Genomic DNA, 288,358 nt, shown 5'->3' with positions numbered 1-288,358 from the left:
GAAAAGTATAACTGTGAACTGATTGTTAAAGAAAATACGAAAATTAAATATCAGGAATGATTATGATAGAATATAAAGAAACTCAACATCATGAAGAAAATAATCAACAAAATGCATGAAGAAGTTAATATCATAAAATGTAATTAGCCCTCGACTAAACATTAAGTTGGTAATTATTCAGTTCTTATGAACACAATGGCTAAGAAATTATGATTTTTATTTGCATATTATATTTTCTTGTATTATTGGCACCACTAAGTTTTATGCTTAGCGCATCGCTTTTGCAACGCGTAGGTATTGAAGATTTGAACAGAGGGCCCAGTAGACCACAGATTCGGTAAGGCAGTTCACAGTTCTACATAGTGTCCGTGTCACCTCACCATCCACAGTTCATTGGTAGGACACTAGGTTTCATTTTGACATTTTGTAACTAATTTCTATTTTCTCATATGTATTTGAACTTATGGAATGTATTTTGAGGTTCATGTAAATAATGAAAAAAAAAATCGTATTAATGAATGTAAAAGTGAATGTTTATCTGTGATTTATACATGATATCACATCAGATGAATGATTGAGAAATGAATGGTGAAAAATGTTGAGATTTTGATATTGAAGTTTGAGAGTGATGAGATGATTGAATATGATCATAGGAAGTGTTTTTCACAGGTTCCGAAGAACTGTTTTCTACATTTTTAGCCGGTACTTTGCCGGATTTTCTATAAAATTCTCGGAACCTCAAATAAATTATAATTTTGATAAATGGCTTAAATAAATTATATTTCACAAGTTATATTCAAAAGGAAGAATAAAAATGAATTAAGATAAAATAGAGTGCTCGGCACACTGAGTGGCATAACTTGCTCGGCTACACTGTAGTCGGGTAAGGGCTGTCACACCACGTGTCACATTGTGAAATGACCAAAATGCCCCTGTGTCTTAATTTTAATTTCTTAATCCAAAATAATTATTTTTCTTCTTCTAATTTATATCAAATATAAATTAATTAATTAGTCTCTATTAATTAATTTTTCATTAATTAAATTCATATTTAAACACTTTAAATATAAATTTAACTTATACTACACATCCAATAATCTAGATTTGATTTCAAGTCATGCTAGGGACTTTGTAATTTAATTGCAAACCAAACCTATTTAATTAATCAATTAAACTCTTTAATTAATTAATTAAATCATATTTAAATAGGTGATAACTTGTGTATGTATGTGACTTACTATGCTCATCACTAATTGGCAATGAGACATGATATCAACTCTTAATATCATCAGAACTCTTTCTTACCACAAATAATTTCTCTAAATCATTTTATGAACCTCATAGACCATGGTTAACACCTAGCATAGCATGCCATGGCTACCCAATTAGTAATAAGGTTTACCTTAAATGAACCTATAATCATATGTTACCATGCACTAGAATCTCTCTGTTACAAAATCCCAACTCAAGCTGGAGTCATGGTTTATGTCAAACTCCATTTGCTATGAATATTATGTTCTCTTTTAATTTCAGTTCTTGATTAAAAAGATTTTCTCATCATAAACTCTTGTCTGAATAAATCTATATGTCCTGGCCAGGAACTTGAAACATCAAGAACAATTAAATGAACATAGGATTTTATCTCTAGTTACTTAGAGGAACATATTCCATCTTGATCAACACCTACCTCCATATATAACTAGTAGCAGCCAACAGATGCCCATATACCCATACACAGTACAAGTATGAAAGTAGTATCAAACTCAAACTACCTATATACAAGATAACTGTGCTATCTCAGGTCTAAAGATTATATGCACTGATATGATTTATGGCAAAATATTGACAAAAGTAAACTCCATGTGCTTGTCATAAGTTTCACTGGTTCGGCCTACTTATCATGTATAAGTGCCTATCATGTTTGTTATATGGCATGAGACTCACCATTCCATCTTATTTATATATCATATAAATAACTTGGTAACAAACATGAATACAATCTTTCTAGATAAGTCATGTCCTTATTATGAAGTATCCTCAATTGTGAACCTATTTATGATACTTTGTGCTAGAAATATTGTCACTCATATTCTTAACAACTTAAGAATAATATTTCTAACAAAATATCAATGGACCTTTTCTATTACACATAAATATATTATGTAAACGGAAAAGTGGAAATGCCTTTTATTAAGAAAAATATGTACAAGATACATACTAAATGATATGCTCTAGGGCATACTACTAACACTAGTTATATATGAAGGTAGGTGTTGATCAAGATGGAATATGTTCTTTTAAGTAAATAGGGATAAAATCCTATGTTCATTTAATTATTCTTGATGTTTCAAGTTCCTGGCCATGACAGATAGATTTAATCAAAAAAGAGTTTCTGATGAGAAAATCTTTTTAATCAAGAACTGGAATTAAAAGAGAACATAATATTCATAGCAAATGGGGTTTGACATAAACCATGACTCCAGCTCGAATTGGGATTTTATAACAAAGAGATTCTAGTGCATGGTAATATATGATTATAGGTTCATTTAAGGTAAACTTTATTACTGATTGGGTGGCTAAGGCATGTTATGCTAGGTGTTAACCATAGTCTATGAGTTGCATAAAATGATTTGGAGAAATCATTTATGGTAAGAAAGAGTTCTGATTATATTAAGAGTTGATATCATGTCTCATTGCCAATTAGTGATGAGCCTAGTAAGTCACACACATACACAAGTAATCACTAAATTAAATATGTTTTAATTAATTAATTAAAGAAATTAATTGATTAATTAAATAGGTTTGGTTTGCAATTAGATTGCAAAGTCCCTAGCATGACTTGAAACTAAATCTAGGTTATTGGATGTATAGTATAAGTTAATTTTATATTTAAAGTGTTTAAATATGAATTTAATCAATGAGAAAATAATTAATAAAGATTAATTAATTAATTTATATTTGATATAAATTGATTAGAAGAAGAGAAATAATTGTTTTGGGTTGAGAACTCAAAATTAAGACACAGGGATATTTTGATAATTTCACAGGGTGACATGTGGCACCATGAGATGGTGACAAATGACACTACACATAAGCTTGTCATATGTCTTTTAATCATGTAAAATGATTAAAATTAAGATTAAATATAGGTTTGACACTTGGCATATTGTGATTGGGTCAATTAAACCTAGAGCTAATCAAAGGGTGACATGTGACAAGAGTTTTAAGTGGCGACCTAGCTATATAATGTGTTGTTATGAAAGAAAATAATAACAAGGCTACTGCTCTCTTTGGTGCCGCCACCCAAGAAGCCTTCCCCTTCTCTTTTTCTTCATCTCTCATCTATTCCAAGAGATTAGCAAATAATCTCTTGCATTAAAAATACTAGAAATTATTTTTAGTGTCCTATTTATATCTGTAATCTCTCAAAAGGAAAAACTTGATCTTCTAATTTATAGAAAAAGCTTTAGAAGCTATTCAAGGGCTGCCATAGGTGATCTTAGTGTGGACAAGCTAGAGGGACAACATCTGGTGTCCTAAAGACGCATCCCAAAGGTGTCAAATACACTGCAATGCATCAAGAGGTTAGTGCACTTATTCTTGATCTAATCTAGGGTTCTAATAATTAATCTGATTAATTCTAAAATCTTAAATGGCAAATATATATCCAAAAATATATTAAAAGAGTTTTAATATGTTGTTTATCATTGAAATCAAATAGATAAAAAATGAATCTTACATGACGCATGTGACCCTAGATGAAAAATTTTGAATTTCAATGATCTAAACTTGTGTTTTTCATGCTTCCGCTCCTTCCATAGATGTATATAGGACATTAGAAACGATTTCTAGCAATTTTAATTCAAGAGAATGTTGGCGATTATCTTTGAATTGATGAGAGATGAAGAAGAAGAGATGAAGAAGAAGACAAGGGTGGCGGCACCTCTTTGAGAAAATCAGATTGCATTTTTGTTCTTTCATCTTTTTCCTTATATAGCTAGGTCATCACTTAAAACCATTGCCACATGTCATCTTCTGATTGGCTCTTAGTTTAATTGACACAATCACATTGTGCCGAGTGTTAAACTTAGATTTAATCTTGACTTTGATCATCTTATATGATTAAAATACAAATGGCAAGCTTATGTGTAGTCCCATGTGTCACCATCTCATGGTGCCACATGTCACCCTATGAAATGACCAAATTACCCTTGTGTCTTAATTTTGAGTTCTCAACCCAAAATAATTATTTCTCCTCTTCTAATGAATTTATATCAAATATAAATTCATTACTTAATCTCTATTAATTAATCTCTCATGATTAAATTCATATTTAAACACTTTAAATATAAATTTAACTTATAATATACATCTAATAACCTAGATTTGGTTTCAAGCCATGCTAGGGACTTTGCAATCTAATTGTAAACCAAACCTATTTAATTAATCAATTAAACTCTTTAACTAATGAATTAAATCACGTTTAACTTGGTGATTACTTGTATATGTGTGTGACTCACTAGGCTCATCACTAATTAGCAATGAGATATGATATTAACTCTTAATATCATCAGAACTCTTTCTTACCATAATTGATTTCTCAAAATCATTTTATGCACCTCATAGACCATGGTTAACACCTAGCATAGCATGCCATGGCTACCTAATTAGTAATAAGGAATACCTTATGTGAACCTTTTATCATATGTTACCATGCACTAGAATCTCTCTGTTACAAAATCCAAATTCGAGCTGGAGTCATGGTTTATATCAAACCCCATCTGCAATGAACATTATGTTCTCTTTTAATTCAAGTTCTTGATTAAAAAGATTTTCTCATAAGAAACTCTTTTCTGATTAAATATATCTATCCAGACCAGGAACCTGAAACATCAAGAACAATTAAATGAACATAGGATTTTATCCCTATTTACTTGGGGTAACAGATTCCATCTTGATTAACACCTACCTCCATATATAACTAGTAGGTGCCAACACATGCCCATATACCCATACACAGTACAAATATGAAAGCAGTATCAAACTCAGACCACCTATATATAAGATAATTGTGCTATCTCAGGTCTAAAGATTATATGCGCTGATATGATTTATGACAATGCATTAACAAGAGTAAACTCCATGTGCATGTCATAAATGTCACTGGTTCGGCCTACTTATCATGCATAAGTGCCTATCATGTTTGTTATATGGCATGAGACTCAACATACCATCTTATTTATATCTCATATAAATACATTGGGAACAAACATGAATACAATCTTTCTGGATAAGTCATGTCCTGTGTGAAGTATCTTTGATTATGAACCAATTTATGATACTTCGTGCTGGAAATACTGTCACTCATATTCTTAACAACTTAAGAATAGAATTTCTAACAAAATATCAATGGACCTTTTCTATTACATATAAATATATTATGTAAACAAAAGTAAAAATGCCTTTTGTTAATAAAACATGTACAAGATACATACTGAATGATATGCTTTAGGGCATACTACTAACACTCATATATTGTGCTAGCTAGCCTTGGTATTCTTCATTAGCCTTTGGCTATTGGGATGAATTGGTTATTGGTGTCATGATTATGTTGTGTGACCTTTCAATAGAATTTGTTTTGTAATTTATGGAATGAAATTTGATTTATTTAAAAAAATTTTTGGCTTTAGAAATACAGCATGATTTGTATGTATTTAATCTTTCAATTAATTTAATTTGTGTAAAATTTTTTTTTAGTGGTTGTGTCAATTATTATTATTATTATTATTATTATTATTATTATTATTATTATTATTATTATTATTATTATTATTATTATTATTATTATTAAGTTGTGCACCACTGAGTCTTTGGCTCAGCGATAGCTTATTATTGCTGTCGCAGATAAAGAGGTAGATAAAGCAGTAGAGTCGACTGCTTATAACTTAGAGTGTTTAGCATTTTGGAGTTATCACCAGGTATATAGATTATACTATTGTAAATTTTGTTTTAATATATATATAATTGTATGTATGTACATTAACTTTGAGCAGTTGTGTAATAAATTTTGGACTTTATTTTGATCTATGTAAATATTTGTAATGTAAACTTATTATCTTTATTTAAAGAAATGCTTCAGTTTATTTTTGAAATATTTTCTTTTATGAATTGCTTGAAATTGTGCTGAATTGAAGATGGGTTGTGATGAGTTTAAACGGAGTTGTGGTTTAAATATATATTAGAAGTGTTTTTAATAGGTTTTTGAAGAACTATTTTTTCAAAATATAAACGGCACTCTGCCTAATTTTCTGTAAAATTTTAAGAAATTTCAAAGTAATTAAAATTTTAATTTATGACCTAAACTTCAATTAAAGGTTTTATAATAATTAATCAGCATTACCCACCACTTTAAAATGATTGGAAATTAGTTTAAAATCCCTAGTAGTATATTTAATGGATTATTAGTAGGCAAAGTTTGGTAATTCATTACGTATGCTGTGAGATCATATTATGCCTTACAGTGGGGTAAGGTGTGACAAGTTTATTTCCTCTAATGAATGTCTACTTGATATGTAATTGAATTTATTATGCTTGTAAAATGGGTTGGAGTAAAATCTTTTACTTGGTTTACTTTATGATTTCAACAATTTATAAATATGGGTTTTGTTAAAGTTTTAACCACCACCACCATGCAATTTTCCGCAAAACAAAAATAAAATAAAATGTTATGTTTTGTTTAAAATCCCTTGTAGTATATTTAATGGATTATCAGTAGGTGTAGTTCGATAATTCATTAGGTATACTATGGGAACATGTCATGCCTTACAAGGGATAAGGTGTGACAAGTTAAAAGTTAAATGGGCTTCATTATTTAATTTTACTCAATTAAATATTTTTTATGTCTATTTAAAACCTTAAAAAATATTAAATTATGCCCAACAAAGTAATACAAACTTATGACCCTGAAAAACCTTTTATTTTCAAAATAATGCAATTAATTTCCTAAAATGTAAAAATTATTTTATTTATTAATTTTCTAATCATTCCATTATCACTAAAATATTTCAATGGTATTTTCATTATAGGACCCCTCACTGCCTCTACAACATGCTCAAAACAAAGGGGCAAAAGTAAGTGATTATAGATTGTCCTCCACTTTAGCAAAGTTTGGAAAAAAAAATCAAAGGCACTTGTATCAAAATTTGTCAAAGTGTTTGTAACACCCCTATTTGCATAACGTGGTATATTTTACTATTTCGGTGATCGGTATCGATCCGGATAATTAAGGGGATTAGAATCACATCTAAAACAACTAGATAAGCCCTGAACGCAAATAATTAGTAATTGCCAAATAGTTAAGTATAAACAAGAAAAACAAAGCATAAAAAGTTAAATGAGCTAGGAGTCACAGCGATGAGTGACCTTCCCGGGAAATGACAGCAAGGTCAATCGTAACCCAAATTTTGAACCGAAAAATGTGACGCCGTGGTCCTTAGGACTATTGCAAAGACAGTAGAAAAGATAAAATCACAAAAAAGAATTTTTAAGTAGGTCAAATAATTAGGTCAGGGATCCGAAAGAAATATCGAATTATTTGCAAACCGGATTAGACCGGCAAGGGGCAAATTGGTCAATTCACCCCTAGGCGTGACTCATGACCTAACTATCCAATAAAATGTGAGAAATTAAAATTTTGAAGTATAGATTTAAATTGAAGAAGTTATGGAAAAATAAAGGAAAAAGAAAAGAAAAGAGAATAAAGGATTAATGACATCATCATCATGATGCCAAAATGAGGTCATAATTGATTATACTTTAATTAATTAAATTGACTAAGTCAATATTGGGATAAATATACACAAAAATAACAAATTAAAAGAAAAAAATTATTTTTGGCCTTCTCCTCCAATATGTGCCATCGCTCTCTCTTGGCTCTCTCTCTCAACAATCCTCCATAACCAAGCTTGCTCAAGCTTTCAAACTCCTAACCTCACCCTAAAATTTCATAAATTATCCACTAAACACCCTTAACTAGACCTTGGTGAGAAGCTTGGAACAAGAAAGAATGGGAGAAAGCGAAAGAAATAGAAGATTGGAAATTCAAGAAAAGGTTAGTCATAGTTCTTCAAATTTTTCTTTATATTCATGCTTAGGTAATTGAATTGAGTAAGAAATTGTTGAAAACTAAAACAAATGATAAGTTAAGGGACTATCTAGAATTCAACCAACATGTGATGAATTAGGGTTTGATGGTGTTTATTTGAATTGAACATGAATTGTAAGGTGTGGTGATGTAGTAAGCATGAATTGTGAAGTGAGATAGCTTGAAATTGTATGAGTTATAAAGTAGAGATTAGGGTTTGGGTTAAGTTAGAGTTTTCATGATAGGTTACTCAATTGATATGGTGATGGTAAATTAAGGTCACATGAAGTGAAATTGATAAGAATTGATTCCAAATGAATGAAAGAAATTTATGGAACTGTAGTGAGTCATTGTGTTGAATTCTGTACTAATGAGTCCAGCTAGGTTAATAGGCCATAAAGTGAACTCTTCTGCTCTAATTAGAGGTGAAACTAGACACATAATGCAACATTTTTGTTGAAGAAACCTTGACCTAAAACTAAACACAAAGTAGTGGAAAATTAGGTCAAACCCGAATTAGGCACATTGCCACTGTACAAAACCGACCATATGTATAGTACTTGTTCTAATGGTCATAACTTGGTCTAAGAAGGTCCAAATGACCTGAATTTTATACCGATGGAAAGCTAAGACATAGCACTACAATGTTTATGAAGAACATAAACCCAAATTCTGACAATAACCTATCCAATAAGTCATCTACATTCAGCATACCAAAATTGCCAGTATCTAGAAAATGCCCAGAATTCTGGGTAACACCAAATCCGGCCAGTCTCAGAAAAATAGGAATAACTTGGGCTACAAAACTCCAAATGGAGTGATTCAAAAAGGGAATTAAAGCTAAGACAATAAGGAACAACTTTTATGCGGGACACTTAGCTAAATTCTCACAGTAACTAGACCAATGGAATAATAGAAAATAGGGGACCAAAATAAAAAAATTGTAATTTCTTTTAGGAGACTTAGAAATTGAATTAGCAATCAATGCCAACAAAATTGACACCCAAAATGTGGTATATGGGTGCAATTAAAACTAATAAACCTATTAAGTATAGAAAAGTCAACATTTTGACTTAAATAGTGCCATGAATAGTGCCACCATACACAAAACTATGAAAGACCCGAAATTTATAAACCGTAATAGGTAGGATAAGTCTACAAAGAAATTGTTGGAATTTAAGTATTAGAAATGGATACTGAAGCACTTTAAATTTATGTGTTTCAGTTGGAAAGGGATCTTCGAAGGAGAAATGAAAATTGAGTAAATTGAGTCGATAAAAGAGGTTTGTGCACAACTAGTTTTAAATTGCTAATGTTTTGCATATCTAATTAGAGTAAATAATTTTATGTTCTTTATTTATTATGTTTACCAATTATTAAATTTATTTCAATGATTATTGAAATGTGTTATAGTATAAATGAGTTTATTTGTGGGAAAATGATTAAGTTATGATTTTATTTTAGATATGAATTGAATGAGTTCAGTTTTTGAAATTTATTAATGAAATGGGATTTGCATGGAAAAATACAAATTTATGTTTTGAATTGTGATGAGCATAAAAATTATTGGATATTGGAATTGACTTTGAATTGAATTGTGTTATGATTTATGCTCCCATAAAGGACAAAGAAATTCATGATATTGTTTTATATCTCACTAGAGATGCTTGACTAGGTTATTACCCGTCTCCCTTATTTGTTAAGGAGACAAGGGAGCTTGTTTTGTTTTGTTTTGAATACCATGTTATGTGCACAGGCTTAGATTCTCCTCTTATTAGATGTTAGATCTAAGTTTTTCACTAGCCCTTTTGGAAGTTTCATTATTGTGGTGTGTACTGTGCACGATGAATCGACCTCCTCGACCATAGAGAGTTAGAATCCCGATTCGACCTCCCCGACCATAGGGAGTTAGAATCGCCCCGAAGATGGTCCTTTCGGATTAGTCTTGCAGAGTTAGTGAGATAGAGAATGGGCTTTGAATAGTAAGAATTGTGATTTTAAATGGTATTTATGCATAATTGATTTTATTGGAATTAAGATTTGTTTCCATAAATTTACTGAAATTATTTTAAATGTTCAGTTATGATTTGATAAATTGAAATTTTTGAGCACAGTCATTTTAACAAATGATTTATTGTATTGGTAATGAATATTTTGATTTTTGAAATTTTGATTGAATTTCAAGATTTCCAAATTCTTTGCTAAAATTTTGGTAAGGTATTGTATATTATGTTTTAAATTATGGTTGTGCACCATTGAGTTCAACACTCGGCGATAGCTTTATATGTTGTCGCAGGTGAAAGTAAAGATAGAGCAGCCAGGTGAGATTGCCGGTAGTTGCACCTTGAAGGCTTATTGGGATTAACTTTGGGTATATTAGAGATATACCCTTGTACATTAGATTTTGATGTATGCATGTAATTATACATATGTAAATTGTTTGAGCAGTTGTACAAAAACTCTTGTAATATTACTTTGGTATGTAATGAAATGCAAATTATTGTAATGTTCAAACTTATTTTTGAGTTTTGTAATGAATGAAGTTATTTAATATTATTTTTGAAGACAATTGAATTGAGAATTATTTTGAATTATGGAGTTGGGAGAAATGATGTTGATTTATGTTGTGGTAGTGGTTGATTTTGATGAAATGAATTATTAGAAGTATTTTTCCAGGTGTTTGAAGAACTGTTTTTCTCAAATATAGACGGCACTCTACCGAAAATTTTCTAAAATTTGTGTAAAAATAAAAATGGACAAAAATCTTAAATAGTCTTTAAACTTTAAGTAAATGTTTTTAATACTTGTTATAGAAGCTCACCACTTTTAAAAAGTAAAAAAATTGTTTTAAAATCCCTTGTAATGTATTTAATGGGTTATCAGTAGACAAAGTCGGTAATTCATTAGGTATACTACGGGATCATGTTATGCCTTACAGAGGGATAAGGCGTGACATATTTTAGTGGTATTAGAGCAATGGTTTTAAACTAAATTTTGAACTGTGAATTTGAAATATTTTGTCTGAAATTACAACTGCTCAAATGTTTGATACATATGGTACATTTACATCATAAACATTAACTGACGGAGAGAAATCTCTTTGTGTAGGTTGTCTCAGGAAAAGAAGATTATGTGAATAGAAATGGAAGAGGGAGATAAACCAGTAGAACAACCAGTTATAGTTGAGGCACAAGGGGAGGCCTCAGCTCCTCAGAGTATTGAAAATCTGACTGTACCAGTTCCATCGGTACAAATTACTGCATAAATGGCCCAGCAAATGGCCACTTTCTTTCAATAAATGGCTGATCATCTGTCAGCCCAAGGCCAAGCACAAACCCAACCCCTGCAAAAGCTACATGAAAAAGGAAAAAGTGGGGAACGGACTGGCCAAAGTTCTAATAGCAATTTAGGAAAATGGAAGAACACTGGAGAGCTTAGTGGTTATGGATCTGACAGAGGCGGATCTTCAGGGCAAAAGCAATTGTGAACCCATCGGCAAAGAATAACAAGTTCCTACCCTATCCGTGTCTGTGAGGTATGTGGCAAGTTAAATGGGGGTATGTGTCGTAAGGCCACTGGAGCCTGCTATAATTGTGGTGAACATGGACACTTTGTTAGAGATTATACTAGAGCACCTCAACCTGCTCTCCGGAGTTCACAGACAATCAGTCAGGGCCAAGCTAGAAATAGAGTTGGTACTCCTCGCAATCCAAGCACAGCGAATCCACCCAATCATAGTAGCGTATTAGTCAGAGCGTCACTATGCACCAGAGAGAAATAGCAGAAACTTCAGATATTGCTGCTGGTAAGTTTTTAATTTTTAGAGGAAATAATTAGTTATTATTTGACCCCAGCACTACTTATTTGTATGTTAGTGTTAGAATTATATGTTCTGCTGTTATTCTTTTGCATGGGAATAAATTTTGATGCATTAGTAACTAGTCCTTTAGGATATAAACTACGGTAATAAGTGTGATTGACATTAGTTTTGGAAGAGTTTGTTAGCAAAAAGTAATTGTTAGTATACAATAAATTATAAGTTAATTAGTGAGCCTATTTAATATAAGGCAAGAGGACCTAAAAGTAAATTATAGTAATATAATTGCTCTAGATGAGGGCAAAGATGTTACTGTTAATAATTGTCAATGAATATTGTAATCAGAATAAGTTTTGGATATTAGTGAATTAAAAAAGGATAAGATATAAGAAAGTTTGATCTATTGGGTTGTATCGTAGTAACTATGCAATATTCTTGATGTTTGTATTGTAAGTTGCAGATTATAGTACTGACTTAGGATTATTGTGTAGAGCTACGTACTACCCGATAGTGCACTAAGATAAGAATAGTTGCAACTGGCATCTATTTTGGTATAGTTATGATAAGATAAAGTTTTCTTATTGGAAAGGAGTTTGAAAATCCTAACTTGGGATTTAAAACTCTAAAATTAGAATATCGAAAGGTTATAGTATAGTATAAAAGAAAGTAATGATTGCACATCAGTGCGAAATAAGTTATAGAATATTGATAGATAAAAGAGTTGTGGAAGTGAAAATTTGAATAGAAAGTTCAGATGTAATAAAGAAATATTATGAATATCAGCAAGATTATTGACTAGAATGGTCAGGGGACCAATGATTAGGTAAATAGTATTGGTTAAAGTACTGTGGAATCATCATTCGGCCCAGGAGGCTACTTGTGAACGAAAGGAGGACATGAGGAGACAACACCCACAGCTGTTCAGAGACTGATACAGGTAAAATTTCAAGATGAAATTTATTTTAAGGGGGGAAGAATTATAACACCCCTATTTATATAGCCTAGTATATTTTACAGTTCTGGTGACCGATATCGGTCCGGACAATTAAGGGGATTAGAATCACATCTAAGATGACTAGATAAGCCCTGTACGCAAATAATTAGTAATTGCCAAATAGTTAAGTATAAAGAAGAAAAATAAAGCATAAAAAGTTAAATAAGCTGGGAGTCACAACGATGGGTGACCTTCCCGGGAAATAACTGCGAGGTCAATCGTAACCCGAATTTTGAACCGAAAAATGTGACGCCACGGTCCTTAGGACTATTGCGAACACAGTAGAAAAGAGAAAATCACAAAAAAGAATTTTTAAGTAGGTCAAATAATTAGGTCAGGGATCCGGAAGAAATATCAAATTATTTGTAAACCGGATCAGATAGGCAAGGGGCAAATTTGTCAATTCACCCCTAGAGGTGACTCATGACCTAACTGTCTAATAAAATGTGAGAAATTAAAATTTTGAAGTATAGATTTAAATTGAAGAAGTTATGGAAAAATAAAGGAAAAAGAAAAGAAAAGAGAATAAAAGATTAATGACATCATCATGATGATGCCAAAATGAGGTCATAATTGATTATACTTTAATTAATTAAATTGACTAAGTCAATGTTGGGATAAATATACACAAAAATAACAAATTAAAAAAAAAATATTTTTGGCCTTCTCCAATATGTGCCATCCCTCTCTCTTGGCTCTCTCTCTCAACAATTCTCCATAACCAAGCTTGCTCAAGCTTTCAAACTCCTAACCTCACCCTAAAATTTCATAAATTATCCACTAAACACCCTTAACTAGACCTTGGTTAGAAGCTTGGAACAAAAAAGAATGGGAGAAAGGGAAAAAGTAGAAGATTAGAAATTTAAGAAAAGGTTAGTCATAGTTCTTCAAATTTTTCTTTATATTCATGCTTTGGTAATTGAATTGAGTAAGAAATTGTTGAAAACTAAAACAAATGATAAGTTAAGGGACTATATGGAATTCAGCCAACATGTGATGAATTAGGGTTTGATGGTGTTTATTTGAATTGAACATGAAGTGTAAGGTGTGGTGATGTAGTAAGCATGAATTGTGAAGTGAGATAGCTTGAAATTGTATGAATTATAAAGTAGAGATTAGGGTTTGGGTGAAGTTAGGGTTTTCATGATAGGTTACTCAGTTGATATGGTGATGGTAAATTAAGGACACATGAAGTGCAATTGATAAGAACTGATGCCAAATGAATGAAAAAATTTATGGAATTGTAGTGAGTCAATGTGTTGAATTCTGGACTAATGAGTCCAGCTAGGTTAATAGGCCATAAATTGAACTCTGCTACTCTAATTGGCATAAGGCCAAGTGGAGGTGAAATTAGACACATAATGCAACATTTTTTGTGAAGAAACCTTGACCTAAAACTGAACACAAAGTGGCGTAAAATTAGGTCAAACCTAGATTAGGCACATTGCCACTATGCAAAACTGATCATATGAACAGTACTTGTTCTAATAGTCATAACTTGTTCTAGGAATGTCCAAATGACCTGAATTTTATACCGATGGAAAGCTGATACATAGCACTACAATGTTTATGAAGAACACAAACCCAAATTCTGACCATAACCTATCCAAAAAGTCACATGCAATCAGCACACTAAAACTGCGAGTATCCAGAAAATGCCCAGAATTCTGGGTAACACCAAATCCGGCCAGTCTTAGAAAAATAGGCATAACTTAGGCTAAAAAACTCCAAATGGAGTGATTCAAAAAGGGAATTAAAGCTAAGACAATAAGGAACAACTTTGATATACGACGCTTAGCCAAATTCTAACAGTAACTAGACCAGTGGAATAGTAGAATACAGGGGACCAAAACTGAAAAATTGTAATTTCTCTTAGGAGACTTAGAAATTGAATTGGCAATCATTGCCAACAAAATTGATATCCAAAATGTGGTATATGGGTGCAATTAGAACTAATAAACCTATTAAGTATAGAAAAATCAACATTTTGACTTGAATAGTGCCATGATAGTGCCACCTGTTAGTAGTATGCCCTAGAGCATATCATTTAGTATGTATCATGTACATATTTTTATTAATAAAAGGCATTTCTACTTTTCCATTTACATAATATATTTATGTGTAATAGAAAAGGTCCATTGATATTTTGTTAGAAATTCTATTCTTAAGTTGTTAAGAATATGAGTGACAATATTTCTAGTATAAAGTATCATAAATAGGTTCACAATCAAGGATACTTCATAATAAGGACATGACTTATCCAGAAAGATTGTATTCATATTTGTTACCAAGTTATTTATATGAGATATAAATAAGATGGAATGGTGAGTCTCATGCCATATAGCAAACATGATAGGCACTTATAAATGATAAGTAGGACAAATCAGTGACACTTATGACAAGCACATGGAGTTTAATCTTGTCAATGCGTTGTCATAAATTATATCATTGCATATAATCTTTAGACCTGAGATAGCACAGCTATCTTTTATATAGGTGGTTTGAGTTTGATACTGCTTTCATACTTGTACTATGTATGGGTATATGGGCATGTGTTAGCTCCTACTAGTTATATATGGAGGTAGGTGTTGATCAAGATAGAATCTGTTCCTCTAAGTAAATAAAGATAAAATCCTATGTTCATTTAATTGTTCTTGATGTTTCAAGTTCCTGGCCATGACAGATAGATTTATTCCGAAAAGAGTTTCTAATGAGAAAATCTTTTAATCAAGAACTGGAGTTAAAAGAGAATATAATATTCATAGCAAATGGAGTTTGACATAAACCATGACTCCAGCTTGAGTTGGGATTTTGTAACAGAGAGATTCTAGTGCATGGTAACATATGATTATAGGTTTATTTAAGGTAAACCTTATTACTAATTGGGTGGCCATGGCATGCTATGCTAGGTGTTAACCATGGTCTATGAGGTGCATAAAATGATTTAGAGAAATCATTTATGGTAAGAAAGAGTTCTGATGATATTAAGAGTTGATATCATATTTCATTGCCAATTAGTGATGAGCCTAGTAAGTCACACACATACACAAGTTGTCACCTAATTAAATATGATTTAATTAATTAATTAAAGAGTTTAATTGATTAATTAAATAGGTTTGGTTTGCAATTAGATTGCAAAGTCCCTAGCATGACTTGAAACCAAATCTAGATTATTGGATGTATAGTATAAGTTAAATTTATATTTAAAATGTTTAAATATGAATTTAATTAATGAGAAATTAATTAATAGAGATTAATTAATTAATTTATATTTGATATAAATTAATTAGAAGAAGAGAAATAATTATTTTGGGTTGAGAACTCAAAATTAAGACACAGGGGCATTTTGGTCATTTCACAGGGTGACATGTGGCACCAAGTGATGGTGACACATGGCATTACACATAAGCTTGTAAAATGTCTTTTAATCATGTAAGATGATTAAAATTAAGATTAAATATAGGTTTGACACTTGGCACAATGTGATTAGGTCAATTAAACCTAGAACTAATCAGAGGGTGACATGTGGCAAGGGTTTAATGTGTTAACCTAGCTATGTAAGTGTTGTTATGAAGAGAAAAAAAGACAACCAGTAGCTACTCCTCCTTTGTCATGCCATTTTGAAGCTCTCCCTCTCTTCTTCTTCATCTCTCATCAATTCAAAGAGATTAGCCATCAATCTCTTGAATTAAAAATGCTAGAATTATTTATAGTGTCCTGTTTACATTTTTAATCTCTTGAAAGGCAGAACTTGATTTTCTAATTCATATAAAAAGCTTTAGAAGCTATTCAAGGGCTGCAATAGGTGTTCTTGGTGTGGACAAGCTAGAGGGACAACATCTGGTGTCCTGAAGACGCATCTGAAAGGCACATAAACACTGCAGTGTATCAAGAGGTTAGTGTGTTTATTCTTGATTTAATCTAGGGTTCTAAAATTAATCTGATTAATTTTAAAATCTTAAATGGAAAATAAAAATCCAAAAACATATTAAAAGAGTTTTAATATGTTGTTTATCATTAAAATCAAATAGAAAAAAATAAATCTTGCATGATGCATGTGACCTTAGGTGAAAATTTTTGAATTGAATGGTATAAACTTGTATTTTTCACGCTTTCGTTCCTTCACCACCAAACACAAAAATGTGAAAGACCCAAAATTTATAAACCGTAATAGGTAGGATAAGTCTGCAAAGAAATTGTTGGAATTTAAGTATTAGAAATGGATACTGAAGCACTTTAAATTTATGTGTTTCAGTTGGAAAAGGATCTTTGAAGGAGAAACAAAAGTTGAGTAAATTGAGTCGACAAAAGAGATTTGTGCACAACTAGTTTTAAATTGCTAATATTTTGTATATCTAATTAGAGTAAATGATTTTATATTCTTTATTTATTATGTTTACAAATTATTAAATTTATTTCAATGATTATTGAAATGTGTTATAGTATAAATGAGTTTAGTTGTGGGAAAATGATTAAGTTATGATTTTATTTTAGATATGAATTGAATGAGTTCAGTTTTGGAAATTTATTAATGAAATGGGATTTGCATGAAAAAATACAAATTTATATTTTGAATTTTGATGAGCATAAAAATTATTGGATATTGGAATTGACTTTGAATTGAATTGTGTTGTGATTTATGCTCCTAAAAAGGACAAAAAAAAAATTCATGATATTATTTTATATCTCACTATAGATGCTTGACTAGGTTATTACCCGTCCCCCTTATTTGTTGAGGAGACAAGGGAGTTAGCTTTGTTTTGTTTTGAATACCATAGTATATGCACAAGCTTAGATTCTCCTCTTATTAGAGGTTAGATCTAAGTTTTTTATTGGCCCTTTCGGAAGTTTCATTATTGTGGTGTGTACTGTGCATGATGATTCGACCTCCTGACCATAGGGAGTTAGAATCCCGATTTGACCTCCCCGACCATAGGGAGTTAGAATCGCCCCGAAGATGGCCCTTTTGGATTAGTCTTGAAGAGTTAGTGAGATAAAGAATGGGTTTTGAATAGTAAGAATTGTAATTTCAAATAGGATTTATGCATAATTGATTTTATTGAAATTAAGATTTATTTCCATAAATTTACTGAAATTACTTTAAATGTTCAGTTATGATTTGATAAATTGAAATTCTTGAGCACAGTCATTTTAACAAATGATTTATTTTATTGGCAATGAATATTTTGATTTTTGAAATTTTGATTGAATTTCAAGATTTCCAAATTCTTTGCTAAAATTTTGGTAAGGTATTGTATATTATGTTTTAAATTATGGTTATGCACCACTGAGTTCACCACTCAACGATAGCTTTGTATGCTGTCACAGGTGAAAGTAAAGATAGAGCAGCAGAGTGAGATTGCCGGTAGCTGCACCTTGCAGACTCATTGGGATTAACTTCGAGTATATTAGAGGTATACCCTTATACATTAGATTTTGATGTATGTATATAATTATACGTATATAAATTGTTTGAGCAGTTGTACAAAAACTCTTATAATATTACTTTGGTATGTAATGAAATGCAAATTATTGTAATGTTCAAACTTATTTTTGAGTTCTGTAATGAATGAAGCTATTTAATATTATTTTTGAAGACAATTGACACTATAAGAAAACTGGTTTTTAACAAGAGAAAAAATCATCGTTAAAAGTTAAAAAGTGATCGTTAATAGTAATTAACAACCACAAAAGTTGGTCGTTAAGTCGTCATTATAAGCTCCATCGTTAAAAAGTTTAACGAGAACTTTACAAAACTCATCGTTAATACTAATAATGAGGACACAACAATTGATCGTTAAAATTATTGTATTAACAACTAATTTAGCTCTCATTAATGTTGTTAACGATAGAGAATTATTGTTAAATTTGAATTAGTAGACAGTTATTTTGCAATGTAACGGCCTCTAAAAACTATTAACGATAAAACAATTGGTCATTTGAAAATATTAACGAAAATAAATAATGGTCATTAAAGGTTATTAACGACAAAAAAAAATGGATGTTAAAAAGTATAACAAGAATAAATGATGATCGTTAAAAACTACTAATGATAGTACAAGGTAGTTGTTGAAAACAATTGAGAAAGTAGAGAAATGACGTTAAAAATTAATAACAACGGTGCAAAATGGTCATTAAAAGTTATTAACAACCATAAAAGTGATTGTGAAACATATTAATGACAACAAAAAGAAGTGATTAACAATATAAAAACAAAAATCATCATTAATGATGATGACTTAATTGCTTTCACTTTTAAAATACATGAAAATTTAATATGCAATTAATAATAATAAATAATATGTATTCATAAGTAAAATAGTATTCATACATCAATCTAAATAATGTCATAACAACTATCTCAAACATTGGTTTAATATTAATTGTTTGCACTTAATTTGTGCATGTAAATAAGGTAACTATATATATATATGTGAAGGTTGAAACAAAATTCAATAATATCTTCCAAGTTACTTTTGAACACCTTCATCCAAAAAATTACTTTAATGCCTTCAGTATTTGTAAACTCACATCTGTAACAAAATATAAAAATATAATCAGATTGCAACAACTTTGAAATCCACTAATAAATTGAAATAAACTTCACATTTAATTTAAAATTTATTAATATTTTATTTCTAAATAGTTTAAATATCAAATAAAAAATTTGGCAGAGTTTCTTTTGTATTTTGGGCATTTCCAAAATTTTAAACAAATAATTCAAATTCAATTCACAACCTACATAAAACGTAATTTCAAAAATACTGATCAACTTCCAATCCAATTCCCATGGTCTTCAATTAAATTATATAGATTTATCTTTAATAAATATATAATAGAGAAATAATAGATTTCCATTTATAAATGTACAATTTAAAATATGCCTTATATTAAAAATAATAAAGAGAATATATTAAGTAAAAAAGAAGATAATTACCTTATCACAATCATGTAGATTGATCTATAGATAGAGGAGTTCTAGATGGAGCATTAGCATGTTGGCTCAATAGTAAATCCTCAAGGTGTTTCATCCTAGCTTCTACTTCAGACAAGCGATCTTTAAGCAATCGATTCTCCTCTTGAATGTAAAACCCCTCACTTGACTACAGTGTAGCCGAGCAAGGCGTGCTACATTCGGTGTCGGAGCACCCTATCTTATCTTACTTTATTCATTTAATAATTTGATCTCGTTATATTTTAATATCAATTATTTTTAGATGGAGAAACCAGTGGAGTTTCCCCTATTTTATTATCAGTTGACTTATTTCACTATTCACCTACTTGAAATTTTCAATAATATTTTACAATAAAAATATCATTCATGCTCATCATATTCATCTCACTTTCAATTCTTGTAATTCACATACTCATTTGTACAAATTAATTCATACTCAATTCATATGTAAACATTCTCAAATTACATAAGTAAAATTTTTTAATTTCCTTAATTTACATAATTTACATGATCTACAAATTAATTACAGTTCCATAATCTATATTTCAATATACGATTCATGGTTTACATTACAAATAATAACTAATTATAATGTACAAAATACATAATATAATCTATATGGGCCCTATCTACATGTATTGCTGAGGAAGTGACAACCTTGTACACTTCTGACACTTCCGCAGATCTGGACTCCAAAAACTTCAGTCTAATGTCCACTGGGTTTTTATCTTCAGTACCTGCATGAAGGAACAAATCCATCGCGCTAAGCATTGCTGCTTAGTGGTGCAATAATATAACAAGAAATAATGTATACAAATAAAAATAATTGGAGCATATTTTCTATACTCAAGAATTTTACTAGGTTCATATGAAATTTTCCATACAATATATCTTTCATCATTTATGTTGCTCTCTAGAATCACTTCTTTTATAAGTTTACAATAATCATTTATATCATGTACAAATAAATCTAAAATTCATACTTATACTTATATACTTATGAAAGTCACATTTGTAATGTTATTTAAGTTATAATTCTTCTACTAATCTTTTTATCACTTCCTTGATACTTTCTAAGTTGTTTACAATCATTTCGTAATATTTAAAATTTTTAGAACTAGTTTAATTTACTTCAGATCATTCTAAGGAACAAATTTTTAGAGCTAATCTAATTTATTTTAGAACTTCTTACTCATTTATTTGCTTTCTAGCATTTTTAATTGCTAATATTCGTAACTTATTTTAATAAATTAGACTGCCCAAGTAACCTATGACAGGCTGACTAAATTGGATAACGGGTCGTTGGCACTGGACACAGCGGTGCCTCGGGCTGTCATACCATGGGACACAGAACGTCAACCACGTATGCAGTCAGTATGGCTAAAAAGCCATGATATCACATAATCGGGCATAAAAGCCATGAGTACGGGTATAAAGCCATCAGTACAGGAATAAAGCCTTAAATACAAGCATAAAGCCTTTCGCAGTACTGTTATACTAATACCCTATTGGCATGCCAAGCTATCTAATCTGACACATATGTCTAGGCAATACAAGGGCACATAATATCATTAAATATTAATATATTGTGTTTTATGACTTCATTATTTCATGATAAATTTCAATTATAATTTATACATTCATTTGATCATTTATATGATCACAATTTACATCAATTATCCTTTTATACCATTATACTCAAAGTACTTTTCCTTTCTACAATAATGAGAACTAATGTCTCATTCATACATTAGTATGGTTCATTTATTCATTCATTATGTTATTCATATTGATCATAATTCAAAATAATGGTTCACATGTACCATTGTATTCAAAACATTTTTCCTTTCTCATTTATTCGTTTTATGAATTCTATTTATGATGGGCATATAAGGCCTAACTACCTATTCACATCAATTAGGTGGCTTACTTTTCATGTTTCAAGCAATCCATGAACATTTCACGGATTCTAAATCTATGGCCTTAATTTCCCTTTAACAATATAGTTCTTACATTTTGTGTCTTTGTATTACTATTTACATTACTATTCACTCAAATTATTGACTTTTTAATACATAATAAATTTATTGAACTTAAGTTCTCCAAGATATCACATTTTGCATTTTATTTTTGTTGATATTGATTTCCAATACCATTTCAAGGCTTATCTTATGTTATTCAAAATTTTCAGATTTTATACCCTAAGTTTACTATTCCATTGATCATTTGTACAGTAGGAATTTGATAAAATTGTCTTCATGAAAGTTGTTCCTTATTGTGTCTAGTTGCATTTCTTTTTCTGAATCACTCCATTTGGAGCTTTGTAGCTCAAGTTATGGTTATTTTACCATAACTGGCTGGATTGACCCGTACCCAGAATTTCTGGGCAATTTGGTTCTGCTAGATTTGGTGACCTAAGTTTGGTTGGCAATTTGACTAGGTTATGGTTAGACTTTGGATTTGTGTTCTTCATGAAAGTTGTAGGGATATGTCTCAGCTTTCTACTAGTTAAAATTCAGGTCAATTGGACCTTTCTACACTGAGTTATGACCAAATGAATGAATACTGTTCATTTGGTCTTTTTACCCAAGCAGAATGTAAGTCACCGGGATTTGGTCAATTTTTAGGGCACCCTAAGTTTGTTTTCTGGATAGGTTTCCTTCATCAAAGTTGTGTCATTACGTGTCTAATTTCATTTCCAATTATCCTTGTACCAATTGAACCCACACAACTCAAATTACAGCTACCCAAACATGTTGGACTCACATCCAAACTTGCAGTGCACACTGGACAGCATACATAACCTCAATTTCCATGGCACAAATCACTTCATTTCCTAATCAAACATAGCCAAATGGTCACTAATTGACCATTACAACTTTAGTTTATGTCCATTTTCATCCATCACCAAAATTAAATTTCAAAACCCTAACCCTAATTGACCAAGCCTCCAATTCATGCATCTTACTCCTAATTTGCTATACTAATCATATAATTTATACTAGAGGAAGCTAATATGTCACTTTAAATCAAAGAATTATCCTAACCCTAACTCATGTCAAGGCTGCCAAAATTTCATGGAACATAATCATGCCACATTAATTCAGTTTTTATCATATTTTCAACTTAACTTAGCTCAAATTCATGTTTAGAAAGATGTAAAAGCAAAGAATATGGCACTAACCTCTTTGGTGATTTTCTAAGCTTGTTCACATCTCACTTTCTTCGACTTTCTCTTCTTCTAATTACTGCCTAAGTCTTGCTCTAGTGGTAAGGGAAATTTTTTGTGAAGAGAGGGTGAGGTTTTATGGTGTAGTTGGCTAGGGAATCAAGCTCATTTGGAGCTTTAATGGTGGTCTTCCTCTCTTTTTTCTCTTTGGTTCGGCTGCCCATGGCGAGAAGATGCAGATTGTTTATCAATTTTTGTCTAATTTATCTCCTTTTAATTGGCTTGTTGAGTTGTGATTGGTGGAGACCTAACTAATGACATCATGTGATATCATTATTCCTATTTTCTTTCATTTTCTTTTCTTTTCTTTACTACCCATTTTTAATTCAATTTTCAGCAATATTTATTCATATTTTAGATCATAATAATTGTTTACTTAACTGGATAAGTCGGTCAAAAATCATCTCTAAAGACGAAATGACCAAAATGCCTTCTGTTTGGCTTAACATACTAAAATTGTCTGCACTAATTGAAAAATTTTTCTAAACCTTTTCTTGGCATTTTAATGCCATAGAAACCTCAATGACTCTTCTCTGGAGCCCCAAAAATTATTTTATGAATTTTCTCTAGGTCTAGGGCTCCTAGTTGCAAGAACTGCAATTTCCCACTAAGTTACCCATCGCTAGGGCACTGGCTCATTTAACTTGATTGTATTTTATTTCTAAAATTTTTTCTAAATTTTTCTTATTAATATTTGAGTTAATTATGGATCCTCACTTTAGTCTAAATATTTTTCCAGTCATTCTAGCTGTCCAGACCGACACCGGTCATCGGAATAGTAGAATGTACGGAATGGATACAGTGAGGGAGTTACATTGAAGGCCAACATTGGAATGAGATTTCTTGACTTCTTTTACCTTTATTCCACCCCCATAACCAATCACATGATGATGATATTGCGTTTCAAAATATTGTTCTACTACCTGTAACACCCCTATGTTCAGTAGTGCGTTCTACTGTTCCGGTGGCCAGTGTTGTCCGGACAGCTAGGATGCCTAGAACTACACTTCATTATGATTGAGGAGACATAAAATAATGAAATACGGGAAAAGAAAATACAAGAAAAACAAAGAAAAAATAATAGCAAAGAAATGTAACCAAGTTAAGCGAGCCGAGAACCCTAGCGATGGGTGACCGCACCGGGAAGTCACGGCGTGGACCGTTGACTAGCCTCGGATCATGGAACCCTGGAAAACATTTTTAAGACTTATAGAGACATCAATTGAAGTATAAATTCCATTAGAAATATCAAAGAAAAATTAATTAATTAGTACAAAGAAAAGTGAGAAATCGAAAAACGGACAAAACCCGGTGTTACCGAAAAATCGGGAATGCAACCCGAACAGGGGTATTGTGGTCATTTGACACCCCGAGTTGTCTTTTGACTTAAATCTCCATTAAAAATACATGATATTACACTTAGAAAATGTCATGAAAAATTAAATTAGTGGTACCTAATGTAAATAGTAAAAATGGAGAGTTAAATGTGGGAAAATGAAAGTTAAGATTAAAATAATAGTTAATTTTGACATAGTGCTCCACTAAGTCATTTAAGTGGACCACTAACTCACCCTTTGGACAGCAGACTGAACTTCATCTTCAAGCTCCCAAATTCAGCCGAAAATGGTGAAAAGAAGATCCACCATTGTTGTCCACTTGAAAGCTTCATGCAAGCTTGATTTAAGCTTCGTTCTTGGCACCTTTCTTCACTAAAAGTTGTCCATACACCTTGGGCAGTAGATTGGCAGCAAGAAGACCAAGTTTTGAAGAGGTTTTGAAGAATTTCCAAAGTAGTAAGTTTGTATTTTTGGGTTATTGCTTCATTAAAGTTTGTAAGGATGTTATGGGTGTTTCATTTATGGAGAAATTTTTGAGGTTTGATGTTGAATGGGGATGTGTCCTTTTGGCAACCATGGAAACACCTTGAAGGCAGTTTATTTGTCCTTGTAAATGGTGAATTAAATGATTGATTAAATGTATATTGTGTAGGAAATTGTTTGGGTGATGTATACTTAGTATATGTAAATGTGAAATGAAATTTAAAGCTTGGAAATTAATGGAATGTAAATGTACCATTGTGGCAGTTTGTTAACTCTTGAGGAATGCTGGAATTCATGCTTGGTTTATAAAATAATGGTGTTGAATTGTGATATTTGTTATGGCAGTTTGAGTGCATGTATGATGTTGTGAAGTTGGACATGTAAATGAGCATGAATTGGTGATTGAATTGTTGAAAATTGAGTTGGATAAATTCTGCACTTATTGGTGCACATTGTGTAACACCCTCCCGATAACCACTCCGTACATCCTACTGTTCCGGTGACCGGTGTCGGTTCGGACAGCTAGAATGTCCGGAAAAATATTTAAACTAAAGTCAGGAACCATAATTAACTCAAATATTAATAAGAAAAATTTAGTAAAAATTTTAGAAATAAAATACAACCAAGTAAAACGAGCCGGTGCCCAAGTAATGGGTAACCGGAGGGAAGTTGCGGTTCTCGCAACGAGGAGCCCTAGACCCGGGGGAAAAATTATAAAATAATTTTTGGGACTCCAGAGAAGGGTCATTGAGGTTCCTATGGCATTAGAATGCCAAGAAAATACATAGAAAAATTTTTCAATCGGTACAGCCAATTTTGACCCGTTAAGCCAAACGGAGGGCATTTTGGTCATTTCGCCTTCAGAGGTGATTTTTGGCCGACTTGCCCAGTTGAGTAAATAATTAATATGACATAAAATATGAAGAAATATTACTAGAAATTAAATTGAAAATGAGTAGTGGAGGAAAGAAAAGAAATTGAGGAAAAAGGCTATTTATGACATCATGGTGATGTCATTTATAATTACCAACCAATCACAATTTAGCCATCCTTTGACTAACTAAATAAAAGACTAAATGAAGACTAAATTCACCAAAATTGCAGCAGCCATCCTCCCCAAAAGAAACCAGCCGAAACCCTAGTCCTATGGCCACCTCCATGAAAGCTCTTTCAAGCTTTAAATTTCCATGCTTCCTCACCCTAAAACCCATAAAGTCCCTTCATCAAAAATTAATCCCACACCTAGACAAAGCTTTTGGCAGCCAAGAAAAGGAAGAAAAGTGAAGTTTAGGGGCTTGGAAAATTCTGCCACTTGAGGTTAGTGCTACAATTTCATTCTCCTTCTTTTAATCCTAGTTAGAACATCATTTTGAGCTAAGAAATTTTAAGGAATTGAAGTAAATTACATGTGTTATGGTACCTTAAATTTTCGGCAGCCCTATGGAAGTATGAAGTTGATTGTTTTAATAAAATTAGAGTGGCTAGAAATGATGGTTAAGGTATTAATATACATGGACATTAAACTAAGTATGTTAATTAAGGTTATGAGTAAATTTAGTTGGACATTAGGGTTTGGAAAGGTGAAAATGTGACTTGGCTTAGGAAATTGTTAGAGAACATTGTAATGGTCAATTAGTGACCATTTTAGGTAATTTGACCAACAAATGGACTGAAAAATAGGATTCCAAAATGAGGTTGCAGGCTGCCCTAGGACAGTAGCATAGGGACTGAAAATTCAGTCCCTTTGCACTGCCATAACTTGGGCTGTGTTAGTCCAATTGGTGTTTGGCCAATTGGACATGAAACTAGGCTTATAATGGCACATTTTTGCTAAAGAAACCATGCCCAAAAGACCAAAGCAAGGGGACCAAAACTTGGCCCCAATCCGGATACCCTGCAACTGGTTCTGTAGAATTGACCAAATGAACAGTAACTGTTCATTTGGCCATAACTCACTGTAGATATGGTCAATTGACCTGAAATTTTTACAGAAACAAGTTAAGACATAGACAAACAACTTTCATGAAAGAACCTACCCCAAATTATGGCCAGAACCTAACCCAAATGGTAGTGGAATTTACTGTTCCTGTTACTGTAGATATGGTATTTTCTGCAGAATGGGAATCCGGCCAGCTGTGGTTTTTGGACCATATCTGGAGTTACAAAACTCCAAATGGAGTGATTCAAAAAAGGAAATTGAACTAGACAAAATAAGGAACAACTTTCATGTTTTACATTTCTTCAAATTCCCACAGTAACAGTGTCCAATGGAACAGTGAAATTGACTCACCAAAACTGAAAATTCTGTTTGTGTTGGGTTACACTTTGAAATGGTATTAACACTTAATGCCAACAAGTTTTAAACACCAAATGTGGTATGTTGGGAGTGCCAAAGTCAATGAACATATTTTCTATCCAAAAGTCAACATTTTTGTTGACCAATGAGGTGAATAGTAACACCAAAACATGAAATTTACAAATTGAAGAATTTAAAAGTTTCAAATGCCCTAGTATACCTAACAAGATTGGTTTGGATAGTTTGGCATGCCAATAGGGTTCAGTTAGCAATACTGCACATGGCAATATGCCATTCTGTGATTTCATGGCTTTTAGCCATTCTGACTTTGTATTGAGACTTGGCCTTGTGCCTGATATTATTTACAGCTTGTTAGCTGTTCTGTTGCACACCGGGAGATGCATATGTGACCGATGGTGTGACGGCCCGAGGTACTAGGTAACCAGTGCCAGTTTACCCGTTATCCAGTCCAGTCGTCTGGTGTAGGTTACTTGGGGCAACCAAATGAATAAAAGTGAACAAAGTTAATGAAATAATGAATATACCAATACCAAACAAAGAAAGCATACACATTCTATACACATTTATTTTCTTGCTATTTTCTTTTATTATATTATTGCACCACTAAGCATTATTGCTTAGCGCGTTGCTTTTGCCACGCGTAGGTACTGGAGATCCTGATCGTGAACCCAGTAGACCACAGACTGGGTGAGTCTGTTCTGCAGTTCTGCACTGTGTCCTCGTCACCTCGTCACCTGCAGTGCATTGGTAGGGTACTAGGTGTCCTTTTGTCATGTAGCACCCTCCCGGTAACCACTCCGTACATTCTACTGTTCCGGTGACCGGTGTCGGTCCGGACAGCTGCAATGTCTGGAAAAATATTTAAACTAAAGTCAGGAACCATAATTAACTCAAATATTAATAAGAAAAATTTAGTAAAAATTTTAGAAATAAAATACAACCAAGTTAAACGAGCCGGTGCCCAAGCGATGGGTAACCGGAGGGAAGTTGCGGTTCTCGCAACGAGGAGCCCTAGACCCGAGGGAAAAATTATAAAATAATTTTTGGGACTCCAAAGAAGGGTAATTGAGGTTCCCATGGCATTAGAATGCCAAGAAAATACCTAGAAAAATTTTTCAATCGGTACAGACGATTTTGACCCATTAAGCCAAACGGAGGGCATTTTGGTCATTTCGCCTTCCGAGGTGATTTTTGGCCGACTTGTCCAGTTGAGTAAATAATTAATATAACATTAAATATGAATAAACATTACTAGAATGAAATTTGAAATGAGTAGTGAAAGAAAAGAAAAGAAAATGCAAAATAATGCAAAAATGACATCATATGAGGTCACTCACTTACTCACCAACCAATCAAAATTAAGCTATCAATTGACTAACAAATAAAAAGACAAAATGAAGACCAAAATAAGAAAGAAAGTGTAGCAGCCACCCTCCCCAAGAGACCAGCCGAAATTCACCTCCATAGCCACCTCCATTCAAGTTTTTTTTTTCAAGCTTTAGATCTCCATCATTCCACCATATTTCCCTAACCCCTCTTCATTAAAACTTTACCCCACACCTTAAACAAGCTCTTGGCAGCCAACAAGAGGAAGGAAATTGGAGTTTAGGGCTTTGGAAATTCTGCCCAAACAAGGTTAGTGCATATATACATCTAAAGCTTTTTAAATTCTATGTTAGAAACTTGGATTAAGTAGGAATTTGTAACTAAAATGAATGAAATCTATGTCTATCCATGCCCTAAGTTTCGGCAGCCCTATTGAATAAAAAGGAATGAGTGTTTTGATGGACTTAAAGTGGACTAGAGATCAAGATTAAACCATGTATGCATGTGATTATGGAATGAGATAGTTAATTAAAGCATGTTGTAAAAATTCATATGGAAATTAGGGTTTGGAAAGGTGAAAGTGTGACTTGGCTTAGGAAATTGTTAGGGCACATTGTAATGGTCAATTAGTGACCATTTTAGATGTGTTGACCATAAATGGGACTGAAAAACACTATGGCAAGGTGAGGTTGCAGGCTGCCCTATGGACAGCAGCATAGGGACTGAAATTTCAGTCCCTTTGCACTGCCATAACTTGGGCAGTGGTAGTCCAATTGGTGTTTGGCCAATTGGACATGAAACTAGGCTTATAATGGCACATTTTTGCTGAAGAAACCATGCCCAAAAGACCAAAGCAAAAGGGTCAAAACTCAGCCACAATCCGGATGCCCTGCACTGAATTCTGCAGAATTTGCCAAATGAACAGTAACTGTTTATTTGGCCATAACTCACTGTAGATTTGGTCAATTGGCCTGAAATTTTTACAGCAACAAGTTAAGACATAGACAAACAACTTTCATGAAGGAACCTACCCCAAATTATGGCCAGAACTCATTCAACCAAGTGACTCAAGTTACTGTTCATGCACTGTAGATATGGTAAATTTCTGCAGAATGCATATCCGGACAGCTTGGGTTTTTGAGCCATATATGGAGCTACAAAACTCCAAATGGAGTGATTCAAAAAAGGAAATTCAACTAGACAAAATAAGGAACAACTTTCATGTTTTACATTTCCTCAAATTCCAACAGTAACAGTGTCCAATGGAACAGTGAAGTTGACTCACCAAAATTGAAAAATCTGTTTGTGTTGAGTTACACTTTGGAATGGCAAAAACACTTAATGCCAACAAGTTTTAAACACCAAATGTGGTATGTTGGGAGTGCCAAAGTTGATGTACACATTTTTATTCTAAAAGTCAACATTTTTGTTGACCAATGATGAATAGTGACACCAAAAAAGTTGAAATTCACAAATTGACAACTTTAAGAGTTTCAAATGCCCTAGTATACCTAACAAGATTGGTTTGGATAGTTTGGCATGCCAATAGGGTTCAGTTAGCAGTACTGCACATGGCAAAAATGCCATTCGTGGATTTCATGGCTTTTGGCCATTCGACTTTGCATTGAGACTTGGCCTTGTGCTCGATATTACTTACAGCCTTGTTAGTCGCTCAAGGTAATACACGAGATGCATATGTGACCGATGGTGTGACGGCCCGAGGTACTAGGTACCCAGTGCCAGTTTACCCGTTATCCAGTCCAGTCGTCTAGTGTAGGTTACTTGGGGCAACCAAATGAATAAAAGTGAACAACGTTAATGAAACAATGAATATATCAATACCAAATAAAGAAAGCATACACATTCTCTACACATTTATTTTCTTGCTATTTTCTTTTATTATATTATTGCACCACTAAGCATTATTGCTTAGCGCGTTGCTTTTGCCACGCGTAGGTACCGAGAGATCCCGATCGCGAGCCCGGTAGACCACAGATCGGTGAGTCCATCCGGCGATTACGCTCGATGTCCGTGTCACCTCGTCACCTGCAGTGCATTGGTAGGACACTAGATGTTATTTTGTCATTTTGTAATTAAATTTTTATTTCTCATATGTATTTGGGATTTATGTAATGTATTTTGAGCTTATTGTAAATAATAAAGATTTATGGTCATGTATGGTATTAATTTGAGTATTTAATGGTTGTTTATATATGAGAACCCTGAGAAAGGGATGTTTTGAGAAATGAAAAGGTTGTTGAGACCTGAAATTGACAAATTATTGAGATATTGATATTGAGTTTGGTGTTGATATTGGAGCTTGAGATGATGGAATAAAAATATTGGAAGTGTTTTTAACAGGTTCCAAAGAACGGTTTTCTCCATTTTTAGCCGGTACTCCGCCGGATTTTCTTAAAAATTTTCGGAACCTTAAATGAATGATACTTTTGATAAATGGTTTAAATAAATTGTATTTCATAAATTATATGCACAAGCATTGTCTAAATTAATTGAGGAATATTAGAGTGTGCCGGTACACCAGGTGGCATTACTTACTCGGGTATACTGTACACGGGTAAGGGGTGTCACATGTCATTTTGTAATTAAATTTTTATTTTCTCATATGTATCTGGGATTATGTAATGTATTTTAAGGTTCATGTAAATAATAAAGATTTATGGTTATGTATGGAAATAATTTGAGCTTTTAATTGTTATTTATATATATGAGAACCCTGAGAAATGGATGTTTGAGAAATGAAAAGGCTATTGAGAACTGAAATTGAGAAATATTGTTGAGTTTTTGATATTGAGACTCTGTTGATGAATTGAAGTTGGGTTTGTTTGAAAATTATTTGGAAGTGTTTTCACAGGTTCCGAAGAACGGTTTTCTCCATTTTTAGCCGGTACTCCGCCGGATTTTCTTTAAAATTTTCGGAACCTTAAATGAATAATATTTTTGATAAATGGCTTAAATAAATTGTATTTCATAAATTATATGCAAAAGCATGATATAAATTAATTGAGGAATATTAGAGTGTGCCGGTACACCTTGTGGCATTACTTACTCTGTATATCAGACACGGGTAAGGGGTGTCACATTTAGTGGTATCAGAGCACGGTTTAGGCGTTTCTGGTCCTAGATCGAGTCCATACCATGCATTGCATTTGTAAGAGTCGAGGTGACACTAATGCAGATCTGTTTGTTTTTCTTATTTTGAATAGGATATGGACCCTTCATCTCAGAGGGCCGTTGAGGAGGAAGTGGAGAGTCATGCTCCACTGCAGCGGTGAGAGACCGGGGTAGGGGAGAACCTACTCACAGCTCAAGCAGAGCCTCGCCAGCCTCCACAGGCCATGTTTCAACAAATGGCCGACTTCTTTAGACAAATGGCCGGAGTAATGCCAGCACCACCACCACCACCAGCTCCACAGCCAAAATCACACCTGGAAAGGCTAAGAAAGTTTGGGGCGGTGGATTTCTATGGCAAGAGAGAAGATGACTCGGTGGCAGCCGAGAATTGGTTGAACAGAACAGGCAGAGTCCTAAAACAACTCCACTGCACTCCAGAGCAAAACCTGGAGGCCGCCATATCCCTGCTGCAAGACGATGCATATGAGTGGTGGGACACTGTGTCCAGTGAAGTGCAGCCCGAAGCTATAACTTGGGACTTCTTCCTCTCCGAATTCAAGAAGAAAAATGTGGGTACTGTATACCTGGAAGAGAGAAGAAGAGAGTTCATTAATCTGAGGCAGAGGCAGTTGACAGTGGCCGAATATGAGAAGGAATTTGTTCGATTAAGCCGCTACGGAAGGGAGATAGTCCCTAATGAAGCTGAAAGGTGCAAGAGATTTGAAGAGGGATTGAATGACAATATTAAGATACAGCTCACTGCCTTGGGAATCACAGAATTTAGCAAACTAGTGGAAGTGGCAATAAGGGTTGAAAAAGTGAGAATCAGTGAGCGGACTGTAAGGAGAGACAGAAGAGGGGACCGTCGGTCTAGCTCAGCTCCGCATTTGGGAAGAAGTTCAAGGGTCCTCCCGCATGCAGTTCAGCTCACCCACATGGTCGTGGTCAATCTCAGGCCTGTGCCACAGTTCACCCCTAGGAGAGGTCAGTCCACACCATCAGTGGGCAGCTCTCCAGGGATGGGGTTCAGGGGACCAGCCCCAACATCTTCTGCATGTCCACACTGCCTTAAATGGCACAAGGGGGAGTGTTGGAGAGTAACTGGTGCCTGTTTGAGATGTGGGTCGACAGAACATCAACTAAAGAACTGCCCACGCAGAACTACTACACACCGCCCGACACAAGCGCATGCACACGGTCCCGCACCACCAAGGGGTAGAAGGTCCGTAAATCCGGCCGTGGGACCATCTCGAGGCTCAGATCCGAGCCACAGAGAGGCCGGATAATGCACCACCTGCCAGAAATTATGCCCTGAGAGCTCAGAATGAGCAAGATGCCCCGGATGTCATCAGGGGTACGTTCTCCCTCTACAATACTCCTGTGCATGCATTGGTGGATCCAGGATCCACTCATTCCTACATTTGCATCAACCTACCCGTAGAAAGGGGGATATTGGTAGGGGAGAGTGACCAAGACATTCTGGTCACTAATCCATTGGGCCACAGTGTGGTAGTGAACAAAGTATACAAGGGTTGCCCGTTGAGGATTCAGGGCTATGAATTCTTGGCAGACCTAATTGAGTTGCCCTTCCACGAGTTTGACGTGATTTTGGGAATGGATTGGTTGTCACGTCATCAGGCAATAGTTGATTGCAAATTAAAGAGAATTTCTCTAAAAACTTCAGAGGGTAATGAGATCACAGTTGTGGGGGAAAGGACAGATTTCTTGTCCAATGTCATCTCAGCCACAGTTGCAAGAAGAATGATGAGAAGAGGCTGTGAAGCCTACCTGACACATGTGGTGGATACTAGGCAGGCTAAGCCAAACCTGAGTAACATACCCACAGTAAGGGACTTCCCAGAGGTATTTCCTGAAGAATTGCCTGGTTTGCCACCAGAAAGGGAAGTCGAGTTTGCTATTGAGACACTGTCGGGTACAACACCCATTTCTATTGCTCCTTATAGGATAGCACCCACTGAATTGAGGGAGTTGAAAACTCAATTGCAAGAGTTGCTGGATAAGGGGTTCATACGCTCCAGTGTGTCACCATGGGGAGCTCTAGTGAAAAAGAAGGATGGGACTTTGAGGTTATGTATTGATTACCGGCAGTTGAATAAAGTGACAGTTAAGAACAAATATCCGTTGCCTAGAATTGATGATCTGTTTGATCAGTTAAAGGGAGCAGGAGTATTTTCTAAGATTGATCTCAGATCAGGGTATCATCAGTTGAGAGTGAAGGATGTAGATGTGCCCAAGACTGCATTCAGGACCCGGTATGGGCATTATGAGTTTCTGGTGATGCCCTTTGGCCTAACAAATGCACCAGCGGCATTTATGGACCTTATGAACCGTATCTTCCATCCATACCTGGATCGGTTCGTAGTGGTCTTTATTGATGATATTCTGGTGTACTCCAAGACCAGGGAAGAACATGATGAACATTTGAGGATTGTTCTGCAAACCCTGCGGGAAAAGAAGCTGTATGCTAAGTTGTCCAAATGTGACTTTTGGCTGAATGAGATTGCATTCCTTGGACACATAGTGTCAGCTGATGGGATTAGGGTGGATCCCAAGAAAATAGAAGCAGTGATGGAATGGAAGCCTCCCAGGAATACAATTGAGGTCAGAAGCTTCTTGGGGCTAGCTGGGCATTACAAAAGATTTGTAAAGGGATTTTCCTTAATAGCTGCTCCAATGACCAAGTTGTTACACAAAAATGTCAGATTTGACTGGAATGACAAGTGTCAGACCAGTTTTGAGAAATTGAAGGCTATGTTGACAGAGGCACCAGTGTACAGACGGTGTCCGGAAAGGACTTTGTGGTCTATAGTGATGCCTCACATAATGGGTTAGGGTGTGTATTGATGCAAGAGGGGAAAGTGATCGCCTATGCTTCTAGACAGCTAAGGCCACATGAACAGAACTACCCTACCCATGATCTAGAGCTTGCAGCAATTATCTTCGCACTGAAGATATGGAGGCATTACTTGTATGGGGAAAAGTGCTACATTTACACAGACCACAAAAGCCTGAAATACTTGCCAACCTAGAAGGAGCTAAACCTTAGACAGAGGCGATGGATTGAGTTCCTGAAGGATTATGATTGTGTAATTGACTACCACCCTGGGAAGGCAAATGTAGTTGCTGATGCCTTGAGCAGAAAATCCATGATATCCTTGAGATCATTGAATGCCCGTCTATCTTTGATTCGAGATGGAGCTATTTTGGCCGAGTTGCAAGTGAGGCCAAACTCGCATGACAAATTTTAGATGGGCAAAAGGCAGATGAAAAGTTAATGGCCATTATGAGCAAGATCTCAGAGGGAAAAGCAACTGATTATGGGGTGAAAACAGATGGGTGTCTGTATTATAAAGGAAGATTGTGTGTACCAGATGATGGGGAATTGAAGGCCAGTATTCTGAAAGAGGCACACACCAGAGTATATGCTATGCACCCAGGAAGTACAAAGATGTATCATGATCCAAGCTTCGTGATTGGCCGGCCTGGTATGAAGAGGGATATAGCTGACTATGTGACTAAATGCTTGACATGTCAGCAAGTCAAGGCAGAACATCAAGTTCCATCAGGCTTGCTACAGCCTATACGCATACCTGAATGGAAGTGGGATCGAGTCACCATGGATTTTGTAAGTGGTCTACCTCTCACCCGGAAGAAACATGATGCAGCATGGGTAATAGTGGATAGATTGACAAAGTCAGCACACTTTCTGCCAATTAGGACTGACTACTCACTGGAGAAGTTAGCAGAATTGTATATTAGTGAGATAGTTAGACTGCATGGAATTCCACTTTCCATCATATCTGATCGAGACCCAAGGTTTACATCAAGATTCTGGAAGAAGTTGCATGAGTCCTTGGGTACACAACTCCATTTCAAAGATGCCTTTCCATCCTCAGACGGATGGGCAATCAGAAAGAGTAATCCAGGTAAACAATTGAAACCAATGAAATTGATACAAATATTGAGTTAAAATGATAACAATAACGTGAAATATATGTCAGGTCCTTGAGGATATGCTGAGGAGTTGTGTCATTGAGTTTGAGGGAAGTTGGGATAGATACCTCCCACTGGCAGAATTTGCATACAACAATAGCTACCAAGCTAGTATCCAAATGGCTCCGTATGAAGCACTGTATGGGAGAAAATGTAGAACTCCAGCAGGCCGGACTGAATTGGGCGAAGACAAATGGTAGGGCTGCACTGTGAAACAGCCGAGGAGAAGGTAAAATCAATCAAAGCCAATCTCAAAGTTGCCTCGCATGCATGTAAATCTTATGCCGACTTGAAGAGAAAAGAAATAGAATATGGGGTTGGCGACAAAGTGTTCCTCAAGGTGTCACCATGGAAGAAAGTGTTGAGGTTTGGAAGGAAAGGTAAGTTAAGCCCTAAGTTCATTGGCCCATATGAAGTCATTGAACGTGTGGGTCCAGTGGCCTATAGGCTAGCTTTACCACCAGAGCTGGACAAGATCCACAATGTGTTCCACGTGTCTATGCTCAGAAGATACCGCTCAGATCCTTCACATGTCATCTCCAGAGAAGAAATTGAAATACAGTCGAATTAGACATACGAAGAAGAACCTCTACGGATCTTGGCTCGGGAAGTGAAAGAGTTGAGAAACAAGCAAATTCCATTGGTGAAAGTGCTATGGAGGCACCACAACACCGAGGAGGCAACTTGGGAAAGTGAAGAGACGATGAGGCAACAGTTCCCTCAACTATTTGCATCAGGTAAATTTCGAGGACGAAATTTAAATTAGAGGGGAAGAGTTGTAACACCCTCCCGATAACCACTCCGTACATCCTACTGTTCCGGTGACCGGTGTTGGTCCGGACAGCTAGAATATCCGAAAAAATATTTAAACTAAAGTCAGGAACCATAATTAACTCAAATATTAATAAGAAAAATTTAGTAAAAATTTTAGAAATAAAATACAACCAAGTAAACGCAATGGTGCCCAAGTAATGGGTAATCGGAGGGAAGTTGCAGTTTCGCAACGAGGAGCCCTAGACAGGGAAAATTATAAAATAATTTTTGGGACTCCAGAGAAGGGTCATTGAGGTTCCTATGGCATTAGAATGCCAAGAAAATACATAGAAAAATTTTTCAATCGGTACAGCCAATTTTGACCCGTTAAGCCAAACGGAGGGCATTTTGGTCATTTCGCCTTCAGAGGTGATTTTTGGCCGACTTGCCCAGTTGAGTAAATAATTAATATGACATAAAATATGAAGAAATATTACTAGAAATTAAATTGAAAATGAGTAGTGGAGGAAAGAAAAGAAATTGAGGAAAAAGGCTATTTATGACATCATGGTGATGTCATTTATAATTACCAACCAATCACAATTTAGCCATCCTTTGACTAACTAAATAAAAGACTAAATGAAGACTAAATTCACCAAAATTGCAGCAGCCATCCTCCCCAAAAGAAACCAGCCGAAACCCTAGTCCCATAGCCACCTCCATGAAAGCTCTTTCAAGCTTTAAATTTCTATGCTTCCTCACCCTAAAAACCATAAGTCCCTTCATCAAAAATTAATCCCACACCTAGACAAAGCTTTTGGCAGCCAAGAAAAGGAAGAAAAGTGAAGTTTAGGGGCTTGGAAAATTCTGCCACTTGAGGTTAGTGCTACAATTTCATTCTCCTTCTTTTAATCCTAGTTAGAACATCATTTTGAGCTAAGAAATTTTAAGGAATTGAAGTAAATTACATGTGTTATGGTACCTTAAATTTTTGGCAGCCCTATGGAAGTATGAAGTTGATTGTTTTAATAAAATTAGAGTGGCTAGAAATGATGGTTAAGGTATTAATATACATGGACATTAAACTAAGTATGTTAATTAAGGTTATGAGTAAATTTAGTTGGACATTAGGGTTTGGAAAGGTGAAAATGTGACTTGGCTTAGGAAATTGTTAGAGAACATTGTAATGGTCAATTAGTGACCATTTTAGGTAATTTGACCAACAAATGGACTGAAAAATAGGATTCCAAAATGAGGTTGCAGGCTGCCCTAGGACAGCAGCATAGGGACTGAAAATTCAGTCCCTTTGCATTGCCATAACTTGGGCTGTGTTAGTCCAATTGGTGTTTGGCCAATTGGACATGAAACTAGGCTTATAATGGCACATTTTTGCTGAAGAAACCATGCCCAAAAGACCAAAGCAAGAGGACCAAAACTTGGCCCCAATCCGGATACCCTGCAACTGGTTCTGCAGAATTGACCAAATGAACAGTAACTGTTCATTTAGCCATAACTCACTGTAGATATGGTCAATTCACCTGAAATTTTTACAGCAACAAGTTAAGACATAGACAAACAACTTTCATGAAGGAACCTACCCCAAATTATGGCCAGAACCTAACCCAAATGGTAGTGGAAGTTACTGTTCCTGTTACTGTAGATATGGTATTTTCTGCAGAATGGGAATCCGGCCAGCTGTGGTTTTTGGACCATATATGGAGCTACAAAACTCCAAATGGAGTAATTTAAAAAAGGAAATTCAACTAGACAAAATAAGGAACAACTTTCATGTTTTACATTTCTTCAAATTCCCACAGTAACAGTGTCCAATGGAACAGTGAAGTTGACTCACCAAAACTGAAAATTCTGTTTGTGTTGGGTTATATTTTGAAATGGTATTAACACTTAATGCCAACAAGTTTTAAACACCAAATGTGGTATGTTGGGAGTGCCAAAGTCAATGAACATATTTTCTATCCAAAAGTCAACATTTTTGTTGACCAATGAGGTGAATAGTAACACCAAAACATGAAATTTACAAATTGAAGAATTTAAAAGTTTCAAATGCCCTAGTATACCTAACAAGATTGGTTTGGATAGTTTGGCATACCAATAGGGTTCAGTTAGCAAGATCGCACATGGCAATATGCCATTCTCGTGATTTCATGGCTTTTAGCCATTCGACTTTGTATTGAGACTTGGCCTTACGCACGATATTATTTACACTTGTTAGCCGTACATTGCTGCCGGAGATGCATATGTGACCGATGGTGTGACGGCGAGGTACTAGGTACCCAGTGCGGTTACCCGTTATCCATCCGATCGTGCGTGTAGGTTACTTGGGGCAACCAAATGAATAAAAGTGAACAAAGTTAATGAAATAATGAATATACCAATACCAAACAAAGAAAGCATACACATTCTATACACATTTATTTTCTTGCTATTTTCTTTTATTATATTATTGCACCACTAAGCATTATTGCTTAGCGCGTTGCTTTTTCCACGCGTAGGTACTGGAGATCCTGATCGTGAACCCAGTAGACCACAGACTGGGTGAGTCTATTCTGCAGTTCTGCACTATGTCCTCGTCACCTCGTCACCTGTAGTGCATTGGTAGGGCACTAGGTGTCCTTTTGTCATTTTGTAATTAAATTTTTATTTTCTCATATGTATCTGGGATTATGTAATGTATTTTAAGGTTCATGTAAATAATAAAGATTTATGGTTATGTATGCAAGTAATTTGAGCTTTTAATTGTTATTTATATATATGAGAACCCTGAGAAATGGATGTTTGAGAAATGAAAAGGCTATTGAGAACTGAAATTGAGAAATATTGTTGAGTTTTTGATATTGAGACTCTGTTAATGAATTGAAGTTGAGTTTATTTGAAAATTATTTGGAAGTGTTTTCACAGGTTCCGAAAAACGGTTTTCTCCATTTTTAGCCGGTACTCCGCCGGATTTTCTTTAAAATTTTCGGAATCTTAAATGAATAATATTTTTGATAAATGGCTTAAATAAATTGTATTTCATAAATTATATGCAAAAGCATGATACAAATTAATTGAGGAATATTACAGTGTGCCAGTACACCGTGTGGCATTACTTTCTCGGGTATACTGTACACGGGTAAGGGGTGTCACACATTGAATGTAATTGTAAGCTGCCAAAATGACCTATAATATGTTGTAAATTATGTTTAGGTTATGGTACAACCAGAATTGACTTGAATGTTGAGTTTGGTAAGTGTTAGGAGTGATCCTTGATATGTATGGAAGAAATGCAATAAGGCAGTTTGAGTTTTAGGCCTATAACTTTAAGTGTGTGGCTCCAATTGGTATGAGACCAATTGGAGTGAAACTAGGCACAAAATGTGCCAACTTTCATGAAGGAAGCTTGCCAAAATTCTGCTTGCAAGGTAGCTTGAAAAATGACCAAATCCGGATTAAGTGCAATTGAGGCCTAAAAATTGACCATTTGGGCAGTAGTTAGTGTTTAAGCTATAACTCACTCAAAACAGGTCCAATTGACCTAAAATTTTGACCATGAATAGTTAAGACCTATATCTACAAGTCTTATGAAGACACCAAAGCCCAGAAATGACCATAAGCAAGTCAAACAGCTTGCACAAGTTCGGGTCCAAAAACTGGCCGAACCTAAAATGACCTAAAGTGACCTAAAGTGACCAAATTTGATGCAATTTGACCAGCAATAGTAAAATGACCATAACTTGGTCTACATAACTCATAATAACCTGAAATTTTGCCCTGCATTCCATAAGACATAGATCTACAAGTTTGTAGTTTTGACCGAAACTCGAAAACTGAGGGAACTAGGTCGTCCGGCTAGGTCAAACTAGTATCCCGGAATCCAGCAAATTGCAAGAAATTGCAAGATACATGGAAATGAACTTGGTAGTATGTACCAACCCTAAAAGACTATCGAATGTGACATATTGGTAACCTTAAAACCTAATTCACCTAGAATGCATCGAGGGTCGACATATTAGGTTGACTAAGCAAATAATAGAATTCAGTAAATTAATTATCAAGCATTATCGTTAGAAACAGTTTAATTAAGTACTGAAACACTTCAAATTGTGTTTCTCAGTTAGCAAAAACTCAGGGAAAGGGAAGAACACACTGAGTCAAGGACAGGAGATAGTTATCAAAGGTTTGTGCACAATAAGTATTTCTTTTGAATTTTTCAATTGAAATAAATTATGACTATTTGTATATTATTGTTTTCAATTATGGAAATGTGTTTGAATGGATACTTATTACTTGAAAAGCATTGTAAATGGTTTGAAACTGTGGAAAAATTGGTTTAGTGTGATTTGTGAAAATTGAAGTTAATTATGAATTGTGATTGCCATTTTGTGAATGAAATTATGACTTTGGAAATTTATTGGATTCTCACGAATCATTTGAATAAAATGTTTGGAATTGATTTTGTGTTCACACTTAGCATGACAGTATCATATCATTCCTTCTCCATTTATGGGGTTGTGATCGTTTATTTTCCTTCTCCATTTATGGAGTCATGATCGTTTATTTTTTTCCCTCTCTGGTTTACCAGTTGAGGTGATCAGATGAGTACTCATTATATAGCTAGCTCCCTTCCTCATTGATTTCGATTAGTGGGGTTGTGATTGCTTTGTCGTGGTGTATAACGCGACATTGATTGGAAATTTTGTGTCATGGCTTAAGTTGTAAATGAATTGGCAGCACTGTATTCTTAAATTATTCGACTAAATTGTGTTATTATGCATTTTTTGGTAATTTGTGAAATGGAGTTTAAATTCTTATTGACATTCACTGTCTTTTGAATTTAACCATGTTTTGACTATTGAGATTTATTGTGATATTGTGAAATGGAGTTTAAATTTTTATTGACATTCACTGTCTTTTGAATTTAACTATGTTTTGATTACTGAGATTTAATGTGATATTGTGTTAAATTCCTTATGACATTCATTGTCTCGAATTTAATTATTGTTTTATGTATCCATCATTTATATGATTTATGAATTGTGATTTAAAGTTGTATTTGGTTAATGTTGTGCACCACTGAGACATTGTCTCAGCGATAGCTTTCCATTGCTATCGCAAGTAGACAGACGGATAGGGCAGCAGACTAGGCTGCTAGTGCATTCAGCGAGAGATCATCGGGTATATTGAGTATACCACATTTTGCATTTTGTACTGTAATGTATGTTCACTGTATGTATATAGTGTTTTTGGTTTTGAGCAGTTGTAAATTAAAATTGTATATTGAAGTTGTAAAGTAAATTATGAGTTATTTTGACTTGTAAAATTTGTATTATATTTCTTTTATCTTAGTCTTTGAAAAATTATTGTGGATTTGACTTGAGAAATATATTGTGTTGTTTAACTGTTGGAGTCGAGATTGAGAAATCTATTTGAAGTGCTTTTTACAGGTTTTCTGAAGAACTGTTTTGTTCAAAATACAGATGGTACTCCGCCAAAATTTTTATAGAAATTCCTAATAATTCAAATGTGTTATATCTTTCACTTAAGTTCAAAATTTTTTTTTAACACCTGTAAATAGTGCTCACCACTATAAAAAGAAGTAAGAAAAATTTTAAAATCCCTTGTAGTGTATTTAATGATTTATCAGTAGACGAAGTTGGTAATTCATTAGGTATACTACGGGATCATGTTATGCCTTACAGAGGGGTAGGGTGTGACATGTTTTATTGGTATCAGAGCTAGTTTTTAAATTCTGTTTTCACCTATAATTTGAATATTCTTTCTTCATAGTACAACTGCTCAATGTCATTGTTTGATACATACAGTACATTACATTATAAATATGCACTAACGGGAGGAAATCTCCTTGTGTTAATTGTTCAGGAGGTCTAAGATCCTCGAATTGACTATGGAAGAAGGTGATCGTTCAGTCAATCAATCGATAAAGGCTGAGGTACAAGTTGAGGCCCCAGCTCCATAAAGTGTCGAAGGCCCGATTGTACCAGGTTTACCAGTACAAATTACTGCACAAATGGCCCAGCAAATGGCCAATTTCTTCCAATAAATTGCTGATAATCTATCAGCCCAAGCCCAAGTACAGACCCAACCCCCACAAGGGCAACATGAAATAGAGAAGAGGGAGAAACCTATGGGTCAGAGCTCAAGCAGTAATTTCAGAAAGAGAAAAGAATATGAGGAGCCCCGAGCTCTGGGATATAACAGAAGTGGATCATCAAGGCAGAGACCACCAAGGTCCAGTCGTCGAACAACTAGAAGTTCCTACCCTTCCCGGCAATGTGAAACTTGTGGAAGATATCATGGTGGGATATGCTATAAGGCTATTAGAGCCTGTTATAACTATGAAGGCACAGGACACTTTGCCAAGGACTGCACCAATAGTCGCAGAGTTGGACCACGTCCTACTACTGCAGAAGGGTCAGTTCAGAGCCCTGTCACCAGAAGTTCACAACCACCTAGCAGAGGTAGAGGCAGGGGTAGAGGTAGCCTAGTAGGCAGCCAAGGCACAGTGAAACATTTAGAGCAAGATAGTGCTCTAGTCAGAATCTATGCAATAAGGCAGAGAGAAGAGGCTGAGACATCTGATGTTGTGGCTGGTACCTTCTCAACTTTTAATCAAGATGTGTTTGTGTTATTTGATCCGGGTTTTACCCATTCTTATGTGTGTGCTGGCATCATTGATTGCATTGCTATTCCATGTACAAAAATGGACCTTGAGGTTCTAGTAACAAGTCCGTTAGGACAGGAGGTCAGGGTTAATAGAATGTATAGGGATTGTCCTTTGGTGATCCAAGGACACACTTTTCTATCTGATTTCACTTAAATGCCCTTCAGAGATTATGATATCATCTTGGGCATGGATTGGTTAGCTAGGCATCATGCCATGATTGACTGTAGGCTGAAGACAGACATTTTTGGTCTCCCTCAGTACAGTGATGTGGTAATACAGGGGAAGAGGCAGCTATTGCAATCAAACGTCATTTTGGCTGCACTAGCTAGAAAATGATAAGAAAGGGGGTGTGAAGCATACTTGGCACATGTGGTAGACACCCAAGTGGGGAGTCCAGCATTGAAAAACATCCCTACAGTACATGACTTTCCAGATGTGTTTCCTGATGAATTGCCAGGATTACCTCCGGGAAGAGAAGTGCAGTTTGAAATTAATGTTATGCCTGGTGTGCATCCAATCTCCATAACACCATATAGAATGGCACCAGCAGAGTTGAAGGAGTTGAAAGTACAATTGCAAGAACTACTTGAAAAGGGCTTCATCCGCCCTAGTGTGTCACCATGGGGAGCGCCAATATTGTTTGTTAAGAAGAAGAATGGCACTCTTCGTTTATGTATTGTTTGACCTGGAGTCTGAATACTTTTATGTTAGTGTTAAAATTATATGTTCTGTTGTTATTCCTTTACAGGGGAATAAATTTCGATGCATTAATGATTAGTCCTTTAAGATAAGGATTGTGATAATAAGTGAAATTAGTTTTGGAAGAGTTTATCGGTGAAAAGTATTTTCTGACACACCATAAATTATAAAGCTAATTGGCGAGCCTACTTAATGTAAGGCAAGAGGACGTAAAAGTAAGATGCAGTAATGGAATTGCTCTAGATGAGGGCAAGGATGTTATTGTTAGTAATTACTAATGGATATTGTAATCAGAATAAGTTTCGGATATCAGTGAATTCGAAAAGAATAAAAGATAGGAAAGTTTGATCTATTGGGATGTATCGTAGTAACTATACAATGTTCTTTGTAACATCCTCCCGGTAGCAATTCCGCACAGTCTACTGTTCCGGTGACCGGTGTCGGTTCGGACAGCTAGAACTTCTGGAAAAAAATATTTAAACTAAAGTGAGGAACCATAATTAATTCAAATATTAATAAGAAAAATTTAGTAAAAATTTTAGAAATAAAATACAACCATGTTAAACGAGCCGGTGCCCAAGCGATGGGTAAATGAATTTTCTATAAAATTTTCGGAACCTCAAATAAATTATAATTTCAATAAATGAATTATATTTCACAAATTATTTTCAAAAACTATGATAAAAATGAATTAAGATAAAATAGAGTGCTCCGGCACACTGAGTGGCATAACTTGCTCGGCTACACTGTAGTCGGGTAAGGGGTGTCACATTTAGTGGTATCAGAGCACGGTTTAGGCCTTTCTGGACCTAGATAGATTGCATATCATGCATTTCATTCATAAGAGTCGATGTGACACTATTGCAGATCTGTATTTCCTGTTTATTTTAGGTTAAGGTATGGAATAAGAGAGTGAAGAGACAATGAGATAGCGAATGGAGATGAGAAGGAGACTATATTTAAGATGAAAAAGGATGAGTACATAACTGTTTGAGGATATGATTGAGACTAAGGAGAAAGTGAAGTAGGATAACACGGAAAGGTGAAGAAATAAAGAGGTATTAGCTACTTGGCTATTTACATTGAGTAAATTTCGAGGACGAAATTTAAATAAGAGGGGAAGAGTTGTAACATCCTCCCGGTAGCAATTCATACGATCCTTTATTAGGTGACCGGTGTCGGTTCGGACAGCTAGAACTTCTGGAAAAAAATATTTAAACTAAAGTGAGGGACCATAATTAACTCAAATATTAATAAGAAAAATTTAGTAAAAATTTTAGAAATAAAATACAACCAAGTTAAACGAGCCGGTGCCCAAGCGATGGGTAACCAGAGGTAAGTTGCGGTTCTCGCAACGAGGAGCCCTAGACCCGGGGGAAAAATTTTAAAATAATTTTTGGGACTCCAGAGAAAGGTTATTGAGGTTCCTATGGCATTAGAATACCAAGAAAATACCTAGAAAAATTTTTCAATCGGTACAGACAATTTTGACCCGTTAAGCCAAACGGAGGGTATTTTGGTCTTTTCGCCTTTAGAGGTGATTTTTGGCCGACTTGTCCAGTTAAGTAAATAATTATTATGACATAAAATATGAATTAATATTGATAAAAAATTAATTGAAAGTGAGTAGAGAAGAGGAGAAAAGAAAATACAATAAAATGCCAATTATGACATATTATGAGGTCATTGAAAATTGTCCACCAATCACAATTAAGTAACCATCAAATTAACTAATAAAAAGAGTCAAAAGAGACCAAAGAATTAAAAAGCAAACAGCAGCCCTTCTTCTCCTTCAAAAACTTTTTTCACCTCCTCCCTCACTCCTCCATTAACAAACTTTCTAAAGCTTCAATTTCCATGCTTTCCTCACCCCAAAACCCTAAGTCCCTTCACTAAAAACTTGTCTCTACCTCTTGGGAAGTGTTTGGCATCCTAGAAAAGGAAAGAAAGTGAAGATTAAACTTGAAAAATTCTGCCCTACAAGAGGTTAGTGCCTAATTCCACTTATACCTCTATTATTCCATGTTAATGACTTAAAATAAGTATGAATTTGTGAACCAAATGAATAAAAGTTAAGTGTATGCATGCCATGCATTTCGGCAGCCCTATTGAAGGAATCGAAATGGAGTGTTTGATGGACTTAGAGTGAACTAGAGCTTAGGTTTAAAGTGTATACATATATATATATATAGAGAATGAAAGAGTAAATTAGGGAAATTGTGAAAACTTTGAAATTTAGCTAGGGTTTAGGAATGAAAATTTGACTTGGCTTATGAAATGGTTAAAGAACATTCTAATGGTCAATTAGTGACCATTTGAGGTATGTTGACCATAAATTGGACTGAAAAATGGCATGGCAAAGTGAATGAGTATGCTGCCTTGTGAGTGCAGCAGGGTGACTGAAATTTCAGTCCACTTGGACTGCCATATCTTTGGCTGTGTTGGTCCAATTGGTGTTTGGCCAATTGGACACGAAACTAGGCTTGTAATGGCACATTTTTGCTGAAGAAACCATGCCCAAAAGACCAAAGCAAGAGGACCAAAAGTTGGCCCCAATCCGGATACCCTGCAAACAGCCCCTGCAGAATGACCAAATGAACAGTAACCATAACTCACTGTAGAATGGTCAAATTGACCTTAAAGTTTTACAGTAACAAGATATGATATAGACAAACAACTTTCATGAAGAACATCACCCCAAATTATGCCATTAACCCATTCAAATTATTGAACAAAATTGAGTTATCAAACTTGCAACTCTGCAGATTTACATTTGAACAGTAATGTTTGGATGGCTATAACTCTCTCTAGAAAACTCGGATTTAGGCGATTCTTGAACCGATGGAAACCAAAGGCATGGTAGAACATTTCATATGAAGAAAGTTAGACCAAATTATGAACTTAACTTAGTCAAATTACTGACCAAAGTTGGACCAAAATCTGCCAAAATCCAAAATTTCAGCAGGAACAGTACACTTGAACAGTAAACTTATTTTGGCAATAACTTGAGCTACAAAACTCCAAATGGAGTGATTCAAAAAAAGAAATTCAACTAGACAAAATAAGGAACAACTTTCATGTTTACCATTTCCTCAAATTCCCACTGTAATGTGATGTTTAATGGAATAGTAAAGTTAAGCTTCAAAAACTGAAAATTTTGTTTCCCTTGGTTTTAAGTTTAGAAATGGTATGGGTGCTCAATTCCAACAAGTTTTAAATGCAAAATGTGGTATCTTGGAGAACTTAGGTTCAATAAATTTATTGTGTATGAAAAAGTCAACATTTTGGTTGACTAGTAAGGTGAATAGTAAACAAAATGACACATATTACATAAGTAATACAACTTGAAATATAAAATGTAATTAACACAAATGGATTGTTTAGAGTATAAATGAGATAAAATTATCGTTAGGATTTACGTCTTTGTTTCAAATAGGATTATAATACCTTGTACAAAAATTGGTACATGAGAGGTAATAATGTGAATACTAATTCATATAAATATTGTAACGATTAGATGAATCACATGGATGTGTAAATGGGTTAATTGCTCTCATCATGAGAGAAATGGAAATATTTCGATGTACAAATGGTACATGAAAATCGATTGATGTAAATTGCAATTAACGTGAATGGTATGATGAATGCATAAATTATATAAAAATGAGATTTGAAGATTTATGCTTCTACTATAAATAAAATTAAAATACTGTGAACGATAATTGGAACATAAAATGAAATAATAAAACTTATGAACATTTAATGATATTATGTGCCCTAGTATACCTAACAAGAGTGGTTTGGATAGTTTAGCATGCCAATAGGGTATTGTTTTAGCAGTACTGCGAAAGGCTTTATGCCTGTATTCATGGCTTTATGCCCGTATTCATGGCTTTTATGCCCGTATTCATGGCTTTTATGCCCGATTATGTGATATCATAGCTTTTTAGCCATCTCGATGCATCGTGGTAGACGTTCTGCGTCCCATGGTATGACGGCCCGAGGCACCGCGGTGTCCAGTGCCAACGACCCGTTATCCAGTCCAGTCGTCCAGTATAGGTTACTTGGGCATGAAAAAGTATAACTGTGATTGAACTGATTATTAAAGAAAATACGAAAATTAAGAATCAGGAATGATTAAAAAAATACAAAGAAGCTCAAGATCATGAAGAAAATAATTAACGAAATGCATGAAGAAGTTAATATCATAAAACATGATTAGCCCTCGACTAAACATTAAGTTGGTAATTATTCAGTTCTTATGAACACAATGGCAAGGAAATTATTATTTTTATTTGCATATTATATTTTCTTGTATTATTGGCACCACTAAGCTTTATGCTTAGCGCGTCGCTTTTGCAACGCGTAGGTACTGAAGATTTGGACAGAGGGCCCTGTAGACCACAGATTGGGTAAGGCCATTCACATTTCTACATAGCGTCCATGTCACCTCACAGACTATTGTGCATTGGTAGGACACTAGGTCCCATTTTGTATTTTGAGATTTTTGTAAATTTGGTAATTAAACTCTTATTTTATCATATGTATTTGAACAAATGTAATATAATTTTGTATTAATGTAAGTACTTGTAACTTGTGATTATAAATCACATGTGAGAATTTATTTATGATTTGAGTCTAATGATGATGTGAAATGACAAATAGAGGAATCGTTAAGAAATTGCTGTAGCTTGATGTGATACAAAATGTGAATTGTATATGAGTACCATGAGATGAATGATTGAGAAATAAATGAAATTGATGAAATTATTCTGAGACTTTGTTGATAATTGGAGTTGGGATTGATTGAATATGATCATAGGAAGTGTTTTTCACAGGTTCCGAAGAACGGTTTTCTCCATTTTTAGCTGGTACTCCGCCGGATTTTCTATAAAATTTTTGGAACCTCAAATAAATTACAATTTCAATAAATGAATTATATTTCACAAATTATTTTCAAAAACTATGATAAAAATGAATTAAGATAAAATAGAGTGCTCCGGTACACTGAGTGGCATAACTTGCTCGGCTACACTGTAGTCGGGTAAGGGGTGTCACATTCTTGATGTTTATACTGTAAGTTGCAGATTACAGTACTAACTTGAGATTATTGTGTAGAGCTACGTACTACCCGATAGTACACCTAGATGAGAATAGTTGCCAACGGCATCTGTTTTGGTATAGTTATGCCAGGACAGAATTTAATTGTTAGAAATAAGGTTGGAAATCCTACTTAGTGATCTAAAACTCAAAAGTTAGAATATCGAAAGGTTATAGTTCAGTACAAAAGGAAGTAAGTTATAGAATATTGACAGATAAAAAGGGTTATGGAAGTAAAAATTGGAACAGTTGGTTCAAATATAACAAAGAAGTGTTACAAATGTGAGGAAGACTATGGACTAGAATGGTCAGAGGACCAATGACTAGATAAATGATTCTAACATGACCTCAAGGGTCATTCAAGAAGGAACATGAACCGAAATATTAGACAGCACAATAGTAAGAGGAGATTGGTGTTATCTAAACAAATTAAACATTGTATTAGATTGTTAAAAGTCTTATACAAATTTGAGGAAAAGAAGATTATATGATCGTATAGAAAGGAGAAAATAAACGTATGACTATTGTAAGATGGCTATTGGGTAAAATTTCATGGACGAAATTTATTTAAGAGGTGGAGAATTGTAACACCCCTATGTTCGGTAGTGCGTTCTACTGTTCCGGTGGCCAGTGTTATCCGGACAGCTAGGATGCCTAGAACTACACTTTGTTATGATTGAGGAGACATAAAATAATGAAATACAGGAAAAGAAAATACAAGAAAAACAAAGGAAAAATACTAGCAAAGAAATGTAACCAAGTTAAGCGAGCCGAGAACCTTAGCGATGGGTGACCGCACCGGGAAGTCACGGCGTGGACCGTTGACTAGCCCTGGACTGTGGGGAACCCTAGAAAATATTTTTAAGACTTATAGAGACATCAATTGAAGTATAAATGCCATTAGAAATATCAAAGAAAAATTAATTAATTAGTACAAAGAAAAGTGAGAAATCGAAAAACGGACAAAACCCGGTGTTATCGAAAAATCGGGAATGCAACCCGAACAGGGGCATTGTGGTCATTTGACACCCCGAGTTGTCTTTTGACTTAAATGTCCATTAAAAATACATGATATTACACTTAGAAAATGTCATGAAAAATTAAATTAGTGGTACCTAATGTAAATAGTAAAAATGGAGAGTTAAATGTGGGAAAATGAAAGTTAAGATTAAAATAATAGTTAATTTTGACATAGTGCTCCACTAAGTCATTTAAGTGGACCACTAACTCACCCTTTGGACAGCAGATTGAACTTCATCTTCAAGCTCCCAAATTCAGCCGAAAATGGTGAAAAGAAGAACCACCATTGTTGTCCACTTGAAAGCTTCATGCAAGCTTGATTTAAGCTTCGTTCTTGGCACCTTTCTTCACTAAAAGTTGTCCATACACCTTGGGCAGTAGATTGGCAGCAAGAAGACCAAGTTTTGGAGAGGTTTTGAAGAATTTCCAAAGTAGTAAGTTTGTATTTTTGGGTTATTGCTTCATTAAAGTTTTTAAGGATGTTATGGGTGTTTGATTTATGGAGAAATTTTTGAGGTTTGATGTTGAATGGGGATGTGTACTTTTGGCAGCCATGGAAACACCTTGAAGGCAGTTTATTTGTCCTTGTAAATGGTGAATTAAATGATTGATTAAATGTATATTGTGTAGGAAATTTTTTGAATGATGTATACTTAGTAAATGTAAATGTGAAATGAAATTTAAAGCATGGAAATTAATGGAATGTAAATGTACCATTGTGGAAGTTTGTTAACTCTTGAGGAATGCTGGAATTCATGCTTGGTTTATGAAATAATGGTGTTGAATTGTGATAGTGGTTATGGCAGTTTGAGTGCATGTATGATGGTGTGAAGTTGGACATGTAAATGAGCATGAATTGGTGATTGAATTGTTGAAAATTGAGTTGGACAAATTCTGCACTTATTGGTGCACATTGAATGTAATTGTAAGCTGCCAAAATGACCTATAATATGTTGTAAATTATGTTTAGGTTATGGTACAACCAGAATTGACTTGAATGTTGAGTTTGGTAAGTGTTAGGAGTGATCCTTGATATGTATGGAAGAAATGCAATAAGGCAGTTTGAATTTTAGGCCTATAACTTTAAGTTTGTGGCTCCAATTGGTATGAGACCAATTGGAGGTGAAACTAGGCACAAAATGTGCCAACTTTCTTGGAGGAAGCTTGCCAAAATTCTGCTTGCAAGGTAGCTTGAAAAATGACCAAATCCGGATTAAGTGCAATTGAGGCCTGAAAATTGACCATTTGGGTAGCAGTTAGTGTTTAGGCTATAACTCACTCAAAACAGGTCCAATTGACCTGAAATTTTGACCATGAATAGTTAAGACCTATATCTACAAGTCTTATGAAGACACCAAAGCCCAGAAATGACCATAAGCAAGTCAAACAGCTTGCACAAGTTCGGGTCCAAAAACTGGCCGAACCTAAAATGACCTAAAGTGACCAATTTTGATGCAATTTGACCAGAAATAGTAAAATGACCATAACTTGGTCTACATAACTCAGAATGACCTGAAATTTTGCCCCACATTCCATAAGACATAGATCTACAAGTTTGTAGTTTTGACCGAATCCCAAAAACTGAGGGATCTAAGTTGTCCGGCTAGGTCAAACTAGTATCCCGGAATCCAGCAAATTGCAAGAAATTACAAGATACATGGAAATGAACTTGGTAGTATGTACCAACCCTAAAAGACTATCGAATGTGACATATTGGTAACCTTAAAACCTAATTCACCTAGAATGCATCGAGGGTCGACATATTAGGTTGACTAAGCAAATAATAGAATTCAGTAAATTAATTATCAAGCATTATCGTTAGAGACAGTTTAATTAAGTACTGAAACACTTCAAATTGTGTTTCTCAGTTAGCAAAGACTCAGGGAAAGGGAAGGAAACACTGAGTCAAGGCCAGGAGACAGTTATCAGAGGTTTGTACACAATAAGTATTTCTTTTGAATTTTTCAATTGAAATAAATTATGACTATTTGGATATTATTGTTTTCAATTATGGAAATATATTTGAATGGATACTTATTGCTTGAAAAGCATTGTAAATGGTTTGAAACTGTGGAAAAATTGGTTTAGTGTGATTTCTAAAAATTGAAGTTAATTATGAATTGTGATTGGCATTTTGTGAATGAAATTATGACTTTGGAAATTTATTGGATTCTCACGAATCATTTGAATAAAATGTTTGGAATTGATTTTGTGTTCACACTTAGCATGATAGTATCATATCATTCCTTCTCCATTTATGGGGTTGTGATCGTTTATTTTCCTTCTCCATTTATGGAGTCGTGATTGTTTATTTTTCTCCCTCTCTGGTTTACCAGTTGAGGTGATCGGATGAGTACTGATTATATAGCTAGCTCCCTTCCTCATTGATTTCAATTAGTGGGGTTGTGATTGCTTTGTAGTGGTGTATAACGCGGCATTGATCGGAAATTTTGTATCATGGCTTAAGTTGTGAATGAATTGACAACACTGTATTCTTAAATTATTCGACTAAATAGTGTTATTATGCATTTTTTGGTAATTTGTGAAATAGAGTTTAAATTCTTATTGACATTCACTGTCTTTTAAATTTAACCATGTTTTGACTATTGAGATTTATTGTGATATTGTGAAATGGAGTTTAAATTCTTATTGACCACTGTCTTTTGAATTTAACTATGTTTTGATTACTGAGATTTAATGTAATATTGTGTTAAATTCCTTATGACATTCATTGTCTCGAATTTAATTATGGTTTTATGTATCCATCATTTATATGATTTATGAATTGTGATTTAAAGTTGTATTTGGTTAATGTTGTGCACCACTGAGACATTGTCTCAGCGATAGCTTTCCATTGCTGTCGCAGGTAGACAGACGGATAGGGCAGCAGACTAGGCTACTAGTGCATTCAGTGAGAGATCATCGGGTATATTGAGTATACCACATTTTGCATTTTGCACTGTAATGTATGTTCACTGTATGTATATAGTATTTTTGGTTTTGAGCAGTTGTAAATTAAAATTATATATTGAAGTTGTAAAGTAAATTATGAGTTATTTTGACTTGTAAAATTTGTATTATATTTCTTTTATCTTAGTCTTTGAAAAATCATTGTGGATTTGACTTGAGAAATATATTGTGTTATTTAACTGTTGGAGTCGAGATTGAGAAATCTATTTGAAGTGCTTTTTACAGGTTTTCTGAAGAACTGTTTTGTTCAAAATACAGATGGTACTCTGCCAAAATTTTTACAGAAATTCCTAATAATTCAAATGTGTTATATCTTTCACTTAAGTTCAAAAAATTTTTTTTAACACCTGTAAATAGTGCTCACCACTATAAAAAAAAGTAAGAAAAGTTTTAAAATCCCTTGTAGTGTATTTAATGAGTTATCAGTAGACGAAGTTGGTAATTCATTAGGTATACTACGGGATCATGTTATGCCTTACAGAGGGGTAGGGTGTGACACTACCTCTATATGAGACAAAGAGGGGTTGGATTGGATGACATCACGAATTTGATTCTACAATAATTATGATCAATTAATGACACAAATATAACAATTTATGGAAAGAAACATATTTGCAATAAAACTATTATAACATACATATTTCTCTTGAATATTAGAGTCGACTAAATCTACACGCTTCTTATGAGTTTCAAAGAATATAGTTCCAATGTCTGGTGGATTGCCTTCCTTGCCTCCCTTTATAAAATATATTTAATCTCTAAGATACAAAAGCATGAAAAAATTTTACTAATATTACCAAGTGATAGATAATCTGTCTATGGGGTTTATTACCAGTATAATGAAGCATATTTAAATTTTTCCTATTCCCAGAGTTTTGAACACTTATTTCCTACATTGACAAAAACATTTAAAAGCATGATGTCAATCCTTCTAAAGAATAATAAAACTAAAGATAAATATACTTCTATTTTATTTACATAATTTTTAGTATTAGTGAAATAAAACGTCATACCTTAAAAATTGTGGTGCAAAAATGGTTCTTAACTAACCATTCCCAATCTTCTTGATGCATCCCTTGAGGAACATTTTTCAACACATCTAGAAAAGAACCACAAGGCTTTGTATAGTGGCGTTTCAAATCGCCTCTCCAATTATTCCATAGATGATTCATATGCTCTAAAGTCTTCTCCCGATATAGCTCAATGTCAGCATTCTTAAATTTCTCCTATAAGAAGAATTAGAATGAATGAACAAATGTGAATTAAATCAATCAAAAGTTTTATTAAAAGTAAAGGTACCTTGACTGCATCCCACATATGATCCTTTGCATCTTCTCCAATTTCCTTCCATGAGTGCACTTTTATTGGACAAATGTTTGGGTCACGCATTATTTTGCCCAAGTGTCTTGACCATTCTCCATGATTTCCTCTAACAACTCGATTATTATAAAACACCACATCCAGTTTCTCTCCCTCCTTCAGTGCTGCAATCTTTTTACCCTTGTTCATTCCCCTTGTTTTTCTCTTCTTTTGTATAGTAAAGATATCTAAATAAAAAAAGTCTCTAGAACTTCATTAATAATATAGAAATAATGTATAAATAATAAATAAGTATAATGAAAATAAATTATTAATAATACATATGATAATAATTATTTGAACCTTCTTGTGTTTCTTCCTGAACTAGATTCTCTTCTTCCATTATCTCAAAATCTTGAATAGAAGTGTTATGACTTTGAAGTTGCCTTGTTGTACTATGTTGCATAGTATCAAAATCTATCAATATTAAAAATAAAAAGTAAATTGTTATAAACTAAATTCATAACCCTGAATGAAATGAAAAAATAGGAGTTGAACCTTCATGCATTTGTTCAGGTGTTTATCCTTGCATTCCACTATCTTTTCCCTATGATCAACATCTTGAAAAGGAGATGTCATTTTGTAGCTCTAACGGACAACGTGCAATTGGTGCAGTTTGACTTTGCATGGATATCATAGGTAAAAATGATCTTGATCGATGTCCATGCCCTTCTTAATGTACCTGGTGGTATAAATGAATTCTTCACTATATTCATCCTAGGTCCTTTCTTTTTTTGTGACCCTCTTCCTAACATCATGTACCTGGAATATTAACACATTAAATATGTGACAATTTTTTTTTTCAAACCAATGAAATATACCATAACATAAATAAATATGGGAATAAGTATAAATAAATATGGGAAAAAGATAAAATAAAATGTACATTACATTGAATAACTTAATTACACATAAACATCCAAAATAAATTATGTATGTATTATAGAGTTTATTTCTAAAAGAAACATTAGATATTAGCATTCAAATAATAAAAATTAAATAAACTTCAAAATCCATGTTTTCTTTTCTTTTGTGCTAAAGATATATCAACTATTTATGGCTCTATATCCATCCTCTTCCAACTAATTTGGTCATTTGCATCAATTGTAGTCATTTCCATGGATCTAGAATTGACAGATTCATCAGCCTAATATGCTTCACCTAAATGATTTAAATCAACGGGGTCAATGTCTTCTTCTAATGGGATGTCATATGAATCTCGAGGATGTGCCTTTATCCCACATTGCCAACCTTTGTGAACATTGTCTGGAACATAAAAGACTTGTGATGCTTGGTTAGCCAATATAAATGTTCACTTGTTTTCAAAATTCGTTTGCAGTTAACACTAACATATTCATCAACCTTAACACCCCTCACTCGATCATAAGCATCCCACCAATTACAACGAAATAACACCACACGTCTACCTCCAAGATAATGCAATTGAATAATCTCAGTTAAGACGCCATAGTAATTTATATTGTTAACTTCATCACCAATATCTCCAATTACAACAACTCCACTATTTTGTTTCCTCAAACCTTTGTCATGAGATTCAATATGAAACATATACCATTGACAACGTAACCATAAAAAGATGTCACATATTGGGTAGGACCGCGTGGCAATGAGAGTAGGGCTCCCATTATTTGACCTGGGTCATTCTTATGCAACCATGCAACCTATAAAAAAATTGGTTTGAAAAAGTGAAAAATCAATTCCTAGTGGTTGCAAACAATTAAAATAATTAATTGCTCAAAATACATACAAAAGTTAAAGAGTACTTACTTTTGTCTTAAACTATCTAACAACATTTTTATTCCATTGACCTTCAGACATACCTACCAAATTGGTTGCTGCCAATTGTGAATACTCTCTAGGGGGGTAAAAAAAAGGATTATGGGTGATTGTGGTGAATTGAAAAAAAAAAAAGTAAATACAATATGGATAAGCTTAAAAATATCATACTCAATGAATGGCTGGACTTTATCACAATTCTTCAATGCATGAATATGAGCTTGCTCCCACTCCAGTGTATCAAGATTACGAGTTTTACCAGCACCTAATCCTCATCCTACTTTGGTGAAAATTGATAAGCCTCCTTCATTTTTGTTACTGTCACCATCATAGTTACGCTCCATTCAATTAAACTTTGTCTCAATACCATGCAAATACCTTGAGCAAAGAGTCATGCACTCATTTGCAATGTATGCCTCTGCAAGCTCTATTACGAATACATGAATTAAATGAATATAATGCTCATTCTATTGGATACATCCAACGATATTGTATTGGTCCACCAATTTTAGCTTCATTAGCCAAATGCATAGGCAAATGCACCATAGTGTCAAAGAATGAAGGTGGAAAGATCCTTTCTAGCTTGCAAAGAGTTATAGGAATTTGCTTTTCTAATTGCTCTAATACATCTACCTTCAATGCCTTTGCACCTAAATGAGTGAAGAACAATGACAGCTCTACAAGTGGTTCATATACCACTTTAGGAAGTAAACCACGTATTGCAAGAGGAAGTATATGTAATTGTGACACCCTTTACCCGTCTACAATGTAGCTGAGTAAGATATGCCACACAGTGTATCGGAACACTATATTTTATCTTAATTATTTTTATCATTCCTTAATTTATTTCTTCATGGTTATGAAGTGAAATTTAACTCATTTAAGTCATTTATTGAAATTATAAATTCATTTGAGGTTCCAAAAATTTTATAGAAAATTCGACAGAGTACCGACTAAAAATGCAGAAAACAGTTCTTTGGAACCTGTGAAAAACACTTCCAATACATTTCTAATCATTCTCAACTCCATTTATGTCAACAAAATCTCAATATTATCAAAAATCTCCATTGTGCATTACAATTCCACAATTTTTCATTCAGAACATAATTCAACTCAATTTCATAAACAAGAATACTCAATTTTTATTTATAAACACAAGATTCGAATATCTGCATTAATACAAAAGTGTATTACATGAGTTTTAACTTCACATCATAAAATAAAAGTTTTATGACAAAGTACAAGTAGTACAAAATATCAAAATGGGACCTAGTGTCCTACCAATACACTGAAGTCTGTGAGGTGGCACGGATACTATGCAGAACTGTGTATGGCCTCACCCAGTCTGTGGTCTGTTGGGCTCTCTATCAGTCTCTCCAGAACTTACGTGTGGTAAAAAGCAACATGCTAAGCAATAATGCTTAGTGTTGCCAATAATAAAATAAAAAGAACTAAAAGAAAATTAATATGCAGTGTATGGTTTAATTTCTCATACAGATAAATTATTGGTAATTATTTGTAGTGTCATTCATTTGGTCATAACTCAGTGTAGAAAGGTCCAATTGACCTGAAATTTATATCAATGGAAAGTTGAGGCAATTTAGAACAACTTTCATGCAGAACACAAACTCAAATTTTGGACTTAACTAAATGAAATTGCTAGCCAAAGTTGGACTACCAAATCTGGCAGAACCAAAAATTGACCAGAAATTCTTGATAAAGGCAATCCAACCAGTTATGGTGCAGTAGCCATAACTTGAGTTAGAAAACTCTAAATGGAGTGATTCAAAAAGTGAAATATAACTAGACACAATAGAGAACAACTTTGATTAAGAACACTTGGCCAAATTCTCACTGTAGAATGGCCTAATGGAACAATGAACTCTAGCACCCAAAAACTGAAATTTTGATTTATTCTCTATTGGTTAGAAGTATGGATTGGCAACTAATGCCAACACTTTTGGGAACCAAAATGTGGTAAATTTATGTGATTAGGACTCATGTAACTGTTATGCATTGAAAAGTTAATAATTTGACCTAAATAGTAAAATGAATAGTAACTTTACATGTAAAACATAAAAAAAATTTAATCAATAACTTTGTAATATGCCCTAGTATACCTAGTAAGATTGGCTTGGACAGGTTAGCATGCCAATAGGGTTTAGTGGTATCTAAACCGCGTCCTCTTAGGCGATGGTAGGGTAAAGCTCAGTGAGGATGCTGAGTCCCGAAAGGGGGGGAGAAAGGTCCCTTAGGCAAATCCCACATCGGCAAAGCACGAAGATGGTCTTGGGTTTAAAAAGTAATGATGTATAAAATGGGGGAACTAATCACTAGAGGCGCCTTTTGGTGGAATAGCTTAGAGAGTTGGAAGAACTCCAAGGTTAAGTGTGCTCACTTGAGAGAAATCCTAGGATGGGTGACCTCCTGGGAAGTTCTCCATTCCACCAATGGGACAAAACCGTGAGGCTTATGGCCAAAGCAGACAATTCCTCTAGTGGTTGGAGCCCGATCATTACAGTAATAAAAGAACATGACAATCATGACTCTTTAGTCCTGAGATTTTATGCTCTTTCATGTTTACACAAAGAGAAATATTGGATGAAAATCCATCTGGAACTTTTAAATGCTTTAAAAATTGGCAAAGCTTGTATTTTTCATCAGCAAATAAACCGTACAATGCTGGAGGTATTACAACTTTATTCCCCAGTTGTATTGGGTGTAACTGTGGCCTTATATTCATTGCTTGCAAGTCAAGGCAAGTTTTGATGCTATCATTAGTTTTTCCTTTTATGTTCATGATTGTCCCTAGTATATTATCACATATATTCTTTTCAATATGCATGACATCTAAGTTGTGGAAGGTCCTATAATATGGAAGGTTAAAGAATATACTCTTTTTATTCCAATTATCCCCCCTACCATCATGTGAGATTGCTTTCTTCATATAAAGAGCCTTAGTTAATATGGTCCCTTCAAGATCTTTCACTTGATTAAGTATATCATCTCCTGAAAGTGCCTTGGGTGGTAACCCTTGCTCCCTTGTGCCATCAAAAGATTTCTTATCATTTTTCCATTTGTGATTAAGAGGAAGATATCATCAATGACCCATATAACATTGCTTGCCTCCATTAGCTAACCTCATCCAATAGGTGCCCTTATCACAATAAGGACAAGCCAACTTTCCCTTAGTGCTCCAACCTGATAAGTTCCCATATGCAGGGAAATCATTGATAGTCCATAGTAAAGCTGCATGTAACTTGAAATTCTGTTGTGCATATGCATCAAATGTATAGATACCAGTTTCCCATAACTCTTTTAGTTCTTCTATTAAAGGTTAAAGATAGATATCAATTGCATCTCTGGGACCCTCAGGAGCTGGAATAAGCATTGACAAAATAAATTTTGATTATTTCATGGACATCCAAGGTGGCAAATTGTATGGAATAAGTAAAACTGGCCAAACACTATATGGCATTTTTGAATTGGCAAAGGATTGAAATCCATCACTAGCAAGGCCCAGTCTCACATTGTGCAAGTCTTAGGCAAAATTTGAATGTAGTTTGTCAAAAGAAGTCCATGCCATTAAATCAGCAGGGTGTTTCATCACTCCATCATCTACCCTCTTATCTTTATGCCATCTCATCAAAGACGCTGTCTTTATGGACATAAACAATCTTTGAAGTCTTGGTTTTAGCAAAAAGTAACGTAGAATTTTTGTTGGTATTCTCTTTCCATTGGCTTTAAGCTTGTCTTCCCCATTATATTTATCAGTCTTCCATCTAGAATAGCCACATATCTTGCAAAAATCTAACCCCTCATCCTCTTTCCAATATAACATTCAATTATTTACACATGCATCAATCTTTTTGTATGAGAGACCAAGATCTTGGATTACCTTCTTTGCATCATAATATGATTCTGGCAAAGTAGATCCTTTACGTAATAATTCATCTTTCAATAATTGTAACAACATAGTAAATGACTCATTACTCCATCGGCCTAAGCTCTTGATATGGAGCAATTTGACTAAGCAAGATAACTTTGAGTTCTTAGAACCTTGGTATAATGGTTGCTCAAAATCTCTTAATAACCTGTAGAATTTATTGGCTTCATCATTCGGTTCCTCTTCATAAATATCATGGAAAAAGGTATATGTATCCATATCATTTGTATCTTGATCACAAAACTCTGGATACAAATCCCTTAACATATTATGCATCTCATTGCTAGGCACATTTTCGCTTAGTTGAACACTTTTTGAATCAGATTCAGATTCACCTACCTTTTCTCCATGGTGATACCAAAATGTATAATTACGCATTATTCCATACACCTTAAGGTGTGTTCCTACCACTTCTCTTGTGGCGGAATATGTGTTACTACACTTGACACATGGACAACATATTTCCCCATGCTTCCCAGTCTTCTTAAAAGCATAGTCTAAAAATTCTTCAACTCCACGTAAATGTATATTATTAAGACGATCACCAACAAGATCCATCCATCCTTTACTAGGAGCCATTATCTAATAAATAGATAGTTAGAAATATAACCTAAAAAAAATGCAAACACATTTAACAAAGAAAAAAATTTAGTTTAAAATTTAGGTTACATTATTAAATAAATAAAAATTAAAAAATTAAATAACATTGATCACAAAAAGGATGGTGCCATGAAGGATAAAAAGGCCACTAAGCATTGTATAAGCATGATAAAAGAAATTACTGTACCTCAATAAATAAAGTAAAGAAAACCTAGCACTTTGTTTTATTAAATGATTTTTAAATTTAGACAAAAATTTTAATTTCAGTTTTGATAATTGAATATTTAAAATTAAAATAAACATTAAATATTAAATATTAAGGATTAAAACAAAAAAAAATTATAAATTTTAATTAAAATTATAAAATACATGAAGAAGCTTGATTTTTTTTTTAATCATAATTATGTCAAGAAAAATGTATATAGATGTTATTATTGATATTGAGAGACAACTCATTTCAAAATAAGTATACTTTGAGATAAAGCAAAGAAGTAATAAAGTGTAAATAATAGAGTGATTTTTTTTTTGAAAGACAAAATGAAAACGCATGCATGAAAGGGAAGTATCTTAGCATTAATGGTGTAATAGGTATTACTTCAACTAAAATTTTATAATTATCAAACATTTAAAAACAATTATGGATTTTTAACTTACTATTATTATAATTATTTTTAATAAAAGTTTAAATTAGTCCTTCAAAAAATTTTACATAAAAGAAAATTTTAATTTTATTATTAATACTTGATCGTTAAGAGTTATATTTATTGTACTGGTACTAACCTTGATTCAAATGTTTGACTAAATAAGCATAAGAGTGGCAATCTTCAATTCCCCTGTAACCAAGATAGTATCACAAGCAAATTAGTAAACAAGAAACAAGACATTGCTAAAGTATCCAAATAACATAGGGAGAATTTCATAAAAAATAAAGACAAATTTCACTGGACATGACCAAGAACTGTAGATGCCATTTGAAGTCAATTTTCATGGCCAAATTATATATATATATATATATATATATATATATATATATATATATATATATATATATGGTGTCCTATTTTATATATTATTCTAAAATTAAAAAAAAAACAAGAAAGAATTTCTGGACTAGTTGCTTGAGCTTGGACAAAAATTTTAACCCGTTTACATTTTTTTTAAATAACCAATATTTTGGACTAGTTAAAGGGTCTCATTCAAAGCACTTTATAATTACATAATGATAACCATTATTGTGGAATGAGGTGTATGAAAAGGCCAATAAGAAACATAGCTTTATAAATTTGTGGTTGCACAATCCATCTCAATCTGCTAAGCATCACTTGAATAATTTTTTTAAACAAAATTAAACCTCTAGCCTAACTACCTTTTGTCTTAAGATGTCTTTTTTAAGCTTGGCAAAGTGCAATCCATCTACATGACTAGAATCATAACTTGCTAATTGAATACCATCTCTGTTATGCATTTGGTTCTCTTGCTAGAAAAGAAAGTATATGTAACATCCCCACAGTATGTGTTCTGTATGTTTTGTTGCTCCAGTGGCCAAATATCAGTCCAAGCAAGTCAGGATGTCTGGAATTACACTTCGGTGATAGTGAAAAGACATATAATGATGAAATAAATAAAAAGAAAATAAAAGAAAATTAAAGAAAAATGAAAGAGAGAAAATGAAACTAAGTTAAATGAGCCGGCAACGTAGCGATGGGTGACTGCACTGGGAAAGCCGTTGCCGACCCCAGGACCACGGGGAACCCTCGGAATTAAATTTTGGGACTAAGTAAAGGCCTATTGAAATATAATTGACACTAGAATTATTAAAGAAGAAATTAATAAATTAGTACAAAGAAAAACGAAAAATTGAGAAACAGACAAAAATTAGTGTTACCGAAAAATCGGGAATCTAACCTGAAGTAGGGCATTTTGGTCATTTGACACCTAGGGTTGCCTTTTGACCTTAATGTCCATTAAAAATAAATAATATTACACTTAGAAAATTTCATAAAAAATTAAATTATGATACATTATAAGAATAGTGAAAGAAATGGGGGATAAAATCTAATTTATGAAACTTTGAATAATTAATATTAAAATCCAAGTTAGTGCTCCACTAACTTCTAATTTGGGACACCTAAATATGCCTTTGGGACAGCAGAACCATTATCTTCAACCTTGAGAAATAACCAGCCAAGAGAAACTCCATTAAAGTCCACCATGGCTGCTCCACATGCAACCTTCATGGGTGCATGATCAAGCCACCATTTCCACTTAGTTCCTTCATTAAATCTTGCCTACTTACCTTGGGGAAGATATTGGCAACAAGAAAAACAATATTGGTGAAGTTTTGATAAGCTTCAAAAGTGGTAAGTGTCCAAAACCTCTCCCTTGCTTTAGTAATCCTTGTGTTTAGGTTAAGGTGAGCATTTTGATGAAGAGAAATGAAGAGAATAGTGGGAAATGAAATGGTCCAGTTTCGGAAGCCATGAGTATGTGTTGTATTTGAGTTTTTCTTACCTCTAATGGATGAAAATTAAGATTGATTAACTTAAATGGAAGATGTAGTAAGTTAAAATCTAAGTATGTGCATGTAATACTTGAATTAAGAGTGTGAAATGGAACCTTAATGCTTTGAGCAAACTGCCATGTTTGGCAGCCCATAATAGTATGAATTTGTGTGTGAATATGAAGTTTATTAATGAAATATGATAGTGTTAAATTGTGGGCAGCATGTGTAAGTGATATTGAAGTATGAGTAGGTTGAAGTGTATGTGTAATATTAACATTGAGATATGTTGAATTTTGGTGGAAGTGAATGTTTAACTTAATGGTGAATTGTGTGCATTGAGCACTTGAATGTTCTACCCAAAATTGTTTGCTGGAATAGTGTACAATATATATATATATATATATATATATAAATGGAAGTGTCATTGATTGAATATTGAAGTAATGAGGAGGAGAAGGAATATCAAATTAGAAGTGTATGTGTTTTGTGTAGGTTGTGTATTGATGGTAGTACCTAAATTAAGTCATAAGTGCTAAACTGTAAACCCAATTGGTATGAGGCCAATGGGGGTGAAACTATACACCAAATAGGCCAAATTTCATGTAGAAATGTTGCTAAAATTCTACTTAGAAACTGACCTTAAATATGACCAAATCTGGAATGGCAACCTTGCAACCCAGAATTTTTGACCATATGAATAGTAGTCATTAGCATGACCATAACTCACTCAAAACAAGTCCAATTGATCTGAAATTTTTACCATGAATATTTTAGACATAGATATACAATTCTTATGAAGACACCAAAGCCTAGAAATGGCCAGAACCAAGCCAAATAGCTTGCACAAATTCAGGTACCAAAACTGGCCGAACCAAAAGTGACCTAAAAATGACCTAAGCCTACTATTTTAGTGCATTCTATTCAGCATTGGTAAATTGACCATATCTTGGTCTACACAACTCAGAATGACCTGAAATTTTATCCCGCTTGTAATAAGACATAGACCTACAAGTTTGTAGTTTGGACCAAAACCCGAACACTGAGGGAACTATGTCGTCCAGCTCGGTCAAAATAATACACTGAAATCCGGTAAATTGCAATAAAATGCAATACACTTGGAAATGAAATTGGTAACATATACCAACACTAAAGGGCTATAAAATGTGACATATTGATAACATTAGAATTGACTCACTTGGAGTGCATCAAGGGTCAATATTATAGGTTGACTAATGAAATGAATTGAAGGGAATAGTACCAAGAGAGATAGGACTTTAAGTTATACCAATCTAGCACGCAAAAATTGAGAATTTGACATTTACATACAATGATGCTTGAAGTAATTTAGCAATAAATGCCAAATTGTAAAAATGGTAAATTACACTATATTGGCAGCATATTGAATTACGAATTGTGACATGTTGACACTAGAATCAACTTAATGCATGATGTATGAAAAGGTCAACACTTTCATTGACCAGTGAATTGTATAATGACCAGTAAACCCTAAAAATAAATATTTAATCTTGTACTATGCCCCAATTTGCCTAGTTGACTAGTTTGGATAGGTTGGCATGCCAATAGGATTCTGACAGCTGTATTGTAAATGGCTTCACGCCACACTATATTTTATGGCTCACTATGCCACACTATGATTTTAGTAGCCTATGGCTATACGGATTATGTTATTATACTCGGCTTATTTCCTACTTGATTATATGGCTTCTTAGCCTCACTGTTTGCACACCAGGAGATACTTTGTGACCGATGGTGTGACGGCCTGAGGTACTAGGTACCCAGTGCTAGTTTATCCACAGTTTGCACACCGGGAGATACTTTGTGACCGATGGTGTGACGGCCCGAGGTACTAGGTACCCAGTGCTAGTATATTTGTTTATCCAGTCTGGTCAGTATATAGGCTACACGGGCAGTTAATTTAAGCACTATTAAATTCAAACAGCTAAATCCAGTCTACTGATATACAGCACTAATAAAATTAGCCAATATTGAAATGTTAGCAAATAAAAGTAGAATCAACAACTGTAAAGAATATCGATGTCATAAATTCATTTACTCTATATTAGTGTATATTTCCTTATATTTGGCACCACTAAGCAAAATTGCTTAGCGCGTTGCTTTTGTAATGTGTAAAAATCGGAGACACAGCTGGGGAGCCCAGCAGACCTATGACCGGGTGAGATATCAGATCTGCACAGGAGTCCAGAGTCATCTGCACTGTATTGCATACATGGTAGGACTTAAGATATCATGTATTTTGTACTTTTATTATATTTTTTAAATTCGGCCTTGTATTTTGTAATATTATGAAAGCTCTAAAGTTTGTAATATCTTGTACATATTAAATAACATGGAGATTTTCTGGATATATTTAAATTATTATGGACTGTACTATGGAACTGTTAATGACTGTAAAAGTCTATTGACTTTACTGAGAAATCGAGACTGTGAAAAATTTGAGATTTTGATATTATCATATTAAACTGTGTCCAACAGGTTTGGAAAGACAGTTTGTCCAAAATACAGACAGCACCTTGCCAAATTTTTATTACCATTTTTGAAACATTAATTTTATTAAAGTATGAAAATAGTATCAGCATGATATGAATATTATATAAAAGACTTCTTACAATCAAATTTAGTTCAGGAAATGAGTTTATTACAAACTAGGTGCTCCGGCACGCCGTGTAGCATGCCTTGCTCGGCTATACTGTAGATGGGTTAGAGGTGTTATAGTATAACTATGCAAAGGATAAATATGCAAGATTTTGACTGGAAAATATTTAAAATTTCCTTGTGACTCAAAAATAATAGATTATAGATTTATAATCTATATTCATGCTGAAGGCTGGCCTGGCAACACTTAAAGCTGTAATAATCTCTACTAGGTAATAAAATTCATTCTACGACTTAAGTATGTGCACCTCCATGACTAAACTAATTCCATCCTTCAAAATAAAATCCAGTAAATTCACAAATGGCAGAATCCACTTGTTTTAGGATTAAGAAAGATGAGTTATTCCATTTTTTTAATGAATAGCAAAGATACAATGCATTAGAATATCTGACAGAAAATCAAATTTTATGCAAGGAATCCATTTTCAATAATTTCAAATCCACGTTTTCAAACTATAGAAGGGTCACCATAAACTGCACCCTAGGTTCCTGGTACTGTAAATGCTGGAAAAATAATGAAGAAATTCATTAAGAAAAAATAAACCTTGGTTTCCATTAGCTAATCAAAAAGTGACCATGTAGAACACAAAGAACACTTAAAAGGGAAGAGAAACAAATCTATAGGATCCCATAAACACAAATACTTATAGATTAGTATCTGTATCTCTCAATTAGTTTGAGTTTCTATAAAGTATAAATAAGCTAAGATTAACAATGCAATTATTATAAATCAAAGATAAAACTAGGTACTGCTGATGTGCTGCACTCTTAACAAGTCATCTTTCATAAATCTCCAATTAAATTTCCTTCATTCTAATCCATTTGTCCACATTTAAGTTTATACCATAATCTAGTTGTTCCTACAGTACCACCCTCCATAATGGCACACTTATCTCTAGAACACTTATTGTTTGGGATGTTGCTTTACTGTCAAAACTCAGTCAACAACAGCTTTTCATTTTAGTATACTTGAAAAACTTTATTGTGACATAAGAACTCCAAATTCTTAAATGTAAGCTATAAATTAAAGAAAACAAATCCTTCTGACCAAGTCCCCTTATGTCCAACTCCACATTACTACCACCTCCTACCACTATTATCAACACTTCTAGCTTTACATCAATGTCATGCCCACACTTGATAGTTAAAATTAAAATGAAAATAAGAACATAAAAGAAGGGCAAACAAATCATGTTCATTCATGGCTAATAAATTTATTCAGTATTCACATATGACCAACACATTATCCTCAAGCTAAACTTCTTAGGATAAAAATCTTTTAATTCCATGTTATTCTAAAAATCCTTAAAAGTAAAATTGTGATTTTGAAAACCAAGCATCACCATCAATAGGTGCCATAGAAGCAAACTTCTCCATTGTAATAGCACACGAAAAACATTATCCTCTAAAATTCATACTCATCCATATTACAAGAACAACTTGTTTCTAGTTGGTGTGGTGATGGAAATCACAAAATAGGCTTGCGTCCATTTGTACACAAAATACACAAAGTAAGCACATTCTTGTTACACATAGAAGGACTAGATATAGAAAGAAAAGAATTAATGAAGCTAAGAACATAGTTGAGAAAAGTAAAGAGCTCAAGTTTACAAAAAAAAGAATTTGGAGGGAAATCAATAGTAGTTTTTTAAGTTCTGTTAGAGACAATTAAGAGGGAAATTCTATTAGGACTACCATAAAATGAAGAAATAATGGTCACAAGTCTAAGAAATTAATAAAGAATTCTGTCATTTTCTATAATTCCCTTATGTGCTCTTTTTATTCTTCCTTCCTATTTCATTTTATTTCCTCCTATTTCCCAAATTTCTAAGTTCTGGATCCAAGATCTTGTTTTCAAGGTTTCAGATTAATAATTCATGAACGTAATATGTTCAGTAGCTAACATCTATAAATCCAACTTCCCAAATCACATAACTTGAGGCATAATTACTAATATCAATTTAAAATTGAGGCTTTCGAAATTTAAAAGGATTACCAGCAGAAATTCATTTCAATATAAGATTTTGAATAAATCAGCCAAAGGCATTTTAAAAGAATAGAGACAATTAGTGACAATCAACCAAATTAAATTCATAAACCAGCATCAACCCTCAACCACAATTTGTTGCTAAAACATATAACCAAGTCTACATATAATAGGGGTAAAAACAAATACATGAAAATAATAATAAATAAAAAAAACAACAGAACCCACGAGGAACCTCTATAAAGAAAAAACTAGGAGAAAACATCACCAAACATAGGGAATCAACCCACCGATTGTAGCACTTTCAATTCCAACAAAATTAAAAGAAAAAAAGGGTACAACCATGGATCACATCAATTTCTCCCATTATAGACTTTTTTTCCAAAATCTAAAGTTTCTAAATGAATTAACCATCAAAAGGGACTCAACGATTGGAATGGAAATTGTGAATGTGAGGCATACCTATATATGGAAGACACACACAGCGCGAAGGAGGCTTCCAAATTCACACTTGGCACAGTAGAGGATTCCAATGAGAATCAAGACCAATAGACTTTCGATTTTGCAAAACCCCCGGGAGGAACTCATTAAGCCAGTGATAGACTATTTCAGTTTTCCAAGTTGTGCAAGTGTACGAGAGTTATTAATTAGAAACCTTTTATGAAATAACCTCTTAAGAAAGAAGGAAAAGACTACTGGAGGTAAAAGGAAAATCTAAAAAAAAATTCATTTACAAGGACAATTTTATCCTCGTGATAGACTTCTAAAATCGAGAAATTAAAATTTATACAAAAATTTACATATAACGACTAATATTTTAACTTTTGACAATGGTTTTTAAAATGGTGGTTAAAATTGTACATAATTATGACCAATTGTATTATTGCTCGTTATTTATATGTCATTAACGAGGAAAGTTATATTTTATCATTAATTATTAGTCGTTAAAAGCCATAATTTTTATAGTGTGAATTGAGAATTGTTTTGAATTATGGAGTTGGGAGAAATGATGTTGATTTGTGTTGTGGTAGCGGTTGATTTTGATGAAATGAATTATTGGAAGTGTTTTTACAGGTGTTTGAAGAACTGTTTTTCCCAAATATAGACGGTACTCTGCCGAAAATTTTTCAAAATTTGCGTAAAAATAAAAATGGACAAAAATCTTAACTAGTCTTTAAACTTTAAGTAAATGTTTTTAATACCTGTTATAAAAGCTCACCACTTTCAAAAAGTAAGAAAATTATTTTAAAATCCCTTGTAGTGTATTTAATGGGTTATCAGTAGACGGAGTCGGTAATTCATTAGGTATACTATGGGATCATATTATGCCTTATAGAGGGGTAAGGTGTGACAGTGTTCTTAACTCGTATGAAGCAAAAATGTGGGGCAAAGAGTATACCACCTTCTTATGATATACTCACTTGGGGCAAAGAGTATACCACCTTCTTATGATATACTCACTACCTGAGTTAGGTCAGGACTTTAACTATGTTTTGTTTTCCTTCTAATGTTTATGGTTACATAGGTTATAGCCAAAATTCGTGATTTTGAAAATTTTTAGACTTTGAACCTAAAACCTCCAAGCTTCCTATGTGTCTCCTTTTGAGAGAGAATCAAATCCTCTCATAGTTTGATACACCTATATCATATAGGTATTTTAAAACACCTTTGCATTTCATTTCATAGCGTTTCTATAGTTAATTGTATGAATTTTACTTAGGTTCATTATTTTTTGTTAAGTTTGATAATCTCTACTTAATTTCATGTTTTCTCTATTCTTTCAAGTGTTTTTATGGAGATCCAAGGCATAAAAGTCAATTGAATAGGTTTAGAAGTCAGAAAAGTCAAGAAGGCATGCTGCACAACAGTACATAAGTCATGTAAGCCAGAGGCATAACCCGTGTATCCTCCTACTTAAGAAAATCTGTAAGAGCATGGAAGGACTCTAGTACACGGGTCATGTTCAAACCCCATGTAACATCCATGACCTTGTGTAGCTTGCTATCCTTCTTGACACATGAAACACAAAGTTATTTAGAGACTTACATGGGTTAAGATCGTGTAGTGCCACATGGGCTGTGTACCTTGCATCAAACAAACTTCTACTTTGACTTGGATTCTATTGTACTCATTTCAAATAAACTTCTAAGGCTTTTGGGACTCTGAAACATGACTTTTAAGGACCTAATATAAATACTAAAAGACCAAAATAGGCAGGAGATGTTTGCTTAGTTTACGGCCCCGCAAGTGCACAGATCACAAATAAGTAATATAGTAATAAGTAGAGCATCATTCCCATGAGAAATTTATAGGTGTAAGTACTAAGCTAGATAATAATTTTGACTGTTTAAACTATCAAAGTTGTGGAGAAATTAATTTTAAACTACTACTAAGACTATTAGGAATTAAAAGAAGATAAAGTTGGGAATTTAATTTAAAAGAATCTAAGAAGGGAACAACTCCAGAATTAAGATTTCACACTTAAACCCTATTATGGATTTAACCTTGCTTATTTAATGGATTGAGAATTATTACTTTGATGGAAATTAATCCTAAGATATCCTAGGTCCCCTCTCAAGGCACCTAAGGTGTATTTTAATTAATCTGAACCCTACTTTCATGGCGATCAACCTTAATTAAAATCCTCTAAGTTCTTTGATTAATTATAAAGTTCCACAAAGGATGTCAGCCTATCTGTAGGTCAGATTTTCTAGATTCAAAATCCTAATTTCTAACACTGATCTTCACTTTTCAGTTCTTCAACTAGTATCTTATATCATGATTAGGTGGGTACTAACATATATCATACATTAAGAATACAGAATATTGAATTAAAGAACAAAACTCAAACCTATTAAATAAACTTAGTATGTATCCATAACAAAAATAAAAAATGCTATTGTACTAATTCCATAATTAAACAAACTACTCGCTCATGGTGAGTTTAACAAACATATTATAATTAAGATAAAAGAACATAAAAAACTTGAAGAAATAAAATAAAAGAACCCAGAAAAAGATTTTGCAGCTTTGGACTTTTAGAACTATGGCTGAGAGCTCTTCTCCTTGGTGGTAATACAACTTATCTTCAAACAGCATGGAAAACTAGGGTTTGTAAGGCTAAAACTAATTCTAAATTGGAAGACTTCTTTCAAAGGAATGTTTCCTCTCCTTGTTTCAGTCTTTTGGTATTTATATCAGGTGTCTCAGGGTCATGTTTTAGAGTTCCAAGAGCCTTAGAATTCTATTCAGAATGCGAAGAGTGGAGTTCGAGTCACATTAGAAATTTATTTGCTACAAAGTATATGGCCCATGTGGCACTACACGACCCATGGGCATGTAAGTTTCTAGGCAAAATTTGGCTTCATTCAGGTGGGAAACAGTAGGTTACACAGGGGTCTTTAAGTCTATATGGGGTGAAGTACGTGGCCTGTGTACTATCTGAAGGAACGGAAGCGTGAAAAACACAAGTTTATACCATTGAATTCAAAATTTTTCACCTAGGGTCACATGCATCATGCAAGATTTATTTTTATCTATTTGATTTCAATGATAAACAACATATTAAAACTCTTTTAATATGTTTTTGGATCTGTATTTGCCATTTAAGATTTTAAAATTAATCAGATTAATTTTAGAACCCTAGATTAAATCAAGAACGATTACACTAATCTCTTGATGCACTGCAGCGTGTTTGCGCCTTTGAGATTTGTCTTCAGGACACCAGATGTTGTCCCTCTAGTTTGTCCACAATAAGGCAGCCCTTGAACAGCTTCTACAGCCTTTTCTATTAATTAAAAATTCAAGTTCTGCCTTTTAAGAGATTAGAGATGTAAAAAGGACACTAGAAACAATTTCTTGTATTCTTAATTCAAGAGATTGGTGGCTAATCTCTTTGAATTGATGAGAGATGAAGAAGAATAGATGGAGAGCCTCAAAATGGCATGACAAAGGAGAGGAGTGGCTGCTGGTTGTTTTTCTTTTTCATAACAACACTTATATAGCTAGGCTAACACATTAAACCCTTGTCACATGTCACCCTTTGATTAGCTCTAGGTTTAAGTGACCCAATCACATTGTGCCAAGTGTCAAACCTATATTTAATCTTTCTTCTAATCAATTTATATCAAATATAAATTAATTAGTTAATCTCTATCAATTAATTTCTCATTAATTAAATTCATATTTAAATACTTTAAACATAGATTTAACTTATACTACACATCCAATAATCTAGATTTGGTTTCAAGTCATGCTAGGAACTTTGCAATTTAATTGCCAACCAAACCTATTTAATTAATCAATTAAAATATTTAATTAATTAATTAAACCATATTTAAATAGGTGATAACTTGTATATGTGTGTGATTTACTAGGCTCATCACTAATTGGCAATGAGACATGATATCAACTCTTAATATCATCAGAACTTAAATGATTTCTCTAAATCATTTTATGAACCTCATAGACTATGGTTAACACCTAGCATAGTATGTCATGGCCAACCAATTAGTAATAAGGTTTACCTTAAATGAACCTATAATCATATGTTACCATGCACTAGAATCTCTCTGTTACAAAATCCCAACTCAAGCTGGAGTCATGGTTTATGTCAAACTCCATTTGCTATGAATATTATGTTCTCTTTTAATTCCAATTCTAGATTAAAAAGATTTTCTCATCAGAAACTCTTTTCTGAATAAATCTATCTGTCTTGGCCAAGAACGTGAAACATCAAAGAATAACTAAATGAACATAGGATTTTATCTCTATTTACTTAGAGGAACAGATTCCATCTTGATCAACACCTACCTCCATATATAACTAGTAGGAGCCAACAGATGCCCATATACCCATACACAGTACAAGTATGAAAGCAGTATCAAACTCAAACTACCTATATACAAGATAACTGTGCTATCTTAGGTCTAAAGATTATATGCACTGATATGATTTATGACAAAACATTGACAAGAGTAAACTCCATGTGCTTGTCATAAGTGTCACTGGTTCAGCCTACTTATCATTTATAAGTGCCTATCATGTTTGTCATATGGCATGAGACTCACCATTCCATCTTATTTATATCTCATATAAATAACTTGGTAACAAACATGAATACAATCTTTCTGGATAGGTCATGTCCTTATTATGAAGTATCCTCGATTGTGAACCTATTTATGATACTTTGTGCTAGAAATATTGTCACTCATATTCTTAACAACTTAAGAATAATATTTCTAACAAAATATCAGTGGACCTTTTCTATTACACATAAATATATTATGTAAACGGAAAAGTGGAAATGCCTTTTATTAATAAAAATATGTACAAGATACATACAAAATGATATGCTCTAGGGCATACTACTAACACTATCTTCCTTTCTTTAGCTGTTCAGGTTTGGATGTCTAGAGAGTTACATGGGGCATCGTGAGGTACACGGGATCATTTACATGACCCGTGTAGTGGGGCTTTTAATGTTTTTTTCAATCACTTTGTAAGAGGGTTACACAGGTCTAGCTTCATGTAGTATGATGCAACAGCTTTTCTTACTTTTCCTTCTCCCCAAACTTGTCTATTTGACTCCTATGTTTTGGACTTCCTTTAGAACACCTAAAAAGATATAAAAAAAAACATGAAATTGAGTGGAGATAAACCAATTTAACAAAAACTAATGAAACTAGCTAAAATGCATGCAATTATCTACCTATATGCTATGAAATATAGTGCAATTGTGCCTTAAAATATCTATATGATACAAGTGTATCAGGAGAGTTTGTTTTACTTTCAAACCCTAGTTTTCTAAGCAATTTGGATAGAATCTGCATCAAAGCTCAAGGAGAAGGACCTCAGATGAAGTTCCAAAAATTCAAAGCTATAAATCTTTGTTCTGGGTTCTTTTACTTTATTTCTTCAAATTGTCTTATATATTTTTTTTTTATTTTAATTTCATTATGTTTGTTTAATTCTAGGGTTAAGAGAGTAGCACTTTCAATTTTGTTATGGATCTGTACTAAAGTTATTTAATAAATTTGAGTTTTGTTTTTCGATTCAATATTCTGTGTTCTGAATGCATGCTATGTATTGGTACCCACTTAGTTATGATATAAGATACTAATTGAAAAATAGAAAGGTGAAGATTAGTATTAGAAATCAGGATTTTGAACTTAGAAAATTTGACCTAGAGATAGGTTGAAATCCTTTATGGAGTTCCATAATTAATCAAAGACCTTAAAGAGTTTTAATTAAGATTCATCACCACAAAAGTAGGGTTTATATTAATTAAATACACCTTAGATGCCTTTAAAGAGGACTTAAGATATCTTAGGATTAATTTCCATCAAAGTAATAATTTTCAATTTGTTAAATAGGTAAGGTTAAGTTCATAATAAGGTTAAAGTGTGAAATCCTAATTCTGGAATTGCTTTAGTGAATTATTTTCTAAATTCAAGCTTACTGCTTTGTCTTCTTTTATTTTCAACATCTTTAATTAGTTTAAATTAAATCTCTCATCATAATTGGTAGTCTAAATAGTCAAAGTTATTGTCTAGCTTAGTACTTACAAATTCCTCATGGGAATGATACTTTACTCATTACTATATTACTTATTCATAATCCATATACTTGCGAGGTTATAAATCAACAAGCATAGTTCCAAAAAAAAAAAATGCAACTTGATTTGAAAAAGTTTGATTTGAAATTTTGGGCTTCACACCTAAGTAACACTTAGATTACTTATGTATCTCCTTTTCAAGGAGAATAAAACCTAACATAGTTCTAAAAATGCAATTTTGTAAGAGCTTCTCTGTCTCTTACAAGCCATAAGGTGACCTTGTAGGATGTACTTTGTATTCTATAAGATTAGATCTATAGGACATATTTTGTATCTCATAGACAACCATGATTTACAAGATGTACTTTATATCTCATAAACCATTTGCGAAACGCAAAACGTGTTCTGCTAGGATGTACTCTGTGCCCTATTCTAAAACTTACTCTATGTCTTTGTGGCCTGCAAAATGTACTTTGTATTTTGCAAGAACATACTCTATGTCCTATGGAATGTACTTTGTATCCCAAAGCCCACCAATATGCATGTATACATCTAGCACCCCATTAATTCCAAGATGTACTCTATGTCTTATGGCTTATAGAACATACTTTGTATTCTGTTGCGACTTATTGTGTGTCCTATGAGATGTGCTCTATATCCCAAAGCTTATTCTAGGATGTACTTCATATCCTAAAGCTTTCATATGTGCAGGACATACTTTGTGCTCTAAAACTGATGTACAAGACATAATCTATGTCCTAAAACTTTTATGATGTGTAAGATATGCTCTGTATCCTAAAGCATTCTATGATGTGCAGGACATACTATATATTCTAATGACTTCTATGATGTGCAGGATGAACTCTATATCTTAATGACTTCTATGATGTGCAGGACATACTCTGTGTCATAAAGACCAAGTTATCATTGGGTCTAAAGACCCCAATTGTGCTGTACTCATCCTTTTAGAAAAGTCTCCATTAGAAAAGTGTGGCTAGTGCTTTTGAAATTCCACTGGGGTTCTAGACTTCTTTGAAAAAAAAAAAATTTGCTCCACTTGGGGACCATGGGGACCCTTTTGTAAAAAGTGACTCTTTGGGAATGAAAATGTAATTTTACCTTTCTAAAAAACATGAAATTTTATTCCTAATGTGATGCGAGAAGTGTAAGCTCCAAAATTGAACTAAGAGATCCTGTCGTTATTGGTTCTAATTCTGCTAGTTCTGTTAATTCAATCTAGGGTTTGGGTTTCTTTTAAATCCCTAAAAACTGCGTAAGGGGGGTTTCTCCTACCCTTGATTTCTTTTTTTTTTTTTTTCCTTATTTTTTCTTTTTCTTTTTTCTTCTTGCCCTTTTTGTTTCTCTCTTTTTCCCTTTTCAAAGGCTAATTCTCTTTCCATTCACTTTGATTAAATGTCATGCCCAATATTCCTCTATTTTATTTTTTTTCCATAATGCAATCCACGATTAAAAACATGCTCAAGGGCTAGATTAATAAAAAGGTTGATGTTATATTCTAGTGTGCATTTCATAGAATACTTTTGGAAGGTCTAAGACGTCTTCAAGATATCAAGTTGGATTTTCCCTTTTTTGATGGCTTTTTCTTCACTTCTGGGACACAATTGCTCATGTGTTCCAATTTCAAAACTTTGAGATATATCTAACTTATAGAGAGTTTAACATCATTTTAAGTAGGAAACCATCTCCTCATAATTCCATTATTCTACCCTCTCTTTAGGGAAGTTACATGCTAAACTTCTCTTTACACTTTAAATTACTTGAAAGAAGCCTTACTCCGTTACTTAGATGGATTAGTTTGTGTTTCTTCTTACTTATGAGGAATATACAAGCCTTACTCCCTTACTCCCTTACTTATGACTAAGCTTCCATTTATGGGTCTTTAACTTAGTGAGCTTTAACTTTTCTTTTTCTTCCTTTTTTTGGATTTAATTTTTGTCTAATATGCCCTTAACAGGTTTTCAACTAAGTGAGCTTCAATTTTTCTTTTTTTTTTTTCTTTTTTTTTTATTTTTTCTTAAGCCACCTTTTGCAGGTTTTCAACTTGGCGAGCTTTAATTTTCCTTTTCTTTTATTTTCTTTTTTTAAATCTAGCTACAAGAGAAGTTTAAACTTCTAGTTGTTCTGACTAAGATTCCTTCATGGCCTCAAAATCCACAATCTAGATGTCCTCTTAAGCCAACTGAGTCAATTTTTAAGACTGCTTAGTTTAATATCATATTTGATTTAAGGACACAGTGGATCATTACTTGTTAAAACTTATCTCATATGACCTTTAAGACCTATTTGCCTTGTTTTGGCATTACTGATTTAACTAAGTCTTCTTTCAGACAAGTGCCACTTCAAAGTTGGAGAGCTAACTCCCATTTGCTCTAGGAGATCAAAGGCGCTTGGAAGAACTACTATATCTAGCATTGCTTCACTAGACCTGCTAATAACTCTTCCAGTGGTGCTTATAAAGAATGGATAGCTTTATTAGATAAGATGTAAGATGATAATGATAGAACAACTAAGAGGTTAAAGACATAATCTCTATTACCTATTTATTGATGTTATCTCCTTTTTGGACAAAATGTAAAAGCAATCATAATAAAATGAAATTCCATTTATACAATTAAACTATCTTTATTAAATTGGACACACCATTAGCCCTTTTGAATTTTAAATACAGTTACATCTTTAACTCTTCAAAGGCATATACAAACTATGCCCCTTCCAGGTTTTCTATCCAAATCTTCTCTCGCTTTCCTTTTACCTGGGCTGCCCTTTAAGTTTTTCAATCTAGCAAATATTTTATTTTTATTTAATCCTTTTTTATTTTTTATTTTTTTTTTTGCCTTTTTTTCTTTTGCTCTAACTTTTGCCTAGACTACCCTTTTTGAGTTTTCAATCTAACGAGCATCTTTTTAAACAAAGTGCTTCTCAATCTATCCATGTTGACTGATACTTAGAACTCATTGCTGTTAAATATGGTGCTCCTCTAAGCAAAGCCAAGTTCACGGTATATTAACCATCCCAATTTGAAATAAATTTTCCATAAGGATTGAAAGGAACTAGCCTAGCTTATTTTAGAACCACATCATTATTTTATCTTTCTGGGCTTTACTTTCTTATTGAAGGCCTTGGCTATCTTTCTTTGGTAAGCCTACATGTGATACATGACCAAATCTCTATTTCTATTTTGGCATGATCACCTTCTAGAATAAATCTTATTTATAGTTCACTAGGATATATTGCTTTCGTGCCACATACCTAAGAAGACAATGTTACCCCTAGAGAAACATTTGTTTCAGTTGAGGCTAAACTTGTTTTTTATTTCCCATTTGGAAGAACTTCTCTAGTAGCATAAAATGACTCTTTTGTATGTTACAAACATCTAGTCTCTTGTGGATCATATCATGGAATGACATTATTTTGTAATAATTGATCCCTTTTTCTAGGGTGAAGGCTATCTTCACTTTATTAACTAGATCAGTGAATATTTAGTTGTATATGAGGCAAGGAAAAGTTTTCTTATAGCATTTCTTGACTGATATTCTCATTTGCTTCTTTACTCTTTAGGCAATCTTTTCTATACTTTTTTTTTATTGGCCTTATATGTGGATCTATTAGAATGTTGCACTATGTCTCTATCAATTTAACATGTTTTTATAGGACTGGGTAAATACTTATATGTACTTTGTTATCAAACTTATGAATTTTTCTTTTTCTTCTAAAGTTAAATTTGTAGCCAATTTTACTTAGGGTTTTATGGTATACCCAATTTAATAGAGATTGAGTTCAATGCATGAAATAAATTTTAAGTGATTATGGATGCTATGCATATGACAATCAGGATAAATATCAAACAAATAAGCAAATGGAGAATTTGCATTATTAACATTAGCCTCAAATTTAGCATGAAATGAATTCATTACTAACAAGACACTTGAACTTTGCAGTGTAACTCTAACTGCATGGCTTCCAACTTGCAAATCTCTTTCTCATGCTTATTACTCATATCCCTCCTTGAACTCCTTCTATCATTTCAGGCATCTTTCTACCTACAATTTTCAAACTTTCTATAGGCCCAAACTCTTCTTTTCTCTCTTTCTTCAAGGGTTGGATATGGTTTCAAGCATTAGATTGGTATGGGTGTTTGATATAGTCAAATCATATAGGTATTTAGGAAGCATATTCATTGCATTTGGCTGGTGTTTTGTTACTTTAATTACATTTTGTTAGTATTTTATTACCTTCATGCTTATTTTCAAGTATTTTTAGTTTTTTTTAAATTATATATTAAATTGGTTTAATTCCTTGATTTTTGGCCTTTATTAGGTATGTATTGATGATTTGGGAAGGTATGGAGGCAATTGGAGGGGTGTTAGAATATGAAAAATAAAGTTTGGAAGCCCTAGAAGATGTTTGTGTTATTGTAAGTAGAAAAAGGCATAACATGGCCTGTGATCCTTAGTGCATAAAATTACATAACTCGTGTAATAAAAACATGGCCCATGTAACCTTTTGCACCCCAGAAAATTCAAAAATTGACAATCCAAAATGTTACACGGGGCAGGACTATGTAAACTAAAAAGATTACATGCCTCATGCTGTTATTAGGGACAAAATTTTAGATTTGACCTCCCATGACTCCTAGCTATTCCTAAAGGTTTTCAAAGCGTATTTGGACTCTGGAACAAGGATTTTTCAGTAGATATAAATACAATAAGTTAGGGTTTTAAGGGGGGGAACCTTTTTACTTTCAAGAGAGCACATTACCTTTCAAAAAAGTGAGAGGAGAAATGAATCTGCAATGGTTTTAGAGGAAGTTCCAACTGAAGTTCCAAAAGTCAAAGGTTACAATTCTCCATATGGCTTCTTTCATTCTATTTATTCTCATTTCTTTTCTTTATTATTTTATGAACTAGAATATAAAACTCACCATATGTGAGTAGTATCTTTTATTTTAGGGTTCGAGATGAATTGCTTTCAATTCAATTATGGATTTGGTTTGATTTTATTTAATAAATTGGATATTTTGTTCTTTGATTCAATCTCTTATGTTCTTAATACATGCTTTGTGTTGTGCTCCACTTAGTATTGATTTTAGATATTAATTAAAGGACTGAAATTGAAAATTAATATTGCAATAAATAGGACTTTAAACTTAAGTTTCTTGATCTAGAGATAGGCTTGAATTCTATGTGGATTTAATAATTAATCACAAGAACTTAATGGGTTTTAATTAATTTAATTGCCATAAAAGTAGGGTTTGAGTTAATTGAAATACAACTTGAGTACCTTGAGAGAGGACTTAAGATAACTTAGGATTAATTTCCTTCAAAGTAATAATTTTCCATTTATTGAATGAATTAGATAAGATTTCTAATTGATTAAAGTATGAACCCCTAGGTCTAGAATGCTTTTATTAATTGATATTCAAGTTTAGTCAATTTCTTTAGATTTTATTTCATTTAATTTAGATTTAATTACTATTTATCTATAATTAGTGTAACACGCTCACCGTAGGTAGTCCATACGTTCTACTGTTCCGATGACTAACTCTGTTAGGATAGTCAGAATGTCTGGAACTACACTTAAACTAGGGTGAGGAAACATAAATTGATGAAATAAAGGCTAAGAAAAATTAAGAGAAAATAAAAGAAATGAAATGTAACTAGGTTAAAGGAGCCAGAACCACAACGATGGGTGATCGTACTGGGAAGTCACTGCGTAGACAGTTGACGACCCCAAAACCGTGAGGAACCCTAGGAAATAATTTTCGGGATGTAATTAAAGGTTTACTGAGGTATGAATGACATTGAAAATGTCAAGGAAAATTTAGTTAATTGGTACAGGCAAAAATAAAAATGAAATATACAATATAAAATTAAAGGAACCGTCAGGTCAGGGATTTAGTCAGTATTATCGAAAAAATTTCACTATAACCCGAAGAGGGGCATTTTGGTCATTTGGCACCTAGAGTCAACTTTTGACCTAAATGTCCATTAAAATGAGTGATATTAAAATTTTGAAAATCCCATGAAAACATGAAATTATATGTAAAGTGATTAAAGGAACATAAAGGAAATTATTATAAATATTAAAACTTTAATTATTATAATTAATAAATTAATATTTAGTGGGATATAAATGGGCATAAAGTGACAAACTAAGTCCACTAGATGCCATCTTCTTCATTTTAACCTTCCCATGGCCGAAACCCTATTCTCATTCTTCCTCCATGAATTTCCTTTTCCAAGCTCTAAATCCCTCCCATTCTCACCATAAACCTCACAAGTTTCTTCACAAAAATTAGTCAACACACCTTGGGATGACTATAGGCAGCCAAGAAAGAAAGCATTGGTGAAGTTTTAGCAACTTGAAGAATTTTCCATTCAAGGTTAGTGTAAGTTTTCTTCTCCTTTCCTTGTTAAATCTTAAATTGAGATTGAAATGAGTGAGCATGACATGAAATTGGAAGAAAATGATTAGTAATTTAGAACCCTAGATTTCAGCAACTTTGAAAATATGGGAGTTTAATGTTTTCATGCATGTAAATGGTGTTTGGTGATGTTAATATATATGTATATGAAGTTATATGTGTGAGAAATTGATTGCATGTGTATATTGTGGTTGACAAATTGGAGTTAGGGTTTTGGTTTAACTATTAGAGACTTTGTGTTATTGCTGGAATTCAATTGTTCTAAGATGAGTTGATGATGTTAGAAGTGCCATGAATGTCAATTTGTAGTTTGGAGTTGGAGGAAATGAAAATTGTCAAAAGTGTATATTTTCCATGCAGGTCAAGACTTTGAAAATCCAGTGTATATTTTAAGCCATAACTGAATTTGTGTTACTCCAATTAGTATGAGGCCAATTGGAGATGAAACTAAACCTAAAATGCTTCATTCTTCATGATGAAATCATGCCCAAATTCTATCCAGAACTTGACCAAATTGTTGTCCCAATGTGGATAACCAAATGATGAACCCAGAAAAATGACCAAATGAACAGTACACATTCATTTAGCTATCAATTCCTCTAGACAGGTCCAAATGACCTAAATTTTATATCATTAGAAATCTTAGATATAGGACTACAACTTTCATGAAGACCACAGAGCCCAGAAATGCCTTAAACCATACTAAATTGTTGGCCAAAGTTAGGTCACAAAACTACCCAGAACCATATTGCCCAGATTTTGCTAGACATAGGCTTACTTGATCAGTTTTGGCAAAGAGGTCATAACTTGGTCTACAAAAATCCAAATACAATGAAATTAGTGGCAAAATTTTCACAAGACATCAATCTACAATATTGGTATTTTGACCAAAACCCAAAAATCAAGAGAATTAGGTCAATTGGCTAGATCAAATTAGTATGCAAATTCTGGAAATTGCCTAAGTGACCATTTGACCCTAGAATAGTCTTTTAGTCATATCTACCACTAGAAAACTCCAATTTATATGAGCCATATTGTTGTAGAAACCTGAGAAATAGAGATCCAACTTTATTCTAGACACTTTTCTCAAATTATGAATGTAAGAACCCTAAAGCTTGAGTCAAAGTAACTGACCTGAACTGGAATCCTGTTCACATAGGGTAGAAGTGTCCAGGCCAGTGATTTGGCTATAAGTAATTCTACAAAACTTGAAAAATTGCAATCCAAAATTTTGAGTAACCATAAGACATAGGGAAATAAACTCTATGAAGAACACTAAGCCTAAAAGTGACTGCAACATGTCCAATTAAATTGGTAAAATGTAACTCCAAAATTTGCCTAGTTAAAGAGCCAGAATTAGGAAATGAACTAGTTATGGTTATTTGACCATAACTTGAGTTCCAAAAATCCAAATGACATGATTCAAAAGGGAAAACAAAGACAAGACATAGAGTAACAACTTCCATGAAAGAAGTATGGCCAAACAGTGGCCACAAAGTGATTAAATTGATAGGTAAATTTAAGACATTAAAAATGAACCTAAAGAAAGGTTCACAAGACAAACTATTTTATGGTAGGGTTTTAAGCCTAATATATTGCTAAAGACTTAATTATATGAAATAGGTATGTGGGACCCACTTTCCTACTACAAAGTGACATGAAATTTCTAATAAGTAATTGATAATGCTTAATTGCCCAAAGTAAACCTAAGCTTATGTATATAATTTGGATCGATTGGTATACCAATTAGGGACTATAGATAGCAGTACTGCCTATATGAATAATTATTGATCGACAAAATATGTCTGATATGATTGTTCTATAGGCTATATGCCTGTCCGTTGGCTATTGTGCCTAATTTCATTTTTTGCTTTGATAGCCTACCCGCTAGCCTTATGCCTGACATGACAGTTGTATACAGGGTAGACATATAGTTGTCTAGCCAGTATACTCCCGTGTATCCAGCCTTTATAGTCTGTTATAGGTTACTTGGGCACTGATATGATTTTAAAGAGACTAAAAATGAAACAAATGTACATATAAGATCCTAATAAATAAATTGATCCCAAAGTCAAATAAATCTGTAAAGACTTAGAATTTATGAAATTAGCCTAGAATTATTACTTTTAATTACTCAGTTATTTTTCTTTAAAGTTATGTACTACTAAGCAATTCGCTTAGCGCATTAGTTTTTCCATCGCGTAGGTACTGGAGACCAGACATAGCCATAGTAGCAACCGCAGCACTAGTGCCCTGATAGAGATTTGAACAGATCTGATAGTGTCTGCTAGTCACATCAGCAGTATTTATTTTAGTAGCGTCCATGTTATTAGATTTTGCATTTTGTTTATTGTACATAAGTAGATACAGTGTAAGTCATTTTGAACTTTGTAAATAAATTGTAATTATATTTTGGATTATAAATAAAGCTTGTAAGCTTTTGTATATAAATTTCCATATGAATGAGTTGTATTATTTTCTTGAAATTACATGAAAATTTGTGAATGACATGATATATATGGAAATATGAGATACATATGAAATTATTTTTAACAAGTAAATATTAGAACCCACCAGATGCTAATAAAATAGAGGAGGCTCTGCCTGGGTATCCATAGAAATAATTTATGATAAAAAAAAAATTTACCACATATTTTCTATGAAGTATAAGATTAACAATGGACAGGATAAGATAAGATAGGGTGCTCCAGCACCGAATATGGCACTCTTTACTCGCCTACACTGTAGACGGGTAAGGGGTATCACAATTAGATTGTCTAGATAATTGTAATTGTTGTTTAGTTCAGTATTTAACATAGTCTTTATGGGAGCAATACTCATTCATCACTTTATTACTTGTTAATGATCTGTGCACTTGTGGAATTTTGCACAATAAGTTTTTGGTGCTGTTGCGAGGGACCGATGATTTGATAATGAATGATAGGCAATTTAATTAATTTAGACATTTTTTTTTGTTTTAATTCTTATACCTCACCTTGCTTGCTTGATCACATTTTAGGAATCGCTCTTTAGTTTATGACCAAAGCCAAACCAAAGGAGGAATTGCTTGAATTAGATCTAGAAATAGAAAAAATTTAAAAGCTATTCAAAAGGGGAAGAAGCAATAAGAGGCTGAATATTAAAAGATGGTAGAGTAGGACACAAACCTCTAAAAGACTATGTTGCATGTAACATTCAAGGATTTCAATCAAGTGTGGTGTAACACCCTAGGCAAATCCCACATCAACAAAACATGGGAGAGATGCTCGGTTTATAAGATGGAGGTTCCTAACCCCTATTGACGCGTTTTAAAACCGTGAGGGCTTCAGCCCAGAGCGGACAATATCACTAGTGGGCCGGGCCATTACATTTGTGGTATCAGAGCCGCTCCGCGTGCAACCTTGAACGATGGTGGGGCAAATCTCAGCGAGGATGCTGAGTCCCATAAGGGGGGTGGATTGTAACACCCTAGGCAAATCCCACATCGGCGAAACACAGGAGAGATGCTCGGTTTATAAGATGGAGGTTCCTAACCCCTATTGACGCGTTTTAAAACCGTGAGGGCTTCAGCCCTGAGCGGACAATATCACTAGTGGGCTGGGCCATTAAATTACTAGTGATATTGTCCGCTCTGGGCTGAAGCCCTCACGATTTTAAAACGCGTCAATAGGGGTTACGAACCACCAACTTATAAACCCAGTATCTCTCCCGTGTTTTGTCGATGTGGGATTTGCCTAGGGTGTTACAATCCACCCCCCTTATGGGACTCAGCATCCTCGCTGAGGTTTGCCCCACCATCGTTCAAGGTTGCACGCGGAGCGGCTCTGATACCACAAATGTAATGGCCCGGCCCACTAGTGATATTGTCCGTTCTAGGCTGAAGCCCTCACGATTTTAAAACGCGTCAATAGGGGTTACGAACCACCAACTTATAAACCCAGTATCTCTCCCGTGTTTTGCCGATGTGGGATTTGTCTAGGGTGTTACATGTGGCGCGACTTACAGTGATCATTAATAACTTTGAGTTGAAACTAGCATGGCTTTAGATGATTTAACAAAGCCATTTTAGGGGTTCTCCATTAGAAGATCCACATTTCCACCTCTAGAACTTCCTTTCCACCTCTAGTACTTCCTTGTTCTATGTGATACATTTAAGATGAACGGAGTTTCTGAAGATACCATTCGCCTGAGAGTGTTTCCATTGTTTTTTAGGGATAAGGCAAGGAATTCGTTACTATCTCAGCTAACCGAATTATTCACCACATGTGATTATCTGTCACAATGTAACGCCCTCACTGCAGGTAGTCCGAACATTCTACTGTTCTGAGGATTAATATATATTTGGATAGCCAGAATTTCTAGAACTACACTTAAACTATAGTAAGGAGACATAAATTGATGGAATATGTGACACCCCTTACCCGTGTACAGTATACCCGAGTAAGTAATGCCACACGGTGTACCGGCACATTCTAATATACCTTAATTAATTTTCAGCATAATTTTGAATATAACTTGTAAAATATAACTCATTTAAGTCATTTATTGAAATCATAATTTATTTGAGGTTCCGTAAATTTTAAAGAAAATCCGGCAGAGTACCGGCTAAAAATGGAGAAAACAGTCCTTTGGAACCTGTGAAAAACACTTCCAATAAACAAATTCATTCATTCTTAACTCCAATATCATCACAAAACTCAATATCAAGATCTCAACATTTCAATTTCAATTCTCAATGATCCATCACATGTGATGATCACATATAAATCATAAATAACCATTTACTTTTCCATTCACAAATACAATTTTCATAATTTACATAAACATCAATATACATTACACAAGTTTAATTTCATATGAGAAAATCAAAATTTAGTTACAAAATGTCAAAATGACACCTAGTGTCCTACCAATGCACTGCAGAAGTTGAGGTGACACGGATACTGTGCAGAACTACAGGATGGACTCACCCAGTCTGCAGTCTACTGGGCTCACGATCAGTATCTCCAGTACCTACACATGGCAAAAGCAACGCGCTAAGCAATAATGCTCAGTGGTGCAATAATAAAATAAAAGAAAATAGCAAGAAAACAAATATGTAGTGAATGTGTATGATTCATTTGTTTAGTATTTGTAAATCATTTACTTTGTCCACTTTTATTCATTTGGTTGCCCCAAGTAACCTACACTAGACGACTGGACTGGATAACGGGTAAACTGGCACTGGGTATCTAGTACCTCGGGCCGTCACACCATCGGTCACATATGCATCTCCCGGTGCAGTGTAACAACTAACAAGTCAGAATAATATCAGGCACAAGGCTGAGTCTCAATGCAAGGTCAGAATGGCTAAAAGCCATAAAATCACGGAATGGCATATTGCCATGTACAGTACTGCTAACTGAACCCTATTGGCATGCCAAACTATCCAAACCAATCTTGTTAGGTATGCTAGGGCATTTGATACTTTAAAGTTCTTCAATTTGTGCATTTCAAGTTTTGATGTCACTATTCACCTCATTGGTCAACAAAAATGTTGATTTTTGGATAGAAAATAGGTGTATTGGTTTTAACACCCCAAACATACCACATTTTGTATTTAAAACTTGTTGGAATTGATTGCCATTTCCATTTCTCAACTTAATTCTAAGAGGGCAGAAATTTCAGTTTTTGAGACCCAACTTTACTGTTCCATTGGGCCCTGTTGCAGTGGGAATTTGAATAAATGACAAACATGAAAGTTGTTCCTTATTTTGTCTAGTTGAATTTCCTTTTTTGAATCACTCCATTTGGAGTTTTGTAGCTCCAGATATGGCTCAAAAACCACAGCTGGCCGGATTGCCAATCTGCAGAATTGATCATATCTACTGAACATGAACAAAGGATCGTGATTGCATTTTTGAATTGGTTCTGGCCATAATTTGGGGAGGTTTCTTCATGAAAGTTGTTTTTCTATGTCTTAACTTGTTGCTGTAAAAATTTCAGGTCAATTGACCAAATCTACAGTGAGTTATGGCCAAATGAGCGATCGCTCATTTGGTCATTCTCAGAATCGATTGTGGTGTCCGGATTGGGGCCAACTTTTGGTCCTCTTGCTTTGGTCTTTCGGGCATGGTTTCTTCAGCAAAAATGTGCCATTATAAGCCTAGTTTCATGTCCAATTGGCCAAACACCAATTGGACCAACACAGCCCAAGTTATGGCTGTCCAAGTGGACTGAAATTTCAGTCACCCTGCTGCTATCTTAGGGCAGCCTTCCCATTTGCCATCATGCATTAACTCACTTCAAATTATGATTAACTTGCCTTAAATGGTCACTAATTGACCATTAAAATGTCCATTAATCACTTCATAAACCAAGTCCAATTCTTCACTCCCAAAACCCTAATTTCAAATTTCAAAACTTAATAAATTAAATTCCTATCACTTCTCATGCCTATAACCTCATCAATCATCATCACTAATCATGTATATATGTAGGAATTCATCAAACCCCATAAGGTTCCCAAGGCTGCTGAATTAGGGATGTTTAATTCCTTAACTAATTCTTTCAATTTCTTGAATTTCCCACTTAATTTGGCATGCATACTACACCTAAAATTGAAAGAAAAGGTTTTAGTGCACTAACCTTTAAGGGACACTTCTTGGACTTGTGAAAACCTCCTTGTTTCCTCTTTTCTTGGCTGTCAATTGCTTTGTCTAGGTGTGGGATTAATTTTTTGTGAAGGTAGCTTAGGGTTTTGGGGTAAGGTTAGAGGGATTTGCAAGCTTGAATGAAGGAGAAAATGAAAGCTTCCATGGGAGGATTCGGCAAGCTGAAAAAAAGAAGAAGAAAACTGATTTTCTGTCCATTTTTTTCCCTTTTTAATTGTTTTAGTGTGTGCTTGTCACATTCCAATTGGTGGGAAAATTTAATTGCATCATGCTTACTTAAGCATGATGGCATATTTAAGCTTTTACTTTCATTTTTCTTTTCTTTTCTTTTCTACTTATTTTCAATTAAATTTTTAGTAATATTTATTTATATTTTATGTCATAATAATTATTTACTCGACTAGACAAGTCGGCCAAAAATCACCTCTGAAGGCGAAATGACCAAAATGCCCTCCGTTTGGCTTAACGGGTCAAAATTGTCTATACCGATTGAAAAATTTTTCTAGGTATTTTCTTGGCATTCTAATGCCATAGGAACCTCAATGATCCTTCTCTGAGGTCCCAAAAATTATTTTATAATTTTTCCCCTGGGTCTAGGGCTCCTAGTTGCGAGAACCGCAACTTCCCTCTGGGTTACCCCTCGCTAGGGCACCGGCTCGTTTAACTCGGTTGTATTTTATTTCTAAAATTTTTACCAAATTTTTCTTATTAATATTTGAGTTAATTATGGTCCCTCACTGTAGTTTAAATATTTTTCCGGATGTTCTAGCTGTCCGGACCGACACCGGTCACCGGAACAGCAGGATGTACGGAATTGCTACCGGGAGGGTGTTACAACTCTTCCCCTCTAATTTAAATTTCGTCCTCGAAATTTACCTAATGCAAACAGTTGAGGGAACTATTGCCTCATCGTCTCTTCACTTTCCCAAGTTGCCTCTTCGTTGTTGTGGCGCCTCCATAGCACTTTCACCAGTGGAATCTGCTTGTTCCTCAACTCTTTCACTTCCCGAGCCAGGATCCGTAGAGGTTCTTCTTCATACGTCAAATCCGGTTGTATTTCAATTTCTTCCCTGGAGATGACATGTGAAGGATCTGAGCGGTATCTTCTGAGCATGGACACGTGGAACACATTGTGAATCTTGTCCAGCTCTGGTGGTAAAGCTAGCCTATAGGCTACTGGACCCACACGTTCAATGACTTCATATGGGCCAATGAACCTAGGGCTTAACTTACCTTTTCTTCCAAACCTCAATACCTTCTTCCACGGTGACACCTTGAGGAACACTTTGTCGCCAACCACATATTCTATTTCTTTTCTCTTCAGGTCGGCATAAGATTTCTGTCTGTCCGAGGCAACCTTCAGATTAGCTTTGATCAATTTTACTTTGTCCTCAGTCTGTTTCACCGTGTCCGCCCTACCGCTTTATCTTCGCCAAGTCACCCAAAGACACCTGAGTTCTACATTTTCTTCCATACAGTGCTTCATATGGGGCCATTTGAATGCTAGCCTGGTAGCTATTATTATATGCAAATTTTGCCAGTGGGAGGTATCTGTCCCAACTTCCCTCAAACTCAATGACATAACTCCTCAGCATATCCTCAAGGACCTGACATATATTTCACGTTATTGTTATCATTTTAATTCAATATTTGTATCAATTTCATTGGTTTCAATTGTTTACCTGGATTACTCTTTCTGATTGCCCATCCGTCTAAGGATGGAAAGCTGTGCTGAAATGGAGTTGGGTACCCAAGGACTCATGCAACTTCTTCCAGAATCTCGATGTAAACCTTGGGTCTTGATCAGATATGATGGAAAGTGGAATTCCATGCAGTCTAACTATCTCACTGATATACAATTCTGCTAACTTCTCCAGTGAGTAGTCACCCTAATCGGCGAGAAGTGTCCGACTTCGTCAATGGCATCCACTATCACCCATGCCGCATCATGTTTCTTCCAAAAGTGCGAGGTAGACCACTTACAAAATCCATGGTGACCGATCCCATTTCCATTCGGTATGCGTATAGGTGAGCAAACCCGATGGAACTTGATGTTCTCGCTTGACTTGGCCGACATGTCAAGCATTTAGTCACATAGTCACTATGTCCTTCTTCATACCAGTGCCACCAATATCAAGCTTCAACTCATGATACATCTTTGTACTTTCCGAGTGCATAGCATATACACCGTGTGTGCCTCTTTTAGAATATCGCCTTCAATTCCCATCATCTGCACACAGTCTTCCTTTGTAAAACAGACACCCATCTGCTTTCACCTCATAATCAGTTGCTTTTCCCTCTGAGATTTTGCTCATAATAGCCATTAGCTTCTCATCTACCTTCTGCCCATTTAAAATCTGCTGTAACAGGTTTGGCCTCACTTGCAACTCAGCCAAAATAGCTCCATCTCGAATCAAAGATAGAGAGGCATTCAATGATCTCAAAGCTGTGATGGACTTTCTGCTCAAAGCATCAGCAACTACATTTGCCTTCCCAGGATGGTAGTCAATTACACAATCATAGTCCTTTAGGAACTCAATCCATCGTCTCTGTCTAAGGTTGAGCTCCTTTTGGGTTGGCAAATATTTCAGACTTTTGTGGTCTGTGTAAATGTAGCACTTTTCACCGTACAAGTAATGCCTCCATATCTTCAGTGCAAAGATAATTGAACTAAGCACCATCAATTCCACTTATCCCTAGCATGACCAAAATTCCCTAATGGTCCACCATACTTGATTTTATTTAATTTTTCCACAATTTCTAGCTTAACTCATGCACATAAACATAATTCTAAAGAGAAATTAAGTGGTTAATTACTAACCTTGAATGAAGCTTCTCCAACTTCTCACTTTCTCAATTTTTTTCCTCTTCTATCTTCTTCAATCTTCTTCTCAAAGTTCAATAACAACTTTTCTTTAAGAGAAGTAAGGGATTTAAGGTTGAATTTAGGGTTTAGAAAGCTTGAAATTAAGCTTTCATGGTGGAAATTTGAGAGAGAAATAAGAGAGAGGGAGAGCTACGGCTAGGGGTGGAAGAAGACCCAACTATTTTTCTTTTAATTTTTGTTATTTTATGTGTATTTATCTATTAAAATTGACTTGGTCAAAAATCTAATTAATTGGAATTTATTTACCCATCATGCTTAAGTCACTTTGGGTGCTGTCATTATTCTTTTCTTTTTTTTTTCTTTTTCTATCCTTCATTAATTTAATTCTATATTTCAAAATTTTCATTTCTCAGATTTTATTGGACAGTTAAGTCATGAGCCACCTTTAAGGGTGAATTGACCAATTTACCCCTTGTCTGTCTGATCCGGTTTGTCAATAATTCAGTGTTTCTTTCAGAACCCTGACCTGATTATTTGATTTAGTTCTTAACCTTTTTCTATGATTTTCACATTTCTCCTAGCTTCGTAATTTTTCCTAGAACTGCGGTGTCATAATGCAATGTGCGAAATTAGGGTTTTGACTGATCTCGCAGTCACTTCCCAGTGCGGTCACCCATCGTTGTGACTCCCGGCTCATTTAACTTTTTATGCTCTGTTTTTCTTATTTATACTTGACCTTCTGGTAATCATTATTTATTTTCATTCAGGGCTTTTCTCACTGACTTAAATATGATTCTAATCCTCTTACTTGTCTAGACCAACACCGATCACCGAAACAGTGATTTGTACAGGACTATGCATATAGGGGTGTTACAATTCTCTCCCCCTTAAAAGAAATGTCGACCTCGAAATTTTGCCCACTGTTAGTCCTTAATCATCCATATGTGTTGTTTTCTCATGTCTCTCTCACATTTCCATGTAGCCTCGTAATCTAAATGATGGTCCGTAGCATTTTAGCCAATAATATTTACATATTGATTGCTCACCTCATGTGCCAAATTCCTTATGAGTTTCTGTCATAAGTTGAATTTGAATTCATTTCAATTCCAGAGGTAAGCAAATCTGCGTGCTAGTGGATCTACTCTTTCTAGGACCTCAAGTAATCCTATGAAGTGAGAACTTAGTTTCCTTTTCTTTCTATATAATCTTATAATCTTCTTTCCTTTGAGCCTGTGTAAGACTTCTACCAATCTAATGCAACATTTAATTTGTGTGTATAACACTAATCTTCTCTTACTATTATTCTATTTAATATTTCGATTCATGTTTCCTTATTGAATGACCATTGTGGTCATATTAGAATTACTTATCTAGTCATTGGCCATAGATTTATAACTGTTATCTTGCCAACTTTATTTCGAATCTAGGTCTATGTGCCATTTTACACCATCTTGTTTGCTTTTGTTTAATGTATTTCGATGTTTGCGCTTTTATACCATAATAAATATTTTTTCCTGATGTCATTTCTTTTTACCATCTTCATCCTTCCTTGACTCGACTATCGAGTCAAAGTTTAGCAGCTCTTATTACCCCTAATAAATCTGCTATACTTCAATATTACTTTGATTTAGTCCTCTGACCATTCTAGTCCGTACTCTCACTAATATTCGTAATATTTCTTTATTATATTTGAACCAACTATTCAATTTTTCACTTCCACAAGTCTTTTATCTATCAATTTTCTATAGCTTATTTTTCACTGATTTGCAATCATTACTTCCTCTTATACTGAACGATAACCTATCCTTTAATACCTTAAGAAGGGAGCCTACCTATCTGTCCTTTTTCTCTTGTCACGTACCAATCGTAATTTAGTCATTATGGTCCGCACAATAAAATTATGCTCTTCCTAGGAAATACCTAGCCAATTATTCTTATCTTATCCTTGTCTTAATTAGAACATCATTTTACAAGTTATGATGATCATCCATAGCATCCTGCCCCATTTAGGGGAACAAAATTTTTTTATGCATTGCTGTTATACTATTATAATACGACTTTTCGCTAGACTTTAGGTGAAAAATCCATAACAATACCAAAATAATTATAACCCCATATCCGAGACGGATGACCTTACCCTATCAATGTTATATTTAATTTATGACTATCCCGAAATCTCTAGTCTTATAGCAATTCCTGACATATCGTAGTTCGGATTAGATAACTGAGTCAATGACTCTAGCTATCTTATAACTATAACCTCTCGATATTCTAACTTCAGAGTTTTAAATCCCTAAATAGGAATTTCAACTCATTTTCAATAATAAAATTTTGTCCTGGAATAATTATACCAAAACAAATGCCGTTTACAAGTATCCTTATCTTAGTGCACTATCGGGTAGTACGTAGCTCTACACAATAATCCTAAGTCAATATTGTAATCTGTAGCTTCCAATACAAACAATAAGAACATTGCATAGTTACTACGATACATTTCAATAGTTCAAACTTTCCAACATTTTATTCTTTTCGAACTTACTAATATTTGAAACTCATTCTGATTACAATATCCTTTAACAATTACTAACAGTAACATTTTTGCCCTCATCCAGAGCAATTCTATTACTGTAACTTACTTTTAGGTCCTCTTGTCTTACATTAAATAGGCTCACTGATTAGCTTTATAATTTATGGTGTGTTAGAAAATACTTTTCGCTAACAAACTCTTCCAAAATTAATGTCAATCACACTTGTTATCATAGTTTATATCCTAAAGGACTAGTTACTAATGCATCCAAATTTATTCCCATGCAAAGGAATAATAACAAAATATATAATTCCAACACTAACATACAAACGAGTAGTGCTGGGATCAAATAATATGTAACACCCTCCCTGTAGCAACTCCGTACATTCTACTGTTCGGATGACCATTGTCGGTTCGGACGGCTAGAACGTTTGGAAAAATATTTAAACTAAAGTGAGGAACTATAATTAACTCAAATATTAATAAGAAAAATTTAGGAAAAATTTTAGAAATAAAATACAACCAAGTTAAATGAGCCGGTGCCCAAGCGATGGGTAACCTAGTAGGAAGTTGCGGTTCTCACAACTAGGAGCCCTAGACCTGGGGCAAAATTCATAAAATAATTTTTGGGACTCCAGAGAAGGGTCATTAAGGTTTCTATGGCATTAGAATTCCAAGAAAATATTTAGAAAAATTTTTCAATCGATACAGACAATTTTAGTCTGTTAAGCCAAATGGAGGGCATTTTGGTCATTTCTCCTTCAGAGGTGATTTTTGGTCGACATGTCCAGTTAAGTAAATAATTATTATGACATAAAATTTGAATAAATATTGCTAAAAATTGAATTGAAAATGAGTAGCAAAGAAAAGAAAAGAAAATGAATTAAAATTGCAATTTTTACCCCATGCTTATGTCACTAAGCACTCTCACCCAATCACATTGTGACATATATCCATAAACCACTTAAAATGAGTCAAATGGGCAGAAAATTGAAATGAAAAACTGAACTCTTCTTCCCCATTTCCTGTCCACCATAGCCAAGAAGCTTTCTCTCTATTTTCTCTTTTACAGGTTGATTTTCCTAAGCTTCCTCACCTCAAAACCTTATCCTCCCTTCACTAAAAATTATACCCACACCAAGGAGAAGAGTTTGGCAGCCAAGAAAGAGTAAGAAAGTAAAGAAAAATTGAAGTCTTGGTTAGCTTGGATTTAAGCTACAAGAGGTTAGTGCATATTTTCATATCTCTCACTCTTTATTCCATGTTAGAGGCTTAAATTGAGTAAGAAATTATAAGGAATTGAAATAAAATATATGTGTATGAACACCAAGAAATTTGGCAGCCATGGGAGGAGTTTGGAAAGTATTGATTTGTTTGAGCTAAATAGCTTAGAAATGGTTGTTGATAAGGATATTTGAGCTAGATGTTGATTTGGGTATGTTAGATAAAGTGATGGATTGTTAGGGTTAGGGTTTTGAGATTTAATTGAGAATTTAGGGTTTTGAGCAAATTGGAGTTTAGCTCCTATAATGGTGTAGGAACATTTTACTTGTCAATTAGTGACCATTTGGTTATTGGTAAACAAGACATGAAGTGTGTTTAGTGATGGGATTTAGGTTTAGTTTGGCTACCCTAAGTGACCTACAGAATTGGACATGAGTCCAGCAGGTTTAGGCAGCCATAACTTGAACTGTAGAGGTTCAATTGGTGCAAGGTCAATTGGACATGAAACTAGACACATAATGGCACAACTTTGGTGAAGAAACCATGCCCATAAAACCAAACCAAGTGGACCAAAAGCTTGCCCCAATCCGGGTGACCTGCAGTCTGTTTCTGCAGAATGACCAAATGAACAGTGATTGTTCATTTGGCCATAACTCAGTGTAGAATGGTTCAATTGATCTAAAATTTTACCAGCAACAAGTTGAGATATAGACCAACAACTTTCATGAAGAAACCTAATCCAAATTATGACCAAAACCTATCCAACAAGTGAGTTGCAATCACTGTTCACTGCACTGTAGATATGGTCAGTCCAGAAAAATTCCAATCCAGCCAGTTGTGGTTTTTGGACCATAACTTGAGTTAAAAAAACTCCAAATGGAGTCATTTAAAAAAGGAAATTCAACTAGACAAAATAAGGAACAACTTTCATGTTGATAATTTTACCAAATTCCCACTGCAAAAATGACTAATGGAACAGTAAAGATAAGGTATGAAAACTGAAAATTCTGCTCAATTAACTTTAAGCTTAGAAATGGTATTGGCAACCAATACCAACAAATTTTGAATGCAAAATGTGGTATGTTGGGAGTATTAAAACCAATGTACCTATTGTCTATGCAAAAGTCAATATTTTGGTTGACTAATGAAGTGAATAGTAACACCAAAACTTGAAATTCAAAAATTGTAAAACTCAAAAGTGTAAAATGCCCTAGTATACCTAACAAGATTGGTTTGGATAGTTTGGCATGCCAATAAGGTTCAGTTAGCAGTACTGCACATGGCATTATGCCATTCTGTGATTTCATGGCTTTTAGCCATTCTAACATTATGTTGATACTTGGCCTTGTGCCTAATGTTATTACAGCTTATTAGCTGTTCTGTTGCACACCGGGAGACACATATGTGACCGATGGTGTGACAGCCCGAGGTACTTGATACCCAGTGCCAGTTTACCCGTTTATCCAGTCCAGTCGTCCAGTATAGGTTACTTGGGCAACAAAAAATGAAAGTGGATAAATTTAATGAAATAATGAATATAACTAGTACAAAATAAGTATGACTACAAATACTCATCGAAAATTTATTTGCAATGAGACATCAATACATTCACTGCATATTTATTTTTTGTTATTTCTTTTTATTTTATTATTGGCACCACTAAGCAATATAGCTTAGCGCGTTGCTTTTGCCACGCGTAGGTTCTGGAGATACTGACCGAGAGCCCAGTAGACCACAGACTGGGTGAGACCTCCTGCAGCTTTGCATAGTGTCCGTGTCACCTCACCATCTTCAGTGCATTGATAAGACACTAGGTTTCATTTTAGTATTTTGTAACTAATTTTTATTTTCTCTTGTGTAATTGAGACTTATGTAATGTATTTTGATGTTAATACAAATAGTGAAAATTGTGTTTATGAATAGAAAATTGAGTATTTATTTATTGCTTATATATAAATACCATGAGAAATAAATGATTGAAAAATGGAAATGTTGTTGAAAAATATTGAGATTTTGATGATTACTAGAGTTTGAGAATGATTGGAAATGATTATTGAAAGTGTTTTTATCAGGTTCCGAAGAACTGTTTTCTCCATTTTTAGCCGGTACTCTGCCGAATTTTCTATAAAATTTTCGAAACCTCAAATAAATTAAGAAAGAATAAAAATGATTGAGATAAAATAGAGTGTTCCGGTACACTGTGTGACATGTCTTACTCAAATATACTGTAGACGGGTAAGGGGTGTCACATAATAACTAATTGTTTCTTCCAAAAATTAAGAACTTACCAGCAACCACATCCAAAGTTTCTGTTCTTTCCCCCTGGTGCCTAGAGTACACCCTGGCTGGTTCACTACTCTATTCAGGTTGATTCACTGTACTTGGTTTACAAGGAGTACCGACTCTATTTCTATCTCGACCTCTACTAACTGTCTGTGAACTTCGGAGAGTAGATTGAAGTTCTATAGTACAATCTCTAGCAAAGTGTCCAAGCTTTCCACAATTGTAGCAAGCTCCAGTGGCTTTACGACAAATGCCCCCATGTAGTTTGCCACAAGAGTTGCAGATGCGAGGAGGATATGAACTTCTAGTTGTTCGACGACTGGACCTTGGTGGCTTCTACTCTGATGATTCGCCTCTATCATATCTTTGAGCTCGAGATTCCTCAGATTCTTTTTTCTTTCCCAATTTACTAATCAAGCTCTGACCACTAGTTTTCTCACCCTTCTCTATTTCATGCTGCCCTTGTGGGGGTTGGGTCTATACTGGAGCTTGGGCTGATAGATGATCAGCCATTTATTGAAAAAAAAGTGGCTATTTGCTAGGCCATTTGTGTAGTAATTTGGATTGGTGGAACTAGTACAGTTGGGCGTTCAACACTTTAAGGAGCTGAGGCCTCCCCTTGTGCCTCAACTGTAACTGGTTGTTCTATTGATTTATCTCTCTCTTCCATTCTATTCACAAAATCTTTTTTTTTCCTAGCACAACCTACACAAGGAGATTTCTCTCCATTAGTTCATATTTATGATGTTAATGTACTATATATATCAAACATTTGAGCAGTTGTAATTACCGACAAAATATTTCAAATTCACAGTTTAAAATTTACTTTAAAACCATTGCTCTGATACCACTAAACATGTCACACCTTACCCTTCCGTAAGGCATAACATGATCTCGTAGTACACATAATGAATTACCGTACTTCGCTTACCGGTAACCCATTAAATATACTACAATGAATTTTAAAACAATTTCTGATCATTTTTATAGTGGTGGGAACGTTTAATATTTATTATAAAACCTTTATTTGAAATTTTGGTCACGGATCAAATCCTCGATTAAAATTTAGTGTTATGAAATGTTTTTCAAAATTTTGGCAGAGTGTCGGCTGTATTTTGAGAAAACAGTTCTTCAAAACCTGAAAAGAAACACACTCCTAAAATTTTTACTCGACCACAACTCCAATAAAATTCACTTCTCCACACAATTCAATCCCAACAATGAATAAATCATTTGCCGCAATCAACTCAACACATTTTTAAACCAATACTGAACATCTCAATTCAAAAAAGGAAATAATTTATCGTTTATAAAATACAAAAATTTAATTATTTACATTGATTACAAAACTCAGAAATAAATTTGAATATTACAATAATTTGCATTTTAATTACATACCCAAAATAATATTACAAAAGTTCTTATACAACTACTCAAATAAATTACATACATATAATTACATGCATACATCAAAATCTATGTATAAGGGTATATCACATTTTAGGTCATAATTATGTTGACATTGATTGCCAATCTAAATTTAAAGCTTATTGGGAGAAATTTCAAAAATTCAGATTTGGTCTCCTAAGTTTACTGTTCCATTAGCCTTTTCTACAATGTGAATTTGGCTAAATTTTCTTCATCAAAGTTGTTCCTAGTTTGTCTAGTTTATTTTCCCTTTTTTGAATCACTCCATTTGGAGTTTTGTAGCTCAAGTTATGGTCATTTAACCAAAACTGGTCGGATTGACTAAAACCCAGAAATTCTGGGCAATTAGGGTTCTGGCAGATTTGGGGAACCAACTTTGGTTGGCAATTTGACTATGTTATGGTCAGAATTTGGGTTTGTTTTCTTCATAAAAGTTATTGTGCTATGTCTAAGCTTTCCATTGCCATAAAAATCAGGTCATTTGGGCCTTTCTACACCAAGTTATGACCATTTGAACAAGTACTATTCATATGGTCAATTCTGTACAGGGGCAGGGTGCCTAATCCGGATTTGACCAAATTTTTCACCCACTTGTAGTCAGCTTTAGGGCAGGGTTTCTACATGAAAATTGTAGCACTATGACCCTATTTTCATCTCTAATTAGCCTCACACCAATTGGAGCAAAAAAATTTAATTTATGGCCACCTAAGTGGACCAAGGTCAAACTGTCCAGATTGGGGCAGCACCACCTTCACACTTTAATCCAATCTATGCATTCAATCACACTCCAATTCACACCAATTAACCAATTTAGATCTCAATTAGGTCAATTGGTAGCAATATACCAAACCCCCAAATTTTCTCCCAAATTTCTAATGTCAACAACCCTAATTTCACTAATTAGCATAATTCATGAAATTAAAGTATTCAAATCACATTTACCAATTCATCTAAGCTTACCTATGTCTTTAATTCAATCAAATTCACTCAAATTCTATCCAATCTAAAACTGGCCGAAATTTATGGGATTCCATACTTGCATGATTTCTTCATTTTTCTTTACATAAATTCATTAATTTCAACCTATTTTCACACATGGATGTTTAAGCAATTAGAGAGAGAACTTACTTCTTTGTGAGTCTTTACAACCTCCAATTTTCTTCAATTTTCTTTCTCCCAATCTTCTTCTTGAAGTTTAATTTGAAGTTTTCTATAATTTTTCTAAAGGATTGAGGGTGTAATTTAGGGTTTAAGAAGCTTTCAAGTTTCAATGGAGGAAATGAAAACAATTGAGAAAGAGGAGAGAGAGATGAGGGATGGCAACTTGGGAAAGAGAAGACCAAATTTTGTTTTCTTAATTTTTTTTGTCTTATTTTTATGTATTTGTCCCTTAATTTTCGTAATTAAAAATTATAAATTTATTAAGTCATGCTTACATCATTGGGATGATGTCATAATTCCTTTTTATATTTGAATTTCTTTTCTTCCCATCACCTCTTCAATTTGAATCTATCTTTCATAATTTTAATTTCCCACATTTTATTAGACAATTATGCCAAAAGTCACCTCTAAGGGTGAATTGACTAAATTGCCCCTTACCGGTCTGATTTGATTTTCCAATAACAATATATTGCTTCCTAAACCCTGATCTAATTATTTGAGCTGTTTTCAATTCTTTTCTGTGGTTCTCTCATTTCCATTAGTTTCACAAAAATTCTTAGGCCTGGGGTGTCATAATGTCTCAAATAAATTAGAGTTTTGACTGACCTCGCAATCACTTCCCAGTACAATCATCCATCACTGTGGCCTTGGCTCATTTAACTTTTTATGTTTTGTTTTTCTTATTTGTATTTTACTTTCAGGTAATTATTATTAATTTTTATTCTGGACTTTTCTAGGTGGTACAGACATAATAATAGACATCCTAACTATCCGGACAGACACTGATCACTGGAACAGTAGAATGTATAGCTACTTAATATAGGGGTGTTACAACCTTTATCACTAGTAAGAGGGGTGCTAGTGTTAGAAAGTTTTGTGAATATTTTGGTAGTAGTGCCTTTGTATCCACCCTTTTTTCTTTGCCTTTCAACTATAATGGCAAGTTTGACCACAAACTGTAAAAACGCATATGGTTGCAATTCAATAGTATTAGCAATTTTATAATTCAAACCATTAAGAAAATAGCCAATGGTTTGTTCTTGTGGTTCCCTCACATCACATCTCAATATCAACATCTCAAATTCTTTAACATAGTCTTTCATACATATTCCTCCTTGGCACAAACTTTGGAGTTTGATGTATAATTCTTATTTGTAATATTTATGTACAAATTGCCTTTCCATGATTCTTTTTATCTTATGCCAAGTTTGCACATCATTAAGCTCATCCCTATGCCTTTGAGCCTTTACATTCTTCAACCATAAGTTTGCATAATCAATAAACTCAATGGCAGCAAACTTGCGCTTCTTGGCTTTGCTATACTGTTGGCACTCAAAGATTTTGTCAACTTTTTGTACCCATTCTAGGTACACTTCAAGTGAGCTAATACCCTTCAAGTGACCTAGTACCTCAAAAGATTGGGATTTTCATCTTGATGTTATCTCTTTAGCCATGTGGATGCCTAGGAAGGTGCTAGTCACAAGCACCTTCTTCAACTCTAGGCTCTTCATCAACATCATCATCACCAAACCTTTATTGCCCAAGACCATTATGCCCTCTTTGTGGCTAAGGTGCAACTAGTCTCACCAAAGCTTGTGTGGTCTAAGCAAGTTGCTCTTGCATTGTATTCTGCTATCTTTCAAGTCTCAACATATGTGCTTGATCTAATGTGAGACCTCTTGGAACTGGTGGAGGCACCTCTTCTTCATCAGACATGTTGCCACCATAATCATACTCACTAAGTGTTTCACTCATTTAAAGGATAAGTTGATTCACTCCCTCACGTGTTTGCATTCTTTAAAGGTTCAAAGTGGATCTAATACTAAACTGATGTGCCTTATAAGGAATTGATAAAAGATCTTTTTATGGTTTTAATGTTTATGAACTGAAACTAAGAACAAAATAAGAAACATAAAAGGATAAGTAGAAGAGAGAAATTCTTTGATAAGTTCAGAATACCACAAATAACTCAATCTTCAAAGGTAAATGACACACAAAAAACTTGTGAAAAGTTTAGAATTCTTTCACCACAAACCAAAGGTTTGATAAGAAAACTTGGCAACACTTGCTATTGATTCTTAAAAGCGAGGAAAGCTTACAAAAGGACGCCTATTTATAGGTAAAACACAATTACTATTTAGGAAAATAAGCTAGCAACTAATTAGGAAATTTTAGTAGTCCTTATACAAGTACTAAATAGAAAAATAAGAAAGAAAAATAGGTTTTGTAGCTTTCTCTAAATGGCTGCATGAATTTGAGTGAGAGAGAGAGAGAGAGATAGGAGATTTTTACTTGGCTGATTAGGAAAGGTGTGCTTCTATAAATCTTTCAATAGGATTTTCTTGATTCTGCTTAATCTGACTTTTATTCTTTGACTTGTCAACTTTTAGCAATGTAAAAAAAAAAAAAAAAAAAAAAAAAAAAAAAAAAGAGACAGAGAGAGATAGTCTACATGCCAATTTGGAGGCTAAGCCCATTTAAGATAAAATCCTCACAAATCTTCAGCCCATAAACTTCTTAACTCATCCCAAATCATATGCCCTATTCAAGTCAACAAGTTTAGCCCACAACATCTTTATTCTTAGATAGAAGCAAGCAAAGTAACAAGTTTTCTCTTGGACTTGGTCAATGGGCCCTTCTATGCCATGTCAATCCAATCACCATGATGTGGCACATTAAGATAAGTATTAGTTGGTTAGGGTTTATTAAGGTACAAGGGTAGGCTCTATATTGGTAACTGTTTAGATTTACAACACAGATTATTAGACATAGCTCATGAATTTGTCATAGGTGACCATTCTAGGGTTAGAATATCACAAATTAAAACAATCTTTTTCTGGCCTTATATGTTTAAACAAGTGTAAAAATGGGTTTTGACTTGTGATGTGTGTCAGAGATGCAAAATAGAAGCAGTTCCATATCCTGGTTTATTACAATCTTTGGATATTCCATCATAGGCTTGGTATTCCATTTCTATGGATTTCATTGAAAAATTACCTAAGCATGAGGGGAAGGATTTTGTGTTAGTGGTGGTGGATTGTTCACCTAATTCGCTTATTTTCTACATCTAGCTCACCCCTTTACTACTGAGAGAGTGGCAAAACTATTTTTGGATAATATCTTTAAATTGCATGGCCCATCTTCTAGTATTGTTATTAATGAAGATAAAATTTCTTGAGATTGTTTTGGAAGTATTTGTTTAATGCTTTAGGGGTCAAGTTGCATATAATTACTGCCTATCATCCTCAATCAGATGGGTAGACTGAGAGGTTGAATAGATGTTTAGAAAGTTACTTAAGGTGTATGTGTTTTAACTAGTCTCACAAATAGTGTTCTTGGGTGAGTATGGCATAGTAGTATTATAATTCCACTTATCACAAAACGATCAAATGTCTCCCTTTCAATCCTTTTATGGATATGCTCCTCCTCAATTTTTAGTTTTTGATTTGATAGTTGTTTCTATAGCTAAGGTGAAGGACTGGATTCTTCAAAGGCAAAGGCTGTTTGACTTGTTGAGAGATAATTTAGATGCAACTAAGAATAAAATGAAGCAATATGCAGATTCTAAAAGAAGTGACAAGAGTTTTGAAGGGTGTTTCTCAAGCTTCAACCTTATAGGCAAGTCTAAATGGGTTTTAGCAAAAATCTTAAGCTTTCTACTAAGTTTTTTTGGCCCTTATCAGATTCTACCAAAAGTAGGCAGTGTGGTTTATAAATTGCAGCTACCTACAGATGCTTTTATCCATAATTTCTTTCGTGTTTCATTAATTAAGAAGAAAGTGGGAATTGATCAAGTTGTCCAATCCTCTTTGCCTATTCTGCATACTTAGGGATAATTTACTGTCACACCTGAGACTGTGTTGGACTTCCAAACTTTGGTTAGGAATGGTAAGGCTGTGCAGTAGTTGTTGATTAAATGGGCTTCTCTTTCCCACCAGGATGCTACATGGGAGGACAGGGACTTTGTTTTGCAGAAACTTCCCCGTTTCATTCTCGCGGACAAGAATGAGCTTGAAGGGAAGGGTAATGCTATGAATAAAGATGAGAATTAGGAGTGGCAATATTATAAATAAATAAATGCAGAAATGTTATAGTTGACAATTATAAATACTTAAATTCATGCATTGATTCGACATATTAATTAAATAAAATACTCACTTTTTCTCCCTATTTTACTTTCTCTGTCTCTCTACTTCTCTCTTCTACCTTGAAACTTCTACTCTCTCTTCTTTATTCTCACCTCTCCTCTTTTATGTTTTTCTCTTCAGTTGCGGTTTAGGTCTTATGAGCCAAAGACCAAACACATTCCATATAACTTTTGACCAAACTTCGTCTTTCAATGATGTCTACCTTGATACTCACATGTGACAAGCATTGCTTTGCCCCCTTTCATAATCATATTCAATATGGCTCCTCATCACCCAAAATGCAACCAACGACGACAACGAATTCTTCTTCTTCTTTTTTGTTTTTTTTGGAGTTGTTTCTTAGTGCACAATAAATGTTTGTTTTCCTCACTTTCGACACCTTCAATTTTGTACTTATTTGCACTAAATTTAAGAGTGTAAGAGATCAATTAGTTCAAACTTGAACATGGAAGGCCGAATTGACAATTGGACCAAACTTGACAAGCTTTTTTTGTTTTCTCAAAATGCAAGAGTGGATTTTAACAAATGTAAGGGATTTTAATATTTGATCTTAAAGTTGTGAATTTGAACCTAATATTTTATTTGGGAAACTTAAAAAAATATATGAATTTAGATTTTAATCAAAGGCCAATTGGACAAAAATTTTTTTTCAATATATAATTTTATCCTAACGTTTCAATTTTAGTTTTAGTATCCTAACATTTGACATTGAGCACAATTGTATCCAATTTTTAAAATCAATTACTGATATTGTCCAATGTGGCATTTCTTTATGATTTTTAAATATTATATTTGCCACATCATACCATAAACTTAACCATGGTTAAAATTAGGCAAGAAAAATATGAATGAACTCAAGAATCAATTATGAACAAGATACCAGGACTAAATAAGACTGCTCGAGGACACGAGATCAAATGAGCTTTGCCGTGAACTTTGTTCTTCTCTGTTAGAAATTAAAAGTAGGATTTACGTAAGTACCAACAACAAGAATGCTAGACAGGGAGAGTAGAATTATAAAACAAAATAATAATAATAATAATAATAATAATAATAATAATAATGATAGAGCAAAATATGCAACCTTTAAAGCAGAAACTGGTTTTGTTTTTAGGTTTAGGGCATAAGACTTAGTGATTCTGCCAATGAAAGCTGGTGAACCACTTTGGTTCGCCTTATCTGCAAGAAGTACAAGTGATAATTAGGATAAAATTGCCTGCAAATAATTAATAGAAAAGTGGAATCCCACACAATATTAGAATGTTCTTATCAATTATCAGCAATGGAAAAATATACCGGGGGAGAAGCTACATTGCACGGATATAAATTGAAGAACCTTTAAGAAGTGCAAGTCTCCATTAACCTCTAGTGGAGAAAATTCTACGTCATCGTCCTATTCTTGTTTGCTCACCCTGACCATTGAGTACACTGCAAAATCCAAAAACAACGCAAGTTAAAAGTGAATTACAGCTACCCACAAAGCTATTAAGCAAAAGACACGGATAGCCTACTCCTAACGGTTCAAGCTTCACATGAATAAGCTCCAAAAACAATAATCAACGACAATCCAAAATGCTGAGTTGTTTAGTTCCTCAAGATTCGAGGAAAAGAAGGGCTAACCACATAAATGGAAAGAGTTGCAATAGCATGAACTAAAACCAAAGAAACAAAGAGATAGAGAACAAAGAATCAAATGCAAAAACCTCTGTTTGATGAGCTTCTCCAGTGGCGATCACTCGAGCAACTGAAAAGTGCTACTAATATTCTCTAATTTCTTTTCTTCACTTGAAAACAAAAAATAGTACTTGGCAAGGAAACCAAACTGGCACGCGATGGAGTTGCCAATTTAAATCATGTTTGTGTTGCAGAGAGGGAATCTTGATGCTAAATGAATCATGGTTAAATTTAGAGTATGACAACAAATAAAAACATTAAAAATTATAAAGAAATGTGACATTAGATATCAAGTGAACAAAATTGCAATTTGAGCAGAAATTGGATGTAATTACACCCAATATCAAATATTTAGATAGAATTGCAAATTGACGAAAATGCTTAATGTTCTTTTTTCAATTAGCCTTAATCAAATCCAAAAAAAAATATAAAGAATCAAAAGAGCAAAAATTTGAAATAAAATTAACCGTATTATTTGAAATTTCAGTTCCACCTTATAAAATTTTTTATTAAATATTTACTCCATTTAAATTTAAAAATTAAAATTATTTTTGTTAGCCCAACAAAGATATTTTCAAATTTATGAATTTTAAATCCAAAATCATGAACCCAAACACAACCTTAAATAAATCATGTTTAAAAATTAAAAAAAAAAAAAAGCCGATTAGCCAGCTGTTTATATAGGAACTAATCTTACTAAACAAGTTCTAAGGGCACTATTAAAAACATTGTAATGACATGACCATAGCATATCGTTCTTTCACATGCAAAAGTAACTTCGTTCTACAAAAATATGAAGAAATTGTTGTTTGCTGATACATACATACAAAGTCCTGGTAGTATATTTAATACTTCTCTTATAACTCGCAAAAGCTCCGATAATATATAAAGCCTTTGGAGGTCAGACTCATTTTCCACAGTTGAAACCTTTGCAAACAGATAGGACTATGATGAGGATTAACGCAATCAGTATACCCAAAACAATCAGCTTGATCTTCATATTCTGCAGCCACATTTTCCTACGAATCTTTGTCCCTGTGCTTCGAAAGTCTTGTGCCTGCCAGTACCATGTTTTTCCAGTCATTTTATAACACAAGCTTTCACTCCTAAAAGCAATAAAATCGGTGCTGCTCTAGATTGATATTCCCAAAATCTACTGAATCTCTAACTACGCCACACAAACATGCACATAGAAAACCTACATTGCAGAAAATCAGCATCACTGACCTGTTGATGAAGGTTCTGAGTCTTATCCACCAGAAGTTCAATTTTCTCCCCTCTATCTAAAACCTACATTACAGAAAATCAGCATCTGTTAGGTTTTATGCTCAGGACTGTCCTCCATAGAAGGAATAATTACTGAACTTATATGTAAAGCCAGTCAATGGTAAGCCAAACACAAGCTAAAGAATATTGCAAGTAAATTTTAATCATGGCCAGGTAAGGCAAATGTTGGCAGCAAAAGAAAGCAAGTTGAGTAAACCTCGAAGTATTTACTAACCTCTTTGGCAATACTGTTACCTATAGTTGTAGCTATTAGCAACAGTGCTACATTAAACATAGCTATTTAGAAATACAATTAACTGTTTGCTAAAGTATTTACTAAAAAGTGATGTTCGGACCTTGTTTGGTTTGCTTAATGGAGTTTGCTCAAAGTTGCAAGGATATTTTTGCCCATTAAAAATTATATTTCTGCTCAGTGCTAAAATGTCGTGGTTGAACAAAGCTAGAATTTTGAGCTTCTTCAAAAATAAGATTTTGGCTCATGAAAAGCACGTTGGACAAAGCAGTTGCGAGCCAAAAAGGAAAATTTTGAAATCTGCTACATAGTGCAGCAATAGCTGCACCAAACAGGGCTAAGAATATGTGCAAAACCTATAAATATCATGTGTCAAGGGAAATGTTACCCATGAAAAAACATATCATGAAGCATGTCAAGCCCAGATTTTTGGACAATTAAATTTCAAGGCGATAATGATACAAATAAAAAGATAACAGGCCCCTTTTAGAAGTAACTTACAGACCATGCTGCTTAGATATAAGCATCAATGAGATACATAAAGCTACAACAATGAGCAGGAACAATTGAGAAGTCCAACAACTACGTGCACGAGAGCACAAGTATAAAATACAGGTATACCAACACCATTAAATTTGTTCAGCAAATAAAGCTACTTACAACCTAAGCAATTTGTGGACAGTTATACTGACATATGAAAGAACTATTTCTCCCTGACGTTACAAAAAGCATCTAAGCAATGAATACCTATTATATATGAACCGATTAGATTCGAGGATTGAAAACAAAAATCAGTGTGCACCAATAGTAAAAAAAGCTGAACAGAGCACATAAAAATGCATCATAATATAAAGGTTAAACCAGAAGCTAAGTGAAGCAATAATACAAAGCACCAAAAAAAAAAGTAGAAATTAAGTCTTCATTTTATTAGTGTTGCACAACTGGTGCTTGCATGTTCTTGAGAAATATTACCTTGTTTTTCTTTCTCTTTTTTTTTGTATACCTTTTATTTGTTTTCTGGTGCAGATTTGGAGTTTGGTAGTGGTTACATTGTGGGTGATGGCAATGGAGCTATACAAGAGGCAGGGTTGCTGATGGTGGTAATTAGTGGAGCTATACAAAAGGCAGTGGTGCCAATGGTGGTAATCAGAGCAATCCTTGCAGTTCCAATGTTTTTCTTTCCTCTTTTTTTTCTTTTCCTCCATTTTGGAAATAAAATAAAAATAGATCGATTAAAATGGTTGGGTCATGTCTAACATAGAGTATCAAATTCTTTGGTACAGAAATGTGATAAGTTAGCGGTAGAAGAAGTGATAAGTTAGTAGTAGAAGAAGTGAGAAGGAAAAGAAGAGAAGTACTATCAAATGATCTATAATTTTGGATGTTCATGTGGAATTGATTTCAAATATAGCTGGATAACGAAAAAGAATCCATATAGTTGACTCTAACTAGTTTGGAATTAATACTTAGATGTTGTTGTTGTTATCAGATGAACGAGAAGTGTTGACAAGACCTTAACCCTATACCTAGACACAGAACAAGGCATGCACACCAACAATTAGGCTACTATTGATTGAATAAAAAATAGTATTTCAATAGTTTAATTGCATGCAACGATTAATTAGGAGTTGAATTAAATATTTTCGTATTGTTAAGAGTTTTTTGGGCTTTATGCCAATCTGTACATACTTCAGTATAGACCAACTTCCAAAAAAGAAGTAGTAGTAGTAGTAGTAGTATGATGGGAAAGAAATTGAAAAGAAAAACATAGTGTTTCAAATAAATAATAAAGGAAGAAAATTGAAAAGAAAAACAGTGGTTCAAATAAATAAAGTGTCCCTACTCCCTACCTTTTCGATATTCTCCATCATGACCCCTTTAACTTCTGAAACCTGAGCTTGCACTTTTGCAAGCTTGCTTATCTCTTCAGGATGATCAGCACAATATTGCATATTTTCCTTTAGCTTTGGCCTGCAAATTAGTAAATATTTTACATCATCAGCTAAGTGAAATAAAGCAAAATATTTTGAGCTCATTTCTCAGGTCTTGATGAAAGCAGAATACCCAAATTCCTTGTCAAGGCTTTTGGCTGGAGCAGTGGAAGCTTTTCCACTGCCATATTTTGTCATGAAGTCTTCCCTGACACGCTCCAGAAAAGCCATAGGAACTTGTCTTCCTGCTGATTCATCTGCAACTACGCAATAAGCTTCAACATTGAACAGTCAGTCATTCTATCAACAGAAGAAGATAGAACACAATTTACAGAAATAGGACTCGAATAGTAAACAAGAACAGCCGAATTTAACATAAACTACAGGAAAATTTTATTTGTTATAATTAAATCCACTATGGAAAATGCACCAAGAATAAACTCAGATTTTATAATGCACTCGTACCAAAACCAAATATGTAAAATGAAGGGATTTGAATCCATAAAATGGATTCCACATTTCATTTTAAAGTTACGGTGTTATTTTTACCACCTCTCTTACCATACTACCAGCCATATATGAAAAACAGATGATCTATCTTTTTAACCTTTCATCCATAAAAAAATAAATATAAAAGCTTTATGCAAGCACAATAAAATTAGGTTTACCATTTCATGCTAATATATTGTACGATAATTAATCATAAAAATCAGAAATGTATCTTTGGACAGCTAAAAGGAGGTTGCAGAGGGTGATCCAGCATACAAAAGCAACCTCAAGTATCCTTACATTTGCATAGGTGGTGGATCCCAACCTGACCATCCAATCATATAGGTAACCTTTCAATCTTTTGCAAAACATAATGAACAATCAGAGCCTGTAGGATTCTATTCATCGATCCTAAACCTAGAATGATAAACCAAAGTGAACCATATATTTAAAAAAAAAAAAATTCTAAAATAGTACGATTAACAGCAAAGACAAGCGTGCATTCAATGAAAAGAAGTGTACACAACTCTTCAATTCATACTTCAAGCGTGAAGAATCATAACCAAATAGCTAGTCTGTGGGACTCGTGTTCTTTTTCTTTCTGTGGGACAATGTTTTGAAATACTGAAGTGTCGGTGATCAAAGAACAGAACAGCCATTCAACACCTGCTTCGCCAAGCAGTGTTTTTAAACCGAACCTCATGAAAAGGTTATCTTTAATTTCTTTATTTCAAAAAAAAAGGTATGACTCTTCAATTTGATTACACTTCATTTGATTCTTTAATTTCTCGAGAAACAAACAGAAAATAATAATTTTACAAGACTCACTATAGCCATTGTCAACGAGGTAATTAAAGGTGTGGGCATCGCAGTTGTAAGTGAATTTATTGTTGGTGCCAGGGAGCTTCTGCAGGCACTGAAACGCTATGGAATTGAAATTGCCACTGAATTCTGTGTACTCAGCAAGAATCACATTTCCACGGGAAACGAATGAGTAGATCAACGATTTCTGGCCCATTTTGGTTATTTGATAAAGCGATTAAAGGTCTCGAACTCTGACAGAGAGAGATCTGAGAATTTGACAGAAAATCTCTCCCCTGCCCTTCTTTTGCTTTCTTTTCCCGACCAGAGAGAGGGGGAAGGGGCTGTTGATGAGATTTTAAAGCAGGGATAGTAGTGGGGTTTAATGATAGGTTTGATTTTTGACTAACTTAGTAGTAAGGTCCCTAAGCTATGTTAAAATCTACCTATCAATCTATTTTATTTTGAGTGAGTATTCGTTCTCAAATTTAAATTTTCTTATATATTTAAATTTTAATAGCATTTAAAGTATTAGCGTTGCACATGCACTAGATAATTTATAAAAAGTAATTATTATATTTATGTATATAAGAATTAAATATTAATTTAAATATTAATATTAAAATTTAATTAATACAATAATATATAAATATTTGAAATATTTTCTTATATAAAATTTAATTATCGTTAGAAAAAATTTTTATATTTGTAGTAATATTTTAAAAAATTTTAAAATATTATAATTTCACTTTTTTTTTTTTACAATTATATATTATGTGAATATTAATTAAATTTTCATACATATAATATATTTAGTATAACTAATTTAATATATTTAATATAAATAATTTAACTACATGTTATTATTACTTTTTTTTTTAACAACAAAGGATATTTACAGAAACTATCAAACAGGTACATCTAACATATCCTTAGCTTGTAAATAAACTAGCTGATTTGGAGGATTAAAGATCCATCCAGGCAATAACAAAACCTTCCTAACAGAACAAGGTATCCAATCTGCACACTTATTTGCAGATCTAGGAATAAGCCTTATAGACAAACAATTCAAGAAAGACAAAAACATCTTATGCTCATCTATAATAACTGTCACTTCCAAAGGAATAGAACTCGGATGAGAAGATAAAAGAGACTTAAGAGGAAGAGAGTCTGTTTCAACACTGTAAGTGACTAAATTCTTGTTAGTAGCAAACTGAATCGTTGCCCCAAGGCCAACACCTTCTACCGCAAGAGGAGAACTGCACATAAACTTGGCTACAAAGCCTTTAATAATGGAGCCCTCTGAATTTCAGATTAAAAAGCCATAGCCTACTTCTGAATTTGAAGAGTTGAAAGAAGCATCTACATTAATCTTGAGAACGCCTGAATCTGAGGAAATCCACACCTAATGGATCTAAGATCTCAAAGGAGGACCAAGAGGCATAGAATAAAGTTGTGGAAGAGCTGTTTGATGCAATTTATCAACCCCATTCTGAGCTCTTTGAAGAGTGGACATATGGTCAGGCTCAATATCATTGAAAATAGTATTATTTCAAGATTTCCAGATATTCCAAGATAAAAAAAGCAGTTAGAATCATTTCCCTACTATCACTACCATGAAAGAGGTCCTAAATGGATTGCCACCACACAGCAAATGATACAAATCCCTCTTCCCTTGGGCAGAAGCCTAGGTGAGAGCCAAACCAGACTACCTTTGCATGCTCACATAAAAAAGAGCAAGTGTTCCAAAATTTCTTCAGCACTATGACATAACGAGCAAACGGAGGAAGTTGCATAATTAAGTCTAAATTAATCCTTGTAGCCAAGGAATTTGTGCAAGCTCCCTAGATAAACAGTTTGATTTTTGGAGGAATTTTCAAGCTTCAAATACCCTTCTAGAAATTATCCCTAAACAAGCTAGAATTTGATGGCAATCCTTATTGACTAAGATCTTGAGATTTTTGCAGAAATAATACACTGATTTAATAGAGGGCAAACCTATTTTAAAGAAGTGCCAAATTCTTTTAGCTTCACAATGAGATATCCCCAATGGAATTTTACTGATTTCCTTGCATTCATGTAGTGTAACGTCCTCACTTTAGGTTATCCGTACATTCCATTATTTTGATGACTAACGTTTGTTGGGATGGTCAGGATATCTGAAACTATACTTAAACTAGAGTGAGGAGATATAAATAAATTGAATAAAGACTAAGTAAAATTAAGGGAAAAATAAAAGAAATGAAGTGCAATTCGGTTAAATGAGCTAGAGGTCACGGCAATGGGTAACCTTAATGGGAAGCGACTGTGAAGACAATTGTCAACTCCAGACTTGTGGGGAAATCTGTAAAATAAATATTTGGGGCGTAAGTGAAAAATTGATGAAGTTTATATGACAATAAAAATGTCAAGAAAATTTAAGTTAATCGGTAAAGACAATTATAACTTGATGAACACAACTAATGGCATTTTAGTCATTTCATCCTCAGTGTTGAATTTTCACCTAAATGTCAAATAAATGAAAGAGAATAAAACCTTAAAATTAAATTAAAAATCATGAGTTTGTGTAATGGAAATGAGTGGAGAAAATAAGAAAAGAAAACAAAAGAAAAGAAAATTTTAAAGTATTTATGATGTAAGCATGACTACATGATGATTTAATTAAAATCTAATTAAATTGAGACATGCATATAAATATAAGAAAACCTAATTAATTTATCCTTATCACCTTTCATCTTCTTCCTCCCAATTCTCATGGGTGGCTCACCTTTGTCCCATGATTCCACCATTTTTAACTTTTATTAGCTTGAATTTCCTCTTATTTTCACCCCAAAACCCCTAGGTCTCTTTACTAAAAATTCATCCTACACCTTGAGAAGCTTTAGCCAGCCAAGAATTGAAGAAAAATTGAAGTTTTACAAGATCAAACTTGGCTCCAAAGAGGTTAGTGCACTTTCCAAGTTTTCTTTCTTCTCTAAGTGTTGTAAGCATGCTAAACTAAGTTGAAATCTCATGGAATTGAAAGAATATGATGAGGAATTGAAAGACTAAAATTTTGGCAGCCATGAGAACATTTGGGAATTTATGATTTTGATGGAATTAACTTGTTTAGTAGTGTCCTTGATGAGTTGCATGTGGTAGAAGTTGAATTGCATGGTGTTATGCATGAATTGAGAATTTGAAGTTAGGGTTTTGCCTCAAAAATTAGGGTTTTGTGAATTAGTGCCTAATTGACCTTGTTGAGACTATTTATTGACTATTTGAAGTGTCATGAATGTGATTGAAGTTTGGGAGTTAGGTGGAATTGAAAATTGGGAGTATTGATTTTCTGTGCAGGATTCTGGACCTTGAGTCTAGTGTAGTTTTAAGGCCATAAGTAGAGATATGTTGCTCCAATTGGTATGAGGTCAATTGGAGATGAAATTTAGGACAATTTGCCACATTTTTCATGAACAAACCTAGCCCAGAAACTGAACCTAAAATGACCTAAAGTTGGCTTGAATCTGGATAACCATATGCTGGACCTGGAAAAATAACCATATAAACAGTAAATATTCAAATGGCCATAATTTACTCTAGGAAGCTCATAATGACTTGATTTTTGAACCCATGAAAAGCTTAGATATAGTAGAACATTTTTCATGGGGACTAGGAGCCCTAATTCTGACACTAACCTAATCAAATTGCTAATCAATCTTAGCCTAACAAAACTACCAGAACCAGAACCTGACTAGAAAAACTTGGACATTAACCAATTTGACCAGTTGTGGCAAAAATGCCATAACTTGGTCTACAAAACTGCAAATGCAGTAAAACCAAAGCTAAAATTTCTATAAGACTAGAACTACAATTTTTGAGTTTTGACCAAAACCCAAAGCCTAATGGAACATAAACAATTTGCTAGGATAATTTAATACTTTCAATCCTGGATTTTTGAACCTGAACCAAAATGCCAATTGACCCTGAGATAGTAGTTATACCATAATTTTCACTAGGAAATTTCAATGAGGATGAATGCAATTGACTTGGAACCCTAAGAAATAGAGCTATAACTTTGGTGAATTGACCAAAATTCAAATCTTAAGGGAACTTAGAGAAATTGTTAGGCGAAGTTAGAACTCCAAACTTGGAATTTTTGAATTTAAGGTATTTAATCATTTGACCCCCAGATGGTTAAAAGACCATAACTTTCTCTAGAAAACTTCAATTGACGTAATCCAAAATGATCTGAAAAGCTAAGATGAAAGACTAAAACTTTGTTTTAGGGACCTAGACCCAATTCTAAGCCTAAGTGCTTGGAAATGTATGACAAAAAAGATGGAAAATCCTAAAACTAGTAGTCTTACAGGGTTTAGCACCCTAGACAATCATTAATCAATTGACTATAACTAGAGTTATACCACTTTAAATTGAATGATTCAAAAGGGAAATTTAACTTAACACATAAAAAAACAACTTCCATGAAGAAAGTATGGCAAATGGACTATGCATCTGGGCTAAATTGCTAGAGGAAATTAAGGCATAAAATCTGAAATCCATGAAATATTCATGGATTACTTGGAGTTTGAATGGTAACTCACCTAAATGACTTAATGAACACCTAAATCATGTGAATAGGTAGTTGGAGCTTATATTACCATCACAAATAGAACTCATAATACATTAGTAATATAACTTGAAATATGAAATGTAATTAACATAATTGTTAAATTTATAAATGAGGTAAAGTTATCATTAGGACTTATGTTTCCATTGCAAATAGAATAATAATACATTATTCAATAAATGGCATATGAGAGGAAATGATGTGAATTGTAGTTAACATGAATGATATGATGAATGCATAAAATATGTAGAGATGAGATTTGGAAATTTATGCTTCTACCATGAATAGAATTAAAATACTATAAAATATAAATGGAACATGTAATAAAATAATGAAACATATAAACACTTAATGGTACTATTATGCCCATGTATTGCCTAGACACGTGTGTCAGATTGGATAGATTAGCATGCTAATAGGGGATTGATTTGGCAGTACTGCGTAAGGCTTTATGCCCATTATTATCATTTTATGCCCGCATTTATGGCTTGTATGCCCGATTATGTATTACCATGGCTTCACAACCATATTGATTGCATACGTGGTTGACGTTATGCATCTCATGGTATGACGGCCCGAGGCACCAAGGTGTCCAGTGTTAGCTATATTGATTGCATACGTAGTTGACGTTTTACGCTCCATGGTATGACAACCCGAGGCACCATAGTGTCCAGTGCCAGGGACCCAAGTATCCAGTCTAGTCAGCCTATTATAGGTTACTTGGGCAGTGAAATAAGTTAAGAATATTTCAAATTAAATAAAAGATGAGAAAGATCTAAAATGAATTAGATTATGTAAAGATCGGGCTCTAACCACTAGAGGAATTGTCCGCTTTGGCCATAAGCCTCACGATTTTGTCCCATAGGTGGAATGGAGAACTTCCCAGGAGGTCACCCATCCTAGGATTTCTCTCAAGCGAGCACACTTAACCCTGAAGTTCTTCCAACTCTCCAGGCCATTCCACCAAAAGGCGCCTCTAGTGATTAGTTTCCACATTTTATGTATATATCATTACTTTTTGAATCCAAGACTATCTCCGTGCTTTGTCGATGTGGGATTTGTCTAAGGAGGAATTAATCACCAGAGGCGCCTTTTGGTGGAATGGCCTGGAGAGTTGGAAGAACTCCAGGGTTAAGCATGCTCGCTTAAGAGAAATCCTAGGATGGGTGACCTCCTGGGAAGTTCTCCATTCCATCTATGTGACAAAATCGTGAGGCTTATGGCCAAAGAGAGCAATTTCTCTAGTGGTTGGAGCCCGATCATTACAATTGGTATCAGAGCTACTCGCGTGTCCTCTTAGGCGATGGTGGGGCAAACCTCAGCAAGGACGCTGAGTCTTAAAAGGGGGGGAGAAAGGTCCCTTAGGCAAATCCTACATCGGCAAAGCACGGAGATGGTCTTGGGTTCAAAAAGTAATGATATATAAAATGGGAGAATTAATCACTAGAGGCGCATTTTAGTAAAATGGCCAGAAGAGTTGGAAGAACTCCAGGATTAAACGTGCTCGCTTGAGAGAAATCCTAGGATGGGTGACTTTCTGGGAAGTTCTCCATTCCACCTATGGGACAAAACCGTGAGGCTTATGGCCAAAGCGGACAATTCCTCTAGTGGTTGGAGTCCGATCGTTACAGATTAGTTCTAAAAATTTATTTATTATGAAATGATCTAAAATACATAGAAAATGTTAAGTAAAGCAATGTAAAGGCTAGAAAAATAAGTATAACTTAAACAAATGCATCTTCCATAATAGTATAAACATAAATTCGATATTTTATTAATTTTGTATATTATATATTATTATTGTAAACTTATGAAATAAGCACTTCCAAAGAACAATAAAATGACAAAAGATATTTAATATTAGAATTTTCATATGAAATCAAAACAATTCTTGATTATACAATTATGCTCCTTTTTTTATCTTTATTTGTATATATTATTTTCTTGTTATATTATTACACCACTAAGCAAAAATGCTTAGCGCGATGGATTATTTCCTTGCGTAGGTACTGAAGATAAAGTCCAGTGGACATTAGACTGAGATTTTGAAGTCTGGAACTACAGAAGTGTCCAAGGTGTCGCCTCCTCAGTAATGCATGTAGATAGGGCCCATATAGGTCATATTAAAGTATTTTGTATATTATAAATATTTATTATGTTGTAATGTAAATTATGAGATTGTATTTAATTTGTATATTATGTAAATTAACGGAATTTTAGAATTTTTATATATATGAATTGAGCATGAATGGACATGTATGGAAATAAATGTGGAATTGAAATGTATACACGATGATTGAAATGATGAAATGGTTATGATGAATATGAATGAAATTATTATTGAAAAATATTGTTGAAAATTTTTAATAGGTAAATAGTGAAACACGCCAAACGGTAATAAAATAGGGGATACTCTGTTAATTTCTCCTTAGAATATAATTGATTTTACAATATAACGATATTAAAATTATTAAAGGAATAAAGTAAGATAAGATAAGGTACTCCGGCACAGAGTGTGATAGTCCTTGCTCGGCTACACTGTAGAGTGGGTAAGGGGTGTTGCATGTAGAGAAAAGCAAGAGGATAAGATTTGTTCATCCCATTGGTTTGTTTGAGGCTTGATCAAATCTATAACATATAAAGCAGCGCAATCTATGAGGGATAATCTTAAATCCTGGTAAAGAGGGAATCCAGGGTTCTGTCCAAACATTTAAGAAAGAGGATCCCATAACATTCCACCGCGAGCTAGGCAAAAGAGCTTGCCTCCCTTCCAGAAGACTTCTCCACCCCCATAATGGCCTATGACCTCTATTAGCATCCAGAAAATCCAAGAATGTGAAGTAAATGCCCTTCATAATTCTTACCAACAAAGACATGGGATGATGAATCAAGTTCCAGGCTTGTTTAGCCAGTAATGAAATATTAAACAGGCCAAGATCCTTAAAGCCCACTCCTCCTAAACCCTTAATCCTTGATAATTTATCCCAAGATAGCTAATAAACATTAGTCTTATCAAAATCTTGTCGCCACCAAAATCTAGCTAGTAACTGATAAAGCTCTTGAATGATTAAATTTGGTAATTTGAAAATCGACATCACATATGCTGGAGTAGCTTGAACCACACCTTTGATCAAAATTTCTTTGCTAGCTAGTGAAAGCATTTTACACTTCTATCCTTTCAATTTGCTAATCACCCTATCTTGTAAAAAATGAAGTGCTTAAGTTTTGGAATGGCCCTAAGAAATAGAAAGACCAAGGTATTTAGAAAGCATCCCTGAGATTAAAATTTTCATGATTTTCGCAATTTGATTCTAAACCAGTAAGGGAGTATTTCTACTAAATGTAATATCAAACTTTCACTGTTTTATACACTAACTAGAAGCATTGTTATAACCATCCAACAGAGCTTTTAACTGGGTAGCCTCCTCCACCGTAGCTTGCCTAAAAGGGATAGTGTCATCTACAAATAATATGTGAGTAAGTTTTGGGTAGTGTCTATTAATTTGGTATCCCATAATCCTTGACTCATTAAGAGCTTTAGTCAACAGAATATATAAAACATCCGAAACCAAAAGAAAGAGGTAAGGTGAGATAGGGTCACCTTGATGAATACCTCTTCATGGGGAGAACAAAGAAAATTGTGAACCATTGATCACCACAGCATATTGGACAACTGATAGACATTGATAAATCTAAGAAATCCATCAAGAATGAAAATCCCAATGCTACATAACCTCAATCCAAAATTTTCAATCCACACTATCGTACGCTTTATGGATGTCAAGTTTAACAACAAAAGTACCAATCCTCCCTTTCTTTCTATTTTTCAAACCATGAAAGGCCTCATGAGCTACAAACACATTATCTTAAATTCTCCTATTGGGAATAAAAGCTATTTGATAGGGAGAGATAATTCTATCAAGCCAAGGTTTCAGCCGATTAGCTAACATTTTAGAAATGATCTTGTAAGAAAAATTACAAAGGCAAATTGGTTGAAAATGCGAGAAAGATTGAGGACTATCATTCTTGGGAATTAGCACTATATGCGTTTCATTAAGATTGCAGAGAAGAACATTTGATTGAAAAAATTCCTGCACTATATGAATAATTTCAACTTTAATAGAATCCCAATACCTCTGATAAAAAAAGCCCTAAAAACCATTCGACCTGAGCGCTTTATAGGCCCCAAAACTGAAGACTGCTAGCTTTATCTCCTCTTTTGAAGGGCATTTATAAAGATCATTGCTCATTGCTTCAGTAACCATTGAAGGGATAATCTGCAATAAATCATTAGGGATGTTAACCTGAGTAGTGTGAAAAAGATTAGAGGAAAAAAGAAGAGCTTCATTTCTTATTCAAAGTCTTGTTGGATCCAATCACCCACCGAATTTCAAATTTTAATGATTTGATTGCGTTGTTGTCTCTGAATCATAGTGGAGTGGAAAAAATGGGTATTTTTATCCTCGTAAAGGAGCCACTTGATACAAAATTTTTGAAACCAGTAAACTTCCTCTAAATCCCATAATTCCATTAGCTATTTTTGAGTTTTAGCTACTTTTGCCCTGACATCCACCAACCTATCTGCTGAGAGAATATCATCTAGATGTGAAGCTAGCTCATCAATTTATTTTTTAGTGTTTCCCATAACCCTTCTACTCTATTGAGACAGAGCTTTATGATAATTGGAGAGATTCTGAGAGAGATTCATAGCCCCATGTGATTGCCAATTAGCCTTTATAATACTCTCACACCCCTCTATAGAGGCCCAATGGATATCAAACTTGAAATTCTTGATTTCCTTACCCCATTTCTGGTAAAGAAGTAAGGTTAAAGGCCTACGGTCAGATGCGGCTAATCTGTCATGAATGAATGAGGCATTAGGAAAGAGATTTATCCATTCAATGTTCACTACTACCTTATCTAACCGTTGCATAATTTTAGCTTCCCATGCTATTTATTCGACCAAGTGAACCTATTCACTTTAAAAGGTATTTTTTCTAATTCATAATCAAACAAAAATTTATGATAGGCTAAAGCAATATGCTGATTGATTCCATGCCTCCCTAGTTTGTCTAAAGGTGAGCTACAAATGTTAATGTCCCTTATGATTAGCCATGGATGCCTCTTATTGTCCAAAGTGCTCAAACTATTGACAAACTCAATTCTATTATTTGCTTCTAGATCCCTATAAACAGAGGTTGCATGCCACATGTAATGCCCCAAATTTATAGACTGTATTCAGTATATTTTCATAAGAAATTCAAGTATTGAATATGGTATGTAAATTAGATTAAATGAGGGGTTAAAGTAAAAGTTTGAAAAAAATACCTACAGACTTTGTTGCATAAGTTAATAAATTTTGGGAGGGAAAATTAAAATTTCCCAACTTAGCACATAATGAAGTTTAATTAGAATCATTAAGTATGATTTATTAAGTTAATTAATCACTAATTAAACAAATCAAAGAGAGGACCAACAGCAAGCCAACACATGTAAAAAAGAAAGAAAAATCTAAGCATATAAAACAAAATGGTCTTCTTCCTTCATCTTCATCTAGCCGGCCATACCTCTCTCTACTCCTCCATTTTCTTTCTCCTAAACTCAAATACAAGCCTTAATTCATAGATTTAAAATGATGTTTTGTGTTAGAATTGAAGAATTTGATGATCAAAGCATGAAATCAAAGTGAAAGTGAAGAAAGAATTCAAGATTGGTAAGGCAGAATTTTTAGTGTGGCTGATCAAGATCCATACACTGATTTGCCTTAGGAATTTTTGATGAAAAGTGGTTGTAATTGGGAGTATATTTTTGGAACTAGGTTGACGTAAGTGTTTGTCTAAGCTTGTTATAGAAATTGTTACTTATGAGTCTTTGATTGGTGGCTGCCAGGATAGTATATCTAGTGAGCAGTCTACACTAATTTGGTTATAAGTTGAGTTATAGAGCTCCAATTGAGATGTAATTTATACCCAAATTTTCTTAAGACCTACAATTTTTATGTTTTGAGCCGGACCTAATTCTTAGGGAAAAGTGGTTGAAATTTTAGAGAAAGTTTGAGTTACAAAACTAGAATTTCTAAAATTCCAGCAATCAGTCCTGTAACCTCCATGTAGTAAACAGGGCATATCTTCCTCTATACAACTCCAATTGAGGTGATACAAGACGCTTTGGAAACTTAAGACATAGGCCTAAATTTTTTATTTAGAGAACCTATACAAATTCTGGGTGTAAAGTATTTGAATGTTGAGTGCAATTTTGAGTTGGAAATCTGGAAACCTGGAATTCTCTTGACTAATTATCCGTGAATAATAGGTTGTAATTTAGCTATAACTCATGATTTAAGCCTCCAAATTAGGTGATTCTTGAACCATTGGAAACTTAAAACATGTAGGAACATATCTTATGAAGACTACTTTGATTAAATCTACCTTTAAGATGGTCAAATTGGCCTATGAATAGGAACTATGAATTCTAATTGTATCCAAACCTGGTCAAGTAGAAACTAGATAGTATGTAAAAAAATGAGTATAACTTCAGATCTAGACCTTGAAATGGGGTAATTCTTAATTTAAATAAAAGTTAAGACATAAGGCTAAAACTTTCATGAAGGAATGCTATCCAAAATAACCTTAAAATTAACTAAAAGATAGGACACATAATCTGGAACTTGGTAGGAGTTCATTCTAGACTGTCTAGAGTAAAAAGGGTATAACTTACCCTAAAAAACTCCAAATGAGGTGATTCTTATTTTGTTGGAAAGTTAGGATCCAAGAGATCAACTTTCATGAAGAATGAATTGCAAAATCTGATTGTCACATATTCGAATCTGGACTCCAAAATGAGTCCAGAATCTGCTTTGTAATTGGTGAAGTTGAAAATTTGCTTAAGGACAGTTGTTGATTAATTGACCATAACTTTTAATCCTTGAATCCAAGTTAAGTGATTCAAAAACTATATTAAAGTTAAGACATAGATTTAAAAATCTCATGAAGAAAGTTGAATTAAAATCCTATAATTATTAGGTCAAAATGCTTAAGCAAAGTAATGCATAAAGTCTTATTTTTGCTGGAATTTGACAATGGATATCATAGGTATGAATTTTGTGTAAATGTATGAAATTTACATGCATGCAATATGAAAATGTGATAATAGAATTAACTTATGTACATACAAGTATTGTTGATTACATCATGTGAAAAATAGAAATGATAAATACCCTATTAAGCTTGAGTAAACCTAGACAGTGAATTATAGTTTTGGATAGATTGGCATGCCAATAGGGGACATCATTAGCAGTACTGCATTAATTATGTTACTGGATTTATGAATGTCTATTAGAGGCACCAAGTGCCCATTTTGGACAAGTCAGTACTAGGAGCTCCATATCCAAACAGTTATATAAAGGCACCGAGTGCCCATTGTTAAATCGGTTAGAGGCACCGAGTGTTCAATATTGGGAGTCCTATATCCAGTCCATATAGTTCTATCATAGGTTACTATGGACACATGACAAATCATAAAATGTGATTTTAATTAAGAAAATGCACATAAATATAATAAGAACTATGTCAAACCTTGAACATTATTTATAAAATCTCTTATAATATATATATATATATATATATATGAGTTTTTCTTTTATTCTTTTTAAGTTATTAGTGCACTACTAAACTGTGAAACTAAGCGTGTGGGTTTTTCCTTGTGTAGGTACAGAAGGTGAAGAGTATATAACCAGAGACAAGAGAGGAGGGAGTGGATCTGTAGGAAAGTCTGAAGTCACCTTATACTTAGACTTTGTGGTAGATGCACTACCAACTCTAGATGTAATTTTGGTCACTCATTTTTGTATTTCAATTGTCATGTATCAAAATACTTGATGTAAATTTATTTTGGATGACTGTAAATTAAGTATAAGCATACTTTTTTACATTTACAAATTTATGACTGAATATATGTTATGTAAATATTCACATATGATGAAGAAATGAATTTGATTACAAGTATGATGAGAGTTGATTAACAATATTATTGCAATTGAAAATATGATTATTAACAGGTGTTATTAACAGGTGAATGTTAAAAGTTTAAAGAAAACTCGTACAGTTTTTCCCTTTGAAAATTAGGACTAAAAAGTAAAAGTAAACACAAATTAAGTAAATTGTTCAAATATAAGTTTAGGTACTCCGTGCATAGAATATGGTATTCCTTTGGTTGGCTTCATTATAGGTCAAGTAAAGGGGTGTTACATTTAGTGGTATCAGAGATTTGGTTTAGGCGTTCCTAGACCTAGACAGATAGAAAGACATGATATGTGTGTGATTATGCATTGTGTCTATAGAGAATTGAAGTGACACTTATATAGATCTACTCTCCTATCTATTTTAGGTTAAAGAATAGAATTAGAATCATAAAGGGCTATTGATGAGGAAGTAGAAAGTCATGCCCCTAGTAGTAGTGGTAGTAGAGGCATGAGAGATTTAGCTGCATAGGCATCTGGTTAGCCTGCATAGCCACAGCAGTTCTTTTGCCAACAAATGACTAATTCTTTAGACAGATGACAGGAGCCATTCCATAGGCTCAGCCTTCACAGAAGTCCCACCTAGAGAAGCTTAGGAAATATTGGGCAGTGGATTTTAAGGGAAAGAAAGAAGATGATCCAGTAGCTGCTGAGTATTAGTTAGAGAGAATAGAGAGGATTCTCCAATAATTGCACTATACTCCTAAGCAGAGTTTAGATTGTGCAGTTGCCTTACTTCAGGAAGATGCATATTAGTGGTGGAACACAGTATCACATGTGGTCCAACCTACTGAGTTGACCTGGGAGTTCTTTTTGGCTGAGTTTAGGAAGAAATATATCAGCCACATTTATCTTGAAGATAGAAGGAGAGAATTCATTAACTTAAGGCAAAGACACCTCACTATGGCAGAATATGAGAGGGAGTTTGTTCGGCTGAGCATATTGTTTGCTGGTTTTACAACCTAGCAACTGCATGGATCGCTAACAAGTAATAAAGTAATGAGTAGAGTATCATCCCACGAGGAATTTAATTAGTAAGTACCAATCTACATGATAATTTTGACTGTTTAGGCTATTAGATAATGAGGGAATAAAAGTCGTTTATTTTAAAAACTAGAATGATAAATTTAAAATGAAATAATCTATTTTGAAACAATTCCAGAATTAAGATTTCACACTTAAATCTTACTATGGATGTTATCTTGTCTATTTACTAGATTGAGAATCATTCACCTTGATGGAAATTAATCCTAAGGTATCCTAAGTCCTCTCTCAAGGCACCTAGGCTGTATTTTAATTAACTTAAACCCGACTTTCGTGGCGATCAAATTAATTAAAACCCTTTAAGGTCTTTAACTAATTTTGAAATTCCACAAAAGTAATCAGCCTATGTTTAGGTCAGAATTCCTAGGTTCAAAATCTTGATTTTCTAATATTAATATTTACCTTTCAGTCTTTCAATTAACATCTATAATTAATACTAAGTGGGTACCAACACATAGCATGCATTAAGATTGCAAGAAATTAAATCAAGGAACAAATCTCAAATCTAATAAATAAAACTTAATATTTATCCATAATAATGATTACAAGCATTACTCTTCCAATTCCAAAATATAAAAACTACTCACTCATGGTGAGTTTAGCAAACATAATGAAAATGAAGTAAAGAACAATAAAAATCCGTTTAAGGAAATGGAATGAAAGAACTGAAGAGGGTTTGCAACTTTTGATTTTGTGAAACTTCAGCTGAAAAACTCCTCCTTGATACTGATATTCTTCTCCTCAAGATGGCTGAAGAGAGTGTAGAAGTGAGCACTCTTTGAAACTCCTAAAAAGCTTTGTAAAAAGATTGATCTCCCTTTCTTGATATTTTTTGCTTCTATTTATAATAGCTGTTCTAGGGTTAGGTTATTTTGAGTCCAAAAACCCTTAGGAGTTTGTTTTGAATTTGTAAATAAAAGCCAGAATTCGGTGTTAAGAAACTGGCTGCCGCATGATACACGGCCAGTGTGTCACTACACAGCCCCAGGCCGTGTAATTACTGGAGCGGAATGGCAGAGTCTTGCATTGGCATAGAGTTTTACACGGGTCTGTGTTGGCTACACGGGCCTAGTTACACAACCTGTGTACTTTTGTTCTCAGAAAATTCTTCAAGCTTGTACCCGGCATAGAGTTACACGGGTCCCTACAGATTACACGTGTCTAACTACACGACCCGTGTACTTTTGTTCCTCCATTGGCTCTCTGGCTTTCATCTGGCAGAAGGTTACACGGGTCTGTGGTTGTTTTTACACGGCCCGTGTACTTTGTATCAGTAGCATTTCTCAGTCTTTTGACCTCTCCAAGCTTCCCTTCACACTCCTATGCTCTAGGACTTCACCAAAACACCTGAAATACTGCAGAAACATGGAATTAAGAGCTTGACAATAGAAATTATAAAAACTAATGAAATCAACTACTATGCATGAGATTACTTACCCAAATGCTATGAGATAGTATACAAATGTGCTTAAAAACATCTATACAATTCAAGTGTATCAAATGCCCCCAAACTTAAACTTTTGCTTGTCCTCAAGCAAAATGAGACTTTGTTTTAAAACTCATTTTAGGGGATAACTTAAGAATATAACCAACAATTCAATAAGCACATAATTGAACTCCTCCAATCCTTTATACCAATTACCCTCTTTTAAGGCATAAGGATTCTAATAGCTACCTGTTTGGAACTTTACCTCCTTTCATGGTGTTTCGGCTAGTTATTCCTCTATGCAAGGCTATTAATAAGTCACGAATAACCTATTTTGTCAAGATCGACTTGAGAAACACTTACTTCCCCAAATTTGCCTCTATTGTGGATGATTGTAATGAAGTATTTGAATTCCAGCTCCATAGGCATATCTCAATTTCCTATCTCCACTAATGCAACATACACTTTTCAAAAGATCAAAAGGTCTTTAAAAGGGTTGTAATGGGGCTAAGGGATAATGACTTGGTTGCCAATGAAAGGTTTTTAGGGAATGCAAATATGAAGATAGCATGTATGCATAAAATATCAAGTATACTAAGTTTATTCCACTAATTTTGTATGGAGAGGAAGGGCTTTTGTTTTTTTTTTTTTTTTTTTTTTTTTTTTTTTTTTATAGTGCCAAGCATGCTTCCATGATAATTATCTTGGGACTTCTTTCTCTTTTTTTTTTTCTTCTCTTTTTTTTTATTTATGTCCCTTTTGTCCTCTCCCCCAAACTCATTGCTTTTGCTGGGTTGGGAAGGCAAATTTTTCTTTGATTTCAATTGCTCACTTGCACTCTTTCTTGAGTTCTACATCCTCTCTCCATTTTTTTTATTGCACTTATTATACTTTTTACTTATGCATTTAGCCTCCTCAAAAGGGTAGGATAGGTGTTTAGGCTAGGGTTAGGTAAATAATTATGGGTAAACAAGGAAAACCATATAGGTAAAAATATAGGCTCAAGTTGGGTGTAAGGGACTTATTGTAACTAAGGATGGCTAAGGCTTAATTAGGCTCTATCAAAGAATGCCTTAATCATTTCTTCATCAATCATATGCTAGGATTTCGCCTTGATAGGTCTAAGTGATATGTTCTAGAGCTGGTGAGGCATTTTTAGGTTTGTTTATACTTCAAGAAATTTCTCCTAAATTCACAAGTTCTATGTGACAAATTAATAGTTATGAAGAGGTTTAACTAGTTTAGTTCCACTAAAGAGATTAGGTTTTTCACAGACATGTTAAAATCCCTTTATGCCTATCCAGATATGTTCATTCCTTTATCCCATGGTGTGACACCCCTTACCCGTGTACAGTATACCCGAGTAAGTAATGCCACATGGTGTACTGGCACTCTCTAATATACCTTACTTAATTTGTGTCATGCTTATGAAGTTAATTTATGAAATATGATTTGGTTTAACCATTTATCAAAAGTATTATTCATTTGAGGTTCCGAAGATTTTAAGGAAAATCCGGCGGAGTACCGGCTAAAAAATGGAGAAAACAGTTCTTCGGAACCTGTTAAAAACACTTCCAATATACAATTTCATTCATACTCAACTCCAATATTATCAACAAAACTCAATATCAATATCTCAATAATTTGTCAATTTCAAGTCTCAACAACCTTTTCATTTCTCAAAACATCCCTTTCTCAGGGTTCTCATATATAAACAACCATTAAATACTCAAATTAATACCATACATGACCATAAATCTTTATTATTTACATGAACCTCAAAATACATTACATAAATCCCAAATACATATGAGAAAATAAAAAGTTAATTACAAAATGACAAAATGACATCTAGTGTCCTACCAATGCACTGCAGGTGACGAGGTGACACGGACACTGAGCAGAACTGCCGGATGGACTCACCCAATCTGTGGTCTACTGGGCTTGCGATCGGGATCTCCAGTACCTACGCGTGGCAAAAGTAACGCGCTAAGCAATAATGCTTAGTGGTGCAATAATATAATAAAAGAAAATAGCAAGAAAATAAATGTGTATAGAGTGTGTATGCTTTCTTTGTTTGGTATTGATATATTCATTGTTTCATTTACGTTGTTCACTTTTATTCATTTGGTTGCCCTAAGTAACCTACACTAGATGACTGGACTGGATAACGGGTAAACTGGCACTGGGTACCTAGTACCTCGGGCCGTCACACCATCGGTCACATACGTATCTCCCGGTGTAATGTAGCGGCTAACAATGTCAGAATAATATCCGGCACAAGGCCAAGTCTCAATACAAAGTCAGAATGGCTAAAAGCCATGAAATCATGGAATGGCATTTTTGCCATGTGCAGTACTGCTAACTGAACCCTATTGGCATGCCAAACTATCCAAACCAATCTTGTTAGGTATACTAGGGCATTTGAAACTCTTAAATTTGTCAATTTGTGAATTTCAATTTTTTTTGGTGTTACTATTCATCATTGGTCAACAAAAATGTTGACTTTTAGAATAAAAATGTGTACATCAACTTTGGCACTCCCAACATACCACATTTGGTGTTTAAAACTTGTTGGCATTAAGTGTTTTTGCCATTCCAAAGTGTAACTCAACACAAACAGATTTTTCAATTTTGGTGAGTCAACTTCACTGTTCCATTGGACACTGTTACTGTTGGAATTTGAGGAAATGTAAAACATGAAAGTTGTTCCTTATTTTGTCTAGTTGAATTTCCTTTTTTGAATCACTCCATTTGGAGTTTTGTAGCTCCAGATATGGCTCAAAAATCCAAGCTATCCGGATATGCATTCTGCAGAAATTTACCATATCTACAGTGCATGAACAGTAACTTGAGTCACTTGGTTGAATGGGTTCTGGCCATAATTTGGGGTAGGTTCCATCATGAAAGTTGTTTGTCTATGTCTTAACTTGTTGCTGTAAAAATTTCAGGCAAATTGACCAAATCTACAGTGAGTTATGGCCAAATGAACAGTTACTGTTCATTTGGCAAATTCTGCAGAATTCAGTGCAGGGCATCCGGATTGTGGCTGAGTTTTGACCCTTTTGCTTTGGTCTTTTGGGCATGGTTTCTTCAGCAAAAATGTGCCATTATAAGCCTAGTTTCATGTCCAATTGGCCAAACACCAATTGGACTACCACTGCCCAAGTTATGGCAGTGCAAAGGGACTGAATTTTCAGTCCCTATGCTGCTGTCCTAGGCAGCCTGCAATCCTCACTTTGCAATCTCATTTTTCTGTCCCATTTATGGTCAAAACATCTAAAATGGTCACTAATTGACCATTACAATGTGCCCTAACAATTTCCTAAGCCAAGTCACACTTTCACCTTTCCAAACCCTAATTTCCATATGAATTTTTACAACATGCTTTAATTAACTATCTCATTCCATAATCACATGCATACATGGTTTAATCTTGATCTCTAGTCCACTTTAAGTCCATCAAAACACTCATTCCTTTTTATTCAATAGGGCTGCTGAAACCTAGGGCATGGATAGACATAGATTTCATTCATTTTAGTCACAAATTCCTACTTATTCCAAGTCTCTAACATAGAATTTAAAAAGCTTTAGATGTATATATGCACTAACCTTGTTTGGGCAGAATTTTCCCAAGCAATTCCTTCACTTTCTTGGCTTTTCTTGGCTGCCAAAGGCTTTAGCAAGGTGCTAGGGCAAGTTTTAGTGAAGCTAGGTTAGGATTTTATGGTGAGACAAGGTAGGAAATCAAGCTTGCTTGGTTGAGCTCCAATGGAGGGTGGAAGGGAAGGGTTCACGTTTTTGGTGGAGAAGAAGGAGAAGAAGAGCAGCTGGTTTTTAATTCCTTTAGCCCATTTTTAGTCTCTTTTATTGGTTAACTAATTGGTTATTTTATTGTGATTGGAGGAAATTTTTAAATGACATCATAATTTGTCATAATTTGCTTTTTATTTCATTTTTCTTTTCTACCACATTTCAATTTAATTTTTAGCAATATTTATTCATATTTTGAGTCATAATAATTATTTACTTAACTGGACAAGTCGGCCAAAATTCACCTCTGCGAAATGACCAAAATGCCCTCCGTTTGGCTTAACGGGTCAAAATTGGTATCTGGATTGAAAAATTTTTCTAGGTATTTTCTTGGCATTCTAATGCCATGGGAACCTCAATTACCCTTCTCTGGAGTCCCAAAAATTATTTTATAATTTTTCCCCCGGGTCTAGGGCTCCTCGTTGCAAGAACCGCAACTTCCCTCCGGTTACCCATCGCTTGGGCACCGGCTCGTTTAACTTGGTTGTATTTTATTTCTAAAATTTTTACTAAATTTTTCTTATTATTATTTGAGTTAATTATGGTTCCTGACTTTAGTTTGAATATTTTTCCGGACATTCTAGCTGTCCGGACCGACACCGGTCACCGGAACAGTAGGATGTACGGAGTGGTTATCGGGAGGGTGTTACAACTCTTCCCCTCTAATTTAAATTTCGTCCTCGAAATTTACCTGATGCAAACAGTTGAGGGAACTGTTGCCTCATCGTCTCTTCACTTTCCCAAGTTGCCTCCTCGGTGTTGTGGTGCCTCCATAGCACTTTCACCAATGGAATTTGCTTGTTTCTCAACTCTCTCACTTCCCGAGCCAAGATCCGTAGAGGTTCTTCTTCGTATGTCAAATCCGGCTGTATTTCAATTTCTTCTCTGGAGATGACATGTGAAGGATCTGAGCGGTATCTTACGAGCATGGACACGTGGAACACATTATGGATCTTGTCCACTCGGTGGTAAAGCTAGCTTATAGGCCACTGGACCCACACGGTCAATGACTTCATAGGGGCCAATGAACCTAGGGCTCAACTTACCTTTTCTTCCAAACCTCAACACTTTCTTCCATGGTGACACCTTGAGGAACACTTTGTCGCCAACCACATATTCTATTTCTTTTCTCTTCAGGTCGGCATAAGATTTCTGTCTGTCTGAGGCAATCTTTAAGTTGACTTTGATTGATTTCACCTTCTCCTCAGCCTATTTCACTGTGTCAGCCCCACCGCTTGTTCGCCCAATTCAGTCCAAAGACACCGGAGTTCTACTTTTCTCCCATACGATTGCTTCATACGGGCCATTTGAATACTAGCTTGGTAGCTATTGTTGTATGCAAATTCTGCCAGTGGGAGGTATCTATCCTAGCTTCCCTCAAACTCAATGACACAACTCCTCAGCATATCCTCAAGGACCTGACAAGTATTTCACGTTATTGTTATCATTTCAATTCAATATTTGTATCAATTTCATTGGTTTCAATTGTTTACCGATTACTCTTTTCGATTGCCCATCCGTCTGAGGATGGAAAGTCAGGCTTGAAATGGAGTTGTGTACCCAAGGATTCATGCAACTTCTTCCAAAATCTCGATGTAAACCTTGGGTCTCGATCGATATGATGGAAAGTGGAATTCCATGCGATCTAACTATCTCACCGATATACAATTACGCTAATCTCTCTAGTGAGTAGTCACCCTAATCGGCAGAAAGTGTCTCGACTTTGTCAATCTATCAACTATCACCCATGCTGCATCATGTTTCTTCCGGGTGAGAGGTAGACCACTTACAAAATCCATGGTGACCCGATCCCATTTCCATTCAGGTATGCGTATAGGCTATAGCAAACCTGATGGAACTTGATGTTCTGCCTTGACTTGCTGACATGTCAAGCATTTAGTCACATAGTCAGCTATGTCTTTCTTCATACTGTGCCACCAATATCAAGCTTGGATCATGATACATCTTTGTACTTCCTGGGTGCATAGCATATACACTAGTGTGTGCCTCTTTTAGAATATTGGCCTTCAATTCCCCATCATCTGGTACACACAGTCTTCCTTTGTAATACAGACACCCATCAGCTTTCACCCCATAGTCAGTTGCTTTTCCCTCTGGGATTTTGCTTATAATAGCCATTAGCTTCTCATCTACCTTCTGCCCATCTAAAATCTGCTGTAGCAGGTTTGGCCTCACTTGCAACTTTGCCAAGATAGCTCCATCACAAACTAAAGATAGACGGGCATTCAATGATCTCAAGGCTATCATGGATTTTCTGCTCAAAGCATCAGCAACTACATTTGCCTTCCCAGGATGGTAATCAATTACACAGTCATAGTCCTTCAGGAACTCAATCCATTGCCTCTGTCTAAGGTTGAGCTCCTTCTGGGTTGGCAAATATTTTAGGCTCTTGTGGTCTGTGTAAACGTAGCACTTTTCACCATACAAATAATGCCTCCATATCTTCAATGCGAAGATAATTGCTGCAAGCTCTAGATCATGGGTAGGGCAGTTCTGTTCATGTGGCCTTAGCTGTCTGGAAGCATAGGCGATCACTTTCCCCTCTTACATCAATACACACCCTAACCCATTATGTGAGGCATCACTATAGACCACAAAGTCCTTTCCGGACACTGGCTGTGTTAACACTGGTGCCTCTGTCAACATAGCCTTCAATTTCTCAAAACTGGTCTGACACTTGTCATTCCAGTCAAATCTGACATTCTTATGTAACAACTTGGTCATTGGAGCAGCTATTAGGGAAAATCCCTTCACAAATCTTCTGTAATACTCAGCTAGCCCCAAGAAACTTCTGACCTCAGTTGTATTTCTGGGAGGCTTCCATTCCATCACTGCTTCTATTTTCTTGGGATCCACCCTAATCCCATCAGCTGACACTATGTGTCCAAGGAATGCAATCTCATTCAACCAAAAGTCACACTTGGACAACTTAGCATACAGCTTCTTTTCTCTCGTGGTTTGCAGAACAATCCTCAAATGCTCATCATGTTCTTCATCGGTCTTGGAATACACCAAAATATCATCAATAAAGACCACTACGAACCGATCTAAGTGTGGATGAAAGATACGGTTCATAAGTTCCATGAATGCATTGGTGCATTTGTTAGGCCAAAGGGCATCACCGTAAACTCATAATGCCCATACCGGGTCCCGAATGCGTCTTGGGCACATCTACATCTTTCACCCTCACCGATGATACCCGATCCGAGCAATCTTAGAAAATACTCTGCTTCCTTCAACCGATCAAACAGATCATCAATTCTAGGCAATGGATACTTGTTCTTCACAGTCACTTTATTCAACCGCCAAGAATCAATACAAAGTCTCAAAGTCCCATCCTTCTTTTCACGAACAAAGACCTTGGAGCTCCCCATGGTGACACACTGGGCATATGAACCCCTTTATCTAGCAACTCTTGCAACCGAGTTTTCAACTCCTCAATTCAAAGAGGTGCCATCCTATAAGGAGCAATGGAAATGGGTGTCAGATCTTGGCAGTTGTCTCAATAGCAAATTCGACTTCCCTTTTTGGTGGCAAACCAGGCAACTCTTCAGGAAATACTTCTGGGAAGTCTCTCACTGTGGGTATGTCACTCAAGTTTGGCTTAGCCTGCCTAGTATCCACCACATGTGCTAGGTAGGCTTCATAGCCTTTTCTCATCATTCTTCTTGCAACAAAGTTGGTCGAGATGACATTGACAGAAATCATCCTTTCCCTACAATCGTGATCTCATTACCCTCGTGGGTTTTCAAAGAAATTCTCTTCAATTTGCAATCAACTATTGCCTGATGACGTGACAACCAGTCCATTCCCAAAATCACGTCAAACTCATGGAAGGGTAACTCAATCAAGTCTGCCAAGAATTCATACCCCTGAATCCTTAAAGGGTAACCCTTGTATACCTTGTTCACTGCCACGCTGTGACCCAATGGATTAGTAAAAAGAATGTCTTGGTCACTCTCCCTACCAAGATCCCCTTTCTACGGGTAGATTGATGCAGATGTATGAATGAGTGGATCTGGATCCACCAATGCATGCACAGTGTAGTGTAGAGGAGAACGCACTCGATGACATCCGGGGCATCTTGCTCCTCCTGAGCTCTCAGGGCATAATTTCTGGCAGGTGGTCTGTTATCTGGCCTCTCTGCTGGCTCAGATGTACGCCTCTGAGATGGTCCCACAGCTTCGGATTTACCAGACCTTCTACCCCTTGGTGGTGCAGGAGCAGTGTCCATCTACTTGTGTCGGAGCAATTGTAGTAGTTCTCAAGGGCGGTTCCTCGATTGATGTTCGTCGACCCACATCTCAAGCAAGCACCGCCACTCCAACATTCCCCCTTGTGCCATTTCTGACAGTGTGGACACGTAGAAGATGCTGGGGCTGGTCCCCTGAACCCTATCCCTGGAGAGCTGCCCACTGATGGTGTGGACTGACCTCTCCTAGAGTTGAATTGTGGCCTGGGCCCCTGAGACTGACCCTGACCCTGTGGCTGACCCGAACTCTGTGCAGGAGGACCCTTAAACTTCTTCCCAAATCCAGGGGTGGAACTAGACTGACCTGGTCCCCTCTTCTGCTGTCTCTCCCTTCTGGCTCATTGATTCTCACTTTTTCAACCCTTATTGCAGCTTCCACTAGCTTGCTAAATTCTGTGATTCCCAAGGCAGTGAGCTGTATCTTGATATTGTCATTCAGTCCCTCTTCAAATCTCTTGCACCTTTCAGCTTCGTTAGGGACTATTTCCCTTCCATAGCGGCTTAACCGAACAAACTCCTTCTCATACTCGGCCACTGACAACTGTCTCTGCCTCAGGTTAATGAATTCCCTTCTTCTCTCTTCCAGGTATACAGTACCCACATATTTCTTCTTGAACTCAGAGAGGAAGAAGTCCCAAGTTATATCTTCGGGCTGCACTTCACTGGACACAGTGTCCCACCATCCGTAGGCATCGTCTTGTAACAAGGATATAGCAGCTTCTAAGTTCTGCTCTGGGGTGCAGTGGAGTTGTTTTAAGACTCTGCCCATTCTGTTCAACCAATTCCTACCGCAATGCAGTCATCTTCTCTCTTGCCATTGAAGTCCACACTCCAAACTTCCTTAGCCTTTCCAGTGTGATTTACTGTGGAGCTGGTGGTGGTGGTGGTGGTGCTGGCATTACCCCGGCCATTTGTCTGAAGAAGTCGGCCATTTGTTGGAACATGGCCTGTGGAGGCTGAGCAGGCTCTGCTTGAGCTGGTGGAGCAGATTCTCTCATGCCCCCAGTCTCAGCTGCTGCAGGTGGAGCATGACTCTCCTCAACGGCTCTCTGAGATGAAGGGTCCATATCCTATTCAAAATAAGAAAGATAAACAGATCTGCGTTAGTGTCACCTCGACTCTTACAAATGCAATGCATGGTATGGACTCAATCTAGGCCCAGAAACGCCTAAACCGTGCTCTGATACCACTAAATGTGACACCCCTTACCCGTGTACAGTATACCCGAGTAAGTAATGCCACACGTTGTACTGGCACTCTCTAATATACCTTACTTAATTTGTGTCATGCTTTTGAAGTTAATTTATGAAATATGATTTGGTTTAACCATTTATCAAAAGTATTATTCATTTGAGGTTCCGAAGATTTTAAGGAAAATCCGGCGGAGTACCGGCTAAAAAATGGAGAAAACAGTTCTTCGGAACCTGTTAAAAACACTTCCAATATACAATTTCATTCATACTAAACTCCAATATTATCAACAAAACTCAATATCAATATCTCAATAATTTGTCAATTTCAAGTCTCAACAACCTTTTCATTTCTCAAAACATCCCTTTCTCAGGGTTCTCATATATAAACAACCATTAAATACTCAAATTAATACCATACATGACCATAAATCTTTATTATTTACATGAACCTCAAAATACATTACATAAATCCCAAATACATATGAGAAAATAAAAAGTTAATTACAAAATGACAAAATGACATCTAGTGTCCTACCAATGCAATCGCAGTGACGAGGTGACACGGACATCGAGCAGAATCGCGGATGGACTCACCCGATGTGGTCTACTGGGCTCGCGATTGGGATCTCCAGTACCTATGCGTGGCAAAAGCAACGCGCTAAGCAATAATGCTTAGTGGTGCAATAATATAATAAAAGAAAATAGCAAGAAAATAAATGTGTATAGAGTGTGTATGCTTTCTTTGTTTGGTATTGATATATTCATTGTTTCATTTACATTGTTCACTTTTATTCATTTGGTTGCCCCAAGTAACCTACACTAGATGACTAGACTGGATAATGGGTAAACTGGCACTGGGTACCTAGTACCTCGGGCCGTCACACCATCGGTCACATACGTATCTCCCGGTGTGCAACGGCTAACAAGTCAGAATAATATCCGGCACAAGGCCAAGTCTCAATACAAAGTCAAAATGGCTAAAAGCCATGAAATCACAGAATGGCATTTTTGCCATGTGCAGTACTGCTAACTGAACCCTATTGGCATGCCAAACTATCCAAACCAATCTTGTTAGGTATACTAGGGCATTTGAAACTCTTAAATTTGTCAATTTGTGAATTTCAATTTTTTTTAGTGTTACTATTCATCATTGGTCAACAAAAATGTTGACTTTTAGAATAAAAATGTGTACATCAACTTTGGCACTCCCAACATACCACATTTGGTGTTTAAAACTTGTTGGCATTAAGTGTTTTTGCCTTTCCAAAGTGTAACTCAACACAAACAGATTTTTCAATTTTGGTGAGTCAACTTCACTGTTCCATTGGACACTGTTACTGTTTGAATTTGAGGAAATGTAAACCATGAAAGTTGTTCCTTATTTTGTCTAGTTGAATTTCCTTTTTTGAATCACTCCATTTGGAGTTTTGTAGCTCCAGATATGGCTCAAAAACCCAAGCTGTCCGGATATGCATTCTGCAGAAATTTACCATATCTACAGTGCATGAACAGTAACTTGAGTCACTTGGTTGAATGGGTTCTGGCCATAATTTGGAGTAGGTTCCTTCATGAAAGTTGTTTGTCTATGTCTTAGCTTGTTGCTGTAAAAATTTCAGGCCAATTGACCAAATCTACAGTGAGTTATGGCCAAATGAACAGTTACTGTTCATTTGGCAAATTCTGCAGAATTCAGTGCAGGGCATCCGGATTGTGGCTGAGTTTTGACCCTTTTGCTTTGGTCTTTTGGGCATGGTTTCTTCAGCAAAAATGTGCCATTATAAGCCTAGTTTCATGTCCAATTGGCCAAACACCAATTGGACTACCACTGCCCAAGTTATGGCAGTGCAAAGGGACTGAATTTTCAGTCCCTATGCTGCTGTCCTAGGCAGCCTGCAATCCTCACTTTGCAATCTCATTTTTCTGTCCCATTTATGGTCAACACATCTAAAATGGTCACTAATTGACCATTACAATGTGCCCTAACAATTTCCTAAGCCAAGTCACACTTTCACCTTTCCAAACCCTAATTTCCATATGAATTTTTACAACATGCTTTAATTAACTATCTCATTCCATAATCACATGCATACATGGTTTAATCTTGATCTCTAGTCCACTTTAAGTCCATCAAAACACTCATTCCTTTTTATTCAATAGGGCTGCCGAAACCTTGGGCATGGATAGACATAGATTTCATTCATTTTAGTCATAAATTCCTACTTATTCCAAGTCTCTAACATAGAATTTAAAAAGCTTTAGATGTATATATGCACTAACCTTGTTTGGGCAGAATTTTCCCAAGCAATTCCTTCACTTTCTTGGCTTTTCTTGGCTGCCAAAGGCTTTAGCAAGGTGCTAGGGCAAGTTTTAGTGAAGCTAGGTTAGGATTTTATGGTGAGACAAGGTAGGAAATCAAGCTTGCTTGGTTGAGCTCCAATGGAGGGTGGAAGGGAAGGGTTCACGTTTTTGGTGGAGAAGAAGGAGAAGAAGAGCAGCTGGTTTTTAATTCCTTTAGCCCATTTTTAGTCTCTTTTATTGGTTAACTAATTGGTTATTTTATTGTGATTGGAGGAAATTTTTAAATGACATCATAATTTGTCATAATTTGCTTTTTATTTCATTTTTCTTTTCTTTTCTTTTCTACCACATTTCAATTTAATTTTTAGCAATATTTATTCATATTTTGAGTCATAATAATTATTTACTTAACTGGACAAGTCGGCCAAAATTCACCTCTGAAGGCGAAATGACCAAAATGCCCTCCGTTTGGCTTAACGGGTCAAAATTGGTCAGACTGATTGAAAAATTTTTCTAGGTATTTTCTTGGCATTCTAATGCCATGGGAACCTCAATTACCCTTCTCTGGAGTCCCAAAAATTATTTTATAATTTTTCCCCCGGGTCTAGGGCTCCTCGTTGCAAGAACCGCAACTTCCCTCCGGTTACCCATCGCTTGGGCACCGGCTCGTTTAACTTGGTTGTATTTTATTTCTAAAATTTTTACTAAATTTTTCTTACTAATATTTGAGTTAATTATGATTCTTGACTTTAGTTTGAATATTTTTCCGGACATTCTAGCTGTCCGGACCGACACCGGTCACCGGAACAGTAGGATGTACGGAGTGGTTATCGGGAGGGTGTTACACATGGAGTCCAATTATTAGCTTACTAGAAATTGGTTATAGTTCTAAGTTTCACAATTCAAAGTTCAAAATTTTCAAAAAATTTTCAATATTTTTCTGGAATTTTGATATAAAAGAATAATATAGCTGAAATTAAGCAATGTAATGATATGTAAGACATGAAATACACTTGTACCCCCCTAAACTCAAATCAGACATTGTCTTCAATGCTAACATAATATGTAAAATTAGAGAAAATCATACAAAAATTATAAAAAAGCATATTATGCATTAAGCATGGAAAGGATGGAAAAAAAAGCAAATAAAAGAGACCTATGATTGCAGTTTAGGACTAAGGTATGTAAGATTTTACAATAAAGAACCTATCCTATAGTCCTAACTCTAAAAGGTCTCTGATGGTGATGATGGCGACAATGGCTCATTTTCATCAAGCCTCTCTATTAGCATGTCTAGCTTATTGTGGACTTCCTGGAGGCTGTCCTCGAATGCTCACATCTTATTGTTGATGGTGGTTTCCATATGCTGTAGGTATGCGAGGACCGAGTGTGGGTGGTGGTGTGTATGGAGGCACTCGAGTGGGGGACTCATGAAATAATGGCTCTTAGGCTTCCGCTTGTGGCTGCAAAGTCTCGCTAGGTCCTTCTTGTGCTTCATCTCTCTGAGGGATGGCATTCCCTTCGGCATCCAGCAGGTAGCAGGTGTTGCCAACCTTCTTACATATCCCCATAGATATGTGAATGGTTTGATCGATTCTTGATGTTCTGCTAACAAAGAGCAAGCTGTGATGTCCTGGGATGAATCCGAAGTGGAGGGCAATGGTTGTAATGAGGCCACCAAGCACGATGTGCCTGGTAGGTTGGTAATAGAGGTGACGGAGGTGGTTGCATAAAAAGAAGCTGGTGCTGCAGCGTTGCCCAGTGACCATACACCATAGGAAAAAGAGCTCATTGGCATTTACCATGCCAAGGCTATCACCATAGCCCATGATAGTGTGGGCGGCTAACTGGTGCATGTAAAACAGGGCTGGACTGGTGATACCCGAGGATTTTGACTTGCTAGAGTTATAAGGCTCCGTGTTCGAGGCTATAGAACTCCAAAAGTTAATGCTATTGTAGAGCATGCGATTCCGTGGATCTCTTAGTGGCCAGTGCTGTCAAAGCTAAAGATGGCATTGAACTCATCTACATTCATTACCCAGTCGACACCAAGGAGGCAAAATTCAATTTTGCCTCTATCTTTCCTATCAGTAGGCCATAAGGTGGCCTTGAAACTGCCTAAAAACTCCAGTGTGGTGTCTCAGTATGCAGGGAATTAGAGTTGGGCAACCTTATCCAACCAATGCTATAGAGGAGTCCGTTGATCTAGTCTTACAGCCCGATTTGCTCCAGTAGCACAAAATCCATGTATTTTGTGGAGCTAATTTTTTTGGTGTGAAGCCGGGTGCACATGGCCTTGTGGGCATCGTCACAGAATCTCCAAGGAATGGAGATTTCGAGTTATGGAGTGACTTGTGGCTAGGGTTGCGGTGGGGTTACTTGAAAGGGTTATGGTTGAGGAGGGGCTGGTTGAGGAGAGGCTACCCTTGTTCTTGGGTGTTGGGGTGTTGGCTGAGTGGGAGAAGGTGAGGATTCTCCTCCTTGCCTTGAGGAAGACCCCATTCTTCATGCACATCATTTTACAGGAGCCATGGGAGACTTTTGGAAAAGATAAAACTAGGGTTTGGTGAAGGGGGAAGAGATTTGAGAGGTTTTTATAGCCTAGGAGAGGTGGAGATGAAGGGTTATTTCTTTAAAAATGATTTTAAGGAGAGGGGTGTATTTAAAGAGTCGTTAGGACTCTTCGTTTCTCACATTTCGTGCCCTAGGAGTCATGTCTGCGATGAGATACATGGGTCATGTATCACTACACAGTTCTCGATATGTAGGGCCGTGTAAGTTTCTGCCCGAAAATTTCAAGTTCTGTCACAGTACACAGCTCATGTAAATGAGCTCTAAAGCTTGTGTAACTTACTGCCTTTTGAGTTGCTTTGCTGAACATGTTACACGGTATGTGTAAGGTATAAATGGGACCCATGTAACTTTCTGTACCCAAGTTATTCTGCTAGCAACATTACACGGCCCGTGTAAATTGGGCTAAGGACCCGTGTAACTTCCTATCTCCCTCAAAGTTTAAAATTTGTAAGAGTTTTATGGACTTCCAGAAAGTTTTGATTCTCCAATTTTTTTCCTTATGAAAAATTTTTCTCACCACAATGCATAAAATGGATGTAAAGGTTAGCAATAGAGCTACTTCTCTGGTTTTGTTCAATTTTCTCTTGTGTTGTTTTAGCTTGATGATTCCTCTCCTCTCTTGCTTCCAGCTCCTTGCTTTTTGAAAAGGTCCTACAAAATGAAAAATTAATGAATATAAAATAAAAATCAAAATAAGAAAGGGAAAGAAGAAAAGTTCAGAAAAATTTTGGGTTGCCTCCCAAAAAGCGCTTATTTATAGTCTTTAGCTGGACTTTACTTTTATCTTTCATGGTCTGTCAGGAGGGTTTTCGAAGGTGCAATTGACTCCCTTCTCTATGGGTTCTCCTTGAAAGTAAGGCTTTAGCCTCTGCCCATTGACTTTAAATGCTCCTGAGGTTTTGCTCCACACTTATACTGCTCCATGCGAGAAGATTTGGGTTACCTTAAAAGGTCTGAACCATCTTGATTTCAGCTTCCCTGAAAAGAGTTTCAATGTAGAGTTGAATAATAGGACAAGGTCCCCTTCTTTTATTTCTTTCCTTGCTATGCGCCTGTCATGCCATCTTTTGGTTTTATCTTTGAAGATTTTGGCATTTTCATATGCATCCTGTTAGATTTCTTCCAACTCATTCAGTTGTAGGAGCCTTTTTTCACCATCAGCTTTGAGGTTAAAGTTTAGGATATGAATTGCCCAGTAAGCTTTATGCTCAAGTTTGACAAGCAGATGGCATGATTTTCCATAAACTAGTTGGAAGGGTGTTATGCCAATTGGGGTTTTATATGCAGTGCGGTATACCCACAGTGCATCATCTAACTTCATGCACCAGTTCTTTCTGAATCAGTTTATAGTTTTCTCTAGAATCCGCTTCAATTTCCTGTTTGAGATTTCTACTTGGCTGCTGGTTTGAGGATGATAAGGTGTGGTCACCTTGTGAGTCACTCCATATTTTTTTCAATAGTTTTTTGAATTGTTGGTTGTAGAAGTGACTTCCTCCATCGCTAATTATTGCTCGTGGTGTGCCAAATCTTGTGAAGATATTCTTCTTAAGGAACCTTGTGACCACTCTAGCATCGTTGGTTGGTGTGGCTATTACTTCTACCCATTTTGACACATAATCAACACCAACTAGAATATACTTGTTTCCATGGGAAGAGGGGAATGGACCCATGAAGTCTATCCCCCATACATCAAACAATTCTACCTCAAGTATACCATGCAGTAGCATTTCATTCCTTCTTGAAGTGTTACCTGTTCTTTGGCATTGATCACAAGCTAACACAAAGGATCTCACATCCTTGAACAGATTAGGCTAGTAGAATCCAGCTTGCAAAATTTTAGTTGCTGTTTTTGTGGTGCTAAAGTGTCCTTCATATAGTGATGAATGGCAGTGCTGGAGGATGCTCTCCATATCCTCCTCTAGTATGCATCTTCTTATTAGTTCATCATTGCATCTCTTGCATAGCAAAGGTTCCTCCCATGTGTAGAATCTCACATCATATAGGAATTTCTTCCTTTGCTGGTAAGACATATTGGGTGGAAAAACCCTGCATACAAGGAAATTAACAAAGTCAGCATACCATGGAGCTTAAGAGAGTGCTAGTAATTGCTCATTAGGAAATGAATCATTAATTGGCAAATCCTCAAAATCCCCTATGTACTCTAATTTTAGCCTAAAAAGATGGTCAACTACTACATTTTCAGATCCCTTTTTGTCCTTGATTTCAAGGTTAAATTCTTACAGGAGTAGAATCCATCGAATCAGCCTTGGTTTTGCTTCCTTCTTGTTCACAAGGTACCAGACAGCAGCATGATCTGTGAATACAATGACTTTTGACCCAATTAGGTAAGATCTGAATTTGTCGATTGCAAACACTATTGCTAGGAATTCCTTTTCTGTGATAGCATAATTTATTTGTGCGTCATCAAGTGTCTTGCTAGCTTAGTAAATGGCGTAGAGTTTTTTTAACCTTTTCTTTGCCCAAGCACTGCTCCAACTGCATAGTCACTTGCATCACACATCACCTCGAATGGTAGCTCCCAATCTGGTGGCTACATTATTGGTGCTGAGATCAGGGCTTCTTTTATCCTGTTAAAAGAGATAAGGCAATTTTCATCAAAATCAAAGGGAACATCTTGACTTAACAGGTTAGTAAGTGGCTTAGCTATTTTGGAAAAATCTTTAATGAATCTTCTTTAGAACCCTGCATGTCCCAAAAAGCTTCGCACTCCCTTGACTGATGTTGGTGGTGGCATGTTTTTAATGATCTCAATTTTTACCTTATCAACCTCAATTTCTCTTTCTGATATTAAATGTCCCAGAACTATATCTTCCCTTACCATGAAGTGGCATTTTTCCCAATTTAGGACCAGGTTTGATTCTTCACATCTTTGCAACACCTTAGATAAATTAGCTAGGCATTCATCAAAAGTAGTTCGATAGATAGAAAATTCATCCATAAAACTTCCATGATATTTTTAATATAATCAGAAAAAATAGCCATCATGCATCTTTGGAAAGTGGCAGGGGCATCACAAAGACTAAAGGGAATTCTCCTATAAGCAAATGTTTCATAAGGGCATGTGAATGTAGTCTTTTCTTAGTCTTCTGGGTGAATAGGAATTTGAAAGAATCCCGAGTACCCATCTAGATAACAAAAGTAAAAGTGTTTCGCTAACCTCTCTAACATTTGGTAAATGAAAGGGAGAGGAAAATGGTATTTTCTGGTGGCACTGTTCAATTTCCTATAATCTATGCACATTCACTAACCAATGACTACCCTAGTAGGGATCAGTTCATTATTTGCATTTTGGATAACAGTTGTCCCACCCTTATAAGGAACTACATGTATTGAACTAAGCCATTTACTATCAGAAATTGGGTATATGATACCTGTATCTAATAGTTTCAAAATTTCTTTCTTGACTACTTCTTTCATGTTTGGGTTAAGTCTTATTTGGTGCTCGATAGTGGGTTTATTGTTTTCTTCCATAGGTATCCTATGCATGCAAATTAAGGGGTTAATCCCTTTCAGGTCTTCTATTTATACCCTATAGCCTTGTTATGGGTCCTAAGTTCTCTTAGCAATTTTTCCTCTTCTATCTTAGACAGGCTAGCATTAATTATAATAGGATATTTAGAGTTTGAGTCCAGAAATGCGTACCTTAGTGAGGAGGGGAGAGGTTTAAGCTCTACCTGTTCAGTGGTGCTCTCTGGTTTGCTTTTGGTTTGTTCCTCCTTCAACTTCTCCATCTCAGAAGCTTGAGCTAAGGGTAGGGGTGGATGAGCTGCTAACTATTGTGCACAGGCTGCTATTTCTGTGTTTTCATTATTCGTTGCGTGGCTGTGCACAATGCATGCTTCAAGAGAATCTTTAGGATGTATCTTATGAAATTCCTCCTCAACTTGTTTATCAATTATGTCAACCTTGAAGCATTCATCAAGTTCGAATTTGTATTTCATTGTGTAGAACAAGTTGAATTCTACTTCTTCTTCTCCTACCTTGAGGGTTAGTCGCCCATTTTTGACGTCTATGATTGCTCCGGCAGTTGCCAAGAATGGTCTTCCCAAAATGATAGGGATCTGAACATCTTCTTCCATCTCAAGGATAACAAAGTCTACTGGAATGAAAAAGGATGTTCTCAAGTATGCCCACAGGATATTTAACAGATAGATAAGCCAATTGCAGTGAAATTATCATGGGCTTCAGTTCTCCTATCTCCAGCTTTTAGCATATTGATGAGGTATTAAACTTACACTTGCACCAAGATCACAGAGGGCCTTGTCTATTTTCTTATTGCTAATGAGGTAGGGTATGGAGAAGCTTCCTGGATCTTTTAACTTTGGAGGCAGTTCGTTTTGTAGTATGGCACTGCATTCCTCTGTTAGAGCAACTGTCTCATAGTCTTTGTAACACCCTCACTTTAGCTAGTCCGTACATTCTACTGTTCCGGTGATTAATGTCAGTCTGGACAGTCGGAATGTCTGGGACTATATTTAAACTAAAGTGAGGAATCATAAATAGACCAAATAATGGTAAGAAAAATTAAGGAAAAATTTTAAAAATAAAATACAATGAAGTTAAATGAGCCGATACCCCAGTGATGGGTGACCCTAACGGGAAGTTGCTATAAAAATAGCTAGTAGCCCTAAACCCAAGGAAATCCTGTGAAATAATTTCTGGAATGCCAAAGAAGAGTTACGGCACCTTAGGTAGCATTAAAATGCCAAGAAAAGGTTAGAAAAATTTTTAAGGTATAGACAGTTTTGGCTCCTTAAGCCAAATGGAGGGCATTTTGGTCATTTTGCCTTTAGAGATGATTTTTGAACAACTTGTCAGTCGAGTAAGTGAAATTTATGACATAAAATGTGAATTAATATTGATGAAAAATTTATTAAAAATGATAAATGAAAGTAAGAAAACAAAATTGAAAGAATTACATGATAATGCTAATTATGACATCCACTAATCACCATTCAACAAATATATTTAAAACACATAAAAGAGGATAAAAAACAACCAAAAATCTGCTTCTTCATTTCTTTCCTCCCATGGCCCAAATTTTCTTCTCTCTCCTCCATGAATATTTTTCATCTCTCTTCCCAAATTCTTGATTTTCTACCATAACACTCCTATCTTCCTTTAATAAAACTTTATCCCTAGTCTTGCTAAAATGTCTAGTAGCAAAAAGAAAAGGAGAAAAGGAAGAATTGGAAGCTTGGAAGATTGATCACGAGAGGTTAGTGCTTATTTTCACATCTCTCTCTTTCTTTTCCATGTTAGAGACTTAAATGAGTAAGAAATTGCAAGAAATTTAAAGAAAATGTATGTGCATGAAGACTAAGAAAATTCGACAGCCATGGGAGAGGGTTGAAATTTGTTGATTTAGTTGAATTAATTTTGCTTAGAAATGGTTTTTGATGAATATGTTTAAGTTAGATTTTGATTGGTGTGTGTTTAATGTAATGATGGATTATTAGGGTTAGGGTTTGGGGAAAACTTAGGGTTTTGTTCATGTCTTGGTGAATGAAAGTCCTAATGGTCAATTAGTGACCATTTGGCTATATTTGATGAGGAATTGAAGTGATTTAAGCCAATGGAATTGAGGTTAGGTATGCTGCCTTAGGTGACCTGCAAGGCTAGATGTGAGTCTAGCAAGTTTGGGCAGCTGTAAATTGAGAGGTGTAGGTTCAATTGGTGCAAGGTTAATTGAAAATGAAACTAGACACATAATGGCACAACTTTAATAAAGAAATCTTGCCCAGAAAATAAACTTAGAATACCCTAAAAATTGACCAAATATGGGTAACCAATTTTGGACCTAGTAAAAGTGACTAAATAAACAGTGTTTGTTCATTTGGCCATAACTTAGTGTAGAAATATCCAATTAACCTAAAATTTATATCAATGGAAAGCTTAGACAATTTAGAACAACTTTCATGAAGAAGACCAACTAAAATTCTAAACTTAACTCATCCGAAATGCTAGCCAAAATCAGGATATCCAATCTGCCAGAACTAGTTTTGCCCAGAATTTCTGGGTAGAGGTTAATCCAGCCAGTTATGGTAAAATGGCCATAACCTGAGCTAAAAAACTCCAAATGGAGTGATTCAAAAAGGAAAATTGAACTAAACACAATAGGGAACAACCTTTATTAAGAACATTTGACCAAATTCTCACTATAGAATTGCCTAATGGAATAGTGAACTCTAGCACCCAAAACTGAAAATTTTAATTTATTTCCTATTGGTTTAAAGTATTGATTGGCAACCAATGCCAACACTTTTATGAATCAAAATGTGGTAACTTCATGTGGTTAGAACTCATGTAACTATTATGTATGAGAAAGTCAACCTTTGAAGGGAAATTGTAATGTGAATAGTAACCCCAATGATGTAGGAAATGGCAAAATAAATTAGAAAAACTATTAGGATAGTTAATATAGATAATGTGATTAATGAAATAATTGTTATAAATTGTGATTAATATGAATGATATAATGCATGAATAAATGAATCATATTAATGTATGAATGAGACATTAGTTCTCATTATTGTAGAAAGGACTAATACTTTGAGTACAATGGTATAGAAGGATAATTGACGTGAATTGCGATCATATGAATGATCAAATGAATGTATAAATTATAATTGAAAATTGTTATAAAATAATGAAGTCATAAAACACAATATATTAACAGTTAATAATATTGATATGCCCATGTATTACCTAGACACATGTGTCAGATTGGATAGATTGGCATGCCAACAGGGTATTGTTTGAGTAGTACTGCATAAGACTTTATGCCTGTATTCATGGCTTTATGCCCACACTCATGGCTTTTATGCCCGATTATATGTTATCATGGCTTTTAGCCATGCTGATATGTTATCATGGCTTTTTAGCCATTCTAACTGCATACGTGATTGACGTTCCGCATTTCACGTCCCATGGTTTGACGGCCCGAGGCACCGTGGTGTCCAGTGCCAACGACCCATTATCCAGTTTAGTCAGCCTGTCATAGGTTACTTGGGCAGTGAAATTTGTTGAAATGGGTTAAGAATAATAGCAACTAAAAATATTAGCAATTAAATAAAAGAGTAAGAATATTTAAAATAAATTAGATTAGTTATTTACTAGAAAATATTAAAATGAATTGAAACGATATTAAAATTTAATTATTATGAAATAATCTGCAATAACCTATAAAGTATTGAATGAAGTGATAAAAAGATTTGCAAAAGAGATATAAGTATATTACTACTGTGAATTTAGGAATAAATTGCTTTTTAGGAGGAATAAATTAGAACGAAAGATAGTTGATACTAGAAGTATTATATTAAATTAGATTAAATTCTAGAGTATCCAAAGTATAATCCATTTCTTTTTTTATTTGTATATTATTTTCTTGTTATATTATCACACCACTAAGCAGTAATGCTTAGCGCGATGGATTGTTTCCTTTGCGTAGGTACTGAAGCTAAAACCTAGTAGACATTTGACTGGGATTTGTGGAGTCCAGATCTGCATAAGTGTCTGAAGTATTTAAGGTTGTCACCTCCTCAGCAATGCATGTAGATAGGGCTCACATTAGTCATATTATGTATTTTGTGTATTGTAATTTTATTTTATGTTGTGATGTAAAGTATGAATTTATGTAATTAGTTTGCAAATTACATAAACTAATGAAATTGAAAATTTTGATATATGTAATAAGCACGAATGATTTTGTACAAATGAGTATGGATTTGAATTACATAATGATTATTGAAATGATGATATGAGTATGAATGAATTATTGTAAGGAAAATATGGTTGAGATTTTTAAATAGGTAAATAGTGAAACACGTCAAATGGTAATTGTAACAGGGGAAACTCCACTAGTTTCTCCTTAGAAAAATAATTGATATTAAAATATAACGAGAAAAAATTATTAAAGAAATAAAGTAAGATAAGATAGGGTACTCCGGCACCGAGTGTGACATGCCTTGCTCGGCTATACTGTAGATGGGTGAGGGGTATTATAGTCTTCCAGTTTTCTTTTCTTTGACAGAATTTCCTTAAGAAATTTGGCATAGGATGGCATCTGAGAGAGTATTTTAGTGAAGGGAATGTTGATATAAAGTTTCTGTAAAACTTCTAAAAACTTCCCAAACTGCTTGTCCAATTTGGCTTTCTGAAATCTCTGAGGAAAAGGTAGGGGAGGCTGGTATGGCTCTGGTAACTTTTTTTTCTTCCCTGCTTCCTCTTCCTGATCTTTCTTGGCTTCTTCCTTTGTCAGTTCTTTCTCTGGTTGTACTAGAGTTCTCCCACTCCTTAATGTAACTGCCTTACAATGCTCCCTTGGGTTCATCTCTGGTTGACTAGATAGTTTACTAGTAACCTTACTTGAAGAACTTGCTTGCTGAGCAATTTGATTCTCTAGCATCTTGTTATGGGTAGCAAGTTGCTCCATTTTGGAAGTCAGCTGTTTAATCAATTCATTCTGTTGTTGTTGAGCTGCTAGGAAACCTTCCATAATGGATTCCATGGCTATCTTTAGATCAGGTTGCTGAGGTTGAGGAGGCAGTGGTGGCTGTGCAAAGTTTTGACCTCTGTTCTAAAATCCAGGGGGTGCTGTGGTTTGTACCCCTGTTGTTTGTTTATTAGTTAATTCTGTTGGTTTGACCATGAGAAATTTGGGTGGTTCCTTTATCCAGGGTTGTAAGTGTTTGAATATGGATTATTGGGCTGCCTCTGGTTGAAGTTTGCTCCATTATTCACATAGTTCATCTGTTCTGTGGGAGGTTGATTGATGCTGTTATATTCTAAACTCATGTATCCTCCTCTATAGCTGTCCTCATGTTAACTGTTCATCCCTACAACATTGGCTTGCATTTTATCAAGCCTCCTCATGAGTTGGTCAAATTGAGCATTTATCTTGCTTAGGGCATCCACTTCCAGGACCCTTGCTGTTCTCCTTGATGTTCCTCTTTTTTTTGACCACTCATAATTATGATATGCGACCCTCTCTAGAAGTTTAAGTGCTTGTGTCACTGTTTTCTTCATTAGGTCACCTTTTGCAGCTGAATCTACTATGCTTCTTGTAGAGGGTAGTAACCCATTATAGAAATTTTGTACTAGTAGCCAGTCCTCTATGCCATGGTGTGGACATTCCCTTTGCAGGTCCTTATATCTTTCCTATGCGTTATAGAGTGATTCACCTTCCTTTTGTCTGAAGGAGTTGAGCTCAAGCCTCAGTCTTGCAGTTTTTACAGGTAGGAAATACCTTGCTAGGAAAGCTTGTGAGAGGTTTTCCCAAGTGGTGAATGTTCCAGCTGGTTGAGAAAGTATCTGCTTCCTTGCTCTGTCTTGAAGGGAGAATGGGAATGCTCTGAGTCTTATGGCTTGATCAGACACTCCATTCATCTTAAACGTGTCACATAGGGCAAGAAAGCACTGGAGGTGATAGTGTGGATCTTCTGTTGGTGAACCTCCAAACTGGGTTTGTTGAATCATTTGAAGCCATGCTGGTTTTAACTCAAAGTTGTTCGCTTCCACTGTGGGTCTTATGACACTGGGTTGAAATCCTTGGATAGATAGAGCTCCGTAGTCTCGCAAGAGTCTTGCCCTATCACTATTATCGGCCATGGTTGGAATTTTTGGATTTTCTTGATCGTGCTCTTGATGTTTCCTTTCCCTCCTGATAGCTCTCAAAGTTCTATCTATCTCGGGATCACAGTCCAAGACTTCTTCTTCTAGTCTTGTTCTGGTCATATACCAGGTCAGGCACCTAAGAGAAAAGAAAAGAAATAAAACAAATCAAATAAAATTAGATAATAAATATAATTACCTAAATCAGCTAAATTGCCTATCACTCGATATTACTAAAGCCAAATTCTCGGCAACTGCGCCAAAAACTTATTTGCTGGTTTCATAACCCCGCAAGTGCACGGATTGCTAATAAGTAATAAAGTAGTGAGTAGAGTATCGTTCCACGAGGAATTTAATTAGTAAGTACCAATCTACACGATAATTTTAACTGTTTAGGCTATTGAATAATGAGGGAATGAAAATTGTTTATTTTAAACACTAGAATGATAAACTTAAAATGAAATAATCTATTTTGAAATAATTTGGGAATTAAGATTTCACACTTGAATCTTACTATGGATGTTATCTTGTCTATTTACTGGATTGAGAATCATTCGCCTTAATGGAAATTAATCCTAAGGTATCCTAAGTCCTCTCTCAAGGCACCTAGGGTGTATTTTAATTAACTTAAACCCTACTTTCGTGGCTATCAAATTAATTAAAACCCTTTAAGGTCCTTGACCAATTTTGAAATTCCACAAAAGTAATCAACCTATGTCTAGGTCAGAATTCTCAAGTTCAAAATCTTGATTTTCTAATATTAATTTTCACCTTTCAGTCCTTCAATTAACATCTATAATCAATACTAAGTGGGTACCAATACATAGCATGCATTAAGATCACAAGAAATTAAATCAAGGAACATATCTCAAATCTAATAAATAAAGCTTAATGTTTATCCATAATAATGATTACAAGCATTACTCTCCCAATTCTAGAATATGAAAACTACTCACTCACGGTGAGTTCAGCAAACATAATGAAAATGAAGTAAAGAATAATAAAAATCTATTTAAGGAAATAGAATGAAAGAAACGAAGAGGGTTTGCAGTTTTTGATTTTGTGGAACTTCAGTTGAAAAACTCCTCTTTTATACTGATATTCTTCTCCTCAAGACGGCTGAAGAGAGTGCAAAAGTGAGCACTCTTTGAAACTCCTAAAAAGCTCTATAAAAAGATTGATCTCCCTTTCTTGATATTTTTTGCTTTTATTTATAATCGTTGTTATAGGGTTAGGTCATTTTGAGTCCAAAAAGCCTTAGGAGTCTATTTTGTATCTATAAACAAGAGCGGAAATTCGAGTTAAGAAACTGGCTACCGCGTGATACATGGCCCGTGTGTCACTAAACAGCCTCAGGCCGTGTAACTTACTAGAGCAGAATGGGGGAGTCTTGCATTGGCATAGAGTTTTACACGGGTCTGCGTTGGTTACACGGGCCTGGTTACACGACCCGTGTATTTATGTTCTCAGAAAATTCTTCAAGCTTGTGCCCAGCAGAGACTTACACGGGTTCCTACAGATGACACGGGTCTAAATGCATGACCCGTGTACTTTTGTTCCTCCACTGGCTCTCTAGCTTTCATCTGGCAGAAGGTTACAAGGGTCTGTGGCTGTTCTTACACGGCCCATGTACTTTGTGTCAGCAGCAATTCTCAGTGTTTTAACCTCTGTAAGCTTCCCTTTGCACTTCTATGCTTTTGAACTTAACCAAAACACCTGAAATACTGCAGATTCACAGAATTAAGAGCTTGACAATAGAAATTACAAAAACTAATGAAATCAACTACTATGAAAAAAATTACTTACCTAAATGCTAGGAGATAGTATACAAATGTGCTTAAAAACATCTATAAAATTCAAGTGTATCACAGATATGCTAGGGAGATTATGCCTACAAAGGCTGATAAATGTAAGAGATTTGTAGAGGGTCTTAATGATAACATAAAGCTTCACATTATAACACTACAGATGAAGGATTTCACTCAGCTAGTTGGTACAGCTATGAGTGTTGAGCGGGTCAGAGATAGTGAGTAGAGCAGGAGGACTCGAGAGCAGCAGAAGAGAGGTCTTGGGCAGTCTAGTTCCACCTATACAACTAGTAAGAGGCCCAAGGGATCCCAAAGATAGACACAGTCCTAGAGACAGGAACAGGGGTCTACATTTAGGAGGAGTCAGCTAGTAGATTCAGTGGCTAGTGCTTCAAGGTTTGCAGTGAGGGGACCAGCCCCAGCCACATGAGGCCATTATGGGAAGAGACATACAGGCGAGTGTTGGTGACTGACTAAAGCCTGTTACAGATGTGGTGCCATAATCACTTTCAGAGAGATTGCCCTAGGAGGAGGACTACCACTGCACCACTAACAGAGAGGTCCATTCCTATAGCATAGAGGGGTAGGAGACCTGGTAGATCTGCGGTAGCTGGGGGTGCTCAAAGAGCTACATTTGAGATATTAAAAAGACATGACACTTAGACACCAACACGTGCCTATGCCATCAGAGCCTGTGAGGAGCAAGATGCACTAGATGTGATTGTTAGCATATTTACTCTCTTTGACTCTTCAATACATGCATTGATAGATCTAGGTTCTACACATTCATATATTTGCACCACTATACCAGAAGAGAGGGGTTTACAAGAGGGTATAATTGAGCAAGATATTCTAGTCACAAACCCTTTAGGCCATAGTGTGATAGTGAACAGGGTCTATAGGGATTGTCCTTTGAGAATTCAAGGACATGAGTTTCCAGCTGATTTGATAGCATTGCTTTTTCATGAGTTTAATGTGATTTTTGGGATGGATTGGTTATCAAAACACCAAGTTATTGTGGATTGTTGCCTAAAAAAAATCACATTGAGAACTTCTGATAATAAGGAGGTAATAATTGTGGGTGAGAGAACAAATTTCCTCTCTAATGTCATATCAACCATTATAGTAAGGAAATTGATAAGGAAGGATTATGAAGCTTACTTAGCTAGTGTGGTTGATACTAGGAAGGCAGAGCCTAGTATTTATGACATACCCACAGTGTGTGATTTCCCAGATGTATTTCTCGAGGAATTGCCTAGTTTGCCACTAGAAAGAGAGGTGGAGTTTGCCATTAAGGTGATGCCTGGTACAACACCAATATCTATTGCTCCTTATAGGATGGCACCCACTGAGTTAAAGGAGTTGAAAATATAGTTGCAGGAGTTGCTTGATAAAGGGTTTATATGCCCTAGTGTGTTGCCTTGGCAAGCACCGGTGTTATTTGTGAAGAAGAAGGACAAAACCCTCATATTATGTATTGATTATAGACAATTAAATAAGGTAACTGTAAAGAACAAATATCCCTTACCCAAGATAGATGATTGTTTGATCAGCTGAAGGGAGTAAGCATCTTTTCCAAGATTGATCTTAGATCTTGATATTACCAATTAGGAGTAAACAAGTCTGATGTGCCTAAAACAGCTTTCAAAACCCGCTATGGGCATTATGAGTTCCTGGCGATGCCATTTGGGCTAACTAATGCACCAGCCACTTTCATGGACCTTATAAACTGCATCTTTCATTCTTACCTAGATTGATTTGTGATAGTCTCTATTGATGATATTTTGGTGTATTCTAAGAATCGGGAGGAGCATGATAAACATCTGAGGATTGTACTTAAGGAAGAAAAAACTATATGCCAAGTTGTCCAAGTGTGAGTTCTAGTTAAATGAAATTTCTTTCCTTGGACATATAGTGTCAATTGATGGGATTAAGGTTGATCCCAAAAAGATAGAAGCCATTGTAGAGTGGAAACCACCTAAGAATGTGACAAAAGTTAGAAGTTTCTTGGGGTTAGTAAGTTACTACAGAAGATTTGTGAAGGGGTTCTCACTCATTGTAACTCCATTGGCTAGATTGTTGCATAAGAATGTTAAGTTTGAATGGAATGATAAATGTCAAGCAAGCTTTGAGAAGTTAAAGGCAATGCTTACAGAAGCACTCATTCTTACACAATCAATGTTGTGGAAAGACTTTGTGATCTATAGTAATACCTTGCACAATGGGTTGGGGTGTTTGCTAATACAAGAAGGGAAAGTGGTTGCCTATGCTTCCAGGAAACTTAAGCCACATGAAAAAAATTACTCAACTCACGATTTAGAACTTATAGCGATCGTGTTTACATTAAAGATATGGAGGCATTATCTATATAGGGAGAAGTGCTATATTAGACAAATCCAAGAAGGAAGGAGAGTGAGTATGAGATCAAAGGAGATGGTCACTTGTATTATAAAAGGAAGATATATGTTCCGAATGACAAAGAACTTAAGAGGAGCATTCTTAAAGAGGCACATAGCAGCTTGATGGTTGCCGAATCCACCAAAATTTAAATTAACTGAAATTACTAGTATTAAAATATTTTCTGCAGTAAGTGGTAATCCAGGTCAAACCCTAGAGACTGAGTTACTAAATTTCGTGCACTTGTGTAACAGAAAAAGAACAAAGGTTGGGGGGGGGGGGTGGTTGTAACACTAAATCAGAAGAAATCAAGTTCAAAAATTAAAGAACTAAATTTAAATATGAAACTCTTAATTTAAACAAACTTCAGTCCAAGGTAATTCAAATTTCAATGCATGACTCGATCATAGACAACAGAAATATAACTATCTCTTATTGAATACTTAACGTTGATTTACCAAACAGCGAGGTAAAACCCCTTACTTCCCTATAATCATCAATTCGAGCCCAGCACTCTTGTTAACTCTAATTATTAACTGAATTGGTATTAAGTGATCTTTATCAAATTAATAACTGCTTTACGAACAGGAAGTAGTTAAGCTGAACAATGATTTATAAAGCATAAATCATTTAATTCACCCTATTTTTTCCTTAGGTTATTATAAAAAACTTGGATCATAATCAATAAAACCTAATCGCTGCTCACATTCAATCTTACACAACAATTACGAATTATGAAGATGAATTAGCAATTTATCAAATCAAACAATTAACTAATATGCCTTTTTAGCAAATCATTCAATAGATCAAAAATAATTAAATAAGGAAAAAATAGATATTCAAAAAGGCATAATTTAAATTAGAAACTTGGTCTTACAAATCACGCATAAGAACTAGAATCCCTTGAATTGAATTTAGAACTTAGCCACTCATGTTCATGGCTTACAGAAAATTAAAGAAAAATAAAGAAGAAATCTAAAAAGAGAATGGAGAATAAAGGTCTTCTATGGTGTTCGAAGGTCTGAATGGTGTCTTTCGGTTGCTGCCCAAAGATAGTCTTTATACTCGAAAACCTAATCCAAGAATAAGAGCCAAACTTGGAAAACTTTTGAAATTCAAAAGAAAAATTTTCTGCTCTGCAATCACGGCAGTTTTTTCAGCCACTTCCCTTTCGAATCTGTCTCTGCCTTCTTCATGAAAGTTGTAGCCCTAATTCTTAGCTTTCCAACGGGTACCCATTTGCCTAAATCCGAGGCTTACAGCCCAAGGTATGGGCTAAAAATCAAAACTGGTTCTGACAGACAGTCTAGCCCATAATTTTGACTTCATTGCCATTTTTGACAATTAAAATGGCCTTTTGTCACTTCTAGTCCTTCACAACAATAGTAGAGGTGGCTCTTAAGGTTCAATTGGGCCTGAATTTGCTTCATTTGGACCTTCAGAGCTCTAGATATAAAATAAATCCCAAGACTAGTCATGACAAATCAAGTATGGGCTTTTGCAATAGATCCATAGCTCATTTTGTCAACTTTGGAGACTGATTTGGGCTTTGGTCCCTCTTTGTCATTTGTAATGCTCTGACTTAGCTTTTCAATGAATTAAACAACATTGGATTTGGAGATGTACAACTTCAGAAACACCTAAAAAACACGGCAAATGTCAAATTAATGTAAATGCTGAAAATTTCTCCATTTAACACAATTATTCCAACAACTATCTAAAAATATGCCGTAATGATAATTATACTTTAATCAACTGAATTAGGCATAAAAATATACTAGAAACACTAAATGTGATGAGAGTAAAATTAATAAATTATGCACTTATCACAGCTTTTATGCCATGCATCCAAGAAGCACTAAGATGTACATAGACTTGAAGATTCATTTTGGTGGCCTGGTATGAAGAAAGACATTGCCAATTATGTAACAAAATTCCTAACTTGTCAACAAGTCAAGACCGAACATCAAGTTTAATCGGGTTTGTTGCAACCAATCGCAATACCCAAGTGGAAATGGGATCACATCACAATGGACTTTATCATTGGTTTACCTCTTACACAGAAGAAACATGATATAGTATGGGTAGTAGTTGACAGGTTAAACAAGTCTGCTCAACTTTTATTTGTCAAAACTGACTACTCATTAGAGAAGTTAGTAGAGTTGTATATAAATGAGATAGTTCAGTTACATGGAGTGCCTGCATCCATCATATTTGATGGAGACCCAAGGTTCACATTGAGGTTTTAGAAGAAGCTATATGAAACCTTAGGTACCAATTGAATTTTAGCACAACTTTCTACACACAAATGGATGGTCAGCCAGAAAGAGTGATTTAGGTACTTGAAGATATGCTTAGAAGTTGCATTATTGATTTTGGAGGGAGCTGGGATAGGTACCTCCCATTAATAGAATTTGCATACAATAATAGTTACCAATCAAGCATAAAGATGGCATCATATGAGGCTTTATATGAAAGAAAATGTAGAACGCCTCTGTGTTGGACTGATGTGATGCCCCTTACCCGCTTACAGTGTAACCGAGTAAGATGTGCCACATTTGGTGCCGGAGCACTCTATCTTATCTTGTCATGTATAGTGTTAATTTAAACTCTATTTATTCATGTTATTTATGGTGTGGAATTTTTTTTTTTATATCGCAATTTATTTCTATGGAGACCCGGATAGAGTCTCTTCTGTTTTAATAGCGTTTGGCGGGCTCTACTATTCACCTGTTAAAATAATTTATATTTATTCCATCTTCTTATGTGTCATGTCATTCGATAATAATCATATAAATGTCAAGAAATATTGAAATTTCATTCATATAAAATCATGTACAATATTTACAAATTTATTTACAATTCAAAATGATTTACATCTTATACTTATATAAAATAAACAAAAAGATACAAAACCAGATATAAATGGGCCCTACCCAAAACTGTGTCACACCTTACCCCTCTGTAAGGCATAACATGATCCCGTAGAATACCTAATAAACTACCAAACTTCACCTACCGATAACTCATTAAGTACCCTACAAGGGATTTTAAAAGCATTTTCTTACTTTTTAGAAGTTTAAAAAATAGTTCAAAATTTTTGTCCATTTTATTTTTACGCAAATTTTAGAAAAATTTCGGTAGAGTGCCGTCTGTATTTTAAGAAAACAGTTCTTCAAAAACTTGTTAAAATACTTCCAATATCTCATTTCATCAAACTCATTACTACCTCAATACAATTGAACATCATTTCTCAATTCAATAGTCATCAAAAGTAATACTCAATAATTCCATTCATTTTTCATTAAAGTAAAAACAATTTACATTCATCAACCAAACTTTACATTAGCAAAACCAAAATAATATTATTACAACTCTATACAACTGCTCATGACCAGTTATAACATTTACATACATAAACTAAATATTACAATTAGGGTATAAAATATACCCGACAAAACTTTAGGGAAGTGGCTTCAAGATCCTCAGCAGCTCACTCTGCTGCTCCTCTAGTCTCTATATCTACGACAGTAATAACAGCCATCGCTGAGTACTATGACTCAGTGGTGCACAACATACTAAATTAATAGTTTATGCATAATTCAAATCACATTTATTCAAATATAGTACTGAAAATGAAAGACAAATACAAAACATGATTTATAAACTTTTAGTCCAAATAATTTCATTTAGGAAGTCTCAAAATAATTTCATAAAAACACAATTAAATCATGCCATTCGAAACAATATTCATCTCAATAGCCGGAGGCTTATGAGTAATCACAAGGCTAGCTCGCTCAAATATATGGGTACCCATTCAAATTTCTTCTTCTACTGGCACACACCTCAACACTTCAGCCAGAGAAAGAATCAAAATTCAAAACTAATTTCCCCCCACTAGTCATGTTAGTGAGGCATTCAAATATATAGTGATGACACTGTGGTTTCAAAACTGTCTTAGCAATTTACTAAACATTTATTACCATTTCAAACACATACAAGTAAACTTTCAACAATTTAAGTCAAAAGCATAATAAACATTTGAATACAATTAAGTCACAATTTAATATCACAATTCATTCAAAACAATTTGCAGAAGAAAATTTACAGAAATTTCTATGTTGTGCACAAACCTTATACGAGTTGCCTCTTGGCCTTGACTCGATGCTTTGGGTTCTTTCCCGGTGTTTTTTTCAACTGAAACACACAATTTCACAGTGTTTTAGTATCATAATTTATCATAAATCCAAAAATAATGTGACACCCCTTATCCGTCTACAGTGTAGCCGAGTAAGATATGCCACTCAGTGTGCCGAAGCACCAATTCATATTTCCATTTCAATTTATCCCTTTTAATTCATTTATTTATAATTTTTGATAAAGCTGAATTTTTTTGCAATTTTTATAGAAAATCTGCCAGAGTGCTGGCTGTAATTTGGAAAAACAGTTCTTCTGAATCTGTTAAAAACACTTCCAATATAATCATAATTTCAATCTCAGTCAACCACCAACATATTTTCCACAATTTCTCAGTTGACTTCAATATCTGAAAATTTAATCACTTCATATCATACTCAATTCAATAAAAGATACTTAAATTTATTATTGAACATAGTTCATAAGTAATTACATCAAAAGCATAATTACATGAGTTTATAATATACATTACAGAAGTTTACAAAATACAAAATACCAAAATATCAAAAGTGGCCTAATGTCCTACCAAATGCACAGCAAATGTGAGGTGACTCTGAACTCTGTGTGCAGATCTGAAAGCTCACCCAGTATGAGGTCTGTTAGACTCCCCAGCTATGTCTCCAGTACCAATGCGTGGCAAAAGTGATGCGCTAAGCAATTCTGCTTAGTGGTGTCAATATAAAATAAAATAACTAAAATAATATAAATATTCAGAATGTATGTTCACATTTTAGGCAGACTTAATTTCGGACATTTGATTAAAATTTTATAAGATTCATTATCATTGCCCGAGTCACCCTTATTAGTTGACTGGATTGGATAAACGGATAAATTGGCACTGGGTACTAAGTACCTCGGTGTTAGTAGTATGCCTTAGAGCATATCATTTAGTATGTATCTTGTACATGTTTTTATTAATAAAAGGCATTTCCACTTTTTCGTTTACATAAGATATTTATGTGTAATAGAAAAGGTCCATTGATATTTTGTTAGAAATATTATTCTTAAGTTGTTAAGAACATGAGTGACATTATTTCTAGCACAAAGTATCATAAATAGGTTTACAATTGAGGATACTTCATAATAAGGACATGACTTATCTAGAAAGATTGTATTCATGTTTTGTTCCCCAGTTATTTATATGAGATATAAATAAGATAGAATGGTGAGTCTCATGCCATATAACAAACATGATAAGCACTTATACATGATAAGTAGGCTGAACCAGTGACACTTATGATAAGCACATGGAGTTTACTCTTGTTAATGTTTTATCATAAATCATATCAGTGCATATAATCTTTAGACCTGAGATAGCACAGTTATCTTGTATATAGGTAGTTTGAGTTTGATACTGCTTTCATACTTGTACTGTGTATGGGTATATGGGCATGTGTTGGCTCCTACTAGTTGTATATGGAGGTAGGTGTTGATCAAGATGGAATCTGTTCCACTAAGTAAATAGAGATAAAATTCTATGTTCATTTAATTATTCTTGATGTTTCAAGTTCCTGGCCAAGACAGATAGATTTAATCAAAAAACAGTTTCTGATGAGAAAATCTTTTTAATCAAGAACTGGAATTAAAAGAGAACATAATATTCATAGCAAATGGAGTTTGACATAAACCATGACTCCAGCTTGAGTTGGAATTTTGTAACAGAGAGATTCCAGTGCATGGTAACATATGATTATAGGTTCATTTAAAGTAAACCTTATTACTAATTGGGTGGCCATGGCATGCTATGCTAGGTGTTAACCATGGTCTATGAGGTGCATAAAATGATTTAAAGAAATCATTTATGGTAAGAAAGAGTTCTGATGAAATTAAGAGTTGATATCATATCTCATTGCCAATTAGTGGTAAGCCTAGTAAGTCACACACATACACAAGTTATCACCTAATTAAATATGATTTAATTAATTAATTAAAGAGTGTAATTGATTAATTAAATAGGTTTGGTTTGCAATTAGATTGCAAAGTCCCTAGCATGACTTGAAACCAAATCTAGATTATTGGATGTATAGTGTAAGTTAAATTTATATTTAAAGTGTTTAAATATGAATTTAATTATTGAGAAATTAATTAATAGAGATTAATTAATTAATTTATATTTGATATAAATTGATTAAAAGAAGAGAAATAATTATGTTGGGTTAAGAACTCAAAATTAAGACACAGGAGCATTTTGGTCATTTCACAGGGTGACATGTGGCACATGGCATTACACATAAGCTTGCCAAATGTCTTTTAATCATGTAAGATAATTAAAATTAAGATTAAATATAGGTTTGACACTTGGCACAATGTGATTGGGTCAATTAAACTTAGAACCAATCAGAGGGTGACATGTGACAAGGGTTTAATGTGTTGACCTAGCTATATAAGTGTTGTTATGAAAAGAAAATAACACAACCAACAACCTCTTTCTTTGATGCCGCCACCCAAGAAGGTTTCTCTCTTCTTCATCTTCTTCTCTCATCTTTCCAAGAGATTAACAAACAATCTCTTGAATTAAAAATACTAGAAATTGTTTCTAGTGTCCTGTTTACATCTTTAATCTCTTAAAAGGCAGAACTTGATTTTCTAAATAATAGAAAAAGCTTTAGAAGCTGTTTAAGGGCTTCCATAGGTGTTCTTGGTGTGGACAAGCTAGAGGGACAACATCTGGTGTCCTGAAGATGCATCTCAAAGGCGTAAATGCACTACAGTGCATCAAGAGGTTAGTATGTTTGTTCTTGATTTAATCTAGGGTTCTAAAATTAATCTGATTAATTTTAAAATTTTAAATAGAAAATACAGATCCAAAAACATATTAAAAGAGTTTTAATATGTTGTTTATCATTGAAATCAAATAGATAAAAATAAATCTTGCATGATGCATATGACCCTAGGTAAAAATTTTTGAATTCAATGGTATAAACTTGTGATTTTCACACTTTCGCTCCTTCAATTGGTATCAGAGCCACTATATTTTCCATTTAGATTGTTGATTATATGATTTAATTGTGTGTTTTGATCATGAGATGATTTATCCATTGCTGGTTGCAATGGATGTGTGGCGGTATGCTTGAAGAACACCATCTTTGGTGCACCAATTTTGGCTTCAATGGGTGGCTCAAGGTTTGGCTTTTTAATTTGCAATTGTTGTATGATCTAAAAGCTCATCCTATGTCTAATTAAATTGTTTAATTAGAATTTTAATCACACAATTAAATTTTGATTCAAATCATAATTTTAAAAATTGTTTGAATGTGATTCAAATCTGAATTTTAAAAGTTGTTTGAATGTGATTCAAATCAGAATTTTTAAAGTTTTTTGAATCATATTTAAATTTGATTTTTTAAAGTTTTTTGAATAATATTCAGATCTGAATTTTTAAAAATTGTTTGAATGTGATTCAAATCTGATTTTTTAAAAATTATTTGAATGTGATTCAAATATGAATTTTTAAGGTTGTTTGAATGTGATTCAAATCTGAATTTTTAAATTTGTTTGAATGAGATTCAAATCTGAATTTTTAAATTTATTTGAATCATATTCAAATCTGGATTTTTAAGTTGAATATGAGATATTCAATTTAAATTAAGTATGTATGTTTTATTTAATTGTTAAATAGTAATATACATGATGGATGATCATGGACTATAAAAGACCAATGTGATTGGATTTATTTCTTTTATGTTTCTTTGGGATTATAAATTAATTAATTTATTTTAATTTATTTTGGGCATGTATTATTAAGGTTGTAATAATTTTTGGATTGTAATTTCATTTATTTAAGTTCTTGTAAATTCGCCTTGGTATGCCAAGGATTACTATGTAATATTGGATTGCAAGAAGTTCAAGGAGGTCAAGAGCATTGGTGGGACTAGTGGGAGGAATTCAGTATCAACTGTTGATTATGTACTCCTTCAGCAACTCTTGTAATGTGAATGAATGAAATGTACCTACAAATGCCCTGATTCAATTCTTGGTGGCTCAGAATTAAATCCCTTAGAAAGTCCATGATCATACCATATTTATTTATTGTCCATGAATGCATGAGATGTATGTGAATGTATGCAGTATGTGATATATGCATGCTAAATGGATAATATGCAAAGTGAGACCTTAATAGTAATTAGGATGACCATAAAATCTTCCAAACAAATGATTAAGTTGGAAATGCTATAATTAAAGTAATTATAACATGAGCCCTCCATTGAGGCAATTATTTTAAAAAATTTTAAATACTTGCATAAGGTGCAATTAATTTAAGAGATTTTCTTAAGAATAATTGTTAAGTATGAGATGTTATAAATATGTAAATGGTTTGGTGGCCAATATTGGATGTACCTGAGGACATTAAAATTATTTGCATAATTACTGGCTCAATGGGATCAACTTAACTAATGCAATATAAGTCAATAATGGATGTGCCTGAGATTTTAAGCATTAGGAATTAGGTAAAGGATTGAATCTTACATGAGATGTGATGGGCAATGTGACACCCCTTACCCGTCTACAGTGTAGCTGAGCAAGTTATGCCACTCAGTGTGCCGGAGCACCAATTTATATTTCTATTAAAATTTATCCCTTTATAATTTGTTTATTTTCAATTTTGATAAATCTGAATTTATCTGCAAATTTTATAGAAAATCCGGCAGAGTGCCGGCTGTAAATTGGAAAAACAGTTCTTCTGAACCTGTTTAAAAACACTTCCAAAATAATTTCAAAATCCAAACTCCATTATATATATTCAAGTCAATCTCAAAATCTCAATCTCAATCACGATACTATTTTCAAAACTTTTCTGTTTACTTTATCTCTTGAAGCATATTCACAAATAATTCTCAACCTTTCATTTATTAACATACATAATGCAAAAAATCTCAATTGTAACACCCCAAGATTTTAAATTTTATTATTTATGAGTATTTTTGGTATTTTAATTTTATTTAAATTTTAAGAAATTATTTGAGATTTTTCGGATTTTTAAAAATCGGGTTCGATTTTCTGAAAATATAAACTTTGATGATTTTTAAAAATTAATTTAAAGACCACGTGGCAAAACTAAAAATATATTTGGAGTCTACGTATTTTTCTGAGTTTTCTGAAATTTTTCAAATTTTGACCTCGTTTTGGTCCCGAGGCGAGTAAAAATTCAAAATTTTGTATCTGAATCGACCGAATCGACCGAATCGACCGGATCGGACCGGTCGAATCGGACCGGCCTTTTCTTTTTTCTTCCTTCTTCCTCCCGCGCGCGTCGACCTCTCTCCCTTCTCTCTCTCTTTTCTCTCTCCTCCCTCATCCCCTTGCCGCGCCGCCACCTCCCCTGCCTCCCCACCTCGCTGGCGCCCCACCTTGGCCCTCCCCCACGGCAGGCCGCCGCCTAGAACGCCGGAAAACGTCGCCCGAAGTTGAGCGACGCGCGCGCGCGGCTGTTGGTCTTCCCGGCCGAAATTTGGCCGATCCGGCCACCAATCGGACCGGGTCTTGTGTCTAAAATCATCTACTCGTCGAGAGCTTTCAATAGACACTAAGAACACCGAAATCCATCAAGCGGTTTGTCCGATTTTTGCCCGGGAAGTTTTTAGCCCATTTTGACTTTTGGGCTAGATTTCTCGCAAACCGTGAACCCCACGAGAATACCGAGAGTACCAGAGCGCTCCACTCGTCGAGAGCTTCACGAGGATATAAATTTCAAAATTTTTCGACACCGTTTTTCAGTGGGTCCCACGAAACTTCGCAGTGTTTTTCCGATCATTAAATGAGCTTAGAAAATTCTGAAAAATTTATGTACTAACCCCCGTGTTGTGGGCTTCGTGTAGGTATCCTCAATTCGCGGAAATTGACGCTGATCGATGCGTGAATTTCCGCCGCATGCACTGCACGAAAAGTCTCCGAATTGGACCGAGGTTTTGGCTACCCCCCCCATTGTCAGACGTCCCAAGCGCGTCCCCGAAGTCGGAATCGGCAAAGGTAAACCCGAACCTTGTTTTTACGTAATTTTCTAGTGCTTAAATAGGATTAAAAAAATCCATAAAATATTCGTGGTAGCTTAGAAAATTATGATTCTTTTTGCAATCGCTTAGTAATATTGCTACGGACCGCGGGGCAAAGTTTTAGAATTTTGAGAGCTGATTTGGGCAGTTTTTGCAAAAATGGTCAATTATAAGGACTAAATTGAAATTTTACATATTGTGATGGATGATTGATTTGATGGGCCCAGGAGGGGCTGTGTGATGGGATTGAGTTGTGGACATATGGATTGTGAATATAGAAGTGTGTTTTGAGCCCTTTTGCTGGTTGGGTAGGTCCTAAGTATAGGGGAGACTCTGCCGGATTTTTGGCACGACTTAGGACGTATTTGGTCTTTTCTTTGTTTGTATTGAGTCAAATTTATTAAATGATTGTAATAAAAATTGTCAGGTGAGCCGGGACAGCCTTCTTCCTCCGCCCAGCCACCTCAGTGACCACCGTCAAGTCTGTGAGTAAAATATTAATTTTAATTGTAATTTCGATATTATTATATGTTCAAGCATGCCCATGCATCACTTATATGCATATATCTATGTAGATAAATTCTAGGCACGATTTATGTTGCATTCATAACTGTGAAAGTGCCATGGATGTTGTTGTGGTAATTTGGAGCAGTGTGCGTGCGTTGGCGTGCGTGTGATGTGGTGTGGACTATGGATAGGACGGGTAGACACGGCTTGAGATCTTCGCTGGGACCCGGTCCTTCGGGGTAGACACGGCTTGAGTTCTTCGCTGGGACCCCGATTTGGTTATTAAGTGGAAGTCCGAGCTGAGTTCTTCGCTGGCACCAGGTTGGATTTAAGAGAGCTGTATAGGGGATCAGCTCCCATATATTATGATTGATGTTACAGAGTGCGTGAGTGCTCCAAATTACCTTTTTGCTGTTATGATGTGAAAATATTGTTGCTGTTGCATTTCACTCCACAGGTTGCATTAGTTCTAGATAGTTATAGAGATTATGGTTAAAATTGATATTTTACTCTCTGAGTCGAACGCTCACTCCTGTTCAATATTTTTTCAGGCCACAGGAGGATATTTTTGAGGTTAACCTACTTTTCTCCCTCGCAGGTCATTTATTTATGTTTTTGTAATTCTATAAACTCCTAGAATTTCCACATGTGTTAGAAATGTTTATTTGATTTGGGTCTGTAAACTAAATTATTATTGTGGACCTGTAAAATTATTATATGCATGTTTGATGGACTGGATGAGGGAGCTGAGCTCCCATTTATCATTATGATGACATGAGTATGTGGAGGGTGAGCTGAGCTCCCCAATGGATTGTTTATTGTGTTTACAGGTCGGGTGAGTCAAAAACTCCCCATTGGTCGGTCCATTTTATGGCCAAACTCAGTCCGGTTGGTTTCTTGAAATTGGGCCCAAATGGGCCTCAGAGTTGGGTAAATGAATAGTTAAGGCTTACTACGGGCCTCGGGGGCTTTAGGCTGGCTCAGGTCCTAGTGCCGGTCCGGCCCACAGGTTGGGTCATGACATCAATAATATGAAATTTCGTATATTTACATTAATACATAATTACAAGAGTTTATAGTTACAATCCAAATTAATACAAAATGCCAAAATTCAAAATACTCCCAAAATCCTATGTCCTACCATATGCACTGTAGGTGTGAGGTGACTCGGGACTCCGGATGCAAATCTGAAGGCTCACCTGGTCTGATGTCTGCTGAGCTCACCAGCTAGGCCTCCAGTACCTGCGCGTGGCAAAAGCGACGCGCTAAGCAATTCTGCTTAGTGATGATAATATAAAATAAAATAAAATAAAATAAAATATGATAAAACAAAGATGCAGAATGTGTGTTTACAATTTTTGGTAGACTTAACTTCTGATATTATTTGCATTATTATTCAATTAAAATTTTGGTAAGGTTCTTTAACATTGCCCGAGTAAACCATACTAATTGACTGGACTGGATAAATGGGTAAACTGGCACTGGGTACTAAGTACCTTGGACCATCACACCATCGGTCACATTGTGTCTCCCGGTGTGCAACAGAACAGCTAATAAGTTATAATAATGATCAGGGTTAAAACCCAAGTATATCAACTCAAATAACATAGCCAAAGGCTATTATTTCACAGAATGGCATGGGAAAACCATGAAATACATAATGGCACAAAGCCATATGCAGTACTGCTAACAGAACCCTATTGGCATGCCAAGCTATCCAAACCAATCTTGTTAGGTATACTAGGGCATTTTACACTTTTAAGTTTTACAATTTTTGAATTTCAAGTTTTGGTGTTACTATTCACTTCATTAGTCAACCAAAATGTTGACTTTTGCATAGATAATAGGTATATTAGTTTTAATACTCCCAACATACCATATTTTGCATTCAAATTTTATTGGTATTGGTTGCCAATACAATTTCTAAGCTTAATGTTAAGTAAGCAGAATTTTCAGTTTTCTTGCCTCATTTTTACTGTTTCATTAGTCATTTTTTGCAGCTGGAATTTGGTAAAATGATCAACATGAAAGTTGTTCCTTATTTTGTCTAGTTGAATTTCTTTTTTTTGAATCACTCCATTTGGAGTTTTGTAGCTCAAGTTATGGTCCAAAAACCACAACTGGCCGGATTGGAATTTTTCTGGACTGACCATATCTACAGTGCAGTGAACAGTAACTGTAACTCCCTTGTTGGATAGGTTCTGATCATAATTTGGGATAGGTTTCTTCATGAAATTTGTTGGTCTATATCTTATCTTGTTTCTGATAAAATTTCAGATCAATTGGACCTTTCTACATTGAGTTATGGCCAAATGAACAATCACTGTTCATTTAGTCGTTCTGCAGAATCAGACTGCAGGTCACTGAATGTAACTCACTTATTGGATAGGTTCTGTTCATAATTTGGGATAGTTTTCTTCATGAAAGTTGTTGGTCTATATCTCATCTTGTTTCTGGTAAAATTTCAGGTCAATTGGACCTTTATACATTGAGTTATGGTCAAATGAACAGTCACTGTTCATTTGGTCATTCTGCAGAAACAGCCTGTAGGTCACCCGGATTTGAGCAAGCTTTTGGTCCACTTGGTTTGGTTTTATGGGCATGATTTCTTCATGAAAGTTGTGCCATTATGTGTCTAGTTTCATGTCCAATTGGTCTTGTACCAATTGAACCTCTACAAATCAAGTTATGGCTGCCCAAACCTGCTGGACTCAAGTCCAATTCTGCAGGTCACTCCATTCTGCAGGTCCCTTTAATGGCAGCCACACCAAACCCAATCCCATCACTCAACACACTTCATTTTTGATTTAAACAGAACTAAATGGTCACTAATTGACCATTAAAACTCACTTTCATCATTACATGCTCAAAGTCCCATTTTTCCACCCCAAACCCAAACCCTAACATCTCAAATCACGCATTTAACTTGCATTTCATCAATCCACTTAGTAAATAAATGTTGTGGGCAGCCATAATAGTCTTCTAATTTTATTAAACTCAACCCAATCAAACCCTAACCATGGCTGCCCAAAATATAGGGTTTCCATCCAAATGGTATTCAATAATTTTTTTTCTTTGCAACTCACACTTATTCAAGTCCCTAAACATGTATTCAAAGTAAAAATTTAGGGTTAGGTCACTAACCTTTGTTGGAGAGTTTCCCTAGCTTAGAAAACTTCTTGATTTTTCTTTCTTTTTGCTGCCCAAAGTGTCCTCAAGGTGCTAGGTTAATTTTTTTGTGAAGAAGGCTAGGGTTTTGGAGTGAGATTTGGTGAGGTTGGGAGCTTGGGTGAGCTTTAATGGAGTTTTTTCTTCCTCTCTCTCTCTCCACGTTTTTGGCTGCCCCAAAGGTTGAAGAAGTCTAATTTTTTTTGTTCCATTTCCAGCTCATTTGTCTCTTTTAAGTGAGCTTATGTCATGTGTCAACATTGGGTTGTTTGGGAGAATTTTAAATGACCTCATGGTGATGTCATAAATCTATTTTCTTTCATTTTTACTCTATTTCTTGCCTATTTAATTGCAATTAAATTTTCAACAACATTTAGTCATATTTTATGCTATATAAATTATTTATTTAACTGGACAAGTTGGCCCGAAAATCATCTCTGAAGACGAAATGACCAAAATGCCCTCCGTTTGGCTTAACGGGCCAAAATTGTCTTTATCGATTGAAAAATTTTTCTAAGTATTATCTTGGCATTCTAATGCCATAAGAACCTCAATGACCCTTCTCTGGGTTCCCAAGAATTATTTTATAATTTTTCTTAAATTTTTTTTTTATTAATTATTTGAGTTAATTTTTGGTTCCTCACTTTAGTTTAAATATTTTTCCGAATTCTAATTGTCCGGACCGACACTGGTCACCGAGACAGTAGACTGTACGGACTAGCTAAAATGAGGATGTTACAACTCTTCCCCTCTAAGAAAAATTTCGTCCTCGAAATTTACCTGATGCAAACAGTTGAGGGAACTGTTGCCTCATTATCTCTTCACTTTCCCAAGTTGCCTCTTCAGTGTTGTGGTGCCTCCAAAGCACTTTCACTAGTGGAATTTGTTTATTTCTCAGTTCCTTCACTTCCCGAGCTAGGATCTGGATAGGTTCTTCTGTATATGTCAAGTCCGATTGGATTTCAATCTCTTCCATGGAAATGACTTGTGAAGGATCTGAGCGATATCTTCTCATCATAGAAACATGGAATACATTGTGTATTTTATCCAGTTCTAGTGGTAAAGCTAGCCGATAGGCCATTGGTCCCACACGTTCAATGACTTCATATGGGCCAATGAACCTAGGGCTTAACTTACCCTTTCTCCCAAACCTCAGTACTTTCTTCCACGGTGAGACTTTGAGAAACACTTTATCGCCAACTGCATATTCTATCTCTTTTCTCTTCAAGTCGGCATAAGATTTCTGTCTATCTGAGGCAACCTTCAGGTTAGCTTTGATTATCTTTACTTTCTGCTCAATTTGTTTCACCAGGTCTGGTCCTACCAGCTTATCTTCGCCCAATTCAGTTCAACATACTGGGGTTCTACATTTCCTCCCATACAGTGCTTCATACGGGGGCATTTGGATGCTAGCTTGGTAGCTATTGTTGTATGCGAATTCTGCCAGTGGGAGGTATCTATCCCAACTCCCCTCAAACTCAATGACACAACTCCTTAGCATATACTCCAGGATCCATCACATAATTCACATTGTTACTATCATTTCAATTTATTAATTGCAAAAATTCAATTAGTTCTTAGGTTTACTTGAAATACTCATTCTGACTGTCCATCCGTCTGAGGATGAAAAGCCGTGTTAAAACGGAGTTGTGTGCCCAAGGCTTCTTGCAACTTTTTCCAGAATCTCGATGTAAACCTTGGGTCTCGGTCAGATATGATGGAAAGTGGGATTCCATGTAGTCTAACTATCTCACTAATATATAATTCTGCTAGCTTCTCCAGTGAGTTGTCAGTCCTAACTGGCAGAAAATGTGTTGACTTTGTCAATCTATCCACTACTACCCATACTGCATCGTGCTTCCTTTGGGTGAGAGGTAGACCACTAACAAAATCCATAGTGACTCGGTCCCATTTCCATTCAGGTATGCTTATAGGCTGTAGCAATCCTGATGGAACTTGATGTTCTACTTTAACTTGCTGACATGTCATACACTTAGTCACATAGTCAGCTATATCCCTCTTCATACCAGGCCACTAATAATGAGGCTTCAAATCATTGTACATTTTTGTGCTTCCCGAGTGCATAGCATAAACACCAGTGTGTGCTTCTTTCAGAATACTAGTCTTCAATTCCCCATCATCTGGTACACACACTCTTCCTCTGTAGTACAGACACCCATCTGCTTTCACCTCATATTCAGTTTCCTTCCCCTCAGGAATTTTACACATAATGGCCATTAGTTTTTCATCTGCCCTCTGCCCATCTTGTATTTCTTTGTAGCGAGGTTGGCCTCACTTGCCTTTCGGCCAAAATAGCTCCATCTTGAGCTAGGGACAGATAGGCATTGAGTGATCTTAAAGCTGTGATGGACTTCCTGCTTAAAGCATCAGCAACTACATTTTCCTTCCCAGGATGATAATCAATCACACAATCATAGTCCTTCAGGAACTCAATCCATCGCCTCTGCCTGAGGTTAAGCTCCTTCTGGGTTGGCAAGTATTTTAGGCTCTTGTGGTCCGTATAGATGTAGCATTTTTCACCATATAAATAATGCCTACATATCTTCAGTGCGAAGATAATTGCTGCTAACTCCAGGTCATGAGTAGGGTAGTTTTGTTCATGTGGCCTTAACTGCCTGGAAGCATAAGCGACCACTTTCCTCTCTTGCATCAATACACACCCTAGCCCATTATGTGAGGCATCACTGTAGACCACAAAGTCTTTTCCCGACACTGGCTGTGTTAACACTGGTGCTTCTGTCAACATAGCCTTTAGCCTCTCAAAACTGGCTTGGCACTTGTCGTTCCAGTCAAATTTCACATTCTTGTGTAACAACTTAGTCATTGGAGCAGCTATAAGAGAGAACCCCTTCACAAATCTTCTGTAATAACCAGCTAGCCTCAAGAAACTTCTAACCTCAGTTGTATTTCTGGGAGGCTTCCATTCCGCCATTGCTTCTATCTTTTTGGGATCCACTCTAATCCCCTTAGCTGATACTATGTGTCCAAGAAAAGAGATCTCACTCATCCAAAAGTCACACTTGGACAACTTAGCATACAACTTCTTTTCTCGCAGGGTTTGCAGAACAATCCTCAAATGTTCATCATGTTCATCCCTGGTCTTGGAATACACCAGAATATCATCTATAAAGACCACTACAAACCGATCTAAGTATGGATGGAAGATACGGTTCATAAGGTCCATAAATGTTGCTGGTGCATTTGTCAAACCAAACGGCATCACTAAAAATTCATAGTGTCCATATCGAGTTCTGAATGCAGTTTTTGACACATCTGCATCCTTTACCCTCAACTGATTATACCCTGATCTGAGATCAATTTTTGAAAATACACCGGCTCCTTTCAACTGATCAAACAGATCGTTAATTCTGGGCAACGGATATTTATTCTTCACAGTTACTTTGTTCAATTGCCGGTAATCAATACACAATCTCATAGTTCCATCTTTCTTCTTCACAAACAGCACCGGAACTCCCCATGGTGACACACTGGGGCGTATGAACCCCTTATCCAACAACTCTTGCAAGTTAGTTTTCAACTGCCTCAATTCAGTGGGTGCCATCCTATAAAGCGCAATAGAAATGGGTGCTGTACCCGACATTACCTCAATAGCGAACTCGACTTCCCTTTCTGGTGGTAACCCAAGCAACTCTTCAGGAAATACATCTGGAAAATCTCTTACTGTGGGTATATTACACAGGTTTGGCTTAGCTTGCCTAGTATCAACCACGTGTGCTAGGTAAGCTTCACAGCCTTTTCTCATCAATCTTCTTGCAACAGTGGCTGAGATAACATTGGACAGGAAATCTGTCATTTCCCCCACAATAGTGATCTCATTACCCTTAGAAGTTTTTAGAGAAATCCTCTTCAATTTGCAATCAACTATTGCCTGATGACGTGACAACCAGTCCATACCCAAAATCACGTCAAACTCATGGAAGGGCAATTCAATTAGGTCTGCCGAGAATTCATATCCCTGAATCCTCAACGGGCAACCTTTATACACCTTATTCACTACCACACTGTGGCCTAGTGGATTTGTGACTAAAATGTCTTGATCACACTCCTCTACTGGAACTCCCCTCTCTATGGGTAGTTTGATGCAAATGTAGGAATGAGTGGATCATGGATCCACCAATGCATGTAAAGAAGTGTTGTAGAGGGAAAACGTACCCCTAATGACATCCGGGGCATCTTGCTCCTCCTGAGCTCTAATGGCATAGGCCCTAGCTGGTATTCTATTTTTTGGCCTCTCAGCTGACTCGGATGCAGGCCTCAGTGATGGACCAGCTGCCTCAGGTTTACCAGGCTTCCTACCCCTTTGTGGTGCAGGAGCAGGTCTGTCAGTTTGTGTTGGAGCAACAGTAGTAGTCCTCTTTGGACAATTCTTGATCTGGTGTTCTGTCGATCCACACCATAAGCATGCACCGGTCACTCGCCAACATTCCCCCTTGGGCCACTTCTGACAGTACTGACAAGCAGAAGATGCAGGGGCTGGTCCCCTAAACACCGTCCCTGGAGAGCTGCCCATTGATGGTGTGGACTGGCCTCTCCTAGGTGTGAACTGTGGTCTGGGCCCCTGAGACTGACCCTGACCCTGTGGTGGTCTTGAACTCTGAGCAAGAGGACCCTTACTCTTCTTGCTAGGAGCAGAAAATGCACTGGACTGACCCGGACCCCTCTTCTGCTGTCTTTCCCTTCTGTTTTGTTCATTGATTCTGACCCTTTCCACTTTTGATGCAGCATCCACTAGCTTAGCAAAATCTGTGATCTCCAATGCTGTGATCATGACTTTGATGTTGTCATTGAGCCCTTCTTCAAACCGTCTGCACCTCTCTGCCTCTGTAGGGACTATCTCCCTCCCATATCTGCTCAGTCTGACAAATTCACGCTCATACTCAGCCACTGACAACTGTCTCTGTCTCATATTGATAAATTCCCTTCTTCGCTCTTCTAAATACACTTTGGTAATATATTTCTTCCTAAACTCTGTGAGGAAGAATTCCTAGGTGATCCGTTCAGGTTGCACCTTACTGGTTACTGTGTCCCACCACTGATATGCATCATCCTGAAGTAGGGACACAGCACCCACCAGGTTTTGCTCGGGGGTGCAATTTAACTGTTTCAGCACTCTGATGGTTCTATCCAACCAAATTTCTACAGCCATGGGATCATCTTCCCTCTTCCCAAAGAAGTCCACAGCCCCATGCTTCCTCAATTTCTCCAGATGAGATTTCTGTGGTGCTGGTGGAGGTTGTGGCTGTGGTTGTGGTGGTGGAATTGCTCCCATCATTTGCCGGTAGAATTCAGTCATTTGTTGAAATAGTGCAAACTGAGGTTGGGCATGTGCCTCAGCTGCTGGTGGAGCATGACTCTCCACCTCTTCATCAACTACTCTTTGTGAAGCAGGATCCATATCCTATTCAAAATAAGAAAACAAACAGATCTGCATCAGTGTCACCTCAACACTTACAAATGCAATGCAATGGTATGTACTCAATCTAGGCCCAGAAACACCAAAATCGATGCTCTGATACCACTAAATGTGACACCCCTTACCCGTCTACAGTGTAGCCGAGCAAGTTATGCCACTCAGTGTGCCAGAGCACCAATTTATATTTCTATTAAAATTTATCCCTTTATAATTCGTTTATTTTCAATTTTGATAAATCTGAATTTATCCGCAAATTTTATAGAAAATCCGGTAGTGTGCCAGCTGTAAATTGGAAAAACAGTTCTTCTGAACCTGTTTAAAAACACTTCCAAAATAATTTCAAAATCCAAACTCCATTATATATATTCAAGTCAATCTCAAAATCTCAATCTCAATCACAATACTATTTTCAAAACTTTTCTGTTTACTTCATCTCTTGAAGCATATTCACAAATAATTCTCAACCTTTCATTTATCAACATACATAATGCAGAAAATCTCAATAATATGAAATTTCATATATTTACATTAATACATAATTACAAAAGTTTATAGTTACAATCCAAATTAATACAAAATGCCAAAATACAAAATACTCCCAAAATCCTATGTCCTACCATATGCATTGCAGGTGTGAGGTGACTCGGGACTCCGAATGCAAATCTGAAGGCTCATCCGGTCTGATGTCTGCTGGGCTCACCAGCTAGGTCTCCAGTACTTGCGCGTGGCAAAAGCGACGCGCTAAGCAATTCTGCTTAGTGGTGACAATATAAAATAAAATGAAATAAAATAAAATATGATAAAACAAAGATGCAGAATGTGTGTTTACAATTTTTGGTAGACTTAACTTCTGATATTATTTGCATTATTATTCAATTAAAATTTTGGTAAGGTTCTTTAACATTGCCAGAGTAAACCATACTAATTGACTGGACTGGATAAACGGGTAAACTGGCACTGGGTACTAAGTACCCCGGACCATCAAACCATCAGTCACATTGTGTCTCCGGCAGGCAAATGTAATGCCTAATAAGCTGTAATAATGATCAGGGTTAAAACCCAAGTATATCAACTCAAATAACATAGCCAAAGGCTATTATTTCACAGAATGGCATGGAAAAGCCATGAAACACAGAATGGCATAAAGCCATATGCAGTACTGCTAACAGAACCCTATTGGCATGCCAAGCTATCCAAACCAATCTTGTTAGGTATATTAGGGCATTTTACACTTTTAAGTTTTACAATTTTTGAATTTCAAGTTTTGGTGTTACTATTCACTTCATTAGTCAACCAAAATGTTGACTTTTGCATAGACAATAGGTATATTAGTTTTAATACTCCCAACATACCACATTTTGCATTCAAATTTTGTTGGTATTGGTTGCCAATATCATTTCTAAGCTTAATGTTAAGTAAGCAGAATTTTCAGTTTTCTTGCCTCATTTTACTGTTTCATTAGTCATTTTTGCATCTGGAATTTGGTAAAATGATCAATATGAAAGTTGTTCCTTATTTTGTCTAGTTGAATTTCTTCATTTGGAGTTTTGTAGCTCAAGTTATGGTCCAAAAACCACAACTGGCCGGATTGGAATTTTTCTGGACTGACCATATCTATAGTGCAGTGAACAGTGACTGTAACTCCCTTGTTGGATAGGTTCTGGTCATAATTTGGGGTAGATTTCTTCATGAAAGTTGTTGGTCTATATCTTATCTTGTTTCTGGTAAAATTTCAGATCAATTGAACCTTTCTACATTGAGTTATGGCCAAATGAACAATCACTATTCATTTGGTCATTCTGCAGAATCAGACTGCAGGTCACTGACTGCAACTCACTTATTGGATAGGTTATGTTCATAATTTGGGATAGGTTTCTTCATGAAAGTTGTTGATCTATATCTCATATTGTTTCTGGTAAAATTTCAGGTCAATTGGACCTTTCTACATTGAGTTATGGTCAAATGAACAGTCACTATTCATTTAGTCATTCTGCAGAAACAGCCTGCAGGTCACCCGGATTTGAGCAAGCTTTTGGTCCACTTGGTTTGGTTTTATGGGCATGATTTCTTCATGAAAGTTGTGCCATTATGTGTCTATTTTCATATTCAATTGGCCTTTCACCCATTGAACCTCTACAATTCAAGTTATGGCTGCCCAAACTTGCTGGACTCAAGTCCAATTCTGCAGGTCACTCCATTCTGCAGGTCCCTTTAATGGCAGCCACACCAAACCCAATCCCATCACTCAACACACTTCATTTTTAATTTAAACAGAACTAAATGGTCACTACTTGACCATTAAAACTCACTTTCATCATTACATGCTCAAAGTCCCATTTTTCCACCCCAGACCCTAACCCTAACATCTCAAATCATGCATTTAACTTGCATTTCATCAATCCACTTAGTAAATACATGTTGTGGGCAGCCATAATAGTCTTTTAATTTCATTAAACTCAACCCAATCAAACCCTAACCATGGCTGCCCAAAATCTAGGGTTTCCATCCAAATGGTATTCAATAATTTTTTTTCTTTGCAACTCACACTTATTCAAGTCCCTAAATATGTATTCAAAGTAAAAATTTAGGGTTAAGTCACTAACCTTTGTTGGAGAGTTTCTCTAGCTTAGAAAACTTCTTGATTTTTCTTTCTTTTTTCTTCCTAAAGTGTCGTCAAGGTGCTAGGTTAATTTTTTTGTGAAGAAGGCTAGGGTTTTGGAGTGAGATTTGGTGAGGTTGGGAGCTTGGGTGAGCTTTAATAGAGTTTTTTCTTCCTCTCTCTCTCTCTCCACGTTTTTGGCTGCCCCAAAGGTTGAAGAAGTCTGATATTTTTGTTCCATTTCCAGCCCATTTGTCTCTTTTAAGTGAGCTTATGCCATGTGTCAACATTGGGTTGGTTGGGAGAATTTTAAATGACCTCTTGGTGATGTCATAAATCTATTTTCTTTCATTTTTACTCTATTTCTTGTCTATTTAATTGCAATTAAAATTTTAACAACATTTAATCATATTTTATGTTATATAAATTATTTATTTAACTGGACAAGTTGGCCCGAAAATCATCTCTGAAGACGAAATGACCAAAATGCCCTCCGTTTGGCTTAACGGGCCAAAATTGTCTTTATAGATTGAAAAATTTTTCTAAGTATTTTCTTGGCATTCTAATGCCATAAGAACCTCAATGACCCTTCTCTGGGGTCCCAAGAATTATTTTATAATTTTTCCTAAATTTTTTTTATTAATTATTTGAGTTAATTTTTGGTTCCTCACTTTAGTTTAAATATTTTTCCGAATTCTAACTGTCCGGACCGACACTGGTCACCGGGACAGTAGACTGTACGGACTAGCTAAAATGAGGATGTTACAGGTAAGGAGTTGCTCACTTATAGTTTATTGTAAATCCAATAATGGATGTACCTGAGGATGATCAATAGAATTATAAGAATTGAATCACCCACTAGATATCCATCCAACTAGGATTTCCGTTTCTACTTTGGAAGTGTAGGATTCACTAAGTTAGTGGGAGGACCAATTTGATTAAAAGACCATAATCATTTTGGTTAATTACATGATACATTTACTAATTAATCTAGTTATTTTCTGTAGTTAATTTTCTGATAATAATGAGCACAGAACAACCACCACCATCCAATATCCTTGCAAGCATACTTGATCACAATAGGTTGACAAGACCTAATCTCTCTGATTGGCTAAGAAATTTGAAACTTGTCCTGAACCTTGAACATATAGGATATGTTCTAGACTTAAATGTTCGTGGTCCCTTACCTCCAGAGGCCACCCAAGAGGAACATGAAACTTTGGACAAGTGGAAGGAGCATGATATGAGAGCTAATGTTACATGCTTGCTTCTATGAGTAATGAGTTATAGAAGCAGCATGAGAACATGCAGAGTGCAAGTGAGATCCTTCTTCACCTACCAGAGTTTTATGGTGAGCACAACAGGAATGCTAGGTATGAGATATCTAGACAGCTGTTCCGCATGAGGATGTCTAAGGGATAGAATGTTGGAGATCATGTCCACAAGATGATTCGGTTGATTGAGCAATTGGAACATCTTTACTTCAACATGGATTTCCAACTATAGACAGATTTGATCCTTCAGTCCCTTCCTGAGTCTTTTGGGAATTTTGTGACAAATTTTCATATGACTAAATAGGAATGCACCTTGGCTAGTTTACTCAACATGCTGGTTATTGCCCAAAAGAATATACTAAGTAATAAAGGAAAAGAGATAGCTTTGATTGCATATTTTTCTGCTGGAAAGTCCAATAAGAAGAAGGGCAATTAGAAAAAGAAACCTCAAGTTCCAAGATCTTCCAAGAAGATAGCCAAACAGAAAAACAAAGATCAAAGTTGACAAAGGTAAAGGAAAGTGTTTTCACTACCAGCAAAAAAGTGTTTCCACTGCCAGCAAGAAAGTGTTTCCACTGTCCAGAGTATAGCAATCTAAAAGAATGCAATGCCATGATGAAAATCAACTTAGGTTCAAAATATATTTGGCACTTAAGATTAGGTCATGTTGCAGAAGATAGGATTGCAAAATTGGAGAAAATGGAGATTTTATCCTCATTGGGCTCTGAGTCTACTCCAACTTATGAATCTTACCTTTAGGGCCAAATGACTAGATCACCAGGACAGATAGATTTAATCAAAAAAGAGTTTCTGATGAGAAAATCTTTTTAATCAAGAACTAGAATTAAAAGAGAACATAATATTCATAGCAAATAGAGTTTGACATAAACCATGACTCCAGCATGAGTTGAGATTTTGTAACAGAGAGATTTCAGTGCATGGTAATGATTATAAGTTCATTTAAGGTAAACCTTATTACTAATTGGGTGGCCATGGCATGCTATGCTAGGTGTTAACTATGGTCTATGAGGTGCATAAAATGATTTAGAGAAATCATTTATGGTAAGAAAGAGTTCTGATGATATTAAGAGTTGATATCATATCTCATTGCCAATTAGTGATGAGCCTAGTAAGTCACACACATCCACAAGTTATCACCTAATTAAATATGATTTAATTAATTAATTAAAGAGTTTAATTGATTAATTAAATAGGTTTGGTTTGCAATTAGATTGCAAAGTCCCTAGCATTATTTGAAATCAAATCTAGATTATTGGATGTATAGTATCAGTTAAATTTATATTTTAAGTGTTTAAATATGAATTTAATTAATGAGAAATTAATTAATAGAGATTAATTAATTAATTTATATTTGATATAAATTGATTAGAAGAAGAGAAATAATTATGTTGGGTTAAGAACTCAAAATTAAGACACAGGGGCATTTTGGTCATTTCATAGGGTGACATGTGGCACCATGAGATGAGATGGTGACACATGGCATTACACATAAGCTTGCCAAATGTCTTTTAATCATGTAAGATGATTAAAATTAAGATTAAATATAGGTTTGACACTTGGCACAATGTGATTGGGTCAATTAAACCTAGAACCAATCGATGGTGACATGTGGCAAGGGTTTAATGTGTTGACCTAGCTATATAAGTGTTGTTATAAAAAGAAAATAACACAACCAGCAGCCTCTTTCTTCAGTGCCGCCACCCAAGAAGGTTTCTCTCTTCTTCATCTTCTTCTCTCATCTTTCCAAGAGATTAAAAAACAATATCTTGAATTAAAAATACTAGAAATTGTTTCTAGTGTCCTATTTACATCTTTAATCTCTTAAAAGGCAGAACTTGATTTTCTAAATAATAGAAAAAACTTTAGAAGCTGTTCAAGGGCTGCCATAGGTGTTCTTGGTGTGGACAAGCTAGAGGGACAATATCTGGTGTCCTGAAGACGCATCTCAAAGGCGTAAATACACTGCAATGCATCAAGAGGTTAGTATGTTTGTTCTTGAATTAATCTAGGGTTCTAAAATTAATCTGATTAATTTTAAAATCTTAAATGGCAAATACAAATCCAAAAACATATTAAAAGAGTTTTAATATGTTGTTTATCATTGAAATCAAATAGATAAAAACAAATCTTGCATGATGCATGTGACCCTAGGTAAAAATTTTTGAATTCAATGGTATAAACTTGTGATTTTCACACTTCCGCTCCTTCACTCGGACCATCACACCATCGGTCACATAGTGTCTCCCGGTGTGCAACAGAACAGCTAATAAGCTGTAATAATTATCAGGGATAAAAACCCGAGTATAACAACTCAATCAACATAGTCAAAGGCTATTATGTCATGGAATGGCACGTGAGGCCATAAAACACAGAATGGCATGAAGCCATATGCAGTACTGCTAACAGAACCCTATTGGCATGCCAATCTATCCAAACCAATCTTGCTAGGTGTATTAGGGCATGTTACATTCTTAAATTGTATAATTCTTGAAATTTAAGTTTAGGTGTTACTATTCATTTCATTAGTCAACAAAATATTGACTTTTGCATAGATAATAGGTACATTGGTTATAATATTCCCAACATACCACATTTTGCATTTTAAAATTGTTGGAATTGGTTGCCAATATCATTTCCAAGCTTAATGTTAATTGTTCAAAATTTTCATATTTCAAGCTTTGTGTTTACTGTTCTATTATTCATTTTTGTAGTGGGAATTTGGCAAAGTTGTCAACATGAAAGTTGTTCCTTATTTTGTCTAGTTATATTTCTTTTTTTGAATCACTCCATTTGGAGTTTTGTAGCTTAAGTTATGGCCTAAAAACCATAACTGGCCGGATTGCCAACTTGCCAGATTTTTTTGGACTGACCAAATCTACAGTGTTTGGGGCAGTGACTTCAAGTCACCTTTTGAATATGTTATGGTCAAAATTTGGATTATATTTCTTCATGAGAGTTGTAGGCCTATGCCTCAGCTATTTTCTGGTAAAGGTTTAGGTCAATTAAACCTTTCTACACTGAGTTATGACCAAATGAATAGTGTGACCAAATGAATAAACACTATTCATTTGGTCATTTTGCCGAGGCAGAATGCAGGTCACCCAGATTAGGGCAATCTTTAGGTCAACTTAGTTTGGTTTTATAGGCATGGTTTCTTCACCAAAGTTGTGCCATTATGTGTCTGGTTTCATGTCCAATTAGCCTTGCACCAATTGAACCTCTATAACTCCAGTTATTGCTGCCTAAACCTGCTGGACTCATGCCTAGTCCTGCAGGTCACCAAGGGTAGCCTCACTAACTTCAATTTCCACTGCACAAACCACTTCATTTCTGATTCACACATAGCCAAATGGTCAATAATTGACCATTAAAACTCTCTTTCACCAAATACATGAACAAAGTCTCAATTTGGGTTTTAACTCAACTATCACAAATCATGCATTTAACTTGCATTTCATCATTTCACTTAAGAGACTAATGTTAAGGCAGCCATACTACCATTTCTAGTTCCATGAAATCCTCAAAACCTTACCACATCCAAGGCTGCCAAAAATGTGGGATGGGCATACACATGTTATTTATTAAATTTTTTTTGTAAATTTAAACTCAATCATACTCCTCCAACATGAATTGAAAGAGAAAAGCAAGTTAAGTCACTAACCTTTAATGGAGTGAAATTCAAACTTGCAAGAACTCTTCTTTAACACTTCCTTTTGCTCCCAAAAGTTTTACTATGAGGAAAGAACAAGATTTTGTGTTGACAACTTAGGGTTTAGTGGGTAAAAAACCAAGAAAATCAAGCTTTGTAAAGCTTGGCCATGGTGAGGCTATGGTGCGGCAAGGAAGAAGAGAGGGAGAGTAGATGGTTGTTCCAGAATTTTTGACTTCTTTTCTTTATTTTTAGTGTATTATAATTGTATTTCTTAAGTTCTAATTGGCCAAACATTTTAATGATCTCATACTTACATAATGCTTATGTAATAAAGCTAAATTTCTTTCATTTTCTTTTCTTTCCTTTCCTATTCATTTTTAAATAAATTTTCATCAATATTTGTTCATATTTTATGTCATAATAATTATTTACTTAACTGGACAAGTCGGCCAAAAATAACCTCTGAAGGCAAAATGACCAAAATTCCCTCCGTTTGGCTTAATAGACTAAAATTGTCTGTACCAATTGAAAAATTTTTCTAAACATTTTCTTGGTATTTTAATGTCATAGGAACCTCAATGACCCTTCTTTGGAGTCCCAAAAATTATTTTATGAATTTCCCTCGGGTCTAAGGCTCCTAGTTGTGAGAACTACAACTTCCCACTAGGTTACCCATCACTAGGGCACCGGCTCATTTAACTTGGTTGTATTTTATTTCTAAAATTTTTTCTAAATTTTTCTTATTAATATTTGAGTTAATTATGGTTCCTCACTTTAGTTTAAATATTTTTCCGATCGTTCTAGCTGTTCGGACCGACACTGATCACCGGAATAGTAGAATGCATGGAGTTGCTATAGGGAGGGTGTTACAAATAATTTTATATCTATTTATGACACTATTCAAGTTAATTTATTGACTTTCTAATGCTTAATAGGTATGGGAATTTTAATTTCACCCACATACCACATTGTGGTCACCTAACTTATTGGTTTTGGTTGTTTTCCTCAAATCTTAAGTCTCTTAGGTGAAATTCTAAAATTTCAGATTTGGTGCCCTGTTTTGCACTGTTCCATTGGTCAAGTTGCTGTGGTAATTAGGCTAAGGTTTCTTCATAGAAGTTGTTTTTTATTGTCTTAACTTTATTTTTATTTTTGAATCACTCAATTTGGAGTTTTTTAGCCCTAGTTATGGCCATTTAAACATGGTTGGTTGGATTTGGCGTTACTCAGAATTTCGGGCAAATTCCTGATTATTGGCTGTTTTTGTGGGTTGAATGCAAGTGATTTTTCAAACAGGTTATGGTCAAAATTTGGGTTTGTTTTCTTCATGAAAGTTATAGGGCTATGTCTTAGCTTTCTATTAGTATAAAATTCAGGTCATTTGGATCTTCATAGACCAAGTTATGGTCATTTACATAACTACTGTTTATTTGGTCATTTTTGTACAGGTCAATTTGCCCAATTCCATATTTGGCCTAATTGTTCACTAAGTTATGGTCACTTTCTGGGCATGATTCCTGAAAGAAAAATGTGTCATTTTGTGTCTAGTTTCATTCCCAATTAGCCTCACACCAATTGGGTTGGTAAATTTTCAGTTTTGGTTCCTGAAAGGGATCTAGGTCAAGTCGCCTACGGATTGACCCTCTACAATCCGAATTTAAACTTGTTTCCAACAATTCATGCACATTAAAAATGGTCCCAATTGACCATTTCTCAACTTAAATAAGGTCAACTACATCATTTGGCCAATTCTCAAATTTTTCTTTAATTTTTCACATGCTTAAAACCCTAGCTACACATAAAGTTCAATATAATGCATTTCAAAGTATAGATGCATGATCTCCACACCTAATTCACTTCAAATAACTATTCATAACCATCAAACTCATTCATATCAAACCCTAACCCTAGCTGGGTGAATTTCATGTTTGGTCCCTCAACAATTGTTTTGTTTTGATTTTTAAGTTGAAATCTAAGTTAAATTAACTCAAAACATGTGTTTTAAACTAAAAATTTCAATTTAAATTCTTACCTCAACTTTGGAGTTCACTTAACCAATTTCTTCTCTCTTCCTTCTTTCTTTCTTCTTCAATCTCCTTCTTAAGTTGAGGTAACAAGCTTTTATGAAGTATTTATGGGAAAAATTAAGGTTAAGTGAGGGATTTCAAGCTTGAGTTCAAGCTTCTATGGAGGTTGGCAATAGTGAGGCTATGGGAAAGGTTCGGCTAAAATGAGTGAGGAGTGAAGATGAGTGATTTTTCTCTTCTTTTTTTTTGTTATTTTATAAGTAATTATCTTTAATTAACTTGGTCAACAATTGCAGGAAAATTAAAATAAGTTTTGACATCATGATGATGTCATCCAGTGATGTAATAACACTTTTTCTTTTTCTTTTTATTTATTTTTTCATTAGTTCTTTAATTTAATTCTTGATCCTAAAATTTTCTTTTCTCCAATTTTATTGGACAGTTAGGTCAGGAGTCAGCTCTAGGAGTGAATTGACCAAATTGCCCCTCGCTGGTTCAATCCGGTTTACAAGTTATTCAATATTTCTTTCGAATCTCTGACCTAATTATTTGACCTGCTTAATAATTCTTTTTCGTGATTTTCTCTTTTCCACTATGTTCGCAATAGTCCTAAGGACCGCGGCGTCACATTTTATGGTTCGAAATTTGAGTTTAGACTGACTTTGCAGCCATTCCCGAGAAGGTCACCCATCGCTGTGACTCTCGGCTCATTTAACTTTTTGTATTTTATTTTTCTTATTTATACTTAACTATTTGGCGATTACTAATTATTTGTGTTCAAGGCTTATCTAGGTGTCTTGGACATAGTTCTACTTCTCTTACTTGTTCGGACCGATACCGGTCACCAGAATAGTAACATATACCAGGCTACGCAAATAGGGGTGTTACAATTCTCCACCCCCCCCCCCTTAAAAGAAATTTTGTCCTCGAAATTCTGCTCACTATCTGTCCTCAATTAGTCATATGTGTTATTTTCTCATGCTTTTCTCACATTTTCATGTAGCCTCATCATCGAAATGATGGTCCATAGCACTTTAACCAATAATATTTACATATCGATTGCTCACCTCGTATGCCAAGTTCCTTATGAGCTTCTGCCATAAGTTAATTTTGAATTCATTTGAATTCTAGAGGTAAGCAAATCTGTGTGCTAACAGATCCACTCTTTCTAGGACCTCGTGTGATCCTAGATAATGAGAACTTAATCTTTCTCCTTTTTACATAATCTTATAATCTTCATTCCTTTGAGTCTGTGTAAGACTTCTAACAATCTCATATAACATTTAATTTATTTGTACAATCATAATCTTTTCTTACTGTTGCTTTAGCAATTATTTTCCTTTGTAATTTTTTTTCATTCCACAACTTAACTTTAATTATTTTATTCCTCAATCTTATCTTCTTCCTTAACTTGACTATCGGTCACGATTTAGCACCTCTTATCATCCCTAATAAATCCGTATACTTCAAAATTACTTTGATTTAGTCCTTTGACCATTCTAGTCAACACTTTAACTAATATTCATAACTTTTCTTTATTACATTTGCACCAACTATTCTAATTTTTACTTCCATAACTCTTTTATCTATCGATATTCAATAGCTTATTTTGCATTGATGTGTAGTCATTACTTCCTTTTGTACTGAACTATAATCTTTCGATATTCTAACTTTAGGCTTTAAATCCCGGGTTAGGATTTTCAAACTCCTTTCCAATAAGAAAATTTTATCTTATCATAACTATACCAAAACAGATGTCGTTTGTAACTATTCTTATCCTTGTGTACTATTGGATAGTATGTAGCTCTACATAATAAATCCCAAGTCAGTATTGTAATCTGCGGTTTGCAGTACAAACATCAAGAATATTGCATAGTTACTATGATACATCCCAATAGATCAACCTTTCCTATAACTTATTTCTTTCAAATCCACTAATATCTTAAACTTATTTTTATTATGGTACCCACTGACATCTATAAGCAGTAATACCCTTACCCGCATCTAAGGTAGCTATATTACTATAACTTACTTTTAGGTCCTCTTGCCTTACCTAATTAGGCTTACTAATTAACTTTATAATTTATCGTAATCTAAAAGATGTCTATCACTAGAAACTTTTCCAAAATTAATTCCAATCACACTTATTATCGTAATTCTTATCCTAAAAGACTAATCACTAACACATCAAAATTAATTTTTGTCACACCCTACCCCTCTGTAAGGCATAACATGATCCCGTAGTATACCTAATGAATTACCAACTTCGTCTACTGATAACCCATTAAATACACTACAAGGGATTTTAAAACTTTTCTTACTTCTTTTTATAGTGGTGAGCACTATTTACAGGTGTTAAAAATTTTTTTGAAATTAAGTGAAAGAGCTAACATATTTGAATTATTAGGAATTTCTGTAAAAATTTTGGCGGAATGCTCTCTGTATTTTGAATAAAACAGTTCTTCAAAAACCTGTAAAAAGCACTTCAAATATATTTCTCAATCTCAAACTCCAAAATTTAATCAACACAATATATTTATCAACTCAAATCCACAACAACTTTTCAATATTTCCAAAGGATGAGATAAAAGAAATATAGTACAAATTTTACAACTCAAAATAACTCATAATTATTTTACAACTTCAATGTACAATTTTAATTTACAACTGCTCAAAACCAAGAACAATATATACATACAGTGAACATACATTACAGTACAAAATGCAAAATGTGGTATACTCAATATAGCCGATGATCTCTCGCTGAATGCACTAGCAGTCTAATCTGGCATACTGTCAATTCATCTGCACAGAATGAAAAGCTATCACAGAGACAATGTCTCAGTGGTGCACAACATTAACCAAATACAACTTTAAATCACAAATCATAAGTCATATAAATAGTGGATACTTAAACCATAGTTAAATTCAAGACAATGAATGTCATAAAGAATTTGAACTCAATTTCACAAATTATCAAAGCTCATAATAACACAATTTAGTCAAATGGTTTAAGAACACAGTGTTGCCAATTTACACACATCTTAAGCCATGACACAAATTTTCGATCAATGCCACAATGTACACCACGACAAAGCAATCTACAACCCCACTAATCGAAATCAATGAGGGAGGAAGCTAGCTATATAATGAGTACTCATCCGATCTCAACCTCAACTGGCAAGCCAGAGAGGGAGGAAAATAAACGATCTCAACCCCATAAATGGAGGAGGAATAATGTGATACTGTCATGCTAAGTGTGAACACAAAATCAATTCCAAACATTTTATTCAAATGATTTGTGAGAATCCAATAAATTTCCAAAGTCATAATTTCATTCACAAAATGGCAACACAATTCATAATTAACTTCAATTTTCACAAATCACACTAAATAAATTTTTCTACAGTTTCAAACCATTTACAATGCTTTTCAAGCAATAAGTATCCATTCAAACACATTTCCATAATTGAAAACAATAATATACAAATAGTTATAATTTATTTCAATTGAAAAATTCAAAAGAAATAACTGTTGTGCACAAACCTCTGATAACTGTCTCCTGGCCTTGACTCAGTGTTTCCTTCCCTTTCCCTGAGTCTTTGCTAACTGAGAAACACAATTTGAAGTGTTTCAGTACTCATTTAAACTGTCTCTAACGGTAATGCTAGATAATTAATTCACTGAATTCTATTATTTGCTTAGTCAACCTAATATGTCGACCCTTGATGCATTCTAGGTAAATTAGGTTTTAATGTTACTAATATGTCACATTCAATAGTCTTTTAGGGTTGGTACATGTTACCAAATTCATTTTCATGTATTTTGCATTTTATTGCAATTTGCCGGATTCCGGGATACTAGTTTGACCTAGCCAGATGACCTAGTTTCCTCGGTTTTTGGGTTTCAGTCAAAACTACAAACTTGTAGATCTATGTCTTATTGCACGCGGGGAAAATTTTCAGCTCATTCTGAGTTATGTAGACCAAGTTATGGTCATTTTACTATTGCTGGTCAAAATGCATCACAATTGGTCACTTTAGGTCATTTTAGGTCATTTTAGGTTCGGTCAGTTTTTGGACCCGAACTTGTGCAAGCTGTTTGACTTGCTTATGGTCATTTATGAGCTTTGGTGTCTTCATAAGACTTGTAGATATAGGTCTTAACTATTCATGGTAAAAATTTCAGGTCAATTGGACCTGTTTTGAGTGAGTTATGGCTAAAACACTAACTACTGCCCAAATGGTAAATTTTCAGGCCTTAATTGCACTAATCCGGATTTGGTCACTTTTCAAGTTACCTTACAAGTAGAATTTTGGTAAGCTTCCTTCATGAAAGTTGGCACATTTTGTGCCTAGTTTCACCTCCAATTGGTCTCATACCAATTGGTGCCACAAAAATTCATTCATAACCTACAATGCATACTGCCCTTACTAACCACACTTTGCATTAAAATTCTACATTTCTAATGGACACCATGCACATTGTATCTAGGTCAATTGCCCAACAATACATTAATACAACCAATATCCATCCACAATATACTTAATCAAGTGTCCAGCAATCTAATCAATGTCCAAATACCAATTCAACTCAAGTAAGTCTCCATCACATTCAACTAATCAAATCCATATCTAACAACAATTCAATTGCTCAAACCTAATCCAACTAACCAAGATCAATAACATACAGCCCATTGTTCTTAATCAACATTAAATATACATGAAATTAAGGTCTTCCTAATCATATCAAGGCTGTCCCAAAGCTGTCCAAATTTACACATATACATCAAGCTTCCAATTTCAATTCACAACCTCACTTCACATACACAATTCAAACTATACCTATGGTAATCAAACTCTTATACATTTAAACACTCTAATAAACATCATTCCCCAACAAATACATGTAAAAACAAACCAAACTCTTTTAATCACCATGGCTATCGAAATTGAAGTCCACCAATTACCCATCCAATTCTTCAAATTTCTCCATAAATCAACTCATTATAACATTAACTCAAAGATTAATTAAGAAAGGGAAAGAAAATTAACACTAACCTTAATTTGAGCTTGACAAAACTTCACCAAATTTCTTCCTTTTCGTTCCCTATAATTTGCCCAAGAGGTGTGGACCAAGTTTAATGAAGAGAATTTATGGTTTTATGTTGAAAATGAGAGAGAATTAAGCTTCCCATGGAAAATTTTCCATGGAGAATTGGTAGTGACAATCGGCCATTGTTGGAAGCTTGAAGGAAATGAGTTAGTTAGTGGAGAAATGTGCCTCAACATTTGTATTTATACCCCCACTAATAATGGTAAAATTATTATAATAATCAAGTTTTAGTATTTCTAATTATACCCCCTTTATTTCCCTTAATGACACTTTATACATAAATTTCATTTCATTTCATTTTTTTATGGCATTTTCAAAATTTTAACACTACTAATGTTTTTCATGGAAATTTAGGTCAAAAGACAACTCGAGGTGTCAAATGACCACAATACCCCTGTTCGGGTTGCATTCCCAATTTTTCGGTAACACTGGATTTTGTCCATTTTTCGATTTTTCACTTTTCTTTGTACTAAGTAATTAATTTTTCTTTGATATTTCTAAGAGCATTTATACTTCAATAGACATTTATTTAAGTCCTAAAAATATTTTTCAGGGTTCCCCGCGGTCCAATGTTAGTCAACGGTCCACGTCGTGACTTACCGGTGCGGTCACCCATCGCTATGGTTCTCGGCTCGCTTAACTTGGTTACATTTCTTTACTATTATTTTTCTTTTGTTTTTCTTGTATTTTCTTTCCTTGTATTTCATTATTTTATATTTCCTCACTCATATCGAAGTGTAGTTCTAGGCATCCTAGCTGTCCAGACAACACTGGTCACCGGAACAGTAGAACGCACTACCAAACATAGGGGTGTTACAATTTTTATACATATACATATCTTAATTAAGAATTGAGAAAATACCAGCAAAAATGTCAAAAGTCTCATCCTCATCCCTTTGTCGCATAGTGTATACTCTAGCCGGAGCATTACCTTGTCCTGGCTGATTCATAGTACTCTGACTTCCAGGTGTACTATCCCTACCTCTGCCTCTGCCTCTACCAACTGCTGGTGAACTCTTTGGGATAGAAACTTGGGCTGATCCTTCTGATGTGGTAAATGATCCATAACGGTATGGACTTACGCAATCCTTAACAAAATGACCAGTCCCTTTACAATTAAAACATGCTCCTATAGCTCTATAACATACTCCACTATGTGGTTTACCATAAGTCTCACAAAGTCGATCCGACAGCGTATTTCCGTGTGTCTACTGATTTTGCGAATCGGATCGGGGTGGTTTTTGTCCAGAAGATCTACCTCTACCCGATTAGCTTTAGCTAGATCCTCCAAAATGTTTTCTCTTCCCCAACCTACTTTATGTAGTTTGACCAGCAGCTTTTTCTATTTTCTCTTTCTCTTATATACTTTTTTTTCATTGTCCCTTCTGATTCTATCCTTTCCAGTTCTAGGGCTTGTGAAATCAATTCAGAAAAATTTTGGTATCGGAACCCCACCACTTGCATTCTCAAGCTAGGCCTCAACCCAGCCTCAAACCTCTTACACCGGTCTTTGGGGTGGTGACCAAGCTTCCGACATAGTGACTTAGTCGAGAGAAATCTCGCTCATACTCTGCTAAAATTTTGTCCCCTTGCTTCAAACTTAAAAAGTCTTGTAGCTTCATGTCTACATAAGTATCGGGGACCCACTTTTGCCAAAATTCCCTCAAAAAGTCTGCCCATGTGAGGACTGGTGGCTCTACTAGGCTGTGGGGGATGGTCTTCCACCACTCATATGCATCCCTTTGCAAAAGTGATACTGAATATTTGAACTTCAACTCTTCAACACACTGTAGTTTTCTGAAAACCTATTCCATCCTCTCTAACCACTGTTCTGCTTCCAGTGGATCAACTGTTCCTTTGAATTCTGTAGCCCAAATTTCATTAACTTCTCATATTATCTTACTGGGGGTTGTGGTTGTACTGTAGGGGCTTATATCTGAGCTTGTGTGGGCAATTTTCCTGCAATTTGTTGAAAAAATGTAGCCATCTGCTGTGCAAACTGAGCAGGGAACTGCGGTGCTTGAGAAGAAGCTGGAGTGGCTGACCCACTCACATTCTGGAGTGTTAGGGCTTCTCCTTGGGCCTTAGCCTTGACAGATTGTTCTACAGAATGATCTCCTTCTTCCATTCTGCTTTCAGATATTTTCTACCCTCTGATAACAAACACAAGCAGGTTGACCTCCGTTAGTGCATATTCATGATGTAAATATGTCATATGTATCAAACATTTGAGCAGTTGTATTTACCGACAAAATATTTCAAATTCACAGTTCAAAATTTGTTTTAAAACCATTGCTCTGATACCACTAAAACATGTCACACCTTACCCCTCTGTAAGGCATAACATGATCCCATAGAATACCTAATGAATTATCGAACTTCACCTACCGATAACTCATTAAGTACTCCACAAGAGATTTTAAAAGCATTTCCTTACTTTTTAGAAGTTTAAAAACTAGTTCAATGTCACACGTTACCCCTCTGTAAGGCATAACATGATCCCATAGAATACCTAATGAACTACCGAACTTCACTTACCGATAACTCATTAAGTACCCTACAAGAAATTTAAAAAAAAATTTCTTACTTTTGTTTAGTGGTGAGCATTTTCTAATAGGTATTAAAGCATTTAATTAAAGTTGAAAACTGGTTAAATTTTTTGGCCCATTTTATTTTTCCGCAAATTTTATACAAATTTTGGCAGAGTGCCGTCTATATTTTGAGAAAACAGTTCTTTAAAACCTGAAAATAAAGACACTTCCAATATTTTTCTCAACAACTTCTTCAAATTTCACAATCAATCTCAACCGATTTCTCAAGTCTCAAAATTCAAACAATCCTCATTTCACAAATCAATACAAGCAATTCAATACACAGTTTAAATTAAATCAACATTAAAACATCTCATTGAGGTAACTAAATTAATTTTCACATTCATGGGAGCATTACAATTTAATAATGCAAAACTTTATAAGTATATAAAATCTCAAGATAATATTACAATAATTTGTATTTGATTACAATCGAAATATATATATTACAAAAGAGTTTGTACAACTGTTCAAAGTAAATTTCATACATATGATTACAGAATTACATTAAAAGTTAATGTACAAGAGTATACCTATGATATACCCGAGGATAATCTCACCGTGTCTTTCAATAACCTCGCTCAGCTGCTTTATATTTTCTTTCACCTGCGACAGCATACAAAGCTATCGCTGAGTGGTAAACTCAGTGGTGCACAAACTAATAATTTAAAACTTAATACCAATTATTCTTAACAATTCATAATGAATAAAAATTTAAAATTTCTAAATTCTTCAAAATCCATGACATTCAAAAATCAATATTTTCTTTTATGCAAATTATTCATTTGAATATTATTTTGATCAAATAGTAACTTTTTATTTACATTTCTTTTAAATTCTGAAATAATACAAAAATATTTTGATTCACAACAATTTATTCATTTCAATCACAATTTATCAAATTATGCATAATTTAAAGGGCGTTGCCAACAATTCACACAGTTGATCCCATGACCCAAAATTCAAATAGATGCCGTGTTGTACACCAAGACATTTCAAACTCTCCCAATAACCGAGGCTAAAAGGGAGAAACAAAGACTAGCTAGTATATATGAGTACTCATTCAAATTCTTCCCCAACTGGCAAGCCAGAGAGGAAGTAACTCGCCCCATCTAGTGGAGGAGATATCTCACTAGACAAGCTAATGAGAATTTACAACAAATTTTGCCATGTCAACTATGGTTTCAAATCATATTCAAAACAATTTCTATTTACAAAGTTTTTACAAATCATCAACATATTTAATCATCACAAATTCATGCTCAAGGTTGGCAATACATCAAATTTAAAATTTACGATTCTCAAAACCATGCAATAAATCCTTAAATGCATAAGAAAATTTACATTTAATTTATACAATTTCATTCAACAAATTATAATTCTCAACACATCAAAATTTAGAAATTATAAAATAAACTTATTCAAATCAATTTAGAAGTAAAAATATAATAAAAGAGTTAGTTATACACAAACCTTATACGAGTCACCTCTTGGCCTTGACTCAATTCTTTGGGTTCTTTCCCGGTGTTCTTTTCAACTGAAACACACAGTTTCACAGTGTTTCAGTATCATAACTCATCGTAAATCCAAAAATAAATTCAAATTCACTTATACCTAGCTTTAATATGCTAAACTTGGTGTTCTTTAAATTTTGTATTTCAGAGTTACTATTCATGACACTATTCAAGTCAATTTGTTGACTTTCTAAGGCTTAATAGGTATGGAAACTCCAACTTCACCCACATACCACATTTTGGTCACTAAATTTGTTGGTTTTGGTGGTTTACTCAAAGTCTAAGTCTTTTAGGCAAATTTGTAAATTTTCAGTTTTGGTGTCTTAAGTTACACTGTTCCATTGGCTATTTTTATGTTAGAATTTAGCAAAACTTTCTTCATAGAAAATGTTCCTTATTTTCTTAAGTTTATTCTCATTTTTGAATCACTCCAATTGGAGTTTTGTAGCTCAAGTTATAGCCATTTGAACCATGGCTGCCGGATTGGACTCAACCCAAATTTTCTGGGCAAATTTTAGTTTTGGCAGTTTTAGGTCACCAACTTTTGGTGGCCAAATGACTTGATTAATGGCATAATTTGGGTTTGTATTTTTCATGAAAGTTTTAGTTCTATATCTCAACTATCCACTGGTAAAATTTCAGGTTATTTAGACTTGCCTAGCTCAAGTTATGGACAAATGAACAAACACTGTTCATTTGGTCAGTTTGTACAGGGCAGACTGAGATTTTCCGGATTTGGTCAATTTGTTCACTAGGTTTTGGTCACTTTTTGGGCATGCTTCCTAAATGAAAATTGTGTCATTTTGTGTCTATTTTCATTCCCAATTGGTCTCATACTAATTGGACTTGTAAATTTTCAGTTTTGCTCCCTCAAAGGGACCTTGGTTCTACTGCCAGCAGCATGACCACATTGAATCCGAATTTAACCTTAACTCCAACACTTCCAACACACTTCATTTGGTCACAAATGACCATTTCTCACTTCAAACTAGATCAAATACATCATTTCACCATTTCTCCAAATTTTTGCCTCTAAACCCTAGTTCACCAATTCATTGCATTTAACTAATTCAAGGCATTTAATCATAATCATTCAACACAATTAGGCTCACATACACTTTTAAATCCACCAAATTCATGCATACATATATCAAAACCCTAGTAGGCCAAAATTCAACTTTGTCCCCTAACACTTGTCTTCCTTTCATTTTAAGCTTATTTCCAAGTTCATTCAATCATAAACACATTTATTAAACTCAAAATTCCAAAGTAAATAGCTTACTTCAATTTTGATATTCAATCTTCAATTTTTCTCCTCTTTTCTTCTTTCTTTCTTGCTAAATCTCTTTCTCAAAGGAAGAAAATAAGGTTTTATGAAGTGATTAGGGAAGAAAGTAGGGTTTAATGGAGGATTTAAAGCTTGGAGCAAGCTTTCATGGAGGTGTGGTAATGGTGGTGTTAAGGGAGAGGTGGGGCGGCAACTTGGTGGAAGAAGAAGACTTTTAATTTTTTTTTCTTTTCTTTTCTTTTTAATGTCTTAGGAAGACTATAAATTAATTTAATTAAATTTATTAATTATAATCTTTATGGCATCATGCATGATGTCATGCATGGTGTCATCTCCCTTCAATTTTTTATTTTTTTTTTTATTTATTTTTTTTCTATTAGTTCTTTAATTTAATTCCTGACTCCAAAATTTTATTTTCTCCGATTTTATTTGACAGTTAGGTCAGGAGTCAGCTCTCAGGGTCAATTGACCAAATTGCCCCTTATCGGTTCAACCCGGTTTGCAAATAATTCAATATTTCTTCCAGCTCCCTGACCTAATTATTTGACTAACTTAACAATTCATTTTCGTGATTTTCTCTTTTTCACTATGTTTTTAATGGTCCTAAGGACCGCAGCGTCACATTTTACGGTTCAAAATTTGAGTTTAAATTGACTTCGCAACCTTTCTCGAGAAGGTCACCCATCGCTGTGACTCTCGACTCGTTTAACTTCTTATGTTCTATTTTTCTTATTTATACTTAACTAATTGGCAATTACTAATTATTTGTGTTTATAGCTTATCTAGTTGTCTTAAGTGTGGTTCTAATCCCCTTAATCGTTCGGACCGACACCGGTCACCGGAATAGTGAAATATACCAGGCTATGCAAATAGGGGTGTTACAATTCTCCCCACCTTAAAATAAATTTAGTCTCGAAATTTTTACCTGGTATCAATCTCTGAACAGCTATGAGTGCTGTCTCCTCATGTCCTCCTCTCGTTCCTAAGTAGCTTCCTAGCCTGAATGATGCTTCTTTAGCACTTTAACCAATACTATTTACTCATCGATTGCTCACCTTATGTGCCAAGTTTCTTATGAGCTTCTGTCATAACTTAGATTCAAATTCATTTCAATTTTAAAGACAAGCAAATCTGTGTGCTAGTGTATCCACTCTTTCTAGTACCTCGCATGATCCTCTGAGTGAGAACTTAGTTTTACTCTTTTCTTATCAAATCTCTTGATCATTTGATGCAACTTTTAGTTTAGTTTAGAATATTTTAGTCTTTTCTTGCTATTGTTTTAGTAATTATTTTCCTTTGTAGTCTTTTTTTTTTTTTTTTTTTAAATGAACTTGTTGGTTATGCATGATGTCATCTCCCTTCACTTTTTCATTTTCTTTTTTTTTTTATTTCTTTTATTAGTTCTTTAATTTAATTCCTGACTCCAAAATTTTTTTTTCTCTGATTTTATTTGACAGTTAGGTCAGGAGTCGGCTCTCGGGGTCAATTGACCAAATTGCCCCTCGTCAGTTCAACTCAGTTTGCAAATAATTTAATATTTCTTTCAGCTCCCTGTCCTAATTATTTGACTGACTTAACAATTCTTTTTCGTGATTTTCTCTTTTCCACTGTGTTCGTAATGGTCCTAAGGACCGCAGCATCACATTTTACGGTTCAAAATTTAAGTTTAAATTGACTTCGCAACCCTTCCCGAGAAGGTCACCCATCGCTGTGACTCTCGGCTCGTTTAACTTCTTATGTTCTGTTTTTCTTATTTATACTTAACTAATTGGCAATTACTAATTATTTGTGTTTATAGCTTATCTAGTTGTCTTAAGTGTGGTTCTAATCCCCTTAATCATCCGGACCGACACCGGTCACCGGAATAGTGAAATATACCAGGCTATGCAAATAGGGTGTTACATTCAAAATTTTTGTCCATTTTATTTTTATGCAAATTTTAGAAAAATTTTAGCAGAGTGCCATCTGTATTTTAAGAAAACAGTTCTTCAAAATCCTATAAAAACACTTCCAATATCTCATTTCATCAAACTCATTACTACCTCAAAACAATTCAACGTCATTTCTCAATTCAATTGTCATCAAAAGTAATATTCAATAATTCCATTCATTTTTCATTAAAGTAAAAACAATTTACATTCATCAACTAAACTTTACATTAGCAAAACCAAAATAATATTATTACAACTCTATACAATTTCTCATGACCAGTTATTACATGTACATACATTTACATATATCAACTAAATATTACAATTAGGGTATAAAATATACCCGATAAAACTTCAGGGAAGTGGCTTCAAGATCCTCAGCAGCTCACTCTGCTACTCCTCTAGTCTCTATATCTACCACAGCAATAACAACCATCACTGAGTACTATGACTCAGTGGTGCACAACATACTAAAATAATAGTTTATGCATAAGTCAAATCACATTTATTCAAATACAGTACTGAAAATGAAAGACAAATACAAAACATGATTTATAAACTTTTAGTCCAAATAATTTCATTTAGGAAGTCTCAAAACAATTTCATAAAACACACAGTTAAATCATGCCATTCGAAACAATATTCATCTCAATAGCTGGAGGCTTATAAGTAATCACAAGGCTAGCTAGCTCAAATATATGGGTACCCATTCAAATTTCTTCTTCTACTGGCACACACCTCAACACTTCAACCAGAAAAGAAAACAAAATTCAAAACTAATTTCCCCCCCTAGTCATGCTAGTGAGGCATTCAAATATATGGTTATGACATTGTGGTTTCAAAACTATCTTAGCAATTTACTAAACATTTATTGCCATTTCAAACACATACAAGTAACCTTTTAACAATTTAAGTCAAAAGCATAATAAACATTTCAATACAATTAAGTCACAATTTAATATCACAATTCATTCAAAACAATTTGCAGAAGAAAATTTACAGAAATTTCTATGTTGTGCACAAACCTTATACGAGTCGCCTCTTAGCCCTGACTCGATGCTTTGGGTTCTTTCTCGGTATTTTTTTCAACTGAAATACACAATTTCACAGTGTTTCAGTATCATAATTTATCATAAATCCAAAAATAATTTCAAATCTATTTATGACACTATTCAATTCAATTTGTTGACTTTCTAATGCTTAATAGGTATGAGAATTTTAATTTCACCCACATACCACATTTTGGTTACCTAACTTGTTGGTTTTGGTTGTTTTCCTCAAATCTTAAGTCTCTTAGGTGAAATTCCAAAATTTCAGATTTGGTGCCCTATTTTGCACTATTCCATTGGTCAAGTTGCTATGGCAATTAGGCTAAATTTTCTTCATAGAAGTTGTTCCTTATTATCTTAACTTTATTTTCCTTTTTGAATCACTCCATTTGGAGTTTTGTAGCCCTAGTTATGGCCATTTGAATATGATTGGCCGGATTTGGTGTTACCCAGAATTTTGGGCAAATTCTTGGTTATTGGCAGTTTTTGTGGGTTGATTGCAGGTGGTTTTTCAAGTCATTTGGACCTTCCTAGGCCAAGTTATGGTCATTTACATAACTACTGTTCATTTAGTCATTTTTGTACATGTCAGTTTGCCCAATTCCGGATTTGGCCTCATTGTTCACTAAGTTATGGTCACTTTTTGGACATGATTCCTGAATGAAAAATGTGTCATTTTGTGTCTAGTTTCATTACCAATTAGCCTCACACTAATTGGGTTGGTAAATTTTCAGTTTTGGTCCCTGAAAGGGACCTAGGTCAAGCTGCCTGCAGATTGACCCTCTCTAATCCGAATTTAAACTTGTTTCCAACAATTCATACACACTACAAATGGTCAAAATTGACCATTTCTCAACTCAAATAAGGTCAACTACATCATTTGGCCAATTCTCAAATTTTTCTTCAATTTTTCATATGCTTAAAACCCTAGCTACACATAAAGTTCAATCTAATGCATTTCAAAGTATACATGCATGATCTCCACACCTAATTCACTTCAAATAACCATTCAAAACCATAAAACTTATTCATATCAAACCCAAACCCTAGCTAGAAAAATTTCATATTTGGTCCCTCAACATTTGTTTTGATTTGATTTTTAAGTTTAAATCATAATTAAATTAACTCAAAACATGTGTTTTAAACTAAAAATTTCAATTTAAATTCTTACCTTAACTTTGGAGATCACTCAACCAATTTCTTCTCTCTTCCTTCTTTCTTTCTTCTTCAATCTCCTTCTTAAGTTGAGATAACAAGCTTTTATGAAGTATTTATGAGAAAAATTAAGGTTAAGTGAGGGATTTCAAGCTTGAGTTCAAGCTTCCATGGAGGTTGGCAATGGTGAGGCTATGGGAAAGGTTTGGCTAAAGTGAGCGAGGAGTGAAGATGAGTGATTTTTCTCTGCTTTTTTTTGTTATTTTATAAGTAATTAACTTTAATTAACTTGGTCAACAATTGTAGGAAAATTAAAATAAGTTTTGACATCATGATGATGTCATCCAATGATGTAATAACACTTTATTTATTTATTTTTCTATTAGCTTTTTAATTTAATTTTTGATCCTGAAATTTTCTTTTTTTCAATTTTATTGGATAGTTAGGTCAGGAGTCAGCTTTAGAAGTGAATTGACCAAATTGCCCGTCACTGGTTCAATCCGGTTTACAAGTTATTCAATATTTCTTCTGGATCCCTGACCTAATTATTTGACCTGCTTAACAATTCTTTTTCATGATTTTTTCTTTTCCACTATGTTTGAAATAGTCCTAAGGACTGCAGCGTCACATTTTAATGTTCTAAATTTGAGTTTAGACTGACCTTAGAGTCATTCCCGAGAAGGTCACCCATCGCTATGACTCCCGGCTCATTTAACTTTTTGTGCTCTGTTTTTCTTATTTATACTTAACTATTTGGCGATTACTAATTATTTGTGTTCAAGGCTTATCTAGGTGTCTTAGATAGTTCTCTTGTCCGAATCGATACCGGTCACTGGAACAGTAACATATACCAGCCTATGCAAATTGGGGTGTTACAAACTGACTGCAGAGATGACTAGCAGATCTACACAAATCTTTGTCAGAGCACTAATGCTGTGACTGCTGCTGCTGCTGTGGCTGATCTCTAGTACCTACGTGATGGAAAACCAACGCGCTAAGCGAATTGCTTAGTGGTGCATAAATTCAAATAAAAATAGCAGAATAATTAAAATAATTATTCTATGTGTAATTTTCATAAATTTTGAATTTTTTACGCATTTATTGAACTTTGGAATAATTAAAGTTATTAGGATCTTTTTTGTTTACTTATTCCCTATTCAGTCTGATTTAATTCATATCAGTGCCCAAGTAACCTAAAACAGACTATAAAGACTGGATACACAAGAGTATATTAGTTAGACAGCCATATGTCTAACATGTATACATTTGTCATGTCTGGCATAAGGCCAGTGGATAGGCATAATAGCTAGAAATTAAAACAGGAACAATGGCCAATGGGCTGGCATAAAGCCTGTAGAACAACCATATCAGATAGATATTGTCTATCAATGATTATTCATATAGGCAATACTGCTATCTGTAGTCCCTAATTGGAATACTAATTGATCCAAGCTATATACATAAGTCTAGGTATACATTGGGCAATTTAGTGCAGTCATGTGGTCAACAAATTATTTTGGTTAATTTCATATCATGTAACAAGTCAATTTAAGAACCTTTCTCAAAGTACAAATTTGGTGTCATAACTTCACCTAGCAAATAGATTAAAATGTAGCCACTATTTGGCCACACTTCCTTCAAGGAACTTATTCTTTTATGTCTTATCTTTGTTTTCCTTTTTCAATCATGTCATTTGGAGTTTTAGAACTTAAGTTATGGTCAAATAATCAAAACTGGTTCATTATCTCTTTTTGGTTCTAGAACTAGGCAAATTCTAGAGTCAACTTTTATCTAATTATTTGGATATGTTACAGCCACTTTTAGGCCTAATATTTTTCATAGGAGTTGTTACCCTATGTCTGAGGATCATTTATATTTAAGATTTACAATTTTTCAAGCTATATAGAATAAGTTATAGTCAATTAACTGGCCTAGACTCATGTATCCTATGCCTTCAGGATTCCAGGTTCAGGTCAGTGGGTTTGTCTCACATTTTAGGGTTCTTACACTCAAAATTTGAGGAAATTCCCTAAAATTAAAGTTGGATCCCTATTTCTTAAGTTTGCAGAACAGTTTGGCTCATCCCAATTGGAGTTTTCTATTAAAAGTTATGGTATAAATACTATTCTGGGGTCAAGTGGTTATTTAGTTAAATTCCAAGATTTGGCATACAAAATTGACCTAACCAATTGGCCAAGTTCATTTAGTTCTAGGTTTGGGTCAAAATACAAAAGTTGTAGATCTAGGTCTTATGGAAATTTAAGCTATAGTCTCACTACATTTGCAATTTTGTGAATCAAGTTATGACATTTTTTTCAAAACTAGTCGAATAGGCCTAAGTCCAGAATTTCATGTCAGTTTGGTCCTAGATAGAATTGTGATCTAACTTGTGCTAGCAATCTGGTTGGGTTAGGGGAAGAATTAGGCTCTGTGTTCTTCATAAAAAATGTACTCCTATGTCTAACTTTCCAATGGTTCAAAAATTAGGTCATTCTGACCTTTCTAGAGTAAGTTATGGCCATTCGAACATTTACTGTTCGTTTGGTCGTTTTCCTATGTCCAGATTAGGGTTGTTTGGATTCACATAGTTTTTAGGTCAAGTTAGGGATAGTTTTTGGGCATAGTTTCTTCATGAAAAATGGGGGATTTTGACCCTAGTTTCATCTCCAATTGGCCTTATACCAATTGGAGCAACACATTTCAACTTATGACTGTTCAAACATGCTGGACTCATAGGTCCTAAAACCTGCATAAAAATAGCACTACCAAATTTTCATTTCCACCAATCTCCCAAATTACAATTGCATTCATGGCACTTCAAATAAGCAACAATTGGTCTCAACAATGCCAATTTCAAGTCATAACTTAAAAACCCCAATTTTTGGTTAAAACCCTAATTTCAATTTTCATAATTCATGCAAACTCAATCCATACAACTTCTAATGCACATTCACTCATCACTTATCATTACTAAACTATTTTAAATCCATTAAAAGCATCAAACTCCATTTTTCCTCATGGTTGCCGAAAATTTAACCTCTCACATCCTCATCACTTTCTTAAATTTTCATACAATATCAACTCAATTTAACATGCTTGTTATGTTTAAAGAAGAGAGGTTAAGGGTGTAACACCCTCACTTTAGCTAGTCTGTGCATTTGACTATTTCTGTGATTAATGTTGGTCCGGATAGCCAGAATATCTAGAATTATATTTAGACTAGAGTAAGGGGTCATAAATAATTCAAATAAGTGTAAGAAAAATTAAGAAAAGATTTTAGAAATGAAATACAACAAAGTTAAATGAGCCGGTGCCCTAGCGATGGGTGACCAAACAGGAAGTTACTGTCTTCACAGCTAGTAGCCCTAAATCCTAGGGAAATTCCGTGAAATAATTTTTGAGACTCCAAAGAAGAGTCATTGAGGTTTCGATGGTATTAGAATGCCAAGAAAATGCTTAGAAAAATTTTTAAGATCGGTATAGATAGTTTTGGCTCTTTAAGCCAAACGGAGGGCATTTTGATCATTTCACCTTCAGAGATGATTTTTGACCGACTTATCCATTTAAGTGGGTAAATTATATAACTTAAAATATGAATTAATATTGGTGAGAAAATAATTAAAAATGAATAAAGGAAAGGAGAAAAGAAAATGAAGTTTAATTTGATTTATGACATAAGCATGATGTCATAAATGAATAAAATTAAATTGCTAACCAATGGGAATTAACCAAGCAACTTAAAAGGGAATTAAAGAAGACACAATAAGGAAAAACTTTCATGAAGAAAGTTTTATCAAATTTTTACTGCAGCCAGGTCCAATGGAACAGTGAATTTGGACCTCAAATTCTGAAAATTTGAAATAAAACTTAGGAGGCTAGAAATTGAGTTTGGCAATCAATGCCAACAAAAATAAAATGCAAAATATGGTATCTTGGTGAACTTAGGTTTAACAAATCTATTATGAATTAAAAAGTCAATCTTTGAAGGGAAATGGTTAAGTGAATAGTAACCGCAATGATATAAGAAATGGTATACTAAATTAGAAAAACAATTAGGATGGTTAACATAGATAATGTGATTAATAAATTTAAATTCTTGAAGTTGAGTGACTCTAGGATTTAAGGAAAATTTAATTAAATTTGAAATCCATGAAATGTTCATGGATTACTTGAAATATGAATGATAATTTATATACATAGTGTAATGAATAAATAAATATATGGATGAGACTTTAGTTCTCATTATTACAGAAAGGATAAGGAAAAATGCTTTGAGTACAATTACACATGAAAATAATTATTATAAATTGTGATCAATATGAATGACATAATGAATGAATAAAAGGATGTGTCACACCCTACCCCTCTGTAAGGCATAACATGATCCCGTAGTATACCTAATGAATTACCAACTTCATCTACTGATAACTTATTAAATACACTACAAGGGATTTTAAAACTTTTCTTACTTCTTTTTAAAGTGGTGAGCACTATTTACAGGTGTTAAAAACCTTTTTGAACTGAAGTAAAACAACTAACACACTTGGACTATTAATAATTTCTGTAAAAATTTTGGCAGAGTGCCATCTGTATTTTGGACAAAACAGTTCTTCAAAAACCTGTAAAAAGCACTTCAATATTTTTCTCAATCTCAAACTCCAACATAATTCAACACAATATGTTTTTCAACTCAAATCCACAATAATTTTTCAAAGACTGAGACAAAAGAAATATAATACAAATTTTACAAGTCAAAATAATTCACAATTTATTTTACAACTTCAATGTACAATTTTAATTTACAATTGCTCAAAATCAAAAACAATATATACATACAGTGAACATACATTACAGTACAAAATGCAAAATGTGGTATACTCAATATACCCGATAATCTCTCGCTGAATGTACTAGCAGCCTAGTCTGCTGCCCTGTAAATCTGTCTACCTGCGACAGCAATGAAAAGCTATCGCTGAGACAATGTCTCAGCGGTGCACAACATTAACCAAATACAACTTTAAATCACAATTCATAAATCATATAAATGATGGATACGTAAAACCATAGTTAAATTCAAGACAATGAATGTCATAAGGAATTTAACACAATATCACATTAAATCTCAGTAATCAAAACATAGTTAAATTTAAAAGACAGTGAATGTCAATAAGAATTTAAAACTCCAATTCATAATATCACAATAAATCTCAATAGTCAAAACATGGTTAAATTCAAAAGACAGTGAATGTCAATAAGAATTTAAACTCCAATTCATAATATCACAATAAATCTCAATAGTCAAAACATGGTTAAATTCAAAAGACAGTGAATGTCAATAAGAATTTAAACTCCATTTCACAAATTATCAAATCGCATAATAACACAATTTAGTCGAATAATTTAAGAATACAGTGTTGCCAATTCATTCACAACTTAGGCCATGACACAATTTTCCGATCAATGCTAGCATTTAAGGGTACTTACCAAAGCACCTACAAGCGTTACGTATCGCCATCCCTGCAAGCCCTTGGGTGGTACCTATCAGAGCACTTGCAGGCGTTACGTATCACCATCCCTGCAAGCTCTTGAGTTTACTCGTGAGAGTTCCCAAGAATCGTAGGCATTACGTATCGCCGTCCCCACTTTGCTTTGATAACACTAAACACATTTTATCTCAAAATTTCCAAAGTCATAATTTCATTTACAAGATGGCAACACAATTGATAATTAACTTCAACTTTCACAAATTACACTAAATCAATTTTTCCACAGTTCCAAACCATTTACAATGCTTTTCAAGCAATAAGTATCCATTCAAACACATTTCCATAATTGAAAATAATAATATACAAATAGTCATAATTTATTTCAATTGAAAAATTCAAAAGAAATAAATGTTGTGCACAAACACAATTTAAAACAATAACATACAATTAATCATACGAAATATTATTCAGAGCAAAATCAGTTGAAAACTAGTTGTGCACAAACACAATTTAAAACAATAACATACAATTAATCGTATGAAATATTATTCAGAGCAAAATCAGTTGAAAACTAGTTGTGCACAAACACAATTTAAAACAATAACATACAATTAATCATATGAAATATTATTCAGAGCAAAATCAGTTGAAAACTAGTTGTGCACAAACCTCTGATAACTGTCTCCTGGTCTTGACTCAGTGTTTCCTTCCCTTTCCCTGAGTCTTTGCTAACTGAGAAACACAATTTGAAGTGTTTCAGTACTCATTTAAACTGTCTCTAACGATAATGCTTGATAATTAATTCACTAAATTCTAATATTTACTTAGTCAACCTAATATGTCGACCCTCGATGCATTCTAGGTAATTTAGGTTTTAATGTTATTAACATGTCACATTCGATAGTATTTTAGAGTTGGTACATGTTACCAAGTTCATTTCCGTGTATACTGCATTTTCTTGTAATTTGCTGGATTCCGGGATACTAGTTTGACCTAGCCAAACGACCTAGTTCCCTTAGTTTTCGGGTTTTGGTCTAAACTACAAACTTGTAGATCTATGTCTTATGGAATGCGGGGCAAAACTTCAGGTTATTATGAGTTTTGTAGACCAAGTTATGATCATTTTACTATTGTTGGTCAAATTACACTAAAATTGGTCATTTTAGGTCATTTTAGGTCAATTTTGGTTCGGCCAGTTTTTGGACCCGAAATTGTGCAAGCTGTTTGACTTGCTTATGGTCATTTCTAGGCTTTGGTGTCTTCATAATACTTGTAGATATGGGTCTTAACTATTCATGGTCAAAATTTCAGGTCAATTGGACCTGTTTTGAGTGAGTTATGGCCTAAACACTAACTGCTGCCCAAATGGTCAATTTTCAGGCCTCAATTGCACTTAATCCCGATTTGGTCACTTTTCAAGCTACCTTGCAAGCAGAATTTTGGTATGCTTCCTTCATGAAAGTTGGCACATTTTGTGCATAGTTTCACCTCCAATTGGTCTCATACCAATTGGAGCCACACACTTAAAGTTATAGGCCAAAATGCATACTGCCCTATTGCACTTCCTTTATTACTCATCAAAGATCACTTTTAGCATTTACCAATTCACACATTCTTACCCAATCTGGTTTGTACCATAACCTAAACATATTTCACAACATATTTTTGGTCATTTTGGCAGCTTATAACCACACTCAATATGCACATTATAGTCCAGAATTTACCAACTTCAATTTACACACAATTTAACTACATAACAAGCTCATTTACATGCCTAAACTCAAACCCTTGTACACATATACAATCTGCCATAGCAAGCAACATAATTCAACCATGTAATTTCATAAACCAACCCATGAAATAACATTTTTTTGGTTCACAATGCAAGCTGCCGATTCACACATCACACTCCATTAATTTCCAAGCTTCCAAATTCAAATACACATTCACAATATACTTAGTATACATCACCCAATTTATTTCTACACATATAAACACATAATCAACCCTTTAATCTACCATTTACAAGCAAGAATAAACTGTCTTCAAGGAGTTTCCATGGCTGCCAAAAATACAGCTCTCCCTTTAAACATCAAACCTCAAAATTCTTTCCAAAATTCAAGTACCCATAACCTCCTTACTAACTTTAATGAAGCACTAACCAAAAACATAAACTTACCACTTTGGAAACTCTTCAAAATCTCTCCAAAACTTGGTCTTCTTGCTGCCTATCTACTGCCCAAGTGATGTAGAGCAATTTTAGTGAAGGAAGGTTGAGGTTTCCATGGTTGGATCATTGGTAGATGAAGGTGGAAAAATGGGGCGGCCATGGGAGCTTCAATGGGAGTTATTTTCGGCTGGTGTTGAAATGAGGTTGAAGATGAAGTTTAAATCTGTCCAAATGCATTATAAAGGTGTCCCACAATGTGAGTTAGTGGACCACTAACTTTAGGAAATTACTTATTTAATTAAAGTTATCAAATTTGTAAAATTTGCCTCATTATTTCCACTTTTATATTATGTACCATATTTTTATTTTTCATTGCATTTTCAAAGTTTAATATCATTTATTTTTAATAGATATTTAGGTCAAAAGACAACTCGGGGTGTCAAATGACCACAATGCCCCTGTTCGGGTTGCATTCCCGATTTTTCGGTAACACCGGGTTTTGTCCGTTTTTCGATTTCTCACTTTTCTTTGTACTAATTAATTAATTTTTCTTTGATATTTCTAATGGCATTTATACTTCAATTGATGTCTCTATAAGTCTTAAAAATATTTTCCAGGGTTCCCTGCGGTCCAGGGCTAGTCAACGGTCCACGCCATGACTTCCCGGTGCGGTCACCCATCGCTAGGGTTCTTGGCTCGTTTAACTTGGTTACATTTCTTTGCTATTATTTTTCCTTTATTTTTCTTGTATTTTCTTTTCTTGTATTTCATTATTTTATATCTCCTCACTCATATCGAAGTGTAGTTTTAGGCATCCTAGCTGTCCGGACAACACTGGTCATAGGAACAGTAGAACGCACTACCGAACATAGGGGTGTTACAATTCTCCCCCCTTTAAATAAATTTCATCCACGAAATTTTACCCAATAGCCATCTTACAATAGTCATATGTTTATTTTCTCCTTTCTATACAATCGTATAATATTCTTTTCCTCAAATTTGTATAAGACTTTTAACAATCTAATTCAATGTTTAATTTGTTTGTATAACACCAATCTCCTCTTACTATTGTGCTGTATTTCGGTTCACGTTCCTTCTTGAATGACCCCTTGCGGTCATGTTAGAATCATTTATCTAGTCATTGGTCCTCTGACCATTCTAGTCCATAGTCTTCCTCACATTCGTAATATTTCTTTGTTATATATGAATCAACTGTTCAAATCTCTACTTCCATAACTCTTTTTATCTGTCAATATTCTATAACTTACTTCCTTTTGTACTGAACTATAACCTTTCGATATTCTAACTTTTGAGTTTTAGATCCCTAAGTAGGATTTTCAAACTTATTTCTAACAATTACATTCTGTCCTGGCATAACTATACCAAAACAGATGCCGTTGGCAACTATTCTCATCTAGGTGTACTATCGGGTAGTACGTAGCTTTACACAATAATCTCAAGTTAGTACTGTAATCTACAGCTTACACTATAAACATTAAGAACATTGCGTAGTTACTACGATACATCCCAATAGATCAAATTTTCTGATATTTTATCCTTTTCGAATTTACTGATATCCGAAACTTATTCTGATTACAATATTCATTAACAATTACTAACAGTAACATCTTTGCCCTCATCTAGAGCAATTCCATTACTGCATCTTACTTTTACGTCCTCTTGCCTTACATTAACTAGGCTCGCCAATTAGCTTTATAATTTATGGTGTGTCAGAAAATACTTTTCGCCGATAAACTCTTTCAAAACTAATTTCACTTATTATCACAATCCTTATCTTAAAGGACTAATCACTAATGCATCAAAATTTATTCCCCTATAAAGGAATAACAACAGAACATCTAATTCTAACACTAATATAAAAGTATTCAGACTCCAGGTCAAACAATACATAAACGAAGAGTGCCATCCTTCTTCTTAACAAACAATACTGGCGCTCCCCAAGGTGACACACTAGGGCGGATAAAGCCCTTTTCAAGTAATTCTTGCAACTGTACCTTCAACTCCTTCAACTATGCTGGTGCCATTCTATATGGTGTTATGGAGATTGGATCCACACCAGGCATAACATTAATTTCAAACTGCACTTCTCTTTCTGGAGGTAATCCTGGCAATTCATCAGGAAACACATCTGGAAAGTCATATACTGTAGGGATGTCCCTCAATGCTGGACTCCCCACTTGGGTGTCTACCACATGTGCCAAGTATGCTTCACACCCCTTTCTGATAATTTTTTTTGGCTAGTGCAGCCGAAATGATGTTTGATGGCAATAACTGCCTCTCCCCATGTATTACCACATCATTTGTCTTGAGGAGACCAAAAGTGACTGTCTTGACCTCTGATCCAATCATGGCATGATGCCTGGCTAACCAATCCATGCCCAAGATGATATCATAATCTCTGAAGGGCATTTCAATGAAATCAGACAGAAAATTGTGTCCTTGGATCACCAAAGGACAATCTCTATACATTTTATTAACCCTGACCTCCTGTTCTAGCGGACTTGTTACTAGCACCTCAAAGTCCATTTTTGTATATTGAACAGCAATGCAATCAATGATGCTAGCACTCACATAAGAATGAGTAGAACCAAGATCAAATAACACAAACACATCCTAATTAAAAGTTGAGAAGGTACCAGCCACAACATCAGACGTCTTAGCCTCTTCTCTCTGTCTCATTGCATAGATTCTGACTAGAGCACTATCTTGCTCTGAATGTTTCACTGTGCTTTGGCTGCCTGCTGGGCTACCTCTACCCCTGCCTCTACCTCTGCTGGGTGGTTGTGAACTTCTGGTGACAGGGCTCTGAACTGACCCTTCTACAGTAGTAGGAGGTGGTCCAACTCTATGAGCACTGGTGCAGTCCTTGGCAAAGTGTCCTGTGCCTCCACAGTTATAACAGGCTCCAATAGCCTTATAGCATATCCCACCATGATATCTTCCACAAGTTTCACATTGGCGGGAATGGTAGGAACCTCTGGTACTTTGCTGACCAGATAGAGGAGGTTTCTGTCCTGAATGTCTTCCCCTACTAGACTTCTTGCCACCTCTGCTATGTCCCCCATAGTTCTTCCCCTTTCCAGTAGGACCACTGGAACTCTGTTCTACTGATTTTCCCTCTTTCTCTGTCTTCTCTGATTTCTTTTTCTCAGGAGCAGCTTTAGACTAAAATCTTTCCAACTCTAGGGCTTGAGAAACAAGTTCAGAGAAGTTAGTATGTTTGAATCCGACTACTTGTAATCTGATACTGGGCTTTAAGCCGGTTTCAAATCTCTTACATCTCTCCCTGCTGGTAGCAAGTAGACTTACTGCATAATGGCTTAGGCAGGAAAATTCTCTTTCATACTCAGCCACTGACCGCTCCTGTTTGGACTTAGGAACTCTTACGACACGGTCTACATAAGCATCAGGGACATATTTTTGTCTGAATTCCCTGAGAAAGTCATTCCATGTTAGCACTGCAGGTTCTACTAGACTGTGGAGAATGGTTTTCCACCAGTCATAAGCATCCCCCTGTAGCAAAGATATTGAGTATTGAAATCTGAGCTCCTTTGTGCAGTGCAGTTTCTTGAATACGCTATCCATTCTCTCTAACCACTGTTCTGCCTCTAGAGGATCTACTGTCCCCTTGAACTCTGTAGCCCCATATTTCATCAATTTATCATACTGTCTAGCAGAAGACTGTGGTTGTACCACTGGTGTTTGTATTGGGACTTGAGTAGGCACGTTACCAGCCATTTGTTGGAACATTGCAGCCATCTGCTGAGCAAACCGAGCGAAAGCTGCGATCGCGGGGTGGTCTTCTTTGAACCACTGACATTGTATAGGGCTGGGGCATCCCCTTGTACCTTAGCCTCTATCGATTGATCGACTGAACGATCACCCTCTTCCATAGTCAATTCGAGGATCTTAGACCTCCCGAACAAATAACACAAGGAGATTTCCTCCCGTTAATGCATATTTATAATGTAATGTACTGTAAGTATCAAACAATGACATTGAGCAGTTGTACTATGAAGAAAGAATATTCAAATAACATGTGAAAACAGAATTTTAAAAACTTTGCTCTGATACCACTAAAACATGTCACACCCTACCCCTCTGTAAGGCATAACATGATCCCGTAGTATACCTAATGAATTACCAACTTCGTCTACTGATAACTTATTAAATACACTACAAGGGATTTTAAAACTTTTCTTACTTCTTTTCATAGTGGTGAGCACTATTTACAGGTGTTAAAAACCTTTTTGAACTGAAGTAAAACAGCTAACACATTTGGACTATTAATAATTTCTATAAAAATTTTGGCAGAGTGCCATCTGTATTTTGGACAAAACAGTTCTTCAAAAACCTGTAAAAAGCACTTCAATATTTTTCTCAATCTCAAACTCCAACATAATTCAACACAATATGTTTTTCAACTCAAATCCACAATAATTTTTCAAAGACTGAGATAAAAGAAATATAATACAAATTTTACAAGTCAAAATAATTCACAATTTATTTTACAACTTCAATGTACAATTTTAATTTACAACTGCTCAAAACCAAAAACAATATATACATACAGTGAACATACATTACAGTACAAAATGCAAAATGTGGTATACTCAATATACCCGATAATCTCTCGCTGAATGTACTAGCAGCCTAGTCTGCTGCCCTGTAAATCTGTCTACCTGCGACAGCAATGAAAAGCTATCGCTAAGACAATGTCGCAGTGGTGCACAACATTAACCAAAGACAAGTTTAAATCACAATTCATAAATCATATAAATGATGGATACGTAAAACCATAGTTAAATTCAAGACAATGAATGTCATAAGGAATTTAACACAATATCACATTAAATCTCAGTAATCAAAACATAGTTAAATTCAAAAGACAGTGAATGTCAATAAGAATTTAAACTCCAATTCATAATATCACAATAAATCTCAATAGTCAAAACATGGTTAAATTCAAAAGATAGTGAATGTCAATAAGAATTTAAACTCCAATTCATAATATCACAATAAATCTCAATAGTCAAAACATGGTTAAATTCAAAAGACAGTGAATGTCAATAAGAATTTAAACTCCATTTCACAAATTATCAAATCGCATAATAACACAATTTAGTCGAATAATTTAAGAATACAGTGTTGCCAATTCATTCACAACTTAGGCCATGACACAATTTTCCGATCAATGCTAGCATTTAAGGGTACTTACCAAAGCACCTGCAGGTGTTACGTATCGCCATCCCTGCAATCCCTTGGGTGGTACCTATCAGAGCACTTGCAGGCATTACGTATCGCCATCCCTGCAAGCTCCTGAGTTCACTCGTGAGAGTTCCCAAGAATCGTAGGCGTTACGTATCGCCGTCCCTACTTTGCTCTGATAACACTAAACACATTTTATCTCAAAATTTCCAAAGTCATAATTTCATTTACAAGATGGCAACACAAATCATAATTAACTTCAACTTTCACAAATTACTCTAAATCAATTTTTCCACAGTTCCAAACCATTTACAATGCTTTTCAAGCAATAAGTATCCATTCAAACACATTTCCATAATTGAAAATAATAATATACAAATAGTCATAATTTATTTCAATTGAAAAATTCAAAAGAAATAAATGTTGTGCATAAACACAATTTAAAACAATAACATACAATTAATCATATGAAATATTATTCAGAGCAAAATCAGTTGAAAACTAGTTATGCACAAACACAATTTAAAACAATAACATACAATTAATCGTATGAAATATTATTCAGAGCAAAATCAGTTGAAAACTAGTTGTGCACAAACCTCTGATAACTGTCTCCTGGTCTTGACTCAGTGTTTCCTTCCCTTTCCCTGAGTCTTTGCTAACTGAGAAACACAATTTGAAGTGTTTCAGTACTCATTTAAATTGTCTCTAACGATAATGCTTGATAATTAATTCACTGAATTCTAATATTTACTTAGTCAACCTAATATGTCGACCCTCGATGCATTCTAGGTAATTTAGGTTTTAATGTTATTAATATGTCACATTCGATAGTATTTTAGAGTTGGTACATGTTACCAAGTTCATTTCCGTGTATACTGCATTTTCTTGCAATTTGCTGGATTCCGGGATACTAGTTTGACCTAGCCAGACAACCTAGTTCCCTCGGTTTTCGAGTTTTGGTCTAAACTACAAACTTGTAGATCTATGTCTTATGGAACGCGGGGCAAAATTTCAGGTTATTATGAATTTTGTAGACCAAGTTATGCTCATTTTACTATTGTTGGTCAAATTGCACTAAAATTGGTCATTTTAGGTCATTTTAGGTCAATTTTGGTTCGGCCAGTTTTTGGACCCGAACTTGTGCAAGCTGTTTGACTTGCTTATGGTCATTTCTAGGCTTTGGTGTCTTCATAAGACTTGTAGATATGGGTCTTAACTATTCGTGGTCAAAATTTCAGGTCAATTGGACCTGTTTTGAGTGCGTTATGGCCTAAACACTAACAGCTGCCCAAATGGTCAATTTTCAGGCCTCATTTGCACTTAATCCGGATTTGGTCACTTTTCAAGCTACCTTGCAAGCAGAATTTTGGTATGCTTCCTTCATGAAAGTTGGCACATTTTGTGCCTAGTTTCACCTCCAATTGGTCTCATACCAATTGGAGCCACACACTTAAAGTTATAGGCCAAAATCCATACTGCCCTATTGCACTTCCTTTATTACTCATCAAAGATCACTTTTAGCATTTACCAATTCACACATTCTTACCCAATCTGGTTTGTACCATAACCTAAACATATTTCACAACATATTTTTGGTCATTTTGGCAGCTTATAACCACACTCAATATGCACATTATAGTCCAGAATTTACCAACTTCAATTTACACACAATTTAACTACATAACAAGCTCATTTACATGCCTAAACTCAAACCCTTGTACACATATACAATCTGCCATAGCAAGCACCATAATTCAACCATGTAATTTCATAAACCAACCCATGAAATAACATTCTTTTGGTTCACATTGCAAGCTGCCGATCACACATCACACTCCATTAATTTCCAAGCTTCCAAATTCAAATACACATTCACAATATACTTAGTATACATCACCCAATTTATTTCTACACATATAAACACATAATCAACCCTTTAATCTACCATTTACAAGCAAGAATAAACTGTCTTCAAGGAGTTTCCATGGCTGCCAAAAATACAGCTCTCCCTTTAAACATCAAACCTCAAAATTCTTTCCAAAATTCAAGTACCCATAACCTCCTTACTAACTTTAATGAAGCACTAACCAAAAACATAAACTTACCACTTTGGAAACTCTTCAAAATCTCTCCAAAACTTGGTCTTCTTGCTGCCTATCTACTGCCCAAGTGATGTAGAGCAATTTTAGTGAAGGAAGGTTGAGGTTTCCATGGTTGGATCATGGGTAGATGAAGGTGGAAAAATGGGGCGGCCATGGGAGCTTCAATGGGAGTTATTTTCGGCTGGTGTTGAAATGAGGTTGAAGATGAAGTTTAAATCTGTCCAAATGCATTATAAAGGTGTCCCACAATGTGAGTTAGTGGACCACTAACTTTAGGAAATTACTTATTTAATTAAAGTTACCAAATTTACAAAATTTGCCTCATTATTTCCACTTTTATATTATGTACCATATTTTTATTTTTCATTGCATTTTCAAAGTTTAATATCATTTATTTTTAATAGACATTTAGGTCAAAAGACAACTCGGGGTGTCAAATGACCACAATGCCCCTGTTCGGATTGCATTCCCGATTTTTCGGTAACACCGGGTTTTGTCCGTTTTTCGATTTCTTACTTTTCTTTGTACTAATTAATTAATTTTTCTTTGATATTTCTAATGGCATTTATACTTCAATTGATGTCTCTATAAGTCTTAAAAATATTTTCCAGGGTTCCCCGCGGTCCAGGGCTAGTCAACGGTCCACGCCGTGACTTCCCGGTGCAGTCACCCATCGCTAGGGTTCTCGGCTCATTTAACTTGGTTACATTTCTTTGCTATTATTTTTCCTTTGTTTTTTTTGTATTTTCTTTTCTTGTATTTCATTATTTTATATCTCCTCACTCATATCGAAGTGTAGTTCTAGGCATCCTAGCTGTCCGGACAACACTGGTCATAGGAACAGTAGAATGCACTATCGAACATAGGGGTGTTACAGGATGAATGCATAATTTAGGTAGAATTATATTTTAGACATTTACACTTCTATTAGTAATAAAAATTAAAACGTTATAAAATATAATTGGAACATATAATGAAATAATGATACATATGAACCCTTAAAGGTACTAATGTGCCCATGTATTGCCTAGACACGTGTGTCAGATTGGATAGATTGACATGCGAATAGGGTATTGTTTTAACAGTACTGCATAAGGCTTTATGCTCGTATTCATGGCTTTCTGCCCGCACTCATGGCTTTCTGCCCGCACTCATGACTTTTATGCCCGATTACTTGTTATCATGGCTTTTAGCCATACTGATTGCATACGTGGTTGACGTTCCGCATTTCACGTCTCATGGTATGACGGCTCGAGGCACTGCGGTGTCCAATGCCAACGACCTGCTTATCTAGTTTAGTCAGCCTGTCATAGGTTACTTGGGCAGTGAAATTTATTGAAATAAGTTAAGAATATTAATAATTGAAAATATTAGAAATTAAATAAATGAGTAAGACGACCTAAAATAAATTAGAATAGTTATTTAGTAGAAATAAGTGAAATGAACTGGACCGATATTAAGATTTACTTATTATGAAATAAGCTGAGAATTTTAATTATTATAAAATAATTTGCGATAACCTAGAAAGTATTGAATAAAATGATAAAAAGATTTGCAATAGAGATATAACTTAAATAAGCATTACAAATGTATTTTTTTTTATAATAATATAAAGTTAAGAATAATAATATTCTTAGAATTTTCAGGGATTGTATATTACTACTGTGACTTTAGGAATAAATTGCTTCTTAAGAGAAATAAATTAAAACAAAAGATAGTCGATACTAGAAGTATTATAGTAAATTAGATTAAATTTCAGATTATCCAAAGTATAATCCATTTCTTTCTTTATTTGTATATATTATTTTTTGTTATATTATTACACCACTAAGCAGCAATGCTTAGCGCGATAGATTTGTTTCCTTGGGCAGGTACTGAAGATAAAGCCTAGTGGATATAAGACTGGGATTTTGGAGTTCTAATCTGCAGAGTGTTCAAGGTTATTACCTCCTTAGCAATGCATGTAGATAGGGCTCACATTAGTCATTTTATGTATTTTTTATGGTATAAATATTCCTTATGTTGTAATGTAAACTAAGAATTTGTAAGTAATATTTATGTGATGTAAATTAATAAATTGATTAGTTCATATGTAATTAATTTGTATATCATGTAAATTGTGAATTTATTCAATTTGTTTACAAATTATGTAAATTAATAAAAATATGAGAATTTTGATATGTGAATGGAGCATGAATGATAATGTATGGAAATGAATGTGAAATTGAAGCATATAAAGAATATTTGAACTGATCAGATGATTATGATTAGTATGGATGAGATTTTTATTTCAAAATATTATAAAATTTTTAAAGCAGGTGAATGGTGAAAAAACGTCAAATGATAATAAAATAGAGGAAACTCCGCTAGTTTCTCCTTAGAAAAATAATTGATATTAAAATATAATGAGAATAAATTATTAAAGGAATAAAGTAAGATATGATAGGGTGCTCCAGCACCGAGTGTGACATACCTTACTCGGTTACACTATAGACAGGTGAGGGGTGTATCAAAGGGAATTGTGCACTAACCTTAATGGATACTTCTTGGACTTGCCCAAAACTTTACTAATCTCTTCTTTCTTGGCTGCCAATAGTTTTGCCTAAGTGTAAGATAAATTTTTAGTGAAGGGAAGTAGAGATTTTATGGTGGGAATTGAAAAGAAATGAAGCTTAAGAAAGATGAAAATGGTGGAAGGTTGTGGACATGGAGGTTCGGCCAAGGAGAACCAAAGTGGAAGAAGATGTGTTTTAATTATGTAATTTTGTCTTTATATACTCATATTTATCCTATGGTAGATTATATTAAATTTTAATGATGTAATATTGGTAGATTATATTAAATTTTAATGATGTAATATTATCGTCACACTCACATCATGCTTATGTCACAATGAGGTAATGCTTATGTAATAATTTCATTTTCTTTCCCTTTTCTTTCATTTCTTATTTTCATTGCATATTTCATGATTTTTAATTCATTTTATGTGTTTTAATCTTTCTCATTTTAATTAACATTTAGGTCAAAATTCAACACTGAGAGTGAAATGACCAAAATGCCCTCCATTATGTCTATCGGGTTATACTTTTCTGTATCGATTGACTTAATTTTCTTAAATTTTCTTTGACATTTTTAATATCATTTAATCCTCATAAAACCTTCAATTTAGTCCCAAGTATTTATTTCATAGGGTTTATCGCGGGTCTGGGATCGACCAAAGTTTTCACAGTCGCTTCCAATTAAAGTCACCCATCGCTGGAGTCTCGGCTCCTTTAACTTATTAACATTTAATTTCTTTTATTTTTCCTTAATTTTTCTTGGTCTTTATTTAGTTAATTTATGTCTCCTCACTCTAGTTTAAGTGTAATTCCAGACATCCTAACTGTCCAAAAAGACATTAGTTCATCAGAATAGTAGCATGTACGGACTACCTAAAGTGAGGGCATTACAACTAATTGGTGAAGATAAGTTAATAGGACCAGACTTAGTGAGACAAACTGAGGAGAAAGTAAAAATCATCAAGGATAGTTTAAAAGCCACCTCAGATAGACAGAAGTCTTATGCAGATTTGAAGAGGAAAAATATTAAGTACGAGGTTGGCGATAAAGTCTTTTTGAATGTGTCACCATGGAAGAAGGTGCTTAGATTTGGGAAGAAGGGTAAGTTGAGCCCTAGATTTATTGATCCATACGAGATCATTAAATGTGTGGGTTCGGTAGCCTATAGGCTAGCATTACTACCAGAGCTAGACAAGATTTATAATGTATTTCATGTCTCGATACAAAGGAGATACATATCAGATCCCTCACATGTCTTATCGGCGGAGACCATTGATGTACAACTTCATTTGACATATGAAGAGGAACTAGTAAAGATCTTAGCACAAGAAATCAAGGAGCTAAGGAATAAAAGAATTCCATTGGTGAAAGTGCTTTGGAGAAACCTGTGACGCCCCTTACCCGTCTACAGTGTGGCCGAGCAAGATATGCCACACAGTGTACCGGAGCACCATATTTTATCCCAATCATTTTTATCCTTCCTTAATTTATTTCTTCATGGATATGAAGTGAAATTTGCGAAATTTAACTCATTTAAGTCATTTATTAAAATTATAAATTCATTTGGGGTTCCGAAAATTTTATAGAAAATTCGGCGGAGTACCGGTTAAAAATGGATAATACAGTTCTTCGGAACCTGTGAAAAACACTTTCAATACATTTCCAATCATTCTCAAACTCCATTTGTATCAACATAATCTCAATATTCTCAATCATTTCTCATAACTTCTTCTATTTGACATTCATTCATTTCACATGATAATCATGTTCAAATCATCAATAAATACTAAATTTTCATTTATAAACACAAATTACAAAATATTTGTATTAATACTAAAATATATTACATGAGTTTCAATTTATACATGAGAAAATAAAAGTTTAAATACAAAATACAAATAGTACCAAAATACCAAAATGGGACCTAGTGTCCTACTAATGCACTGTAGTTTGTGAGGTGACATGGATACTATGCAGAATAGTGAACGGCCTCACCCAGTCTGTGGTCTGCTGGGCTCTCTGTCAGTCTCTCTAGACCTACGCATTGCAAAAGCGACATGCTAAGCATAAAGCTTAGTGGTGCCAATAATACAAGAAAATATAATATGCAAATAAAAGTAAAAGAAAATTTCCTAGTTATTATGCTTATAAGAAATAAATAATTACTAACTTATTGATTAGTCGAAGGCTAATTACATTTTATGATATTAACTCCTTCTAGCATTTTATTAATCGTTTTCTTGATGATTTTGAGCTTCTTTTTATTGTAATCATTTTTGTTCTTTATCTTGATAATTAATTTTCTTACTTTCTTTAATAATCAATTCAATTACATTTATACTTTTTCATGCCCAAGTAACCTATACAAATTGACCGGACTAGATAAACGAGCAAACTAGTACTGGGTACCAGGTAACTCGGGCCGTCACACCATCGGTCACAATGTGTCTCCCGGTGTGCAGACATAATGGCTAATAAGTCATGAAAGCAATAAGGTATAAAGCCAAGTACAACATCATAATCAGCATAGCCTGTCACACCTTATCCCTCTGTAAAGCATAACATGATCTCGTAGAATACCTAATGAACTACCGAACTTCACCTACCAATAACTCATTAAGTACCCTACAAGTGATTTTAAAACAATTTTCTTACTTTTATAAGTGGTGAGCATTTTATAATAGGTGTCAAAACATTTAATTAGAGTTTGAAAACTAGTTAAGATTTTTGTCCCATTTTATTTTTTCGCAAATTCTATAAAAATTTCGGTAGAGTGCTGTCTGTATTTTGAGAAAATAGTTCTTCAAATACCTGAAAAAAACACTTCCAAAGATTTATCTCAATCACTTCATCATTTCAATATCCATCCCAACCAATTTCAATATCATTTCTCAATTTCCAAAATTCAATATCATCAAAATACTATAATTCAATTTCATTCAAACTAAAACAAAATATTTCTATTCATATTTCAATAAAAATAAAACAATTTATATACATCATTACAAAAATTTACATTAGGAAAAATCCAAATCAAAATTTATTACAAGCTTTATACAACTCCATACAACTTTATACAACTGCTCATAACCAATTTTACATGTCTATACAGTTACACACATTTACATACATCAAAATAATTTTTATAATCAGGGTATAAAATATACACGATAGACTTCAGAGTAGGTAGCTCCTCAATCCTCAGCAGCTCACTCTGCTGCTCCTCTAGTCTCTATATCAGCGACAGTAATAACAGCCATCGCTGAGTACTAGGATTCAATGGTGCACAATATACTAAAATAATCTTTATGCGGAATTTAAATCATATTTATTCAAAATTTAAACTGAATATGAGAAATAAATACAAAACACGATTTATATGCTTTTGATCCAAACAATTTCATTTTGAAAGTCTCAAAACAAATTTCACAAAAACACACATTTATATCATGCCATTCGAAACAAATATCATCTCAATAGCTAGAGGCTAAGGAGAAGTCACATCACAAGGCTAGCTAGCTCAAATATATGGGAACCCATTCTTTTTCTTCTTCTACTAGCACACACCTCAACACTTCAGCCAGAGAAGGAATCAAAATTCGAAACTGATTTCCCCCACTAGTTATGCTAGTGAGGTATTCAAATATATGGCCATGACACTGTGGTTTCAAAACTATCTTAACAATTTACTAAACATTTATTTCCATTTCAAATACAAACAATTAATTTTTCAATAATTTAAATCAGAAGCATAGTAAACATTTCAAAACAATGGTGTTACAATCAATATTTCAATTTATTCAAAACAATATGCAGAAGAAAATTTATAGAAATTTTATGTTGTGCACAAACCTTGTACGAGTTGCCTTTTGGCCTTGACTCAATCTTTCGGGTTCTTTCCCAGTATTCTTTTCCATTGAAAGACACAATTTCATAGTGTTTCAGTATCATAACTTATCATAAATCCAAAAATAAATTCAAATTTACTTTTACCTAGCCTTAATATGCTAAACTTGACGTTCTTTAAAATTTGTATTTCGGGGTTACTATTCACTACACTATTCAAGTCAATTTGTTGACTTTCTAATGCTTAATACGCATGGGAATTCCAATTTCATCCAGATACCACATTTTGGTTACTAAATTTTTTGGTTTTGGTTGTTTACTCAAATTTTAAGTCTTTTAGGCAATTTTGCAAATTTTAAGTTTTGGTGTCCTATGTTGCACTATTTTATTGGTCATGTTGCTGTTAGAATTTGGCTAAGTTTTTTCATATAAATTGTTCCTTATTGTCTTAACTTTATTCTTCTTTTTGAATCACTCCAATTGGAGTTTTGTGGCTTAAGTTATAGCCATTTGAATCATGGCTGCCGGATTGGACTTACCCAGATTTCTGGGCAAATTTCTAGGTTCTAGCAGTTTTAGGCCACCAAATTTGGGTGGCTAAATGACTTAGTTAAGGGCATAATTTGGGTTTGTGTTCTGTGTGAAAGTTTTAGGTCTATATCTCAGCTTTCTACTGTTAAAATTTCAAGTCATTTAGACCTGCTTAGTCCAAGTTATGGCCAAATGAACAACTGTTCATTTGGTCATTTTTGTACAGGTTAGATTGCCTAATCCGGATTTGGTCAATTTGTTCACTAGGTTTTAGTCACTTTTTGGGGATGATTCCTAAATGAAAAATGTGTCATTTTGTGTCTAGTTTCATTCCTAATTGACTTCACACCAATTGGGCTTGTAAATTTTCAGTTTTGATCCCTAAAAGGGACCTTGGTCATGCTGCCTGTAGCATGTCCCTAATCAATCCGAATTTGAACCTAATTCTAACACTTCCAACATACTTCAATTGATCACAAATGACCATTTTTCAGCTCAAACTAGGTCAAACACACCATTTGACCAATTCTCCAATTTTTGGCTTCCAAAACCCTAGGTCCAAACCCTAATTCACCAATTTGTCACATTTGTTGAATTCTAAATGCATATTTAATACTCATACATTCATTTACACTTAACCACTTCATTATTTGCATCAAAACAACCATTACAATATTAATTTACTACTGGCTAAAATTCATAGGATTCTAGATAGGCATGCTTCTTTTCATATTTTCATGTAATTCTACCATTTAAATCTTACTTCTATACTTATAACTAAACCAAAGTTAAGCAAGGCAGGTTACCTCAAATGGAGCTTCCAAACTCCTTGATTCTTCAAGTTTTCTTCAATTTTTCTCTCTTCAATCTTCTTAACAAGACTCAACTAAAAGTTTTAACTAAGAAATCTATAAATTTTATTGCTCAATTTTTGGGTTTAAGAAGCTTTTTACTAAGCTTCAATGGAGGAAGATAAGAAAAGTGAGAGAGTTGAGAGAGAAGAGATGGAATGGTAATTGTAGAAGATGACTTTTTTTTTTCTTTCTTTTATAAATTAATCCTTTATGGAAGACCACAAATTAATCCAAATTTATTTTTTTTTATTATTATGTTTATTGCATCATGCATGATGTCATCACTTTTCACTTTTCTTTTTTTTTCTATATATTTTTTCATTAGTTCTTTAATTTAATTTCTGATTCCGAAATTTTCTTTTCTCTGATTTTATTTGACAGTTAGGTCAAGAGTCAGCTCTCGAGGTCAATTGACCAAATTGCCCCTCGCCGGTTCGACCCGGTTTGCAAATAATTCAATATTTCTCTCAGGTCCCTGACCTAATTATTTGACCTGCTTAACAATTCTTTTTCGTGATTTTCTCTTTTCTACTGTGTTTACAATAGTCCTAAGGACTGCAGCGTCACATTTTACGATTCAAAATTTGAGTTGAAATTGACTTCGCAATCCTTCCCGAGAAGGTCACCCATCGCTGTGACTCTTAGCTCATTTAACTTCTTATGTTCTGTTTTTCTTATTTATGCTTAACTAATTGACAATTACTAATTATTTGTGTTTAGGACTTATCTAGTTGTCTTAAGTGTGGTTCTAATCCCCTTAATTGTCTGAACCGACACCTGTCACCGGAGTAGTGAAATATACCAGGCTATACAAATAGAGGTGTTATAATTCTCTCCCCCTTAAAATAAATTTCGTCTTGAAATTTTACCTGGTATCAGTCTCTAAACAGCTGTGGGTGCTGTCTCCTCATGTCCTCCTCTCGTTCCCAAGTAGCCTCCTGGCCCAAATGATGGTTCCATAGCACTTTCACTAGCTGTATCTGTTTATTCCGTAGTTGCTTCACCTCATAAGCTAGAATCTCTATAGGTTGTTCCTCATATGTGAGGTCAGGATTCACCTCAATCTCTTGTACTAGTAGTACATGAGATGGGTCAGATTTATACCTCCTCAACATAGAGACATGGAAGACATTATGTATCTTCTCCAACTCTGGAGGTTGTGCCAACCGATATGCCAAAGGACCCACTCTTTCCAGAACCTCATATGGCCCAATGAAACGAGGACTTAGTTTCCCCTTTCTGCCAAATCTCATAATTCTCTTCTAAGGGGAAACCTTGAGGAATACTTTCTCACCCACTGCATACTCAATATCCCTTCTCTTCAGATCAATATAGGACTTATGACGGTCTGATGCAGTTTTAAGTTGATCTCTGATCAACTTAATCTTCTCCTTGGTCTGTTAAATAATTTCGGGCCCAATCATCTTCCTTTCACCTACTTCATCCCAATACAGGGGAGTTCTGCACTTTCTGCCATACAAAGCTTCATATGGAGGCATCCCGATGCTTGATTGGTAGCTGTTATTGTAAGCAAACTCAATCAAAGGCAAGTGTGTATCCCAACTACCCTCAAACTCAATCACACAAGCCTGTAGCATGTCCTCTAAGATCTGAATTACCCTCTCAGAATGACCATCTATCTGTGGGTGGAATGCAGTACTGAAGTTCAATCAAGTTCCTAGGGCTCTCTGAAGACTACCCCAGAATCTAGAAGTGAACCTAGGATCTCTGTCTGATACGATGGATACGGGCACTCCATGTAGTCTTACTATCTCATCAATGTACAACTTGGCCAATCTTTCTAAATTGTAGTCCATTTGAACTGGTAGAACATGAGTAGACTTGGTTAGTCTGTCAATAATGACCCAAACTGTATCATGACTCTTTTGTGTCCTTGGAAGTCCCATCACAAAATCCATCGTTATTCTCTCCCATTTATATTCTGGTATTGGTAGCGGATGTAACAAACCAACAGGTACTTGATGCTCTGCCTTCACTTGCTGACAAGTTAGGCATTTGGAAATAAACTCTGCCTCATCTCTTTTCATACCCATCCACCAGTAATGCTCTTTTAGCCCTCTATACATTTTTGTGCCACCAGGATGCATGGCAAAAGGAGACTCATGTTCTTCCTTCAAAATGATCTGTCTCAAGTCAACGTCATTAGGAACGCACATTCTGCCCCAATGTAACAGTAGGCCATCACCTTTTATTGAGAATTCTAGTTTCTTGCCCTGTCTGACTTCTTCCAATAGCTTCTGATACCTTTCATCATTCTAAATAGCCATTCTGATCTGATCACTCAACACTGGCTGTACATGCCATGCAACTGCTATCTGCCCCTCATCATTAATCTCTAAGCTGGCATGTAATGATCTCAACTCATGTATCATAGATAAAGGAGTAACCCGTGGACTTGCCATAGTCTTGCAACTTAAGGCATCAACCACAACATTAGCTTTCCCTGGCTGATAGTCTATCAGACAATCATAGTTTTTTTATCAACTCTAACCATCTCCTCTATCTCAAATTCAACTCCTTTTGAGTGCCCAAATACTTCAAACTCTTATGATCTGTGTAGATGTAGCACTTATCCTCATACAAATAGTGTCTCCAGATCTTAAGAGCAAACACTATAGCTGCAAGCTCCAAATCATGTGTTAGATAATTCCTCTCATGCGGTTTCAGCTGGCGTGATGCATAGGCAATGACATTTCGATCTTGCATCAATACACAACGTAACCCATTATGAGAAGCATCACTATATACTGTATATTCTTTACCCGGGGTAGGTAAAGTCAGGACTGGAGCCTCAGTCAAACACCTCTTCAATTCATCAAAACTCTGCTGATATTTGTTCGCCCACTAAAATTTTACATCCTTTCGAAGTAGCTTAGTCAATGGAGATGCCAACATGGAAAACCCCTTCACAAACTGACGGTAGTATCCAGCTAAACCTAGAAAACTGCGAATCTCCGTGATATTTCTGGGTGGTCTCCAATTAAGGACAACTTCTATCTTACTTGGATCTACCTTGATGCCCTCTACTGATACTACATGCCCCAAGAAGGATATTTCCTTCAGCCAAAATTCACATTTCGATAATTTTGGCGTATAACTGTTTCTCCCTCAAAGTCTGCAGTATAATCTGCAGATGTCTATCATGCTCTTCTGCACTCCTCGAATAAACCAATATATCATCTATGAATACCACAACAAACTGATCAAGGTATGGTCTGAAGACAGTGTTCATCAGATCCATAAAAGTAGCTGGAGCATTAGTCAACCCAAATGGCATGACCAAGAACTCATAATGGCCATAACGGGTTCTAAGGGCAGTTTTAGAAATACTTTGCTCTTGTACTTTCAGCTGATAATAACCTAATCTCAGGTCAATTTTGGAGAACACAGCTGCACCCCTCAACTGATCAAACAAGTCATCAATGTGGGGCAATGTATATCTATTCTTTATTGTCACCTTATTCAACTGCCAATAATCAGTACATAAGCGGAGAGTGCCATCCTTCTTCTTAACAAACAACACTGGCACTCCCCAAGGTGACACACTAGGGCGGATAAAACCCTTGTCAAGTAGCTCTTGCAACTACACTTTCAATTCTGCTAGTACCATTCTATATGGTGTTATGGAGATTGGGTCCACACCAAACATAACATCGATCTCAAACTACACTTCTCTTTCTGGAGGTAATCCTGGCAATTCATTAGGAAACGCATTCGGAAAGTCACATACTGTAGGGATATCCCTTAGTGTTGGACTCCCCACTTGGGTGTCTATCACATGTGCCAAGTATGCTTCACACCTCTTTCTGATCATCCTTCTGGCTAGTGCAGCCGAAATGATGTTTGATGGCAGTAACTGCCTCTCCCCACGTATTACCGCATCACTGTATAGAGGGAAACCAAAAGTGACTATCTTCAGTCTACAGTCAATCATGGCATGATGCCTGGCTAACCAATCCATGCCCAAGATAATATCATAATCTCTGAAGGGTATTTCAATCAAATCTGATAGAAAAACACGTTCTTGGATTACCAAAGGACAGTCTCTATAGATTCTGTTAACTTAAACCTCTTGTCCTAACGGACTAGTTACTAACACTTCAAAACCCATCTTGGCATTCTAATGCCATATAAATCTCAATGACTCTTTTCTAGAGTCCTAAAAATTATTTTATGAATTTTCTCCCGGGTTTAGGGCTCCTAGCTACGAGGACCGCAACTTCCCACTGGGTTACCCATCGCTAGGGCATCGGCTCATTTAACTTAGTTGTATTTTATTTCTCAAATTTTTCTTACATTTTTCTTGTTAATATTTGAGTTAATTATGGCTCCTCACTTTAGTGTAAATATTTTTCCAGACGTTCTAGCTGTTTGGACTGACACTGATCACCTGAACAGCAAAATGTACGGAATTGCTACAGTGAGGGTGTTATAACTCTTCCCCTCTAATTTAAATTTCGTCCTCGAAATTTGCCTGACTTAAGTAATCGAGAAGCTGCTACCTCCTTGCTTTTTCACTTCCTTGTGTTGCCTCATCAATGTTTGGGTTTGGCTCATCCTGAGCTTCCATAGCATATACCCGTGGTGCCACCCTGACTTCGGGCCTTTCGACTGTCTCAGAGACAATCTTCTGTGAAATATCAGTCGTCTTTGCTCTACCCGATCTTTTACCCTTTTGAACCATAGGGGTAGGTCTATTAACTTGTACTGGAGCTATTGAACCACTTCTCTGAGGGCAATCTCTTATGAAATGATCTGTAGCCCCACACTTGAAACACTCTCTAGTTAACAGTCGATACTGCCCTCTGTGTCTCCTACCACAGTGCATACATTCAGATTATGCCTGGGGAGCTAGCTATAGATATCCCAATCTGGCTTCTCTGGCCCTGTGTCTGATCTTATGAACCAAAACCCCTAAGCTTCTTACTATCAGTCGGTATACTTGACTACCCTAGTCCAAATTCCCTCTTACGCTGCCTATCTTTCCTATTCTGTTCACTTACTCTGACCCTTTCCACTTTTCGTATGGCTTCAACTAATTTTGTGAAGTCCATAATGCCTAAGGCAGTAATCATTATCTTAATATTATCATTGAGCCCTTCTTCAAACCTTCTACACCTTTCTACTTCAGTGGGGACTATCTCCCTTCCGTAGTGGCTTAGTTTGACAAACTCCTTCTCATACTCCGCTACTGATAGCTGCCTCTACCTCAAACTAATAAACTCTCTTCTTCTGTCTTTCAGATACACACTTCCCACATACTTCTTCTTAAATTCAGCGAGGAAGAAATCCCAAGTTATCAGTCCTGGCCAGACTTCACTAGATATAGTGTCCCACCACTGATAGGCATAATCTTGAAGTAGGTACACAGCACCCTCCAAGTTCTGCTCTGGGGTGTAATGTAGTTGCTTCAATACCCTTATGGTGCAGTCTAGCCTATTCTCAACCGCCACCGAGTCATCTTCTTTCTTACCCATGAAGTCCATAGCCCCAAATTTTCTCAGTTTTTCCAGATGGGATTTCTGTTGTGGAGTTGGTGGTGGTGGCATAACCCCAGCCATCTATCTGAAGAATTCAGCCATTTGCTGAAACATAGCTAGTGGGGGCTGTGCAGGCACTGCTAGTACTGGTGGAGTAGGTTCTCCCTGGCCCCCAGTCTCAACTGCAGGTGGAGCATGACTTTCCACTTCCTCATCCACTGCTCTCTGTGACATGGGGTCCATATCCTAATCAAAATAAGAAAACCAAATAGATCTGCATTAGTGTCACCTCGACTCTTACTAATACAATGCATGGTACGGACTCGATCTAGACCTAGAAACGCCTAAATTGCACTCTGATACCACTAAATGTGACACCCCTTACCCGTCTATAGTGTAGCCGGCAAGATATACCACATAGTGTATCGGAACACCATATTTTATCCCAATCATTTTTATCCTTCCTTAATTTATTTCTTCATGGATATGAAGTGCAATTTGTGAATTTAACTCATTTAAGTCATTTATTGAAATTATAAATTTATTTGGGGTTCCGAAAATTTTATAGAAAATCCGGCGGAGTACCGGCTAAAAATGGATAATACAATTATTCGGAACCTGTGAAAAACACTTTCAATACATTTCCAATCATTCTCAAACTCTATTTTGTATCAACATAATCTCAATATTCTCAATCATTTCTCACAACTTCTTCTATTTGACATTCATTCATTTCACATGATAATCATGTTCAAATCATCAATAAATACTAAATTTTCATTTATAAACACAAATTACAAAATATTTGCATTAATACTAAAATATATTACATGAGTTTCAATTTATACATGAGAAAATAAAAGTTTAAATACAAAATACAAACAGTACCAAAATACCAAAATGGGACCTAGTGTCCTACCAATGCATTGTAGTCTGTGAGGTGACACGGTTACTATGTAGAACAGTGAACGGCCTCACCCAGTCTGTGGTCTACTGGGCTCTCTGTCAGTCTCTCCAAAACCTACGCATTGTAAAAGTGACACGCTAAGCATAAAGCTTAGCAGTGCCAATAATACAAGAAAATATAATATGCAAATAAAAGTAAAAGAAAATTTCCTAATTATTGTGCTTATAAGAAATAAATAATTACTAACTTATTGTTTTATCGAAGGCTAATTACATTTTATAATATTAACTCCTTTTAGCATTTTATTAATCATTTTCTTGATGATTTTGAGCTTCTTTTTATTGTAATCTTTTTTGTTCTTTATCTTGATAATTAATTTCCTTACTTTCTTTAATAATCAATTCAATTACATTTATACTTTTCTATGCCCAAGTAACCTATACAAATTGACAAGACTGGATAAACGGGTAAACTAGTACTGGGTACCAGGTACCTCAGGTCGTCACACCATCGGTCACAATGTGTTTCCCGGTGTGCAGATAAAATGGCTAATAAGCCATGAAAGCAATAAGGCATAAAGCCAAGTATAACATCATAATCAGTATAGCCATAGGCTATCATATCACAGAATGGCATGAAGCCATACGCAGTACTGTTATCAAAACCTTATTTGCATGCCAACCTATCCAAACCAATCACACTAGGTCTACTAGGACATATTACACTTTTAATTATGCAGTTCTTTGCAATTGAAGTTCAAGTGTTACTCTGCATTTTATTAGTCAACTAAAATGTTGACTTTTCATAGACAATAAGTATTTGGTTCTAATATCACCAACATACCACATTTTGCATTCTAAAATTGTTGGCATTGGTTGCCAATACCATTGCAAAGCTTAGTGTTGGTTATTTACAATTTTTAGATTTCAAGCACTAAGTTTATTGTTCCATTGGTCATTTGTACAGTGAGAATTTGGCCAAATGTTCTTTATCAAAGTTGTTCCTTATTGTGTCTAATTACATTTCTTTTTTGAATCACTCCATTTGGAGTTTTGTAGCTCAAGTTGTGGCCTAAACACCATAACTGGATGGATTGTAATTTTTCTAGAATTTCTGGGCAGAATCAATTCTACAGTTTTTTATACACTAATTACAGGTCAGTTTTTAGACATATTATGGTCAAAATTTGGGTTTATTTTCTTCATGAAAGTTGTAGGTCTATGTCTCAGCTTTCAACTGGTAAAAATTCAAGTTAATTTGACCTTTCTACACTGAGTTTTGACCAAATGAATGAACATTGTTCATTTAGTCATTTTCTAGGGACTGCATATTGGTCACCCGGATTAAGTCAATTTTTACAGCCACTTAGGTTAGTTTTCTGGGATAGTTTCCTTCATCGAACTTGTTGAATTTTGTGTCTAGTCTAACCTTCAATTGGCCTTACACCAATTGGAGTTACCTAGCTTGAGTTATAACCCCAAGAGCACACTAGACTCAAGTCCAGTATTCTAGTACCTTGAGAGGCAACATACCAATACACTTCTTAATACCACAACTCACTCCAATTTAACTTCAATTCACCATAAATGGTCACTAATTGACCATTAAAATACTAATTCACCCTCAAAGCACAAATCTCTCAATTTAGTTCAGAAGCCCTAATTCTCAAATTTCAATTCATGCACATACATCAATTAAACATACTAATTCACTATCAATTTTATATCAACACCTCAAACACCATTTCTAACCCATTTTGAATCCATCAAAACTAGTACACCCATAGGGCTGCTAAATTCCATCCATACCTCTACATAAATGTTTTATTCAGTTTCTTACAATTTTCTTACTCAATTTAAGTCCCTAACATGAAAAGAAAGAGAGAGATGTGAAAATAAGCACTAACCTCTCTTGTGACCTAACTTGGACTTGCCCAACTTCAAAATTTCCTCAAATTTCTACTGCCTTATGCTTCCTCAAGGTTTAGGGATAATTTTTTGTGAAAGAAGTTTAGGGTTTTGGGGTGGAAAGCTTAGGGAAAATCAAGCTTGAGCAAGAGCTTTCATGGAGGTCTTTTGTTCTCTCTCTCTCTCACTCTCTTGGTTCGGGTCATATGAAGAAGAAGCTGCTAGTTTCTTTTGTTTTTTTTTTTTTATCTCATTTTAAGTTCATTTTTATCCCTTTTTATTAGTTGTCAAATGGTGATTAGGTGGAAACTTTTTTATTACATCATGTGTGCATCATGCATATGTCATAATTCCTAATTTAACTTCTTTTTCTTTCTTTTCTTTTCTACAAAATTTCAATTAAATTTTTAGCAACATTTATTCATATTTTATATCATAATAATTATTTATTTAATTAGAAAAGTCGGTCAAAAATCATCCTTGAAGACGAAATGACCAAAATGTCCTCCGTTTGGCTTATTAAGCCAAAATTATCTTTACCGATCGAAAAATTTTTCTAAGCCTTTTCTTGGCATTCTAATACCATAGAAACCTCAATGACTCTTCTCTGGAGTCCCAAAAATTATTTCATGAATTTTCTCCCGGGTTTAGGGCTTCTAGCTAAGAAGACCGCAACTTCCCTCTGGGTTACCCATCGCTAGGGCACTGGCTCATTTAACTTAATTATATTTTATTTGTAAAGTTTTTCCTACATTTTTCTTGTTAATATTTGAGTTAATTATGACTCCTCACTTTAGTCTAAATATTTTTCTAGACGTTCTAGCTGTCCGGACCAACACCAGTCACATGAACAGTAGAATGTATGAAATTGCTACAGTGAAGGTGTTACAAAACCACAAAGTGGAGGAAGCGATGTGGGAGAGCGAAAAGATTATGAGACGACAACATCGACAATTATTTGAACTACGTAAATTTCAAGGATGAAATATCCTAAGAGGGGGAGAATTGTAATGCCCTAAATTTATAGACCGTTTTCAGTATATTTTGGTAAGAAATTCAAGTATTGAATGGTATGTAAATTAGATTAAATGAGGAGTTAAAGTAAAAGTTTGAAAAAGATACCTATAGACTTTGTTGCATAAATTAAAGAAGTTTGGGAGGGGAGGGGGGCGAATTAAAATTTTCCAACTTAGCACATAATTAACTTTAATTAGAATCATTAAGTATGATTTATTAAGTTAATTAATCACTAATTAAACAAGTCAAAGAGAGGACCAATGGCAAGCCAACACATGTAAAGAAGAAAGAAAAATCTAAGCATATAAAACAAAATGGTCTTTTTCCTTCATCTTCATCCATCCAGACATACCTCTCTCTACTCCTCTATTTTCTTTCACCTAAACTCAAATACAAACCCTAATTCATAGATCTAAGGTGATGTTTTGTGTTGGAATTGAAGGATTTGAGGATCAAAGCGTGAAATCAAAGTGAAAGTGAAGAAAGAATTCAAGATTGGTGAGGTAAAATTTTTGGTGTGGCTGATCAAGATCCATATACTAATTTGGCTTAGTGATTTTTGGTGAAAAGTGGTTGCAATTGGGAATATATTGCTGGAACTAGGTTCAGGTAAGTGCTTGTCTAAGCTTGTTATAGAAATTATTACTTTATGAGTCTTTGGTTAGTGGCTGCCAAGATAGTATATCTACTGAGTAGTCTATACTAATTTGGTTATAGGTTGAGTTATAGAGCTCCAATTGAGATGTAATTTATACCAAAATTTTATTAAGACATAGACCTACAATTTTTATGTTTAGACCCAGACCTAATTCTTAGGGAAAAGTGGTTGAAATTTTAGAGAAATTTGCAGTTGCTAAATTAGAATTCTAGTAATCAATCTTGTGACCTCTATGTAGTTAATAGGGCATATCTTCCTCTGTATAACTCCAATTGAGGTGATATAAGATGCTTTGGAAACTTAAGACATAGTTTTAAACTTGTGATACAAATTCTAGGTGTAAAGTATTTGAATGTTGAGTGCAAGTCTGAGTTGGAAATCTAGAAACTTGGAATTCTCAGGACTTTATATCCATGAATAGTAGGTGGTAATTTAGCTATAACTCATGATTTAAGCCTCCAAATTAGGTGATTCTTGAACCATTAGAAATTTAAAGCATGTAGGAACATATCCTCTAAAGACTACATTGATTGAATTGTTAGTAGTATGCCCTAGAGCATATCATTTAGTATGTATCTTGTACATATTTTATTAATAAATGGCATTTCCACTTTTCTGTTTATATAATATATTTATGTGTAATAGAAAAGGTCCATTGATATTTTGTTAGAAATATTATTCTTAAGTTGTTAAGAATATGAGTGACAATATTTCTAGCACAAAGTATCGTAAATAGGTTCACAATCGAGGATACTTCATAATAAGGACATGACTTATCCAGAAAGATTGTATTCATGTTTGTTCCCAAGTTATTTATATGAGATATAAATAAGATGGAATGGTGAGTCTCATGCCATATAACAAACATGATAGGCACTTATAAATGATAAGTAGGCTGAACCAATGACACTTATGACAAGCACATGGAGTTTACTCTTGTCAATGTTTTGTCATAAATCATATCAGTGCATATAATCTTTAGACCTGAGATAGCACAGTTATCTTGTATATAGGTAGTTTGAGTTTGATACTGCTTTCATACTTGTACTGTGTTTGGGTATATGGGCATGTGTTGGCTCCTACTAGTTATATATGGAGGTAGGTGTTGATCAAGATAGAATCTGTTCCTCTAAGTAAATAGAGATAAAATCCTATGTTCATTTAATTGTTCTTGATGTTTCAAGTTCCTGGCCAGGACAGATAGATTTATTCAGAAAAGAGTTTTGATGAGAAAATCTTTTTAATCAAGAACTGGAATTAAAAGAGAACATAATATTCATAGCAAATGGAGCTTGACATAAACCATGACTCCAGCTTGAGTTGGGATTTTGTAACAGAGAGATTCTAGTGCATGGTAACATATGATTATAGGTTCATTTAAGGTAAACCTTATTACTAATTGGGTGGCTATGGTATGCTATGCTAGGTGTTAACCATGGTCTATGAGGTTCATAAAATGATTTAGAGAAATCATTTATGGTAAGAAAGAGTTCTGATGATATTAAGAGTTGATATTATGTCTCATTGCCAATTAGTGATGAGCCTAGTAAGTCACACACATACACAAGTTATCACCTAATTAAATATTATTTAATTAATTAATTAAAGAGTTTAAATTGATTAATTAAATAGGTTTGGTTTGCAATTAGATTGCAAAGTCCCTAGCATGACTTGAAACCAAATCTAGATTATTGGATGTATAATATAAGTTAAATTTATATTGAAAGTGTTTAAATATGAATTTAATTAATGAGAAATTAATTAATAGAGATTAATTAATTAATTTATATTTGATATAAATTAATTAGAAGAAGAAAATAATTATTTTGGGTTAAGAACTCAAAATTAAGACACAGGAGCATTTTGGTCATTTTGCAGTGTGACACGTGGCACCATGAGATGGTGACACATGGCATAACACATAAGCTTGCCAAATGTTTTTTTAATCATGTAAGATGATTAAAATCAAGATTAAATATAGGTTTGAAACTTGGCACAATGTGATTGGGTCACTTAAACCTAGAGCTAATCAAAGGGTGACATGTGGCAAGGGTTTAATGTGTTAACCTAGCTATTTAAGTGTTGTTATGAGAAAATAAAACACAACCAGCAGCCACACTCCTTTGTCACGCCACTTTGAGGGTTTTTATCTCTTCTTCTTCATCTCTTATCAATTCAAAGAGATTAGCCATCAATCTCTTGAATTAAGAACACTAGGAATTGTTTCTAGTGTCCTGTTTACATCTTTAATCTCTTAAAAGGCAGAACTTGAATTTCTAATTAATAGAAAAGGCTTTAGAAGCTGTTCAAGGGCTGCCATAGGTGTTCTTGGTGTGGACAAGCTAGAGGGACAACATCTGGTGTCCTGAAGACGAATCTCAAAGGCGCAGACACGCTGCAGTGCATCAAGAGGTTAGTGTAATCGTTCTTGATTTAATCTAGGGTTCTAAAATTAATCTGATTAATTTTAAAATCTTAAATGGCAAATACAGATCCAAAAACATATTAAAAGAGTTTTAATATGTTGTTTATCATTGAAATCAAATAGATAAAAATAAATCTTGCATGATGCATGTGACCCTAGGTGAAAATTTTTGAATTCAATGGTATAAACTTGTGTTTTTCACGCTTCCGATCCTTCATGAATCTATCTTCAAGATGTTTAAATTGGCCTATGAATAGGAACTATGAATTCTAATTGTGTCCAAACTTGGTCAAGTAGAAACTAGATAGTATGTAGAAAAATGAGCATAACTTGAGATCTAGACCTTGAGATGGGATGATTCTTAATTTAAATGAAAGTTAAGACATAAGGCTAAATATTCATGAGGGAATGTTGTTCAAAAGTTATGGGTAAGTAACCTTAAAATTAACTAAAAGATAAGGCATAGAATCTAGAACCTGGTAGGAGTGCATTCTAGACTGTTCGGAGTAAAAAGGATATAACTTACCCTAGGAAACTCCGAATGAGGTGATTCTTATTTTGTTGGAAAGTTAAGATCTAAGGGATCAACTTTCATGGAGAATGAATTGGCAAAATTCAATTGTAACTTGCTCAAATCCAGACTCCAAAATGTGTCTAGAATTTGTCTTATAACTTCTAAAGTTGAAATTTTGCTTAAGGACAGCTGTTGATTATTTGACCATAACTTTTGATCCTTGAATCCGAATTAAGTGATTCAAAAACTATATTAAAGTTTAAGACATAGATTTAAAAATCTCATGAAGAAAGTTAAATTTAAATCCTGCAATTACTAGGTCAAAATGCTTGAGCAAAGTAATGCATAAAAGTCTAATTTTTGTTGGAATTTGATAATGGAGATCATAGGTGTGAATTTTGTGCAAATGCATGAAATTTACATGTATGCAAAATAAAAATATGATAGTGGCATAGACCTATAAACATACAAGTATTGTTGATTACTTCATATGAAAAATAGAAATGATAAATACCCTATTAAGTCCTAGTAAACCTAGACAGTGAATTATAGTTTTAGATAGATTGGCATGCCAATAGGAGACATCATTAGTAGTACTGCATTAATTATATTACTGGATTGATGAATGTCTATTAGAGGCACCGAGTGCCATTGTTGAATCGGTCAGAGACACCGAGTGTTCAATACTAGGAGCTCCATATCCAGACAGTTATATAGAGGCACTGAGTGCCCATTATTAAACCGGTCAGAGGCATCGAGTGTTCAGTACTGGGAGTCCCATATCCAGTCCATATAGTTCTATCATAGGTTACTATGAGCACATGAAAAATCATAAAATGTGATTTTAATTAAGAAAATGCACATAAATATAATAAGAACTATGTTAAACCTTGAACATTATTTATAAAATCTCTTATAATATATATATATATATATATATATATATACACACACACACACACACACACAAGTTTTTTCTTTTATTTTTTTTATATTATTAGTGCACCACTAATGTGACGCCCCTCACCCGTCTACAGTGTAACAGAGGAAGGAGTGCCACATTCGGTGCCAGAGCACCCTATCTTATGATGTCCTATTCATTATTAATTTTAAACTTATAGAAAACATGTGGTGAAATTTAAACAAGTATATATATATATATATATATATATATATATATATATATGCTTGTTTTAAAGTCGCAATTTATTTCTGTAGATACCCGGGCAGAACCTCATTTGTTTAATTAACTTTTGGCAGGTTCCACTAGTTACCTGTTAAAAACAATTTCATATCTCTACATGTCATATCATGTCATTTCTACTCATACAATTTCAAGTTCATTCATTCACTCATATATAAATTCATATACAAAAATTCATAACTTTATTTATAATCCAAAATATATAATTACAATTTTTATTTACATCACAAACTAGTAATTACATCATGTTTATACACAATAAACTAAAATACTAGTCTATACATGGGCCCTACCAAAATACAAAAGACTGATGAGGTGAACTCTGGACTATATACAGATCTGGTCAACTGCGGTAAGGACACTACTGTGGCGGTTGCTACTGTGGTGGCTGCTGATCTCTAGTACCTACGCGATGGAAAAACCAACACACTAAGCAAATTGCTTAGTGGTACATAATTTTAAAGAATAATAACTAAATAATTAAAAGTAATAGCTCTACGTATAATTTTGCACTTCTAGGTCAATTATATATTTTATTGTACTTTGGGAATAATTTAATTATTAGGATTTTATCTATGCATATATTTCATTTTCAGTCTTCTTTAACACATATCAGTGAAATTATCATCAATTCTAAGACATTTATAATTTTATACACTTTGGGAACAATTAGATTTAATAGTATCTTTTCTGTTTATTTCTTATATAGTCTAAGTCATTTGTGACTTTTTTGTACTTTGGAACTAAATTAATTATCAGTATCTTATCTATTCATTGGTTTCATTCTCAGTCTTTTAAAATTATATCAATACCCAAGTAACCTATAACAGACTATAATGCTAGATACACGAGAATATAAGGGTTAGATAATCATATGTCTATCCTATATACATCTGTCATGTCATGCACAAGGCCAGTGGGCAAGCATATAGTATCCCGTATACAACTGTCATGTCAGATATATTTTATTGATCAATGATTATCCATGTAGGCATATCCATGTATGCTTATCCATGTCCATTTAGGCTTATTCATGTAGACCTATCCATGTAGGCTTATTTATGTGGGCTTATTCATGTAGGCCTATCTGTGTAGGTGTATTCATGTAGGCCTATCTGTGTAGGCATATTCATGTAGGCCTATATGTGTAAGCGTATTCATGTAAGCCTATCTTTGTAGACATATTCATGTAGGCATATCTGTGTAGGCCTATCTGTGTAGGCGTATTCATGTAGGCTTATCTGTGGAAGCGTATTCATGTAGGCCTATCTGTGTAGGCGTATTCATGTAGGCCTATCTGTGTTGCCATATTCATGTAGGCCTATCTGTGTAGCCGTATTCATGTAGGCCTATCTGTGTAGGCATATTCATGTAAACCTATCTATGTAGGCGTATTCATGTAGGCCTATCTATGTAGGCGTATTCATATAGGCCTATCTGTGTAGGCGTATCTATGTAGGCGTATTCATGTAGGCCTATCTATGTAGGCGTATTCATATAGGCCTATCTGTGTATGTGTAGGTGTATTCATGTAGGCCTATCTGTATAGGCATATTCATGTAGGCCTATCTGTGTAGGCGTATTCATGTAGGCCTATCTATGTAGACATATTCATATAGGCAGTACTACTATCTGTATTCCCTAATAGGTATACCAACTATATATATTAGCCTAGGTTTACTGTGGACAATTAAGCATTAATAATTATTTAACTAAATTTTCATATTCATGTATTATGGGAGAGTAGGTCACCCATTTCTGTTTCATGTAATTTAGCATATAGTGATAATAGAATTTTCATATCATTGTATAGTGGAAAAGTGAATCCCACATATCCATTTCATGTAATTTAGCTTGTAGTGACTTATTAGGTATAAGTTAATAATTTATTTCAAGAACCTTTCTTTAGGTTCAGCTTTACTGTCTTGTTTTTACATATCAAATTGAGCAACTTGTGGCTACTATTTGGCCACACATCCCCATTGGAAGTTGTTCCTCTATATCTTTTCTTTATTTTCCCTTTTGAATCATGTCATTTGGATTTGTATAACTCAAGTTATGGTCAAATAACCATAACTAGGTCAATTATGGATTTTAATTCCCTTACTAGGTAGTTTTGGTATTATACTTTTCAAATTTTAGTTGAGTGAGTTGCTCCATATTTAGGTCTAGTATTCTTCATAGGATATGTTGCCCTATGTCTTATGGTCAATCAAAAATTTTTATTGTGATTTTTTAAGTCTTATAGAATTATTTATAGTCAAATTATTGACCTGGACTCAAGTGTCTTACAGTAGCAAGATTTCAATTAGGTCAGTAGATTTGGCCCAATGTTTAAGCTTCTTACATTCATAAGTTGAGGAAAATGTCTAAAACAAAGTTGAAGGTCTATTTCTTAGCTTTCCAGAATGGTATGGCTCATTTTAATTGAAGATTTCTAGCGGGAGATATGCTTTAAAAACTATTCTGGAGTTAATGGTCATTTATACCATTTCCAGTATTGGTATGCCAACTTAATCAAGTTAATTGACATAGTTCCCTTAATTTCTGGGTTTTGGTCTAAATACCGCTATTGTAGGCCTATGTCTTATTGAAATTTTGGCACTAGTTTAAGGGCATTTGGAGTTCTATGGACTAATTTATGGCTTCTTTGCCAAAACTGGTCAAGTAGTTTTTATTTAGCAATTCTGGGCAGTTTCAATTCTGGACAGTTTTGATACCCCAAATTGGGCAAGCAATTTGGTTAGGTAAATGGCATTTTTGGGCTTTGTGTCCTTTACAAAAGTTGTAGCCCTATATCTAAGCTTTTCAATGGTGTAAATTTCAGATCATTTGGACCTATCTACAGTGGGATATGATCAAATGAATGAATACTGTTCATTTGGTCATTTTCTGGATTCACTAAATGACAATCCGGATTAGGGCAAGCTTTTGGTCACTTTTTAGGCAGATTTTGGACATGGTTTCTGCATAAAAGTTGTGCATTTTAGGTCTAGTTTTACCTCCAATTAGTTTCATACCAATTGGGGTCACACAATTTCACTTATGGCTTAAAACATACATTGCCATCAACAAGTGCTCAACTTGTAAGGAAATTACACTCCCAATATTCATTTCCCCATCTCCCAAACTTCAAATAGCATACATGGCACTCCTAAATATCATCAATGATCTCAATACAATCAATTTCCAGCAGTATACACAAGTCTATAATAGTCAGTTCAAGACCCTACTTCAAATGGTCAAATTCAACAACAATATGCACATGAAACAATTGCTAACACATGTAACTTCAACTATCAACATCTAATTCACTTACCTATATCCATGAACACTATTAATCATCATTTAATTCATGAAATTATCCATCTCCTAAGTTTCTCAAGGCTTCCAAATTGGGCAGATTCACTAGTCCCTCATATTTTGTTGAAAGCCCTAATTCAAGGTGTCAAAATCAATAATAAACATGCAATTAAATTCTAATACTCTTAATCACCTTAATCAGCATCATTAATCATTAATTATATGCATGAATTAATCAATATCCATGCTTATCAAGGCTGCCAAATTGGACAGTTTCAAGCCTAAGACAAAATCCCCAATTCTTGGTTACAAACCCTAATTTCAAATTTCAATCCTAACATACACATGCAATTGAATCATAATACGTGCAATTGCCTTAATCAACATCATAAACCTCATTTACTTGAAATTTTTTTTTAACAAAATACCTTAGTTACCATAGCTCCTGAATTGGGTAACTCAAAATTACCCATCAATTTCTCAAATTTCTTTAGCATAACAACTCAATTTAACCTTAATTCTAAATATCACAAAGATAGGGGGAGAAATTATGCACTAACCTTTTTGTTCCCTTTCTTAAGCTTGTTAAAACCTTGAGATTTCTCCTTCCTTTTACTGCCTATAGTCTTCCCATGGTGTGAGGACTAATTCTTGTGAAGGGAACCTTTGATTTTAGGTTGAAAATGAGGAAGATTTGAAGCATGCAATGTGAAGAACCCATGGAGGAAATGAAGTTTTGCATTTCGGCATGGGAGAGGGATTGAGGGAAGAGGGAGTTTTCTTTGGGTAATTTCTACCATCTTTTAGCCTTTTATAGCCCCCACTAATACAGCTTATTAATATAATAATCTAAGGTTTTAAAAATTCTAATTAGCCCCACTTAGGTTCCTTTAATTACACTATATGTAAATTTCATTTTTTCATGGGATTTTTTTATGGGATTTTTAACAATTTAATGCCGCTCATTTTTAATGGACTTTTTGATCAAAAGTCAACTTGAGGTGCCAAATGACCAAAATGCCCCTCTTCGGGTTAAGTTCCACTTTTTCGATAATACCGATCAAATCCCTAATCCGACGGTCCCTTTAATTTTTTTATATTGTCTATCTTATTTTCATTTTCACCTTTACCAATTAATTAAAATTTTCTTTGATATTTTTAATGTCATTTATACCTCGGTAAATTTTGAATTAAACCCCAAAAATTATTTTTTAGGGTTCGGGACACAGCTTTTTAACCTAATTTCATTTCGTTTCTTTTATTTTTCTTTAATATTTCTTGTATTTTCTTACCATGTATTCCATCATTTTATGTCTCCTCACTATCATTTAAATGTAGTTCCAAGCATTCTGACTGTTCGAACAGACGTTAGTCATCGGAACAGTAGAATGTATAGACTACCTATGGTGAAGGTGTTACAATTCTTCTCCTTTAAATAAAATTTTGTCCTCAAAATTTACCCAGTGTAAATAATCGAGGGACTGCTATCTCCTTGTCTTTCCACTTTTTCGTGTTATAATACTTCATTTTCTTTTTAGTCTGTCTTATTCTGTAACACCCTCATTGTAGTAATTCTGTATATTCTACTATTCCGGTGATCGGTGTCGGTCCGGACAGCTAGAACGTTTGAAAAAATATTTAGACTAGAGTGAGGAGTCATAAATAACTCAAATAATAATAAAAAAAATTTAGAAAAAATTTTAGAAATAAAATACAACCAAGTTAAATGAGCCAGTGCCCTAGCGATGGGTAATGTAACACTCTCACTATAGCAATTTTGTACATTCCACTGTTCCGGTGACTGGTGTCAGTCTGGATAGCTAGAACGCCTGGAAAAATATTTAGACTAGAGTGAGGAGTCATAAATAACTCAAATAATAATAAGAAAAATTTAGGAAAAATTTTAGAAATAAAATACAACCAAGTTAAATGAGCCAGTGCCCTAGCGATGGGTAACCAAGTGGGAAGTTGCGGTCCTTGCAGCTAGAAGCCCTAAACTCAGGAGAAAATTCATGAAATAATTTTTGGGACTCCAGAGAAGAGTCATTGAGATTTTGATGGCATTAGAATGCCAAGAAAATGCTTAGAAAAATTTTTAGATCGGTACAGACAGTTTTGGCTCCTTAAACCAAACGGAGGGCATTTTGGTCATTTCGCCTTTAGAGAGGATTTTTGACCAACTTGTCCATTTATGTAAGTGAATTATATGACATAAAATATGAATAAAAATTTATGAAAATTAAATTGAAAATAAGTAGGAAAGAAAAGAAAAGAAAATGAATTAAAATTGCAATTTTGACCTCATGCTTATGTCACTAAGCACTCCCATCCAATCACATTGTGACATCTATCTATAAACATAATTAAAAGCCTAAAATGGGCAGAAAAGTTGAAGAAACAATCTTCCTTTTTCTTCTTCCCAAAACCAGCCGTAACCCACCTTATTTCTCTCTTCCACCATTAAAAACTTCACCGAAGCTTCATATCACCTACCAAACCACCTTAAAACCCCATTTTCTCTTCACAAAAACTTGTCATCATCACTAGAGCAAGCTTAGGGCAGCAATTAGAAGAAGAAAAAGTGAGGTTTACCAAGGTTAGAAGTGACTCCATTCAAGGTTAGTGCTAAATCTCTTACTTTTCTCTTTATATTTTTGATTTGAACTTTGAGTTAAGTTAGAAAATGGAGAAAATTTGAAGAAAATATGCATGTTAAGAGCATTCTAATTTTCAGCAGCCATGGGGGAAGGTTGAGAATTGTTGATTTGATTGAATTAAATTGCTTGGGAATGATGTTTGATAATTATACTAAAGTTAGATGTTGATTTGTGTATGTTAGATGAAGTGATGGATTGTTAGAGTTAGGGTTTGGGCACCAAAATTTGGATTTTGTTTATGTATTGGTGAAAAGAGGTTGTAATGGTCAATTAGTGACCATTTGGTCATGTTTGAGTAGGAAATTAAGTGAATTATGCCAAGGGAATTGAGGATGGGTGTGCTGCCTTGAGTGCCGTGCAAGTCTAGATGGGAGTCTAGCATGTTTGGACAGCTATAACTTGGGTTGTGCAGACTCAATTGGTGCAAGGATAATTGTACATGAAATTAGAAACATAATGGCACAACTTTGATAGAGGAACCCTATCCAGAAACTAAACTTAGATGCCCTAAAAATTGACAAAATCCGGGTGACACACATTCTGCCTGGACAAAATAACCAATGAACAGTGCTCATTCACTTAGTCATAACTCAGTGTAGAAAGGTCCAATTGACTTGAAATTTATCACAATGGAAAGCTGAGGCAATTTAGAACAACTTTCGTGTAGAACACAAACTCAAATTCTAAACTTAACTAAATGAAATTGCTAGCCAAATTTGGACTACCAAATCTGGCAGAACCAAAAATTACCCAGAAATTATGGGTAAAGGCAATCCGACCAATTATGGTGAAGTAGCCATAACTTGAGCTAGAAAACTCTAAATGGGGTGATTCAAAAAGTGAAATGTAACTAGACACAATAAAGAACAACATTAATTAAGAACACTAGGCCAAATTCTCACTGTAGAATGGCCTAATGAAACAGTCAACTTTAGCACCCAAAATTGAAATTTCTAATTTATTTTCCATTGGTTAGAAGTATGGATTGGCATCTAAAGCCAACACTTTTGGGAACCACAAAGTGGTAAATCTATGTGATTAAAACTCATGTAACTATTATATATGAGAAAGTAAATATTTTTGTCACACCTTACCCCTCTGTAAGGCATAACATGATCCCGTAGAATACCTAATGAATTACTGAACTTCACCTACCGATAACTCATTAAGTACTCTACAAGGGATTTTAAAACAATTTTCTTATTTTTATAAGTGGTGAACATTTTCTAATAGATATTAAAATCATTTGTTCGAAGTTTTAAAACTAGTAAAAATTTTTGTCCCATTTTATTTTTTCGCAAATTATATAGAAATTTCGGCATAGTGCCGTCTGTATTTTGAGAAAATAGTTCTTCAAATACCTGTAAAAAGCACTTCCAATACTTTATCTCAACAACTTCATCAATTTCCACAACCATCCCAACCCAATTTAACATCATTTCTAAATTTCCAAAATTCAACAATCATTAAAATACTATTAATCAATTTCATTCAAATTAAAACAAAATACTTCATTCATATTTCATTAAAGATAAAACAATTTATATACATCATTACAAAAATTTACATTAAGAGAAATTCAAACCAAAATTTATTACAAGCTTTATACAACTCTATACAACTGCTCATAACCAATTTTACATGTCCATACAGTTACATACATAGATTTTACAATCAGGGTATAAAATATACCCGATAGAACTTCAGGGTAGGTCGCTCCACAATCCTCAGCAGCTCACTCTGCTGCTCCTCTAGTCTCTATATCTGCGACAGTAATAACAGCTATCGCTGAGTGTTAGGACTCAGTGGTGCACAACATACTAAAATAATCTTTATGCAGAATTTAAATCATATTTATTCAAAAATTAAACTGAACATGCGATATCAATACAAAACTTGATTTATAAGATTTTAATTCAAACAATTTTATTTCAAAAGTCTCAAAACCATTTACATTAAAACACACAGTTATATCATGCCATTCGAAACAAATATAATCTCAACAGCCAGAGGCTAAAGAGAAATCACATCACAAGGCTAGCTAGCTCAAATATATGGGAACCCATTCTTTTTCTTCTTCTACTGGCACACACCTCAACACTTTAGTCAAAGAAGGAATCAAAATTTGAAACTGATTTCCCCCACTAGTCATGCTAATGAGGTGTTCAAATATATGGTCATGACACTGTGGTTTCAAAACTTATCTTAACAATTTACTAAACATCTATTGCCATTTCAAACATACACAAATAAACTTTCAACAATTCAAAGCAAAAGCATAATACACATTTCATCCACTTTGTAAATGAATTTTTAAGCATATTGATGTTGTGCATAAACCTTATACGAGTAGCCTCTTGGCCTTGACTCGATCCCTCGGGTTCTTTCCTGGTATTCTTTTCTACTAAAACACACAGTTTCACAGTGTTTCAGTACCATAACTTAGCATAAATCTAAAAATAAATTCAAATTCACTTTTATCTAAATTATATATGCTAAACTTGATGTTCTTCAAAATTTGTGTTTTAGGGTTACTATCCACTACACTATTCAAGTTAATTTGTTGACTTTCTAAGGCTTAATAGGTATGAGAATTCCAACTATACTCACATACCACATTTTGGTCACCAATTTTGTTGGTTTTGGCTGTTTTCTCAAAACTTAAGTCTTTTAGGTAAATTTGCAAATTTTTAGTTTTGGTGTCTTATGTTACACTGTTCCATTGGTCATTTTGTGTTAGAATTTGGCAAACTTTTCTTCATAGAAAATGTTCCTTATTGACTTAACTTTGAATCACTCCAATTGGAGTTTTGTAGCTCAAGTTATAGCCATTTGAATCATGGCTGCCGGATTAGACTTAACCCAAATTTTCTGGGCAAATTCTGGTTTTGGTAGTTTTAGGTCACTAATTTTGGGTGGCTAAATGACTTGGTTAAGGGCATAATTTGGGTTTTTGTCATTCATAAAAGTTTTAGGTCTATATCTCAGCTTTCCACTGGTAAAATTTTAGGTCATTTAGACCTTCCTAGCCCAAGTTATGGCCAAACATTTTGTCACTTCTGTACAGGGCAGAATACCTAATTCCAGATTTGGTCAATTTGTTCACAAGGTTTTAGTCACTTTTTGGACATGATTCCTAAATGAAAAATGTGTCATTTTGTGTCTAGTTTCATTCCCAATTGGCCTCACACCAATTGGGCTTGTAAATTTTTAGTTTTGGTCCCTGAAAGGGACCTTGGTCATGCTACCTGCAGAATGCCCATAACCAATCGGAATTTCCATTTGGTTCCAACACTTCTAACACACCACAATTGGTCATACATGACCATTTTTCATCTCAAACAAAGTCAAACACATCATTTGGCTAGTTCTCATATTTTTCCTCCCAAAAGCCTAAGGGTTAAGAACCCTAATTCTTCAATAGCTTCAAATCATGAACTCAAAGTGCATAAACATTATCTACACTCTCAATCAAACTTGCCTACATGTTTAATTGCATCCAAACCCATCAAATCCTATTCATCTCTAACAAGGAAAAATTTCATGTTTGGTCCCTCATGTTTGATTTGTTTCTTTTCTTTAATTTTTAAGTTAATTTATGTAGCTAAGCATGCATTTAAATAGAAAATTGAAAGTTAAAACACTAACCTCCTTCTTTGAATTTCCAATCTTCAAATCTCTATTTTTCTTCCTTCCTTTTCTTGATCAATAGTTGAACTAAGGTGCTAAATCAAGGTTTAATCATAATTTAGTGAAATTTTTGGGGGATTTATAGGGTTTGTGAAGCTTTGAATTTTAGCTTCAATGGAGGAAATATATGTGAGAGAGATGAGAGAGGGATGAGGGATGACTAAATGTGTTGAGGAAGATGAAAATGAATTTTCTTTTTTTTTTTATGTCATTTATCTCTTAAATTAGCCATTTGACTTGGTCAATTATTGGGCAAAATTAATTTTTATTTTGACATCATTTGTGATGTCATCAAGATGATGAAATAAAGCTTTTTTTTTTCTTTTCTTTTTTCATTTTCATTAATTTTTTAATAGTTCTTTAATTTAGTTCTCGATCCCAAAATTTTCTTTTCTCCAATTTTATTGGACAATTAGGTCAGGAGTCAGCTCTAGGGGTGAATTGACCAGATTGCCCCTCGCTAGTTCAATCCGGTTTGCAAGTAATTCAATATTTCTTTCGGATCCCTGACCTAATTATTTGATCTACTTAACAATTCTTTTTTGTGATTTTCTCTTTTTCACTATGTTCGCAATAGTCCTAAAGACCGTGGCGTCACATTTTACGGTTTGAAATTTGAGTTTAAATCGATCTCACAATCCTTCCCGAGAAGGTCACCCATTGTTGTGACTCTCGGCTCGTTTAACTTCTTATGTTATGTTTTTCTTATTTATACTTAACTAATTGATAATTACTAATTATTTATGTTTAGGCTTATCTAGTTGTCTTAGATGTGGTTCTAATCCCCTAAATTATCTTGGACCTACACCGATCACCGGAATAATGAAATATACTAGGCTATGCAAATAGGGGTGTTACAATTCTCTCCCCCTTAAATAAATTTTATCTCGAAATTTTACCTGGTATCAGTCTCTAAACAGCTGTGGGTGTTGTCTCATCATGTCCTCCTCTCGTTCCCAAGTAGCTTATTGGCCCGAATGATGGTTCCACAACACTTTCACTAACAGTATCTGCTTGTTTCGTAGCTGCTTTACCTCATAAGCCAGAATCTCTATGGGTTCTTCTTCATATGTGAGGTCTAGATCTACTTCAATTTCTTCTACTGGTAGTACATGAGATGGATCTGATCGATACCTCCTCAACATAGACACATGGAAGACATTATGTATCTTTTTTAACTCTAGAGGTAGTGCAAAACGATATGCCAAAGGACCCACTCTTTCCAGAACCTCATATGGCCCAATGAAACGAGGACTCAGTTTCCCCTTTCTACCAAATCTCATAATTCTCTTCCAAGGGGAAACCTTGAGGAATACTTTGCCAGCCACTACATACTCAATATCCATTCTCTTTAAATCAATATAGGACTTCTGACGGTCAGATGTAGTCTTAAATCGATCTCTGATCACCCTGATCTTCTCCTCAGTTTGCTGAATAATTTCGGGCCCAATCATCTTCCTTTCACCTACTTCATCCCAACACAAGGGAGTTCTGAATTTTCTATCATACAAAGCTTCATATGGAGGCATTCCAATGCTTGATTGGTAGCTATTGTTGTAAGTAAACTCAATCAAAGGCAAGTGTGTGTCCCAACTGCCCTCAAACTCAATCACACAAGCCCGTAGCATGTCCTCCAAGATCTGAATTACCCTATCAGACTGTCCATCTGTCTGTGGGTGGAATACCATACTGAAGTTCAATATAGTTTATAGGGCTCTCTGAAGACTACCCCAGAATCTAGAAGTGAACCTAGGATCTCTGTCTGATACGAAGGATACTAGCACTCCATGCAGTCTTACTATCTCATCAATGTATAACTTAGCCAATCTTTCTAAACTGTAGTCCGTCCGAACTAGCAGAAAATGAGCAGACTTGGTTAGCCTGTCAACAATGACCCAAATTGCATCATGACTTTTCTGTGTCCTTGGAAGTCCCATCACAAAATCCATCGTTATTCTCTCCCATTTCCATTCCGATACTGGCAGTGGATATAACAATCCAACGGGTACTTGATGCTCTGCCTTCACTTGTTGACAAGTTAGGCATTTGGAAACAAACTCTGCCACATCTCTTTTCATACCCATCCACCAGTAGTGCTCCTATAGCCCTCTATACATTTTTGTGCCACCACGGTGCATGGCAAAAGGAGACTCATGTGCTTCCTTTAAAATGATCTGCCTCAAATCAACATCATTAGGAACACACATTTTGTCCTGGTATAGCAATAAACCATCATCTCTTATTGAGAATTCTTGTTTCTTGCCCTGCTGGACTTCTTCCAACAGCTTCTGATACTTCTGATCATTCTGAGTAGTCATTCTAATCTGATTAATCAACACTAGTTGTACATGCCATGCAACTGTTGTCTGCCCCTCATCATTAATCTCTAAGCTGGCATATAATAATCTCAACTCATGTACCATAAACAAAGGAGTAACCCATAGACTTACCATAGTCTTGCGACTTAAGGCGTCAGACACAACATTAGCTTTCCCTGGCTGATAGTTTATCAGATAATCATAGTCTTTTATCAACTCTAACCATCTCCTCTGTCTCAAATTCAACTCCTTCTGAGTGCTTAAATACTTCAAACTCTTATGATCTGTGTAGATGTAGCATTTCTCCCCATACAAATAGTGTCTCCAGATCTTAAGAGCAAACACAATAGCTGCAAGCTCCAAATCATGTGTCAGATAATTCCTTTCATATGCTTTTAACTAGCATGATGTATAGGCAATGACATTTCGATCTTGCATTAATACACAGCCTAACCCATTGTGAGAAGCATCACTGTAAACTATGTATTCTTTACCCGAAGTAGGTAAAGTAAGGACCAGAGCCTCAGTCAAACACCTCTTCAATTCACCAAAACTCTACTGGCATTTGTCCGTCCACTGAAAATTTCACATCTTTCCTAAGCAGCTTGGTCAATGGAGATGCCAACATGGAGAATCCTTTCACAAATCGATGGTAGTATCCAGCTAAACCTAGAAAACTGCGAATCTCCGTGATATTTCTGGGTGGCCTCCAATTAAGGACAGCTTCTATCTTACTTGGATCTACCTTGATGCCCTCTACTGATACTACATGCCCCATGAAAGATATTTCTTTTAGCCAAAATTCACACTTCGAATTAGCATATAGTGCTATTTCTCCCTCAAAGTCTACAGTACAATCCGCTGATGTCTATCATGCTCTTCTGCACTCCTTAAATAGACTAATATATCATCTATGAATACCACAACAAACTGATCGAGGTATGGTCTGAAGACAGTGTTCATCAGATCCACAAAAGTAACCGGAGCATTAGTTAACCCAAATGGCATGACCAAGAACTCATAATGGCCATAGCGGGTTCTGAATGCAGTTTTAGGAATACTCTGCTCTTGTACTTTCAACTGATAATAACTTGATCTCAGGTCAATTTTGGAGAACATAGCTGTACCCCTCAACTGATCAAACAAGTCATCAATGCGGGGCAATGGATATCTATTCTTTATTGTCACCTTATTCAACTGCCGGTAGTCAATACATAAATGGAGAGTGCCATCTTTCTTCTTAACAAACAATACTGGTGCTCCCCAAGGTGACACACTAGGGCGGATAAAGCCCTTGTCAACCAGCTCTTGCAACTACACTTTCAACTCTTTTAATTCTACAGGTGCCATTCTATATGGTGTTATAGAGATTGGGTCCACACCAAGCATAACATCAATCTCAAACTGTACCTCTCTTTCTAAAGGTAATCCTGGCAATTTATCAGGAAACACATCCGGAAAGTCACATACTGTAGGAATGTCCCTTAGCGTTTGACTCCCCACTTGGGTGTCTATCACATGTGCCAAGTATGCTTCACACCCCTTTCTGATCATCCTTCTGGCTAGTGCAGCCAAAATGATGTTTGATGGCAGTAATTGCCTTTCCCCATGTATTACCACATCACCGTGCAAAGGGAGACCAAAAGTGACTGTCTTCAGTTTACAGTCAATCATGGCGTGATGCCTGGCTAACTAATCCATGCCCAAGATGATATCGTAATCTCTGAAGGGCATTTCAATCAAATCTGACAGAAAAACATGTCCTTGGATCACCAAAGGACAGTCTCTATAGATTCTGTTGACCCGAACCTCTTGTCCTAACGGACTAGTTACTAGCACTTTAAAACCCATTTGGACACATGGAATAGCAAGTGAACTAACTATGCTAGCACTAACATACGAGTGGGTTGAACCCGGATCAAATAACACAAATACTTCTTGATCAGAGATAGAGAATGCACCAGCTACAACATCAGAAGTCTCAGCCTTTTCTCGCTGTCTCAACGTATAAACTCTGGCTGAAGCACTTCCTTGTGCTGACTAACCAACAGTACCCTGACTACCTAAAGCATTACCTCTACCTCTGCCTCGTCCTCTGCCAACTGGTTGTGAACCTCTGGGAGCAGGACTCTGAATAGATCCTTCTGCAGTCGTAGGAGCTTGAACGAATCTAGGAGCACTAGTGCAGTCTTTAGCAATATGACCCTTCCCTTCACAGTTAAAACAGGCTCCTGTTGCCCAATAGCATTCTCCCCCATGAATCTTGCCATAAGTCTCATAGGGGAGGGGAGGTTGTGAACCCTCGCTGATCACGACAAGACCTAGGGGATCTCTCGCCTGCAGAATCTGCCCCTTCCAAACCTTCCACCTCGACCTTTGCTAGGTCCACCAAATTTCTTCCTTTTCCCAGAAGTACCACTAGGACTTTGCTTAACTGATTTTTTACCTTTTTCTTTCTCTGATTTCTCAGTTTTCTCTGATTTTTCTTTTGCTGGGGTCGCTTCTAATTCAATTCTTTCCAACTCAAGTGCCTGAGAGATGAGCTCTGAAAAATTATTGTGTCTGAATCCCACTACTTGCATCCGTAGGCTGGGCTTCAACCTCGCCTCAAATCTCTTGCACCTTTCCTTGCTGGTAGAAAGGAGACTCCCAGCATAGTGGCTTAAGCGGGAGAACTCCCTCTCATATTCTGCCACTGATCGGTTGCCTTGCTTCAAACTCAGAAATTCTTATAGCTTTTGATCCACATATGCATCTGGGATATCAAGTATTTTCTGCTTGAACTCTCTGATGAAGTCATCCCAGGTCAGTACTAGTGGTTCTGCCAAGCTATGGGGGATGGTCTTCCACCAATCATATGCATCCCCTTGCAGTAGCGATACTGAGTATTCAAATTTCAACTCATCTGGGCAGTGCAGCTTCTTGAACACTCTGTTCATTCTTTCCAGCCATTGCTCTGCCTCTAAAGGGTCTACTATACCCTTAAATTCTGTAGCCCCATACTTCAACAACTTGTCATACTGTCTAACTGGAGCTTGAGGTTGCACCACAAAAGCCTGGGGTGGAGCTTGAGCAGGCATACCCCCAGCCATTTGTTGAAACATTGCCACCATCTGCTGTGCGAATTATGCAGGAAACTGCGGTATTTGTGGGGCTAGTGCCACTGACCCACTGACATTTTGTGGAGCTGGGGCTTTATCTTGTGCCTCAACTACAATAGATTACTCAACTGAGCGATCCCCTTCTTCCATAACAATCTGGAGTAGGATATCTCCTGAATAATTAACACAAGGAGATTTCACTTCGTTGGTTCATATTCATGATGTAATACAATGTATATAACAAATAAGGACATTGAGCAGTTGTACTTAACAAAGAAAAGGCATAAATTCACAAGTTAAAACATACTTTAAAAATTTGCTCTGATACCACTAAAACATGTCACACCTTACCCCTTTGTAAGGCATAACATGATCCCGTAAAATACCTAATGAACTACCGAACTTCACCTATCGATAACTCATTAAGTACCCTACAAGGGATTTTAAAACAATTTTCTTATTTTTATAAGTGGTGAACATTTTCTAATAGATATTAAAATCATTTATTCGAAGTTTTAAAACTAGTAAAAATTTTTATCCCATTTTATTTTTTCGCAAATTATATAGAAATTTTGGCAGAGTGCCGTCTATATTTTGAGAAAACAGTTCTTCAAATACCTGTAAAAAGCACTTCCAATACTTTATCTCAACAACTTCATCAATTTCCACAATCATCCCAATTCAACATCATTTCTTAATTTCCAAAATTCAATAATCATTAAGATACTATAAATCAATTTCATTCAAATTAAAACAAAATACTTCCATTCATATTTCATTAAAGATAAAACAATTTATATACATCATTACAAAAATTTACATTAAGAGAAATTCAAACCAAAATTTATTACAAGCTTTATACAACTCTATACAACTTTATATTACTGCTCATAACCAATTTTACATGTCCATATAGTTACATACATAGTTTTTACAATCAGGGTATAAAATATACCCGATAGAAGTTCACGGTAGGTCACTCCACAATCCTCAGCAGTTCACTCTGCTGCTCCTCTAGTCTCTATATCTGCGATAGCAATAACAGCTATCGTTGAGTACTAGGACTCGGTGGTGCACAATATACTAAAATAACCTTTATGCAGAATTTAAATCATATTTATTCAAAAATTAAATTGAACATGCGATATCAATACAATACATGATTTACAAGATTTTAATTCAAACAATTTTATTTCAAAAGTCTCAAAACCATTTACATAAAAACACATAGTTATATCATGCCATTCGAAACAAATATAATCTCAATAGCCAGAGGCTAAGGAGAAATCACATCATAAGGCTAGCTAGCTCAAATATATGAGAAACCATTCTTTTTCTTCTTCTACTGGCACACACCTCAACACTTCAGCCAGAGAAGGAATCAAAATTCGAAACTAATTTCCCCCACTAGTCATGCTAGTGAGGTGTTCAAATATATGATCATGACACTGTGGTTTCAAAACTTATCTTAACAATTTAATTAACATTTATTGCCATTTCAAACATACACAAATAAACTTTCAACAATTCAAAACAAAAGCATAATACACATTTCATGCACTTTGTAAATGAATTTTTAAGCATATTGATGTTGTGCACAAACCTTATACGAGTTGCCTCTTGGCCTTGACTCAATCCCTCGAATTCTTTCCCGGTGTTCTTTTCCACTAAAACACACAGTTTCACAGTGTTTCAGTACCATAACTTAGCAGAAATCCAAAAATAAATTCAAATTCACTTTTATCTAGCTTACATATGCTAAACTTGACGTTTTTTAAAATTTGTGTTTTGGTGCTACTATTCACTATACTATTCAAGTCAATTTGTTGACTTTCTAAGGCTTAGTAGGTATGAGAATTCCAACTATACTCACATACCACATTTTGGTCACTAATTTTGTTTGTTTTGGTTGTTTTCTCAAAACTTAAGTCTTTTAGGTAAATTTGCAAATTTTCAGTTTTGGTGTCTTATGTTTCACTGTTCCATTGGTCATTTTGCTGTTAGAATTTGGCAAAATTTTCTTCATAGAAAATGTACCCTATTGTCTTAAATTTATTTTCCCTTTTGAATCACTCCAATTGGAGTTTTGTAGCTCAAGTTATAGCCATTGGAATCATGGCTGCCAGATTGGACTTAACCAGATTTTCTAGGCAAATTCTAGTTCTGGCAGTTTTAGGTCACCAAATTTGGGTGGCTAAATGACTTGGTTAAGGGCATAATTTGAGTTTGTGCTCTTCATAAAAGTTTTAAGTCTATATCTCAGCTTTCCACTGGTAAAATTTTAGGTCATTTAGACTTGCCTAGCCCATGTTATGGCCAAATGAACAAATACTATTCTTTTGGTCATTTTTGTGCAAGGCAGAATACCCAAGTCCGGATTTGGTCAATTTGTTCACTAGGTTTTAGTCACTTTTTAGACATGATTCCTCAATGAAAAATGTGTCATTTTGTATCTAGTTTCATTCTCAATTGGCTTCACACCAATTGGGCTAGTAAATTTTCAGTTTTGGTCCCTGAAAGGGACCTTGGTCATGCTGCTTGCAGAATGCCCATAACCAATCTGAATTTCCATTTGGTTCCAACACTTCTAACACATCACAATTGGTGATACATGACCATTTCTCATCTCAAACAAAGTCAAACACATCATTTGGCTAGTTCTCATATTTTTCCTCCTAAAACCCTAAGGGTTAAGAACCCTAATTCTTCAATAGCTTCAAATCATGAACTCAAAGTGTATAAACATTATCTACACTCTCAATGAAACTTTCCTACATATTTAATTGCATCCAAACCCATCAAATCCTATTCATCTCTAACATGGATGAATTTCATGTTTGGTCCCTCATGTTTGATTTGTTTCTTTTCTTTAATTTCTAAGTTAATTTAAGTAGCTAAGCATGCATTTAAATAGAAAATTAAAAGTTAAAACACTAACCTCCTTCTTTGAATTTCCAATCTTCAAATCTCTATTTTTCTTCCTTCTTTTTCTTGATCAATAGTTGAACTAAGGTGCTAAATCAAGGTTTAATCATAATTTAGTGAAATTTTTGGGGGATTTCTAGGGTTTGTGAAGCTTTGAATTTTAGCTTCAATGGAGGAAATATATGTGAGAGAGATGAGAGAGGGATGAGGGACGGCTAAATGTGTTGAGGAAGATGAAAATGAATTTTCTTTTTGTTTTTTTTTTTATTTCTTTTATCTCTTAAATTAGCCATTTGACTTGGTCAATTATTGGGAAAAATTAATTTTTATTTTGACATCATGTGTGATGTCATTAAGATGATGAAATAAAGCTTTTTTTCTTTTCTTTTTTCATTTTCATTAATTTTTCAATAGTTCTTTAATTTAATTCTCGATCCCAAAATTTTCTTTTCTCCAATTTTATTGGACAGTTAGGTCAGGAGTCAGCTCTAGGGGTGAATTGACCAAATTGCCCCTCCCTGGTTCAATCCGGTTTGCAAGTAATTTAATATTTCTTCCAGATCTCTGACCTAATTATTTGACCTACTTAACAATTCCTTTTTATGATTTTCTCTTTTCCACTATGTTTGCAATAGTCCTAAGAACCGTGGCATCACATTTTACGTTTCAAAATTTGAGTTTAAATCGACCTCGCAATCCTTCCCGAGAAGGTCACCCATCGCTGTGACTCTCGACTCGTTTAACTTCTTATGTTATGTTTTTCTTATTTATACTTAACTAATTGATAATTACTAATTATTTATGTTTAGGGCTTATCTAGTTGTCTTAGATGTAGTTCTAATCTCCTAAATTATCCAGACCGACACCGATCACCGGAATAGTGAAATATACCAGGCTATGCAAATAGGGGTGTTAAAATTTTGACTAAAATGACCAAATGAATAGTGTTCATTCATTTAGTCATAACTCAGTGTAGAAAGGTCCAATTGACCTGAAATTTATATCAATGGAAAGTTGAGGCAATTTAGAACAACTTTAATGTCGAACACAAACTCAAATTCTGGACTTAACTAAATGAAATTGCTAGCCAAATTCGGACTACTAAATCTAGCAGAACCAAAAATTGCCCAGAAATTCTGGGTAAAGTCAATCCGACCAGTTATGGTGAAATAGCCATAACTTAAGCTAAAAAACTTCTAATGGGGTGATTCAAAAAGTGAAATGTAACTAGACACAATAAAGAACAACTTTGATCAAGAACACTTGGCCAAATTCTCACTGTAGAATGGTCTAATGGAACAGTCAACTTTAGTATCCAAAACTGAAATTTCTGATTTATTTTCCATTGGTTAGAAGTATGGATTGGCAACTAATGCCAACACTTTTGGGAACCAAAATGTGGTAAATCTATATGATTAAAACTCATGTAACTATTATATATGAGAAAGTCAATATTTTGACTAAAATGACCAAATGAAATAGTATTCATTCATTTAGTCATAACTCAGTATAGAAAGGTCCAATTGACCTGAAATTTATATCAATGGAAAGGTGAGGCAATTTAGAACAACTTTCATGTAGAACACAAACTCAAATTCTAGACTTAACTAAATGAAATTGCTAGCCAAATTTGGACTACCAAATTTAGCAGAACCAAAAATTGCCCAAAAATTATGGGTAAAGGAAATCAAACCAGTTATGGTGAAATAGTTATAACTTGAGCTAGAAAACTCCAAATGAGGTGATTCAAAAAGTGAAATGTAACTAGACACAATAAAGAACAACTTTGATCAAGAACACTTGGCTAAATTGTCATTGTAGAATGGCCTAATGGAACAGTGAACTTTAGCACCCAAAACTGAAATTTCTAATTTATTGTCCATTGGTTAGAAGTATAGATTGGCAACTAATGCCAACACTTTTAGGAACCAAAATGTGGTAAATCTATGTCATTAAAACTCATGTAACTATTATATATGAGAAAGTCAATATTTTGACTAAAATGACCAAATAAATAGTAACCTTACATGTTAAGTACAAATATTCAAGAAATAACTTTGTAATATGCCCTAGTAGGTCTAGTGTGATTGGTTTGGATAGGTTGGTATGCCAATAGGGTTCTGATAGCAGTACTGCATATGGCTTCTTGTCATTCTGTGATATGATAGCCTATGGCTATACTGATTATGATGTTATACTTGGCTTTATGCTTTATTGCTTTCATGGCTTATTAGCCATTCTGTCTGCACACCGGGAAACACATTGTGACCGATGGTGTGACAGCCTGAGGTACCTGGTACCCAGTGCTAGTTTACCCATTTATCCAGTATAGTCAATTTGTATAGGTTACTTGGGCATGGAAAAGTATAAATGTAATTGAATTGATTATTAAAGGAAGTAAGGAAATTAAATATCAAGACAAAGAACAAGAATGATTACAATAAAAAGAGGCTCAAAATCATCAAGAAAACGATTAATAAAATGCTATAAAGAATTGAAATGAACTGGACTGATGATAAAAAAAAAAAAAAGTTATCTATTATTGAATACACTAGGAACTTTAGTTATTATGAAATAATTTAAGATAACCTAGAAGGTTTTATATTAAAGGATACAAAAAGATTAATAATAGAAATATAATTTAATTAAATGTTACAAATGTACCTTTCATAATAATATTAAGTTAAGAATAATGCTATTGTATATTAGTATATTAGTATATTGCATATTCTTACTGTAACCTTATGAACTAATCACCGACATAGAGGACTAAATTAGATAAAAAAAAAGATATTAAATTTTAGAAACCATATTGGATCATAATTAGATCTAAATTATCTGAACCATATTTTACTTCCATTTGTATTTTGTATATTATTTTCTTATTATATCATTGCACCACTAAGCAGCAATGCTTAGCGTGATAGATTTGTTTCCTCGCGCAGGTACTGAAGGTAAAGCCCAACGAATATTAAATAGAGATTATGGAGTTCTAATCTGCAGAAGTGTCTGAAGTATTCAAGGTTGTCACCTCCTCGGTAATGCATATAGATAGGGCCTATATAGGTCATAATTTGTATGTTGTATAAAATGCTTAGTTACAGTATTGTAATGTAAATTATGAAAATGTAATTAATAGGTATGTGATGTAAATTAATAAATCGATTAATTCATATCTGATTAAATTATATATCATGTACATTAATGAAGATTGAATATTTTCATATATGAGTTGAGCATGAATGGGAATGTATGAAAATGGATATGAATGAAATTGTATAGATTTGAATACGGAATTGAATTATATAGATGATGCATGAAATGATGAGATTTTTACTTTAAAATATTATTGAAATTTTCAAACAGGTGAATAGTATAACACGTCAAACGTTATAAAAATAGGGAAAACTCCGTTAGTTTCTCCATCGAAAAAAAAAAATTGATATTAAAAGATAATAATTTAAAAATGATTAAAGGAATAAAGTAAGATAAGATAGGGTGCTCCGGCACCGAATATAGCACGCCTTGCTTAGCAACACTATAGTCAGGTGAGGGGTGTTACATACTCGACCTAGTTTTACAATCTTATCCTCATCTCAATTTACTATTGGAAATACGTAGCTCTGCACAATAATCCCAAGTTGGTACTGTAATCTACAGCTTATAGCACAAACATCGAGAACATTGTATAGTTACCACGGTATATCCCAATAGATCAGGTTTTTCTTATACTTATCCTCAATCAGTTCTGCACTCATCTTCTTTCATCTCATATACATTCTCTTTCTTATTTCCATCCATTATCTTTAATACGATCCTTTTCAATTGATAATCCATCATCACCTTATGACCTAAAGGGTTGGTGACAAGTATGTCATCTTCTAACCCATCTATAGGTCTAGGAGACCCGTGCTTTGATGGATCAGATACCATCGATCATATAAAATAGATAAAGAACAGATCTGCATTAGTGTCACTTTGACTCTATTTAAAGGCCCATGCATGTAATGCACTCTATCTATTTCTATTTATCTAGGTCTAGGACCGCCTAAACCTTTGCTCTCATACCACTAAAATGTGACGCCTCTTACCCATCTACAGTGTACCCGAGCGAGGAGTGCCACATTTGGTGTTGGAGCACCCTATCCTATACTATCCTGTTCATTGTTAATTTTAAACTTATAGAAAACATGTGGTGAAATTATATATATATATATATATATATATATATATATATATATATATATATATATATATATATATATACTTGTTTTAAAGTCACAATTTATTTCTGTGGATACCCGGGCAGAACCTCTTCTGTTTAATTAACATCTTGCCAGTTTCGCTAGTTACCTGTTAAAAATAATTTCATATATCTACATGTCATATCATGTCATTTCTGCTCATACAATTTCAAGTTCATTCATTCACTCATATAGAAATTCATATACAAAAATTCATAACTTTATTTACAATCCAAAATATATAATTACAATTTTTATTTACATCACAAACTAGTAATTACATCATGTTTATACACAATGAATCAAAATACTAGTCTATACATGAGCCCTACCAAAATACAAAAGACTGATGAGGTGAACTCTAGACTGTATGCAGATCTGGTCAATTGCGGTTAGGACACTACTGTGACAGCTGTTGATCTCCAGTACCTATGCGATAGAAAAACCAACACGCTAAGCAAATTGCTTAGTGGTACATAATTTTAAAGAATAATAATTGAATAATTAAAAGTAATAGCTCTATGTATAATTTTGCACTTCTAGGTCAATTATATATTTTATTGCACTTTGGGAATAATTTAATTATCAGGATATTATCTGTGCATATATTTCATTTTTAGTCTTCTTAAACCCATACCAGTGAAATTGTCATCAATTCTAAGACATTTATAATTTTCTACACTTTGGGAACAGTTAGATTTAACAGTATTTTTTCTGTTCATTTCTTATATAGTCTAAGTCATTTATGACTTTTCTGTACTTTGGAACTAAATTAATTATCAGTATCTTATCTATTCATTAGTTTCAATCTCAATCTTTTAAAATTATATCAATGCCCAAGTAACCTATAACAGACTATAATGCTAGATACACAGGAATATAAGGGTTAGACAGCCATATGTCTACCCTATATATATCTATCATGTCATGCACAAGGCTAGTGGGCAGGTATATTGTCACACTCTACTCCTCTGTAAGGCATAACATAGTCCCGTAGTACACCTAATGAATTACCGTACTTCACTTACAGTTAACTCATTAAATATACTACAACAGATTTAAAAATAATTTTAGTTCATTTTTAAGTTGGTGGGTAATTTTTATCAAGTATTAAAAACTTTTAATTGACACTAAGTCATAAATCAAATTCTCAATTAAAATCTGGTGTTACAAAATTTTTTTCAAATTTTGACAGAGTGCTGGCTGTATTTTGAGAAAAAAGTTCTTCAAACCTGAAAAGAAAAACAATTCCAATATGTTTTCTCAACCACAACTCCAATACAAATCATTTTCATATCCCAATTCAACACAATCAACTCAATTCAATTTTCAAGCCATACATGGGTTTTAAAACTCAAGAGGAATTTTGAATATTACACTCATTAGGATAATAAAACTAATATTACAACAATATACAAGTAAAGAAATTTTCAAATTAAGATTACAATATTTTGATTTCATTACATACCAAAATAATATTACAAGAGTTTTTGTACAACTGCTTAAATAATTTACATACATATAATTACATACATACATCAAAATCTAATGTACAAGGGTATACCTCTAATATACTCGAAGTTAATCTCAATGAGTCTTCAAGGCGTAGCTACCAAAAATCTCACTCAGCTGCTTTATCTTTACTTTCACCTGCGACAGCATACAAAGCTATCGCTGAGTAGTGAACTCAGTAGTGCACAACTATAATTTAAAATATAATATACAATACCTTGCAAAAATTTTAGCAAAGAATTTGGAATTCTTGAAATTCAATCAAAATTTCAAAAATCAAAATATTCATTGCCAATAAAATAAATCATTTATTAAAATGACTCTGCTCAAGAATTTGAATTTATGAAATCATAACTAAACATTTAAAGTAATTTCAGTAATTTATGGAAACAAATCTTAATTTTAATAAAATCAATTATGCATAAATCGCATTTGAAATCACAATTCTTACTATTTAAAACTCATTCTTTATCTCACTAACTATGCAAGACTAATCCGTAAGGGCCATCTTCGGGGCAATTCTAACTCCCTATGGTCGGGGAGATCGAATCGGGATTCTAACTTCTTATGGTTGAGGAGGTCAAATCATCGTGCAAAGTACACACCACAATAATACAACTTTCAAAAGGCCCAATGAAAAACTTAGATCTAACCTTTAATAAGAGGAGAATCTAAGCCTGTGCACGTACCATGGTAATCAAAACAAAGCTAATTCCATTGTCTCCTCAACAAATGAGAGAGAAGGGTAATAACCTAGTCAAGCATCTATAGTGAGATATAAAACAATATCATGAATCTCTTTGTCCTTTTTTTTGTGAGCATAAATCACAACACAATTCAATTCAATGTTGATTCCAATATCCAATAATTTTTATGCCCATCACAATTCAAAACATCAATTTGTATTTTTTTTTCCATGCAAATCCCATTTCAATTACAAATTTTTGAAAATGGATTCATTCAATCCATATCAAAAATAAAATCATAACTTAATCATTTTCCCACAACTAAACTCATATATACCAAAACACATTTCAATAATAATTGAAATAAATTCAATAATTGGTAAACATAATACATAAAGAAACTAAAATCCTTTAATCAAATAAAATATGCAAAACTTTAACAATGTAAAACTAGTTGTACACAATCCTCTTCGTTGACTAATCTACTCCGCCTTTTGTTTCTCCTTGAAAGATCCCTTTTTAACTGAAACACATAAATTTAAAGTGCTTCAGTATCCATTTCTAATACTTAAATTTCAATAATTTTTTTGCAGACTTATCCTACCTATTACGGTTTATAATTTTGGGTCTTTTACATTTTTGTGTATAGTGGCATTATTTATGGCACTATTCAAATCAAAATGTTGACTTTTTCCTACTAAATAGGTTTATTAATTCTAATTGCACTCATATATCACATTTTGGGTGTCAAATTTGTTGGTATTAATTGCCAATTAAATTTCCAAACTACCTAAGTAAAATCCCAAAAATTTAGTTTTAGGTTACAAGTTTCTACTGTTCTATTGGTCTATCTATAGTGGAAATGTGGCTAAGTATCCTTCATCAAAGTTGTTCCTTATTGTCTTAGCTTTAATTCCCTTTTTGAATCACTCCATTTAGACTTTTGTAGCTCAAGTTATGCCTATTTTCCTAAGGTTGGCCAGATTGGTACCTACCCAGAATTATGGGCAGGTTTTTGGTTCTAGTAGTTTTGGGCAACCAACTTTGGGTGACAAAATGACTTGGTTATGCGCAGAATTTGGGTTGGTGTTCTTCATGAAAGTTGTAGTGCTATGTATAGCTTTCTAATGGTTCAAAAATCAGGTCATTTGGACCTACCTAGGCCAAGTTGTGGCTAAATGAATAAATATTGTTCATTTGGTCATTTTTGCACAGTGGCAGTGTGCCAATTCCGGGTTTGACCTAATTATTCACTAACTCAGAATCACTTTCAGGGCAAGGTTTCTACATGAAAATTGTGGCATTATGTGTCTAATTTTATTTCCAATTGGCCTCACATCAATTGGGATGGCAAAATTACAGTTTTAGCCCCTGAAAGGGACCTAGGTCAGGCTGTCCAGTAATGACCCCTCACCAATTCGAATTTCATTGCAATTCTAATCACTCCAACACATCTCAATTGTTCCCAATTGACCATTTGAAGCCTCACTTAGATCAAAGTACATTAATTTACAAAATTCTCAAAATTTTCCCCCAAAATCCTAAGGGTCAAGAACCCTAATTTTACAATTTGTGCAACACATTCAAATTAAAGCTTATCAATTACTTCTACCTACTTAATAAAGCCTAATTACATGTTTAATTCACATAAACATCATCAAAACCCTAAGGAACTAGGGCTGGCCAAAATTCATGGTGGTTATACATGCATTTTTTATCATTTTTCTTTCCATAAGTTCATCAATTTCAACTTAATTCATGCATCTAACTCATAAAAATAGAAAGAATTTGAAGGAAAATCATTGACCTTTACTTTGAATTCCAAATCTTCAAATCTCTCCACTTTCATTCCTAATTCCTTCTTCAATCTTCTTTTCTAGGTCTACTTAAGAGTTTTTGGTGGAGAAATTAAAACAATTTTGGGTTACTTTTAGGGTTTCAAAAGCTCAAAGAGAGCTTTAATGGAAGAAAGGAAAAGAAAAATGAGAGAGAGGAGAGAGGAAGAAGAAGGGACGGCAAGGTGAAATGGAAGATGACAAAAGTTTTTCTTTTTAATTTTAATTGGTCACTTTATAAGTAATTATCTAAAATTTTTGAATTTAAAATTACAGTTTTATTATGTCATGCATTATGTCATGCATGATGATGACATTTTATTATTTTCATTTTCCTTTCTTTTTTCTTTATTTTTCCTCACTTCTTCAATTTAATTATATATTTCACAATTTTAATTTCTCACTTGTCATTGGACAGGTAGGCCATGAGTCACCTCTAGGAGTGAATTAACCAATTTGCTCCTCGCTAATCTGATCCGGTTTGCCAATAATTCAGTATTTCTTCCGGAATCCTAACCTAATTATTTGATCTAGTTCTCTACCTTTTTTCTGTGATTTTCATATTTCCCCTAGCTTCACAATTTTTCTTAGGACTACGGTATCACAATGGCCCATACGAATTTAGGGTTACAGTTGAATTTTGCAGTCACTTCCCGGTGCGACCCATCGTTGTGACCCTAGGCTCATATAACTTTTTATGTTCTATTTTTCTTATTTATACTTGCCCTTCTAGTAATCACTATTTATTTTCATTCAGGGCTTTTCTAGGTGACTTAAATATGATTCTACTCCTCTTAATTGCTCGGACCAACACAGGTCACCAGAACAGTGATTTGCACGGGACTATACATATAGAGGTGTTACACATATAGTATCCTGTACACAACTATTATGTCACACATATTTTATTAATCAATGATTATCCATGTAGGCATATCCATGTATGCTTATCCATGTCCATGTAGGCTTATTCATGTAGACCTGTCCATTTAGGCCTGCTTATGTGGGCATATTCATGTAGGCCTATCTGTGTAGGCGTATCCATGTAGGCCTATCTGTGTTGGCATATTCATGTAGGCAATACTGCTATCTGTATTCCCTAATTGGTATACCAATCGATCCAACTATATATATATAAGCCTAGGTTTATTATGGGTAATTAAGCATTAATAATTATTTAACAAAATTTTCATGTTCATGTATTGTGGGAGAGTGAGTCACACATTTCTGTTTCATGTAATTTAGCATATGGTGATAACAGAATTTTCATGTCAATGTATAGTGGGAAAGTGAATCCCACATACCCATTTCATGTAATTTAGCGTATAGTGACTTATTAGGGATAAGTCAATAAGTTATTTCAAGAACCTTTCTATAGGTTCAGCTTTACTGTCTTGTTCTTACATATCAAATTGAGCAACTTGTGGCTACTATTTTGTAACACCCGTCACCTGTCTACAGTGCCACACAGCGTGCCGAAGCACCTAGTTTGTGATTATCTTATTTTCTGAATACTGAATTTGGTTTAGGAAACCTTTAAGTAATATTCCTATTATGTTGGTTATATTTTTATATTTTAATAAAACTATGAGTTGCAAAATTTTTAACACAAATCCAGTAAAGTGCTATCTGTATTTTGGACAAACAGTCCTTCTACACCTGTTAAAAAATAATTCAATATAATATTCTCAAAATCTCAACTATTTCACAATCTCAATATCACAGTGCAGTCTATTGATTTTCACAGTATTTAAACAGTTTCAAAATATAGTCCATTATAATTTACAGCCGAGTGTAATAACACAATCCGTATAGCCATAGGCTATTAAAATCATGGTGCAGCATAATAAGCTATAAAAATATAGTATGGTGTGAAGCCATTTACAGTACAGCTGTCAGAATCCTATTGGTATGCCAGCCTATCTAAACTAGTCAACTAGGCAAACAAGGGCATATTATAAGATTAAATATTTAATTCTTTATTTTTATGGTTTACTGGTTATTATGTAATTCACTGGTAAATGAAAATGTTGACCTTTTTATACACCATGAATAAGTCAATTCTAGTATCAACATGTCACAATTTGCATTTCAACATGCTGCCAATATAGTGCAATTTACAATTCTCACAAGTTGGCATTTATTGCCAAATTATTTCTAGGCTACATTGTATAATATTGTCAGTTTTTCAGTTTTAGTATGCTATATTGATCTAGCTAAATGTCCTACTTCCCTTGGTTTTTAGCTTCTGGTTAAAGAAGCAAATTGGTAGCGCTATGTCTTATTGAATGTTTGACACTAATTTTAGGTCATTATGAGTTGTATAGACCAAGATATGGTCAATTTACTAAAGCTAGATAGATTGCATTTTCAATGCAAATTTAGGTCATTTTTAGGTCAAGTTCAATTCTGGCAGATTTGGTACCCTAACTTGGGCAAGCAATTTGACTTGGTTCTAGTCATTTCTGGGCTTTGATGTCTTCATAGGAGTTGTAGCTCTATATCTAAGCTTTCCATTGATACAAATTTTAGGTCATTTGGATCTGTTTTGAGTGAGTTATGTCCAGTTGAATAGATACTGTTCATATAGTAAAATTCTAGGTTCGCAAAGTTGCAATTCTCGATTAGGTCATTTATTTAGGTCACTTCTAGGCAGAATTTCGGTAATATTTCCACATGAAAGTTGGCCTATTTTATGTCTAGTTTTGACTCCAATTGGCCTCATACCAATTGGGGTCACAAATTTGCACTTATAGCTCAATTTAGGTACTGCCAACAACAATACAACCTACACATGAAAAATACACTTCCAATTTGGTAATTCTCCTCCTCCCAATACTATAATATTGCATTCATGGCACTTCTATACCATTCATCAATACTCAATTAAGGCAATTTGGGCACAATACACAAGTGCTCAATGCACACATTACACCCTTAATTCTCAAAGTTTAATTCAAATCAATATCAATACACATAATCACTTAATTTATACATACACTTCCACTAATATTCACATACACTGCCCTCAATTCATCATCACCATAATTCATCAATGAAATTCATGAAATCAAATATTAATTCATGAATTTAAAGGTTGCCAAAAGTGGCAAGCACTCAATGTACATATTCATGGAAATTAATTCACTAAAACTTCAAATTGACTAAATCAACATTAATTTCCATCCATTAGAGGTAAGAAAAACTCAAGCAATTCATGCTTTCATGGCTCCCGAAAGTGGCTCAACTCAAATGCTCAACAATTCATCAAATTTCCTTCACCAAACACCCTCCCTTAACTCAAGCATCACTTTTACTAAAGAAAGGAAAAGAAATTGGACACTTACCTCTTGCAAGCTTTCCCCAAACCTCACCAAATCCTTCCTTTCTTGCTCCCAAAAGCTTGCTTAAGGTGAGTGTGCAAGCTTTAATGAAGAAACCAAGTGGAAAGGAGGTTTAAATCATGGGTGCATGGAAGTTTCAATGCATTCGGCCATGAAGTTTTTCCTATGGGGTGGTTCGGCTGGTTCATAATCTTGAGGTCAAAGATGATTATCTACTGTCTTAGGTGGCATTTATAGGTGTCTCAATTTGAATTAGTGGAGCACTTAAGATGTAACACCCCTTACCCGTCTACAGTGTAGCCGAGCAAGGCGTGTCACACTGAGTGCTAGAGCACCTGATCTTATCTGATTTCATTACAGTTCTTGATTTACTTGTTCAAAAACTTTATCTAAGATTTAGGCCATTTTTACTGTTTATCAAAATCTGACTAATTTAGAAATTTCAAAAATTTTAATGATAATCCAGCAGAGTGCCGATTGTAATTTGGACTAATAGTTCGTCTAAACCTACTAAAAACAATTTCAATATATACTCAAATTCACAACTCAGAATCAGTCTCAAAATTTCTCATACTCAATCTCAATCAGAATTATCATGATCAGATACTCAACTCAGATATCAGAATTCTTATATTTCATTATCTTACATAATTTGCCAACTAATTATGTAAGTTTTTCAAGTACTGGATATACAAATAATTTACAATATACTTACAATGAACAAAATACATAACATATGTAAATATGAGCCCTATCTACATACATTGCTGAGGAGGTGACAACCTTGAACTCTTCTAACACTTCTGCAAATCTGGACTCCAAAATCTCAGTCGAAGTACCTGTGCGAGGAAAACAATTCCATCGTACTAAGCATTTCTGCTTAGTGATGGCATTTATAGTATCAACTATCTTATATACTAGTTTGTTCCTCTTTGGAAGTGCTTAGTTTATAACCTTTCAGTAAATATACTCAGTATACAAATTATTCTAACTATATTGTATTTTAAGTCTCTATGATTCTGCAAATTGTTATTTTGTTATGTTTCTATTGCTAATCTCTTTTACTCATTTCATTCAATACTTAATTTAATTATACTGAAATTTCATTATACTTAACTGCCTGAATTGAATAATGTTTTAAATAACTGCCTGTGTAGCCTATACACTGACCAGACTATATAAATGAATATACTAGCTCTGGGTACCTAATACCTCAGGCCGTCACACCATCGGTCACGAAGTATCTCTAGGTGTGCAGTGGATAAACTAGCACTAGGTACCTAGTACCTCGGGCCGTCACACCATCAGTCACAAAGTATCTCCTGGTGTGCAAACAGTGGAGCTAAAAAGCATATAAACAATCAGGCAATAAACCGAGTATCATAACATAATCCGTATAGCCATAGGATATTAAAATCATAGAGTGGCATAATGAGCCATAAAACATAGTATGGCGTGAAGCCATTCACAGTACAGCTGTCAGAACCCTATTGGCATGCCAACCTATCCAAACTAGTCAACTAGGCAATACTAAGGCATTTACAAACTTAAATATTTAATTCTTTAATTTTAGGATTTATAAGTCATTATGCCTTTCACTGGTCAACAAAATTGTTGACCTTTTTATGCATCATGGATAGGTTGATTCTAGTATCAACATATCATAATTATTTAGTAGATCATCAGATAGGCCACATTTTATATCAATTGTTCTGAAGTACCATTGTGCTCAAAGCATTTTTCCTGTCTCTGATAATAAGGACTATTGTCCCATTCATACATTCATGTGATTTATTAAGTCATTATATTTGTTATTCACATTACTGGTCAAACATAAACGTTGACATTTCCACACTGAATAGCTATGTTAGTTATAGTTGCACTAGGATTCCTCATTTTAAGTTTATACTCGTTGGTATTGATTTCCAAACTTAATTCAAGGCTAATTATATGTGATTCTAATTTTTCAGATTTCATGGCCAATGGTTACTATTCCATTAGGTCAGGTTATAGGGTGAAATTAGCAAAATTCTCTTCATCAAATTGTTTTTTATTGTGTCTTCTTTAATTCCCTTTTTGAATTACTCCATTTTGAGTTGTATAACTCAAGTTATGGTCATTTAACCATAACTAGGTCAAATCTAAATTTCGACTTCCTTATTAGGCATTTTTGGTTCTGATTTTACTAATTTATTTGGACTGTTTGTAATAACATTGAGGTCCTATATTCTTCATAAGTATTGTTACCTTATGTCTTAGGGTCAATAAAAAATTTTACTTGTAATTTGTTGAGTTTTGTGGAATTATTTATAGTCAAATTGTTGACTTGGACTCAAAGGTCCTATATTGGTATGGTCCTCAATTAGGTCAATGGCTTTAACCTTAAATTATGGCCTTATACATTTATAATTTGAGGAAATTGCCTAAAACAAAGCTTTAGGTCTCTTTCTTAGCTTTCCAAACTGGTATAACTCATTACATTTGGATACTTCTTATGGGAGATATACCTATTTGAATTTTCTGGACTTAATGGTCAATTATACCAATTCCAGATTTAGTGTGTCAACTTAATCAACTTAATTGGCCTAGTTTCCTTAATTTCTGGGTTCTGGTCAAAATTTCAATATTATAGGTTTATGTCTTATTGAGCTTTTAGCACAGATTTCAGGTCATTCTGAGTTTTATAGACCAAGATATGGTCAATTTACTAAAGTTAGACAGATTGCATTTTCAATGCAACTTTAGGTCATTTTTAGGTCAAGTTCTATTCTGGCAGATTTGGTACCCTAACTTAGGCAATCAATTTGACTTGGTTTTGGTCATTTCTGGGCTTTGGTGTCTTCATAAGAGTTGTAGCTCTATGTCTAATCTTTCCATTGATAAAAAATTTAGGTTATTTGGACATGTTTTGAGTGAGTTATGCTCAAATGAGTGACTACTGTTCATATGGTCAAATTCTAGGTTGCAATGGTTCTGGACAGTTTTGTTACCTTAATTTGTGCAAGCAATTTGACTTAGTAAATGACATTTTTGGGTTCTGTGATCTTCACCAAAGTTGTAACTCTATGTCTAAGCTTTCCAACGGTATAAATTTTAGGTCATTTGGAGTTGTGTAGACCAAGATATGGTCATTTTACAATGGCAGGTCAAGTTACACTTATATTGCACAATTAGGACATTTTAAGTCAAAGTCAATTCAGCCAGTTTTTGTAACTCGACTTGCTTAATGGCATTTTTGGGCTTTGTGGTCTCTACCAAAGTTGTAGCCCTATGTCTAAGCTTTCTAATGATATAAATTTTAGGTCATTTGGACCTGTTTTGAGCGAGTTATGGCCAAAATACTAGCTACTGGTCAAATGGTAAGTTTTCAGGTTTGCAAGGTTGCAAATCCGGATTAGGTCAGTTTTAGTGTCACTTTTCGGGTAGAATTTAGGTATGCTTCCAACATGAAAGTTGGCACATTTTGTATCTAGTTTCACTTCTAATTGGCCTCATGCCAATTGGGGTCACACATTTAGGGTTATAGGCTCAAATGTATACTGCCCTTAACACATTCCTCAAACACCCATCCAAATGCACATTCAACTTATTCTAGCTTACTTTCCATACCTAATTCTAATTTTGTATATTACCATATTCATCAATCACTTTACATTATAGTCAATTTGGGCAAAATACAAATACCTTTAATACATCAATTATAATCCTAATTCACAAAGTCCAATTCTAACCATGTATACACATAAATACTCCTAAATATTACATTCAACTTCCACTACGAAATTACATACACATTCATCCATCCTTAATAACACAATTCATTAAGCAACTTCATGAATTCAAGCATTCTTCAAGAAGTCACAAAGCTACCGCATTGCCCTAAAATGCATAAGCCTTCTACCATTGCTTCAACTCCAATTTCAAATGCTCAATCATCACATACACATGAAGTTAACTTACTAGTACATTAAATCACCTTAATCAACATTAATTCCCATCAAATACATATAAGAATAAGTCACTAACTATGCATTTTCATGGCTGCCAAAACTAAGGTTCACCAATACTCAATCATTTCCTCAAATTTTCTTAACCATTCAACTTGTCTCAACCTCAATACAAAGTTTAATTAAGTGAGATAAGGAAAACTAGCACTAACCTCAACTTGAGCTTGATAAATCCTTGAAATTTCCTCTCCTTTTTGCTGCCTATAGGTTGCCCATGGTGCAAGGATCATTTTTCATGGAGGGTGCTTGAAGAAGTAATGGCTTGATCATGGAGGACTTGAGCTCATGCATGAAACGGCCATGGTGAATTTGGGAGGATTTCATTTCGGCCATAGATGAAGGCTTGAAGAAAATGAAATGGTTTAGTGGAACAATCTGTCCCAATTGCTTATATAGGTGACCCAAGATGAGAGTTAGTGGAGCACTTAGGAATAATATAATGTTTAATTAATTAAAGTTTCATTATTTGTATATTTGCCTCATTTCTTCCACTATTTATATAATGTACCATAAATTAATTTTTCATGACATCTTCAAAGTGTAATACCATTTATTTTTAATGGAAATTGAGGTCAAAAGTCAACTCTAAGTTTCCTGAGTTCCTAGTGGTACAGGGCTAGTCAGCGGTCCCCGCCGTAACTTCCCTGTGCGGTCACCCATCGCTAGGGTTTCAGCTCGTTTAATTTAATCAAATTTCATCCCTTTTATTTTTTCTTAATTTTTCTCACCACATATTTCATTATTTTATGCTTCCTCACTATCAATTAAGGGTTCTTTCAGACATTCCGACTTTTCGGGGCAGATATTAGTCATCAGAATAGTGGAACATACGGACTACGTAAAGTGAGGATGTTACAACTCTTCTCCTCTAAAAAGGAATTTCGTCCTCGAAATTCATCGAATTTAATCAATTGAGCTTATCATTATCTCATAATTCTATTCACTTTCCCATCATTGTTTTCTTTTGCCTTTATTATCTCTACTCATGAAAGTCTATTATTCATTAGTTCTCTGATTTCTTATACTGGAATTCTTACTGGTCCTTCAGTCTCTTTTACCAATTCTAACTCTCTTAAACTACCCTTTGTCTAGGTATTCTGCATTTATCTCATACAAGACATTATACCTTGGTATCTTCATGCTTATTTAATAAATATCACAATACACAAACTCCATCAATGGAAGCTATCTATTCTTACTTCCAGAGGGAATAACACTACAAATTCTAAATATATTTTCAAATACCCAAATCATTCTTTTCTGACAAAAATATCAAAATAATTATAAGACTCTATATCAATGTCTAGATATCTTTTCCCAACTTAGTTCAAAGTACTGATATTCTGCACGTTTTCCCTTACAGTGTTTCATAGGGTGCATTTGTATGCTAGCTTGACACTTATTATTGTATACAAATTCTGTTAGTGGGAGGTATCTGTCCCATCTCCCTTTAGATTCAATGAAACAAGTTCTCAGTATATTCTCGAGGACTTATCACATATTACAGGTTATTATTATCATTTCATTTCATTGTTTACAGGAACTCAATGAGTTTTAGAATTTACCTGAATTACTCATTTCGACTATCCATCCGTCTGCGGATGATAAGTCGTACTGACATCTCTAAGCTTATAGCAATTACTATGATACATGTAGTTCACATTAATGTAACCGAGTCACTGACTCTAGGTACCTTACAAGTGTAGTCTTTCGATAGGCTAGTTCTGAAGTTTTAAATTTTTTACTAGAATTTTCATATTTATTTCTCATAATAGTACTCTATTCGGGGGTAACTGTATCAAATTATAGATTACTTACAAATATTCTCATTTTATTGTACCATGAAGAAACACGTAGCTTGTAACACCCTCCCGATAACCACTCCGTACATCCTACTATTCCGGTGACCAGTGTCGGTCCGGATAGCTAGAATGTCCGGAAAAATATTTAAACTAAAGTCAGGAACCATAATTAACTCAAATATTAATAAGAAAAATTTAGTAAAAATTTTAGAAATAAAATACAACCAAGTTAAACGAGCCGGTGCCCTAGCGAGGGGTAAACTAGAGGGAAGTTGCGGTTCTCACAACGAGGAGCCCTAGACCGGGGGGAAAAATTATAAAATAATTTTTGGGACTCCAGAGAAGGGTTATTGAGGTTCCCATGGCATTAGAATGCCAAGAAAATATTTAGAAAAATTTTTCAATCGGTACAGACAATTTTGGCCCGTTGAGCCAAACGGAGGGCATTTTGGTCATTTCGCCTTCAGAGGTGATTTTTGGCCGACTTGTCCAGCTAAGTAAATAATTAATATGACATAAAATATGAAGAAACATTACTAAAAATTTAATTGAAATTGAGTAGTGATGAAAAGAAAAGAAAAATCAAAATAAAGCAATTTGTGACATCATAATGATGTCATTTATAAATTACCAACCAAACACAAGCTAATAAGCTTTCTTAAATACTTAAAAGAGACAAAACAAAGACCAAAATAATTAAAAATCCAGTAGCCATCATCCTCCCCAATTGCAGCCGAAATCAAGCCTTGCCCTAAACCTCCATTTTCTTCATTTTCAAGCTTGAAAAACCTCTCAAACCTCACCCCAAAACCCTAAGTCATCTTCACTAAAATTTATCTACACACCCTAAGGAAGCTTTAGGCAGCCAAAAGAGGAAGAAAGAAAGGAGTTTGGGTGGCTGAAAATTCTGCCACTTAAAGGTTAGTGCTATACTTTCACTCTCACTCCTTTAATACTTGCTAGAGCATCATTTTAAGTTAAGAAATTGTAAGAATTTGAAGAAAATCATATATGTTAGAGTATCTTCAATTTTCGGCAGCCCTAAGGAAGGATGAGTTTGATTGTTTTAATGAATTTAGAGTGGCTAGAAATGATGTTTAAGGTATGAATATGCATGGATGTTGAACTAGTGTGCTAATTGAGGTTTATGGGTAAATTGAATTGGACATTAGGGTTTTGAGAAGTAAAAATTTACTTGGCTTATGAAACTGTTAAAGAACACTCTAATGGTCAATTAGTGACCATTTGAGGTATGTTGACCATAATATGGACTGAAAAATAGCTTGGCAAAGAGAATGACTATGCTGCCTAGGGACAGCAGTAATGGTGACTGAGATTTCAGTCCAATTACACAGCCATAACTTTGGCTGTGTTGGTCCAATTGGTGTTTGGCCAATTGGACATGAAACTAGGCTTATAATGACACATTTTTGCTGAAGAAACCATGCCCAAAAGACCAAAGCAAGGGACCAAAAGTTGGCCCCAATCCGGACACCCTGCAACAGCACCTACAGAAATGGCCAAATGAACAGTAACTGTTCATTTGGCCATAACTCACTGTAGATTGGGTCAATTGACCTGAAAGTTTTACAGAAAAAAGTTAAGACATAGACAAACAACTTTCGTGAAGGAACCTACCCCAAATTATGACCAGAACCAATTCAAAAATGCAATCACAGTCACTGTTCATGTTACTGTAGATGTGGTAATTTCTGCAGAATGGGAATTCGGCCAACTGTGATCTTTGGGCCATATCTGGAGCTACAAAACTCCAAATGGAGTGATTCAAAAAAGGAAATTCAACTAAACAAAATAAGGAACAACTTTCATGTTTGTTATTTCTTCAAATTCTCACTGCAACAGTGCTTAATGGAACAGTAAACATATGCTTCAAAAACTGAAATTTTCTGCCCTCTTGGTTTTAAGTTAGAAATGGTAATGGTGACCAATTCCAACAAGTTTTAAAAGCAAAATATGGTATGTTGGGAGTGCCAAAACCCATGTAACTAATTTCTACCTAAAAGTCAACATTTTAGTTGACCATAGAGGTGAATAGTAACACCGAAACTTGAAATTCAAATATTGAAGAATTTTAAAGTATCGAATGCCCTAGTATACCTAACAAGATTGGTTTGGATAGTTTGGCATGCCAATAGGGTTCAGTTAGCAGTACTGCACATGGCAATATGCCATTCCGTGATTTCATGGCTTTTAGCCATTCTGACTTTGTATTGAGACTTGGCCTTGTGCCTGATGTTATTACAACTTATTAGCTGTTCTGTTGCACACCGGGAGATGCATATGTGACCGATGGTGTGATGGCCCGAGGTACTAGGTACCCAGCGCCAGTTTACCCGTTATCCAGTCCAGTCGTCTAGTGTAGGTTACTTGGGCAACCAAATGAATGAAAGTGAACAAAGTTAATGAATTAATGTATATACCCATACTAAACAAACGAATCATACACATTCACTACATATTTGTTTTCTTGCTATTTTCTTTTATTTTATTATTGCACCACTAAGCATTATTGCTTAGCGCGTTGCTTTTGCCACGCGTAGGTACTGGAGATACAGATCGTGAGCCCAGTAGACCGCAGACTGGGTGAGTCTATCCTGCAGTTCTGCTCAGTGTCCGTGTCACCTCAACTTCTGCAGTGCATTGGTAGGACACTAGGTGTCATTTTGGCATTCTGTAATTAATTTTGATTTTCTCATATGAAATTAAACTTGTGTAATGTATATTGATGTTTATGTAAATTATGAAAATTGTATTTGTGAATGGAAAAGTAAATGTTTATTTGTGATTTATATGTGATCATCACATGTGATGGATGAATGAGAATTGAAATTGAAATGTTGAGATCTTGATATTGAGTTTTGTGATGATATTGGAGTTGAGAATGAATGAATTTGTTTATTGGAAGTGTTTTTCACAGGTTCCGAAGAACTGTTTTCTCCATTTTTAGCCGGTACTCTGCCGGATTTTCTTTAAAATTTTCGGAACCTCAAATAAATTATGATTTCAATAAATGACTTAAATGAGTTATATTTTACAAGTTATATTCAAAGTTATGATGAAAATTAATTAAGGTATATTAGAGTGTGCCGGTACACCGTGTGGCATTACTTACTCGGGTATACTGTACACGGGTACGGGGTGTCACATAGCTCTATACAATAATCTCATATCGGTACTGTAATCTGCAGCTTACAATACAAACATCGAGAACATTACATAATCACTATGTTATAACCTCATGGACTAGGTTTTCTACATCTTTTTCTAATACCCTCTATGACTCTGAGTCCATATCTTAACCTTGAATAATCAAAAGTAAACAGATCTGTATTAGTATCACCTTAACTCTTATGAATGCAATGCATGTGTGCACACTATCTTTCTACTTATCTTTGCCTAGGAACGCCTAAACCGTGCTCTGATACCACTAAATGTAACACCCTCACCCATCTACATTGTAGCCGAGCAAGGCGTGTCACACGGAGTGCCGGAGCACCTGATCTTATTTGATTTCATTACAGTTCTTGATTTACTTGTTCAAAAACTTTATCTAAGGTTTAGGCTATTTTTACTGTTTATCAAATCTGACTAATTTGAAAATTTTAAAAATTTTAATGACAATCCAGCAGAGTGCCGACTGTAATTTGGACTAACAGTTCATCTAGACCTGCCAAAAATAATTTCAATATATACTCAAATTCACAACTCAAAATCAGTCTCAAAATTTCTCATACTCAATCTTAATCAGAATCATCATGATCAGATACTTAACTCATATATCAGAATTCTTATATTTCATTATCTTACATAATTTTCCAACTAATTACATAAGTTTGTCAAATACAGAATATACAAATAATTTACAATATACTTAGAATGAACAAAATACATAACATGTGTAAATATGAGCCTTATCTACATGCATTGCTAAGGGGGTGATAACCTTGAGCTCTTCTGACACTTTTGCATATTCGTACTCCAAAATCTCAGTCGAAGTAGCCGCGCGAGGAAAACAATTCCATCGAGCTAAGCATTTCTTCTTAGTGGTGCAATAGTATAACAAGAAATAATATATATAAAAAAAGAAAGAAATAAATCATAATTCAGATACTCAGGAATCAATTTAATTTAGTATGTTCTAGTATCAACTATCTTATATACTAGTTTGTTCCTCTTTGGAAGTGCTTAGTTTTTAACCTTTCAGTAAATATATTCAGTATACAAATTATTCTAACTATATTGTATTTTAAGTCTCTATGGTTCTGCAAATTATATTTTTGTTATGTTTCTATTACTAATCTCTTTTACTCATTTCATTCAATACTTAATTTAATTGTACTAAAATTTCATTATACTTAACTGCCTGAATTGAATAATGTTTTAATTGACTGTTCGTGTAGCCTATATACTAACCAGAATGGATAAACGGATATACTAGCTCTGGGTACCTAGTACCTCGGGCCGTCACACCATTGGTCACAAAGTATCTCCGAGTGTGTAAATAGTGGATAAATTAGCATTGGGTGCCTAGTACCTCGGGCCGTCACACCATCAGTCACAAAGTATCTCCCGGTGTGCAAACAGCGGGGCTAAAAAGCCATATAAACAATCAGGCAAAAAACCGAGTATCATAACATAATCCGTATAGCCATAGGCTATTAAAATCATAGTGTGTCATAATGAGCCATAAAATATAGTATGGCGTGAAGCCATTTACAATACAGCTGTTAAAAACCCTATTAGCATGCCAACCTATCCAAACTAGTCAACTAGGCAATACTAGGGCATTTACAAACTTAAATATTTAATTCTTTAATTTTAGGATTTATAAGTCATTATGCCTTTCACTGGTCAACAAAATTGTTGACCTTTTTATGCATCATAGATAAGTTAATTCTATTATCAACATATCACAATTATTCAGTAGATCATCAGACAGATCACATTTCATATCAATTGTTCTGAAGTACCATTGTGCTCAAAGCATTTTTCCTGTCTCTAATAGAAAGGACTAATGTCCCATTCATACATGCATGTGATTTATTAAGTCATTATGTTTCTTATTCACATTACTAGTCAAACATAAACATTGACTTTTCCACACTGAACAGATATGTTGGTTCTAGTTGCACTAGGATTCCTCATTTTGAGTTTTATACTCGTTGGCATTGATTTCCAAACTTAATTCAAGGCTAATTATATGTGATTCCAATTTTTTAGATTTCATGGCCAATAGTTACTGTTCCATTGGATCAGGCTATGAGGTGAAATTAGCAAAATTCTCTTCATCAAATTATTTCTTATTGTATCTTCTTTAATTCCCTCTTTGAATTACTCCATTTTGAGTTGTATAACTCAAGTTATGGTCATTTAACCATAAATAGGTCAAATCTAAATTTTGACTTCCTTATTAGGCATTTTCGGTTCTGAATTTACTAATTTATTTGGACTGTTTGTAAGAACATTGAGGTCTAGTATTTTTCATAAGGATTGTTGCCCTATGTCTTAGGGTCAATAAAATATTTTACTTGTAATTTGTCAAGTTTTATGGAATTATTTATAGTCAAATTGTTGACTTGGAATCAAAAGTCCTATATTGGCATGGTCCTCAATTAGGTCAATGGCTTTAACATTAAATTATGGTCTTATACATTTATAATTTGAGGAAGTTGCCTAAAACAAAGCTTTAGGTCTCTTTCTTAGCTTTCCAGATTGGTATAGCTCATTACATTTGGATACTTCTTGTGGGAGATATGCCTATTTAAATTTTCTGGACTTAATGGTCAATTGTACCAATTTTAGATTTAGTGTGTCAACTTAATCAACTTAATTGGCCTAGTTCCCTTAATTTTTGAGTTCTGGTCAAAATTTCAATATTGTAGGTTTATCTCTTATTAAACTTTTGGCATAGATTTCAGGTCATTCTGAGTTGTATAGACCAAAATATGGTCAATTTACTAAAGTTGGACAGATTGCATTTTCAATGCAACTTTAGGTCATTTTTAGGTCAAGTTCAATTCTGGCAGATTTGGTTCCCTAATTTGGGCAATCAATTTGACTTGGTTTTGGTCATTTTTGGGCTTTGGTGTCTTCATAAGAGTTGTAGCTCTATGTCTAATCTTTCCATTGATATAAATTTTAGGTCATTTGGACCTGTTTTGAGTGAATTATGCTCAAATGAGTGACTACTGTTCATATGGTCAAATTCTGGGTTGCAATGGTTTTGGATAGTTTTGTTACCTTAACTTGTGCAAGCAATTTGACTTAATAAATAACATTTATGGGTTCTGTGATCTTCACCAAAGTTGTAGCTCTATATCTAAGCTTTCCAACAATATAAAATTCAGGTCATTTGGTGTTATGTAGTCCAAAATATGGTCATTTTACTATGGCAGGTCAAGTTACACTTATATTGCACAATTAGGTCATTTTGTAAGTCAAAGTCAATTCGGCCAATTTTTGTAACCCAACTTGGGCAATCAATTTGACTTGCTTAATGGCATTTCTGGGCTTAGTGGTCTCTACCAAAGTTATAACCATATGTCTAAGCTTTCCAATGATATAAATTTCAGGTTATTTGCTTCCAACATGAAAGTTGGCACATTTTGCACCTAGTTTCACCTCCAATTGGCCTCATGCCATTTAGGATCACACATTTAGGGTTATAGGCTCAAATGTATACTGCCCTTAACACATTCCTTAAACACCCATCCAAATGCACATTCAACTTGTTTTAGCTTACTTTCCATACCTAATTCTAATTTTGTATATTACCATATTCATCAATCACTTTACATTATAGTCAATTTGGGCAGAATACAAATACCTTTAATACATCAATTATAATCCTAATTCACAAAGTCCAATTCTAACCATTTATACGCATAAATACTCCTAAATATCACATTCAACTTCCACTACTAAATTACATACACATTCATCCATCCTTAATAACACAATTCATCAAGCAAGTTCATGAATTCAAGCATTCTTCAAGAAGTCACAAAGCTGCCGAATTGCCCCAAAATGCATAAGCCTTCTACCATTGCTTCAACTCCAATTTCAAATGCTCAATCATCACATACACATGAAGTTAACTTACTAGTACATTAAATCACCTTAATCAACATTAATTCCCATTAAATACATATAAGAATAAGTCACTAACCATGCATTTTCATAGCTGCCAAAACTAAGGTTCACCAATACTCAATCATTTCCTCAAATTTTCTTAACCATTCAACTTGTCTCAATCTCAACACAAAGTTTAATTAAGTGAGATGAGGAAAACTAGCACTAACCTCAACTTGAGCTTGACAAATGCTTGAAATTTCCTCTCCTTTTTACTGCCTATAGGTTGCCCATGGTGTAAGGATCATTTTTCATGAAGGGGGCTTGAAGAAATATTGGCTTGATCATGGAGGACTTGAGCTCATGCATGAAACGGCCATGGTGAATTTGGGAGGATTTCATTTCGGCCATAGATGAAGGCTTGAAGAACATGAAATGGTTTAGTGGAACAATCTGTCCTAATTGCTTATATAGGTGGCCCAAGATGAGAGTTAGTGGAGCCGTTAGGAATAATTTAATGTTTCATTAATTAAAGTTTCATTATTTGCACATTTGCCTCATTTCTTTCACTATTTATATAATGTACCACAATTTAATTTTTCATGACATTTTTAAAGTATAATACCATTTATTTTTAAAGGATATTGAGGTCAAAAGTCAAGTCTAGGTGTCAATTAACCAAAATGCCCCTCTTCAAGTTTTATTTCAGATTTTTCAGTATTGCCGATTTACTCCTTGTACCGCCGATTTCTTTAATTTTCGTTTTTTGTTTATACTGACTTACTAAATTTTCTTTGACATTTTCAATGTCAATTACCCCTCATTAGGCCTTTAATTAGGTTATGCAAATATTTCCCTGAGTTTCCTGCGGTCTAGGGCTAGTCATTGGTCCCCGCCGTAACATCCCGGTGCGGTCACCCATCGCTGGGGTTTCGACTCGCTTAACTTAATCAAATTTTATCTCTTTTATTTTTTCTTAATTTTTCTCATCACATATTTCATTATCTTATACTTCCTAACTGTCAATTAAGTGTTGTTTCAGACATTCCGTGTAACACCACTATTTGCATAGCCTGGTATATTTTACTATTCTAGCGACCTGTGTCGGTCCGGATAATTTAGGGGATTAGAACCACATCTAAGGCAACTAGATAAGCCCTAAACACAAATAATTAGTAATTGTCAATTAGTTAAGTATAAATAAGAAAAACAGAACACCAAAGGTTAAATGAGCCGAGAGTCACAGCAATGGGTGACCTTCTCGGGAAGGACTGTGAGGTCAATTTAAACTCAAATTTCGAACTGTAAAATATGACGTTGCGGTCCTTAGGACTATTGTGAACATAGTGGAAAAGAGAAAATCGCGAAAAAGAAATTTTAAGCTGGTCAAATAATTATTTCAGAGATCCAGAAGAAATATTGAATTATTTGCAAACCGGGTCGAACCGGCAAGGGGCAATTTGGTCAATTGACCCCTAGAGCTGACTCCTGACTTAATTGTCAAATAAAATCGGAGAAAAGAAAATTTTGGAGTCGGAAATTAAATTAAAGAGCTGAAAAAAAATAAATGAAAAAAAAGGAAAAAGAAAAAGTGAAAAAGTGATTACATCATGCATGACATCATGCATGATGCAATAAATCTTAAAATTAAAAATTTAATTTTTTTGGATAATTTTTGGTCTTACTAAAGATTAAAAATGCATAAAAAAAAAAAAAAAAAACTAACTAAAGTCTTCTTCTTCCCAAAACAAGCCGGCTCACTCTCTCTCACCTCTCCCTCTCCCTCTCCAAAACCTTTATGGAAGCTCACTTTTGAGCTTGAAGACAACCAAATTCGACCATAGAAAATTTAATTACCATAACTAAAATTTGTTTGGGCAACTAGAAAAGAAGGGTCAAGGAGAAAGAAAGAAGAAAGGAAGAAGTTTGAAGAGGAAAAAATTATGCATAAAGGTTAGTAATCTAAACTTGAAGTTCTAGTTGAATTAATTGTGTTTATAGTTAAATAAACCTAGAAATATACTTAAAATGAAATGAAAAAAACTTTGAAGGACTATATGTGAATTTTAGCCAGCCATAGTTGTATGAGAATATGATGTGTTTTGAATGAATTAAAAGTGTATGTAAGCTTGAATGAGTTGAGAAATGGTGTTGGTATGCTTGGAATCAATTAAATGTAACAAATCAAGTGAATTAGGGTTTGAACCTAGGGTTTTGAAAGACAAAAATTGGAGAATTGGTCAAATGGTGTGTTTGACCTTGTTTGAGCTAAAAAAAATGATCATATGTGATCAATTGTGGTATGTTGGAAGTGTTAGAATTATGTTTAAATTCGGATTGCTTAGGGACATTCTATAGGCAGTAGGACCAAGGTCCCTTTCAGGGACTAAAACTGAAAATTTACCAACCCAATTGGTGTGAGGCCAATTGAGAATGAAACTAGACACAAAATGGCACATTTTTCATTCGGGAATCATGCCTATAAAATGACTAAAACCTAGTGAACAAATTGACCAAATCCGGACTTAGGTATTCTGCCCTGTGCAAAAATGACCAATTTGTTCATTTGGCCATAACATGGGCTAGGCAAGTCTAAATGACCCAAAATTTTACCAGTAGAAAGCTGAGATATAGACATAAAACTTTCATGAAGAACACAAACCCAAATTATGCCCTTAACCAAGTCATTTAGCCACCCAAATTTGGTGACCTAAAACTGCCAGAACCCAGAAATTTGCCCTGAAATCTGGATAAGTCCAATCCGGCAGCCATGATTCAAATGACTATAACTTGAGCTACAAAACTCCAAATGGAGTGATTCAAAAAGAAGAATAAAGTTAAGACAAAAAGGAATAATTTCTATGGAGAAAACTTAGCCAAATTATAATAGCAAAATGGCTAATGGAACAGTGCAACATAAGACACTAAAATTGAAAATTTGCAAATTTGCCTAAAAGACTTAGAATTTGAGTAAACAACCAAAACCAACAAATTTAGTAACCAAAATGTGGTATGTGAGTGAAATTGAAATATTGAATTGAGATATCATTGTCTTGAAATATTTATTATGCTTTTAATTTAAATTGTTGAAAGTTTATTTGTGTGTGTTTGAAATGGCAATAAATGTTTAGTAAATTGTTAAGATAAGTTTTAAAACCACAGTGTTATGACCATATATTTGAACACCTCACTAGCATGACTAGTGGGGGAAATCAGTTTCGAATTTTGATTCCTTTTCTGGCTGAAGTGTTGAGGCGTGTGCCAGTAGAAGAAGAAAAAGAATGGGTTTCCATATATTTGAGTTAGCTAGCCTTGTGATGTGACTTCTCCTTAGCCTCTGGCTAATGAGATGATATTTGTTTCGAATGGCATGATATAACTGTGTGTTTTTATGAAATTTGTTTTGAGACTTTTAAAATGAAATTGTTTGGATTAAAATCTTATAATTCATGTTTTGAATTTATATTGCATGTTTAGTTTAATTTTTGAATAAATATGATTTAAATTCCACATAAAGATTATTTTAGTATGTTGTGCACCACTGAGTCCTAGTACTCAGCGATGGCTGTTATTGCTGTCGCAGATATAGAGACTAGAGGAGCAGCAGAGTGAGCTGCTGAGGATTGAGGAGCTACCTACTCTGAAGTTTATCGGGTATATTTTATACCCTGATTGTAAAAATTATTTTGATGTATGTAAATGTATGTAACTGTATGGACATGTAAAATTGGTTATGAGCAGTTGTATAATAAATTTTGGTTTGGATTTTTCTTAATGTAAATTTTTGTAATGATGTATATAAATTGCTTTATTTTTAATGAAATATGAATGGAAGTATTTTGTTTTAATTTGAATGAAATTGATTAATAGTATTTTGATGATTGTTGAATTTTGGAAATTGAGAAACGATGTTGAAATTGGTTGGGATGGTTGTGAAATTGATGAAGTTGTTGAGAAAAATCTTTAGAATTGCTTTTTATAGGTATTTGAAGAACTGTTTTCTCAAAATACAAACGACACTCTCCCGAAATTTTTATAACATTTGCGGAAAAATAAAATGGAACAAAAATTTTAACTAGTTTTCAAACTCTAATTAAATGCTTTAATACCTAGTAGAAAATGCTCACCACTTATGAAAGTAAGAAAATTGTTTTAAAATTCCTTGTAGGATACTTAATGAGTTTTCGGTAGGTGAAGTTCGGTAGTTCATTAGGTATTCTACGGGATCATGTTATGCCTTACAGAGGGGTAAGGTGTGGACATTAGTCATTGGAATAGTGGAACATATGGACTAAATAAAGTGAGGATGTTACATAAGAAATTTTTAATGTTTAATTATTCAAAGTTTCACAAATTGCACATTTATCTCAATTCTTTTACTATTCATATAATGTATTATATTTTTATTTTTCATGACATTTTCAAACTGTAATTCCACTTACTTTTAATGGAAATTGAGATCAAAAGGCAACTCTTGGTGTCAAATGACCAAAATGCCCCTCTTCAGGTTATATTCCTGATTTTTCGGTAACACCGATTTTTATCAGTTTCTTAATTTTTTCATTTTTCTTTGTACTAATTCATTAATTTTTTTTGACATTTCTAATGTCAATTACACCTCTTTAGGCCTTTAATAATGTTTCAAAAATTATTTCTGGGGGTTCCCCGCAGTCCTGGGGTCGGCAATTGCCTTCGCCGTAACTTCTCAGTGCAGTCACCCATCGCTACAGTGCCGGCTCATTTGACCTAGTTTCATTTTCTCTTTTATTTTTCTTTAATTTTTCTTGTATTTTCTTTTTATTTATTTTATCATTATATGTCTATTCACTATCACCGAAGTATAGTTCCAGACATTCTAACTTGCCCGGACTGACATTAGGTCACCGGAGCAACAAAACGTACAAAATACGTACAGTAAGGATGTTACAATTCTTCCCCTCTAAATAAAAATTTCATCCTCGAAATTTATCTGATGTGAAGAGCTGAGGGAACTGTTGCCTCATTGTCTCCTCGCTCTCCCATGTTGCCTCTTCCGTGTTGTGGTGCCTCCATAGGATTTTCACTAGTGGAATTCTCTTGTTTTTAAGCTCTTTTACCTCTCATGCCAAGATTTTAATAGGTTCTTCTTCATATGTCAAGTCAGGTTGCACAATAATTTCTTCCGCTAAGATGACATGTGAAGGATCTGATCTGTATCTTTTGAACATCGATACATGGAACACAATGTGAATCTTGTCCAACTTAGGTGGTAAGGCTAGTCTGTAGGCTACTGGTTCCACACGTTCAATAATTTCATATGGGCTAATGAACCTAGGGCTTAATTTTTCCTTTTTCCCGAATCTCAACACTTTCTTTCACGGTGATACTTTAAGGAACACCTTCTCTCTAACTTCATATTCAATGTCCTTCCTTTTTAAATCAGCATAAGATTTCTGTCGATCCGAGGCAACTTTCAGATTGGCCTTTATCAGTTTCACCTTTTCCTCTGTCTGTTTTACTAGGTCTGGTCCCACTAGCTTATCTTCATCCAACTCAATCCAACATACTGGTGTTCTGCATTTTCTTCCATACAGTGCTTTGTAGGGTGCTATTTGTATGCTAGCTTGGTAGCTATTATTGTACGCGAATTCTACCAGTGGAAGATGTCTATCCTAACTCCCCTCAAACTCAATAACACAACTCCTCAGCATATCCTCAAGGACCTATCACATATTTTAGGTTATTATTATCATTTCAAATTATTATTTGTAATAACTCAATGAGTTTCAAATTTTACCTAAATTATTCTTTCTGATTGTCCATCCATCTGAGGATGAAAAGCTGTACTAAAATAGAGTTGTGTGCCCAAGGATTTTTGCAACTTCTTTCAAAATCTAGATGTAAACCTCGGGTCTTTATCAGATATGATGGAAAGCGGGATTCCATGTAGTCTAACTATCTCACTGATGTACAATTTTGCTAGCTTTTCCAGTGAGTAATCAGTTCTAACTGGTAGAAAATGTGCTAATTTGGTCAACCTATCTACAATCACCCATACTACATCATGCTTCTTCTGAGTGAGAGGTAGACCACTGACAAAGTCCATAGTGACTCGATCCCATTCCCATTCAAGTATGTTTATAGGCTGTAACAAACCTGATGGAACTTAATGTTCAGCCTTGACTTGCTGACATGTCAAGCATCTAGTTACAAAGTCAGCTATGTCCTTCTTCATACCAGGCCACCAATATTGAAGTTTCAGATCATGGTATATTTTTGTATTTCCTAGATGCATATCATACACACTATTATTTACTTCTCTCAGAATACTGGTTTTCAACTCTTTATTATCTGGTACACATACTCTAACTTTATAGCACAGGCACCCATTCTCTTTCATTTCACACCCAGTTTCCTTTCCCTCAGTCATTTTACCTATAACAGCCATTAATTTCTCATCTATCTTCTGCCCATCCTGTATTTGTTGTAACAGATTTGGCTTCACTTGCAACTCAATCAAAATAACTCCATTATAAGTTAAGGACAGTTGGGCATTCAGAGATCTCAATGCTACAATAGATTTTTTGCTTAAGGCATCAGCGACTACGTTTGCCTTCCCAGGGTGGTAGTCAATCACACAATCATAGTCTTTCAGGAATTCAATCCATCGCCTCTATCTCAAGTTAAGTTCCTTCTGGGTTGGCAGATACTTCAGACTCTTATGGTCTGTGTATATGTATCATTTTTCTCCATATAAGTAGTGCTTCCATATTTTTAATGCGAAGATAATTACTGCTAACTCCAAATCATGAGTAGGGCAATCCTTTTCATGTGGCCTTAACTGCCTGGAAGCATATGTGACCACTTTCCCTTATTGCATGAGCACACACCCTAACCCATTATGTGAAGCATCACTGTAGACTACGAAGTCTTTTGCTGACACTGGTTGTGTTAACACTGGTGCCTCTATTAACATAGCCTTCAGCATCTCAAAACTGGCTTGACACTTGCCATTCCAGTCAAATTTCACATTATTGTGTAGCAATTTGGTTATTGGAGCAGCTATCAGGGAAAATCCCTATACAAATCTTATGTAATATCCAACTAACCCCAAGAAACTTCTAACCTTAGTTGTATTTCCAGGAGGCTTCCATTCCATTACTGCTTCAATCTTCTTGGGATCCACTCTAATCCCTTCAGCTGATACTACATGTCCAAGGAATGCAATCTCATTCAACCAGAACTCACACTTGGACAATTTAGCATACAGTTTCTTCTCTTTTAGAGTTTGTAGAATAATTCTCAAATGCTCATCATGTTCTACTTTATCCTTGGAATACACTAGGATGTCATCAATGAAGACCACTACAAACAGATCTAAGTATAGATGGAAGATATGGTTCATAAGGTCCATGAATGCTGCTGGAGAGTTTGTTAACCCAAATGGCATCACCAAGAATTCATAATGCCCATACCGGGTCCTGAATGCAGTCTTAGGTACATTTGCATCCTTTACCCTTAGTTGATGATACCCTGATCTGAGATCAATATTAGAAAACACATCGGCTCCCTTTAACTGATTAAATAGATCATCAATTCTAGGCAACGTATACTTTTTCTTCACTGTTACTTTGTTTAACTACTGGTAGTCAACACATAACCTTAATGTCCCATCTTTCTTCTTTACAAATAGTACTGGAGCTCCCCACGGTGACACACTAGGGTGTATGAACCCCTTGTCTAGTAATTCTTGCAGCTGGATTTTTAACTCTTTCAATTCAGTAGGTGCCATCCTATACAGAGCAATTGAAATCAGAGCTGTACCTGGCATAATCTCAATAGCAAATTCAACTTCCCTTTCTGGTAACAAACTAGACAATTCCTCAGGAAATATCTCAGAAAAGTCCCTTACTGTGGGTATGTCAGACAAGTCAAGTTTACCGTGCCTAGTGTCAACCACGTGTGCCAGATAGGCTTCACACCCTTTTCTCATCCATCTCCTTACAACTTTAGCTAAAATGACATTGGACAAGAAATTTGTCCTTTCACCCACAACTGTTATTTCTTCATTCTCAGCGGTTTTTAGAATTATTCTCTTCAATTTACAATTCACCATTGCCTGATGATGGGATAACCAGTCCATTCCCAAAATCACGTCAAACTCATGGAAAGGAAGTTCAATTAAGTATGCCGAGAACTCTTTCCCTTGAATCTTCAATGGATAGCCTTTATATACCTTGTTTACTACCACACAGTGGCCTAGCGAATTTGTGATTAGGATGTCTTGGTCACTTTCCTCTACTAGTATTCCCTTTTCTACGGGTAGCTTGATACAAATATATGAATGGGTAGAACCTGGATCTACCAATGCATGCACAAAAGTATTATAGAGGAGGAACGTACCTTTGATGACATCTGGAGCATCCTGCTCCTCCTGTGCCCTTATAGCATAGGCTCTGGCTGGTACTTTAGCTTCTGCTCTCTCCATAGACTCTGATACAGGTCTCTATGAAGTACAAGTTGCCTCAGCCTTAACCGGCTTTCTACTCCTTGAAGTTGGAGGGGCAGGTCTAATAGTTGATATCGGAGTAGATGTAGCAGTTCTGCAAGGCAATCTCAGACTTTGTGGTTTGTAGACCCACACCGTAAACAAGCACCTATCTTTCTCCAACATTCTCCTTTGTGCCACTTTTGGCAATGTGGACAAGGAGCAAAAACTGTTGGGGCTGGTCCCCTGAACATTGTCCCTAGAGAGCTAGCCACTGAAGGTGTGGACTGGCCTCTCCTCGGTGCGAACTGAGATTTGGGCCTCTGTGACTGACCCTGACATGGTGCCCTACTGAAACTCTGAGTAGGCAAACCTCTAAATTTCTTACTAGGGGCAGAAGATGTACTGGTTTGACCCTGACCTCTTTTCTGCTGTCTGTCCCTTCTGCTCTGCTCATTTATTCTGACTTTTTTGACCTTCAGTGCGGCTACCACTAACTTGGCAAACTCTGTAATCCCCAAGGCTGTAATGATTACTTTAATGTTATCATTGAGTCCTTCCTCAAATCTCCTACACCTCTCAGCTTCATTAGGGACTATTTCCTACCCATAGCCGTTCAATCTGACAAATTCTCTCTCATATTTGGCCACTGTCAGCTGTCTCTGGCGTAGGGTGATAAATTCCCTTCTCCTCTCTTCCAGGTATACAATGCCCACATGTGACACCCCTTACCCGTCTACAGTGAAGCCGAGCAAGATATGCCACACAGTGTGCCGGAACACCATATTTTATCTCATTTATTATTATCCATTCTTGGTTTATTTATTTATAATTATTAAGTGAAATTTATGAAATTGGTCTCATTTAGATCATGCATTGAAATTATAAATTAATTTTATAGAAAATCTGATAGAGTACGAGCTAAAAATGAAGAAAACAGTTCTTCGGAACCTGTGAAAAACACTTCCAATAGTCATTCAATTCCACAACTCCCAATTTTCTCATCTATTCTCAAAAATTCTTCCATTTGTTATTCATTCATTTTACATCTCAAAACATAAATAAATGCTCAATTTTCATTTATAATTACAAATTTACAAATACTGACATTCATACAAAATTATATTGGGTTTCAGACATATATGATAAAATGAAAGTTTAATTACAAAGTACAACAATATAAAATACCAAAATGGGACCTAGTGTCCTACCAATATACTGTAGCCTGTGAGGTGACATGGACACTATATGATATGTGAATAGGCCTCGCCCAGTCTGTGGTCTGCTGGGCTCTCTATCAGTCTCTCCAGAACCTACGCGTGGCAAAAGAGATGCGCTAAGCATAAAGCTTAGTGGTGCCAATAATACAAGAAAATATAATATGCAAATAAAAGTAAAAATTTCTTAGTTATTGTTCTTATAAGAAATAAATAATTACTAACTTATTGTTTAGTCGAAGGCTAATTATATCTTATGATATTAACTCTTTCTAGCATTTTATTAATCATTTTCTTGATGATTTTGAGCCTCATTTTATTGCAATCATTCTTATTCTTTATCTTGACATTTAATTTTCTTTCTTCCTTTAGTAATCAATTCAATTATATTTATACTTTTCCATGCCTAAGTAAGCTATACAAATTGACCGAACTGGATAAATGGGCAAACTAGCGCTGGGTACCAGGTACCTCGGGCCGTCACACCATCGGTCACAATGTGTCTCCCGGTGTGCTGACAGAATGGCTAATAAGCCATAAAAGTAATAAGGCATAAAGCTAAGTATAACATCATAATCAGTATAGCCATAGGCTATCATATCACAGAATGGCATGAAGCCATATGCAGTACTGCTATCAGAACCCTATTGGCATGCCAACCTATCCAAACCAATCACACTAGGCCTACTAGGGCAATTACACTTTTTAATTATGTAATTCTTTGAAATTGAAATTTTATGGCTATTATTCATTTTATTAGTCAACTAAAATGTTGACTTTTTCATAGATAATAGGTATATTGGTTCTAATATCACCAACATACCACATTTTGCATTCTAAAATTGTTGGCATTGGTTGCTAATTCCATTTTAAAGCTTAAGGTTGGTTACTTAAAATTTTCAGATTTCAAGTACTTGGTTTACTGTTCCATTGGTCAATTTTACTGTAAGAATTTGGCAATATTGTCTCCATGAAAGTTGTTCTTTATGCGTGTTCTTTAATTTCCTTTTTGAATCACTCCATTTGGAGTTTTCTAGCTCAAGATATGCCACTTTATGCAAGGCTGGTCGGATTAGTATCTACCCATAAATTCTGGGCAAAATACCATTCTGCCAGATTTGGTAGTTCAACTTTGGCCAATGATTTCATTTGGTTAGGTCTAGAATTAGAGTTTGTGTTCAACATAAAAGTTGTTCTAAATTGTCTAAGCTTTTCATTAATATAAATTTCAGCTCAATTGGACCTTTCTACACTAAGTTATGACCAAATGAATGAACACTATTTATTTGGTCATTTTGCACAGGCAGAATTGGCGCTACCTAGATTTGGTCAATTTTTAGGGCATCCTAAGTTTGTGTTCTGGACAGAGTTCCTTCATCAAAGTTGTGCCATATGTGTCTAATTGTATGTCTAATTAGCCTTGCACCAATTGAACCTATACAACTCAAGTTATAGCTGCCCAAACTTGCTGGACTCACATCCAGACCTGTAGGTCACCCAAGGTAGCACACCCAACCTTAAATCCAAAGCTACAATTCACTTCAATTCCTCATTATACTCAGCCAAATGGTCATTAATTGACCATTAGAACTTTCATTCACCAACACATGAGAAAAATCCAAATTTTGTGCCCCAAACCCTAACTCCAACAACTACAATTCTTCATACACACACAATCAATGCATTAATCCATCAAATTCATGTTCAATTGCTTCCATTTACAACTATAATTCAATTTTAACCTTGATACCCTAAGGTACCATAACGTTGCCAAGATTAGAGGGGTACATAACTTGCGATTTTCTTTTCAATTTCTTGCAATTCCTAATATAAATCAAGTCCTTAAACATGTATTGAAAGAAAGGAAGAGAGATTGGTCACTAACCTTGTGAGCAGAATTTTTCCACTCCAAATTCCTTCACTTTCTTGGCTTTTCTTGACAGCCAAACACTTGCTTAAGATGTAATATCAAGTGTTTATGAAGGAAGGTAGAAGTTTTATGGTGTATTTACGAGGAAAATCTAGTGAGAAGAATAAGCATCCATGGAGAGAAAGAGAGAGATGGGTTCGGCTGGAAATGGGAAAGAGAAGAAGCAAAATGTTTTCTTCAATTTTTTTGCCCATTTTATGCTTTTAATTAAGTTTATAGATAGATGTCACAATATGATTGGGTAGGGGCATTTTAATGACATCATGTGATGTCATAATTCCAAATTTCCTTCATTTTCTTTTCTTTTCTTTTCTACTCCTTTTCCATTAAATTTTAGCAATATGTATTCACATTTTATGTCATAATAATTATTTACTTAACTGGACAAGTTGGTCAAAAATCATTTCTAAAGACAAAACGATCAAAATGCCCTCTGTTTAGCTTATTGAGCTAAAATCGTCTGTACTGATCGAAAAATTTTTCTAAGTATTTTCTTGGCATTCTAATGCCATCAAAACTTCAATGACTCTTCTTTGGAGTCTCAAAAATTATTTCATAAATTTTCTCTCGGGTTTAGGGCTTCTAGCTGTGAAGTCAACAATTTCCCATTAGGTTACCCATTGCTAGGACACTGATTCATTTAACTTGGTTGTATTTTATTTCTAAAATTTTTCCTAAATTTTTCTTACCATTATTTGAGTTATTTATGGCTCCTCACTCTAGTCTAAATATTTTTCCAGACGTTCTAGCTGTCCGGACCGGCACCAGTCACCGGAACAGTAGAATGTACAGAATTGCTATAGTGAGGGTGTTACACCACATACTTCTTTCTGAACTTAGTGAGAAAGAAATCCCAAGTTATTTGCTTCGGTGGCAGCTCTCTAGTCACTGTATCCCACCATTGGTATGCATCATCTTGCAATAGTGATACAGTAGCTTTCAAATTCTGCTCTGGAGTACAGTGAAGTTGTTTCAAAACTCTTTTAGTTCTGTCCAACTAGTTTTCAGCTGTGACAAAATCATCTTCCCTTTTGCCTAGAAAATTCACTACTCTAAACTTTCTGAGTTTCTCCAAATGGGATTTTTGATGTGGAGGTGGTGGTGGTGGCATAACTCCTGCCATCTATCTAAAAAACTCTACCATTTGCTGAAATGTGGCTGGTGCCTCTGGTACT

The 288,358-nt window shown here is 34.7% G+C and overlaps 1 protein-coding gene, 1 long non-coding RNA gene and 1 other non-coding gene across 3 annotated transcripts; 1 reads left to right on the top strand and 2 right to left on the bottom strand.

Moving 5' to 3' along the window:
* Positions 1–101,441: 101,441 nt before the first annotated feature.
* On the bottom strand, positions 101,442–104,802 carry LOC110662984 (uncharacterized). Its single transcript, XR_002496418.2, has 3 exons — positions 104,409–104,802; positions 104,197–104,291; positions 101,442–104,058 (listed from the first exon to the last, which is right to left on the bottom strand). It is a non-coding gene; the product is annotated as an uncharacterized LOC110662984 (long non-coding RNA).
* A 703-nt stretch (positions 104,803–105,505) lies between these two features.
* On the bottom strand, positions 105,506–109,946 carry LOC110662997 (putative vesicle-associated membrane protein 726). The gene is made up of 5 exons (XM_058130016.1): positions 109,554–109,946; positions 108,370–108,511; positions 108,156–108,276; positions 106,014–106,076; positions 105,506–105,843 (listed from the first exon to the last, which is right to left on the bottom strand). The coding sequence occupies exons 1-5, from the start codon at positions 109,741–109,743 to the stop codon at positions 105,694–105,696; spliced, it is 666 nt and encodes a 221-aa protein (XP_057985999.1). The 5' UTR covers positions 109,744–109,946; the 3' UTR covers positions 105,506–105,693.
* A 37,960-nt stretch (positions 109,947–147,906) lies between these two features.
* LOC131170940 (small nucleolar RNA R71) lies at positions 147,907–148,013 on the top strand. Its single transcript, XR_009141703.1, has one exon. It is a non-coding gene; the product is annotated as a small nucleolar RNA R71 (small nucleolar RNA).
* Positions 148,014–288,358: the final 140,345 nt, after the last annotated feature.

Source organism: Hevea brasiliensis, chromosome 11 (genome assembly GCF_030052815.1).
Source record: "Hevea brasiliensis isolate MT/VB/25A 57/8 chromosome 11, ASM3005281v1, whole genome shotgun sequence".
NCBI lineage: Eukaryota > Viridiplantae > Streptophyta > Magnoliopsida > Malpighiales > Euphorbiaceae > Hevea > Hevea brasiliensis.
The sequence above is the reverse complement of the archived record's forward strand: the minus strand, read 5'-3'. Positions and strand labels throughout refer to the sequence as shown.

Bases quoted from the DNA above. Each gene is read 5' to 3' on its own strand.
- LOC110662997 (XM_058130016.1), bottom strand. From the start codon at position 109,743: ATGGGCCAGAAATCGTTGATCTACTCATTCGTTTCCCGTGGAAATGTG. The intron at 108,512-109,553 runs GTGAGTCTTGTA...TCAATGTTGAAG, and splicing joins CCTCGTTGACAATGGCTATA to CTTATTGCGTAGTTGCAGAT. The intron at 108,277-108,369 runs GTATTCTGCTTT...ACTAATTTGCAG, and splicing joins AGCCTTGACAAGGAATTTGG to GCCAAAGCTAAAGGAAAATA.